We start from the raw sequence: 288358 nt of genomic DNA on the forward strand, positions 1-288358 counted from the left end.
GCTAAATACAAGTGTACTTCAACTCTGTACATATCTTTTTTTTTAACTTAGTGTCTAAAAACATCAAAAATACAAGACATATTCACTTGACATCTAAACATAAATATTTTGAAATTGAATTGTCACTTCCTGCATGTACTGTAGGAAGTTCCAGCAAACAGAAAAAAAATGCAGAAAATATTGGAAATTTAGATATTTTCCCTTCTAAGATATCATATATAATACAAATAAATAGAATAATGGCAAATGATGTGCAAATTCAGCAAACAGAGCAAGAATGCTAAATGAAGCACTTTTTTATACAGGTACTTTCCAAAAAAATGACTACCTGTCTATAGAAGAAGATGAAATTACACATTTAAAAAAAAATACTGCAAAGACAAAACAGCTGAAGATTTCTAAAGCATTTTCCAGCATAAGCCTACTACTTAAATCATTTGGAAATGGTCACAATATTAATATAAATTGACATTTGTTACACCAACACAGCCTTCATTAATAAATTTTCGATACAATGGATCATACAAAACAAAACTCAAATAAAACAAAAATATCCTTGACCTCCCTTTGTTTGCTGAAAAACTGACCCAAATGTAATCCACCAAATTACAATAGGATTTTTTATTTTGCAAAGTGGAAAAAATTGAAAAAGCTTTTTACCAACATGATCTGTATTGACAGAATATCCATTCTGTCAACAAAGATTATCTCCAATCCTGTTGTGAATTTATCACATTAGCATTTATTAATACATGTATGTTGGGTTAATCCATGCACTGACCATCACAGGTCATCCTTCCTATTGTAATACTCAATTTTATATTGTTACCACCTGTTAAAAACACAGCTCTCGCAAACCAGGGAATGGGCAAACAGAATAGTCACTTTAATCAAGGAGTTGGTTTAATACATGGAACACAAGGGCCCGTATTCTGAAGGCGGGTTTAAGTTAAACTCAGGTTTAAAGTTGTGGCGTAAGTATGGGAAGCCAAAAGTATCAAAATTTGTATTAAGTTGTATGTTTCTTATGTTTACTGTGCTCTTTCCTGATACATCGATGGTAGACACAATCATCTATTTATACTTCCTAGACAATTATGAATGATTTGAGAGCCAAATGAGCTGAAGTATGATATCTCTACTGTTAGTGATTTATGTAACAATTGGCTCGCCATACTTAAACCACAACTTTAAACCTGAGTTTAAGTTAAACCCGACTTCAGAATACGGGCCTAGATATCTACATGTAGGCCTATACCCCTTGTCATGAATTCGCCCTGAAATAAATAATCCAGAATCTTTCCAGATGAGAATAGTGTGGACCAGGCAACTATATTGCATTCATGAATTCAGAAATGAACTATTAAAGATGAGATCAAGTGTGGATCAAGTCCTCTTCATAGCGACACTCAAATAATCATGATTATTCTGGCCCTCCACCTTTACTGAATATATATAGGCCGCATCTGATCAGTAATTCAGCATCCACAAATTCATGAAGGGGGTATCAATTATCTCCTTGATTATACCAGATGTCTATGTAGTATGTACATGTACATTGTATGTAAGTCCCTTCGAGTTCCATTCTCAACACTGTACTCTGTAATTTATTTCTATCAATTCTTCAGAAATTCATTGGAGAGTGGAACTATTTTATGACATGCTGAGTACTCAAGGAAATTGCTGAACTATATAGAATACGTACATACATGTAGACTTAATATTATATTACTATAAATAGGCCCTTTAATCTCTATGAACATGGTAGTATTTCCAACCAGCATTTGTACAATACACATCAATGTAGGTTGATGTGCATAGATCTGCATAGATATTATTAATTCCAAGTTGAGTAGAATACACAATACATGTAATTAAAGCTTGTTTATTACACCTACATGTATTTGCTAATTAAAGCTGAAATAGCATACGGTACTAGTATTATTGGAAGGATTGACCATACACTGTACATGTAGCATGTATACAGTGTAGGCCTATAAGATGTATCAGTTCATCAACTCGTGACTGGAAGTACCGGTATAGGGCTACATTGTACAATGTATCGAACATATAATCAGGATGTACATGTAGGCCTATATGTACATGTATCGCAGTTGAATGCGGTATCAAACCACCATTCAAAACCTTTTCATCATCATATACATAGCCTATAGAACATAAATGTAGGCCTACATGTGGTTAGAATTAAACACTGTCTGCATGCATTACATATGTACATGTGGCTCTCTTTGCTCTCATACAGCTGTACATGAAGGGAAATGGCATGAGACAAACAACTCCCCAAAAGGATGATAAAGCAAACAGCTTTTGTAAAAGTTTTTTTTCAGATACGCTCTTTTTGACATAATTATATTGTATTGTTTTGCATCTGAAGCACACAAACTGGCATAATGAGGCAGAATACTTCATGCAGCTCACATGAAACTGAAAGGGAAAGGCAAGGGGAAATAGAGAGAAGTACGTGTGAAAGGCAGGGATGAGGAGAAGGACGGTCTACTCGTATTCCTGGCTCGTATTCAACCCCATGAGATTCCAAAACTGTAGACAGGATATTATGAATCTACATGTATACTGTAGGCCTATAAGAAGTGAGTCTCCACCAACATATTTGGCTGAGCTCAAGATTCTAGCCAAATCAGCACACAAAAAAAGAGTGGTTAAAATGAAAATCCCATCAAAAATTATTTTCTCTGTGTCAACAGTGGCACACGAACATGTATAATTGTATGCAGTCTTGTACATTGAATTTTAAAATGTCTTAAAGCAGAGACTAGCAAACATTCACCTCAGATGACATTTGAGTAGTCTACATTTTCAGACTATCACAACAGATTTTCAAGAAATGGAAAATCCCTCCTCAAAACATCTATCCTATTAAAATCCTTCAGCAAAATATGTACGGTACCAGGGTGCTACACAAGCGCTTGCCCGATTGCCCGGGGCAAGTAAAAGTTAGAGTCAGGCAAGTGTTTTGAAATAAAGATCAAAAGTACTTGCCCATATTGGGAAAGCAAAATTCTCAGTGGAATGACCAAAATTAGGGTTGATATTTTTTACATATCGACCCTAATTTTGGTCATAGCAGGTACATCAGTTCATGTCAAAAGAGAGAAAAGAAGTTCAATGGTTTATAAAACCGCAATACTTTCTTTTAAAGAGGTAAAAAAAAAAATTCAAGGATTTTTTTCGGGCAAGTGAAATAGATTTTTGGGCAAGTATATTCCAACTATTCAAAAATTTACTTGCCCAACCGGGAAAGTGCTTTTAAGAAGTTATGCAGCACCCTGGGTACTATCGGCTTCTGTCTGTAGGGTATTTCATTGTCAATTTGTCATGATTGAAATAATTCATATTTAAAGCTTGTATTCAGACATTATAGGATTTAAAAAAAATTAGACAAGACTGAATCATGAGCAAAAACTTTGATAGTGTAAATCCCCATTGGCCTACACTGTTATGTGCATGTAAATATGTGTGTGTATATTATAGATTGTAATTTGATTAACCAAATTGACCACACCTTCTACATGTGTGACAGGCGCAAGGTCACACCTTACTGTGCATCGTTGACACAACTCCTGAACTTGGAACAGGAAATCTCACGTTTGAGATCAATATTGGAATAATATGTACCAATTAAGATATATATAGGACTGCAGCTTATTTCACAACCCTATCACGTTAATATGTACTGTACATGAAGGCCTACATACATGCACAAGTACATCATCTCTTCTTCTTTTATTCTTTCACTGATTTAAATACTGTAGTCTGTTACATGTACATGTATATGGCTGATAAGATATATACTTAACAAAATGAATGTGAAAAAAAAATGAAATATACATTTGTATAATAGGTTATTGACTTTTCTAAGAGGGCAAAAATGTGAGAGAAATGATCACTAATTTGCTCAAAAACATGTTACATGTACATATATTTAAGCCACTTTCAATATACTGTAGTTTCATGATTAATATTATTCTTCCAAGCATTCATTCAAATGATTTTACATATTAATAGTTGGTTGACTTTTCAGTACTGCAGTAAACCTATTAACCACCATGAATATTATTAACGCTTGCTTCCTGCAGGCACAGGGATAAAGTCAAGGTATTCAGATTAAAACTCCATTTAGAAAGCGAACGTCAATGCTAAATCTAAAAGCAGCAATGCAACGGCCTTTCATTCTTTTTTACAATTATACTGTAACCAACTCCCACTTCCTTGATTAAAGTTTAAACCTGTGAATATAAATACTGTGCATGCCGGCTACAGTATATGTATGTAGGCCTACAATACATGGTATGCATTAGCATGGTTACGGGAGTAAAGGATGATCGTGATTTAGCGATAGCACCATTATCACTTTACAAGTCTTTCCACAGGTAAAGGCTCTCTCAACGAATCAACAGCAGCTCACTCTAAATGTCAACACAATTGGGGCACAACAGACATCAGCGTTCAGTGTTAGCCTTGAAACCCACATACCTAAACAGGAATGACAGACAGACCAAAGCCAAATGCAACTTAGACAAGATGGAACGATATTGAATCTTTCGAACTGTCCTGCCCCCCCCCCCCCATTCCCCCAAGCGCTGAACTATGTAGCACCCACTTCATCATTTATGTACATATGTACAAGGCATTCTATACACTGTACATGTAGGCATGTACATGTACATCAAAGTATTGGGATTTGGTTTATGATGATGTACTCAAATGGATTACAATTTACCAAAATGTACTGCATATTAAAGGGTACAATAGAAGAATTCCCTGCTTTCATTAATTTTCTTTTTATCAGATTCCTATCAACCTGGTGATATTTCCCTTGCTGAAAGTTTCCTGAATATCTTATAGGCTACCCATCTAAAGCCGTCACCTGACATACATGTACCTGTAGTTTGTATAGGCTATGCATGTAATTTTCCTCCCACAATACAAAACCTACATTATATCATCCAGGGTCCACTTCTAGAGAAGTATTGATTTCTTTTCTTTTGTAATTGAATAAGTTTCACATACATGTAAGAAATATGCCTACCAAGTTAAATATAACTCTTTTAAGGACGTTCCACAGTTAAAGTGAAATCCATGTCATTTTCACCAAACTTTGCACATAGATACTTTAGAACCTTAATATTCGAAATATGCAAAAATTAACATAGGTCCATGTGCTTGATTTTTTGCTATAGAGCTTCAAAGTTCACCCAAATTGATGTTCTTAAAAATTGCGCATTCAAAAGAATTTGGCATTTTTAGACCACCCAAGATTACTACAATGAGTTTAAACCTCTATTACTCAGTCAAAATACATGAAAAAGTCATCAAATTTCGCAAGAGAGTTAATAATTGTATCGTTAGAATGGAGAATCTATTTATAGTGCTATTTGTTTGCAATTTTAAGTTTAACAGCACTGCCATTTCTTAAAAATTGCATAAAAGATAACAAAATCCCAATCTAAAAAATGTGAAATTTCAGTTACAAACTACAAACGTACAATAAATGCTGCACTTTATTCAAAATCCATGTCATTTTCACCAAAATTTGCAGAGTTGTAGAAGAAGGTATACCTAAGCGTAACAAACATTAAAAAATAGGGGTTCATGTGCTTGTTTTTAAACTATCAGCATTTTTATTAGAGCAAATGTGCTTTTTAAAACACCAAAAATGCGCCGAATGCTTTGTATCTATGTGAAGAAAAAATCAAAACCACTCTACCATTTATTCAAACTCGGGGTAATATTCGTGATTCTTGGCAGCACTGCAGAGTAAAGTATTTTGAAATTGTAGAGAATGTTTTTTTGAATGGTCCATGGAATAATTCCACTTTATAGCTTCATGAAATAACACATCGGATCTGCAGTTAAAGTGCAGAAGATGAGAAAAATCAGCTCATACCCGCAGCTAATTAATCACCTGTTCATCCATTGTGACGTCAGCGCGCAGAGTGTAAACTATGCGCAGATCATAATGCGCACAAACATAACTGTGGAACGTCCTTAAGTTTCTTCAGTCTTTATCTTCTACTCTGGACATTCAGATTCTTTCAAAATAAATGGAGCAATTCTACACAGTTAGGCTTTCAAAAGTATTCCAGCTAGATGAATAACATGCGCTTTGCATGGTTTTCCATAAATCATCTGACGCACACAGGGATCTGGCTAACATGCCAGTTCCCATGGCAACAAATAAGAAGGTGACTTTAACAGAAGTGCTGGTCATCAGGGAATCTCATAGACTGGAGGGCTCTGCTAAAGCTCACAGATAGCTCAGAGGTTTTAATGGGACGGGTGATAAACCACAGTCAGAATGAATGAGTAGGACTGGGAATCCTCATCCTCCCCCGCTTCCCTGCCAGCTCCCAATGGCTTTTTCCCTACAGGGGGCAGCGTACACGTTCATGTTCAAGATGTCAGGTTACTCTCAGAACCGATATTGAAATGTCTTCCAAGCCCTGAGGTGACAGAGGATAAGAACCTCCCTGCGAGGATGTTATTACAATCTCTATCACAACAACAGTAGCACCAGTCATTACCTACAACTTGGCATTTCAGATTTTTCACCAAGCCAGCTAGCGCTGGTCTGGAAAATTGGCATCTGTTTTCGTAGGCAAATTAGAGTAACCAAGGATCTTCATTTTCACCTGACAACTTTAATATTCAACTTATTATTAAGTGTATACTGTACCCGAAAGATAATGGAGACATGTGCAGTACATATTATAATGTCAATGATAATTTCTAAATGTTTCCACTGTGGGTTTCATTCATACATGTACAGTAGTTTGATTTAAACTCAATTTATATCACATTTTGATGCCAAAATTCAGAAATACAGTTTACATGCATTAATTCATAACACAAATACATGTATATGTCAGAGTTGATTTTTTTTCCCCAAAGCGAACAAGATATAATAATGCCTGTTTATAAGTTTTCTTTCAATAATCTTGAAAGTTTTGCTGTGGTACATCAAGGCTCCACACTAACATTTTTTCTTGGTGGCCCGATCTGTCCACCAAAATCACCAAGTTTCATAATTTTGGTGGCCCGCTAAGCAAATTTAGTGGCCTGAAACAATAGAAAACATTACAATTTATCAAAACTTTGGTAGCCCAACCGGGCCACCAAGTGTTGACTTTTAAAGAATTTTGGTGGCCCAATTCTCATTTTTAGTTGCCCCGGGCCACTGCTAATGTCGAGCCTTGGGTACATGTACTGTACATGTATATTAACATGTAAGTGCATTCCATGCAGAAAAACATGAGTGCACATTGCATTACAATTGCTTGATAATTGTATTGCATACTACATACACTTGCTTGATAGCACAAAATAATTTCCCAATTTCTTTGCTTTTGTTTGATGTGGGGGGGGGGGGGGGGGAGGGGGCTTCAGTCATGCTACCATATTCACAACAGTATTTCTTATACTCCACGATGTAGTTGTACATGTAGACTATACATGTTCAAAAAATCTTGACTTCTTTCTGTAGGTGTAGTGAGAACAAAAGAAGGACACCAACACACCTAGTTTAAAGTTCAACTAGCTGTCAGTGCATATTACTGACATTACCAAGGGTTTTGGTTATGGAAAGTCAAGATCACTTGAAAAATGGCTCTGCGCCCAGTCCATCTATACTCCAATCTCAAATGCATTATTCACAAAGTAACCTCTATCATCTGTGGTTGCCGGCAATGCTCAAAAGGAGGCGGAGAGATAGGCAGAGAAACAGGAGCGACAATGTGGAGATCAGGGTTTGGAAGCGTACAGAGGTTGCCGCTAGGAGGGCAAATCAAGCAGGGGCTATTTAAGGGTTGAAACCCTCATAAAGCAATTAGCATGGCAAGCAATAACCTACTGGCAAGCAAGATGAAAAAAGGGGAAGAGAAGAATGAGAGAGAAAGAAAGAAAGAGAAAGAGAGATGGCAATAGATCAGGTGGAAGGACCTGTACATCCATGTATGTTCATGGTATAGGCCTACATGTACATGTTTCTAGACAAACATGCCATGGCAAATAATAGTCCAGTCATGGAGAACTGTTTGTATCTCTATGGTAGTTTAACAACCCAATGTGAACAGACTATAAAAAGTACATATATCATTATGCATGTCACCCTGAATGAAGACCGAGAAGTACCCGTGTTTTGCAGGTCTGCATTATAAAGTTATTGTTATTCTAAAATATGAATGCCTTTTATAGTACATTTCCTGTTAAAATAGAATATTGATCTAATAACATATGGAAGTGCATCAAGTTTATGAGAACAGTTTAAATGACAATGTAATGAAATATGTAACACAGGATTAAGTGGTATTCCGATACAGTAATGCTGTACAAACATGTAGACACGAATACCAGATTGTTTTTGTGCCTCCAATATACCCTGACCCGAATACACACTGATTTTGGATTTATTCAAGTGAGATATGAAATTGATATTGATAGTAGAGAAACCGGCACACACAGCGGCCATCAATCCTATCCTACAGCAATCTCATGGGTTGTGTTTCTATAAGAAGCTAGCAGCCTGTGTCATATCTGCTTCTTATTCCATCTCAAGGCGGAAACGTGAATTTCGTGCTTCGTCAACCATTTTCTCCCACCGGTTGCTAGTCTCGATTCACAAGCAGGAAGGAGACTGGTGCACTGGCGTGGGCATGATCAGTGTGATACTACAGGAGAGGGTGGGGGTTGGCACGTCTTGATGTTCTTTGACAAGCAGCTCACCCCTCCCCTTCTTCTGATCAAATACAAATATTCACATTTTCACAATATGGTGTTTCCCATCAGACTGAATAAAACTGCAAAGTGGATAAAATTCTGTTTTATAGCCATTTCATGTAAGCCTGTGGGGGAAACGAAACAGGCATATTTCACGTTTTCTAGAGGTTTTCCAAAAAAGGGCTACACAACGGCTATAAAAAGGGAGAGAAAAGGCTACAAAATGGCAAGCTGCTCACTGTACATACACTTAAACTCCAAGCAAGCAACGTTTTTTGTAGCAAATTTGGCAAAATCTGAGGAACTACTGTACCCTCCTCTCCCCTCCCTCCTTTACCATACTGCAGATGTGAACATGCATGCGCCAAACCGACAGTTCTTCTAGTGGTTGCACTGCTGAGCTAGCCTGCAAGGGTGTACATGTACAGGTACATGTATGGGTTAAAATTCCATCAATCATTTCATAAAGTACTTTGAAGTCAAATTTACCATTCTGTGATTGTGTTTGCCAATCATGTTCTCATAGCTGCCCTTGAAGTTGGCATGTTATTTTATAATTATAATGATGTCATATGAATGAATGTCAAATAGATCACTAATGAATCAAAGTTTACTTTGCGATAGTGAGTCAACATAACCAAAATGCATTCATGAGGAAAATTAAGGTATGCTTTAAATTGTAGATACACTGTATGATTCATTAATATATGAGTGGTAAGGTAGGTACAGGGACCTTGGAAAATGTAGGCTACAAATGAATGAACTCTGCTCCATTAATCAACTGCATATAGATATAGCCCTTCTCAACAAATGAGTTGTGATAAAAGTTGAAAAGAGAGAAAAACAGTTAAATTAATCACTTATTAATACACATTAATGTACCCTCTCTGTTTTGCAGGGACATTGAATTTTACACTGAACTTGTTAGGAAGATATTAATAATAATAATATATGTAGGCATTTACATAGCACCATCTATCTGGAATAATCTATTCCAAGGCACATTGTTATTATTATTAATACCCCGGCTTTAGCTCGAGCTGCCTTTCAGCGCTCACTGCACCCAAGGAATTAATCCTGCCAGCAGAGCTGCCAACCTCTGTTAACAAAAAAACATACTGATCCATAACTAAAATAATATTTTAAAGGAAAAAAACATATTTTGGTACAAAAATTGATAAATTACACATATGAAGCATGCCAATGCAATTTAACAAAAAACATATTTTGCAATAAAAAATCATATTTTGTCACTTTTGAGTACGAAATAATATACAAATATCGGTAAAGCATATTAGTTGGTAGCTTTGTGCCAGGTACCCAATCACCTCACCTGGGTTGAGTGCAGCACAATGTGGGTAAATTTCTCGCTGAAGGAAACACGCCATGGCTGGGATTCGAACCCACGTACCTCTGATTGACAGACAATAGTCCTAACCACTAGACCACGGCACCCCCACAAATTAGATGGTATTACTCCTCATAAACAATACCATTTGTACTTGTAAAGGGTGTGATTCGACTAGACATACACTATCAGCATGAATCTCACATTCATATTCATGTAAAGTACAAATGCCAATGCATGTATTTTTAAAGTTTAAAAGGGCTATATATACTCGTACATCAATTTTCAAATGTACAGTATTATGTACCATACATGTACTAATAAAGGGCATACATGTACATGTGTATTGGTACATCAAAATGTTAGACCGCATTAGGCCCCTATAAGCCTTTACAAATAAAATGTAGGCTTACATACTATGTAATGTACACTGCATTTTGAGTATTGGTTCTCCACAAACAGATTTCCTCGTAGAAAATCAATTACAAACTGTATGCAAGATAGTGAAGATACTGTTTTCCACATTATTAAAGACCCTGAAGTTTGCAACAGTAGGGGAAGGCGGGGTAAGTTGAGCATAGGGGCAAGTTGAGCCACCAGCCCAAGGCCAAAAATGAATGAGTCAGATATTATGGTGGTGTCATGTATTGATGACCCATTACATAACCTTTAACCCCACCACATTGTTTTCACCTTTGAAACAAAAAGTACTTTTGTAGAGGGAAAAATACAAATTTCAGCCAAAAAAGTAAAAACGGGTGTGAAATAGATAAGTGTTTTTTACACACACACGTCTTTACATATAATAAAGACATAAGAACAATATTGTTAGTCCAGGTATGGACCGTCATTCTTGTCATAGTCTTTTACATGATGAATGCATAAGAAATGTGTGGATGTGAAATTATCGCATTAAGTTCGGACTGGGGTAAGTTGAGCCAGCCAACATGGGGCAAGTTGAGCCATGGTAATTCTTATGGTAATGTAAATAAAAAAAACAATCAAACCTTAAAAATCCATCGATATGCAGGCAGAAAAGAGCAAATTCACATGACAGTTCTTTTCACTTTTAGAGAATGTTAGTATTTATAGAGAATTAGCAAGTGAAAAGACTTTAAATTAAATATTGACATGCTGGTTCTTCCCTCATTCATTTTGTACATGTAGTTTTTGTGGCTCAACTTACCCTAGAAGGTGGCACAACTTACCCCACAGATGGGACAAGTTGTGCCACTTGACATCGTTTTTTTCAAAGGTCACAACGACTTTCTGTGTGGGGGTAGAAAGTTGTATATAGGTGAAAAAGATTTCCCAAGAATCATATTTAAAGGCGAGGTACTTATTTCTACAATATCATTAGTCATATCAATTCTATCATGCAAAATGCAAAAAGTGTCACAACTTACCCCGCCTTCCCCTACATGTATAGGGCCTATATGGTAGATAGAACCTACATGAAGACTAGAGATCTATCTTCATTTACATTTGCCATAATTACATGTACTACCCTTGTGCTTTAGTGTCATTGTTTCAGGTTCTATTTTATTTAACACTGTATTGTAAAATTTCAATTGTTATCCACATCTGGTATACTCGTGCAAAACAGACAGCTGCAGGCCCATCTACTTGTACATGTAGGCTACAAGGATGGATTAATTGAACATGAAAGGCGGTGCTGCACCATCCCGAGTTTGCTCAATCTCGAGATTTTAGCCCGATCGGCCCTCTTCGCGATTAATCTCGAGATTCAAGAAACCCCGTCTCCACCATCGCAAGAAGAGCGATTCCTGCTCGAGCGAGGCATCGATGCATTATGGTCTGACGCCGTGAGTAAATAATCCCGAGTGCATCTGCACCTACGAATTAGCGCGATAATTCGTAAAATAGCGCGCTATTTTGCAAATAATCCCAAGTTGACTTGGAGTTGCAATCTCTAGATTAATCCTACGAACTAGCGCGATAATTGCGTCTCCATTGCAAATAATCTCGAGATTGTTCAGATCGGGATAATTTGCCGGATCAGAAATAGCGCGCTAATTTGAAAACTCGGGATGGTGCAGACGGCCCTGAAGTGGAAGTGCTCAAAAAAGTATGAGGCAAGGTGAGAGAGGGAGAGAGAAAGAGAGGGAAGTAGTTTTTTTACCTTGAACCACAATGCCCATGATTGACCTTCAATAGACAGCTTTCCGTTGCTATAAACTAAGTACCATCAAGTTCAACAATGCACTCGCCATACAGGCCAACAATGCAAGTTATAAATGTCAAGCATTTCTGGCTACATACAGTACTGGTATTTCCTAATTGGGCAGGGAGAGGGGGTGGGGGGGGGGGAGGCAGAACCTCTCGGTGCAATCCAGCTTTATGTGGGTGTAAATTATAGTTGCTTCATTTCAGACGACAACGAAAGTGACTGGGCTCTCTACACATTAGGGGCACCAATTTTCTATTCATTAGGCGTATTAGCAAGTGCAACTGCCGGGCAGAATCTCCATCTCTTGCATTTTTTCTACACGGCTGCAGTTGTGATACTGATATAATACATGTACATTGTATAGTGTTTCTGCCTTGCCTGATAACTGTTCCTTTTGTTTGTACATGTACAATTCAATCATGGCACACTATTAACAAAAGTTTGATGGAATGCTTTCCAAGAATCATAGTAATTTAATTTTAAAGGATTTTTTGAAAATTATTATTTTGTGATATCATAATGTGCATAAGTGCATGTACATGTCCAGCAGTTGCCTGAAACAGAGCATGTACATGTACATGTACTTGTTATACTAGTAGTATGAATTCCATAAATCCTATTTTTCTAAGTGGGTCATGTTGACAAATTTTTTACTCAAAAGCTTGTGCATGCACAATTGCAATCATTTTGATATTTTCAGTGAAATAAGCATTTTGTGGAATTTATATCACGTGGCATATATAGGACTTGTGACATCACAAATTCAAATCTGTAAAAAATCCATGATCTTTTTTTTTCTTCTAAATTTCATCAACATTCATAAATACTTTTCTTGCACTTATCAAATATCATCCAATCTGACATGAGGGTGAAGAACTTCCCCTTTAAGATCCTGCATTTTGGAGAGATGTCACTGACATTGCCACAATCCTAAAAAGCTGTATTCTAAAATTGTTCTAGCTTGCAAAATGCAATCTTCCGCTTATTGTCAATTTACTGCTGTGGCCAACAGTAGAAGCTACTTGGTCAAATCCTTGAATAAAAGATCTCAAGAATCAAAAATTCTAATTTCCTTCTTATCGATCATTCTCAAATTAAAGTCTTGTAAAGTTTAGAAAAAGGCCCAATGGAGCATTAATTGTCCATTTTCATTTTATTCCTGGATTCTCTTGATGTATTTTTTCACAGTTCACACTGAAATTCAAAATTACCAGTTCCTACAGTGTATCAAGTGTTCCAAACACAAAATTGCAAAATTTGCCAATTTAGTGTACTGTACTGTTGCATGTACATATCCTTTTCTACTACCACTCAGAATCACCTGATTATAAAAGTCTAGCCAGACTGTTTCTGTCTGATAAGCTGTATCAAATGCTATCCTGGATGATCTTTCTCAACCTTGTTGCAGGAAACATACATGTACATGTAGTACCACTGATTACAACTTTAAGTGATTGTACATGTAGTTTTGTACCCAGATACACCCACTGTACGTGCAAAAACCTTGCATTTGATTGACTGTGGAACAATGGTAGTGATTGATTAAAAGCATCGTCATCACTTGTTTCAAAGTTTCATGAAACCAGCCCAAAGATAGTACATGTAGTAAAGGTTCAAATCTACATGTAGGATAGGACTCTGAGTTTGTAGATGCAATCCCAACATAAAAAATAAACTTACATTCATGTACAAACACAAAAATCAAAGAAAATTGTGACCATTTCCAAAAGACAATCAAGAAATTTATAAAAGACAAAAGTGTAATTTAGAATATTAAAGTTGAGCGCATACACACACTTCTCTCTTGGGAAGGCATTGAAAGCATTCTTATACCAATTAGCATACTACATGTACATGTAGTATACAAGAAGTTTAATTTAATTATCAAAAACTACCACAACCTACATGTATACTGAGACAGTATTGTTTTATAGTTATTCAGATTCTCTGAAAATTAGAGAATATCAAATTGGCTAATACTGTTATAAATTGAAAAGCTTTACCCCTGGTCCGCAAATTATTATTATTCCTTTGATATTCCCTTGACACTACAGTATTCAGTTAAACTAATTTTAATTACTTTGGATCCATCATTTGTTGCTATGAAAAGCAAGGGTAGGGTAAGGCTGTCAAAACAACATTTTTTTTAAAGTATGCTTTAAACTGATACTTGTACTGTAGTACATGTATGTATTTGATTACTTCTCCACAGCTAATGGTTGCATCAATTGAATTCACCCTGTAAGGTTTTTATCTCTAACTTCTGAAAGAAAGTCTTTATCGAAGAAAGGTTCTCTATCCGCCCTTTTTAAAATACTCAACGAATCATATTGAATATTTATTGTGTATTTCGTATATATGATGAAAAGTTATATGGCAGTATTACCGGTATGTTCAAATTTGGTCCTCATTTCTAAAATGTGTATCAGTGAGTGCCATAAATAATAATGAAATAAAATATTACATTTTATAAATATTTCAATTGAGATAATTAATAAACGTTGTGTTATTCCTCCTTCAAGGCTTCATACATCCTTTCAACCGGATTACTAATATCGTACCTGTATGTGTCATATCGTTCAGTATTTAAATATTGATGCAAATAAGAAGCAAAATTTACAGATAAATATGCAAGAGTTCCAGTTAAGACTCTCCTACACTGAGGGAAGTACCCTGGGGTGGATATAAAAAGAAATAAAGCAATACTGCCTAGTAATGTATAAAATCAATGCTACACAACTTTTAGATATACATATGTATGCATAAAGGCCAGTTCACACAAAGAAGAATTTTATCAACATGAATGGCAAATATCAGCCAAAGTGTAACTCATGAAAATTTGTGTCGGAAAAAACTTTGTGCCAAAGATTAATATTCATGTTTGTGTGAACGGGCCTAATATGGGCAGCCCACGAAGATATCGTACGAACAAGGAAAAATCCCGTTTATTTACAGATCTTACAAAGAGTCGGATGAGGAGTACACACACAAAGCGTAGTGGCTCCCAACTACCTGCTTGCCTGCCTAAGTCTGTGATGATGATCATGATGCTGTATTAAGGCTTGGTAGCTCCTGAGTGATGAAATTCCTGAGGCGCTCCAGATACTGACCAAAGAGCTCCACATCATTATGACCAGCTCCTTCCACCCATAGTGGTTCAACGGTGTGTTGGCAGCGCTCGTAGATCGCCAGTCCATGGGAGAAGTCGATCACTTCATCCTCGGTCCCGTGAATGACCAAGACGGGTGATGCCACCTTGGAAACTTTATCAATGCTGTAGGTGGGAGATCGAAAGAGAAAAGAGGGAGGGGGAGAGAGAGAGATAGAGAGAGAGAGGTGTGGGTAAGGGAGGGGGAGAAGGTGAAGAAGAAAACAGGAAAAGAAAGGTGTTGAGATGGAAAGTGGAAGAAAGATAAAAAGGGGGAAGGGGAGGGAAACGATGAACAGAACTTGGTTATTACTTGCTCTATGCAAATTAAAAATCTTACATGTACTTTGCTGCATAGAGGTTATACCCCTCAAAATGGCATAAATAAAATAATTATACTGTATTACAAATTTCTTACCATGATCCTTGTTTTGTAACGAGTCAATCTACATGTAATTAAATCCTTAATCTCTTTCTCATGTTTTCACTACCCAACATGTGCAACTTGTACATGTAGGTTAATTGGTCATGATAGGCCTAGCGCTGCAAGGCAATCAAATTTGCAATTTAATCAGTTATTAGAAATTTGATAACACAAGTACATGTATGCAGATGTAACCAATGAGCACTAGATCAGACTTTACATTAAACACAGAAAAACTGATATTTTTCTGAAATTTTGACAATAAGGACCAACTTGACTGAACCATATAGTATTAAACAATGCTAATTCTACATGTTCAGGGAGGAATTAATTGTTGTATCACTTGACAATGAGGAGAGAATTAGAATATCATATTTCATATAATAAAATACAAAAGAAATAGTGAGTGGATGACGTCATAGTCTCCTCATTTGCATACCAGCCAGGATGTGCATATAACTGTTTTGTGAAATTAAGTGAATCTTTAAAATGTCATAACTTTCTTATTTTACATCCGATTTTGATGAAATTTTTAAGTGTTATGCTTGTTGGATTTTTCTCTTTTTATTCAAATCAACTTTTTGTTGGGGTGGACTTGTCCTTTAAACTTTCTACATGTACAATGTAGTATGTAGCCTTGTATAAAAAAATGTTCCATGAAAGCACAACAATTTTTAAAATCTTAAAATGTTGTCCAACCAATTACATGTAAAGCTTGTTTTATTTGTCTCTATTTATTTTTGTATTGTTGTTGCTTGCAGGCCTGGTTGCTTAAGTAGATTCTTGAGACAAGTACATGTAATGTAGAATGAATAAAATTGCGCACAATACTATAAATGAAACTGACCATCCAAGTAGGCCAGGGTGACCAGATGTCCCGGATTTCAAGGGACAGTCCCGTATAATTTTGTCCCGCGCCCCTTAAGACTCTGCCCAGGATGCCGTTTTGCCCCTTATTTCACGATTTTGAACACTTTTACATGTATGTGAAAATATCAGGCGATACAATTTTTTTTATAATTAGAAACACACAAAAAACATGGAAAATGAAAATTAATTTTTCTAATTAATTTCTTTTATCAAATCTTTATGTATTGTTTTTATGAAATGTTTCGTGAAACCTATAGGTTCGTAATCAACAGTAGTTATGAACAAAGTGTGTGTGTGTAATATTTTGTTTTATCAAATGGTAATCTTTATATCAACATCAACTAACCAATATCATGCATAATAGAATCATTTTTATTAATCTACATGTATTAATGGAATTCAAATGCCTAAATTTGCCAAATTTTGCATTAAAAAAAAAATGTTAAGCCCTTGCTTGGTCACAATGCTCCCTTGCTTTTATTTATCCACAAAGACCTGAACAAATCTTGGCCCTTATGCATTTACTGCACCATTAGATTATGACAATTGATACAATGAGAATTTTATGCCTCATTTTAACTCATTGGCCTTCTTTGTCATCACATGAAAGTATATACTTATCCTGGTTCCTTTTATGAGAAAAACACTTGATTTTTTTTTGGCCTCCTACGATTTTGAAATGTCAGTCTAACCCCATCGGAGGACTATACGTCCACCCCTGTAAATATACATGTAGTACATGTAAACAGAGAAGATTATAACAAGTAAAATGATTATGAATAAAGTGATTAAACAATCATCACAACTGTTCAGAACTTCATATCTTTATTGACTAATAGACCATTTATTTCAATCTTATTAATCGTTTGTATCACTTGAGAATATGGACAGCAGCCCCAAAAGGTTAAATTCTACATGTATATCTGATCTTGAAGCGTCCCAATTTCATCTGTCCACATCTGGTCACCCTGAAGTGGGCTTCCCATCAGGCATGTTTTACCAGGGAAAGTACAGATATTCATGTACATGTAGGACTTGAATTGGGAATGAGGGAACTAGACTAGAGAGCACAAATATAATCCAATTAGTATCCCCTAATTAAACAGGCATAGACTAAGATAAGGTGAGCCTGGAATGAGGAGGGAGGGGGTAGAATCAATTCTTGTAAACCCCGTCCTTTGAGAATTGATCCAAAAGCAGGGAAGAGACAACTTGACCTAGGATTAACCCTACATGTACATGTACAGTAGATCTTTAAATTTGAATCACAGTTCAATGTCTGGTGTTTTACTTGTCGACCATGGACCTACATGTAGCAGGTCTATGCTTGTACCAACAGATTCCAGGATGTGACGAGTCAGTTCTTCACAAACGTTCAGTGTTGAGCGTTAAAATGTACTGTACCATTATGCAAACATATTTTAGTGAATGATGTACAAATTCTGGAGATCTTTTTTTTCTGATTTTTTTAAAAGTTACATACATGTTGTATGTACATGTGCCATAAGCATAAAGGCCAAGTGCAAAGGATAATACATGTATCTTCATGTACATGTATTTAAAGGGGGGAAATGCATGACACTACAATGTACATGTACACTGTACATGTAGATCCGATTTCAAAGCAATTATGGTACTGAAATTAAAAGAATGTTTTGAACATGGAGGTTTAATAACAAGGGTGATTTTTCAGATGACAAAGCTGATGTCACACTTGAATTTCATTACTTAATGTAAAATGAAACATCAATTGTTTACACTTTTTTGGACTTGAAAGTACATGTAGCTCTTAATTACACAACCAGTCAGCTACATGTATGTATCTTTGAATCACTATTACCTGTAAAAAAACACAGAACAATAGATTCAAGTGAACCAATTCTATTGTTCAATGGTTTTTACAGGCATATAGTGATTAAGAAATAGCTGACTTGAATCAAAAGAAATTTTACATAATTTTGTTTTCACAAGTTCATTCAAAGAGGAGAAAATAATTATTTTTATTAGAGAAAAATGTCTGTCTTGTGCATTCAGCAATGCATCACTGTTTTGTGAAACTAAGCAAGATTTTAAACTGAAAAAGCTGTCTGAATATTAATTTTACAACCAAGTTCCAACCAATTTTGATATGTCACGCCATGATTTTCCTCTTTTTGATAACATCATCTTGTGTTGGGCCATTCTTGTCCTTTAAGTTCATCAATGTGGTGTATGATTCATATCATCACTGCCACTGAATCACTTCCATACATCTTTTAACTGCTGGGAAGAATGTGTGTGCACAGCAAACTGGCCTTGTCTATAAAGTTGCTTCATATGCGGGGAAAAAAACCTACTGGGTGCAACAGGGCAGGCTGACATCATGCAAAATATTGTGTTTGTCATGGAAAATAATTTCTGTATTTGACATGTACATGTATAACAGACTTTCCATTTTTAAGACAATATCACTTATCAATCATGGAGCATACTAGTACTGTACATGTAATACAGCACAATAAAATACAGCCCCAAAAATATCCAAGGCTAATGAAAAGGACAAATGAGGCCAATCAATGAAGTGCTGGTTGGTTAGGCCTAGTGCTGGTACATGTAGTGTAGCTGACCAGTGAACACTGACAAGGATTATTAGAAAGTGTGAGGGCATGACTTTTTACATTGCTGTCTGACAGATTAAAAAAAAGTTTTATTTGATTTGATTTATAATTCATAAGTCTTTTGAATATGACGTGGATAATTGGAAATGTAATTGTAGCAAGTAGAGGGATTATTTCATAACCTAAACTTGAAAATACTTGAAAATATAAAAACCTATGTATCCCCCCCCCCCCCCTCCACACCAAAGGAGCTCTTGGGGTCTTGAAGAAAAACAATAAAAATATGACACTTGATGTAGCCTACATGTTTATACTGTAAATGATCAAGCGCTCTAAAACACAAACTTAAAAAAAAATAAAACCTTGCACATCAAATAAGAATACAAAATGAAAAAAACAAATGCCTGCCTCATGATAAACTTGGTTGCTTTTATTTTTATAGTTCCCTCCCTTTTTCTTAAGGTTCTTCAGAGTAAATAAATATATATCTCCTCCTGGTAAGTTCCAGCAAACTGATTCATGATTGCCACTGAATATTTGTGGCAGAGCCCCCTTGCAGCCTCTCCCCAAAAGTGGGATGTTCCCCCCCCCCCCTGCATCTACATGTTGAATTGCATCCGGCACACCTACATGTAACTCTAATGACTACAGGACTTTACAGTAAGACTAACACTTCTACATACATGTACATGTATTGTACACCATTCTATGTAAGAGTAGTGTACATGTAACTGTACTGGGTCAATTAAAGTGTATTAAAAAAGTTTCCAGAACAAATTTCAATAACCTTGTTCTCAGAACACAGATCTCACATCATCTTGGATGACTACAGATAGGCCTATGCACTTTCAGAAGAGGAAATTTTGGCATTCAACTGATTTTCCATTTAACAACAGAACCAACATTCACAGTAACATTTATAAAATGGTTCTCCTTGAATCTTGGAATACACTGCCTTGCAAATGAAATGCCTTGAGTGAGTTGAGTCAGAAAGGTTAACCCCTAAAAATAGTACAGAAATTTTAATCACTAGAATCATTAAATCAGCACTTTCCAGTTTGTTGAAATGTCCTTCCAACATATATACAAGAATACACTCTGACAATCTGAGTTAAAATGTGTACCTTTTTCTGAGCAAGTACAATGAATGCCAATGCCATGTACTGTACAACTTTCACATTATCAACAACAAGTACAAGTGTCTCAGAGATTTTCAATCATTTTTTAAAGGCATAATCCAATCTTAAAATTTTAAAAATTATTCAACGCCACGGTACAAATGCAAACGTGTACATTAGTGCATTACATGTAATGTACGTCTAACTGTAGTTTAACTGTATCATTCATCCATGAATCCAGACCCTACTCTCCAGAATGACTGGAACTGGATACAAGATGTTCATGTTACTACAGGTGTATTTATTTTTTGTGTGTGTCAGATGAATAAAAGTGGGTGCAGTTCTGTACATGTTGTTTTTGATGAGATTGTACCACTTCTTTATAATTTTTTTTTGGGGGGGTGCTACAGCCTTTCAAACAGGAAATATTAACAAACTATGCAATCCTGTACGTCACTGTCGTCAGGCACAGGGGTAATGTTACACAGGGGTTGCATTCATGAACAGGGCATTATTTTTCTTATGAACTCCTAATTATCAAGTTGTAGCTTGTTCCAAACTTGCAGTTGCATGCTGTATACAGATATTGAGACAAGCTGCAAGGATTGGTCTAGGAAAATTGTGCTACAAGAACTTTAGTTCTTTAATTTTTGTCAATTCAAGGATTGCCAGATAAATCAAGACTTTACAAATTTCCATTTCTTTATATCAATTTGGTAGTATGTAATGTACCATCATCCATTTGCAGATTAAAAGAAGATAGGCCTGCAGGCAGATTGCACGACCTCATGAAATCAGGAAAACACCACTTGCCAGACATAACAGATTTCATTGTCTGGTGGAGATTTTCACCAGTCTTATGTATATCCACATTTGATGCCAGTAACATTCTTCTTTAATTTTTGCAGTGTGACTTTTAGTTAAATAAATCAGCATGCAGCAGTAGTGTAAGTTTACATAAATTTTACAGAGTGATAATGATGAAAATAAAACATAGAAAATTAGCCAATAATTTAGAATTAATTTTCATTAAAATCAAAGCGAAAACAATATTGCAAGTGACAAGAAATATGAAATAATAATGGTCAAATGGTAAAAAAAAGAAATAATATAAACAAAAAATAAATACAACAAATTAAGCACAGACACAATTAACTTTAAAACAAGAAATAAACACAAAGTCATACATGTACATTGTAGATATAGTTAGGCTATATTTAAGTCACAAATTTAAATTTACCTTGGGAATGGATCGAACCACCATGTTCTCCTCGTATCGGGGAATGCTACACGCATCCCTGACATGAGTGGGGAATGTAGAATCACTGCAGCACTTTCATAGCGTGAAGCTAAATCCACTGTGGGAACGGTTCCAATACTTTGTCCATACAGAATGATGTTCTCTGGACTTATCCCGTATCGCGATCGTAATGCCTGCCATGCTGCTTCGATATCTGCATACAAGTTACGTTCCAAAGGCTTTCCACTACTACTACCATAACCTGAATAGTCATAGCTGAAGATGTTACAGTTTAATCTTGAGCCAAGGCCGATGTAAAAGCTGCTCATCTGTCCAATATCAACAGCATTGCCATGACTAAATAGGATGGTGTATTTTGGATTTGGTGCACATCGAACAAACATGCACGCTATCCTGTTTCCTCGCTTGTTTCGGGTGTAGAACACCTCAATTGATTCTAGTTCTCGATCTGAAAATTGCCATTCTGCTCTATCCGTTAAATGTAATGTCCCACGAGTACCGGTATCATCTGTTACAATAGAGTAGGTTGGTTCTGGTGGCAGAAACGCCAGCTTAGCGGCTATGCGAGATGGGCATGGGGGACAGCAAAATAAGCAGCACAACTCACTGAACGAAAGCCCGTTCATGATGGAAGCGGGTTTTCACAATGTTTACGAAAATATCCGATTCTTAGACTACTCCAATGTATACATTACCACTAAGAAACCTGTGGATTCCTTGAGTTATCAGATTCCTGTGCACCAAAACGCAGCAAAATTGAAGAAATATGTGTGTCTTTGTGCTAACATACGACAGTTTATCACGGCAAATAATAACGGAGACAAATACCGGCCACCATGTAATTCAGAGAAGAGTGACGTCCTCTTTTATGATGACGTCACTCTGCCCCCCAAGTTGAAATTGGACTACGCCTGCGCATATATATACACGTTGACTCGCCGAAGTTTTTTTTTTATCACCTTTCCAAATAGTTTAGTTTAGTTTACTCCAACGATGTTGTAGGACTAAGCCTGCTCCCCGGGGGGGGGGGGGGCACTTCCATTGACGAGTGGATACCATGCGCGACCACGGGGTCTCGAAAAGCACCCTAAACACGTATTTTCCATGTTCTGAAAATGCACCCCTTAACAAGTATTGGCGTCTGAAACCCTACCCTTAACAAGTATTGGAAACAAAACTATACTCTTGGCAAGTATTCCCTGAAACGAACCCCTAAACAAGTAAATTTTATTGTTGTGTCACGGGTCCGTCGGTCGTCGGTTTTACCTAATTTACACATTTTGGTTTAGTAAGGTCCCACCTTCCTCACCTCGCGCAAATCGGGACTCTAAACACGTAGTGTTGGGGCAAAAAGCCAGAAAAAGGACATCCTTTATACAACATTTTAATTTTGTTTTATCATCCCCGCAAATGTGACCCTAAACACGTAGCTTTCCTAGCGAAAAAGATACCCTTTTTTCATTATTTTTGTGTTTTTGACACCCTTATCACGTTACGTACGTAACGTGCCCTATCTTGAAAAAGACATCCTTTTTACGTGTTTTCTTGGTCGCGCATGGTATCCACTCGTCAATGTAAGTGGCCCCCCCGGGGCCTGCTCATCGATCAAAGTAGAATGTCTATTGCTGCTCTCCTTCAGACAAAATTTGGTGTGCTACGTATGTTGGCAGGGAGGGGTGGCAGGCCGGGTATCGTAGACAGCAAAAAAATTCCATGAGAACACACGAGAATCGAAAATCACTCAAAATCATAGGCAATCTTCTCCCAATGCTTATCCAGTCATGATGATAAACAAGAATGATGTAAATAAGTGAGATTGTGGACGGGAATGGCATTTTATTTGTACATGGAATCGAACTTGAAATCTACAAACAAGATAATCGCAAATGAAATCACATTTCCGTTTATAGCTATGTTGAAGTTTCAAATCAAAATGTTGAGTCTCAACAATTAATATTGTAAAAATTAATTGTTAAAAATCAAACAATAAATAATTTAATTTGTAAAATATAAGCCCAAGCCTATTGCTTGGGTCCCTGTAATCATTCTAAGTTTATCGTGAGGTGATTATCAATTCGGCTTGTCCTTATCCATTACCACTTTAAAATTGAATGGTGACAAACAGAATAAAATTGATTTCATGCGACTAGTTCGCCATTTTCTATTTAATAGATTACATTAATGTTCTCCGATGTGACTAGACTACCATGCAAGGATCCTTCATCCTCTGTGGATTCTCTTTCAATTTATCACGATTCTTCACTTTAAAAACGTACGCTGTTCAGAGTTCTAAGCCACGTTGTTGTTTAAGCAAGCCCGTCACTCATGTGTTTAATCTTCATGAAAGTTTCGAGCAAATAAGTCATACAAAGAAATTGTATATGCTCATCATTCAAACATATACTGGGATGTTTACTCATCTCTATGTTCAAATATTTACAGTGGAGTGGGGATCCAGCATTGTCCAAGAGGGGGCGGGCAGAATTTTTTTTTCACGATTCCCCCCAAAAAACTAAAGGGTTGGGGTTACATGTATTCTAATGACTGAACTCACTGAAGTAAATTCCGGAGTAAAGTATTTTCATCATAAGCCAACCCTAAATTTTCCCCTTTTTAGATCAGCATGTCATTTGTAATCATCACAGTATTCTATTTTCAGGTTCAAATACACTGAATATGTATCAAATTTGATTTTTTTTTTGGTCTCAATGTATATTATAGTAGTATAGTAGCCAGGCTATAAGATGATACCAAAGAAAAGTTGAATTTCCCACTAAAAAGTGAACAAAAGTGACAACGAATTGTTTTTCAAAAGGGGTTAGATGTCATGATTCTTATATCCATTTCAGTTTGTTTGCAAAAGGGGTTACATCCACAAAGGAATTTTTTTGAAAATATGAAGACAGGTAGATTTTTATTATACCCAATTTTATGTTCAAGTACGTGGTAGGGTATCATGACAATTTAGTTTCGCATTTAATATTGCGATATTGGAGAATGAAAAAAATGATTTTCTTGGAGTGGATCTTACCCCTTTTGCAAACAAACTCTTCTGAAGAGCTCATTTGTCAAAAGGGGTTAGATCCATTTTCATACAATTTTGTTGTTTTTTGTGTCTGAAAACCTATAGATTTTTAGTCGCTCTGATGATACCAAAGAAAATTTGAAATTCCCATTAAAACGTGAATAAAAGTGGCAAAGAAAATCACTTTTTATTCAAAAGGGATTGGATCCATTTCAGTTTGCTTGCAAAAGAGATTAGATCCACAATAGTATTTTTGGGGAAAAAATGTTTAACAAAAATTGAAGACAGGTAGATTTCTTTAATTTGTGTTCACACGGCAGGGTAGTACATCATGACAATAATTTAGTTTCTCATAAGAATATTGCAATATGGGAGAATAAAAAACATGATTTTCTCGGAATGGTCCAAATTGGATCTAAACTCTTTTGCAACCAAATATATTCAATGTATTTGAACCTGAAAATAGAATAATGTGATGATTAAAAATGATATGCTGATCTGAAAAGGGAAAATAAATCATCTCTCGCTTCGCGCTCTGAATACTGAATGAGGAATATGGATGACGCCCCCCCCCCCCGAACAATTTTTTTTTGCTTGACAGTTTTTTATCGTCTTACCTCATGAACCATAACAATTTTTTTAAAGATAATTAAGTAAGACATGAGATAGTACGAAACAAAATTATCTGACATAAGCAAATCAACACGTGCATGGTTTTTATACTCCATTTTAACAATGAACAGTGTGTATATGGGTTTGATTGAAATATTTTGATTTATATACAGAATGTATTTTTTTAAGTAGAAAGTCTACAGCAGGGCGGTGAACCTCGAGGGTGGGGGCACAGTGCCCCCACTTTTTGAAGAACTGAAAAAATGCCCTTTTACGCAAGAAAAATGCCCCTCTTACGAAGGTGTACCGTGCCCCTTTCACCTGAGGAGGACCCATTTTAGCTGTTACCAAGTACCCTTTCTCGTATCAGTGCCAATTGTTACCCAAAAATGTCCTCTCTCGAACGTGTTCTTTTCATATTTCATCAGAAGAAGACCCGTTTTAGGTGCCCTTTTTCGTATATAAGTGCAAATTTTTACCAAAATATACTCCTTCACGAACGTGTTCTGTGCCCTTTCACCTGAGAAGGACCCGGGAGTGTGTGAGCAAGTGTCCCTTGCCTTCTTGCAAGTGCATGCCTTTTCTCGAATCAGTGCCCCATTTTACCCAAGAAAAGTGCCCTCGACCACGAATGTCTTCTGTGCCCATTTCACCCAAGAAGGACCCGTTTTGTGCCGTTTTATCCATTTTCCTTCTTACAGGTGTTCTTTCTCGTATCAATGCCCCTTTTTACCCAAGAAAAATGCCCCTCATGAACGTGTTCTGTGCCCCTTTCACCTGAGAAGAACCCGTTTTATGTGTGAACGAGTGCCCCTTTGCCTTCTCATATAGGTGCCTGTTCTTCATAAGTTATCATTAAAAACCACTTCTTTCGTGCCCGATGAGCGCCCGGTTTCTTTATTTAGCGTTCTGCTTCCTTCTGGAAGTGCATCCTTCGATCGCATACTCCCTTTCAAAATATGATTTGCCCCTTTCGCTACTTCTTTTTCTTTTTAAAATGAAATTCATCCAGTTTCACCTCTAATTAGATGCCCTATATGCCTTTATTTACTTTTGATAAATGACCCTTTTCTTTTCTAGTTTATTCAAAAGTTCAGTCTATTAATGTTCTGATGATGTCCCTTTACAATGTATATGATTCCGAAAAAAACACATTTTAAATAATGAATTTCACATTATAATTATTAAAAACTTGTAAGAACGATCCTACGTGCCGTTTCATGAGTCATGTGACTGGGGTAGAAAAGAAAAGGTGCCCTTTTTTCCCGATGTCCCCCCCCCCCCCCATTCGCTCCGCCACCTCTGGTCTACGGCAGAAAAAGTAAAGTTTGTAGAAGAAAAAAAAGGCCTCAACTTGGGATAAACATAAGTGATTACAGTAATCAATATCATGTGAAACGGAATTAATGGTTCATGTATCATTGTACCTTACTAGTATTACCAGATCAGAATAAAAGTAAAAGACAGAAGGAAAAAACGAGAGTAGGAAAAACCAAAAATGTGGAAGGGGAAATAAAATGTTTGTGGTATAGCGCCACCTTGTGGTTGATTACTCTTAGTTTACGAGTGTTTCACGGAATTCTAAGCGATAGTCACACAGTCACTTGTATACGTTGTGTGTTACGTCCACCGCGGATAGATACGGATTAGTGGACGCCACATTGACGCCGCCATCCGTAGGGTCGTAAGTAGACGTAACTCTTCGTATTTAATCCGTAGTGAGACGCAGACTTGTGGCGCCAAGCCTGCGAAATTTTGAAATGTTCACAATTTCTTAGGGTGACACGGATGCTGATTTCCACAATAAGTCACCGTAACTGAACGTAAATATCCGAAGAATGGACGCATTTTATCCGTGAATTTTTTTCCTCTCGCTTCCACATGCGTTCATTTGCGTCCATCGTGATTATTCGTAATTACCAAAGGTAATTACCCCCAAGTACTCGTATCAGTGGCGTACCTAGGATTTTCCACAGGGGGGGCAAAACCGTCCACCAAAAAATTTGACAAGCAAAAAAAAAAAAAAAAAAAAAAAAAAGGTCTTCGATCACAAATAAAGGATTTCGTACCAGAAATAAATTGACAAGCAAAAAAAAAAAAAAAAAAAAAAAAAAAAAAAAAAAAAAAAGGTCTTCAAGCTCGTCAGGGGGGCATTAAAGGTCTTAAAGCTTGTCAGGGGGGGGCAAAAAAGGTTTCTCAAGCCCGTCAGGGGGGGCAAAGATACGTTTTTGCATAGGTTGTGACTCGTCAGGGGGGGGCAGAGTGCCCCCCCTGCCCCCCCCGTAGGTACGCTAGTGACTCGTATCCATATACACTCAGGTCCGTTGACGGACAGGTACGGATGATGCGGACAATCGCGTCCTTTTACGGAAGGGGTCCCCCATGCAGCCACCCGTTTTGCCTTCCCCAGTCCTACCACCTTGCTTCTTGGGGAAATTTTGAAATTCAAGTTTCATTTTATTTACATCCATTGAAAAATGAACAAGAATTCATACAATAATTATAATGAACAATAAAAAGAAAACAATCAATACAAGAAAAATCAACATAATGACTTCAGGGAAAAGTTAAAACCAATGTGCTTTAGATGTAGGCCATTGGCAAAGGCCCGTGTCCTATCGAGGTTAACCCTTTAAGTTCTATGCATTCCAGTTGATGGAAAGTTGACATGATATGATCTATATTCATGTTTAAAATACTATAATAAATTGGTGCTTGTAGTCTCTAACTATCATCACGATATAGATTTATACGTTTTAATTTCTGTTGTCCAAATCGTTCCATGCAGATGACACGTCTTTCGTATCTAATAACAGTTATAAAAGCAGATAATAATGTTTCTTGGTGAATACATATTTGTAATACCATGGACCTATGAAGAGATGGACGATTAACGCGAGCATTTCTTTGATCCAATTAGTCACCGTCACCTGGTTATGTGCATCTTAATAAGAACGTACAGGTGCTGTGACAATTGCCATGACTACCATGTCGTATCTGATCACTTGAAGGAGAGTGAAACCATTAAAACAAGAAAGCTTGTGTGAAAACAGAAAAATGAAAGAAACAGATCAACGAAAGTTTGAGAAAAATCGGACAAATAATGAGAAGTTTATGAGCATTTGAATATTGCGATCACTATATATTTGGAGATCCTCACGTTGGCAATGCGACAAGATGTGTGATGTCACTTGTGAACAACATTACTTTCCCCATTACTTTAGGATATATATTTCACTTAAATTGCCCCTTTTATCAAATATATCAGTAGCTAGCTCACGTGCTCTTTTATAGGAGGGCATGTAATACAGATTTTTAAAGAATACATCATGGATAAAGAGTTTGTATCACCATAAGAAAAAGCAAAAAGAGACATTTTGGGGGTATTTTATAGTCCATCAAAGGGAACATTGTTCACATGTGACATCACACATCCTTGTCGCATTGCCAATAGGAGGATCTCCATAGCATTAGTGATTGCAATATTCAAATGCTCATAACGTTCTCATTGTTTGTCCAATTTTTTCAAACTTTCGTTGATCTGTTTTTTGGTTTTTCTGTTTCGACACAAGCATACTTATTCCAAAGGTTTCATTCCCCTTTAAAGACGGATCAGTTTCACCGGTTGCATGGCTGATACCCTGTTTCAGCATGTGGTTTGCTTCTTTTGGAGCAGCAAACTTGAGAAGCAGACGATTTCTGTGATATAAAATATGATATTATTTGACCCGATATTATTCGACCCGGACACTTCCGGGCGCACGCAAGGACCTCAATAACATTGAGAGATACACGATCTATACCCCGGATCTATACACGTTATATGCCACGTATATCTGGAATATTATGGAGAAACTTGGGAAAATTGAATTTTAAATGGTTAACAATCATGACAAATTTGCCTCTATAATAAAATATACAGACACATTCCCAAATAAAACACATGGAACTAAGATTACCAAAGGTAAACAAAAACATCACATCGATCTTCCATGATTATTTTGTGTGAAATAATAAGTTCCAATCACGAACTGCTTCAGGCCCTTCTCACGGTACGATCATTAGGACCAAAGTAGACAAGTATGAAGAGATAACAATGACAGTCACCTGTTAGTGAATTCATGATAATAATAATAATAATATTAATAATAATAATAATAATGATAAAAATAATAATGATGATGATGATAATAATAATAGTAATAATAATAATAATAATGTAGTTCTTATATAGCGCATTTAAGACGTGTTGGGACTCTCAATGCCCTTTATAGAAATACAATTATACAATACAAGAGGTCCACTCTTCATGGACCATGGATGGTCGTGTGTTCATAATGAAGCATCCATCTCCAAGTAATAGGAATCCAATGAAGCAATTGATTAAATGCAAAGATGAACTTGGCAAACTGTAAACTGATTAACTGAATATATATAAATTGGACTTGAAAGCTCCTTGAGTCTGTGGTGTGTTTCATGTTACTTATTTGTAGTAAGTCTTCATTTAATCTGCCTTTTTTTTTTAAATAAAGAGTGAGTGTTGTGTGTATGGCTGTGTGTGTGTACTGTTCTTCCTCTTCCATTACTTCATTGTGTTCTAACTGTTTATCTGGGATTTTTCCATTCAATCATTATGATGATGACTGTGAATTTCTTTGGTCAATGTATACTTTTTTCAATCTTAACAAAGGTATAGACATTGATAAGCTGTTGAAATTAAAAATTAATCCATTTGATATGAACTTACCATTTCAAAACTTTGATGTTGAAAATATCTTATCTGATGAAGATTGCAATGCTTTATATGAAAACAATTGTAAATATACCTTCTGTGATGTTTTCAACAGTCAATATAAGTATACAAAAACAGATATTTCTATGTTACATTTGAATGCCAGAAGCTTGCCTAAGAATTTTAATGAGATTCAAATACTTTTGTCATCTATTGACCATGAATTTAGTTTTATAGCAATATCTGAGACATGGTTCAAACCTTCTACTCATTTTGATATGTTCAATATAGATGGTTATTCATTAGTGCAAGTGTGCAGACCAACACAGACAGGTGGAGGTGTAGCCTTATATGTTAAATGTAATATAGAATATACAGTTCTTGCTGATCTTTCTTCATCCACTGAGTATGCTGATACCTTGTTTATTGAAACTGTTCAAAATAATAAATCAGTTGTAATTGGATGTATTTATCGTCGTCCTGACACTAATATCACACCCTTTACTGAGAAAATAAAAACAATGTTTGATACATTAGAATGTGAGAAGAAGGATATATATGTATTGGGTGATTATAACATAAATCTGATCAATTATGGTATTCACAACAAAACAAACTTTTTCCTAGATACTATGTTTTCATATAATATGTATCCATTAATAACAAAACCAACAAGGGTCACACATAGCACAATTTCCTTAATTGACAATATCTATACTAATACTGTGAATGAGGAAAGGAAGCAGCAAATTGGTATTCTTTATAGTGACTGCTCTGACCATTTCCCTATATTTTGTATTTCTCATCATAAATCAGTATATAATCATCATGTTAATAACTTTAAAAAGAATAGATTGATTAATGATGCAAATATAAATATGTTTAAAGAAAAACTAGATTCTGTGAATTGGTTAGATGGATATAATTGTGAAGATGCAAATGAATGTTATAATATATTTTTTGAAAAGTTTTATAAAGTCTATGATAAATGTTTTCCCATGAGGGTAAACAATGTAGTTAAGAAACAGAGATATAAAAAGCCTTGGATCACAAAAGGAATATTGCAATCAGTCAAACGTAAACATAGATTATTTCAAACATACTTAAAGAGACCAAGTGATCAACATAAGAAAAAATATTTATTGTATAAAAACAATCTAACCAACATTATCAGATTTTCTAAAAGAAAACACTACAGAGATTTGTTTGACAATGTCAAGGGTGATTTGAAAAAAACTTGGAGACAAATAAATTCAATATTAGGTAACAAAAAACAAAAAAATATACCAAAAACAATGTATCATGGAAACATGAAATTGGATTCTCAGATTGATATTGCTCAATATTTTAATTCATTTTTCGTCAATGTAGGAAAAAAGATATCAAATTCAATTGTAGCAACCCAATCATTTAATGATTTTTTTACCAAATAAACAATTCAACTCCTTCTTTGTCAAGCCGGTCTCTGTAAACGAAATTATAGAAATATCATCATCTCTTAAAATTAATAAAGCATGTGGACCGGATGGTATATCTCCAAAAATTGTGAAACAATGTATTCATCATTTTGTCCATCCTTTGTGTGATGTGTTTAATAAATCATTTATTGGAGGAACCGTGCCAGACAGTATAAAACTTGCAAAGATTATACCAATATATAAAAAAAATAATGTGGATAATATTGAAAATTATAGGCCTGTGGCTTTATTACCAGTATTCAGTAAAATTTTAGAAAAGCTGATGCACAAAAGATTGTATGACTTTTTAAATAGATTCAAGATTCTTATTAATGACCAATTTGGTTTCCGTAAAGATTTTAGCACATCGCTCAGTATATTAAATTTTACAGATTCTATCTTAGAGGAATTGAATAGGGGTCATATTTGTTGTGGAGTATTTATGGATTTATCCAAGGCTTTTGACACCATCGATCACCACATTCTTTTGAAAAAAATGAATTATTATGGGGTTCGTGGTATTCCACTGCAGTGGTTTGCCAGTTATTTATCCGATCGGAAACAGTATGTGGTGATCGATGGTGTCGAATCCAATCACATGAATATTGATGTCGGTATTCCACAAGGTTCAGTCTTAGGGCCGCTTTTGTTTATTTTATATGTAAATGATATTCTTTTCTCATCGAAAATATTTAAGTTCTCCTTGTTTGCAGACGACACTGCTGTTTTATGTTCTCACTCTAATTTACCTAAATTGATTTCTACAGTTAATTCTGAGTTATGTAACTTAAATGCCTGGTTCAAATGTAATAAACTACAACTTAATCTTGAAAAAACAAAGTATGTTATCTTCCATTCTAAAAGGAAAAAAATTGTAAGTAATATTGAATATGTTAAAATTGATGGCATTGCTATTGAAAGGAAAGATTGTATTGATTTTTTAGGTGTCACTATCCAAGAAAACTTGGAATGGAAAAAACACATTGATCATGTTTGTAACAAAGTTCTAAAATGTATTGGAGTTTTGTACAGACTTAAGGATTTTTTGCCCCTCAGCATATTACTTAATATTTATTATTCTATATTATTTCCCCATCTTAACTATTGTAATAATATTTGGGGTAACACATTTAAATCAAATTTATCTAAATTATTTATTTTACAAAAGAAAGCTGTTCGTTTGTTAACAAATTCTCATTATATGAGTCCAAGTGCGCCTCTTTTCGTTAAACACAAAGTGTTACCTTTATTTGAGTTAATTCGTTTAAATACATGGATTTTTATGTTTAAATTTCACAAAGGCACCCTTCCAGATAATTTCTCACAAATGTTTCAAACAAATTCTCAAATTCATAATTACTCTACTAGACATCAAAACAACTTACGTATTCCTTTTTCTAAAATTAATTTTATTCGTAATTCCATCAGATATATCGGGGTGAAAGAATGGAATTCTCTCACTTCTGATATCAAAAACAGCACAACTCTCTCACGATTTAAGTTACTATCAAAGTCATTTTTGTTCAATTATTTAAAAAACTCAAACCCCACCCTGTAATAGTATTTTATCTTCTTCTTTTATCTTGTCTTATCTTCTATTCTATCTCCTGTGTTTTTGCATTGTGTGATGATGTGTGGAAGTGTGTGTGTGTGTTTATTTATAACCTTTTTACCATTTATGTTATTTGTATATTTGTAGGGCCCCGGCTATAAGCAGTCTTGCTTCTTAGGGGTCCTGACCATTAAGTAATTTGTAACCTGTTATATTTTGAATTAGTTTGTTTGTATCATGTTATTTTTGTAATATTTTGATGTCTTTTTAATGGTCAATAAAATTGAATTGAATTGAATTAAGAATACACTTTATAAACAACATAAACATAAATCAATTACATATGGCATAAGTATATAGGGAATGATCTAATTCAACGATTAAAGGGATATAGAGCCTCGCCGATCTGGCGCTGCACACGTCTGCCGGGCCCACGATCAATTTGGCAAAGCAAATTTTCGGAGCATTTAATTTCATGTCTATTTCGAACAATAAAATATGGATTTTCATTTGTTTCAAATTGACTTTTTTGGGACGCAACGATGGACACAGAGCACTGTGTGACTTTCGGCGCCGCGTTGAAGTCACGGAGCAACCTAATAAACCATATAAGGTTTTGAATTATGATTGTAATCTATTACAACTATTGTCATTTCCTTATTGCAGTGGCGTAACAGGCGGGGGCGCAGGGGGGGCAAGCTGCCCCCCTGGCGGATTTCGCCGGGAAAAAAAAAAAACGGGAAAAAGATAAAAGGGAGGGAGAAAGAAAGGGAAAGGGGAAGGAAAGAGGAAAGGGAAAGGGGAAAAAGGAAAGGCAAAGGGACAAGGGAAAAGAAAACGAAGATAATTGGTTTTTTTAAAACAGAATAGGAAGGAAGGACAGCGGGAAAAGGAACGAAAGAAGAGCATTTGAGGAAGGATAAATCATTCCGAAATAGGCCTATGTAATGCAATAGCGTGATGGGAAATAAATTAAAAGATGACAAAATGGCAAACAATAGCGGGAAATGAAGTTAGAATGGAATTAGTCAAAAGCTAGATTGGAAAACGAAGAAAAGAGACAAGAAAAACGAAACACTTAATAACACGACCGGATTGAAAATAAAGAGCGGGGAGAAAGATGGACTGCATACAACATTGTGCTATAAGCTTGCTAAATTTTATTCAAATAAGATGCCGGGGCTTTGCCCCGACCCCACGCAGTAGGGGCTCTTCATTTATAACCTTGATGGCTCTGTATCTTCCCCCTGTAGGGACCCTTCTTACATTAAGCTTTACGTTCAATCACTGGCGTACAGGCGTGGGGGTCTTGGTTCCAAAACCCAAAGGAAATAAAAAAGAAATTAAAGGAGACAACGTACGTAATGAAATAAATGGAAACAATGAAATGTGTTATTTGCTGAATGAAAAAAAATCTATATATCACATAATTAGAATTTAATTTCATTCGGCAAACTTTTAACAAAATAATATTCCCACATTGCTATGTTCCCCCTCAAAATATTTGGTTCATTACACAACTGGGTTGAATAAATGTTTTGTGTAAAAGCTATATTCTGTATATACCCGCGATATTTGATTAAAAATAGCGGCAATCTGCGAAGTTTAAATGGCTTTGATATCAAGAAGTTCCGGGGGCTCCGCCCCGACCCCAATCGCATAGCACTGTCGTATATGAGTATGGTAGGGTTGGGCCATGGCCCCCACAAGTTCTACAACCAAGAACAAAAACAAGGAGGAAAGGAAAGCAAAGGAAAAGTGTAGGATATGATTTTTTACTGAATATAATGTCAAAGTTAGATTCTCATGAAAAGGTGATTTTTTTCTCGCTAGCTTCACTTGCTCGGGACTTATATTAAGCAGCTTTTTTAGCACATGCGCCATACTGCGCCCCTCTGTTTTTTTTTTTATACTCTTCACGCTACTGCCGCAAAGAAAAAGCTGTTCATAGTGGCGTACAGACCACGAAAAAAAGGAATGGAAAGAGAGAAGGGTAAAATATATTATTCTCTGGATATCACAAAATTGAATTTTTGTATTAAAAATGTCAAAATTTTTGCTCGCTCGCAAATAAAAAAAAAGAGATTAATTCTGCCCGATACGCAATAGGCCTATCTGGCCCTCTAAAAAAATGTTGCCTCATTACACCATTACGCCTGTTCATTCCATGATATGACCGGGAAATTGTTGGCTCTTGCCCCCCCCCCCCCCCCTACCACCGACCCCTGTTACGCCGCTGGACGGCTCTGCATGGCTGGGACATTCTATTCATTTGCATCGACCCACCGTTCAATTGACGCCAATCTCTATCATGTCTGTTATCTGTATGAATATTGGTCTCCGGTTGATTACAGAAAACTCAATAGAATTAAAAATCGACATCGAGGAAATCTTCTCTTCGGGTCTGCCAACAACGCTGCGATCGAGTGACATCATCTATATAGTAAAAATGCTGCCCAAAAGGAGAATATTATTTTACATCGTGTTTATTTCTTCGGTGGCTACTTTTTTCTATTCATTCTGGAAAACATTTTTGCATCTGGATAGTACACTCCAAACTCTTTCTATAAAGAGAAATGAGACGGCCAATGCATTACTATTACAGCGTCATGTTACTACTGCACAGAGCATACAAGATCATAAAGTGAAAGTTAACTCTACCACGATCCAAAAGCCTCTGCCTAAAGAGCCATCTAGTTGGAGAAATAAATTTCATTGGGAGTCCAAATTAGACCAGCATGACTATCGCATCCTCATTAGCCCTCGGAATAAATGCAACCATTCGGAAAAGATAACTTTGCTTATCCTCGTCAAGACAAGAGTGAGTAGCATAAAAGAGAGGAATATAATCAGAGAAACGTACGGCCAGGGAATGGTGAAGTATAATGTGTCTGCAACGATTCTATTTCTACTTGGAAGGGAAAGTAAATATAATTTAACTGCACAGGTTGATCTCCAGAATGAGGCTGATATACACGGAGATATTCTTCAAGAGGACTTCATAGATACCTACTACAATCTAACCATCAAACTTATTATGGGTTTCAAATGGGCATCGATGTCCTGCAGTAATACTTACTATGTAATGTCAACAGATGATGATTGTATCGTCGACGTCGTTAACCTTGCCAATGATCTCGAAGCAAACACATCTTCGACGTTTCTTTCGAAGTTTGCCCTGGCCGAGCGAGCAATCAACTGGGTTCCGCACCGCAATCCTGGTGATAAGTGGTACACTCCGCGGGAATTTTTTTCGGGTGATACCTGGTTACCTTTTCCTCGTGGATACGGTTATGTTGTTTCCAGAAAGGTGGCTCATCTTCTTTACCAAGCCTCTCAGAAGATTGCCCCACCTGCACCCTGGGATGATGTCTACTGTGGTATACTCTTACATTCATTGGGGATAGAGATGCGAGATATCATAGTTTGGTTTAAGAACAAGCATGCATCATTGAAGGCTCATGGCCACTATGTGACTGGTTTAGATGGAAAAGCAACGGACACATGGAGAGCAGTTGAAGATAGGTACCAAAAGTAAACTTGCAGCGAAATTTGTATATAAAACGAAAATAAAAAGAAATATAAAGACGATAGTAGGATTCCCTGAGAGTGTTTTGCTGGAAAAGCCTAAAATTTAGATTTATATTGAGTTTCCACAGCCATTTCAGTACAAATTTTGTAAAAACATGACAAAAATCGGTAAATATGGCCTACATAATTATCATACAGTGGGGGTAACACAAGTAAAATTGCTTATGCGGCTTATCCCCTTACAAACACATAATAGTTAAACATTTTCAATGGGATAAAAATTAATACTGTTATAGTGTTAAATATGGTCACCATCGTCATCTTCGTTTTCAGTATGATCGGTATTGATATTGTTATTACAATCATTGTTGATGGTATGGTCAGTTACGATTTTCCATTAATTAACCAAACACACATTACCCCCCAAAATGAAACGCTGTTCCGACTTTAAACGGATTATTGGAGCTATTATTTGAGAGGGTGCCTTTTCCGTTTGTAGGTTAAATACTTTATCAAAATTATTTCATTGTTAACAGACTGTGTTGAATCTATAATTATGTACCAACGCCTCAGCAGGGGATGCTGATATAAATTTGACAAGCAAAACACACAAAAAAAACTAAACAAAAAAGAAATCGACATACATTGTAATAGTCAGAAGATGACATTTCACCCTTTTCCTTTCCCTTTTTTCGTTCTCCTTTTTATTGGTCATGAATATCAGCTATGAAATGTTACAATCAAAGGAGAATATAAATTAAAGAGTGTTATACAAGCAGGATAGAAACAACAAATGATTGTCACTTTTCAAGGTTGATCATGCATGAGCATACATATTATTGGCAGGAAATTGCATCTACATTGAACCCACATAATAGTATCCTCTTCTATCATGCAGTAATAACACTGTTTATTATTTTTTTTATGCAATGTTGTTTCCTACAGGTATAACGTACTGTATTATGAACCTTACAGTAGTCGTTCAAGCGCTGAAAAAAGCATGCTTAATTCAATAAAATTCAATACTAAAAATTAGACTTTGTTATTCAAGATTTTAAACTAACTGATATGTTCATATAGTAAACAGTGTTGTATATAATGGAACACGTGCCCGTTTTTACTACTGCGTAGCTTTCTTTTATAGTTAACGTAGTGCAACGTTCGGCTTTATCATTTTGGATATAGAACGTATAGGTAATGTCTACATAATTTCTTGTTCATTTATTGGGTAACACTTTCTTTCCTCAGTCAAAATGTTTTCATTAGATTCCTTTAACTGTCAGTCATATGAAATATATTCTTTAAAAAAGAAGTATTTATGTTTCTTTGTCGTGTTTCATAAGTTCAAGTGTTGTGTGACATCACTAGCGTACCTACGGGGGGGGGGGGGTAGACTGCCCCCCTGACGAGTCACAACCCATGCAAGGGACATGTCCCTGCCCCCCCTGACGAGTCTTGAAGTGTGACATGATTAATCCTGATTAAAATAAGGTTCAAGTGTTGTGTGACATGATTAATCCTGATTAGAATAAGGTTCGTTTAAGTGCCATTTGGAGATGCTCGAATTCCAGTTTTGATTTTCAAGACCATATTTGCAAGAATGAAATCAAACTTGTCCATAGGCACTACCCAAGAGAAATACAAAATATTGTCTTTGTACACAGGTGACTGACATGTATTATATAAGTATAATTAACTAATGAATAGGGCAGCATTGACGTTGCCCTTATATACCCCCAAGACCTTCCACCGCTTTACCTCTCACCTCCCTCGCTCCTCCCCCGCTCCTGCCCTATCCCCTATATCAAATTCCTGGATCTGACACTGCCAGCCATGCAGGTATTCAAAAAATGATTGAACTTTTATATGTCAAACCTTATTTTACATGTTTAAATGAGATCAAATAAATTTTTGCATTACACCCCCCCCCCCCCTTGATTAAAATATTCGTCCCGCAAACAGTAATTGACAGAGAAAACGGATTAAATTTAACCAGTAGAGTAAAACATTCTTGTGATAATATTGATAAATTATACAGTAAATGTACTTTCCTGATGTACGAGAGTGGTTGAAGTACCTTTGATGAAGAACATAGTCCTGTTGGTATATACTCGCGTTATTTTCATGTATCTCTATGATAGTCACTCTCTCTCTCTCTCTCTCTCTCTCTCTTTGGAATTTTGTTCCTTGATTTTTTAAAATGTATTTTTTCATTTTGCTTAAGGCAACCAATAAATCATTTTACCCCCTTCATCTCCTCCTCCTCCTTCTTCTTTTTTCTTCTTCTTCTTCTTCATCTTCTTCTCCTTCTTCTTCCGAGTCTTCTCCTCCTTCTCCTTCTTCCCCTCCTCTTGAATTCTTCTTCTTCCGAGCCTTCTCCTCCTACTCCTCTTCCTGCGTCTTGTTCTTGTTCTTCTCCTTCTTCCATTCTTCTTCCCCTTTTTCCTCCGTTTCTTTCCGTCTATATATTAATTATCGTTTTCTTTCTTGTCTTTTCTTCTTCATCTTTTTTATTATTTGTTCCCATCCTTTTATTTCTTTTTCCTTTTCTTTTTCTTTTTTCTTCTTATTCCTCTTTTCTCCTTCTTCCGTTTCCTTTTCTCCGCTTCTTTTCTTTTCTGTTTTTTTTAATACTTTCTTCCACTTCTCTTTTGATTTCTTTTACTTCTCCCACTTCCCCTTCTTCTTTTCTCGTTGTTCTCCTTTCTTTCCAACACAGCTACTTCAGGCAGAAACGCAATCTGATGTTGAAAATACATGTTTGCACCTGACAAAAATGCACATTTTGACATAAAGGTGCCCTATTTTGGCTTTGTTTCCCCCAAAAGAATACGCATAAATCCGCTTGGCCCATATGGGCCCTACACGGGGCATACGGTGCAAAAAAAAAGGGACACATATGGGCCAAGTAGGGCCTAGATGACTCCCATATGGGGGCCCAGATGAACCCACATGTAGCCCATAAGGGCCCCAGATATTTTGCTATCTGGTATGTATTCACTGACTTCTGGTACACCGGCGCGCCGGTGCGCTTTGAAACACCGGTATAAAGCGCCATATATAATAATGTTATTATTATTGTTATTATTATTATTAGCATTATTATTATTATCATTATTCTTATTCTGGGATTGCCCTTGATAGGCGTCTTTGTCTTTTGGCAATTCCTCCATATTCGAGTTACATAATATTATGTTTTGCTTCTTTGGTTGTGCTTTGTATTTTTGTAGCTTTGGATACTGTTCTTTTGTTGTTGTTGTATTTTGTCATTTTTAATTAACTCTTGTTTCTATTTTTATCACGTTTTGATATTGTACAATTTGAATATGGAAATAAATGAATTGAATTGAATCGCTATTATTATTGTTATTATTATTATTATCATTATTATTATTATTATTATTATTAGTAGTAGTAGTAGTAGTAGTAGCAGTAGCAGTAGTAGTAGTAGTAGTAGTAGTAGTAGTAGTAGTAGTAGTAGTAGTAGTAGAAGTAGTAGTAGTATATAGTAGTAGTAGTAATAGTAGTAGTAGTATATTAGCAGTAGCAGTAGTAGTAGTATTACTATTGTTATTATAATTGTTATTATTATTATTATCATTATAATATCTCATTAAAAATTCTATAACAATTAAGTGCTCAGCATCGGATACCGCTTTATAATCATTTATTCATAGAATAATCCTGAAACACAATAATGAAAGTGGTTTCGACTAAATTTGAGCCCAAAACAAAAACCTATTAAACGACACGATGTGGAAATAATTAAGCGATTTTCCATTATGGCGATTGAATGCCTTCATTTCAAATGATTACTACTACTACAGTGCGTATCAAGAAAAAGTTTACACGTAGAACAAATCCTGTAAAATTATACATCGCCAGTGTGTTGTTATCGTATTATACCGATGATTCGATGTTGCAATCGCAAAGTGTAAGCGCGCCACCTTGTGTTGGTCTCTTGGCCATGGTTATTAAAGACAGTTACACGTAACCCAGGCTCAAAGTTGCTTAGTTTATTTACTTCTTTTATATTAAGTTGTGCCCTATTAACCCATGGCGTGGTGGCAGCTGGATTGTATCCACCCATCGAGTATAAATAAGCCTTCCCAAGTTAATTTAACCCTATAAATTGGGGCTAGGCACGCCGTGTTCTATCGGTGGTAGACGAGAGGTTGGGTTTCTTCCCGAATATAAATTTGTGTAGTCCCACATATACCATGGCCAGGGCCGCGTTGACCGCCGCGGCAGCCGTTCACGATGCGTCGAGCTGGCGTTCGGCTAGCAGGTCGTCGCAACCAAGGTTGCGCCAGTTTTCTGCTTGCAGGCAGATATTGAATAAACCTTGTTTTTGTGCCCGCACAATAGATAATTCGCGGATTAATGTTGAATTGAAGAGCGAATCACAGCTCAATTTAATCACTGAATCTGTAGCAGATGATATTGGTGTCGAGATTCTTGTTGCTGATTTTGGTTTTGATGATTATTTTGTTGATGATGTGTCCATTGTTAGTCTCGTCGATCAGACCCACATTGTGGGTGTGGCTCAGTTCACATTATTTTACGATGGTTGTGAACTTTGGTTTGATGGTGTGGTAGTCCGAGATGATTACTTGAGAGGTTCTTGTAGCATTGTTGCTGGGGCTCCATTCATGGAGCAGAACGATATTTCGGTTCGCCCCTCCAAGCAGTTGATCATGTTTGGAGACGGTGCTACTTTCTGCTATATGGTGTGTCATCTAGAGCAGCTCCGCCGTGTTTGTATGATGTTGATCTCGCCGGCATACATACGGTTACGAATCTCATTCTAAATGATCAGGAACGTGAGAAAAATGAAAGTCCAATTGATGATAGTCATGGAATTCATAATCATGTTACATTAGGGACCACAGTCACACCAGTAAACACTAACATACACAAAGAAGATGATGGATATGAGACGAGTGATAGTGAGATAGATGAATCTGAAAGTAATGATTGTAAATCTCGGAATGAAGACCGAAGAGATGAGACTAGTGATGGTGAGGTGCATGAAACTAACAAAGGTGAAATGACACCATGCAATGTAGATGATGGTTATGAGAGTAGTGATGGTGGAGGTAATGACTCTAACATAGTTCATGTGAAACAATGTAATGCAGTTGATGGATACATGAATTGTGATGGTGAGGTGAAAATAACAAACAGTGCTGACATGAAAGGATGGAATGAAGAGGTTGACTATGCAACTAGTGATAGTCTGGTTCATGAAAGTGACCAATGTGATGTGAAACAATGGAATGAAGAAATTGGATATGAAGCTAATGTTGGTGTGGTTAATAAAGCTAATGGAAATGATGTGCCTATTGATCACATAACAGGTGCAAATGAAACAAAGAAAAATGACATAGTGTTGAATATCAGTGAAGTAATTACTGGTCATGATATCAAGGTCAGTGAGCCTTCATTGTTCCAAGAGTGTAGAGTTTCAGACACTCATGAAAGCAGTTCATGTTCCCATCCAGTTTTACGTTTGAGTGATTTAAGAACTTCTTCTTTTCATTGCATTGATTGTTGGCATGGCAATGTTGCCTCTCCTACTCCGAGTGGATTGAGTTGCTCTCCACTTTCTGCTGATGATTTTCAGTCTTTGTTACTTTGGGATTGTTGCCAATCCAACATGATCTACAGTGTCACAGAGTCCCTTGATTTGGATCTTAGTCGGAACTATTGTTCTCACTCTTTGTCTGATGTGACATTTTTGTCTAACTTGACTTTGCCGGATGTGACAGTTTCGCCTACCTTGACTTTGTCTGATGTGACAGTTACGCCTACCTTGACTTTGCCCGATGTGACAACTTTGCCTGACGTGACGGTATTGCCTGACCTGACTTTGCCTAACATGTCGCCTGATATGCTACTAGATCGCTGCATTGGTAGCAACCTTGTCGTTGACCGTGGAGGTACCGTACTGCCTCTTGATCACATGTTTGACACTTCTAGTAGTGTTGATACTGTGTCCGTTACACCATCGGCCGATTCGGTGTTACCCTTCAACGCGAGTAACCGCCACAGAGCAAACACCGGGGTAACCGCTATGCCTCCGTGCCAGGCTAACGTCAGCAGCAGTAGCTAGCTCTACTACGCAAGTTATCCGTCCGGCGCGGGTACAATGTTTCGTGAACGGGTTGATCGATCCCGCAGAGCTGTAAGTCGTTCATCCCGCCAGCATCGTATCCTACCGAATGTAAGCACTCACCTAGCATCCCAGTCTCTAATAGCCATGTTCATTCAATCCGGACTGGTGTCGCCCCTCGTACTCGCCCTCCAAATCAGCCCCTTGCTACCCTAGAGCTTGGTCCTGCTGATCTGTCTGTCCTTGAAGGTGTTCATCATTGTCGTCCTCCAGATCAGCCCCATGCTATACCAGGGCATTGTCCTGCTGATCTGTCCAACCCTGAAGGATGTCTTCACACTCGTCCGCCAGACCGGCCCCATGCTACTCCAGGGTATGGTCCTGCTGGTCTGTCTATCCCAGTGGTAAAGTTTCATAGACCGTATGATGTTGGTCCCTACCTAGGACTTTTCTTCATGATTCTCGCCTATCAACGCTCCAGAGACATTTATTGTTTGATACAGTGTTCGCTCGCCTTGCTTTCAAGACCTATGATTACGTATATAGACATACCTTCTTTCCATGGACAGTGATTACTCTACATCTTTCGTGAGCTTGGACACTGTGCTTTTATAATTGGACTGGCCATATTATGTGATTATGAAGAACATTCTATCAGGACTTTTATACATTTCATCACTTGATGTTGTTAGCCGATATGGACAGCATGCTTACTTGGTTTTATTTATGTACTTTTGTGTTATGTTTATTTGCAGGTATATTTCTGTTCAATCAGGAAGGTTAGGAGTGCCATGTAAATTTTATGACTTGTAATTTTCTGTCAGGATATTTTATTATAATTATTTGCAGGTATTTTGGGGTTCAATGATTTTTTGTATACAGTATACTAATAGTATGTTATTTTGATTGATCACAATAAACAGTTTCATGATGTAATTTGTGATGTGCTTTGGGTGAGTGATTCTGCCAGTTATGAGTGTTGTTGATTTTGTGGATGTGTATTTTTATGACGTTATACTGGACAGGTGATGATTATCTGACATTTGCTGATTCTTTAATGTGTGCCTACAGTGATATTTGAGAAGATGATTTGTGTTGTTTTGATATTAGTTAGTATACTTTTGTTCTGAATAATGATTTATATGCCTTGTTTTCAGACATTGTATAATTTGTGTGTATCATGCATTATACCTAGTAATGTTACTCAGTTCCTTGTGTCAATTTTATGTAGTTAAACAGTCATACGTTGTGGGTAAGTGGCTGTTTCCTCTATTTGATCCATTTCCGTTTTTGCAAGTATTTTCTTATCTCATTGAGATGATATGAGACTGCTCATAATTCAGTAATTTTTGTCCTGTTTTTTTTGTGCCATCCTTTTTTATCGTACACAGATGTTTTTGCTATTTAGGGTGACACCGTTCAACTGTGCATTTAATCTATTTGCTATGTGGAAACTTTGCACTGAGGTCATTGTATTGCTTTTTGTTTTATTTGCCAATATGCATGTTTTCTTTTTTAATGCAGGTTTATGCTTGTTTAATTTGTGTCGAGAATTGGCTATTAGTGCACAGCCTTAATTGAGCCTTGTGTTTTGGAGTAGTTTTGGGTCCAATTTTTGCAATCCGCTGTCTAGACGGGGATAATGATTTGCTGTCAATCCGTTTGTGAGCCCACCTATGTTTTTCGTCAATTTATATGATGGAGAGAGATGAGAAGTGGTGCTGCCATTTGATGTTTTTTTTTATTGTGACCTTTGTTGTGGTATGCCTGTTTAGTATTCAACTTGTTATGATACATTGGTGACTAGATTTATCAGAGTCTAACCCTTTTTATGTAATAGTGATTTAATTACGAATCATCATGATTTTGTCATACAGTTTTTATTGTAAAAAGATGGGAAAAGTAAAAGGCAGTCACGCCAGTGTGTTGTTATCGTATTATACCGATGATTCGATGTTGCAATCGCAAAGTGTAAGCGCGCCACCTTGTGTTGGTCTCTTGGCCATGGTTATTAAAGACAGTTACACGTAACCTCAAAGTTGCTTAGTTTATTTACTTCTTTTATATTAAGTTGTGCCCTATTAACCCATGGCGCATTTGTAATATTATATCCTGAAGATTTTTCCACATTTTAATAGTACAGATCCATCTAAGCAAATGACGATATAACTGTCGAAAAATATTTCCGCTTGAGTGAGCACCACTTACAAAAATTAGTGAAAAATGATTTGCGCAGAACCTTGAAATAGTTTATGCGAATAAAAGTAGACCCTAATCATGAAGAACACGTTATTAAAATTGTCTTGAAGATATCTTTTACCTTTTTTAACTTGTTTCCTTGCCCCAAAACACTTCGAAGAATGCATTGCACCCCGCCCCACTCCCCCCACACACCGAGGCCATCGTGACGATATTTGCTTTACACTGAGCTGTGATTTACATGAAATGGCTTAGGCTTGATTTTTATTTCGTTAATCATTGTCAAGCTCGGAAAAGTGTGGAGAATCAAGTATTACATGAAAAAATGAAATGTAAACCCACTTTAAATGATAAAAACTTAGTGAAAAAATGCTGGATATTTCTAATATAAACTTTTGTTCAGATTCAGTTATGTCCTCAGATCCAGCTGGCACAAAAAGCGTAAAGGTTTTGCTTACTAAGTGTTGAAATTTCAATTTAGGTGGCAAATTTGTATCCGTTTTATTTCAATTGACTAAAAGTGCAAGGGAAATATGTAAGAAATGTTTTGCAGGGTAAGTTTGATTTCGCCCTTTCCCCTTGACACAGCGTGAAAACGAGCATTTCTGCGCAAAATAATTATTTCTGCGAGCTTCACAAAAATGGAAAGTGCTCACTCAAGTGTAACATTCTGTCATAACTTTTACTTTCATTGGGTAGATGAGACCCAAACCCAAGTATATGTTTTTTTTTTAAATTCCCAGGGCTTTTTCAAAGTGTAAACTTTTTTTTGATACGCACTGTATAGTGCCCTGTGGCGCATCCATATTTTGTCGGTCTGTATCTAAGCACAACATGGCCTCTTTCCAATTCATCCATCCATTGATGTTTCTCTCCTCTACTAACAGTTTTCCGCCGTGTTCGTGGTGTTGTTTTCGGTCTACCCCTTGTTCGTTTTCCTCCAGGTTTCCATGTTAGACTAATTAGAGCAGTGTAACAATGATGGTTAAATCCCCGGGGGGGGGGGGGCACTTCCATCCACGAGTGGATACCATGCGCGACCATGAGATCTCAAAAAGCACCCTAAACACGTATTTTCAATATTCTGAAAATGCACCCATTAACAAGTATTGACATGTGAAACCCTACCCTTAACAAGTATTGGAAACAAAACGATACTACTGGCAAGTATTCCCTGAATTGAACCCCAAAACAAGTACAGCGACATTTCAATGTTTTGTCATGGACGTCGGTCGTCGGTTTTACCTTTACCTACCGTACATCCTTGGGTTTTTAGTACAGCCCAACTCGCGCAAATCGTACTCTTGACTCCTGGGGCAAAAAGTACATCCTTTATAAAACATTTTAGTCTTGATTTTTTATACCTGCGCAAATTTGACCCTAAACACGTAGCGTTCCTAGCGAAATAGATACCCTTTTTTCATTATTTGAGTGTTTTTGACACCCTTATTACGTTACGTACGTACGTAACGTGCCCTATCTTGAAAAAGACATCCTTTTTACGTGTTTTTTTGGTCGCGCATGGTATCCACTCGTCAATGTAAGTGGCCCCCCGGGGTTAAATCGCATTCTCAGGACCTATCTAATTCCAACGTCTTATTTTGACTTTTGTTAAGTTGAGTTTGATTATTGAGCTCATCCATGCCAACAATGTTATAAAGTGCTCTTTTTAAGCATTGATATTGAACCGGATCTAGCTTTTGTTGATCTTCCACGTTTCACAACCATACACATAGCAGTACAGGTCTGACTAATGTTTTCAACAAGTTATCCAAAGATATATTATCTAAAATTATTGGAAAAAAAACACAAAAAGAACAAAGGCAGCTTGGAACGGTGGGTCATGTGCAGAATAGGCGTATACCCCCACACCATTTTTCGCGGGAAGGGGGTTGATCTTAAAAAAAAAAATTATCCCGGCCAAAACTATAGCACCAGGCATGCCTGGTGTCAAGATTTTCCCATCACTGTAATGTATACAAATTAATAATAATGCTACCTTAACGAAAGGAAATGTAACCGTTGAAGTGATGTATACAAATCAAACTGATGCGCGAATACAAATCATGAGCGTCGGTCATCGAATAAAGCAAGATCTACTCCAGAACTTTATTTTGAAATTCCAGACCTTTTTTTTTCTTCTTTCAATTTAGTCGCTTCCATTCATCTATCATTTTAGTACTGCAAAGGACATGCACACACCGGCATATTTTGTTTCCCTGATAATGGTCATCAGTGGCGTAACTACGGGGGGGCATGGGGGGGCACGTGCCCCCCCCCCCCCCCCAATCGGCTGGCCAAAAAAAAAAAAAAAAAAAAAAAAACGGGGAAAAGGAGAAAAAGAGGGAGAAAGGGAAAGAAACGTAGTGGGAAATAAGAAATTATTGTTCTTTAATGTTATATTATGATTATGTTATGTTATATTAATTTAAAAAATTCATAACTTTATGAAACATAATTTGCTCAGGGCCTATGTCTTCATTGTTTCTGGCGCTCGCATCGTCTGTTTAACGAGATATATAATCCCGTTGTACTAAAACCTCCCGTTTTCAAGTCAATATACACCAAATATATTTCCTCGCACTTCGAATTATTATTGTTTTATGTAGTTACATATGCTTCTTTTTCATGACTACTTAAAGTGGTTGCCCCATTTTAAGGGCTTAATATAAAACACTTCCTGTCCGTGCTTACGATCGCATTACTGGATAGCTGAGATATGTCTGCTCTTCATGAATTCCTAAAATCAGTCCTTACAATGTAACTTTTTTTTATCTGAAAATCAAACATTTTCAGCTTGCGCTTCGCGCTCGCATCATTTGGTTAGCGAAATACGCATGGTCTTCGTGAATTCCTACAAACAAGCCTTAGAATTCCCCTCTTCAGTTCTGAATTAAGTAAATTTCCAACTCGCGCTTCGCGCTCGCAATATTTGATTAGTGAGATGCGTATAATAATCATGATTACAATGACTACAAAAAGTGCTTCATGTGTTTAGATGTAATTCTAGTAACAGCATGCACTTGGCACTCGCATTAGATGACTATGGTGAGATATGTGTACTCTTAATGGATTCCTTAAAAAAATAGCCCTTAAAATAGCCCTGTTCAGGGTCAAAATATACAAAAATTTCAGCTCGCGCTTCGCGCTCGCATCGTTTGGTTAGTGAAATATGTATGGTCTTCGTGAATTCCAACAAACAAATCTTAGAATGCTTCTCTTAAGGTCTGAATTTCCTAAATTTTCAGCTCGCGCTCGCAATATTTGATTAGTGAGATGCGTATGATAATCATGATTACAACGACTACAAAAAGTGCCTCATGTGTTTAGATGTAATTTTAACAAAATCAGCATACGCAAGCTTGGCACTCGCATTAGATGATTATGGTGAGACATGTATATACTGTTTGTTTAGCAAGACAGGTATGTATCATGATTACAAAAATTTGCTTATAATGTCCCTTTTTAGTTCTGAATATCAAAAAATTTCAGCTCGCGCTTCGCGCTCGCATTATATGATGAGTGAGATACATATCCGCTTTAATGGCACTGTCCTTAAAATGTCACTATTACTTATAGGTCAGTATACCTGGCAACTAAGCGCGCTTCGCGTGCTCATTAAGTGACTCAAATTTTTTGTTGGTGCCCCCCCCCCAATGCCGTGACCCACGGTACGCCACTGATGGTCATATTGACCAATGTCCTGTTATCAAATCAATTAGGAGGTGCCGTGGCCGAGTGCTGTTTAATTAGGCTCAAGGCTGACCCTATATACAGTTAAGTCCGTGGTTCGATATTCCCAAGTGCTTAACAAAACTTTATCACTTAATTTGCGCATGTATTTCAAGTTTAAAACACACTGATTGAAATCAATACATATTGCCTTTACATGAAAACACAAATACAAATTGTATTTCATATAGTTTTAATATAAAACATAATTTCGCATTCCCTGTTTTCAGTAGGCCTATGCAAAAGAGATAACAGCGACCGAGCAAAAATGATTTTAAAAAACATGAAAAATTCAAACTGCATCTTAGAGGTCTTGACGACATGATGAAATGGTTTTCGAAATATCATACCGTCCATTTTTATCGTAATATTAGAGGGATACTTATCAAATATTTCAACAGCAACAACTGATTTTTTTTTCTTTTTCCAAATATCTAGTTTTCTATTTTCATTTATTTAATATGTATTTGTTTTGATGATTTGTGCTATCACTGTTTGGTTTGACTTGGCTAACCCATCTGGGGCCTGGTGGCCTCAAGTGCTAGCTTCTGTGAATGATGTGCTGACCGGGCTTGTCCCTTAAATTGTTGGTGAACGAAGCAGCAAGCAAGAGGCCACCAGGCCTCATCTGGCGCAGTTGAGAACACCAATAGTGGATGCAATTTAATGTATACAATTCTATACTTTTTTGTTACTTAAGATTTATATTCTATTTCTGAAGCGCTGTGATACTTTTTGTGTATAGCGCATATAAATAACCGTTATTTATTATTTTATTATTTATTTAACTCCCCCCAGAAAAAATTGCAATGTTAAATCGGTAAAGGTGATCATACTATGAAAAAGGATGCAGACGTCTGCCGCCAAATTCGGTAGAGTTGGCAACAATTTTTTTTTAATTTAAAAATATGAGTTGTTTTATTGTTGAAGTATAATAAATTATGTTTGCATGATTTGCATATTATAAACAGTGAACAAGTTTTACGAATGCAATCACGATCGTTACTTTTAAACACCCAAACCCATGTAGGACCAAGCGACATTATTCAAGTTGAATTCCTTGATTTTATTTATTGGATTTAAACTTGAAAATTTTATTGACTATTTATTGAGTAGTGATGACAGTGTTTTCTTTTATATATGTATTTGTTTGTATATTATATGTTTGTACTTTTTAAACATGTCCACTGGAGCCCTCAGAAGAACAGCTTGTGGCTGAAGAGGGTCATCCAGCCCACGAGTATAAATAAATGAAATAAATAAACATAATAATTATATAAATAAACATAGGTTGGATGTATAGATCAGTTTACCATGTGAGAGAGTTATATGGCTTATTGAAAGAAATTTCAACATTTTTATTACACAAATCCAATTTTGTGACGGATCCCCCCCTCCCCCCGCTTCACACTAAAAAGAATGGGTTCAACTTTGCACCTTTAAAGTGCAGAGATGAGATGTCACACTGGGAAGCACCTTTACGGTGCAACTTTTTACCTTTTGGAAAAGGGCAACTTTGTACCTGTTTGGAAAGGTGCAAAGTTTTTTAAGGTGCAGAATTGCACCCAAATGATCTTATTTGCACCATTAAGAGAAGTACAAAGTTGTACCTTTCCAAAAAGATACAAAGTTGCATCGTAAAGGCACGTGCCCCCCCCCCCCCCCCCTTGAGAAGCAAAATAAAATTTCGGGTACGAAATATCCTTAATTTGTGGTTGAAAACCTTTTTTTTTGGCTTGTCAAAATTTTCCTCCGAAAAATTTGCCCCCCCCCCCTTTTGGAAAATCCTGGATCCGCCCCTGCGGAAAGGTGCTCTGCGATGCACATAATCAGAGTCAATGATTTCTAACTCTACCTTTAATTCCGCAATAATAAATTGGCACAAACAGGAAAGAAATGGTGGATCGTGTGTATGGGGTACGTAACACACCTATAATTGCAACGTTTGGTTCCCCGCATATAAGGATTTACAAAAAGCTTATTGAAACAGTTACTAAATTTAATATCTTTGCCAAATGACCCGATTCCTCAAATAAAACTAAAAAAAACCATGCTTAGACCACGCGTTTTTTGGTCACGCATGTGAACAGCGATGTATTTGACTGCCCCCCCCCCTCAGGGATTTTGGTGTCTAAACCACATGTTTCAAGGGTCAAATAATGCATCAGGACAAGTTACAAGGACAGTCAGACTCAGTGGCTTGGTACGTCAAAAAAATCCAATATGGCTTCCAAAAATAGATTCTAAAATGGCTGCTGATACTTCAATGTGGCATTGTGCATTTTTGTATCCGCCTGTGTCACTATGTGAGATACGATTTTGGTGTCTGAACTATGGTTTCGAAAATTTTTGATATTCTGATCTGAAACTGGATAATGATTTAAATAGAGAACAAGCTGCTTATCTGAATAGACATGCGCGTGTGTGTTTTAATTCGACCTAAAATCTGGACATTCTGAATGCATTTTTTTATCATGAAAATCTATTTTAAAAAAGCGCGAAGCGCGAGCTTAAAATAATTGATATTCCTTCCTCTTCCTTAGTCCGAGATGAAACTTGTCGATATTCCATTCTGAAAAAACGACAATTTAATCATTGAATTAATATATCATTAATTAATTTAATACGCCTATGTAGAGCGCGAAATCTGTTAATATCGGGCCTGAAAAAACACTTTTGTAATTATTAATAGGATGCATGATTTGATATATCTTTAACAATAATGCGAGCGCAAATCTTGTGCCGAAATTATTGATAAACTTTCATGAAATGAGGATTTTAAGTTTGTTAAAGAATGGATATTGAGATATACATAACCCACCAATCAAAATGCGAGCGTGCAGTGCTAGCTGACACTTTTTGAAAATGATCAGACCTGAATAGGGATATTTTGAGAACTTTATGGAATACACGAAAATAATAGATACCTGACAAATCAAATTTTCCGAGCGAGCAGCTCGAGCAGAAAATATTAATATTCAGACCATAAAACTGACATTTTTATAAAGCAATTTAAAAAGATTGATTATAAATCAAACAAAATAATGAAAGTTCGATTCCCGAGCTGAAATAAGTTTTTGTATAGTGACTTAAAAACTTGATATTTTAAGCTCCATATTGAGGAAGATAATTATGTAAATCACCTATAAAAGGCAATGTGAGCGTGAAGGGCGGGCGAAAATTTTACATAGTGACGTGTTTTTCCCCACTGAGTCTTCTCCTCATCTTATTTTTTTTCACTTGTCTTACTCCTCTTATTTCTCCTCTCTTTTCCCTTCTTTTTCTTTTTTTTCTTTCTCCCCCTTTTTTTTCCTCCGGCTATAGGGGGGCCGGGCCCCTCGCCCCCTGAGGAAGAATATAGATACATTAAAGGGATTGTCCGGGCTGAAAATATTTCTATCCAATTAAATAGAGTAAAATTCACAGAGAAAAATGCTGAAAATTTCATCAAAATCGGATAACAAATAACGAAGTTTTTGAATTTGAAAATTTATCAATATTTTGTGAAAACAGTAATATGCACATCGTCATGGGCGGAAATCTCTCATTGAAGGTAGGGGGGGGGGACACAATTGAGTTTTCCGTTTTTATGTTCTACATAATTACTAACTCAAACATATATATATATATATATTTCGAAGAGGAGAGGTATTACTGACTAAAGATGAAAGGCCTCAATAAATAATGCGAGCGCGAAGCGCGAGCTGAAAGTTTTTGCATTCCAACCTAAAAACTAGACATTTGTAACACTTTTTCAAATCATGAACAGGAGAGGAATTACCTAAAAACTTGACATTCGTAACACTTTTTCAAATCATGAACAGAATATGAATAATAGATGCGAGCGCGAGCTGAAAGTTTTTTATTTTCCAACCTAAAAACTGGACATTCATAGCACCTTAAAAAGAATAAGAACAGGATAGGAATCTTATCAATTAGCGCGAAGCGCGAGCTGAAAGTTTTTGATTTTCCAACCTAAATACTAGACATTCTTATTACTTTAAAGAAATTACGGACAGGATAGGAATCTAAACAATTAATGCGAACACGAAGCAAGGGATGAAAGTTTTTGATTTTCCAACCTAAATACTGGACAATCGTAACACTTTATCAAATCATGAACAGGATAGGAATTTTACTAAACAACATTAGATTCGAGCGCGAAGTGTGTGCTGAAGATATGTCATTCCCGGCCTAAAAATTGGTACTATTAGCATATTTTAAAATCAAGGACAGGGTAGCTATTTTACTAAATTTTAATTAATGTGAGCGCGAAGCGTAGCCTGATTTTTTTTTCGACCAAGAAAGTCATCTTCTTTTCACCTTATAGCAATAAACAGGATATTATCTGACTCAACCATATTACTGATGCGAGCGCGAAGCACGAAATTATTTTTTTTAATATTCAGATCTGAAAACTGGATCTTTCAAGCACTTTTGAAATAAAGAACAAGCAGTTTATCTCAATAAGCAATGCAAGCGCAAAGCGCGAGCTAATTTTTTTAAAAGATTTAAACCTACAAATTATGAAAAAGATGGATATCTTCCTATAAATAAATGATTTGATTATATATTTCGATCTAAACCGGGCATGGTGGCTCAGTGGTAGAGCGTCCGCCTCATGAATGGGAGGTCGTGGGTTCGATCCCCGGCCGAGTCATACCAAAGACTTATAAAAATGGAACCTTCTGTCTTCTTGCTAGGCGCTCAGCATTTAGATTGGAAAAGGGTAATAATAACATATATGTTATGCAGGGCCCGCTGGAAGAGCAATCTTATGATTGAAGTGGCTACCCTGGGTAAATAAAACGCTATTATTATTATTTATCTAAAAAGTGAAAAAAAATTAAGCTCGTTTTGAAATAACTGTGTATTAATGCAAAGCGCAAGCTAATTTTTTATTTATATACTATGACCTGAAAGTTTTCTTTTTTCCAATTATTCCCCTCTCTTTCCATCATTTATTTTTTTTCCTCGTCCTATCTTTCTTCTTCATCAGTGGGTGAAAGAGTTTGAAGAAAGAAGAAAAAATAAACACTTGAGTGTACATTGTGACTCAAACCGACGATTGAAAAATTTTCCCATTTTGTATGGTGTAGAGTCAATTTATCCTTTCTTTTTGCCTTTTCATATTCGATCTGTTTTGACCTTTTAATGGCACTGCATATTTCTTTACATGTAGGGACCCTTCCCAGTTTACGGTTATTGTAAATCATATATTTGACCAAAATTATTACATGATTTAATAAAGCATTGTGTTTTATATTGTCTCTAACACCAAGTAATACTTCAAGCCATTGTATATCAAGGAATTTTAAGAGGTAATTTGTTTCCTATTTCAGTCCAAATCTTAGACACTTCAGCACATATAAAATACATGATAATATGTTTCTATCTCTTATCTACAGAAAGAGCAATTGAGTATTGGAATGTATTATACCAAACTGGAAAAGTTTGTCATTACAGTATATGATGCTATGTAAAAGTTTGTATTGAAATTCTCTTAACTTCCAGTCTAATGTTGAGACTCGAGGGATAGAAAAACAGGTAATTGCAACTGCCGACTTATGGTACAAATAGGGCCTTGCTCCCTCTGAATAGATAGTGCGCCCCCTTTTGACAACAATTCCTAAGTTACAAAATTTAGGCTGCTAACGTTAGCTTATTCTGCCTGTGGAATTTGTACTTTAAATTTCGACAGTCCTAATTAGTAACGGAGAAATTAGGTGAGTCAGGATTGTACACTTATTGATTGAACAAATACCGGTAATCATTTTCGTCGCTACTTCTAATCTTAAAAACGATGTAACATTAGAAATATAAATTAGAATCATGACATGAGTCATGACATGAGTCGATTTCTTCGCCTCCGCCGGCTTCGGATCAGCGCCTTCGGAGTCGGACTCATAAGCCTGCGCCTGCCCCTCCCAGACCAGGTTGCAAATGGGGGCGCGGGCCCTCTCGCTACTCTAATTACCCGAGATTCGGCATTCTGGAAGAGTGCTGTGGATCCCAGCAGTCAGGCTTCTAGTTCTGTGCCATTTTCATCCGTCTCAAAGTCAAATGTCATTGGTCATGTTGGTGTGGTGTTAAACTAAGTTTAAACCAAACATGCCAAAGTTTTAATAAACCAGGCCCAGGGAAGTGGGAGTTGCGCGACAGCCGAAGTTTTATTTTAAGTAAATTTTTTCCTGCTTTTGGAAGTTTTGCCGAAGGAGGCTCGAGTAAAAATCATGTATGCTTATAAGGTATAGAAAGCTGGCAGCCGTCTGTTTTGAGGAGTTTTTTAACATTTTTATTTTTTTTAAATTTCTCCTCGTACACAGACGGCTCGCTATCGTGCAGCCACCATGATTAGGGGACTTACAATGCAAAATCCCCCCGTCGGGGTTCTTCAATTTTTGTCTTTAATGAATCAAACTTTTGAAAATTAACGCGACCGAAATGCAAATTAATATTCCCTCTAGTCTTAGCATTAATTGCCAAAAAACGGGGAAAATCAAGTTAAAAGGAACAAAAACAGTGACTTACCTCGGCTGTCGCGCAACTTCACTGCCCTGTTTTATCCTAACTTAATACACATAAACATATGGCCATTGAGTCCCCTGTACAGATCGCGCTAGAACTTCGGTCTCTGTATTTGGTGAGTGAAGCCAACGGAGTTCAGCTGAACAACCAACATAACAGAGACCGAAGATTTTGGTCTAGTATGCTTATTACTCTCCATGGAGCCAGGGATTCCTTCCCATTCATCTGCGTGTATATAGACTAGTGAGACCACCACATATCGACCACTTCTTTTGAAACCGACCACCTTGCGCACATCAAAATTATTGCGTATATTACAAACAATACGCGCGGAAGAGTAGGCGCAAAAAGGTAAAGGGGAAAAGGTAAAAATTTAGTAGAATTCGTCAAATTTGTTTTGACTAGACCCGAACCCCGCCGAAAAAAAAACAGTGACTTCGGCTGTCGCGCAATTTCCACTTCCCTGGACCTGGTTTATCCGAACTTAATATAAACATATGGCCATTGAGTCCCTGTACAGATCAAGTTAGAACTTCGGTCTCTGTAATTGGTGAGTGGAGCCAACAGAGACCAAAGCTTTTGGTCTATGCAACCACCCTGCCTGTGCTGGGAAATCTACATGGAGATCTAACTTTAGATCTATGCAGTATACTCAAATATAATATTAAAAAAATCATGAAATTAACATACCACTTTTGTAACTAAAATACTCATTTCCATACAGTTGCAATTTATTTTTCATTAGTATAGTAACTTGGGGATCATTTACCAGAGTGCTCAAAAACTTGAATTTTGCGCATATTTTTGTGTTGGCACTCTATTGCTGGAAAGTAAAATTCAGGAAAATTGTCATTTTTCAATCTCTATTTCTTCTACTGCTGCATCAACCTTTGATTCAACTTAAGGTCCCCACACTAAATTTACAGCTCATTCCACAATGCCTAGATAAATCAACATGCATTTTCCATTGGGAAAGACTTCCATATATTCTTCCGCTGCTGGTTTGATTGGCAATTAGTCATATTTGGCTATTGTCGCCATTGACTTAATCTAAAATATCTCAATGTCTCATTGTCAGTAGTAGGCATACAACTTTCCAGATATATTTTTGTCCTAATAATAATTCCCATTATCTTTCGATCAAAGCCCAGCTTGTCTCAATCTTATCTCAAAATATATCATGGAAATTTCTATTTGACACAACATATGTTGAGTTCACAAAAGAAAAAGTAGCATTTGTAGAGAACTAGAAAAAAATGAAGAAATAGGCCTACATGTAAGATATTTTGTGTACAAAACATTTAGAGTCGTATAACTTAATCTGCTGTTCGAACTTTCAAAGTAACATTGCTATTTATGAATAACCCTAAACCTAAATTGAGTAATTCTAGATTTTTAAAACCATAAGTTCCTTACTTAAAAGTTTTGATTGAATTTATAAAAAGATTGCTTTCTCTACTATCCCCTTTTTATTTTTTTTTATTTCCCCAGTTTCATTCTCTTGTAAAATGAGGAGAGCAACTTAGAGATAGAATGAAGAACCAGTATTCCTTGCACTTTAAAATAGTCCTTTTAACAGCTATTCTTATCACATGAAGTTTAATGTAGTCATGATTTCATTTTTGCTTTGCATTTTTCTCTCTCACTTAATTCAGGTGAAGGTATCACCAGGATGATTGGATCAAGGTCACTTCTCATCAGAGTACCACTACCAACCTTCTCTAGTATCATCCACCGTGTGAGGGAAGGGCTGCAAGAAGTAGGAGAACTTGTCTACCCTTCCAGAACAAGCAAAATTTGCAAAAGAACGACATCCAACTCACATCCTAGGCTCATTCAATACAAGTCTGGCAAATCCTCCTCAACAATAGGGTTACGGTCAACACCGTTAAATTGTCAGTTTTCATACCCATCTTTGCAGGCATCAGCATCTCCTTTGCAATCATCAGAATCATTGTCATTACGGCTGTGTAGTTCTTCAGTAAACTCACTGAATCATTCCCAGGGGCATTCAAGATTGCTTGAGTGCAGTGATGAGAGAACTCAGGGAATCGCGGAGAAAGATTTTATCATTATTGAAAACTTTGTCACAGAAGAAGAGGAGAATTCTTTACTGAGGGAAGTTGAAAAGTTTCTGAAAAAAGTGCACTATGAATACGACCATTGGGATAATGTGAGTTGTTCATGCAGAAATGTTTTTGTTTGAAATAAAGATTTATAAAGTTTCACGTTCTCTGAAATTAGAAAGAGGTTTGTCTATCTTTAACTAGATTTACATTTCCCCCTTGATTAACTTTAGTGTTTGCTTATGAGACCACTTATGGAAATATGAACGTTTTAGTTAATGAAATTCCATAATTAACCAAAAAATTGTATGCCTGAACTTAAGTTCAAGTACCGTAAATTTTTAATCCATTATTACAATATGCTGTGAGGTTATAACCAATAAAACTCTGTGAGTACAGTCCTGATCAATATGAGTTTTAATCTTTCATCTTCAGGGACTGAGTTTATAGTTCCTAAGGAGGATCTGAAAGTTTGAATCCTACATCATGACAGAGTTTCACATTAATCAAACATTAATCAAAATAGTTTTGAAAGTAGGTCACCGTCAAGCCAATTTCTAGACCAAAAGCTTCAGGTTCTGAACATTGGTTGTTCCATTAAACTACGTTGGCTCCACATGGGGATGATAGTAAAATGCCAGAAATCGTTAAATAAATCCTCTGAAACGATGGTTAGGACTGTCTAGCCAATTTCAAGCTTTATTTAATTTTGTTTACCATTTTTAGCTTTCTTAAAAAAACTATGACAGCATTTTATTGAAAATGGCGCATGCAATGTGTATATACATGTGCCTGCTGTCAACTGTAAAGGATAATGTGTTGAATGTGAATCATAGGAGCCCAGTTCCTTTTTGTTAAAACTGGTTGGGGTGTGTAAGTCAACCACTGTTGTTTGTGTAGACCAGACACAGAGTCTGGTGAGGTTCACATTATGTTTATCTTCCCCTTCACCTACAGGCAATACATGGATTCAGAGAAACAGAGAAATCTCGCTGGTCTGAGGTTAATAGTCCTATCATTCAAAGGATCCGGGACCAAGCCTTCCCGGCTGGTTCCCCACAGCTCACCCTAGTACATGTCTTGGACCTGGCCCAGAATGGTTACATTAAGCCTCATGTAGACAGTGTCAAGGTAATACATCAAATAAAATCAGAAAACTTTACATGTCTGTAAAAAATTCCCACAAGTATGTTTTCTTTTATCTTTCCCACCATATATTTTTTAATCAATTTGTAATTATTTATGTTCTCAACTTTTGATATGCCACATATTGGTATTAGGGAGTTTGTCAAGAAGGGCTTTAACGATTGATTCTGTGTGTTCCAGAAAGTGTCTGTGTAGTGTTGCGAAAACTTTCTTTAAAGTGCTGTCACACATCTCTTCAGTATTTAGTGTTCACTTTAAATTTAAGTTTTCTGGTTAGTCCCTTTAATAATTTGGGGTTGTTTAGATTATTATACTATTTTTGCATTGTGGTTTAAAAAGTCAGCTGATGAACTTTGAGTCAAACAATACCGGCTGAATAAAACATCTACTCATTTAGCTGTTCATTTTTGACAGATACGCAGATAAAAATGAATGAAATCACAATTTATCAAGATCTTGAATGACTGAAAATCTTAAACTGCATGCGCAGTGTATGAACTCATATGGAGGTTATGAAAGTTATTAAAGATATAAACATTTAAATGCAATACAGTATATTCAGATCTGGAAATGGTGGAGACAGATATTTTGACTGTATACTCATGAGAACCCAATTAGTTTTTCTGTGACACGACATTTTCTCCTGCAACACTTGCTCCGGTCTTAATATCTCAGAGGGCATAGGGTTAGAGTTAGGATTGTAATAGTTTTTGGTTCAGAATAATGTAAGAATAATGATTAGGGTTTATTTAGTTTTGGAGGTTAGATTTTTTGTTTGGCTCAACGTGCATATTTTCCACCGGAACTTTTGATGCCGGAGCAAATGTTGTGGAACTAGTCTTTCATACGAAAGTGCCCACTGTTTTTCATTTTTATTTTCAGTTTTGTGGTTCAACCATTGCTGGGTTGTGTCTGTTATCTCCTGTAGTCATGAAACTAGTCCATGAAGAAAACAACAATCAATGGGTCAATGCACTTCTTAACCCAAGGAGCCTATATATAATGAGGTAAGTCTACAATGTTGGTTCCATAGAGGTAGAGTTTGAAAATGCTGTGGCTTATTCTGCAGTCAGAGGTCTTTGCTTCCAATGTACATGCGCTGCACCGACTTCCCATGAAGATAAGCTGCACTTTTTCATTGCTGCAGGGGTTAAAAATAAATGGTGATACTTTCTTAATTCATAACCGTAATTTTTAATGTCTAGTCACATTATCCTGAGCGCCATCCCATCTAGTCCAGACTGGACCTTGGTGTTTGGGAGTTCTCTTTCCCAAAGCTAACATAGAGGGCACATGACTCCCAATCTCTAATTCAGCGCCAATCCCCTCACCTCTTGGTGAGGATGGTAGATGAGGGGATTGGCGCTGAATTAGAGAGAGGGAGTCGTGTGCTTTGGAAAAGAGAACTTCCAAACACATATGTCCAATCTGGACTACACCCCATCTATAACAGTGAATTCATGACAGGAGTAGCATTGTCCCAGCTTGTTTGTCTCTATCTATAATTTTTTTTTTCTTTTTTTTTCTGACAGAGACAGAATGCGGTATGACTACACCCATGAGGTCTTAAAAGAAGAGGAATCGGTCTTCAGAGGGAACCATGTACCAAGACAAAGACGTATCTCCATCATGTGTCGTACTGAAGTACCTCAATCTTCATAGCAAGAATATATTGGAAATCATCCGTGTTAATTTCTGAAGCAATTTTGAACCCCCTAAATAGCATTTTCTACAATATGATGATGATCATCATCCCCACTGTCATCATTGTCATTCTGATTACCATCACCTCTATCATCATAATCATCATCATCATCATTACAACTATCTTCATTACCATCATCAAAATCATCACTTTTTTTCATTTTAACATAAGTACATTTAGGCCAAGCTTCTATTTTGCAGCTGAAATTTGATGTCCTTTTCTTTAAAACCAAACTTTGACTTGTGGAATTTTTATAGATTAAGAATTTATTCTGTAAGTTTAAGATGGCAATTCAAGACTGATATAAGTAAACTGCAGTTGAAGATAACACAAAGTATATTACTAAGACTTTCAAAAAACCAGCATGAAGTAAATAAGCTGTTTGCATGAATCTCTTATAATGATGCACCAAAATAATTCAAGGACATACAAATATGAAAAACATACAAAAACAGTCTCATTTATGTATATATTTATTTTAATTCATATTTCACATCATTGCTTTGAAATAATTAGAAATTAATAATAATTAAGATCTGCTTCATTGTTATGTTATTTCAAACAAAAAGCCTTTTTTTGGGGGGGGGGGGTCTCTCCCATACATGAATTTTCAACTGACCTGAGCAAAATTCTCGAGTGGGCTATTGCACAATTTTGCTCAAAATTTCCTAATAACATGATTTAACCAATCTTGGTAGATTCCTATAAGGGAATCTTCTTCATTAATGGGTATATCAGGGAAACAATTACAAGGGCGCTTGAGGTGATTTCACCCCTGAAAATCCCCATTCACTAAAGTGTTGCAATAGATACAATGTTGCAGATTTAGGCAGTAGATAATGAAAAGCAGCCTCCCCCCAAAAAAGCTTTTTTTGTCGAGGTATATCCTTCATTGAGAGGGAGGGAGTAAGTGTTACAGATGGTTCTTGGGCAAATGCAAAGCGTGTCCTGAAGTCTCGAATATCCATCCTCCGCCACCCCTGTGCCCATATAAAGCAATACGCCTATGCCGCAGGAGCAGCACCCAGACTACCTCTGGCAATAGAAATACCAAAATGAAATATTAAAAGTTATGGAGGAAATTCTTATCAAGTTTGCTTTTAGAGGAGAGGGTGTAGAGAGGAGTCATATTGTTACAAATAAACAATGAGGTAAATAATTTATTGGTTGGATTGCTTAACTAAGCTAGTCGTACAGACTGTTTCACCCTAAGGCTCATCAGCGACTGATTAGTATGAAGAACACAATTTTGGGACAGAATAAAGTATACAGAGCATGTGCATTAGGGTATAACATTGGGTTGACAGAGATGAAAGGGGTTACTGAAGGGGTACATGTGTATTGTTTATTACATCAGGGGTACTTAGGGGTCATTACTACATGGTTACATGTGAGGGGGGGGGGGGGTAATGAGGTAAATAGAAATTCAGGTCATCAGCTATTGCCACTAGGGATACTAATGCAGAAGACAATAAGATCGTACTGTTTTTATAATTGTTGTGAAGCATGACATTACTTTGTTTATTTTGCATGGCCTGAATCATATGATCCAAGGAAGGGTTGGTACATTAAAAAGAAATATTTTAATATTTTAAATAAAATAATAAAATGAAGTATCATTCTAGTTCATTTCGTCCTTTATGTTTCTTCTTCTTCTTTGATGTCTTTGCTGAGGAGACATTGTGATGTTGAGCTGCATCCTCTGTCAATCGTAAGGCATGTCCTGTTGTCTTGACATGTTTGAAGAGTTTATTGCGGGTAGGAAACCGTGAAGAACAAGTGTGACATATCTGAGGCTCGGATGATGATGTTGACTGAAATATGAAAAGGAGAGGAATGAATGTTGCAGGTTTAGCCAAACTGATACCCAACAATGAATTTGTTGTTTCAGGACAGTGGATATTTGTAATTTAAAAAAATAAATAAAAAAGAGCTCCTCTGTAACAAAAATGATGAGGTTTTTGTAGTCTATTGATATTACTTGATTTGATCTGTATGCAATCTTATCTGACCAGCAAATGAATAAATGTATTTCATACAATTGTACTTTACAACTATACATGAGAAACTGGAAATTATTGAGAACTAGTTGTTTAACTGTTAATGTGATAAAGCAAGCTTTCTGATTTTATATAAAAGTATGATTTTCCTTGTGTTTAAATAGGAAATGGATCCTATAACTTCAAACATATATAGCATAACTTTCTAGTGATCAATCCAGGTAACTGTATTGTTTTGCCTTTGTTTATGAAGTACCTAGATGCGAATGATTACATTCACAAGTGATGAAAAATAATATTTCAAGACTTGATACTATAAGAATTGATAATTGAAACCACTTATGGTTTATTTCCAATTCGTCTAATGCCAATTCATCCAATTGCCAACTTGTCTACTGTCATTTGGTCTACCATCAGTAGTTCACTCACCACATGGTCTACTTTCATTTAGTCTAATGCCATTCTGTCTAATAACCAGTTGGTCCAATAGCCATTTAGTCCATATACCATTTAGTCTAATTGGACTAAGTGTTAACTTGTGCAAAATGAATGAAAATGAAATGGATATTAGACCAACTGGTTATGAGGCGAAATGGTCATAGACGAAATGGTGATTGGACGGAATAGCATTAGACTAAATGAAAGTAGACCATGTGGGGAGTGGATGAGTTGGCAGTAGACGAATTGGCAATTTACCCGACTTATATGGGTTACATAATCACGTCTAATACACACCAACAAAATCTGTATATGAGGCACTGACCTTTTTTACATGATATTCAATATAAAAACACATGCAAGCTTCATTTTTTTTATGCTTCTGATATTTTGGATCAATGAAGTCAATGATCAAGATAAATGTATTTGGCTTGTGTATGCAAATGAGAGTGACAAATCTGAGCCGATATAGGGGTGACAGGGTCAAAGGTCATCACGATAATATGTTGGTACAATATATAATTAAGAATTAATCTTGATTTGAAAAATTTGATAAAGACATCAGTCCATTTTACAAATATCTTACCTGGGTTCTTGAAGAAACATCCCCATTCTTTGTTTTACCTCTGACATTGTCACTGAAATGAATGAGATTATGAGAAAAAAAAAAGAAAATATACATGACAAAAGTACATAATACAAAATAAATGAAATGTCCCTGGCTGTCTTATCTGCATGACACTATTCAATATAGCAGAGGTGTTGACTTTGTGACTTTTCAGTATCAAACATTTTCTCTCTTTCAGTTAACCCATTGAATATATAATTCAATAGGACCTTGATTATATTACCTAAACCTATGGAAAATGGCCAGTGACACTTGATTGTGGTTTCACATTTATGAAATTTCAAAAACTTAATATTGGCTAAAATTTTATGTTGATGCTGTAAGAAAAGCGGTGCCTATGTCTCACTTCTGCTGTGCATGCGAGATAAAAATTGAGAGTATGGAGGAATGACATAATACAGAAACAAGAGTGATATAAGAAACTGCATGACAAAATAGAATCTCTTTGTATTATGAAATCAACTTTTGCCAAATGACTTTTGAAATTTCACTTTGATTATCATGGAAACAGCCTATATGTTTCAATGAGGTAAATGATTTATAATTATTTATACAATTTTGTTAGGAAGATTATTGAAGATTATTCATGCAAAATGTATTAGAAATTACCCCCAAATGCTGTTGCTTCCGATTCTTTTGTAAGACAGGTGTAAAAAACAGGTGAGGAAAAGGGCACTAAAGTTCAAATAATTCTCTAGATATAGTAGTTTTCATACCTAGATTTATGATGTGAACTGGACTGCTTATCTTGGTCATCTTCTAATGTCAATCTCTCCTGCAGATCAGCTGATAAACTACTTGGCTCATCATCTTTGCATTCAGGCCTAGAATAATCTGGGACTGGTTTTGAGTTCCTATAAATACAAAGTCAGAAGAGAACTATATGATGATGTATGAAGACTATGAAGATAGGATGAGGATAATAATGAGTGGTACTGGTTGTCATGATGAAGGTGATAATAATGGTTGTGATGATGATGATGGTAGTGGTGGTGATAGTGATGATGATAGTGATGATGGTGGTGATGATGATGATAGTAATGACGATAGTGATGGTGGTGATGGTGGCGATGGTAGTGATGATGGTGGTGTTAATGATGGTGATGACATTGGTGCTGATGGTGGAGCGAAGGTGATGGTGATATTTTAATGGCAATCTTGGTGTTGGTGAGGATGAAGATGGTAGTGATGACGGTGAAGAAGATGGTGAAAGTCATAATGTGCTACTCAGCCCACTAGCATGCCACTTATCACGCATATTTCAAATTTTCACTTGACAATGATGCACAATGAAAAAGCCTTGGTGTATTGTTTGTAAAAACATGAAGAGAACAGTGTTGACACTTTTGAAGAACATTTGGAAATCTTTATTTTTATTGTTCCCTATATCATAGTTACATTAAAGCCTGTTCCTAAATTAAGGAAAATCTCTAAAACATGATTGCTGCTGCAATGGGCTGTAAACTGGGTAAAGATGCAAAGGTTACCCCATCTCTAATTTTGATACGAGGTCAATCACATCTTCCTCCTCTTCTTCCTTCTCTGTCATCTGTTTTTGTTGTCTTCTCCTCTTCTTCTGCTTCTTGGATGACCTTATTAAAAGAAAAAATTATCAATCTAGTGATATAATACATTATATAAACAATTTACTCATAATTATAATTTGAAGTTCACTTTGGAGCAGTATACCGATACTGGCCTATCAAACTCAGCAGTGTGATGCTAGGATATCAACAGAATAGATTCATATACTCCACAAGTGTTTTTGTATACCCAATCCCCATTTTTCTCTATTTTTACTTCACTTTATGAAGTAATCAAGCCATGATAATTTGAGAATATTACATCTTTTCATATGGAGCACACAACAGAGACATGTCATTTCAACAAGGTCCTGAATATAGGGGTTGGATGAACATACTTGCCCTTCTACTACACCATCTAAATCTTTCTCAGCAGTTAACATGATCAAATGTGAAGAAGCTTACTTTACTAAGGCAATACACACAATGCAAACAACAATGGTCAACTTTCTGCACGGTTTTGTATACATATTTCAACATCACTCATGATAATTTTCACCATCCTTACTTTGTTTTGGTGGATTCCTCTTCCTCTGATTCCCTACCACCGAGTTGGATATTGAGATCCTTAAAAGGTTCTTGTTCTTGACCTTCATCAGCCTTCATCTGCTGTCTTCTCTTCTTTTTCTGCTTCTTGGACAACCTGTATCAAAGACAATGGTGAAAAGAAAAAACCTTTCTTATTATCCCATCTTAACATTCATACTGAATCATTAACTATGCAATCTACATTGAATAAGGTCTAATTGAGCTTGCAGCACTGCAGACCTTCATCAACTTTTGTCTGTTGTCTCTTCTTTTTCTGTTCCTTAGACAATCTATATCAAACACAATCATGAAAACACAACTTTTTCTGATCCTATCCTAACATTCATTCTAAATCATTAACTATGCAATCAACAAATATGAATAATGCCTAATTCACCTTGCAGCACTGCAGATGAGAGTTTCCCCAGGAGGTAATTTTTACTGGTTTGTTATAGGAACATTCCTCTCATAGTCAACTTTGCATAATGTTACACTACTAGGCCAACATACATGCTCTGCCCACTGACAAATCTCAATTATGTGTCCTATTTAAAATATAGTTATGATTTCCAATTCATCTTAAACCTTTGTGTATTGTTAATTATTGCAAGTAAAATATACTTTATATTTCTCATTCCGTCCAAAGCAAATGTATTCTACCTTCTATAATGTTAATCCATTTTTAAATCTATATACTTCACAATCTTGAATACACGTGAATTCATGTGATGAATGGATACAGACGCCAGTGTACATTTTGGTAATAAATGATTCATGACTTGGTAACAGGTAATTCTTTGGCCATCTTACTTTGTTTTATCAGGAAAGTCCTCATCTTCGTTGTCACTGGGTTGTGCAATATCAATTACCTCTTCCTCCTCCACATGATTTTCTGAATCGTCTAGTTTTGCTTGCTGTCTCCTTTTCTTCTTTTGCTTCTTAGAAAGTCTGATCGGGGAAGAAACACTCAAAGTTTGGTATACTCTTTATGTATATAATATTTTAATGCTAATATTTTTACTACTAATGCACTAATTCTGAAAGCCAACATTTTTAAAACAAAGAAATATGCACACTGAAATAGGATATTTCCTCAATTTCCAAATATATAACTAGTACTGTAGATATGTTTTGATTAAACTAGAAAAAAAAAGGTGAAACCCTACCCCCCATAAGAATGTTCACTGTTTAAGAAAGTTGGGGAGTTATACATTGATGGTATCTAAAAAGAAGTGTTCTAAAAAGAAGTGTTCAGTACAAGAAACAATTAAAATTCTTATGTACATTAAATCAAACCAAAATGTAATCATATACATCAATATAATTTTCATTTTATGAATTTTATCATGGAATAGTTTACATTAACAACTAAATTGATATTTGTCATGTTTGTTTACAAAAAATGTTGAATTGCACTAGAACCGAAGTCCACACTTTGGATATGATATTGTATCAATTCATGGCTCATTTTGAAAATAAACATAAGAAGTAACAATGGTGAACATGCGGCAGCCAAGGGGTGATCAAAATGGTATGAAGGATACACATTACATATATACAAATGTTACACAACAATTGGTCACAAAACTTGTTGGCATTATTAAAATCAAACCATGGAAATAAAAAAAAAATCAAGGGCAGGGACTAGATGAATCCAAAGCTGGCATTGGATGCCTTATCGATAGGTCCCAATGCCTCTTTCATTGACCTTTGATCAGAAAGGTGCCTTTCTCTAAAAATATCAATATCTAAGGCCGGCAAGGGACAATTCTGAAATACAAAATCTATGCAAAGTTTAGACTCACTTTTTTCTTTGTGGTTCTGATCCATCCATCTTGGCTTGCCCATCTATTCCATCCATTTCTTCATCATCATCTTCCTCTTCATCTTTCACCTCTCCGTCCTCCTCATCTTCAATCTCTTCCTCCTTCTCCTCCTCATCTCCTTCTTCCAGCTCATGATCTTCTTCTACGCTCTCCTCCCCAGCAAACTCTTCTTCCTCTGCCTCCATCTGGGCTTTCAGATACACCATATTTTCCTTATGTTTCTTAGAGTTTTCATGATTTGCAAACCTGAAAAATAAGATGGAATTTTGAAAGAATATTTCATGATAATGAAAGGAATGATGAAATAAGAATGTTACATTGCCAGCTCTTCCTCATTTAAAAAAAAAAAACACATTCGGATTTAATCTCTGACTACCGTAAGATAAGGATTAATAAAAATTCTAACATTGTACAACTGCACACAAAAAAAGTAATTTAATTATTTTTCACATTTGACTCAATGACTAACATTTGGCATCTTTATCATTGTCCTACCAACCTCAAAAAGAGAGACAAATCAGTCACTACATCTCATAAGATTTCTCAGTTAGGGTATTAGGAGGGGAGAAGACAAAAAAGACATACATACAAACATAGAGAGAAATGAATAAATACTCACGCCTTGGGACTTTTGAAACCCTTATTACAGGCAATACAGAACAGGTCATCCAGTTCATCCTCAAGACTGTCTGCCTGGGAGTCTACAAGAGATACACAAATATGGTATTGTAAGGAACTATTCTTATTTTGTGTGTAATATTCAAAGCAGGAAATTGAAAGTATAGATGAGACTGCTACTCCTTTACTAAATGAACTCCAATCATATGGCTGCATGTTTCTGAGTGAATATACATTACCGGATATTTGTTCAGACCAACAAATCTCTGTCAATCACCCTTCCTCATTTTGAATACCATTTTAGTACAAATGACAAAATATTCTCTTCATAATAAATCTGCTACGTCATTCCAAAATCTAGAAAAAATACTGGCTTAAACGAGATTTAATCTGTTACCCCACAAACAGCGCCTTGTATTCTCCAGGAAAGCCAGTATACATATCTGGCTGTTATTATCATGCATAACCCTAAAAGGACTGGGCTATTTGAGATCAATTGAGGATGGGGGGGGGGGGGGGGTATCATGCCCCCCCTTCTTATCTCGGCCGCCGTTCGCGCGATCGCGCCAAAATTTGGCACGCACATTGCTTACCACGTAAACTACAAGAAAGTATTTTTTAAAATTCTGAAAATAATTATTTTTTATTTTTTATGAATAAAATATGCAAATTTATTCATGAAAAACATTATTGGGCATATTTAACACCCAATTTCACTTCAAATTTTCTTCTTTTTTTGCAGATCTCACCTTTGTAATCTAATTTAAAGGCTTCCACAAAGAAAAATTGCGAAAGTTAATTTTTTCCTTATCATTACGTCTTACCCCCGTTTGAAAACGGACCGCAGATCAGATGGCAAACTGCGGTATTTCACCCCATTTTGCATTTGAAAATCTAAAACATCATTTCCAAGCCCTGGGGGTCGTTTCATAAAGCTGTTCGTAAGTTAAGAGCGACTTTAACAACGACTGGTGATCATCGCCAATGGTTTGTACCATTTACCGCAAGACATGATCACCATGCAGTCGCTCTTAACTCACGAACAGCTTTATGAAACACCCGCCTGATCAACCCCGCTTGGCCAGGTAATCCCCACAGGCCAGATTATGAGCGTTGAGCCAAGGACGAAATGATAAACAACAGCTGTGTATTACGTAAGTCTTCTCTGCCTGTAGAAGGACCTTCGGAATTAAATTATTGTATTCGATATTTAATCATGTTTTCAAAGGCATATTGTATTCAGAAATTCAATGCTAGACCACTTTCAATTTCGAACGAAGAAAATCAACCTCGAAATAAGGAAAGTAAGTGAATAAAAAATGGCGACATGTTTTCTCGGACCGCACTCGGGCTGTTGTGTTATCTTCGGACCGAGGTCAAGAAACAGGTGTTTTGATAATTACATTGCATGCCTGTGGCAGTATGGTTTTCGTATTCGGAGAAGAGAATTCATTGAGAAAAAATGGGGTATAGTGTCATCAAATGGAGGTATTTCGTCATGTATATTTCTTTGTTTTGAGAATTTCTTATGCATTTCTCTGTTTTTTCATCTTTTGTTTTTCATTGTTTTTTTCAATGGAAATTATTACAGACCATTTAACAACTAAATTAATTAAGCAACCGATTAGAACAAAAATTAATCACCCTTTTATGAATTTCATCTCCCATAGACTTTGTACACAAATTATAAAAATGAGCCATTTTCGGCATGACATTATCTCGTAAAAAGTCACGTGATTTGATCTCAAAAGTTGCGCGAGACCTTAAAGAAAAAAGTCATAAAATTTTGCGGCGCTCACCTTTTGCGTTTCGGAAATATCGTGCAAAGCGTCGAGGGGGGCCGTCATGCCCCCCCCATCCTTTTAGGGTTAAGTATTGGTAACCCTCCCCTTTCCTACTACTACTAGCAGCAGCTACTACTCATTCAACAACTACAAGTAAAGTCTACCTGAATCAATATCATCACTGTCTATTCCATATTCATTGTTGAAAGTAGCTTCCATTGCCTTGAGCTGTTCTTCCATCTCGTCTTTGAACTTTTGACCCTGCTCGGCCAACTCTGCATGAAGCCTGAGATAAAGTAAAAATATATATATATTGTTAAAAACAAAAATTCTCAATAATTCAATATGTACCATATATCTTACAGAGCATTGAACATACAGGATGCTTGATCAAACTATTCATGATAAATCACAATGTTGTTGTTGTTTCCTATGCTTTGTGAATACAATAAAGACCCATTTCATATATATCATAGAATATTGAATATGTATAATAATCACCTGTTTTAGTGACTGACAGAGCATCATTAAAACAATAAATATGTCTTAATTAATTTCAAATTAATAACTTTTGGGTGGGCTGGTTATGTATACACAAAATAAACTCCGGTTAAACTAACCAAGACATCTTTAAAGGGATAAAAATTTATTGAAAATTGGACAATCATTATATGTGTACAATAGAATATCAGGAAATTACTAAGAACAGTGTGTCAACTAACCTTGCTCTTTCTTTTCTTTCCTTTTCTCTCCTTTCTGCTTCCAAGCGTTTCCTTTCAGCAGCCTTTTCCTCCATTAATTTCTGATCCAAAAATAAACACATTGCATTGAAATCAGAATCAATACAAACAAACTACAACAGCTTAAATGTTATCATTTCATTTTGCTAGTTTCTTATATCTATCATAGCCAGATTGTTTTTATTATAAATACAATATAAATTGCTGCACATTAAAACAACAAAAGAAACTTGCAAATAATTAACCGTAAATGTGCTAGATGAGTTTAAAAATCATAATATCTGGAACGTCAGGATTAGGCTTAAACAGAAAGTTTATCACAACTTATCAAAAATTTCATACAAGAAATCAGATATCCAAATATATTTTCATTCATATGAAAAATTAAAATATTTGTCACATCATATACTGTACTTCATTCTATCTAAGATCACTGCAAAAAATTTGGCAGTCATATCTTCTATTCGACCAGACAATATCTGAAGTAATCTTGAATTTTTATTACTTCAACGTAATTTATTCATTTCAATTATCTATTCACACAAATTCAAACAGGTTCACAAGATCAGAGATATAACTACTGTTTTGAATCTTCAATTCCATGCAGGAGTCTAATGACCTGCTAGGTTTCCCTAGGTCATAAAACCCATAAATAAAGGGTTTTTTAAGATTTATTTTCTTGCCTGTGGAAAAAAAAAAAAAATTATGGCGACAACTTTATAAACAAAATTTTTTGAAATTCATAAGTTTTCCAATGCTTAAAGAATTACTCACCCGGTGAGCTTGAACTCTCTTGTCCTTTTTCTTGACATATGATACCAGAAGCTAGATAAATGAAAGGAATAAAAGGATTATTAAAAGGTTAATTTGTCAGTTAATCAAGGTTGGAAATGGTCAATTGAGACAGGAATGGAGTGCTTTATTTTGTTCATTTTTCACATATATCTAAGTATGTAAGTTTTCATCAAAAGCCCCTCTCTGTAATAATTCTATTCAAATAAATAAATCAGAAGCAAAAAGAGATTGACTTATGCTAACATTCACATTTCTAAGACATATCACAAGCATGTCTACTCTCCCAGAGCACAAAGTCAATTATTAGAAAATTAAATTACAATGTAATTTCTTAACACAATTGCTTATCCAGTCAATTAAAAAAAAGAAATCTGGCACTCACATCTCTAATGTATGTGCATTTAAAGAAGCTTTTCTTGGTTTTTAGTGTATGTCTTATTTCCATTCTTTATTCTCAACCCTATTATTGTAATAACTATGTGCCAACTCTACTGTTATTCATTTATCACTACTTCTTACTTTTTGTATAAGTTCAATTGAAATGTTTTAATTTTGTCTCTAAATTATTTTGTTCAAATCAATTTTTTTTTTATGAACTGGAAATGAATACAACACTAAAAAAAATTATTTGACCATTTTTGCAACTAATTTTATCAAACATAACTCCATGAAGGTTACCTGGACTTGTTGGTTCCATTCCTTCTTGGCAGCTTCTCTTTTCTTCTTGTTCTCTTTCTCAATGAGTCTAGCTACACGTCTGTTTGGTGCTTCACGAGTATCAAACTCCTCTACCCATACAAATGACCTGGAGGTACGGTAGCTCTGCCAGTATGCATAAAATGCATGCACAACCTTTCAACAACAACAAAAATAAATATAGAACATCCAAGTCTCAAACGACTTATGAATACAAAGATTTTACTTCACTAAAATGTTGGGGAACTTCTACCAAAGGGATGATACTGTTAACAATTATCTGAACCCCAGGAAAGGCCTTGCATGAATTTATTGGTGATTCCCTCATTTCAAAGACAAAGACTTATTGTACACAAAGAGACTTGTTCTAGTTCAACAAATTCTTGCATATTCTCAACCACAATGGCATGTAACATTTGAAATACATAATTTTGCAGACAACTTTCATCTTAAACCCTGTTCCCACTATTGTGTGATCCGTTAGAAATGCCACAATTGGCCTCTCATCACTGATTGCAAAATTTTTTGAAAAATTCAAAATATTTCTACAATCAGGACAAATTGCCTCAACGAATCTGATAACATCTTATACGTTCAGGGGGCCGTTTCATAAAGCTGTTCGTAAGTTAAGAGCGACTTTAAGAACGACTGGTGATCCTTTCTTACGCGCAAAACCATCGCTAATGAAAATACCATTTATCAAAAGAAAGGATCACCAGTCGTTCTTAAAGTCGCTCTTAACTTACGAACAGCTTTATGAAACACCCACCTGGTATGATCATTATGATTCGATTAAGACCACCATTTCAATAGTGTGAATGATGACAGTGGGTACTGGGTATAAAGTGGGTGTCAACAAAGGCAGTCAAAAATGAAAAATTGTCTCTCATTATAACACAGGATAAACTTCACTAATCATTGAATGAACTAGACAATATTTGACTTGAAATTCATCCTACATTTGTCACCTGTTGCTATATTTTGAAAGTGACTGGCAAGTTAAAAGTTGTCAGGAACAATTCACATTTTATAAGTATGCAATTAAGTTCAACAGCCAGTCCATTAGAAAAAGACAATTCAAAATAGCTGTTTTAAAAGAACATCTCCATTTCTCTCATGAACATGGTATAAATAACAAGGCATAAGCGATTTTGTGTCTCGCCCACTTATGAAAATAACCAGAAATATCATGATTTGCAAGGGCAGCAACAGAATTGTATCAAAACTTCATTGCGAAATGACTGGGATGGAATAAAACTTGTCATAAGAGTCTTGCACGTAAACTTTAATGTTGACCTCAAAACGAACTTTGACCATACTTGACCTCTCAACGCAATTGCATGCAGGTCCCCTATTAGTACATCTACCATCCAAGTTTGGTTGAAAAGTGACATACGGTTGCAGAGTTAGGTGTCATTAGAGAGTCTTGCATGTAAACTTTAACGTTGACCTGAAAATGACCTTTGACCTTACCATGTGACCTCCAACTGCAGCCTAACATGCAGGTCCCACAAGTCCATCTACCATCCAAGTTTGGTTGAAAAGTGACTTATGGTTGCAGAGTTAGGTGTCATAAGAGAGTCTTGCATGTAAACTTTGACGTTGACCTGAAAATGATCTTTGACTTTACCATGTGACCTCCGACTGCAGCCTAACATGCAGGTCCCCCAAGTCTATCTACCATCCAAGTTTGGTTGAAAAGTGACTTACGGTTGCGGAGTTAGGTGTCATAAGAGTCTTGCATGTAAACTTTGACGTTGACCTGAAAATGACCTCTGACCTTACCACGTGACCTCAGACTACAGTATTACATGCAGGTTCCCCAAGTACATCTACCATCCAAGTTTGGTTGAAAAGTGACTTACGGTTGCAGAGTTATGTGTCGTAAGGTTTGTGACGGATGGACGACGGACGACATTTGGATCCCTAAGTCTCGCCTTCACCTCTGGTGGGCGAGACAAAAAAACAATACCTCTTCATATGAGCTCTGTGACTCTCCAAAGCATGGGATGTCAGTATCCATATCCTTGTCTTCCATGTAGCGGATATCTTCATCAGCAATCTTGGCAAATACATCTCTGTATACACTGTAATAACTCTGTCATTAGAGAAGAGTGAAAAATAATTATTAGCAGTTATTCATGATTGTATATTCATGTCAACAATACATAATGGATTCTATAAATGTTGAATAATCACTGTATATAGGAAAGCTTAAAAAAATCCATCTAATACTATGTTGAATATTGTAAGTTGAATGTTTTAATTTGGGGGTGATGGGAGGGGGGGTTCTTTAGAAAATAACAATGAATGTATTTGAATAAAAGAATTTTAAAACAACTGTTATTCGAGGAGTGTATCATATCTCTCATACTAGTAATTGATATTTCATCAAAAATATATTTTCCAACTAACTAAGTTTTTAACATCTTATTTACAATAAAATTAACTGGTATCCTTTGAAAATGCTGATTTTTTTAACATTCAACTTTAACATGGTTCTAGAATATCACATCGAATTCTTGACATACAGAACTACATGGATGCAAACTGGACATGATACAAAATTAAAATATCGGGAACAATTAGTGTTAAATCAATAACTAAAACATATAAATGTTATTCAAATACGGTATTGATCAAACATTATACATGTATTTTATTTACCTTGTCATCATCTCCAAATCCAGTATATGCTGTTGGTGTCATATACTGCATAACATCCATAAAATCATCTTCATAGTCTTTTCCGAATCCTGGCAAGACAAAAAATAAAACAAAAATTAAAAAAAGAATATTTTACAAATAAATTAGAATTTCATGTACAGATTTTAATGAGCTACCACTTAAATCTAATCATTCAGGAAATTCAAGTTGGGTGTATGTGAATTATCTAGACATCGGCCAATAAAACTTGTGTTTATGCCTCATCTTAATAAGAATGATGTTCCTCTTGTTTTTCTTAGGATAACAACAGTAACACTGTACTAGTGTTTATTTTGATGTATTTCATCAGGCATGATAATGATAAATGATTAGTGTAAAGAGATGAAGATGAAAATAAAGAGGGCAATAACAATGAATAATTGGCAGACAATTATGGAAGCATATTTAGGCAGAAATGGCTTCCTGAACAATGCCAAATTGTATTATGAAATCAAAACTTACCTCCCCTAAGTATGGCTTCTCTATGCTTGTCATACCAAGCTCTCTCCTGTTTATCTGATAAGACACTATAAGCCGTCTGGATCTGAGCAAAGAATTTGGTACATTCTTCTACTTTATCTGGGTTTTTATCTGCAATAGAATGAAAATGCAGTTGTCAATGCAAACCATTAATTTAAAAACAGCTTAAAAGAACAGTTGTGTCGCCAATCTAAGGATATTTTATTAGACTGTCTTGTTTAAAATGGAATATTTAAGGTTTTTTTTCAACCTTTACAGTAATAGCTTGATGTAAAACCTTGTACTTTTAAAGGTCAAGTCCACAGTCCACCCCCAAAAATGTTGATCTGAAAAAAATATAAAAATATAAAAATCAGATGTAATATAAGAAAGTTACGACATTTCAAAGTTTCGCTTATCTTTCACAAAATAGTTATATGCACAATTTAGTCACTTGCAAAAGAGAGAATCAAAGACGTCCCTCACTCACTATTTCTTTTGTTTTTTATTTGTTTGAATCATACAATATTTCAATTCTTTGCAGATTTGACAATTTAAGAACCATATTATGTTAAACAATGTTAATTCCACATGTTCAGGGAAAAAGAAAACTTTGTTTCACAGGACAATATACAAAAGAAATAGGGAGTGTGTGATGCCATCAGTCCCCTCATTTGCATACCAACCAGGATATGCATATAACTGCTTTGTATATAAGAACAAGTGGAATGCCTCTGGCCGTCTCACCTGCATCACGCGATTCAATATAGCAGCAGTGCTGATTTTGAAAACTACTATAACTCGCACAAGATGTTCAGTGATACTTGGTTACTCTTATTTCCACGTTTTATGAACTAGACCAATACACTTATAGAGATATGATGGCAATTCAACAAATACCCCCAACGTGGCCAAAGTTCTTTGACCTTACATGACCTTTGACCTTGATCATGTGACCTGAAACTCGCACAGGATGTTCAGTGATACTTGATTACTATTATGTCCAAGTTTTATGAACTAGACCAACACACTTTCAAATTTATGGCTGTAATTCAACAAATACCCCAATTTGGGCAAAGTTCATTGACCCTAAATGACCTTTGACCTTGATCATGTGACCTGAAACTTGCACAGGATGTTCAGTAATACTTGATTACTATTATGTACAAGTTTCATGAATCAGATCCATAAACTTTCAAAGTTATGATGGTAATTCAACAGATACCCCCAATTCGGCCAAAGTTCATTGACCCTAAATGACCTTTGACCTTGGTCATGTGACGTGAAACTCATGCAGTATGTTCAGTGATACTTGATTAACCTTATGTATAAGTTTCATGAACTAGGTCCATATATTTTCTAAGTTATGATGACATTTCAAAAACTTAACCTTAGGTTAAGATTTTGATGTTGATTCCCCAACATGGTCTAAGTTCATTGACCCTAAATGACCTTTGACCTTGGTCATGTGACATGAAACTCAGGCAGGATGTTCAGTAATACTTGATTACCCTTATGGCCAAGTTTCATGAACTAGGTCCATATACTTTCTAAGTTATGCTGTCATTTCAAAAACTTAACCTAAGGTTAAGATTTGGTGTTGACGCCGCCGCCGCCGTCGCCGCCGCCGTCGGAAAAGCGGCGCCTATAGTCTCACTCTGCTATGCAGGTGAGACAAAAATGTAATAACTTTCTTATTTTACATCTAATTTTCATGAAATTTTAAGTGTTATATTTGTTGGATTTTTCTCTTTTTTATTCAATCAACTTTTTATGGGGTGGACTTATCCTTTGATTTAATTATGGTTTATTACGTGGCAGTCATGGGCCACTTTTCATCATTTTATTATGGCAACATCAGGCCCAAAGAATAAAAAAAAATATATATATATATATACATGGATGTTTTCAAATCAAATAAAGATACAAATTAGGATAGTCTATGACCAAAAATTTAAAGGACAAGTCCATCCCAACAAAAAGTTGATTTGAAAAAAAGGAGAAAAATCCAACAAGCAAAACACTGAAAATTTCATCAAAATCGGATGCAAAATAAGAAAGTTATGGCATTTTAAAGTTTCGCTTAATTTCACAAAACAGTTATATGCACATCCTGGTCGGTATGCAATTTGCCAGACTTATGACGTCACCCACTCACTATTTCTTTTGTATTTTATTATATTAAATATGAAATATTCTAATTTTCTCCTCCTTGTCAAGTGAAACAAAGTTTTATTTCTCCCTGAACATGTGGAATTGTCATTATTTTAACAGTTTATGATTAAGTTAAGTTGGTCCTTTTTGTCAAATTTGTAAATATTAAAATATTGTATTATTCAAACAATAAAAAACAAAAGAAATAGTGAGTGATGGACATCGTCGACTCTCATTTGCATATCGCTGAGTTGTGCATTTAACTGTTTTGTGAAAAATAAGCGAAACTTAAAAATGTCATAACTTACTTATTTTACATCCGATTTCTATGAAATTTGCAGCGTTGTTTGTTTGATTTTTCTCTATCGATTCAAATCAACAATTTTCTGAGACCAACCAACAGTTGAGCACAAAAATAACCTGTGCACTGAAAACTACAAGCTTGGACTAGTGGTTATGAATCTCGTCTTTCAATGAGAGGGACATGGGTTCGAATCTCGGCCACGGCGTGTTTTCCTTCAGTGAGAAATTTATCCACATTGTGCTGCACTCAACCAAGTTGAGGCGAATGGGTACCCCACAGGATTAATTCCTTGAATGCACCAAGCGCCTTTAGCAGCTGGAGCTACATGTACAGCCGGGTTAATAAATAGTGTGCCATTGAATAGGAAACTAGATAAATCGCAATCAAGGGTTCATTACCATCCTGCCTGTGGGGAATCTACAGGTAGGACTATGGTACATGTATGCCAATGCTGTACACAGCACACAATTTAAAAAATCATTAAAATATCACTTTTGTGACCCAAAATACTAATTTCCATACAGTTGCAATTTATTTTTCATTAGTAACTTGGGAGTAATTTTTGTATCACCAGTGCGCTCGAAAACTTGAATTTTGGGCATATTTTTGTGTACGCCCTCTATTGGTGGAAAGTAATATGGCAAGACAATTGTCATTTTTCAATCTCTATTTTTAATTAAGAAAAAATAATTTATAGAATCAAATTTACTTAAGAGCCAAGTTATATGATAAATAGCTGTAATGGAAACTGACAGTGTCAAAAAATCAAGCATTTGTCCCAAAGAAAAAGAGAACATAAGCCAAACATTGCCAACCTTATTTCACCACACAGGGAGTAGTAACAGAGAACAAGAATATATCATAACCTTGTTCATAGAATGAGTGGATAAATCGGTGCCTCATTTAAATGCTATACATTCTTATTATTAACATTCTAATACAAATGTGTAATGGTTTTGTAACTCCTTACAGACATCTACCCCCTCTCTCAGTAGTTTTTCTTTGAAAATTACCCATCAAAGTTCTATTGTATCTTACAATTTTTTTTCCATCAGAGTATGAAGGCTTCCATCACTGAATGCATCTTACAAAATCAGTGATTGAATATCAGAAAGCTACCTACAAAGATTATTTCACAAAATTTTCAACCCATTCCTAGCTTGGTTTTATTTTTGAAGAACAAAATATCTGGGAACTGGCATTATCGTGATCCAAGTCCCTGGTGACTCGGATCTACGGACAATTTTTCACAGCGTAAAACATGTCCTACCTGTCTCTACCAACCTCGCAGTTGTATGTCACATGTCTCTTTTCAGTACCCACTTTATTGGCGTAGGGTCTACTAAATAAATCAGAATTGCATCTACTTCTTTTCAATCTCTATTGCTTTATTTCGTAAACTAGTACTTTTCATAAATAAATCAGGATTATATTCATCTTTTCGTGTTTCTCACAATATAAAATTTGCTATATTTTGTCTACGTTTTTACTAAATAAATCAATAGGCCCTATCATATCCCTCTTCAGTCTCCATTGCTTTATTTCGTCGATTCCTAATTTACTAAATAAATCAGAATTGCATCTACTTCTTTTTCAGTCTCTATTGCTTCATTTCGTCAACTAGTACTTTTAAGAGTAACTAAATCAGGATTGTCTCTTTCATGTTTATCTGACAATTAAAATTTTGCTTTATTTCGTCTATTACGTTTTTACTAAAATCAAAAGGCCCTATCCCTCTTCAGTCTCCATTGCTTTATTTCGTCAATTCCTAATTTACTAAATAAATCAGAATTGCATCTACTACTTTTTCAGTCTCTATTGCTTTATTTTGTCAACTAGTAGGCCTACTTTTAATAGTAAATAAATCAGGATTGTCTATAGTTTCATATTTATCTGACAATTAAAATTTTGCTTTATTTCGTCTAGCCTATTAAGTTTTTACTAAATTCATAAGATTCATAATTTACTAAAGTAAAGGAATCAAAATTGCATCTACTTCTTTTTCAATCCTTATTGCTTTATTTCTTCGTCTACTTTTTATGCTAAATAAATTTGTTTTCATATAAACCCCTCAAAAAAAGTTTGGAAATCTGAGTTTGGCCATTAATTTCTCCCAACTCCCAATTTTACACAATGCATAATTGACATCATTGAAAAGATCATTTAATTCTCTTTAAAATGATACCATGCTTGTTATGATCATGCCATCACAAAAAGAGCAGGATTAAAAAATGTTGGATGAGGTCTGAATTGAAAAGCTGCAAAACGAGCAGAAATAGTCATGAAGGGTCAATACAGAACATGATTCTTTTGTCTGTGTCAATAGAGATGAAAATCCATTCAAATCAAGCCCCTGCTTCTTCATTTTTATGTTTTTTGTGGTTATGTATGGTTTGAGTCTTGGTTTGAAATACCCATGCATATTTGTTTGCTTGTTATGTGTTTGCTTGTGCAGAGGTGTGTTTGATTCCATGCTAATGTTGATGTTAAAGTGCATGAAAACAAAAGAAACGGCTGAGAAACTCACTCATCAACACGGAAAAAAGAACAGTGACTTTCAATTTGGCGAGCGTCGCGTAACGTTGGGGAAGTACAATAAGAAACAAGATGGCGGCGTAAACATCGGGCAAGTCTCTTCCGTCTTTTCACAATATTTTTTCATTTTTTGGATGAATTCTTGTTTAAAAATAACAACGAGAGCGTAGAAATGTCGGAAATGAAGTTTTATCCCATGTACATGATTTATGGCTAGATGTTTTAGAAGGAAAGTAGAAATCTCGGGGGCGAAAGTTTCAGGGTTTTCGCGGCACACGCAGATGAATAGGAAGGACTCCCTGGCTTCATTGAGAGTAAGCCTACGTTAGTAAATGATTTTTACTCTCAAGAAGCCACCTGGCTAGTTGTAACTTGTATCCCTTGGTGATCATGGTGATTATGTGTTGAGTGTGGTTATACGGGATGGTTGATTTGGTGTAGACAGCTGGCAGCCGTCTGTTTCGAGGAGTTTTTTAACTTTTTTTTAATTTTAATTTCTCCTCGTACACAGACGGCTCGCTAGCGTGCAGCCACCATTAGGGGACTTGCAATGCAAAATCCCCCCGTCGGGGCTCTTCAATTTTTGTCTTTAATGAATAAAAATTTTGAAAATTAACGCGACCAAAATGCAAATTAATATTCCCTCTTGGCATTAATTGCCAAAAAATGGTGAAAAATCAAGTTAAAAGGAACAAAAACAGTGACTTACCTCGGCTGTCGCGCAAATTCACTTCCCCGTTTTATCCGATCTTAAGTACATAAACATATTGCCATTGAGTCCCCTGTACAGATCGTGCTAGAACTTCGGTCTCTGTATTTGGTGAGTGAAGCCAACGGAGTTCAGCTGAACAACCAACATAACAGAGACCGAAGCTTTTGGTCTAGATTTGGTGATGCCAAGGTGGGGATGATGAGAGACCTCTCTGATTCTGTCACCGTCAATGAAGAATTGGCAGGATGGGTGGATGCTGCGCTTTGACTTGAAGATGAGGATGGCACTTTTTGAGGGATTGATACAGTGAGAAGCTTCGCACCGTTTGGCGTTTCGCATCGCGAACAGATTTCTTTTGAAAATCTTCCAACCACGCCACGGATTCCATTGAAAGATTAATGAGTGATATTTGAGGCGTTTCTCAAGTTTGTCCCCAGTGACTTGGATGACGATAAGGCCCTGGGAACTTCCTGGGAAGAATACATCCACTAAAACATGTGTTTATTTTCTGATTCTATCATCCCTGCACACAATACTTTGCACATTACGAGAAAATCAAGGGGTGGGACTGATATCACAAAACGGGGAAAACTGCTTTCAAAGTTTCAGTTTACTTACCAGGATGCCACTTAAGAGCCATTTTACGGTAGGCTTTTTTTAGGTCATCATCTTCAACGTCTCTAGGAACACCCAACACTTCATAATGGCACTTAACTTCGGGCATTTTTAATTTCTTTTACGAAAACTCGAGGTGGAGAAGCAACATGCGTGCCTCCTTGGTGGTTGACCTCCTTGTTGCGGAAAACTGAAGTTAGCCGACGAAAGCTGTACATATTTCAGGCAGGTGGTGTAATTTCGTTGATCTGCGAGATTCATTGATTTGTACACAGCTCAGCTCAGTGATCAGGAGAACATTTCACGAAAGGACTTATCGATACTAACGTTTTATCCGACATTAACCATAGTAATGATGCTTCTCAGCCAATCAAAATCAATGAAAATTATCAGATCTGACATCTTATCGGCCAATAAAATTGTTGATGAATTGAAGTATTGAAACACTCCTCAGATGAGACACTGTGAGACTAATTGGTTGGACTTTCATGTTAATCAAGTCAATAAAGACAAGTTTGATTTCATTTTAAAACACATTCAAGATTTTGATGCTCTGAATTTCTACATAAAATAAAATCTTGTGAATATTTCCACACCATACCATCAATTCCAACATGCATGATGGTCAAGATGATTGTCTTGATCAAGTTATCCACAGTAATTTCTCTTTCCAACCTCCTCCCTCTAATCTCTTTTTTAAATTATTTGATGGATTTTCCCCCAAACCCAAACCCCCAATATTTTTTATTATATTTTCTGCTTTTTTAACAATAAACTTTTTTTCAGGGTAAACTTTAACTTTAATAGAGCTATTTGTCACATCACAAAAATTTGTGAATCACTAACGGATCACTAATCCATGTTTCTGCCTCATATTGTGGTTGTTAATGATGTAATAATGTTAATCCAGATTTTTCATGGTAAGTATGCAGTAAGCAAGGTAAATTGCCAATTGGTCCACTCACCACATGGTCTTTTTTCATTTTTTATAGTCTAATGCCATTCTGTCCAACATTTCCTCTAACAACCATTTGGTCCAATCATGATCATCACTTTGTCTATTATCACCATTTCGTCTCATAACCAGTCTAATATTCTTTTTCATTCTTTTGCACAATTAACACTTAGTCCAATTCGACCAAATGCTATATGGACTAAATAGCTATTGGACCAACTGGTTATTAGACGAAATGGTGAGTGGATGAATTGGAAATTAGACCACATGAATAGTGGATTAACTAATGGTAGACCAAATGATAGTATATGAGTTGGCAATTGGACGAATTGGCATTAGACGAATTGGAAATAACCTGCCAGCAAGTGTGGAGCTACTGGTGGAGTTTGTGAGCGACCGTCTCTATATTTCTTCAAGTTTGGAAAATAAAAAGGGGAAAAGAAAGAAAAAGAGGAAAAGTATTTGGAAAGAAATGTCATGTAACTATATAATACCCCCATTGTTGATCTAAAATCTAATTCACTCTTTGGTATTCTAGGTGCTTTACACTAGAATATTTTATTTGAATTAGCCAAGGGAGAATTAACCATGAAATAATATTATCTATATTTTAAATTGATAGCAAATTTTATTAAGAGATATGACCCAGATAGGAAATAAGTAAAATAATGGATAGTACAAAGATCTGGGACCCGTTTCATAAAACTTATTATAGCAGTTTACAGCTATCAACATTTTTCAATTTAATTGGCTGATAGTAAAGTTGTTATAAAATTGTGCATCTGTTATAACAAATCTTTATAAAATGGGATCCTGACCCTACAGGGATACTGCACATACTGTTTATAGTCAAGGCCTATAATGAGCAAAATTTATTTACCTGGGGCCTGTTTCACAAAGGTTTAAGTATGACTTAAAACGCACTGAAATGCAACGCGCAATCTAATTGATCAATACGCAGTAGCGCGCGTCCTCTTTGCATGATCTGACAACTGCGGTTATGCCTTTTATACCTCATGTAACTCGTACTTAGATCTTTGTGAAACACCCCAAATCCTATTTTATAGGCACTTGTTGAAATAACAAATGCACAATTTCTCTCACAAATTTAATATCAGCAAATCAGATTGAATGATTTCCATAGATTTAACTGTTATTGCAAAATTTGTTTTATAATACGGACCCCAGCCCCCCCCCCCCTATAGTATCCCTTCATGTACACATCAAAGGAGTTATGACAGGTCAAATTCATGATCTTTTAGCAGTCTTTTGCAAGACAATACCTGTTAATTCATGGAAAGAGCATATAGATAGTTGAGCCTTATGAGGACTCCTAACCCTCCCTTTCACACACACACACACACTCCCTCACTCACACATCACAATGAAAACTTGGTATAGCAAAAAGTTCCTGATATTCAGACAATTAAGATGTATCTTTTTACATGAGATACAATTACATCATGTTTTTCAGCAAAAGATATTGCAGATCTTTCTCAATAGTTGCTCAAATGAGATTAACTTTTAGAAATGAAATTATGAAAAGGAGCCAGCCGAGTGCCTGTGTAGTTATACCAACTTTTCACTGTATTCACATACATTTCCCAAGATTTTGTTGTAGTTATTGCAAGTCACAAAGTATGAATCACATGTAAATTCTAATCATTCCACAATTCCATATACTGTACTGTCAACTTTGTTTTAGTCGCATCTACTGCAAATTATGAAACTTCCTCAACCCAGATCACAGTTTAGATGGAAAAGTGACCATCGTACCTGGTCTAATCACTCCAGATATCGACTCAATTGCGGAGTCCATTCTTACAAAATGTTGATTTGGACAATGGATATAGAGAAGAAAATCAGACAACACTAAAACAAAAAGCCCATCAAAATTGGATGTAGAATATAAAAGTTACGGCATTTTGAAGATTCACCTCTTTTCACAGAATGAGATGATCAGTTTGCAAATTTTTGTATCATATCATTTTTTACACAAAATATGGGGGCGAATCAATTTTCATAGTTTTGACGATAAAGAGGATATCTAATCAAATTACAGTAAATTATGATAATGAAGATTTACATGAGGAAGTATAGTTTTACATCATTGGAGCATATTGGTTTAATCATATTTCATATCATGAAATCCACATGAAATTATTGTTAAACCGTAATTAGTTCCCATATTTGAATTTCCCCTAATATGTGCCTACCACTGAATATTTTGTATAGTAAAACCTAGCTTTCTGTTTCACATCTTAGTTAAATGTTTGGTAAAATTTCAGCTTTAATGCCGGTATGATTTTCCTCTATTTATTCAAATCAACTTTTATCAGAGTGAACTCGACCTCAGAAGTCTAACCAAAACACAAATAAATAATAATTTCAACCCACAGTACTGCTGTTGAATAGTGTCACTTTATTACATGTGAGAATTCCATATTGATGCCATGGTAGATTCTTATCACAAAGTTCTTCATTTGTTCATGAACACCTTTAAGATGACAATGACATGGTGGAAACTACCGATGACAAAATGAGTTAGACGCTTTATCGCTTGGTATCTATCGGGTGTGCTGGGATGTGGAGTTTCATGGAGACGGCTTGCAGCAGTCCATGTTTGAGATTAGAAATGTTACTGTAGTTTGAGTAGCTAGCGATCGAGTGCAAGATGTATTTTACAGGCGAGGACCACGGAAGGGCATACCAGGGGCTGCTGGCTCGGTGACTTGAAGGTTAGTGATGTTGAAATCCTACATGAGAGGAAAACAAGAAAAAACCACCATAAAATATCACAGGCTGCATACATGTCCAGAGATGTTGATATAATTAAAAGTCTATAATATTTTAGTAATGGTTTGACCCTATCTAGGCCGGGGTATTTTGGGAGTTCATATGGCCGAGGGGGGAGGGGGGGGGGGCTCCCAGGCCCCCTTGAGATCTCGGCCGTTGCCCGCGCAATCGTGCCAAAAATTAGCACACAGGTTGTCTTGGACATAATCTACAAAACTCTATAGTAATTTATTTCATGCAAATTGCTATTAGGCGATTATGCTCATTTATGCATAATTAGTATGCGAAATCATACTTTTCCCTATAACTCCCTAAATAAAGCTCCAAATGTTCCAATTTTTGGTGTAAAAGCTCTTTTTGGTGTTCCTAGCAAGTGTACATGAAAAAATTGCGATATCAGATCAATTTCTTATGTATTTATTGTTTTTTGCAATTTCTTATGTATTTCTTTGTTTTTTTTACCCTTGGTTTTCCATTGTTTTTCAATGACAATTGTTGGGGACTCTTCTGAGACCATAAACAGCATAAAATAAATACATTTAGACCAGCAAAACTAAAAATAATCATACATTTATGATTTTGGGTTGAAAACACAATTTGCATTGACTGTTTACACAAAATCACGTTTTTGAGCAATTTTGGTCTGACATGCACTTACATTACATAATGTTGCATAATATCGCAACCGCATACCCGGGTGACGCAAAACTGGTCTCAAAAGTTGCGCAAGATTTGAAAGTAAAAAGTCAGCAAGCAGCGTGGTAAAAAACATTCGTGCGGCGAAAATATTGCACGAATCGTTGAGGGGGGAGGCCCCCCCCCCCGGCCTGGATAGGGTTAAAGAACTAAGGTGAGACATCTTTTTTTTAAATAAGAATTTTGATAGGGCATGAATAATTGACTCCCACATATCAAATTTGACATGCAACTGTGAATGGTTACCATAAGTATGGCCACATTAGTCCCGTTAAAATCAATGTAAATTTGGTTAATAATTATTTAGAACCAGGCAAATTTACAATTATTCCATGGGGCTAAATCTCTGGCCCCAAGGAACATACCAGAAAATAGTCTTTATTTAAAAGACAAGTCCACCCCAACAAAAAATTGATTTTGAATAAAAAGAGAAAAATCCAACAAGCATAACACTGAAAATTTCATCAAAATCGGATGTAAAATAAGAAAGTTATGACATTTTAAAGTTTCGCTTAATTTCACAAAACGGTAATATGCACATCCTGGTTGGTATGCAAATGAGGAGACTGATGACGTCACCCACTCATTATTTCTTTTGTATTTTATTATATGAAATATGAAATATTCTAATTTTCTCCTCATTGTCAAGTGAAACGGTGATCAATTCCTCCCTGAACATGTGGAATTAGCATTGTTTAATACTATATGACTCAGTCAAGTCGGTCCCTATGGTCAAATCTCTAAAAAATGAAATATTGTAAAATTCAAACAATAAAAAACAAAAGAAATAGTGAGTGATGGACATCATCGACTGACTCATTTGCATGTCACAGAATTGTGCATATCACTGTTTAGTGAAAAATAAGCGAAACTTTAAAATGCTATAACACTGGTGTACTGTGTGCCAAAAAAACTTCACAAGAAAATCATCTTTGATTTTAGTCTTGGAGAATCATGACCTCCAGTAAAATCTGGACAACATTACTAAAATACTTTTTCCCAAAAGACACATTTGGGCATTATCACGGTAACTGACGTTACATGGCACAATTTTACACACCTTTCATTGTGTGTATCTCTAAAACAACAAATGATGGGAGTTTGCTTTTGATAGAGTTGATAAAGTGAACCTTGCTGTATACTCTGATACTAAGTTTTTCAATGTAACCACATTTGTTACGGATCAGCAAGCAAAAATGTGTCGGTAACTGACGTTACGCAAAAAGGACATGCAATTTCAGGGTATTCAGTAAAATTGAAATATCTCATGTCCCTGAGTAGATAGAGTAATAATTTAAATATGTAAATATCCCTTCATTACTAGGTTAAGATGTGTCAAAATATTAAATAATTTGTTTTTGTCTTTTGGGGGCTATGATAATTTTTCCACGACAATGCTGGTAACTGACATTACGGTAACTGACGTTACACTTAATTTGCCATAGAGATAACACGTGGAAGTCAAATATGTGGAATCATTGCATTGTATCTTCTGTGCAGGGCTTCACATGAAAGTGAGCTTGATGTGGAAGTAGTTTCTGGGAACATTTCAATGAAAAAACTTTTTCTTTTTCTTAATTCATTTTCTTTGATTTGAACATTTTATTATTACTTATCAGTAACTGACATTACACATTAACATTTACCAGTGCCATATGATTTCCAAAGGCATAATTTTCTTGGTACTTATATGTAAGGCTTCTTAAAATCATAAAAGTTTCATAATATTTCACATTTTAAATCATCAAAGATAAAAAATGTATGTTTTACTTACTCGGGGGGGGGGGGGGGGGGTCATAGCAGCTACATGTATTCTTATAGTAATTTGATATTGCATTGATGTACACAATGATTTTTCTGACTATACACCCATTTACATATATTTATTAGTTTCATATTGACTTTTTACCTTTTCCTTCTCCAACCACCCCCTCCCCTCAAAAAAAGGCAAAATGAATAAGGGTCTCCTCCCCTAGGCTACCCCTCACCCGAATCTCATGTAGCCATGCAGTTTTATTGCTTTATATTCTGGTCAGTGCAAGCAATGCTTGTTCATATCTGTCGGCTTTAAATTTTCTTCATAATTTGTTTAAACATTCTCTTTGCTAATTTCTTTTTTAAGCTGTCAACTAAAAATAAACTTCCAGCTTCTAAACTGAAACTTAACTATTTGTAAATTAGAAAAAAAAAAGTTTTAGTAGGTCCATGCAACATTGATCAGAACTGTCAAATTTCACCCTTCATCTATACTTGTAAACCCAAAACAAAAATTGTATCACACATCTACACAACTAACAGGTATAAAAACCAGGAATTTACTTTTAGCCTGGTCGTGAAAAGAATCCTAGAAACTAAAAAAAGGGGCCCTGGAAACCCCCCTTCATCACAATGTAAAGCGTATTAAATGTTGCAGATTTAGGCAGTAGTAGGGACAGTGATTTTCCGCGATCGCGGAAAACGGACGGAATTCACGGAAAGGGCCTTTTGAAACGGAAAGTGGCATTTCAAACGGAAAATCACGGAAAACGTATTTTCCCTCAAAATACACAGAATAGCAACAGAAATTACTCCAAAATCACAACAAAATGAGAATATTAAATGGCCACAAAACCCCATAAAACACGATCTCACTTCGCTATTATCATGACAATTCACACATTGTGACTGCACTCGACATCAGCACACTCGATTGTACCCCGCACCCGTCCCGTATACCCGGTCCAGCGCGGCCGGCCGGGTTGGGCTTCACATGCACACATATCGTTCAACTACACGGTCGTGTGTTGCTGCCCTCTACGTTTGAAGATGTAACAGCACGATATCGTGGTCTTAAAATCCAAGATGGCGGATTGGCAAAAGCCGTTGACTGATGATAACGATGTCCAAAAAACCCCAAAATTATCGATGAAATATCATTTCACCGTGAAATAATGCTAATAATGTGAAAGGTGAGGATGTATGCATGCTAAATGGGTTTGTAAAAATATTTTATGCACCCGCATAGATCCGATTAGAACGGATTCTATTGTGTTGTTGGTACAGTAGCAGATACAAATTTTGACCAGTGCGATTCAATGTGCAAACAGAATTGTCACTTTTCCGTGTGTACAAAGTCTATGGGGAAACGGAATTTCCGTTTTCTGACATGCTGAAACGGAATTTGAGATTTTCTGAAACGGAAAAGGCAATTTTTTGAAACGGAAAATCACTGTCCCTACAGTAGGTTGGAAAGAGTACCCCTCCCCCGAAAAAAAAAATATTTGTCTGTTACAAACAACCAGGTATTTGGTAAGTACATGTACATATACAATTTCACAGTAATTTTTTTGCATGATGGGAATGCAACTTCCTTCATAATTTTATATAGTATACCTTGTGAACTATACCTTTTAAAAGTCAATAGCAGGCTCCTTCTGGTGTTAAATAACTAAGTGAGACTTAAATAACAAGTATACAATATTTCTTCACCATAAAATTTACAACATTTGCATTTCACTACTGGTAACCAACGTTTTATCATAGTAACTAACATTACATCTTGGTAACTGACATTACATTTTCCACTTGCTAACTGACGTTACACATATTCAATGGTACCCTATGACTTGATTGTTCATTGATTATTTTTAATTTTGGTGTAGAAGGGAGGGGTGTTACCTAAGGAGGAAATCTACCAAGTTTCATATAATATATCCTCTTTTCTGGGAAATGAGAAAAAAAGTCATATTTTTGGTATTACATACTTCATCAATATTTTTTTAACAGATAAATGAATTACTGGCGTTTCTTTCTATGGGATTTTATAAAGTGTTATTGTAGCAAACTAAATCACAGAGGAAAGCATCATGGTCAAACCTGTTCTTCAAAAATCTGTCAAAACAAAATATGTATCAATATACAATTTTCAACACTAATTTGTATCCATACTTTGGCGGCCATTTTGAAATAGAAAATGGCTGCCAGAGTCAGAAAAAAAATTGTCCCAGAAACTTCAGGTCTTGTATTATTAAAAAACATAAAGCATTTGACATGAATATCAATTTGATTTTTTTGCCTCTGTGTCCATCTGTGGTGAAAATGCCCATTTGCTGAACTATTGATTTGTTGAGAGCTTTTAGGACAGAAAAGGTATACCACATACAAAGCAATTTACCAGAAGTTTAAGCATGTCCTTGGTGTCGGGGTCAACCTCAATGATGTCCTGTTCCAAGGCGGAGACCTCAGGAACGTAGTTATCTCTCCTCTCACGCTCCTCTTCTTGCAGCTTGATGGAGATACCACGGACAGCACCTCTCTGGATACGCTTCATCAGATGTGTTACAAATCTGCAAGATGATATTGAATATAGACTTCTGAGTGAACGTCACACACATTGGAACTACACCCAAATCAGCTATTATTTGTTATAATTTGAATGTGAAGATATGAAAGAGTACCGTAAGGGTACTAGTATTCAACCCGTTTGGAGAGTTTCTTCAAATATACAGAAATATGGAATTTACCTGAATTTCAGACCTGTCTTATTTCCAAGAGCAAATGCTGGTTATTCTTTTCCCGTTATTTTTTTCTTCAACCCGTCAACTGCGTGCGCGGGCGATCGAATTTTACGGCGACGGTTTTTGGTACTGGTATTCAATCCGTCGGTACTAGTATTCAACCTAGTGATGAAAGATGGCCCTGTCTCTCAATCTGCCCTTGTCCCATCCGACTATGGACTAGACCATTTGAGATGAGACCAAACAGGGAATTAATCAAAGCCAGAGACTTCCATAGATCTAGATCTAATTTAGCAATCTAAACCCTTTTGAAATTTGCTATCAATCCTCACTAGGTTGAATACTAGTGCCATTCAGTGCAAAAGGCCATCGCCGCATAATTCGATCCTCCGCACATACAGTCGACAGATTGATAAAGAAAATACCGACAACAGATTACCCTGGAAATAACAAAGGTATGAAATTAAGATAAATTCCCTATTTTTAAATATTTTGGGGAATATGTCAAAATCTTTGAATTATGCCGGGTTGAATACTAGTGCCCATACGGTAATTCCTCTTTGCAATGGATCCTTTTCCCAATGACATTTTCCTAAATATCTGAACAGAATTGGGTTCATGATGATTATTTCCATCTCTCCATCTACAACTTTCATTCATCTCTAAGTAGATTTACCTACCCAGCAATCTGGTTTCGTAGACGCTTACTGGGGATGATAGCAATCTCCTCACATACTCTCTTGTTTGTGTGGAAATCAAGAGTAAGCCGGGTGTAGTACTTCTCAATGATCACCCGGGAGGCTTTCTTCACCGTCTTTGTCCTGACACGACCCTGCAAATTGTCAAGTAGGAAAGATAGCAAATAACAATTTTTTAAAATGCATTGAGTATTCAGGGGTTTGTCCAGATAGTGGTTGAGATTAGGGCAGAGTCATTATGCTTATTTGAAGAAAAAAAAAGTTTAAATGTTTAAAATAAATTGGGAGCTTATGTTTAACCTTTGTGCATAAGGGGAAAAAGGAAATCACTGCAAAACACCCTTACAAATACAATTGCCAAAATATTCCCAAATTCATATCATACCATCTTGAAATGAATCTAAAATGTAAATTTCAGTAATAAATAATTCTCATCTAAATGGAAAATTAAGTGAACTATGTAAAATTTCCGTCAAAAAGACGTAAGATTTTCATTTTCAAGTCTAGATCTATCATCTACAATACCAAAATTTATTTTGAGCACGAGGGGACATATAAAAATAAATCACACAGATTGGTATAATTTATTAAATTCAAATGCGCTTGCACTATACACTAGCGCATCTTTACTGAGATTTCTTAAAGAAAATTACAATACTCAGTCGCCATGCTCATGATTTACAGAATTGACATAAAATGGCGAGTAGAAACATTTTTTTTTCTTTATTAATTTATGTTTAGCTTCATTGGGGTATCTAAATAATAATATTGGATGACCAATTATCAGTAGAGGTGCACGGCCAATATGGGAGACTCTCCAATAGGGGAGACAATCTCCCACATTCGAGACTTGCTTTGCAAAAGGACAAAAGAAACACCAACAAAAGCATGATTTTTTCCACCCAATATTTTGTCTCGCTGAGTTCAGAAGCCCATTTGTTTTGTGTGTGATTGACAACAAAATTCCTTATCAAAACAAAAGTAGAAGGTGAATTTTTAAAGTAGACGGTGAAAAGGGGTAATTTTTCATGAGGAATCTGCTTATCACATTTTTATTTGCCGCCAAGGTAATCCTTTTGCAGCAAATGTAAACAAAGGAAATTGGTCTCCAAAACTGGAGACTGTCTCTGAAATTGGATACCCAAATTCTTTACAAAAGTCTCTGATATTGCCTTATTGGAGATAATCTCCAACAATGGAGACAGTCTCCAATATTGGCCGTGCGCCTCTAGGGCCTACTGATTGTGAAATGCGTAGAAATAGTAATTAGTTACTCGCTGAAGAACAATGTCAATAATACTGGATTCGTCTCTTGACTCATCCAAAGGCAATATTGCTCTTCAGCTCGTACAATATTTCTACGCATCCCACTCAACGACAAGGCCACCCAAAAATTCCCCAAATACCTATGTTATATTTATAACTTGTAATATTTTTATTGCCAACAGCAACAATTTTTTTAAATTTTGGATAAAATTAAAACACAAAAAAATGGGATGTAATTTTATTTTTTTCTGAAAATGAAGAGGCCTATGCCATGGAGTATGGCTATGCTATGGCACTTTTATTACTTAGTAATAGTAAATTATATTTACAGATGTGAATGTCACGACATTTCATTTTAGACCTTTTTTTGTCATTTTGTCATAGCCTGGGCTGTTCTGTTCAGACTTCAGCCTCAGGAAAGTACAGTACTGTGTCAGTAGCGTAGGCGTAGCTTTCCTCAGCTCAGTTTGGTTAGATGTCACTGTCTCACTGACGGAAACCATCACGATAATCTTGGGCCTTAACAATAATTCCCGACCGAACGATTTTCTTCAAATGGATATTAGAATATCTGTCCAAACAGTAATAACCCTGAAACTGGGGCACGTCTCGCGCGATCTCGTCTCCGAGGCCGAGCGATGACCAGGAGGCATAACACCATTTTCTATGTATGGGGCTGAATAATAACATTTCTGCACTTGGTAGCGACACACCTACACAATAATGAATATTTTCATTAACATTAAATAAAACGATGACAAAGGCAGGATAAAAGGGTATTTGAAATATCGATTGATATTTCAGTACTAAATGAAAAAATGTGGACTGTCAGCATAATTCTGATTACAAGGATATATTTTCGGAACTCATTTCCACTGACCATTTTGATAACAGCGTTGAAGCAAGAGACTTTTCAACGTAGATGGCGATATGAAAAAAACTTCTAGTGCTGGCTATCGGCGCGCGAGAGATCGCGAGGCTCGACAGTCGAGGGAGCGAGATACAGTGGAACAGGAAAAAAAAATCGAAGATATTCAAATTCAACAAAACGTACTAGTATTTGACCAAAAAAAACCCGAAGTAAATTCGGGGAGGGAATGGTAGTATGAAAGGTGTCTGATTACTCTACTTTTCTACACATATTTTTTTATTTTTCTACACATATTTTTTTTCTTCATTTCTCTCACAGCATGATGAATTTGACATGACAATAATCAGTTCACTTCAATTTTAGTGTTTTCTCTCAGCCTGAGCATAAAAATGATATAGTAGGCCAATAAAATACAGGAATGACAAATAATATTTACTCAAGAAAAATGGAAACTACAGAAAAGTTTACTTAAAAAAATTGTGAATTTTAGTTTCTATATAATAAATTAAAAGTAATTGTATAATAACAGCATTGCAGGGAGTGCGCGGAACGGTTTTCAAAGTGGGGGGGGGGGGGGCTGATCGAGCCAAAAGTGGGGGGCTGACCAGGCAAAAAATCATAATTATAATTATGGTAATTTTTACATTTTCGTAGACGGTTTTGGAAAAAAAGTGGGGGGCTGAAGCCCCCAGCCCCCCCCCCCCCCCGCTTCCGAGGCCCCTGTTCTGAGCGGCTATAGCAATATTATCGTTGTCCTGTACAAAATCAATTAATTAAGCAATATAAAAGACCAACAAGTACATTTTTTAATTAGTTTTTTATTTAGGGGAGTAGATCTGAGAGATTTTTTATTATTTTGAATCAGCGAAATATGCATCCTGTTAAATATAAAATGTTTCAAGCTCGCGCGCCTTACGTGCTTGTATAGTTGATTTATTACCATAAGCACTTTTCATTTTCATTCACATTAATTTTGTTAGTTTATAATTACGCATCCTCAGTGTTCATGGTTGATAAAATTAAGGTGCTTAATTATTCCCGGTTTTCTCTAAAAAAAAGTTTTAGCTCGAGCTTCGCGTTCGATAATTTTTGGTTGAGTCAATATACCTTTATACCTTTATTACAAACGTGCAAAACTTTCCAGTTTCTCGTAAGTTTTTTAGATATGTACTTCGCATTCACATTATTTGTTAGTCGATCCCTCCATTCTCTCAGAATTTTATTTTATCATGTTTATGATATTTTGCTTATAATACTCTGTTTTATTTTACTTATAAATAAATATCATATACTGTACATGCCTCAATTTATATTGTCTGTATAAGTTCGTTGTAATTATTACGACCACTTTACTTTATTCTGTTGAAAATGAAATAATTGAAATTGAATTTAATTTAATTTATTTCGAAAGATACCCATCCCAGTTTTCATGATTACAAAGAGTCAACAGAATGTTCCGTTTTAGGTCTTAATCTCACGCTTCGCGCTAGCTCTCAATAATTGTTCATAAGATACATTTCCTGTTCTTTATCAAAAACATATGCTTAAACTGTCATGTTCATGCCTACAAACAAAAATGGTTATAGAATGTCGAGTTTCCAGTTCGGAATATCATTTTTTTTAAATAAATACCCAGCATACTGTTTATGGTTACAAATGATGTCGGAAATCAACAATAGGCCTATCAGCTCGCGCATCGATCGCACTCATCATTTGTTTGGTAACTTATTTATCCTCCTCCTGAGTCCCTGCACACTTTCCTAGTAGGCCTCATAGAGGTGGATAAAATAACACTTCTATGGTAGACTTTCATTAAAAAAAAATGAACATTAATGCATGTTGAATTTCCTATTACATAATCACATGTAAAAAGGCAATTGAAGACCACTTTTTTAATGTGTTCATGAAGAAAAAAAATCCATGAATATATAAATGTAACTTAAAAAAAAAAAGATAAATGCTCGCGCGAAGCGCAAGTGATTTTCTGTTTTCTGTATTAAGCATTTGGGGTTTCAATTTAGTTTAATTTCGATCATCAGAGTAGGCCCTACTAGAACGTGAGCGGGAGCTGTAGTTGATTTGCAATAGCCTTCAATTATATTATTGATAACCTCTTGGGAATAATGCAATCTCGAAGGCAATCGACTCAATCAGCTCATCAGCATGATCAGTGGCGTAGCTGGGATTTAATTCAATTCATTTAAATTTGTTTTATTTCATTTTAACAGAACAAAGTAGAGTAATCGAAAATAATAACAATGACAGTTGCAAATGAAACTTGTACAAACAATATATATTGAGGTATGCACAATACATGATATTTTCTATAAGGTAAACAAAACAAGTATAAGCAAATTACCATAAAAATTATAAAGATCTGAGAAAATTAATGGAGGGTTCCACTTAAAAGCGAATATTTTCATGCTTTTGTGTAAGTTAAAAATATCCATATCCAGCTCTCGCCAATGGGGACTGGGTTCAGTGGCGTAACTACGGGGGCATGGGGGGCACGTGCCCCCCCCCCCAATCGGCTAGCCAAAAAAAGGGGGAAAATTAGAAAAAGAGGGAGAAAATAAGAAACGAAACGTAGTGGGAAAGAAGAAATTATTGTTCTTTATAGTTATAATTATAATTATGTTATGTTTTATTACACAAGAAACGTTTTTTCATAACTTTATGAAACATAATGTCTTCATTGTTCCTGGTGCTCGCATTGAGATATATAATCCTGTTGTACTAAAACCTCCGGTTTTCAAGTCAATATACACCAAATATATTTCCTCGCACTTCGAGTTATTATTGTTTTATGTAGTATCATATGCTTCTTCTTCATGACTACTTAAAGTGATTTCCCAAATTTAAGGTCTTAATATAAAACATTTCCTATTCTGTGCTTACGTTAGCATTAGTGGATTGGGGATATACGTCTGTTCTTCATGAATTCCTAAAATCAGTCCTTTATGTCCCTTTTTCTAATCTGAATATCAAAAATTTTCAGCTCGAGCGTAGCGCTCGCATCATTTGGTTAGTGAAATACGTATGGTCTGAGTGAATTCCTACAAACAAGCCTTAAAATTCCCCTCTTCAGGTCTGAATTTCCTAAATTTTCAGCTCGCGCTTCGCGCTCGCAATATTTGATATGTGAGATGCGTATCTTAATCATGATTACTATTCCTGCAAGTGTTTCATGTGTTTAGATGTAATTCTAACAAATCAGCAAGCGCTTGGCACTCGCATTAGATGACCTTGGTGAGATATGTATGCTCTTAATAGATTCCTAAAATATAGTCCTTAAAATGTCCCTCTTTGGGGTTAATATATAAAAAAAAATCAGCTCGCGCTTCGCGCTTGCATTGTTTGTTAAGCGAGACAGTTACGTATCATGATTAGAAAAATTTGCTTATAATGTCCCTTTTTAGGTCTGAATATCCAAAATTTTCAGCTCGCGCTTCGCGCTCGCATTATTTGATCAGTAACATTCATATCCGTTTAATGGCACTGTCTTTAAGATGTCTCTATAGGGTTAGTATACTTAGCAACTGAGCGCGCTCACTAAGTGACTCAAAAATTTTGCTGGTGCCCCCCAATGCCGTAACCTACGGTACGCCACTGGCTGGGGTGGAAGTTAGCAGAAAAATATTTTCATTCACATTTTTCCCGATTGGCCGCAAAAGCTGATTTTTTGGGGGGATATTCTTCTCAAAAGTCTTATGTTTTAACTATTTGTTTTTATACGCAAGATATCAAGATATAAGGCATAAAGAAATAACGCGAGCGCGAATCACGACCTAATGGTTTCATGTATAATGATAACAAAAATAATATTCTAAGAAATTGTTTATAATCATGAATAAGATGGGCATGTAACTAAATGATTAATGCGAGCGCGAAGAGCGAGCCAAAATTTCAATACACTGTACTGAAAAGGTGCAGTTTGCAGTGACTCATGAAGAATATATTGCGAGCACCGCGAGCTGAAAATGTTACTGACCTAATAGAGGCATTTTAAGGACAGTGCCATTAAACGGATATGTATCTGACTGATAAAATTATGCGAGCGCGAAGCGCGAGCTGAAATTTTTTATATTCAGACCTAAAAAGGGACATTATAAGCAATTTTTTGTAATAATGATACGTACAACATGTCTCGCTAAATAAACAATGCGAGCGCGAAGCGCGAGCTGAAATTTGTGTATTATATTGACACCAATTAAGCATGGACATTAAGGACTATATTTTAGGAATCCATTAGTAGTATACATATCTGACCATACTCATCTGATACGAGTGCCAAGCGCTTGCTGATTTGTTAGAATCTACATACATGAAGCAATTGTAGTCATTGTAATCATGATTAACATACGCATCTCACTAATCAAATATTGCGAGCGCGAAGTGCGAGCTGAAAATTTAAGAAATTCAGACCTGAAGAGGGCATTCTAAGGCTTTTTTTGTAGGAATTCACTAAGACTGTACGTATTTCACTAATCAAATAATGCGAGCGCGAAGCGCAAGCTTAAATTTTTGATATTCGGATAAAAAAAGGGACATTTTAAGGACTGATATTGGAATTCATGAAGAGAAGACATATCTCACTAATCCACTAATGCAAACGTAAGCACGGACAGGAAATGTTATATTGAGACCTTAAAATGGGGCAATCACTTTAAATAGTCATGAAAAAGAAGCACATGTCACTACATAAGACAGTACGAAGTGCGGGGAAATATATATGTGAATATTGACTTGAAAACGGGCCGGGAGGTTTTAGTACAACAGTATTATATATCTCGTTATATTGACTTTATTCAAAAGTTCAGCTCCCTGTTCAATGATTCCTTTCCCCTTGTAAAACCTAAAAATTGCTGAGGTATTCAATAGATATTTTATCAATATTGGAAAGGGAACACAAGAAAAATTCAAATTTCTTCATCGCATTTTTGTGATTATTACTTATGTAACCATGTACCACTATTACTATGTACCACTATATCACTATTTCTTAATCCAACGTCGAATACCGAAATACTTAATGTTCTTTCGTCCATAACATCATCAGTTGCTCCGGGATCTGATTCAATAGGAGCTCGTGTTGTCAAGGAATGCATTCACACTATTATCAATCCTCTCCTTTACATCCACTTTCTCAGGGTATTGTTCCCGGCAAACTTAAAACAGCTGAGGTAATTCCAATTTACAAAAAGGGCGACAAACATGACATTACTAACTACAGACCAATTGCATTATTGCCCATTTTCTCCAAATTGTTAGAAAAAATAGTTCACAGTAGACTTTACTAATTTCTTTCAATGAATAACATTTTAATACCCCCCAACAGCTAGTTTGGATTCCGGAAGAATTTCTCAACCGATCTCGATGTACTGAATCTATTTAATGTGATATCTGATAAAATAGACAATGGAAATTACTGCCGAAGTGTTTTTATGGACCTATCTTTGACACCTTTGACACCATTGATCACCACATTTTGTAAAAAAAAAAAAAAAAAGAATTTTATGGGATCAGAGGGGTCCCACTCCAATGGTTTTATATTACTTATCACACAAAAACCAATATGTGGTGATCGATGGTGTCAGATCCCATTTTAGTAATGTATCATGTGGAATTCCACAAGGATCTGTATAAGGCCCACTGCTTTTTCTTGTTTACATAAATGAAATTATTAATTGTTCTCCGAGTTTTTACTTTTCTCTGTTTGCTGATGATACCACTGTTTCAATATCACCTAAAAACATACATCATAGCAAATATTGAATTGGATAAATTAGACAAATGGTTTGCTTGCAACAAGACCAAATACATGATTTTTCGAACAAAAGGAAGGAATGTCCCATTTAATCTTCCTGATGTTCACATTGGTGGTAATCCTATCACACGGGTTGACAATATACAATTCCTTGGTGTAACTTTAAACGAACATCTCTCTTGGAAATATCATATTATTTCTATTAGTACAAAGATATCAAGATGCATCGGTGTTCTGTCCAAGTTACGACAATATGTTCCTAAATCAATTTTGATTACTTTAGCATCATACTACTCCATTTGAATTATTGCAATGTCATGAATGTTGTCTGGACCTACCTCATACAAAGCCTCTATTTTCTCAACTGAACATAATGTCATTATAGGACTTGATATCATTTAATTCCTTCGTATTATGCATATGCTAAAATCTTGCCTCCCCAATTTCAATTACATTTTTGTCCAAAACTCTGCCATACACTCTCATTATACTCGTCAAAGCAATCAAATTTATCTACCCTTAGTTCGATCAACTATATCTTTAAATTCCTTTAAAACTTGTTTTCCTAAGTTTAGGAATAACCTCCCCTCTGATATCAACTCTCTGTAGATTCAAGAGACTTATAAAAAAATTATTAACCTGTGTTAAAAAAAAACTTCAGTCAATTATTTGTTTTTATCTCATTGAAAGTCCCCCTCCTTTTTTGGGGCTGTTGCATCGGTGTACTTATAGTGTAATTATCATTATTATTGTATATTTTTAGTGTACATTTTTATCTCGGTGGCCCCTTTTTATAAGCTCTGCTTTCTCCGGGCCGGGGTCACCAAACAATCATTCTGTTGTTTTTTTTGTTTTTTTTTGCTATATATTCTGCTTGTACTTGTATATACATGTAGTTATCTATATTGGTATGTATCTGTGCAATCATTTGTACCTGATGATGATTGATTGAATAAATAAATTGAATTGAATACAGACAATGCGAGCACCAGAAACAATAAAGACATAGGCCCTGAGCAAAATTATGTTTCATAAAGTTATGGAAAAAAGTTTCTTATGTAATATAACATTATATAATTATAATTAACAATAATTTCTTTCTCACTATGTTTCTCTTCCTTTCTCCCTCTTTTTCTCCTTTCCCCCGTTTTTTGCAAGCCGATTGGGGGGCACGTGCCTCCCCATGCCCCCCGTAGTTACGCCACTAAATGAAACTCACTTTTAATATGGCATTTGAGAGAAAAGACAATTAGAGCATCTATTAACATCATAATATAGACATCATAATTTGAAACAAAATTTTGATAGACTTTTCAAAACTGTCCCTTTTTTATACGCACTGTATAGGTTTTATGAAATGCCTTATCTTGACTTTTTGTAAGAATAAATTATTTAAAACTACCCTCTTAACTCCCCACCCCCCCCCCCCAAAAAAAAGTGGAAATAGTGGCGGGTGTCAAAAGCATCATGTGGGTATTCGCACTTCAAAACTTTGATTTTTTTAAATCGTTCAGCTGTGATGGAAGTTTCGGATGATTTTTATTTCGAACAATAGTAGATTATCATTATCATTTATTATTATTATTAAGTTGGATTGCTCGCATGCTGTGATTCTGTGATTCTGTGATGTCCTTTCGTTGATATCTATCATAGTATCTCCCCGGAGTTTCCATGGAATAAGACATTTCCATGGGTGGTATCTTAATAAATCTATATTACGTATTGAAAATTTAGTATACAAACATGAAGTGGGATGTGGAGATCTTGCCCGCCTCCCCCCAATTGAATAATTATGCCCATTTAAAATAGTTTCCTTGTAATCATCGAGAATGAAAGCCTTTTATTTTTAAATCTTACTCAGTCTCTGCCGCGTATAAAGCCTAAAATAGGCCCATTATGTAAAATACTCCTTCTTTCAAACCTTATAAAAAAATATTCCAAAATCAAGGAGATGACAGAATTTAATTAGCTTTCTATAGGTTTTAACCTCTTCCCAAATGAGACTTCCAAGTAACTCCAATGGTCACGCACTGTGTACAACCATATCGCCCAAACAAAAATAATTGAAAAAGCTCGGGATCTCTGCTCACTCGCAACTATCCGGTACAGTACCCGCTCGACTATCATCGTTAAAACGCTAAATTTCCCCTTTTTAGTTGCAATATCCTCGCTCGTAAAATTCGCTTACCTATACGCATTCATAAGAGTCTCTCATTTTCATAAGGGGGAGGGGTGAACTATTTCACTGCCTATTATAGCTGCAGAAAAGTTGCAAAGTAAATCATTTTCTTAGGAAGAAAAACAAAAATCATCACAGTTACCACTTACCCCGGGATAGATAAATATAATTATACAGTAAAAAAAAAAAAAAAAAAAAACATGTTGTTTACGCGCGCGCCTGTCACTCTATAACAAGTTGTTTAAACTTTTTTTGTAATTATTTAAACTTTTTAATCTATTTGCTTAAAAAGTTTAAACAGTAGTTGTTAGAGTAATCGACAGGCTTAACCCTAAATGGACTGGGCTATTTGAGATGTATTGAGGACGGGGGGGGGGGGCGCTGGCCCCCCCCCCCTTCTGATCTCGGCCGCCGTTCGCGCAAAGGCGCCGAAATTTTGGCTCAGTGGTAGAGCGTCCGCCTCATGAACGGGAGGTCGTGGGTTCGATCCCCGGCCGAGTCATACCAAAGACTTATAAAAATGGGACCTTCTGCCTTCTTGCTTTGCGCTCAGCAGTTAGACCGGAGAAGGGTAATAAAAAATTATGTTATGCAGGGCCCGCTGGAAGAGCAGTCTTATGATTGAAGTGGCTACCCTGGGTAAATAAAACGTTATTATTATTATTATTAAATTTGGCACGCACATTCTTTACCACATAAACCACAAGCCAGTATTAAAACATCTGAAAATAACATTTGTTATTTATTATGAATAAAATATGCAAATTAATTTATTCATGAAAAATATTATTTGCATATTTAAAACCCAATTTTACTTCAAATTTTCTTCTTTTTTTACATGTCATCTTTGTAATCTAATTTAAAGGTTTCCACGAGGAAAAATTGCGATTTTTGTTATTGCGAAATGACAGCATAACTTAGAAAAATCTTTGTAATCTAATTTAAAGGTTTCCACACTGAGAAAAATTGCGAAAGTTCTATCAAAATGTCACCTATTTTGCAAAGTTTGAAAATCTATGTTTTCTGCAGATGAGGTGTAAATTAATTCCAAGGATTATGCATATTCAAATTTTAACGGAAACTACTCAGTTATATATCTTTTTTTTATAGACATGGTCCATTTCAATATATCAATTCGGGTCTTGTGAGAAATCAAAGTGTAGTGAAAAAATGTAAATATGTGGAAATCTTTGGCATCCCGTGTTGACTGGTAATCATTCTCTCACTTTTTGTCTCACCTGCATAGCAGAGTGAGACTATAGGCGCCGCTTTTCCGACGGCGGCGGCGGCGTCAAATCTTAACCGAAGGTTAAGTTTTTGAAATGACAGCATAACTTAGAAAGTATATGGACCTAGTTCATGAAACTTGGCCATATAAGATTAATCAAGTATTACTGAACATCCTGCCTGAGTTTCAGGTCACATGACTAAGGTCAAAGGTCATTTAGGTTTAATGAACTTAGACCATGTTGTGGGAATCAACATCAAAATCTTAACCTAAAGTTAAGTTTTTGAAATATCATCATAACTTAGAAAATATATGGAGCTGACCAAGGTCAAAGGTCATTTAGGGTCAATGAACTTTTGCCAAATTGGGGGTATTTGTTGAATTACCATCATAACTTTGACAATTTATTGGTATAGTTCATAAAACTTGGACATAAGAGTAATCAAGTATCAATGAACATAGCATGCGCATTTCAGGTCACATGACCAAGGTCAAAGGTCAATGGATTTTGGCCATGTTGGGGGTATTTGTTGAATTACCATCATAACTCTGTGAGTATATTATTGCAGTGGCGTAACAGGCGGGTGGAGGGTGGCAATTAGCTGCCCCCCCCCCCCCCCGGCGGATTTCACCGGGAAAATAAAAAAAAAAGGAAAAAGAAAAAAGGGAGGGAGAAAGAAAGAAAGAAAGAAAGGGAAAAGGGGAAGGAAAGGGGGAAAAGAAAGTAGGAAAACGAAAGGGAAAAGTGAAAAGAAAACTAAGAAAAATATTTTTTCAATGGAAAAGGAAGGAAAGCGGGACAATGTACTGTAGAACATTTGAAAAAGAACAAATCATTCCGAAATAGGACTATGTAATGCAATAGCATGATGGGAAATAAATTTGATTCATTACGCAACTGTGGGTTAAATAAGTGTGTTGTGTAAAAGCTATATATTCTGTATATACCCGTGATTTGATTAAAATAGCGGCAGTCTGCGAGGTTTAAATGGCCTCTGTGCTGATACCAAGTAGTTCCGGGGGCTCCGCCCCGGACCCAACCGCACAGCACTGCCGTATATGAGTATGGAAGGGTTGGGCTAGCTAGTCTGCTATGCATACTCTGAATGGCTCGTGAGGTGGAGTGCTGGTTTGCGAATGTGGGTCTACATTTGTAGACTAGGGTTGGGCCATGGCCCCCAAAAGTTCTACAAACAATAACAACAAAAAGGAGGAAAGAAAAGCAAAGGAAAAGTGTAGGATATGATTTTATTTACTGAAAAGTGTCAATTAAAAAATATCTCAAATTTAGATTCTTATTTTGATTAAAATAGCGGCAATCTGCGAGGTTTAGATGGCTTTGATATCAAGAAGTTCCGGGGGCTCCGCCTCGATCGGACCCAACTGCACAGCACTGCCGTATATGGAAGGGTTGGGCCATGGCCCCCAAAAGTTCTACAAACAAGAACAACAAAAGGAGGAAAGAAAAGCAAAGGAAACTGAAGTGTACTTAGGATATGATTTTATTTACTGAATATAATGTTTAAAAATATCTCATAGTTAGCTTCTCATGAAAAGTTGATTTTTTTCTCGCTCGCTTCGCTTACTCGGGGCTTATATTAAGCAGCTTTTTAGCACATGTGGCATACTGCACCCCTCGTTCTTTTGTTTACTCTTCACGCTACTGCCGCAAAGAATCCTGTTCACAATGGCATACAGACCACAAAAAAAGGAATGGAAACTGTCGAGAGAAGAGTGAAATATATCATTTTCTTTATATCATGTCAAAATCTAGCACAAAATTTGATTGTTGTAATAAAAAGGTCAACATTTTTGCTCCCTCGCTTCGCTCGCTCGCAATAAAAAAAAAGATAAATTCTGCCCGATACGCAATATCTGGCCCTCTCAAAATAGTCGCCAAATTACACCATTACGCCAGTTCATACCATGATATGACCGGGAAATTTCTGGCTCTGGCCACCGACCCAGGCCGGTACGCCGCTGTATTAATTAGTTCATAAACTTGGACCCCTGGACATAAGAGTCCCCAAATATCACTGAACATCTCATGTTAGTTACAGGTCACATGACCAAAGTCAAAGGTCATTGAACTTTTGCCATTTTAGAGGTAATTATTAGATTGCTGTCATAACTTTCAAAGTTTATAGATATATAAAATGTGGACATAGGGGTAATCATAATGGCAAGTTTTAGGTCACATATGATCAAGGTCAAATGTCAATGAACGGAGTACTGTATCATGATATGAATGGGTTTTTTTTGTGAATAATTGTTTTATAGTAGTTTTCAAAGTCAGCACTGCTGCGTGCTATATTGAATCTCGTGATGCAGGTGAGACCGCCAGAGGCATTCCACTTGTTATATTTCTTATTTGTTATATATTTTTTTCTTTGCTCTTATTTATTGTTGTTATTTATGTTCTAACTTCAAAATCTAAATTCACAAATTTGATTCAAATTGTCATATTTGACTATCAAACGAACATAGTTATATGATTCCAAAGGATACCAATATAATTTTTCTTATAGGCCTAACATGTTTGCATACAATGTGTGTCTGTACATCGTTTACATGCAGCTAGGGGCTTAGGAACGGTTTTCAAAGGGGGGGGCTGAGCCAAAAGTAGGGGGGCTGACCAAAAAAAGATCACAATCATATGGTCATTTTTACGTTTTTGTACACAGTTTTGGACAAAAGTGGGGGGGGGGGCTGTAAGAGACAATTCCAGGCCCACTCGACCAAAAAAGTGGTAGGGGTGTGCCGCGGGCGAGGCAAAAAACGGGGGCCTTGGAGCGGGCTTATTGTAAAAAAGGAGGGTCCTCGGAACGGGCTTCGGAACTACAAATTTTTGTGAAAACGGGGGTCCTCGGAACGGATCTCCGTATCTCTGTGAGTGCGTATGCATCCCATGCATCCCTATGGAACGGGCAATCGTGCAGGACGCAGCTAGCGCGGCCTCCGCCGGGTGCGCTCGCGCTTAGGCGATGGTCGAAAAGCGCTCTACGGCCGCTTTTCACCAAAATTGTAGCAGATCAATGCGACCGGAACGGCGTAACGAAAAAATATGCGAAGCTTTGGAGCGGATTTCTTTCTTCTTTTTTTTCTCGATAAGAAGGAAATGCTATGCCTTGGAGCGGCTTTCTTTGTTCTTTTTCTCAATAAGACAAAAATGCTATGCCTTGGAACGGAAATTTGAGTGTAAAAATGGGGGTCCCCTCCGCGGCACATACCCACTATGCATTATATACTGAGTGCCCCCCCCCCGGGATTCCAGGAGAGGGGCATCAAAAAGGGATAGTAAAGGGGGGGCGGGGGTCTCACTCGGTGCTCTCGACCAATCACAGGCCGCCAACACAAGTACACGTGGATCGCCATCTTGACGCGTTCATGCGATCGCGACATCGAAAGACCTTGGACAGATCCTTTTGGTTCGGAACGAAACCCGAAAGTCAAATAAAAACTTTCAAAATGAACGCTATTTTGCTTGTGTCGCTCCTATTTGGAGTTGCTTATGGTAGTGATGTTATAGAGCTATCAGATTCCAATTTCGATGACCATGTTCAAGATGCTGAATTGATATTGGTGGAATTTTTTGCTCCATGGTAAGGAAGTTTAGCCTTAAGAAATTGTAACTTGTATGTAGTCCCATTCATTGGACTCGATGTTGTCTAGCTGCAGCTCAGCTAAAGCCTAATTACCGGCCACTAGTAATTCCGGACGCGCATTTATTTTAGTAGGATATGGGGGGTCGGGTGTCCGGACACTTTATATTTTTGAAGCCTTCTTTTTTGTCTTTGGATTACACTAAAAATATGAATTCAATAGTTATAATCATCTTCGATTTTGTTTTCTCCAATATTTCCTAACATTTTTTACTAAAGTCAAGATTTATGAAACTTCGCTTGTAAATTTTTCCAAATGACTTTCTAAAATTGATCGTCCGGACACACAACCTGTCCGGACACACAACAACTGGGTATACTGCATATAAAGTAGTGCATACGAAAACGATGTCGTATCGTAAGACTTCCGCAGTTTAATTTCACTAGTCTTGAGGACGCAATGATGATGATTTTTAAAATAATGAAATATACTTCTTCATCATTGACGTCTTGACACTCTTCCCCCAGTCGCATAAGAGAAGGACCATAATAAAGATGGATTTCCCTCGGAAATCCATCTTTAGAAACAAAAATCACTTTAATTGTATCGATTTCATTAATTTTCACACCTTCCTACGCCTAATGCGTAGGAAGGTTTTAAAAATTATAACATGAAAATGTGAAAAATTTAAGGTTTCTTACCTAACTGATGCCGGATAAACACCTCGATCCACATGTAAACAACGTAAGTACAATAGCGTCGACCCTTGAACCGCTTATGTATGACGTACTTCCGGCTAGCGATGCCGTTCTGATGAATAATTTATAGAAAAAAAAATTATTTCGCAAATGTTAAAATGTATCGCGTAAATTAAAAATAATTGTTAGTTTCATACCAATTATTTTTAATTACGTGATAAATTTTAACATTTGCGAAATAATTTTTTTTTCTATAAATTATTCATCAGAACGGCATCGCTAGCCAGAAGTACGTCATACATAAGCGGTTCAAGGGTCGACGCTATTGTACTTACGTTGTTTACATGTGGATCGAGGTGTTTATCCGGCATCAGTTAGGTAAGAAACCTTAAATTTTTCACATTTTCATGTTATAATTTTTAAAACCTTCCTACGCATTAGGCGTAGGAAGGTGTGAAAATTAATGAAATCGATACAATTAAAGTGATTTTTGTTTCTAAAGATGGATTTCCGAGGGAAATCCATCTTTATTATGGTCCTTCTCTTATGCGACTGGGGGAAGAGTGTCAAGACGTCAATGATGAAGAAGTATATTTCATTATTTTAAAAATCATCATCATTGCGTCCTCAAGACTAAATTTCACAGTCGGAGCAATACATAGAACTAGATAGATAAATTGTAAAATTAAGAACAAGGCGAAATAATCTATTTTTTACCTCTTTAGTTTTACCTGGCGCTGGCCTGGCTTACAATAGTTACATCATACATGATTAGATTATACGGTAATCGGTATAAAAAAAATGACAGAAATTGCTAAAAATAACAACTTAACGTACTGATTTTCTGACGGAAATATGTTTGTGGACCTCATTTGCTGAATTGCATCTCGTCTGCTCCTTCAGTGGAATGTTGAGGTGTGTATTGTGGGTGATCGGCGCTAGTTCAAACTCGAGTTCAACTTCAGGTATCGTGTGCGAGATTTATTTCAATTTGGTCTAGAGGGAGTAGAGCTGTCGACGGCGCATCGATAGGATTTGATATGAACGAGCATTGGAAAGAGCCATCAGGCATCATGGCCATGGTGGAACATGCAGCTAAACAGTAGAGGCGCACGGCCAATATGGGAGACTCTCTCCAATACTATAGGGGAGACAATCTCCCACATTGGAGACTTGCTTTGCAAAAGGACAAAAGAAACAACACCAACAAAAGCATGATTTTTTCCACCCAAAATTTTGTTTCACTGAGGTCAGAAGCCCATTTGTTTTGTGTGTGATTGACAACAAATATCCTTATCAAAACAAAAATAGACGGTGAAAAGGGGTAATTTTTCATGAGGAATCTGCTTATCACATTTTTATTTGCCGCCAAGGTAATCCTTTTGCAGCAAATGTAAACAAAGGAAATTGGTCTCCAAAACTGGAGACTGTCTCTGAAATTGGATACCCAAATTCTTTACAAAAGTCTCTGATATTGGAGATAATCTCCCGCATTGGAGACAGTCTCCAATATTGGCCGTGCGCCTCTACTGCTAAAAAGAAAAAATAAGATTAGTTAGCGAACACAAATTTATTACCAACATCTGCTCAGATACGATATGAAAAATGCAAACAAAAATTAAAATTTAGATCTACCCATGATATATGATTATGAAGAAAAAAATCACCCAATTCTTAATTCATTATTTATGAAATATATCTTCACCCGTCCAGCGCGCGTTCGGAATCATGATGTACATTATAATTTGTCCCTCACAAAAATTGTTTTTCGCGGAGGGGTATGCAGCAAGTGCGATAAAAAGAAAACGGTAAATATAAATCAATTTTACCATATTTATAATTTTCATGACATTTGTAATAGCTAGTGCAAATTTTTCTTGATTGTATTTCTTCAAATTGTCATTTAAGCACGAAACTGGAAATCCATCCTCAAATCACATAAATTTGTTGCATTTTATTTATCTATACACCTAATGCGTATGAAGGTGTGAAAAAAATGTTCGTATAAATTCACGTAAAATGAGGTTTCTTACTTCTGTGCAAATTAAATGCAGTAGAGTTTTTCATTTACGATTGGCTAATTTTGAAGATATGATCCTAAATTTGTGAGGACGTAAGCGAACTCTGAACAAAACCACAGATTTCTCCATTTTTGTCTCACCTGCATAGCAGAGTGAGACTATAGGCGCCGCTTTTCCGACGGCGACGGCGGCGGCGGCGGCGGCGGCGGCGGCGGCGGCGGCGGCGGCGGCGGCGACGGCGGCGTCAACACCAAATCTTAACCTGAGGTTAAGTTTTTGAAATGACAGCATAACTTAGAAAGTATATGGACCTAGTTCATGAAACTTTGCCATAAGGTTAATCAAGTATTACTGAACATCCTGCCTGAGTTTCATGTCACATGACCAAGGTCAAAGGTCATTTAGGGTCAATGAACTTAGACCATGTTGGGGGAATCAACATCAAAATCTTAACCTAAGGTTAAGTTTTTGAAATGTCATCATAACTTAGAAAATATATGGACCTAGTTCATGAAACTTATACATAAGGTTAATCAAGTATCACTGAACATCCTGCATGAGTTTCACGTCACATGACCAAGGTCAAAGGTCATTTAGGGTCAATGAACTTTGGCCGAATTGGGGGTATCTGTTGAATTACCATCATAACTTTGAAAGTTTATGGATCTGATTCATGAAACTTGGACATAATAGTAATCAAGTATTACTGAACATCCTGTGCAAGTTTCAGGTCACATGATCAAGGTCAAAGGTCATTTAGGGTCAATGAACTTTGGCCAAATTGGGGTATTTGTTGAATTACAGCCATAAATTTGAAAGTGTGTTGGTCTAGTTCATAAAACTTGGACATAATAGTAATCAAGTATCACTGAACATCCTGTGCGAGTTTCAGGTCACATGATCAAGGTCAAAGGTCATGTAAGGTCAAAGAACTTTGGCCACGTTGGGGGTATTTGTTGAATTGCCATCATATCTCTATAAGTGTATTGGTCTAGTTCATAAAACGTGGAAATAAGAGTAACCAAGTATCACTGAACATCTTGTGCGAGTTATAGTAGTTTTCAAAATCAGCACTGCTGCTATATTGAATCGCGTGATGCAGGTGAGACGGCCAGAGGCATTCCACTTGTTTAGCAACCTCGCTTCTTAAATCTGAGCTTAGCCACTGTGTGCTCTGGAAATTTGGTGCAGATTCTGCATTTTTGATTGAAAATTTTGACATTTTAGAGGGAATTTTGGAGTTCAAATCGGCACTTGCATGTTGTAAGCGATAGTGCCTGTGTATGAAACAATGTGTTTGGTGTATGTTGTGGTGTTTGACTGTGCTGTCTTGTGAATAAGTTTACCATGCCGAAAAGAGGTACCATGTTGAATTCTAGGCGCGTTACTTGACTTCAAATGGACATTCAACAAGAGAATTTTATGATCACCACCCATTTTCAGCTGTCAAATTGCTATCGCTCGGATACAGGGGAAGTTCACCCCGACAAAAAGTTTATTGTAAAAATAACAGAAAAATAATCAAAAGTATTGGTGAAGGTAGGTAGGTAGGAGTAGGACCGCAATACTTTAGAAAGTTCTTAATTTTCATAAATAATGCATCAAATTGTTCCTCTGACTTCCTCAACACCTAAAACACGAAAAGAGCAAAATAGAGCATCTTCCTGTTTGGAATCAAAATGTGGTACTTTACATCACATATTTCGATAAACTGGTGAGATAATTATATTCGTAAAAAGAGTACTTTTCACTCATGCACTTTGTAGTTTTCCCCATTGAAATTGGGATTTAAGCAGTGAGTAATCGAAGAGGGTGGGGAAAGCGCACCCTTTATCCTTTAGACATTGTAGAAAGCTAAAGTGAAGGTTCAAACTAGAGGAAGTCTTCAGTTATGTCTGGAATTGCAGAGGAAGGATTATGATTACCCAGATTTGTAACTGAGCTTTAATCAATGACTTGATCCAGTCTGAATTTAAGCATTCTCCAATAATCATTCATTTCAATAATGTTGCCAACAGATTGTACCGAAAATTCATTTGCAAATGTTTTTTTTTTTTTAATTCAGGTGTGGTCATTGTAAGAGACTGGCACCCGAGTACGAAACTGCTGCCACAACACTTCAGAAGGAGAGTCCACCAATCCCTTTGGCAAAGGTAAGAAACTGGATGGTTTTTACCAGTCATGGCTGTATTTTTCTGTATATAAATGAGAGTTTCAAGTTACTATTCTTCAATCTGAGCAGTATTCGTATTGTGGTCTAGCAGGTAGGTCTCAGACAGTGGGATTATATTTTAGACTATCAAGTATTTCTGGAACACTGATGTCTTAATTGTCACTCTCCACCCAGGGAAGAAATGAATGCTTTGGGTATTATGTTATAACAGTTTTAGCAATAACGGTACACATACTTCATATTAAATTGGACTATTGGAGTATACACTGTAGTACTGATAGAACCCGTTCAGGTTTGATAAACTTTTGGTGTCACATCAGTCTATCTCCTGTCTTGCAGGAAATTTCATTTTTGTTGCTTGCTTACTTTCATCATTGTGTTTGGTGATTTTCATATCTTTTGTTTGTGATTTATTAAAAAATAATTGCCAAAGCTTGTTTACTAGATATTGCTGTACGATTCCCATGATGGAGTAGGCCTATTAAATGAAAAGAAGATCTGTCACAAATGACATGATTTCATTATTGAACATGCGCTATATCAAAATTTCTTATCCTCCCCCCCTCCATTCCTTTTTCTTCAGGTTGACTGTACAGAAAGTGGGAAGCAATCATGTGGTAAACATGGTGTATCTGGATACCCAACTCTTAAAGTCTTCCGTAAAGGATCACCATCTGACTACCAAGGTCCCAGGGAAGCCGGTGTGTATTCGCTTACTTTACAAACACTTCTCATTTGATGTTAATAAAATGGCTGACTTCATCGCTTAAATACTTACTTTCATCTTATTTAATCATAGAAAACTTGATTTTGATTTGTTGTTTTACTTGTTTACCCTATTGTGATGGTACCATTGATGGCAATACAGGTTCTGATATGATAATAGCTGAAGTAGTTTGAGACTTTGAGTAATGTTTGCCATGGGAATAAATGGAATTAAAACCTTTAACAATCTAAATTTAGTCTAATCGCAGACTTCGGTTTTATTTTCGCACATATGTTTGTGGTGATAAAGCAAAGTGTTTGAAAAATTTTCCTCTCCATGAAATTTGAACAGTGGAGAATATGTTAATTAATGTTATTGGCTTTTGCTTTCATAAAACTGCCATTAAAAATTTACTTTGTCTTTCATTTAGAATGTTTTTTTAATTGTCTAATAATTGTGGCTTTCGTCCAATCCTGAGTTGTGATATTTTATCTAATGGAACTATTTGTTCAAGATTCAGGATACAGTATAATGAACACTAAGAGATGCTCTAAAGAAATTTTCTCAAACAAACATTTGAAAATAGAGGCTATTGCAGGAACTGTATACAAGGAAAGCAAAAAAGTTTTATGTAGGCAGGCAAGCTAGAAATGTATAATATGTATTTGCTTAGATATATTGTGCTAATGTGAAAATACCAAATGATAAAAGCAAAATGATACTTTCCTTTAAAGAAATTAATCTAGAGGCCAGTAATAGCTGAACATATCAACCCATTGCAGAATGAGCTGATGGTCTTAAATTATGAATACCAAACTTTGTGTGTTTATTACAGCTGGCATTGCCTCATACATGAAGAAGCAGGCTGGACCAAAGTCTACCGTCATTACATCAGAAGAACAATTAAAGAATCTTCTCTCTGATACTGAAGTCGCAGTGACTGTTGGTAAGAAAGTCTTTAATTATCTGGAAAACGATTTATTCTCTATTGTTTTATGTGAGGGGGTTGAATGTGCAGCCCTGGGATAGCCTATTAAAAAAAACATCCCAAATTATGAAGTTACAGAGTATTAATAATAATTTGTTCTATCAAAGATTGGTGGGTCTTAAAGCATTTGTTTTCATGGTATTTCTTAATTCAGTCAAGTATGGAAGGAATTTGTTTATTAAATGATAAACGGGATACTGATTATTGCAAGTTTCCATACAGATAAAGAGAGATTTTTGTTTGGTTAATATTTCAAAATTTAAGAACATGTGAATGTCTTTGAGGTGATGAAGCAACACCAGATGCATATCAGACTAGATGCATGGATAAGGGAGGGATTCTAATCCAAAGGAATAAATTACACATGGACAGAGAAGAAAAGATAAAGTCAAATAGCTTGCTTAGATTGTGGATGATATTTTCATTTCAATATTTAATTCTTGCTTTCCCCTTTCAATTTTTACAGGGTTTTTTACCGATGAATCTAGCAGTGAATATAAAGAATTCAAGAGACTGTCTAATGCACTCTTTGAAGAATTCAGATTTGCTTACACCCTGGACTCTGGTCTAGCTGATAAATACTCTGGAGTTGGGTAAGTTTATAATACGATGGTGCTAACCAACTTCAATTTCATAAAACTACTTATCAATAACAAATGAAAATTTTCATTGCCATTCGAACTAAATTTCCCACTAAGTATTCTTAATGGAAAAACACGTATTAATGTCTAAAATTTAATTAATATGTGCCCTTGATTTTAGTCATATGAAAAACAAATTATAATAATTCAGATCTGATAGAAGAAGTTGTATGTATTTTGTGACGTTTATCTAGTAGCATTTGATGCTCTCGGTGAAGAGAAAAATAGAAGAATTTCAAATTCCACTATCAACTTGTATTCTAATCAATGATAGAGCCGTTGCTTCAGTATTTTTAGGATAGGGCCACTTTAGCTAGGGCACATTTCTATATTACAGTGCAATTAAGGAACGTTGTTGCCCAGTGAATTAGTCTCTACACTTTGAAACAAAGGGTTTGGTTTGAATTCCGGTCATGATGTAATTTCCTTCAGCAAGATAATGATCCTCGATGTGCTGCACCTAACCTAGGTGAGGTAAATGGGTACTGGCAGGAAGTAATTCCTCAAAAAGCTGTGGGCACCAAAACTGGTAGACTAGCTTAGCCAGGGTAATAGAGGAGCACCTTGAGCACAGGTGAATATGTAGGTTATACAATTACCCTCAACTATTATTATTATTATTATCGTTACTATTTAATGGCAAACATAAAAAGGGCTTATCGAACTGAAGCCAATGAGAGTGGTATTGAGGCTAGTCAATATGAAATAAAAATACATGGTATTGATGGCTTTAAATTAGTTGAAGTCATGCAGTTACGCTCAAATATGGGACATTCATGGAATACACATAGTAACAAGTGCATTCCTCATATATAGAATCTGAAATTGTGTATCAAGTAAGAAATCGTTGTATATGTATAATATCTTTGTTACTCTGTCACCCTCTTTGTCTTGCAGTAAAGTGATCCTATTCAGACCTTCAAATCTAAACAATAAATTTGAAGATAGTCAGGTGGTGTATGATGGACCCATCAACAAGAATGAGATAGAGAAATTTGTCAAAAGTAGTATGTAAGTAAATCAAAGTTTACAACAGTTAACATTAATCTTCGTATTTGGAAAAAAAAGCCTAATGGACGTTGCTATAAGATAATTAACTGCTTTGAAAGTTCAACCCCCTATTTTCCCATGATTTTTTTATTCACTACATGGCATTCTTGAGCCCTGCCAATTTGAGGGCATTGTACATTTTCATACGAATCTGAAAGCGGAGATGAATCATTAGGAGGGTTGGGCATACATATTCTATGAAATTGCCTAATTAAATTACCCCTTTTTTTACCTTCTATAAAATTTCATTTTCCCTTGAAAGGTGTATTAAGCAAGCAAGTTTTCCAAGTACCTTCTGCCATTTGCATTTGGAGGGCCCATGCTTTGAGCTGATAAAACATTAGAAGTGTTGACCTTTCAAGAGCAAACATTTCTGCCTAATTATATATTGATTGATGGTGCATTTATGCTGGTGAACAGAAAGTCAAGCTCTGTTTTATGTTAATCTTTGTTGCCCTGCCCAGAATGTATGTTTGTGCTAAGTCCTATATACTCATTTCAATCTACAGTGCATTTATCACTCTCCAAGACCGAATTTATCAAACCTAATGAACCTGTAATATTAAGTAAAATAAATTAGAAATGACTAAAATCATGGTTCTAAAAATGCATGTATAAGAATTAATTGTTCTTGCCAATCGGAAAATTCTAAAAATGCTTATATAAAGTTCAGTTATTGTTATAATATCTTGTCTGTCTTTGTTTGAATACCTTGCAGCCATGGATTGTGTGGTGTGATGACACCAGATAAGGAAGCCCAGTTTGCCAATTTGAGGCCACTCTTGACTGCTTATTACGATGTGGACTATAAACGTAATGTAAAAGGTTAGTAGTTTGTGTAACTCGAGTTTCATGGTGGACTTTCAGGGTGATTTTTTTTTTTGGTCTCGACTATATGCCTGTGATTCAGGTCACATGACCAACGTCAACAGTTTTTTAGGGTCAATGAACTTTGATAATGTTGGGGTATTTGTGAGTAAGGATCATGGTAGGTTTGGGTCGCAAGTTCAAACTTGACAGTTAATTATTAAAAACAGTTTATCCTTTACACTAACGGGTACATAATTCATTTCTGGTCTGGCATTTGCTGAGGCATAAAGTTCAACTGCGGTTGTTTGGAATCCATCTTGTTGTACAGATTAAATGCATAAACCAGTGTATATGTACAGGTGTACATGTATGAGAAATTCAGAGGTTGCAGTTATGCATTTTTGTTTTTTTGCTTATTGTGTTGTTAAATCATGCTAATTAAAAAAAATTGATTGTTTTTATTTTTTTTTCCTTTTCTTTCATGTACAGGAACCAATTATTGGAGAAACAGGTTGGTGTTTTTTTTTCTTCATAATTTGCCATAACATTTTTTTGTATGTCATTAGAAAAAATGTCTTTCAAAAGAATTGTTTTCACAAAGAATTCTTTCCCATCTCCGACTAATCACATGAATCTATTTTGTCAGAATATATGGATGTACATGAATTGAATTGAATTGAATTTATTAGAACTTCACTGGCAATTGCCAGCATTTTGTTCATAACAAGAAGTACAAAATGATACAAGACAAATATACAATGCAAGGAATATAAGCAAATAAACAAAAACAAAATAGTATTTCGTCAAAAAGAAAAAAAAGAAAAAAGAAACAACTTGTAAATTATGTACAAATATACACAATAAACATAGAAATCAGTCGGATAGATATTTTGACAATGGATATAGAGACTGATATCCAAGAAAAGATAAAGAAAGTGAGAGAGGAAAGGGAAATAAAGAGGGAAGAAGTTCGAAAATGGAGAGAGCGGGAAAGAGAGGAAGAATGAGAAGAATGGCATTACATGTAAATTAATTGTGTAAAAATATTGCGAATATATTACTTCAAAGTGTTTACCGGTTGATATTTTTAGTACTTAGAAATCACCCCTAATAGCAATTATGTTTTGGATAAAAGAACAAAACAGTTTAATCAAGGCTTCAGTTTCCAATTTCATGATGTAGATAAATTTTTCCTGGCACTCCATTTCAGTAAACCTAATATTGAAGGTAATTATCTTTTCAAAAAAATCTTTACGCAAATCTTTATATTTGTTACATTTCATTATAATGTGGAACTCATCCCCGACAAAATTCAAATTACAATCTTCACAAAATCTCAGGTTAGGTGGTATCTTCTCCGGTCTTTTGTACCTTCCTGTTTCTATTGGTAGATTATGAGCGCTCAGTCGGAGCTTGGTTATATTTTTTCTCAAATTGACATTGTGTATTGAATATAAATAATTTTCTTGTCTTATATTGAATTTGAATTGCCTAAAAGTTCTTAGTTTATTTCCTTCCCTAGTGTCCCTGTCGTTAAATAAATCCAATTCAAATTGTTCGTCAAATCTTCTTTCCAATGATGTTTTGCATATTGTAATAAATTCTTTTTGGGAAATTGGTATATTTTCTGGATCAAGTATGGGGGTGTCATTTTTCCGACAAATATCTAGTATGTTAAAAATATCCTGAATTGTCTTAAGCCAGCAATTGTTTCCGTTATTCAATAGACTTACATTTTCTACAAAAGCTTTGTAAACCAAACTATCTTCGTCCATATTACGTATTCGAATCCAATATTTCAGTATATTTATGGCAATTTGGATGACTTTTGGATACCTACCGATTTCAGCTGTCGCTGCTAAATTACTGCATTTGCGGTTTACCCCAAGAATATATTTACAAAATTGAATGTGCACCTTTTCAGATTCGTGTTTAAAATATAGCCCTGTTTTCCCATCCATTAATCGTAGGTTTTTTTCCATGTCTATAACATTAGTACCCCAAATTTCAGATCCATAAAGTAATATCGGTTGTATCGTTGCATCGAAAAGATGCAACAAGGTTTTAGTGCTAGGAGTATAGGAACCAAAAGATTTGTACAATTTGAACAATGCTCTTCTCGCTTTATCAGCTAAATCCCTTGCGGCCACTTTAAGTGATCCATTATTTGCGAAAACAATACCAAGATATTTCATTTCCCTAACAGTGCATAGTGTTTCTCCATTAATTTCAAATGAAACCCCTTCGTTCGATCTCCCTGATTTTGAGCACACCATAATCTTAGTCTTAGATACATTTATGTTTAACATCCAGGATTTACAGTATGCGGTGAATTTATCTAAACAGTGTTGCATACCTTTAGGGGATTTCGACACAATAACAAGATCATCAGCATACATTATACAATTTAGTTCTTTATCAAAAAGTGTTACTGGATCGCTTACTGATGTATCAAATATATTAGTTATGTCATTTACAAATAAATTAAATAAAGTTGGACTAATTACGCAACCCTGTTTTACTCCAATATTAGTATGAAAATATGGGGTAACACCTTCGTCTAATTTGATCGATACATTACATTTTGAATACATGTCACGGATTACTCTTAAGAAATTTCCACCAATTCCATGTTCTAGTAGTTTGTACCAGAGACCATCCCTCCAAACGTTGTCAAAAGCCTTTCTTAAGTCTACAAAGCATACATATAATTTATTATAGTTATCATTTATTTTACATCTTATATATTTATCAAGAATAGTTTTTAGAACGAACATGTGGTCTGACGTTCTATAACCTGCTCTAAAAGCAATCTGATTGACTGTATTGAGACTATATTCTTCTAGAAATGATACCAAGCGACGGTTTAGAACTGAGCAAAAAACCTTTCCAAGACAACTTGAGAGGGATATCCCTCGATAATTTGAGGGATCGCAAACTGACCCGCTTTTGTAAAGAGGCTTTATGAGGCTTACTGACCAATTATCAGGAAAATGACCACTGATAAGGATTAAATTAAATACCTTTGACAAAACTGGTGACAACATAAATTTTCCAGCTTTCAACATTTCGTTCAAAATAGCATCATTACCTGGGGCTTTCTTTCTCTTCAAAGTTTGAATACAGTCTAACACTTCATTGGGAGTGATCTTAAAATCAAGAGATGAAAACGTGTCCTGTAGTTTTGGGTTATTTACATGATTCTTAATTTCATTTTGATCTTTTGAAAGTAGGGGTTTGTGATTCATGAGTTCTTTAAAATACTCAAACCACCGTTTTGGTTGTATGTTATTTACTGGACTTTACATGTATAATTGTTATGTTCATTTTGGATGAAATTATTTTTTTCAACCTCATATATTATATTGAATGTAATGCACTAGACAATGTCAAAGAATAATTATGCTTAGTTTTACAATTTTAAGAATAATTTTCATATTGATATGAGTTAATGTTTGTCATAGAAACTCACAAACATGAAATCAAGCTTTATATTTTTTCTTCAATTTTATGTCTGATATTCCACTCCAGAATAATGAAAGTTGGTAAAGAATTTGGCGGTCAGATCTACCTTTCCATCGCATCAGCTGGAAGTTTTGCTCGCCAGCTGGGTGACTATAACATTAACTACACCCCAGATGACACCGTTCCAAAAGTTGTTATTCAGGGATCAAAGGGCGAAAAGTTTGTCATGTCGGAGGAATTCTCGTGAGTAATCGTGTTATCGTCATTGTCTCCAAGTATTTTTATTCCTCAGATTTATGGAGTTAGTCACTATAGGATTGTATTTGTGTTTGTTTCTGTAATAACTCTGTAAGCTTGGATAAAAATTTAACCAAACTTTACTGGAGTGTATAACAGTGTTCATATCTCGGGAAGTGCATGGCAAGTGGGGAGATGATGGTTTTCTTTGTTTTCTTGAAGGAAAATGTAAGGGGTGGGGAGTTGTTGAGCTTATTGCTGATATCTTCTGGAAGGTCATCAAAATCATTTAATCAAGATACTAGTATTTGTCAGATGATTTCTGATTGTATTATATAATTTATCATGCAACAATTAGAAAATTCTGATTAACTAAATAATGTACCTAAAATGCTAATTTTGCGTTCAGACTCTTTATAGGAATCTGATCAAATGCACTTTAAGAAAATTTCAACATCACATTTATTTTCTTATGTATTTTAATTGTTTTCTAAATTTCTTATTTATTTATCTGTTTTTTACTTTTGTTTTTTCATTGCTTTTTTTCAATGGAAGTTGTTGGGGACTTTATTTTGACCATAAACGATCTAATCAGTAAAAGGAAAAAATCATGATACATTTATTAATTTTGGCTAAAAACACTATTTGCATTGGATTTGTACATTAATTCACGGTTTTGAGCAATTTTGGGGTCTGCATGCACTTACATGTTGCGGAATTTCGGAACTTCGTACCCGGGGGTCGCAAATTTGGTCTCAAAAGTTGTGCAAGACTTGAAAGGAAAATCAGCGAGCGACGTGGTAAAAAAAATTGCACATCGCGAAAAATGTTGAGGGGGGGCTGATTCAGCCCCCCCCCCCCCCCTCTTTTTGGGGGAAAGTGACAGTAAATTGGATTTCCCCTAAAAATATGATTTTTTTTTTAACTTGTAACAATAATGATTTTTTGGTATGTTTTTCCAAGTTTAAAGAAAATGAGATTTTAGGCTTGAAAATAGGATAAAAGAAATAAAGAATAGGGTTTTTTCACAATTAAGGTTGCCGGCTCTATATTGAATTGTAAAAAAAAATAGAAATAAATATTTGTGTGGTGAAAAATGTAAAAAAGAAGAAAATTACCATCGCCATAATCTTCTGTAAATAAGTAAGATTACAGAAGACATTGGCTGACATATTTACCATTATATTATCATCTGTATGTTTTTACATAATTTTTTTTTACAGAGTAACAACGTTACGAACATTCATCCAGGCTTTTGTGGATGGGGAGTTGGAGCCTTATATTAAGAGTGAAGCTATACCAGCCTCCAATGATGGCCCAGTTAAGGTCAGTACATCCATCCCCCTTCCCACTTACACCAATCACAATACAATTTTTTGAGTTCAGTAAGTTTCATAATTTGTGATAATAAAATCTCCGCAAAAAATATTAAGTGTAAAGTTGTAGGTGATGTAGTTAACTGTAAATTATAATGTTTCTCTTTTGTGTACCACTTCATACACTGGAAAAAAATATTTCTGAGCACTTTACAGATACTGTGTATTACAATCCTGGTCATCAGATTCTTCTTTTGCCCACACACAATTGGTCAGTCTGCAAGCCCCTATGTTAATGAGCAAATGAGCAAGATTTATCCAAGTCCTGTCGTGGCTGAATTCATGTCCCTGCAAAATCTTATGAATTGTGTGACTTTCTCAAAAAATCTTAACCGAAGGTTAAGTTTTTGAAATGACTGCATAACTTAGAAAGTATATGGACCTAGTTCATGAAACTTGGCCATAAGGTTAATCAAGTATTACTGAACATCCTTTGCAAATTTCAGGTCACATGACCAAGGTCAAAGGTCATATAAGGTCAATGAACTTTGGCCAAATTGGGGGTATCTGTTGAATTACCATCATAACTTTAAAAGTTTATGGATCTGATTCATGAACCTTGGACATAAGAGTAATCAAGTATCTCTGAACATCCTGTGCAAGTTTCAGGTCACATGATTAAGGTCAAAGGTCATTTAGGGTCAATGAACTTTGGCCAAGTTGGGGGTATTTGTTGAATTACCATCATAACTTTGAATGTTTATTGGTCTAGTTCATAAAAATTGGACATAAGAGTAATCAAGTATCACTGAACATCCTTTGCAAATTTCAGGTCACATGTTTAAGGTCAAAGGTCAATGAACTTTGGCCATATTGGGGGTATCTGTTGAATTACCATCATAACTTTGATAGTTTATGGATCTGATTCATGAAACTTATACATAAGAGTAATCAAGTATCACTGAACATCCTGTGCGAGTTTCAGGTCACATGATCAAGGTCAAAGGTCATATAAGGTCAATGAACTTTGGCCAAGTTGAGGGTATTTGTTGAATTACCATCATAACTTTGAAAGTTTATTGGTCTAGTTCATAAAACTTAGACATAAGAGTAATCAAGTATCACTGAACATCCTTTGCAAATTTCAGGTCACATGACCAAGGTCAAAGGTCAATGAACTTTGGCCATAAAGGGGGTATCTGTTGAATTACCATAACTTTGAAAGTTCATGGATCTGATTCATGAAACTTGGACATAAGAGTAATCACTGAACATCCTGTGTGAGTTTCAGGTCACATGACCAATGTCAAAGGTCATTTAAGTTCATTGAACTTTGGCCATTTAGAGGTAATCATTAGATTGCTGTCATAACTTTCAAAGTTTATAGATATAGTGTATAAAATGTGGATATAGGGGTAATCAAGTATCACTGACAAGTTTTAGGTCACCTGATCAAGGTCAAATGTCAATGAACGTAGTATTGTATCATTATATGAATGGTGTTTTTGTGAATAATTATTTTATAGTAGTTTTCAAAGTCAGCACTGCTACTATATTGAATCGCGTGATGCAGGTGAGACCGCCAGAGGCATTCCACTTGTTGTAGCATATGAAAGAGTAAACGTTACTCTTTTATACTGATTATTTCTTTTGAATAAAATAGTTCGATAAGTGATTTTCAGGCATGATGCCTCTTGCAAATTGTGCAAATTTTGTGTTTTGGGCACAAATATTATTTATATCATCAGAAAGCTCAAACTCTACTTTCTTACAATGTCACTCTTGATATGTGGCACCTTTTAGATGGGTCAGCAGCCAGCTTTTTCTACCAAAATGCAAGACGAGATTTCTTAAATTTCTGAGTAGCATAAAATCCAGAGTTCTGATTGGTTAAAAGTGTATTCAAAACAAGCGCGGGTAATTTGAAGAGATTACCACATGGTGAGTGACCTTGCAGAGGCCCAGTGTGGGACATTGGAATTTACGTGGATGTATGATCTCTATGACCAATCAGAGTGCAGTATTCTTGTTTTTAAACTGCTAAATGTACTTGGCCTATGAAAATCTGGCTGCTGACCCATCTAAGATACCTCTTATAAAAATTATATCATATTAAAGGTTAGATCTCTAGCTTTATCATAATCTAAAAATCATTTGGACCCAACCAGAAATTAAGTGTAAAAACAACTTCTGTTGCATGAAAATAATTATTTTGATTCATGTTTTATATCAAAAGCTTTCACCTATATTACAAAATCTTTTGAAAAAACCAGACACATGACTTGAAAGAATGATCTTTTTTTTACAAAAACATGAAATTTGGTCAATATTTAGAGCAGCAATGGCCGAATAAAAAGAGGTGTTTTCGTCCGGACCAAGCTCATTAACAATGCAAAAACCCTCTAGTCATGAATATCAATTGGATAAAAGAAGCTACTTTTCGAGAGCTTGCCGATTTGACTGCAATGTACGCACTTTCTCCAGCTTATTATGAATATAATTAATTCTTTGCATTTCCTGATTGTTCCAATTGTTCCTTAACTTTATCAGAAAATGACCTGAAATTTGCTCATAAACCAATCGCTCCTGTTTTAATTTATCCAAATATATAAGGTTATTGTAATAGGGTTTTTTGTCTTCAATAATGTAATATGGATTAGGGTTGGTGTAAAGTTTGGTACAAGTTTTATCTTTGTTTTAGTTTCAGCATGTGTATATCTAGATTTCTACATGAAGAACTATGGATTGAAACATAATGGGCTGTTTTCTTTTGGTTGGTTTTGGCTAGCAAATTGTGATACAAATCTCTAACAGTGCAGTTCGATTTGTCATCATATTTGGTACTCACTTCATTCATAAGAGTCTTCGATTGGTACCGTAACTAAAATGATTTTTTTTAAAGCAAGGGGAAACCAAGAGAGTAAACACGAGCACTTAATATTTTCCCCCAAAATGAGATTTTTTGCTTTCCCATCATTTGAGAACAGACCTAGACCAAGTTAAACTAGATTTCAGAATAAGGGTCATTGTATTTCATTGCTCATTTTCATGTTTTCATCGTTTTCTTTTCTTTTGTCAGGTGGTTGTCGGTAAAAACTTTGATGAAATAGTAAATGATGAAACAAAAGACGTCCTTATTGAGTTCTATGCTCCTTGGTGTGGACATTGTAAGAGCTTGGAACCAAAATACAATGAACTGGGAGAACAGGTGAGAAAATTATGAAAGATTGTGATTGGAGGTGGATGCAGCTATGAGGTGATGGCCGTGCATTCCCATGTTCCACCAACTGTATGAATATGTTTATTATGTGTATAATAGATGTAGTATGAATCACTTGTCTCATCTCTCACATCTCTGTGCTGTATTGTCACTCTGTGTGGCATAGAATTGTGTTTAAACATTTATTGTGTGTTTTTTTTATAGCAAATATGATGATGCTGCAATTTTCATTGAAAGTATTGCTTTGTTATCAGTTGTTAATCACTCCACCTAACTATTGAAGAAAGAGTTAAAATATTGGTTATGCAGATAAAAATGTGTATACTGCATTTTTCTAGAGTAATATGCTTTTATTTTAACACATCTATTGCATCAAATGGACAGGTAGATTGTTATCCCATCTTCAATCACCACTTTAAGCCTTCGCGATACTGACTGTTTAACTGACCACCAGCAAAGATGTATTGTCTTAGATGTTGATTGATTTCTCTAATTTCCATTCTCTGTTTTGTGTTCAGACCTTCTTGAAATGTATTGTTATATATTGTTTTATAGGTAAAGAGTTTGAAGGAAAAAAAAGCATCCAGTGCCATAACTATTCAATGTTATATGTACATATTGCGCCTCACACATTTTTTTGTAAACAATTTGATGAACATTTAGTTAATTTTCACTGTGTTCATTGTTTTGTTATAACAGCTTAGTGGAGATGAAAATATTGTTATAGCCAAGATGGATGCCACTGCCAATGATGTACCACAACAATATGAGGTCAGAGGGTAAGTATCTCACAGCTTTACAAATGAAGAATTCAAATGGCAAATGTTATAAGCTACTAAAACACTCTCATCTGATTGGATATTCAAAATAGGTTGGTGGAAATCATTGAAAAGATACTTCATGAAATGTTTCCAGTGCCATATTTCATGAATGATGCCATCAGTAAGAAACACTGAAGTGTGTGTAATTCCTTAATATCAATACATTATTGAATGACTAAATTCCAGGAACTGAGGACACTAAAGATAAATCATATGAAATGTGATTAATGAGGGCTCAAGCTTATTTACAAAGTGTCTCCTGTAAATCTTTCTTTGATTATCATAGCGCGATGGTTCCGGCACCGTCGGCATGCACCTTACGCTATAAAAGGCGCGCGCAGCTGCGATTGTCCACATTGCCTGACGAAGACTAGCAAGTGCAGCCGAAATGTCGCAATATCAGTTTGCTTTATCGTGAGACAATAGATCAACTCCTACAGCGATCTTTTACAGTTGAAACTTAGTCCAATGCCCTTGGGACTATCAAAATTACAATAATTGGACGAAACTTCAACTTTTAAAAATATTTAGGGCTGGGACCTGAAAAATAGTTGTATCTGATTTATATAAGAACCTTTTTTTCCTATCATATTATGATGGTACATTGTAGGTAAATTATAGTACAGTCTAGTAATATAGTTTTATAAATAAAAGTAGTTTCAAATAGCTCAATTGTCATGTAGGCTTCTACCTGTATTCTGTGCTCTCCAGCATTACTGCATGCTGTTTTAAGTTCCCTTTGGCATCCTAACCTACAGCTATTCTTGGGGAAAGGCCTCATTTCTCTTCTAGTAAATATGATGATGATGTGATAATGTTGATGATGGAGGTGATGGTGATGGTAACAATGATAATGGTGATGGTGATGATAATGATGGTGAAAATGATGATGGTGATGATGATGATGATGATTATCATGATGATGATGATGATTATGATAATGATGATATGTATGATGATGATACGTATCATGATGAGGATGGGGATGGCTCACCTGCATTTTATGACTAATTGTATTTATATCTACTCATTTCAGATTCCCAACTCTATATTGGGCACCAATGAACGGCAAGTCTAGTCCAAAGAAATATGAGGGTGGTCGTGAGGTTGATGATTTTGTCAAGTTCATTAATAAAGAAGCGACAAGAAAGCCTGTCAACACCGGAGGAAAGACTGAGCTGTAAATCCACCTGTAAACAGAATTCATCGCCTATAGACATTCATTTAATTCATGGGAAAACTAAAAGGACAAATTTAAGTATATTACATATATTAATGGAAGAGTTTTTAGTAAAATTTAGATATATTCATGAAGGTCACTCTTGCGCATATGTTCTAATCGAGGAAATCAAGTAATTAAAAGTCCTCCTGGTTTTTCATTGTGAAAGAAGTAGAAAAATTGAATAAATGAGTTGATGAATAATAATTTAATTATGTATTCCAGATGAGGATGTTTAAATAAAATTAATCACACACAAAAAACAACTCTGTGATGTGTTTTAAAGCTCTCACTCATTGCAGTGTACAAGAAAATACAAATAATTTCACCATTAAAATAGGCTATTCTAAGATTCATGCACTCCGAACATAATCATTCCAATTATGTTTTGGGGGAATAATTTTTTATTGGCCTTCTCTTCTCACTAGGCAAACCCAACTGGGTTCTACAATCACAGTTTTGAAAGTTCAAACATGTTATTTTTATAGGAATTAGCATTAACAATCTTTTAAAAATTATGATGAGATAGCAATGTATCTTTCTGCAATGAAATCAATGTCTAATTTGATTACCTATTCATTTCTTCTAATGTATGTTGTCTATCTTAGTCAAAATGTCAAAACTTGATTATGAAGATTAGAATATCACTTAGGTAGTACTGGAAATCTGAATTTATGTTCACAAGTAGGACTTGTCTAATATCTTGACCAATATATTTTTTATTCTGTATGTATACTTTTCATGTCTTTATCAAAAGAAAAACTCATCTTGTCTTGATCTGTCTTGATTTCACTCTCTGTTCACTTAAAAGTTTGAGCAAAAAATATATCATTTTCATGGCATGAGTATTTTTTTCATATCAGAATCATTTTATCAGACCTCTACATGATGTCTATCCACTGTCATGAAACTTCTCATATTGAGAGCAGAACATGTTTTGAAGATATGTATGCTTTAATTTTATAGAATGCATTGGTTTAAACCTGTAAACGTTTGTTGCCTCAGTCATTGTGCATGATTATGCAGTGGGATTCAATTCACTTGCATATGTATAGACCCTGTTTTTCACACTCCAAGCAAAGATGATCTTGGTTGTATGATTTTTATGCTCGAAGCAGATGGTAATGCAGTCGTTCTAATTTAACAAAATTAACACTCTAAGTGGATATACAGGTTCATGAACTAGAATTATAAAAATATTATGTGGACAAGATATGTGAATTATGTTGGGTAATTGTTCTTTTCCTTTATGTTCTTATTTTGTAATCTAGTACTTCTCTCAAACCTTCTGATATTCCTGTAGAGGGTGTAGTGGTAGTACATGCGTTTGTATGTTTCCAGACTTATAAGTTTCCACGAAAAAATCTCTTTTATTTATTTCATGTACCATTTCAGTTTATAAAGTTATGTGTGTAGATTTTTTTCCTCGTGAGGCCTGAATGGGGGATGTTTTTAATGTGTCGTGCTTGAAGCAATACTGGTGTTTGAAAACGGTTATTGTTTTATCAAAGATTTGTGTACACCCTTTTTTGGAGGATTAGTACGGTCTTTTATGTTTTAACTTTCAAAGAGAGCATATTTGATACTAAATTTGTATGTTGTGTGATTACATTTGTTGGAAACAAAATAATTGAAGAAAAATAAATGATTAATTATACATGATAGTGACCTTGATGCTTGTTTAGTTGTTTTATTCCATATTTGAACTATTATATACAGCTGTGTCTGCCTAAGTAAATTATTTTTGGACCACACAAAATACTTTTGGACCTGTTTCATTAAACTTGTAATGAATTTGCATTAACAGTAAAAGCTACTGAAATCATCTGTCTGATGGTAAATTTGTTATAAAAATTGTGCAAGTCTATAAAACGGGACCGTTTTTTACTTGGTGGAGGTAAATAGAAAAAAAGAATAGAATATGAATTGCATAATCTATTCTGAAATTTTCATCTACTTTGGTGATAATTCCATTTAGGAAAGGTCAATTCATGCAGCCTTAACTGTGTTGGATACTGTACATTATTAATATTCTTTCTGGGAGAAATTTGTAAATGAATGATTTTAAGTATAAACATGTGTTATAGATCCAAATCGTGTAAGTTTTTAGGTCAACAGCCAACCATATTGCTTCCCCAGATTTTTATCTATATATATTTTTCAATTTATTTTATTTTTTAGAAATATACAACTATATTTTGTATTTATTGTTTTAGGCCCTTGTTTAAGAAATTTATTTCAATATGTTGCAACAACGAATTGTTCATTACAATTACTGATCCATAAAGCCTTTATAAATGTAGGTTTCAGCCATACCAGCAGAGGGTAAAAAGTCCAGACTGGGTGGGGGGGGGGGGCTGCTTGTAATGACTTATATTGCGTGATTCCAGTCTATGACTGCTCAAAGTGCCTCATGATTATTTTCTGATCTGGATGTGTACACTTTACCTGGTCACTTGATTCTTAGCTTTTTATTGCAGCTTGTTCGACGCATTCTTGCTAAACCAACCACGATGAGGGTTGTTTCCTACCGTTATCCAATTAGCACCTGGATGCACTTGTTCACTGCAACAATCCTGCCTGTGGGGAATCTACAGGTAGGATTATGGCATGCCAATGCTGTACAAAGCACACACTTTTAAAAAAATCATTAAAATATCACTTTTTTGACCAAAATTACTAATTTCCATACAGTTGCAATTTATTTTTCATTCGTATCTTGGGAATAATTTTTTTATTCACTAGAGCGCTCAAAAACTTGAATTGTGGGCACATTTTTGTGTACGCCCTCTATTGGAAAGTAATATGGCAAGAAAATTTTCATTTTTTTATCTCTTATTTTTTATTAAGAAAAAAATAGTTTAAAGAATCAAATTTACTTAAGGGCCAAGTTGTCTGACGAATAGGTGTAATGGAAACTGTCAGTGTAAACAATCAAGCATTTGTCCCAAAGAAAATAAGCCAAACATTGCCACCCTTATTTTGCCACACATAGAGATATAACTGAGAACAAGGTTATATCATAACCTTGTTCATTGAATGAGTGCCTGGGTGAGAGTGGCATTGTTTGGATTGATATGCCTTGCCAAATGATGCTAGGTCATGGTGGGATTCAAACACACGACTCTGTAAGCTTGTACAATGAAAGGTTTCCTACCCTATTAAAGGTTTTACCATTTAGCCAATCAATTAATAATTCAAAATTTGCAATTGGTAGATCGATCAGTTAACCATTACCTGGGACCATGACCCGGAATCATTTATTGCAAAAATCTATAACTGATTGTTGGGACCTATATATGACTTGCAAGTTGTAACACCCAAAGTTGGTAGGTCATGGAGTAGAAAGTTTAGTCATTAGCTATTTTATTTCAAACTCGAACACTCCCTTTTTTTTCTTTTGCTTTATTATAACGTTTATTACTACAGTACTTGATCATCAGCAATATAAATAGCCACTTAATTCAGTTCAGTAGCTTATTGGTCACCAAAACGGATATTTCTACTGACTACGGTAATGATACGTACGGAGTCGGTATACAGATAGCGACGAATAACTTACAGATCGTGCTTTGTTGGTGTCCCGAGCTAAGAGCAAGGCCAAGGTTTCTCACTTTCTGTGTGGTAAGTGGATTGCACTTGTCTAATATGATTTCAGTCTCTAGATCTATCAATAATGAATTATAAAGCAGATGTAACTGCGTTTCATTGAAATTCAAGGAAATGAAGACATGGAAGAGCGAAATTTTGGTTTAGCTAGTATCCCGCCCCAAAAGTAAGCGCCTGTAACGTTAAATGTATTCGTGCGGTCCCATTCAGTAATATTTGCGTTTGCAAAGCTAGCACTTGCTTGTTTGATCTTCAATGTTTATTTATTGCCAGTGGTCGCTGCGCGCTGCACATTGCCACGAATGAATCAGCCAGGCCAGGGTGACCAGATTACACAAAATGAAATACGGGACGATGAGATGCACGAGCGGATCGACCGAGCCAGGTTTTAATAAAAAAGATCAACAAAGTCAAAGATTAATGGCTAATGCTACACAATGTAAGACATTTTTAAAATATAAAGAAAAGGAAGGGAGATTGAACAAAAGAATGAAGGAGAGAACGAAAAGAGATGAATTGAGAGGAAAAAAATTTGGGGAAAATGAAGGGGAAAAAAAGAAAGAATAAAAGAAGGATGAAAGAAAGAATGAAGGAAGGAAAGAAAAATGTTTCCTTCACTTTTTGAAAGAAAGAAAGAAAAACAGAAAAGGAGGAAGGAAGGAAGGGAAAGGAAGAATAAGGGAAAAGAATTAGAAGGAAAAATAAAGAAAGGGTGAAAGAGAGGGAAGAAAGAATGGAGGAGAGAATGAAAAAAAGAAAAAGAAAATAATGGAAGGAGAAAAAGAAATAAAAATAAAAAGAGGAATGGTGAAGGAAGGAATGAAATTTTTAAGGAAAGAAAGAAGGAAATAAAAAAAGGAAAGTAAGAGAAAGAAGGAAAGATAAATGAACAGAGAGAGGGAAAGGATCAGGAAAGAAAGCTTGTAAAGATTGGAAATAAAGATAAATGGAATAAAAAATGGAAAGCAGGAAGGATTGAACAAAGCATCTATCCATCAAGGCATTATCCCAGATGACTGGAGAATGGCAAACGTTACTCCCGTGTTCAAGAAAGGAGATAGGAGTAATCCAGAGAACTACAGACCCATATCTCTGACATCTATCTCGTGCAAAGTCCTAGAACATGTTCTCTGCAGCTCTATTATGGATCACCTGGATAGTAATAACATAACAGATGCTCAATATGGATTCCGTAAGCGACGTTCTTGTATCACCCAACTCATTTTCACCTGTGATGACCTTGCCAAAGGACTTGACAAAGGCGAACAGCACGACATGATCCTTTTAGATTTTTCGAAGGCTTTTGATAAAGTCCCTCACCATCGACTTCTATACAAACTGAAGTTCTACGGCATTCGTCTTACTACCCTGCGCTGGATTCAAGACTTCCTCCACAACAGAACTCAAAGAGTAGTCATCAATGGATGTACCTCAAATACTATCCCAGTCTCGTCAGGCGTGCCGCAAGGCAGTGTCCTCGGCCCTCTCCTGTTTCTACTCTACATCAATGATCTGCCTGATTGCATTTCATCTCAGACAACAACTAAACTGTTTGCAGATGACTGCCTACTCTACCGCAAGATCCAATCTCAGGATGATGCCAACAAACTTCAAGAGGATCTTGACTCCTTGCAGAAGTGGGGGTCAGACTGGCTTATGAATTCAATCCTCAGAAGTGTCAAACTATCTCAGTAACCAACAAGCGGAATCCACTAAACATGACATACTCCATTCATGATCAACCTTTACAAAAGCTCAGCTCTGCAAAATACCTTGGTGTTCATATTCATCAGAACATGAAGTGGAACCACCATATTAGCATGGTCACCAAGAAGGCCAACTCTACACGTGCCTTCTTGCAACGTAACCTGCACTCATGCCCAAGAAGCGTCAAGGTTCTATGTTACAAATCTCTCCTCAGACCTGTCCTGGAATATGGATGTGAAGTGTGGGACCCCTTCACCAAGGACAACACCCGGAAGCTGGAGATGGTGCAGCGACGATATGCTAGATTCACCATGGGAGACCATCGTCGCACTAGTAGTGTCACCGATATGCTACGACAGCTACAGTGGCCCACCCTTGAAGAGAGAAGAGCCCAGTTCAAGGTGGTGATGGTTTATCGCTTGGTAAACACAATTGTTGATGTACCAAAGGTACAGTACTTCAACCAGGCTGCTACTTCCACTTCGCTTCGTGGTCATCAGATGAGGTTACACGTCCCACATGCTCGCAATGTTACTTATCAGAAAACTTTTATTCCTGATGCCATTAGACTGTGGAATATTCTCCCTGCCATTACAGTTAACTGCACTTCAGTAGCCAGCTACAAGGCTGAGGTGCAGAAAATCCAATTGCGCTAAGACTGCGCACATTACAGTTAACTGCACTTCAGTAGCCAGCTACAAGGCTGAGGTGCAGAAAATCCAATTGCGCTAAGACTGCGCATATATATATTTTTTTTTTTTTTTTTTTTTTTTTTTTTACAAGTACGATAATACACCAACCTGGTGGACTGTACTTAAACGGATGATGATGATGAACATCATTCAAAGCCTTCAGTTGGTTCTGGTTTTGAGTGTGGCCCAGCCTAAATCCTTTAGGGCTCCTGTAACAACACCATCTTCTCTTGTATAGTTGTTAGTGCAGAATCTCGCTGCTTGTCTTCGAATTCATTTGTGTTTTGCTTGAGTGCCGGATCCCATCCTGCAGAGGTGTATTCTAGGATGGGTCATACCAAGGATTTGTATGCAGTGGATATAACCTCCTTGGTACATCCCCAAAGGTTTCGTCTGATCACATTCTGAACCCTCTGTGCCTTGTTGCAGACATGTTTGGTATGTAGGTTCCATTTCAGGGTATTGGAAAGATGGAGCCCCAAGTAAGGATGTGTGTCGACACTTGAGAGCTCCTGACAACAAAATTTGTGTTTGTGGTGAGGTGGGTTTCTTTTCCCAATGGTCATCGTTCAGCATTTACTTGGGTTAAATTTCATCTGCCACAAGTCCTGCCATTTCTCCAGCAGCTTTAAATCGCTCTGGATTACACTTGACTGCTGGTCTGCTGTTACAGGCGTATACAATATACTGTACAGTCATCTGCAAACAGCCTTGTGTGGCAGGATAGGTTCTTCGGTAGATCGTTGATGTAGAGGAGGAACCAAAGTGGACCGGTGACGGTCCCTTGTGGTGCGCCAGATGATACAGGCATTGATGATGAGGCCTTGCCGTTAATGATCACCTGCTGAGATCATCCACTAAGGAAGTTCTTGACCTAGGCTGAGATTTGACCATCCAAACCATAATACTTCAGTTTAGCCATGAGTCTTGATGAGGGACTTCATCGAAAGCCTTTGTAAAGTCCAGGTGTGCTACATCAACCAATTTATTATTATTTAACTCTTTACTGATTTCATAAATGGTATGAATTGTAGATTTCTTAGCTCTAAAGCCACGTTGTTTGTTAGACAAAATATTTTGGTTCTTTAAAGGAGAATGAAACCCTTGAAACCAGCTGAATCCATATCAAAGAGAAAAATCAAAGAAACATATTGTTGAAAGTTTGAGGAAGATTGAATGAATAATAAGAAAGTTATGAGCATTTGAATATTGAGATCACATGCCATGTAGATCCTCCCATTGGCAATGCGACCAAGATCTGTGATGTCACACACGTACAACTCCCTCATTGCTTAAGTACTTATTTCACTTATATTCTCACTTTTATAGAATCTATCACAAGGTGAGGTGTTCTCTTTATGAGAGGACAAGTACAGAGGTTTCACAACATTATATCATTGATGAATCGTTTGTCATATGATTACAATGAGCAAAAAGAGATGTTTTGGGGTATATTTTCAGTGTCCAAAAGGGGAAAGTTGTTCATCTGTGATATCATAGATCTTGGTTGCGTTGCCAATGGGAGGATCTCCATAGCATTAGTGATCTCGACATTCAAATGCTCATAACTCTTCTATTGCTAGTCCTATTTTAGTCAAACTTTTGTTGATCTTATTCTTTGATTTTTCTGCTTTCACAAAAGCTAACTTGCTCCAAGAGTTTCATTCTCCTTTAAGTGCTTCATAACATGATTATGTTCCATAATTTTACAGATAACAGACATCAGGGAAACTGGTCTGTAATTAGCTGCATCTTTCCTACTTCCTGTCTTGAAGATAGCGGCTATATTGGCATTCTTCCAATCCATAGGAACATTACCAGAGTCAATGGAAGACTGAAACAGGTATTGCAAGGGTGATGCTAGCTCCTTTGCGCCTATCTTAATGAACCAGGGAGGAACACCGTTAGGTCCCCATGACTTGTCTTGCTTTAGGTTTCTTAGTAGTTTCTCAATGCCTTCTTTGGTAATTTAGAGTTTACTAATCTGCTGGTGTGGACTCTGTCCCTTGGTTTCGGATTTCACTGTCTGGCCCTACTGTGAACACACTTTGGAATTGTTTATTTCATATATCCGCTTTAATTTTGTCATCACTGATTATTTGGTCTTGGTACTTCAAATCGTCTACACCATGATTTTCCTTGTTTAACTGCTTTATAAATGTCCAAAATCTCTTAGGTGACTCCACCATGGCTGTCCCAAGATAAGTGTTAATATAAGTTGAGCGAGTCTTCTTGAGAAGTTTGTGTGTAAGTTTCCGAAAACTTCTAAACAATTCCCAATCTGCATGTTTCTTGGTGAAGACAGCCTTGTTATACAGTCTTTGTTTCCTCTTCACTACCCTGTGAAGGGAACGATTAAACCACAAGAGGTTGAAACGGCTTGAAATAAGCTTGTGTGGTACAAATTTATCCATGACCTCTAAGATTTTAGTTTTAATGAACTTTATTATAACTAACTGCAAAATCTTGGAGGGCTTGTTAATTCCTTCATTATCAGCGTTAGCTCTTAAGTAGATTTTTCTCTACTCTGTCTTCTACGAGTTGGTGTAGTTTTTAAGTCTATAATGATGGTATTGTGATCAGCTATCCCATCAGTAACAGTCACTTTATCCACTATTTCAGTATTTTCTGTGAAAACTAAATCGAGAATATTCTGGGTATTCCCTTCACATCTGGTTGGATCTTTAACATGTTGGTAAAGTCCAATTTCCCCTACCATCTCAAGGAATTTTACAGCCACAGATCTGCTTCTTCCACACTTTGTTGACAAACTATGATCAGACCAGTCAATATTAGGGACATTCAAGTCCCCTGTCAGCAGAACATTATGTGAATTCAACCTATTTCCTAGTGATTGAATATCTCTACATAGTTGGGTAATTGCTTTACCGTGTCTATCATTGGCTGGTCCGTAGAAGACTCCCACTAAAAGAAGTCTGCACCCCTGTAAATGGGTTCTTGTACAGTTTGTCTTTATCCAGTAGATGCTGATTCAGCAATGTTCACAGCTGTGGAAAGAGCAGAACAGTAGAAGTAGGTTTTAGAATCCTCTACCCTGTACTTTTGTTTCAGTCCATTCACAGTTACTATCAATTGATGTGGTGATGAGGTTGTCGGTTGTTGCTAACAGGACCCCTCCACCTAGTGTGTCAGCACCTCTGTCGCATCTGGAGACTGTGTATCCCTTGGGTAAAATCTCCCTAGTTTTAATACTCGAGTATATAACCATGTTCTGTAGTGCAAAGGAAATCAGGTTTGTTCTGTTTAATGAGAATTTCAATGCCCCCCTTCTTGGAACGAATCCCTTTACAGTTGGAGAGCACTACTTTGATATGCCCTTTCGAGTTAACAGATAGTGTCTTTCGCAGATTTTAAACCAAAACTGTTCCGACTATTAGTCCTCCTAGTTCTAGAACAATAAGAACATGTCAAGAAATTTGGTAGACCACAAGCACAACAAATCCAAGCATATGATGGATGTGATTGTAACACTTCAAAAATCTCATCAGACATGTGTAAGCAATGTTTGTGAAACCGTATGTTGCAGTTTTCACATTCGATAGCATGTTGACCCCACTTCACAGCTCTCCCACACTCGCCACGGGTATTTTGCCAACAACAGTAACAAAAGGCCTATATGTGAAGGAGTGTTTATAACATTAGATGGTAACTGTAAACATTCTAGAGTTATTTGCTTCACGAAAAAAAATGGAACAGGCTTACCGGCATACTGCTGATAAAGTCAGGTAGAGGGTCACAAAATATCATGCAGCTAGCCCAATCATTTTTTATAATGATAATGTTGGACTTAATCTCTGGTAGTGGTGTTATTGAAAAAGTTCTCAGTAAGATGCAAAAGAGTGTGCAATGGCTAATGGTGATTTTCATATTCATGGTGGCTTCCAAGATGGCGGTAGACCAGGTCAAAGGTTGCTCAAAGCCCCCGAAAATCTAACTGTTAGTAAGGCCCGTCACTTTGTGTGACAAGCTTAAAAAGTATCCAAAATATTCAGAATACAAGAAAAGAAATTAAATTGCACAAATCCACAAAAACAGTTAAAAAACAAGATGGAGAAAACTGAAGGCGAGGATAGTTCATGAAGAAACAATCGTGGCTGAAGACATGTAGACCTGGGCAGAGTAGCACTGGTGGGCTAGTTACGGCGTAGATTTTGAGCCTGAGGCGATGTGCATTGCTCATGAACGTCGGCGTTTGTTGAAGCTAAAAGCACATTAAAATTTCTCCAAAGATGACAATTAAAAATCCAAAATAAACAAACGAAATGGAGAATGGGTGATTAAATTCGATAAAAAGATGACTAAAAACATTGGATGGCTTCTAAAAAGTTGAGATTTAAAACAATTTTATTGCGAATATTGCAAAAGTTTAAAAATGCGTCCACTCCACACGAAGCACGGATAGCTATTGCTTGTGCTCTAAGCAATTGGTTGCCAGCAATTGCTACTTTAATGCATCTGACCCATTGGAGTTAAGGCATGGGTGGAGCTCCACCACTGCGAGCCCAAATGGCCGTCACCGGTCTATTGACGGAGGGGATGCCGCAGAGCCAGACAAAGTCTCAGCAGAGCATATCCCTGACAGAAATAGACCTATTTATCGGTCTAAAGATGCGGGTGCCGTGGATGGTGGCCGAGTGGTCTAAGGCACCTGACTATACATGGAAAGTCCGGGGTTCGATCTCAGGCTGCGGCACCTTTGCCCGTGAGCAAGGCATTTAATCGTCAATGCTCTTTTATCATGTTTATCCTGCATTCAAAAATGAAAATGCTAGGGGTCTATTTGCTTTGCCCAATTGATCGTGGGCCCGACAGCTGCTGTGCAGCGCCAGATCGACGAGGCTCTATCCCTTAATCGTTGAACGCCAAACGGTAGCAGCAACTCCCATCTTTTTACGTCTTTTGGTCTGACGCGACCGGGGTTTGAACTCCCGACCTGCCGGTTGTGAGACGGACGCTCTACCAACTGAGCACACACACCGGTTACAACCTCATACATGTATGTAGTATGATTGGACTGAACAATGTCCCGCCAGCAGATGCTGATGGTAAAATTAAAGTAAGAATAAATTAATAAATAGTATAATCATTGTAAATAATCATTGGAATCTGACTTTTCTTTACGAGATTCTAGACTTAAAGTTTTTTAAGAACCATATAAAGAAAAATCATCAATGGTTATAACAAACAAAATAAAAGGAGTCAACATCCTTTAAACATTAATTTACAAAATTCAATTTCCTTCTATCTCTAGAATATCTATGTAATATGCAAAAAATAAAATTTTCTTACCAGGAGGAACAAGTGTTGCTTTGAACAAGTTGGGGTTTCTGTTCTCTATTCTAATTGTAATGAGATTAGAGCACATGTATGTTTGTCTAGCATTCAATCAGGGTGTACCTCAAGGTACTTGGTCTGTTGGTGATATGTCAGTAACATTAGAGAGCAAAAAATGTTGTGCCTTGATTGAATGGCTTTGATATGGTTTATGTCTGCATGACTACTACCTCGTTTGTAATTCCTTGTTTGTAATTTCATGTATATGCACTGTTTCATAAATTGACTGTAAGGCGAATTTGTAATGAGCACAATGATCTTGCTAATCTTTACACATGTATATACTTGCTTGTTCTAAGCTAGTAGATGAAGTTGAATATTAAAAAAAAAAAGATTAAAAAAAGTATGAAATGATTTATTTGCTCTATTTACAGGCACGAGATGAATCAGCCAACTAGAAATGGATACCAACCAAACCTCCATCGGTGGTAACATGTTTGTTCACATTTCAGCAAACCCTAGTCCAATATTTCAGGTAACGCTCTCTCCAGTTCCAACCCGGCAGGGAACTGTGTTGATGCAAAGCCCTGGTCCAGTAGCTCAGGTTAACCCTTCACCCGTTCCAACACAGAAACAGACTGTTGTCAATGTCATTCAAAGCCCGGGCCCAATGGTTCAGCTAAACCCTTCTCCAATTCCAACTCAGAAACAGACTGTTGTGATGCAAAGGCATGATCATATCTCTCAGGTAAACCCTTCCCCTGTTCCGACCCAGAGACAGGCAATTGTGATGCAAAGTCCTGGTCCAGTAGCTCAGATTCATCATTCACCCGTTCCATCCCAGAAACAGACTATCATGATGCAAAGTCCTAGTCCAATTGTTCAGGTGAACATCTCTCCTGTTCCAACACAGAAAGGGACTGTAATGATGCCTATTGCCAATGCCACCCAGAACTTCAGCCCTACCCTGCCTGTGCAGAAACAGTCAAGTATCCCTCTCCAACTGTCAACCTCCTCTGGGATCATCCTGGCAACAAGACGGGATGGCATCCCTGCTAGCAGCCTTCAAGGAGCAGAGAAGGGCAGAATCTCAGCCAATGTAGCAAGAAGAGATCTGGATGCAACCACCCCAGTCAATTTGTCAAGTGAGAAAGGGAGGATGAGTGCCTTGGGTGTTGCTATGGTATCAAGAAAAGATGTTGAGCCAGGTGAAGGACATCATGAAGAGTCAAGACCTAACATGTCTAGGTTGTCCAGTGTGCTGAACTCCCTCTCTGATCAGGACCAAGCCAGCATGGATCTTGAAGTACAGTCTGTCATGTTTCCAGGTAACCTCAGTTCAATTTCATACAGCTCTTTTATCAGTCTTTTCACTGACAATTGGTCTGACTTTGATTAATTAGCTCAGATCTAATAGCAACATATGAAAAATGTGCTACTATGGTTAGTATTGTTGAGAGAGGAATCTGAAAATATACTGTTGTGAGTGTACATTATTATAAAGTGAGGCGAAAGTCAACCATTTCTATTTCTAGACTAATTTATGTATCAATACACCAGTCTTTGGTCATATTTTTGTATTATTGACTATCAACTTTGGCAGAATACTCACTACATGTAAGTAACAGAGCTCCTTGGAGGATATTTCATCTTCAAAGGGCAAGTCCACCCCCAAAAAAAGTTTATTAGAATAAAAAGAGAAAAATCCAACCAGCATAACACTGAAAATTTCATCAAAAGCAGATGTAAAATAAAGAAAGTTATGATATTTTTAACTTTTGCTTAACTTAAAAAATAGTTATATGCACATCCTGGTTGGTATGCAAATGAGGTGACTGATGATGTCACCCACTCACTGTTTCTTTTGTATTTTATCATATGAAATATAATATATTTCAATTTTCTCCTCACTGTCCTGTGAAACAAAGTTTTGTTCCTCCCTATTTATAGAATTACCATTAGTATGTAACATTTTATGGTTCAGTCAAGTTGGTCATCATTGTCACATCGATAAAAAAAATGAAATATTGTAATTTGAATAATAAAACACAAATGAAATAGTGAGTGAGGGACATCGCTGCCTCTTTCATTTGCATATCACTTACCGGTAGTTGTGCATATACATGTAACTGTTTTGTGAAAAATAAGCAAAATTTTAGAATGTCATAACTTTCTTATTTTACATCCGATTTTGATGAAATTTTCATATTTGATTTTTCTCTATTTATTCAAATCAACATTTTTCTGGGATGGACTTGACCTTTGAATGATATTGATGAGCTTAGAATTGTTCTTGTGTACGGTACTATAGGGTACACTTACAACTACATGTAAATCTAATATATTCTTTTACAGAGAGCAGAGGCCTTCTACCAACAGTAAAGAGGATCTGTCCAAGTAGATCATCATCTTCAAGTAAAGCATCAAGCAAATCTAGCTATTCACCAATGAGGGTAAGTGTCATATTACCATCAGTTTTCCTTTCAATTAATAAAAAAATAGTTTATTGAAAGAGAGAGAGAGAGAAGATCCTTCATGCAGGCCCAATTTCATCCACCCCACCACCAGCCATTGCAATTAGCCTTAATATAGGCCTACACATTATGAATTCCACATTATCCATGGAAAATAATAACAAAGAAAATTGTGGTTTGCCTATCAATCACGTAAAGGGATGTTTTGCAGAGCTGCACGATTTTTCCGTATTTAGTATTTTTTTTTTTTACAAAATCGAAATTTATTGAGAAAAATCATATCTATATGTCTCTTTTTCATAAAATGTACACAAATATGGTTATTAGATCAATGTAATTTCAGGTAACTTGTTTTTTTTTCAACCATTTTGTAAAAACCAGGGTGAGATATACACAAGTTTCAATGTTTTTTTTTTTCTTCATCTGCAAGAGCAGTGCACATTTTAGCTTGCATGCAGCTTGAGCGCCGTGATGGGCAAGTGCGCCAAGCATTTTATTATGAAATACACTTTTTTGGGGGAAAATACAAAATATTTATCTCACACGGTAAAATACTGATTTTTTTGTCAAAATACTGATTTTGGGGGATAAGAATACTGAAAATGCAAAATACAACTTGGCAGCTCTGGTTTTGTGTTTGATTATCTCTCAAGTTCACAGCTGTAATGCATAAAGTCACATCAATTGAACATTATTCTGGAGTTTAGATGATACATCAACAGTGTGTTGCACCTTGTACTGTTTCCCCCAAGAAGTGCTCAAAAATGAATTTATATGATATCAAAGCAAACAAATATATACATGTGAGAGAAATTAGTGAATTTGTGACTTGACTGTCATAGTCACCTGATATGGAGTCTTGTCAACCGGGAAGGGGGGGGGGGGGGGCTCCTTAGATTTTGGTTGACCCTTGGATCTCAATCCTGTAGATCTCAGTCATGGATCACATGATCACGACAATTTGCATGATTGTAGAAAGTCTTGTACATGTACAGGATTGTAGAGCTATATTTTACTAAATTTATTATTTTGCATTTTATATAAATGGATTAATTGTGCAGTAAATTTGGGCATGAAATAGGAATTTGGCTGTATAATGCCCATGTCAATCCAATTCAGAAGCAGCCAACACAAGACTACTACTGAAGTGGATTGAGGGGGGGTGTATCCTTTGTGAGTCTCCCTCTATATTGGGTTTTTGGAGAAAGTAGCTTCCCTTTTACAAGAAGCCAAACTGGGCTAATATGTGTGTCATCTGTACACCCCTTTGGTTTCGAGTGACGAGATATGCGGTCAATTCTCAGAAAGATGTTATTTACACTATTTTTCCCCAGCTTTGCTTCTAGAAGATTAGCTGCACCCATATCGCCTCCAAAGTCAGAAGTGATATGTAATGTAGTTTACCCTCATCTTTATAAATACAAGTGCTCACTTTTGTTATTATGCTCTCAATGAAATTTGTTTGTTTGAGAGAGGTTTTCCTGCGGTGTGTTGACTTTGTCCTCCATCAATCTTAGTCTGATGTCCAACATAGTCTAAAGTTTAGTTATTGTAATGTTCTCATTAAAGGTTGGTCGTCAGATGTGAAAACACATGGTTTAGATTAATTCAGTCAAGAAGCTATTCATAATGATATTTTCCCAAAGAAAACTGAATTGTGATATTTAATTTGATTTTTTTTTCAGTTATGTACTACAGTGTATTTGAATTCATTTTCATGTAAAGAAGAAGGGAAAAAAATACTCTATTAAAGACTTTAATGCTATAAAAAGCTGTCAGATTTGGACTTTTCCGATTATTGTTTTATATAAAAAAAAATTGAAATGTAATGATATATTACCAAGCCACTGGGAAAAAAGACATGGAGATTACTTTTTAAAGAAACTAAAATTTGTCATGTTGTACATATTGACCTTAAGTACATGTAGATTAGAAAGTGTTGATCTTTCCCTTCGATTCCTTTGATATACTAAGGAAATGATAGAATACTACAATTACCTTTTTTTTTCATTTTAACATCCATCATTTTATGGTCTGTTAACATCTGAATATTTCCTTTAAGGTAAAAGAAAACATGATGATACTACCAGTATCTTTGCCATTATTTAACATCAATCTTTGTAACCTTTAAAAGATGGTGGTGGTGGTGGACAGGGTTCAACATGAAAGAAAGTAAACATTAAAGAGAGAGTTTAATCAAATATTTTTCCTCCTTATAACAATCCTTGCTTTCTTTCTTTGGAGGCATTATCACAGATTATGGTTTATAGTCATTTGTGGGACTGTTAGATATTTGTAATTCCACAAATATTTTTTAAAGAGCAATATTTCTCACCATGCAGCAATCAACATCTTTCACCAACACAAAAAGAGGCAATATCCAAACTACCACACCTACATTTCCTGTAGGTAAGTCGATTGATCGCATGATATGCTAATTTGTCTGTCTCTTTGTCATCAACTTGGCATGTCATGTGGGTTGGGTTGGCGGTATGCTACCATATAACAAAAGTTACTGTATGACTCGTCTATAAGTAGCTCTCCGACTAACAAATTAGAAATTGAAAATTTGGAATGAATACAGGACAGTCAATGGACAAGATATCGATTTGTGATTTGGGGTTAGTAAAAAATAAGAAATTATGTAAATTCCATGAATTTGATTGGTTCAGGTTTTTTTTTTTCAACTCGTAATATTCCTGGTAAATTGCAGCTGAATATAACCTATTGGTAATATTTAGTGTCGGTTGGCTGTTATGATTCACTGACAAGGAAAGTAATATTCAATTCTAATTTCATAAGATTCCCAGATACAGCAGAATTCACTGAATTCTTGTTAAAATGTTATTACAGTACCTGTTTCAATGAATAGCCTATATGTATATTCAATTCATTGTTCAATTTTTGAATATCCTGTATGCCTCATTTGCCCTTATTCTTGAAATACTTGTATTTTAGGTGATTATTTGAACTGTTTTTATTATAGATTATAAAATTTTATGGAGCATAATAAAAAAAAGTATTGAACTCAATATTTACCTTGACAATACATTTATGATTTTATTATGGCAGCCCCAAAGGAAAGATTTAATATTTTTCTGTTTAGCTCATCCGGCCCTTCGGGCTGGATGAGCTTATGCCGTGGCATGTCATCCGTCGTATGTCGTCCGTCCACAATTTCAAAATGCTTCTACTTCGTCATTTCAAGTCCGATTTCAATTCTGTTTGCTTTATATGATAGCACTAGGTAGGGATTCAAAACTTCTACTCAAAATTTCGAAAATCAATAAATATGCTAATTTATGCATATTTTTCAAAACTCACAAAATATGCTTCTTATTTATTTTTGTTGACTGATTTTGATTTTTTTTGTTCCATCTCAGAGCTACATGAGGTTCAACAAGGCTCTACACAGAATTTAGAAATTTTTACGAGAAAATTATGCTAATTTATACAAAATTTATTCATAAATCACAAAAAATGCTTATTCTCTGTCATTTCTTCAGCAATTTCAATTCTGTTTCCTCAATTTATGTCAATATAATTGCCTACAGTGTCAACTGGGCTGAAATTAAAAATTGTGTTAGATTTTGTTGCAAGATGCCGGATGAGCTCCCCATCATTGATGTGCTAGTTTTGTTATTTCCTTCATTGTTTTAATTACAAATGTATCTTCTTGAAATGAGAATATTAAATACCTGGTATGGCATAATTTTGTGCTCCACTTTATTTGAATTATCTCCTTTAATATTTTTTTCTTCTCCATTCAATCATAGTTGATCAGAGTATCCACCAACTTGCAGCACAGGGGGAGTTGGCATTGATCGCAGAAAAGCTTGAAACCGGGACAGATATTGACGAAACCGACCCGTTGGGTCATACCGCCCTCTCTTGGGCTTGCCAGCACAATCAGGCGGACATGGTACGGTTTTTACTGGAGAATAATGCAGACCCAAGGAAGGCCAGTTTAGATGGGGAGACAAGTCTTGCCTTTTCATGTAGCATTGGAAATGCAGATATAGTCCGTATGCTACTGCAAAGGAAAGCTCCTGTTAATGTCTTTGACTATGTAAGTATATATTCAATCGGAAATTATAGTCAAACCTGTCTCCGTCTATTAAAAGCCACCCAAGGGAAATACATAAAATGGCCGCTGAAAAGAGGATGGCCTTTATAAACAGGGTTGTTTTGACACATATCCCTTTCAAATGAGATTTAATTTTGGTGGCAAATGGTTTTCTTCATCTTTGCACAGTGTCACACAAATTTTTGGTTTAAGACCTAGTTTCAAATTATCAACTTGAAATTTTAGAGATTTTCCAAGATATTGTTGTTATCTTCCCACTAGGTACATGGTTCAGTACCTTATTTCATTAAATAAAAGCTACACCCCTTTAAGATCCTTTCATTACCCCACTTCCAGTTCTCTTGTTGCACCCAAAGTTTCAAAAACCTGGGGGGGGGAGATGATTTGTCTATTCATCTGCTTAGTTATGGAACAGCCTTCCTAAAGATGTTAAAACATGTTTAGCTTCTGAAACTTTCAACTTCATAAAACACCAGAAAACATTTCTGTTCAATTTTTCTTGATTTAAACTAACATTTCTTGAAAAGTGCCCTGAGCACTCTACAGAGTGGATTTGATGCGGTACAAATGCAATTTATTATTATTTTAAAATAAGGACTGATTTTTATACGCCCGTCTCGACGGGACGTATTATGGTATCACGCTCGGTGTATGTCCGTCCGTCCGTTAACTTTTCCTTGTAAACGCGATAACTTCAGTTTAATTTAACCTAGGCTCATATAATTTGGTATGTATAATACTAGCATGGATCCCAGGAAGCCTATTGAATTTGAGGTAAAAAGGTCAAGGTCACAGTGACCTATTTTCATCGTACCCTTCTGCAGTCCTTGTAAACGCGATAACTTCAGTTGAACTTAAACTAGGCTCATATAATTTGGTCTGTATGATACTAGCATAGATCCCAGGAAGCCTAACGATTTTGAGGTCAAAAGTCAAAGGTCAAGGTCACAGTGACCTATTTTCATCGTACCCTTCTGCAGTCCTTGTAAACGCGATAACTTCAGTTGAACTTACACTAGGCTCATATAATTTGGTCTGTATGATACTAGCATAAATCCCAGGAAGCCTAACGATTTTGAGGTCAAAAGTCAAAGGTCAAGGTCAAAGTGACATATTTTCATCGTACCCTTCTGCAGTCCTTGTAAACGCGATAACTTCAGTTGAACTTAACCTAGGCTCATATAATTTGGTGTGTTTGATACTAGCGTGGATCCCAGGAAGCCTATTGATTTTGAGGTCCAAAGGTCAAGGTCACAGTGACGTATTTTCATCGTACCCTTCTGCAGTCCTTGTAAACGTGATAACTTCAGTTGAACTTAACCTAGGCTCATATTATTTGGTGTGTATGATACTTGCATGGATCCCAGGAAGCCTATACAGTTGGAACAATTGGCCAATCGCGTCTCAATGCAATCACATTGCAGGCCAGTGCACACATTGCAACAGCTCTGCAACGCGCTGTATCTCATGGCGCCTCTTCTTTTGCGCGTATTTTGTCTGCGCTGCAGTAGCACAGCAAATTGGCCAAGGCGCCATCGTCCAGGACAAATCTGATTGGATGAAATTAGCATTATCACAGAAAGATTTAACATGTCAATTGTCTGAGATTTTTTCTGTGATCCTACTGCAACAAAGCATGTCGCAATTGCAGCGCGCTGTAGGTTGGCGCACTGTGATTTTGCATTAAGATCTTCGTGCAATCGTGACGCATAGTGTGCGCTTGGCTTTAGTCAAATCGTTTGGGACTTCATGATTCTGTTTGAATCAAGAAAAATGTAGCAAACATTTTGCACAATCAGGTCTACGAAATTTGACTTATGCAAGTTTACTTGTTTTTTTTTTGTTTTTTTATAGAATGGAGGCACCCCATTGGTGTATGCTGTTTATCACAACCATCCTATCATTGTTAAGATGTTATTAGATTCTGGAGCAGACATGACGCAAGAGATGGAATCTGGCCACACCCCTCTCAGTCTGTCTATGGTAATGGGTCATAAACAAGGTGAGTCATATTCACTTCTATTCTGTGCTTAGCTTTATTCTAATAGAGTACCGAAAAGTGACATCACCAATTTTGTTCTTGTGTATTTCCACATTTTCTCAGTCATATTTTAGTACAGTATGATGAAAACCTCCATTGAAGTTTGGTATAAATTTTCCTGGTTCCAAACAGTCATGAAGTTACGAAGTGGGTCTAAGTAAGGATGTATACTGTACGCCAGTACATGTGGACACAGTGGATGGAGGTTGTTTTTCATCATGTTCTCGAGATGTGATAACAAAATGCATAAGAAAATTGTGACACCGTCACTTTGGTATTCTACTGACATTACTAGTGTTTGCCTTCAACATTTTCATTGATTCTTGACAATCAAGATTATAGTAGTAGTAGTTTTAATAATTGTAGTGATATCATAGTAGTATTTGATACTAACAGTAATAGTAGTGGAGGAGGAAGTGGGAAATGAAGTGGTGCTAGTGGTAGTAGTAGTAGTAGAAGTAGTAGTAGTAGTAGTAGTAGTAGTAGTAGTAGTAGTAGTAGTAGTAGTAGTAGTAGTAGTAGTAGTAGTAGTAGTAGTAGTAGTAGTAGTAGTAGTAGTGGTAGTGGTAGTGGTAGTGGTAGTGGTAGTGGTAGTGGTAGTGGTAGTGGTAGTGGTAGTGGTAGTGGTAGTGGTAGTGGTAGTGGTAGTGGTAGTGGTAGAAGCAGTAGCAGTAGTAGTAGTAGTAGTAGTAGTAGTAGTAAGAGTTGTGGTAGTAGTAGTTGATTGTTCATAAACTCTTTTAGAGTTTCAAAGACAATGTTAATACTCTCCTGGCTTACAAGCACTGTGGTATTGATATTTTGGTTGCAAACATGCTTAAAAGAGCAACTCGCGTTTATATCAATCATTCCTCTTGTGTATGTTGAAAAATGAGGAGACTGTTATCCTTGCTGTTTGCTTCTCATTTTATGCCTTCAGTTCAGAGAGTGATAGAGCAACACATGCTATCATTGCTTCAGATCACGTAGAAACAGACAGACAATGGGACATCGCTCAAAGACATTTGCCAGTGGTTAACCTGCTCCTGGAAACCCTTCAGGATTGAGGATACTGTGCTTTGATGAACAGGGAAGCAGTTCATGAAACAAGCACTCTGTGACTTCCTCTGATCCTTACATCTGATTGGCTTAGAGCAAATTAGTCAGTACAAATCACTGTGAAACTTTTCATGTAACGCTTTGCCAGTGGCTAACCTGCTTCTGGAAACCCTTCAGGATTACAGGATACTGTGCTTTGATGTTCTTAGGAAACATTTCATAAAACAAATAGTCAGTGATTTCTCACACTATTGTTAAAAGCTACTGTGAATCCTTATATCTGATTGGCTTAGAGCAAATTTGTCAGTGAAAATCACTCTTAAAACTTTTCATGAAATGCCTCATGGATTTTTGACTCGAGGAGGGTCTCTTAAGAATAGGCTACATTACTTCAGGATATGGCATGGAGAGTCCATTGTGGAGAATTTCTTTATTTTCAGTGTATTCACTCTGATATTGACTTTGGTTCTGATGACCAGGGGAGCATTTCATCATCATTTTTTCTGACAAGTTTTCAGATCTGACAACTTTTTCATATTCTGATTGGCTGAGAAGCACAGTTCCTATGGTAACTGTCAGATAAAACATCTTGACAAATCCTTTCATGGAGCACTTCGCAGAGGATCTGTTGCAGAAACAGTTGCGATCAAATGCAACCTCAAGGATCAAATGCAACTTCACAATTAGCTGATAAGAACTGTATATTTAGGACTTGCACTTCATTTTTTTTTAGAACACAACTTACTTTGCAACAGGGTGTTGTCCTTCAAGGCCTAAACAAGGTAATGGAGACCTACTTATAAGTGCAATAATAACAATACCATGCCATTTGCTATTCATAACTAGTAAAAATTTAAACAAGAAGTGATGTTTTTATTTCTCACCGCAGTTTGATGTGTGGAGTGACTCTTTGTAGTCAAACCACCCCCCCATCCTCTTTTTTACATCGCCCATTCGCCCCTCTCTCATTACAACCAGCAAGGTTATATTATGACTTTCTATATCTGTTTTCCTTGATTTTGTTTTGATGTTTATTTCCTGCTGGTCAATAACAAGAACTTGTTTTGCAAGTTCATAACCAGGAAAAACTTTCGCTTCCTGTAAATTGATTTTGTTGAGAGCGAAATTGAACCTTTTAATACAGCTTGTTGATATGCTGAATTTCTTAGTAAATATCACGAAATAGTCTTTACCTGGAAATATTACTTACTACAATACAGTGTTGAGTACAGTGTTACTAATAACTCAAAGTCCTATCCAGTTTTATACTTTTGAAGGATGATTGCCTTGTGAGAGGGTTCGTTGGTAGAGTATGCAAAGAATATGAACAGAGTTTTAAGCCAAGAACCTTCTAATTTAGAAACCTTATTAATTCAAGAAGGCCATATGATCTGAAGGTACGGTACTGTCACATCGTTCAGTATAAGCCTTGCGGGTGATTGCCCGCAACTTGCCCGCAACAAAGGCTTGAGCATGTTCAAAACTTGTCTGCATGCAAATCAGACTTGCGTGCGCTTCTGCAGGGAGCTGCGTGTGAGATACTGTCAGTGCGGGCGACTTGCGGGTAGCAAAAATAGTCACCCGCAACTCACCCTCAAGGCTTGCAAGGAACAAATGTGACAGGGTCTTTAGTTTTTACTACTCCTTGAGATTGAAATATCATTGCTGTTTGTCATGAGGATTAAAGGCACTTTACTTAATGCTTTCACTGGGACCAGAGTGCATATTATAAATCACAAGTTAGTAATAATAATAATCCGATTTTATGTAGTGCTTAGTACATGGGAACGACGTCTGTAAGCACTTTACAGATATTTTTTAGTTAGTTAGTACTCAATTATATGGAGTACGTACCTCTTGCTAAGTCATATATTGGGCAGATTTTGACAATTATATGAAATGGAAAAGTGCCCCCAAGAGTCAATTTTTATTTTGCAATTGGACCAACCCCCTCCCCTACATAATTACATTGAATAGAATTTCAATCTCTGTGGGAGAAATTCATGTGCAGACTGAATATCTGTTTGGTCAGGAGACCTCTGCTAGCCTTCAATTACTCTTTTGTAATGTATCAGTGTGCAATTGAAAGGGCCAAATTTATTTTATAATATGGACCCAAGTTTCATCAGCTTCTTAGAAGAAAGACGTTACTCCAATTGATAACACTTTGATAATGCTTTGGACCTTTTTGACATTCAGGAAGCTACTGTCTATAACCTATAACTGGAATTATATATAAAAACAAAGGGAAAGAAATTTGTGCAATCTGAGGGAGAAAGGGATAGTGAGAGACAGAGGGGGGGGGGGGTGGGCAGTCTGGGATAAGAGAGTCTGTCAATCATATACATATATGACTATTGAAACCTGATCAGTATTTCTATTAATGTGTCAACTAGTCAGTAAACTTTTCAAGGTATGAAACATGTCTTCTTTAGAAATGTGCTGGTAAGCTCAAATAAACCCTTCCTTGAAATTTGTTCCATTGGCTGTCTTGATAAGGAAGGGGAAATATTGTTCTGAATGTTGAAATTAGAATAAGCAATGGACTGCAAAAAGTGCAAAATACTGCAAATATATGTAAGTTAAGTTGATTTCAAGAAACTTGTTATTGATTTTCATGATATACATGTAATTTTGGTTAGGGTGTGGTTTTTCAGTCAGCAATAAGGAAAAAGTGGGGGGTACTACTATCTATTAATACTACCACTACTATTACTGCTACTATTAGTACTACTACTTCTATTTCCATTGTTGCTTCTACTACCACTAATGCTACTAATTAAATATGCAGTAAAAATGCTGTTTAAAATCATTACTAATAATAATAATTATATGATCCTTACAATAGTTGAACAGTTTAAACAACCATGATTAATTTATTGAGAATTAAATATTAAAAAGCACTTTTACTGCATACTACTACTTTTTCTTTTTCTCATAAATGTGTACTGGTTCCATTTTATTTGTACTACTGCTGGTCATTGCTACTTGCTCTGTTACTGATTTTACTTCTACCTACCATCACCACCACCTTTTTACTATTTATTTGAACAAAAATGTGTTAATTTTTGTTCCTTCATGTGATCACAGGAACATTAATGTACATCCTTTCAGTTTTTTAAAACCTCAAATTCTTCCGGAAGAGCATTAACATGTGATATCAGTTCACAATGATTTTGAACAGTTTCAAATTCCTACTAGAATATTTCATGATAGCTTACTTTAGTACAGTATCAATAATTCACTCACAAAAAAAAAGAATTCATCCAAAACTAGCGCACGAAAGTGACAATAAAGAACAATGAAAGAGAAAGGATATGAAAGGGTTATTTGTTATAAATGATCAGTTTCTAAAATGTATTTTCATGTTTTCACATGCTTTATTTGTATGTGTTAATCATCAATTAAACCAGGATACATTGTCAGGAATAATAATATTACTGGTACTGTCCTCAAATGTTTGTTTTTTATTTCTTCCTGTTAATACTCGTTTCTTCTGATAATATATATTTAATAGCTTTTCGTGTCATATATGTTATCTTTTTTTTAATCCAGCAGGCTGGATTTTGATTTCTCTCTTAATTTTATCACTAAGAATGTATAAGTATTGATTTATTTATTGTCTATCATGAGTACATAACCCTGCACATATCTTTTTAGGAGTAGGATCCATTCAATATGTGCATTTGATTCATTTTGCAGGTTCTTGACTTTAACAGTGTTTTACCTGATTTTCTTGTATTCGTTTTACACATACATAGGTTCATATGCAGGTTCATCATTTTAGTTCTGTTGTCAGTTTCTTGCACATAACCATTCATCTTGATTTTATAATTCTTTTCAACTTGCCTTTTGAAAATCTGTAAATTTTTCCCACTTTTTATCCCACCATCAGGTGCATGCATTAATCAGGCATTATGTGGCATTTTATTTCTATGAAATACATGTAGTTGGATTGATAAATTTTATGAATACATAATGGCATATGTACATGTAGTATATTTGGTCATACTTGTATAATGAAGGAAGTGTTTGGTTGTATACATTGCCTGACTTTCATTTTCAAGATTAAAGATGTTAATTTGTATGTAAAATTATACAGACAGGCCTTGATTAACTTGAGTACATTGTGAATGTTAATACACATCTTTCAAAGTTGATAACCCCCCCCCCCTCCCCTGAAGAAAAAAGTGTCTGTCTCTGTTCCAGATCATTACTGCATTAAATGATCATGTATTACCGGGGCCCGGTTCATAAATCTTGTTATGATAACATATTTGCAATAACAGATAAAAGCTACTGAAATCCTTCAATCTGATTGGCTGATAGAAAATTTGTTAAGGCGACCGTACAATTGGTCGGCGACTCGATTTCAGAATAAAATGTGATATAATTTGATGCTAATATTGAGACTTGGAACATCCTGCTGTGTAATGTTCTAAATCATCGTACGAATACCTATGTTCAAATCTGTGACTATGCTATCATCCTTAGAATAAAAGCGAATTTAATATCTAGTCGTAATGACGTCATAGCAGTCGTACGATTGGCTACGATTTTTAATCAATTTGGCCTTTACTCCAAAATAAAGGCTTGCAATCTTTCAAAATGGGTATATTAGTATTCTTTTAATTAATTTTAACCTCAACTAAAATGATATGTTCCATTCACTTTTTCAGAAAATGAGCAAAATGCGATTCGTTCCAAAATCGGGTCGCAGACCAATCGTAAGGTGTGCGGTCAGCTTAATAGTAATTGACAATTGTTATGACAAGTATTAATGAAAGAGGACCCTGTTATGGTGTGGATAGTAAGCAAATAATCACCGTTGGTGAATGTGATGGGCAAACTATCACTTACGAGGCAAGATGGATGTTTAGCTATCTTTCTTCCGAAGCGAAGCTGAAGAAAGATAGCAAATTCATCCAGCTTGTCGAAGAGATAGTTTGCCTCGTCACCTTGAAATCAAGATGTGATTATATGCTTCATGTTCCACATCGGGAACCACCAAAAACGATTTTTTTTTTTTCAATTGAAGTTTATGTGAACGTATATTTTTGTTCTGTATCCTACCCGAAATATTCGTAGTATTGTTTATCTGTAATTCACTATTTATAACGTTAGTCCGGTATTTTCTCCCCGTCTTAAAGAAAACTTGGATTTGGTTTCATTGTGCATACTTCTCTTTGCTTTCTATTCAAATTTGATATAGGTGATATACAAAAACCTCTTTTTTATATTAAAAAAATCTTCTCAAACATGATATTTACTGAAAATTTCAACAAAACAGGAACTGATAGGAAAGTCCAGACAAACGTAAGTGAAACATTCTTATCTGTGCGTTTCTGCGTACAGGAAAATTGAATGTTTTGTTTACCACCCAAATCGTGTAATATTCAATATTTATCACCATAAAAATGTGTGTAAAGTAGTTATGGAGAGGTAAAGAAGGATAAAAAGGGATAAGCACGAGATGGAGAGCGAGAGAAGGTCAGAGAGAGGGGGGCAGGGAGAAGTAGAAATGGGGCGTGTAAGAGATATTGAGAAAATAAGAGAAGAGGGTTAACTTAAAAGGTGAACAATTAAGAGTTCGTTATAATTGTGTGGAATTGTATAAACTTTTAAAAATGGAGTCGCAATGATGAAATTAATTCAAGTGTCTTCTCAATTACAAAGAAGCAAGAAAGAAAACTGGTGCACTGCAGCCTTTGATGGCAATGTGTTTTGAAAACACGACTTATATTTGAGTCGAAAACCGGGATATACCAATGGCGGACGCAGGGTGGTGGTTACAGGTGTTCAACCCCCCCCCTTAATTTTTTATGCAACCCCTCCCCTTAAGAATTAAATAAAAAACTTAAAATGAATGTTGAAGACCTTTTTTTTAATTTTGGTTTATTTTATTTTTGGTTGTCGACATTTCTCTCAGCTTGAACCCCCCCCCCCTTCAAAAATCCTGCGTACGCCAGAGTCATGGCGAAATATATCTCGAAGCCGTATATATATATATATATATATATATATATATATATATATATATATATATATATATATATCCTAAACTTGTGCTAAATATTGCATAACAGTTTCCATATTTGAAAAATGTTACAATTTGACAAACTTCCTTAAACTTATACTCGAATTGAAGATGAGATTGTTGGAATATATTCAATTGTGACGTTGTGTGTCATAGTTGCGGCCCATGCGCCCAAATCGAATAATTTTCTATAATCGTATATACACTCAGAAATGTTGCTGGCCAGTATAGTATGTGGTCATATACAAGGATGCAGAGATTTTTTCAGGGTGGGGGCGCCAAGACGCATTTTTTCCCAAAGAACCTAGAAAGCGAGGAAGAGAACTGGCCGAGCTTGAGTTTAAAGGAGAATGAAACCCTTGAAACCAGCTGAATCCATATCAAAGAGAAAAATCAAAGAAACATATTGTTGAAAGTTTTAGGAAGATTGAATGAATAATAAGAAAGTTATGAGCATTTTAATATTGAGATCACTAATGCTATGTAGTTCCTCCCATTGGCAATGCGACCAAGATCTGTGATGTCACACACGTACAACTCCCTCATTACTTAAGCACTTTTTTCACTTATATTCTCACTTTTATAGAGTCTATCACAAGGTGAGGTGTTCTCTTTATGAGAGGACAAGTACAGAGGTTTCACAACATTATATCATTGATGAATCGTTTGTCATATGATTAGAATGAGCAAAAAGAGATGTTTTGGGGTATATTTTCAGTGTCCAAAAGGGGAGAGTTGTTCATCTGTGACATCATAGATCTTGGTCGCATTGCCAATGGGAGGATCTCCATAGCATTAGTGATCTCGACATTCAAATGCTCATAACTCTTCTATTGCTAGTCCTATTTTACTCAAACCTTTGTTGATCTTATTCTTTGATTTTTCTGCTTTCACAAAAGCTAACTTGCTCCAAGAGTTTCATTCTCCTCAGAAACTGTAGGGCATAAATTAAGGGGTTATTGGTAGATGAATTCAATTGAGAGGGATCGAAATAAAGATAGGGAGGGGGCGGCAAAAACAGCAATTGACGGAGAACATATGCTAAAGAAAAGATGAAGAAACCTAGTATAGGTGAACATTTCAAATAAATTTCTTAACTATATGTAAGTTTATCCCCTTTATATGATAAAAATACAATTTCACGAATATATCGTGAGTCAAATTGCTAATGCAGTCTTTAAAGCCCGGCTTTAAAGTATATTTCTCACCCACAAATTATTATCTTCATGAGCGTTGCTAAGATATTTTGCTATGGGTGGTGGTGATGTAAGACCTAAATTTGATGAACGGTCGTACCTTCCCACATGACCTTCTGTTTAGCCATGTAGATGCTACAATTCATAAAATGTTTAGTGAATGGATTACAAATAATGGAAATTGAAAAAAATAATAAAAAAGAATCGGGTGATATATATTTTTATGGTCCTTTGTATTATTTATTTTCACAATATTATTTACAGTGTTTATTGTGAATATCATATACTGTACACATTTACATTTTCAAATATAAAAACGGATATTAAGTTTTATTTTAGCAAATTAGATGTATTGTCGATCTCCACAGAACAACAGACATAATTTTTAAACGCGCCATAAAGATCACCACATCTAAGTGTTTAGTATCCTTAATTACGAAACATATGGGTTGTATAATTCTTTCTTTTTTTGGTTAGATGATCATCTTTTTATGGAATACCAGTTGCTATATAACAAACAGTATATTGTAATCGTACGATGAAAAGCTTTCCAAAATTATGAAATTTGAACAAACATAGGGAATAAGACTATTAATTGGTGCATTATCTCTGTGAGGAGAATTGGAGAAGAAGCAAGATCAAACATTGTGGACTTAAAAACCTTGTTTGGTATAACCAGGAGGTCGTCCCTGGTCTAACATTCGTTTCTTCGCTTTTTTTCAAGTTGTGTGTAAGTACAAATTAATTCGAGGCTTTCATGCAAGATGCACAAATTATTGTAATGTTATTATTACGCTATATCGCTTTCAGAATTAATGAAGATTCGGAAAATATATTTTGTTAATGCCACGTTAACTCTATTTAACATTAAAGACTTATCTTTTGAAATGAAATTGTATCTTTAAACAATGCTTTGTAAACTGAAATAGGCTATTTCGATATAATATTGTAACTGAACTAAAGCAAATTTTAGGCCTTTTGAAAAATAATGTTAAAAATGAAAAGCAATCACTTTTAATTTTACAACAATATAAAAATTATAATAATGTAATACATTTATAGAACTCGGAAATCAAATAAAGATACAGCTCTCTCTAATCGTCAAATTAGGTCAACTACAAACTATTGCTAAAATAATATTTCTCTCACCCTGGTCATACTCCATATTGAATCATAGCGCTTAAGATTTTATAAAGCTTTAACATCAACACACGTCAATAGCACTTGAAAACAACAAATGCATCATCAGCAACACCAATAAAACCAAGATGCTGAACATTATCAATGACATAAAAACCTCAATAAATGAAAAGCCAACAATAGCAACATCACAAGCATCATCAACAACAACAACAGCTGCAGCAGCAAGATCATGATCATTTTCAATATAACATCAACAGCCAAACAAACTTCAATAAATATACGGTTTACAAAAACAGCACCAGTAACATATTCAAACAACAATGTCGAAAAGCAACAACAATAAAATCGATTTTGTTTAACCCTTTGCAATGCTAATGTTGCTATATCATTACTGAAACATAATTCATCGCATACTGCATGGGAATGCACGACATTATAATTATATTGTACTTTACATATATTATATATCTTTGCGAGAATCAATTTTTTATTATGTAACACACTCTATAATATCAACAACCAGTGACGTACCGTGTGTCAAGGGGAGGGGGGCACCAGCAAAAATTTTGAGTCACTAAGGATTTTTGCGGAAGAGCCGTGGTGTAGTGGTTCTGACTCTCGCCTTGTAAACAGAGGGTCGTGTGTTCGAATCCCACCGCGGTCTAGCGTCCTTTGGCAAGGCGTTAATCCACACTTTGCCACTCTCGACCCAGGTGCTAAATGGGTACCCGGTAGGATGCGAAAGATATTGTATGTTATTTGATTTTGCCAGCGCCATAATGAGGCTGCGATGAATGCAAGGAATGCTCCCCATGCAGGGAGTGGAAATTGTGCACTTTTCGTGCGTGATTGAAATGAATCAAATGACCGGGGTAATAATATGCTGTAACGCGCTTTGAGCCATTCTTGGAAAAGCGCTTTATAAAAATTCGCTATAATTATTTTAGGAAATTCAGGCCTGAAGAGGGACATTTTACTGCTTGTTGGTAGGAATTCACTAAGACCATACGTATTTCACTAACCGAATTAATGATGCGAGCGCGAAGTGCGAGCTGAAATTTTTTTTAATTCAGATCAGAAAAGGGGACATTTTAAGGACTGATTTCAGGAATTCATGAAGAGCAGACATATCTCACCAATCCACTAATGCGAACTTAAGCACGGACTGGAAAAGGGGGCATTCACTTTAAGTAGTCACGAAAAAGAAGCATATGTCACTACATAAAACGATAATAATTCGAAGTGCGAGAAAATGGGGTAAATTGACTTGAAAACGGAATGTTTTAGTACAACAGGGTTTTATATCTCGTTAAACAGACAATGCGAGCACCAGGAACAATGAACACATATAGGCCCTGAGCAAATATGTTTCATAAAAATATTTTTTATGCAATAACATAATATATATAAAATATAACATATTATAATTTACAATAATTTATTCTTTCCCACTGTACGTTTATCTTCCTTTCTCCCTCTTTTCCACCTTTTTTTTTCAACCGGCCGATGGGGGAGGGGGGGGGGCAAGTGCCCCCTTCCGTAGTTACACCACTATCAACAACTGCTGAGTGAGATTGGAATATCATTCTGTCGTGGTATCAAATCGATATTGGAGTCATTACTGTGACGTTCGAGTCTCTTGATTGTTCTCTTTTATATTTTGGAATGATGAGAGTCAACCCTCCTTCGGGATCGGGTGTTTCTGTCTCCTTCTGTTCCTTCGATGACCTTCTCAACCTGGGTAGGACATACTTGGCACCGATCCAGTAAACCGGAATCATGATGAGCCCGTCGAAGATCAGGAAGATGCTATAGAGCGACGGGTACACGACCAGCGCGTCGAGCTGCTGATCGGCGAAGGTGACGCCGATGATGGCGAGGGTGAGGGCGACGTTCTGCGAGCTGGTCTCGACGGCGATCGTCCTGCAGTTCTTATGGTCTTGTCGGAGGATCCAAGCCAGGAGGTACGCCAAACCGAAGCTGAAGAAAGGGAGAGCGATGGCCGAGAACCATACCGACCATGACGTCTGGAAGATAGCGGTGTTGATGATGGTGTTGATGATGAGGTTGAGGATGATGGCAACGAGACCCAAGATGCTGCCGGTCTGTATCAATAGAGAAGGAATGAGTAAGAGAAAAAGTCAGAAAGGGAAAGTAAAGTGAAATGTGGTATTTTTTTTTTATTGAAAGAATCAAACATATTATCCCGTGTATATTATGTCAAACTTTTTGTCGCAAAATAATATTTTCATTTGGGAAAAATCAAATTTCTCCCTCGCTCGCATTATAAAAAAAGACACTCTCTTCGTCACGTTGTGCCCCTCGAATTCTCCTCTTTTTGTTCACTACCCCCAATGCGCACAAGTGAAGCAAACCAACCCACCTCCTTCTACGCAATGAAACTACAGTAATATTTCGTTGCACATTATAAGTGCCTCTTGTAATCATGTAGGTCTAATATGTACATCAGTCAGAACTCACTGCTGCGATGTCATTTTCAGTGTACATTAAGTTTTGCGCAAGTGTGTATAACTGTCATGCACATTTCTTTTTTATTGTCATTTAAAAAAAAAATCCTTTAGCGAAAATCTATATAGGGATTGATACAAAATTGATATGGTATAACATGATAAGAACCCCCGGATGGGCATTCAAATGTATTGCTGTACACATGAGTGACCAAATTACTTCCATAACACCCCCTAAACGAGTTTTTCTCTTTGTGCAAAATAACCCCCAAACAAGTTTATCGCGGGCTTGGCCTGTACACATTTTGGCCCCTAAACAAGTTTTGTCTCGGGCCCGAACACTTCAGAAACGAGGAGGAAAAAGCCCTAGGGAAAAAACATACCCTAAACACATTTGGCTAGTCTTAAAAAAAAACCTTTGAAAAAAAACCCCCTAAATATGCTTGACCCCGCCATTGACCAATCTTTCAAAACCACCCTTTTTTGAAAATCGGTGTTTTTGATACCCTTAACGAGTGCACGCGCGGCCTGCGTTCAAAACTGAAGAAAAAAAAACATCCCTTTAAACGCGTTTTTTTTTTTTTTTTTTTTTTTGGGGGGGGGGGGTCGATCACGCATGTGTACAGCAAAATATTTGACTGCCCCCCCCCCCCCGTGGGGAAGAACAACCTATCCTTCAAAGTTATCTACCCTTTACAATTGTACGTTTCATTACTCATTTGCGTATTTTCTTTGAAAATGACAAAAAAATACAAGCAAGCAAACAAACAAACCTTGATAATATAAGGTGTCCATGCCTCTTTCTTATACCGTATGAAGAGACCGATGAAAACGGGAATGAGGATGAGTGCGAGAGCTAAGGCGATCTGAACATATGGAATCGTGATCTGCGCTGCCTCCCAATATCTGGTATAGATGAATAGATTGAAGGGCATCATTCCTACCGAAGCGAGCGTAGCAACAGTGCTCATGCAAAGGCTAGAGTTGAAATGTTTGTACGGAAGAAATTAAAAACGAGAGAGTTGATTTAAGTCTGGAACCAATTCAATGGCGGATGAAAGATATGACAAAAAAATCTGACACCCCCCACACCACACACACAAAACAACCATCAAACAAAAATAATAACGATAGCAGTTATATCAAAATAAAAACTACATTGACATTTATTTACCAATAAAACACAAATTAAAAGAACCCAAGAATAGCAATAATTGATCCTAAAATAAGACTAGGAAATACATAAAGATACCCGAAAATGGATTACCACTTTAAAATCAAAAGGGAATATTCAATATGGAAGTGGAAGCCCTAATGCGAGAGTGGGGCATCAAAAAACCCTTGCGCCATAAAATGCACCGCTCACTCTATGCTAATAATCACCAACATGACCAATGACAGATCCAGGAGCGGGGCCAACCCTTTCCTTGAATAAAAATGTTCTCATTATAAAAAAAAGACAATAGAAAATTATTTTAACCCCCCCCCCCCTGCGTTTGGTCAAGGTTGGGTTGAGATAAGGTGCGAAAGGAATGATTTTTTTTGGGGGGGTGCCTTGGCTCGTCAGAATTTTGGAGGGTTTGGGGGGGGGAGGGATCAAGGGTCCATTTTGGTCTTCCTTGATCCACTGCTGATTGTAAAACGATAGTTGCATTAATTCACCATTGCCATGATCAATTCAAAATATTAGAATGTTAGTCAACATACCTCAGACAAATGTTTCCGTTCATCCAATAAACGAACAGGCTGGAAGACACACCCCCTGGTGACGTAGCAACCATCAACATGCCAAGAGCGTTCGCTGCTTCCATTTTGAGTACCACGGCCAAGCAAAAGGCCAATAGAGGTAAAACAAGGAACTGGCCAGCAAAACCAATTGCAACGCCGACTGGACGACGAATCTAAACATTTTAAAGTGGAAAATGCGACAACATAATTTAGATAAAAGTCATTTTTGTGTAATCAGTTAGAACAGGCGAGCATGATTATGTTAATAATACAATGCAACATAAGCGGTGCATACTACTAGTATTTCATCAGATTAGCACAACTACTTTGATCAGGTGCATATCGGGTACTCATTCACTACACCTGGGTGGTGAGTGTCAAACACCTTGCCTAAGGACGTGGTTGCCGCGGTAGAATTTGAACCCCGACCTTATGGTTGGAAGCATGATTTACAGTCCGAAAACTTATCTACTGATCCACACCTCTACATACGTATATTGTAAAAAACTGACAGCCAATCCGTAGAGAAGGGATGGCAGAGGGAATATGAATGATTCTATTATCAAAACAAATGTATTAATTTATTCTCCTCCTCCCGACGTTATCCTCTATCGCCAAAACAAATGTCATCAAATTTGAATGGTTACGGTATCGGGGAGATAAAGTTTTGTTAGGTCCTGAGATTCGTGCCGCGCCACAGGGGGGAGGGGCAGGAACGCGACTGCCCCTATGCCCTTATGAAAAGAAAGAAAGAAAGAGGAAGAAAGAAAATGGAAATGGAAGGAAGAAAGAGTATAAAAATGAGAGACATGGATCGTGTACAATTACCCAATAGTGGAGGTGCCGTGGCTATACATAAAATGTCCAGGGTTCGATCCCCGGCCGCGGCACCTATGCCCATGAGCAAGGCATTTAATGTACAATGCTCTTATTTCCTTCTTTCAAATAAATGGAAATGCTATATTCATTATTGGTAACTTGGTGTGCACTTGTCTGTTTGTTAAAAAAAAATTAAAAAATAATAATAATAATATAAAGTATTTAAAATATATAAGGCATCTTATTTAGGTCAACCCCCCCCCCCCTCCCACCAAAATACCCTTGAACCGCCCCTGTGAAGAATGAATAGATCAAGTTCACCAGAGTTCGAGTCTAGTTGAAATTTGGTATTTAAAACTTAATCTCAATATTTTCCATTAAAAGTTCACATGCGGTACGGCATTTATTGAAAAAACATTCTGATATTTTACTATCGTTGCCATATAGAAATTATTTCATTTGACCTTCCCAATCTATTAAAAAATACTGTTTAAACTTTGAAGCTTGTTGTATAAGCCAGTCACCCTAAAAAATATTGTTTAAAGTTTTAAACAAATAGTTTAAACTGTTAAACAAGTTGATTAATTTTTTAAGTTCACACAACTTGTTAGAGTAACGGGCTTAACCAACATGCTTGAAATTTCGAACAGTGATTTCAACAGTCGCTTATCTCTATTCATCTTCATGGTTAGGATGACCATTAAATCAACGATTTGATGTCGTATAAAGCAGTATTTTATTAATGTTTCGGTTTGTTTTTCCCCTCGGTTTCTATTTTGATTTGATTTATTGTTTCATTATTCTAGATAATTACAGATAAGTTCAGCAGGCTAAGACCATGGACCTATTAGGTCCATGCTAAGACATAATGACAAACACAGCGATATAATGAATATAATCTATATAATGTGAAATGATCAAGGAACTATATAAAAAGCAATGCTTGTTTACGCGTGTTTTTTTTTATATTTTGAACTATTTTCATCTATTTATATTACGAGAGTTACTGAATGACATAAAAACACATCTACCATCATCTCGATCTCGATCCTTAGATCTTGACAATTGAGACGTTTATTTCTTTCCTTTACACCCCCAGTCCACGAAGAGCAAGACCTCTGAAAGACTGCTGTAAGACCATGAAACTTACTTGATCTTTGAAAGGTCTTTCAAAGATCTCCGAGGTCTTTCACAATTCCTGATGGATCTTAATTTCAGTGGTCTTCATGGTCTCCAAAACTTTTTGAAACGGTTCAAAACAGTCTTTCAGCAGTCTTACAGGAAATTGGTCTTTTGATGGTCTTTCGGCAGTCTTTCATTTGGTCTTTCGATGAACTTTCAAAGTTCTTATTAGTCTTTCCATTATCTTTCGGTAGTCTCTCAAGATTTTTGCCGCGATCACTGTAAGTCTCATGATAGATCATTGAAAGTCCAGGCAATGTCCATGGAAAGAATTCTGAAAGATCACTTGATGCATAAAAGATCTCTGAAAGACCATTAAAAGAGCTCTATAAGATTCGTCTAAGCCCAGTAAGACAAGAAGTAACAATCACTTTTTGTGAGTTTTTTTAGGGGTCTTTCTGAGCCATTCCACAGAGATGACAAATTTCAGTGATCTTGGAGACTGCTGTAAGAAATTGCCAATTTTTGGTCTTTGAAAGGTCCTTTAAAGGTCTCCCCTCGGCCTCACAGAGATGCTAATGTCATGGGGAACAGAGAGACCTCAATGAAATTTATTTGGAAGTGTCGTGGTGTAGCTGTTCTGCCTCTCGCTTTTTAATCAGAATATTCATGACTGTATTCGAATCCCTTTGGCAAGGCGTCAATCTCCACCTAGGTGTTAAATGGGTACCCGATAGAATAGGCAAGCCGAAGTATACAGCACCCCTATAGGAATCGAGTCGTGTAACTCTTATTGGAATGCTCCCCATATACTGCAGGAAATGGAGAAACTTCATGCAATGTGTGCGGGCTTAAATGCCAGGGTCCGATGCCGGGTAATGTTAATTAAGATGCAAAATTCTTTATACTGTACGTTTTGTCAATATTATTATGTATTTTTTACTATTATTATTATTGTTATTAGTGGTAGTAGTATAGTAGTAGTAGTAGTAGTAGGAGTAGTAGTAGTAGTAGTGTAGTAGTAGTAGTAGTAGTAGTAGTAGTAGTAGTAGTAGTAGTAGTGTAGTAGTAGTAGTAGTAGTAGTAGTAGTAGTAGTAGTAGTAGTAGTAGTAGTAGTAGTAGTAGTAGTAGTATAGTAGAGTAGTAGTATAGCGGTAATATATAAAACTCAAAACTGTGTAATATCCAAATAGCTTCTTACCGCCTGTTTTAGACCGTCGATTGTGACGAGACACCCAATAGATGTCATGATGATCACCATTAATACTGGCAACAATATACTGTTGAACTTCCTTAATCCCTCGTGGACCGGATTAATGTCGATGCCGGTGTGATTTAATGTCGTCATCATATCCGATGTCGACATTGTGACGTTATTATTATCCGTCGTCGACCCGAAGATTGTAGTGAAGGGAGTGGTAACCGATTCATCGACAGAAGGTGACGACGCATATTGTGTCGAAATTACCAAATTCACAGGACTTGAACTCGACATGCTGCTACCTACAATTGGAATTGTTGTTCTTGTTGATGTTGCCATGATCACGAATCTGGGAATGAAGGAGTTTTATTATTATTATTTCTTAATTCATTTTCCTTCCTTGTTTCGTATATTCATGGCTACAAGTTGGAATGGCTTTTTCCAATGGTACCAGGTATTTTCTCAAGCAAATTTCTAGACATGCACTCTTGTCAAAATCATAAAGTTTTATAAGGAATCTAGTTACAGACTGTAAAAACGCTGTATACAACCTGGTATGTGAACTGGGGTGTAACGGCAAATGATTTATACGCTTAATACAGTTGATTGCATTTATTTTTTTTGTTCGAACAATTTATTTCATATTTAGGTTTTTAATTATTAATTAAAAGTTGAACAATATTTTGATTTTTAACACAGAAAATTGTTTAAACTTTCTTTGAGCTCTTAAAACAGCCACAAAGAAACCAGGTTAAAAAAAATCATGACGGTTTAATGTCATTTTCATGAGTTGAAGTAAACATTTGTTTCTTTAAATGAAATTATAGCAGTACAAAAATTTGGCAAAAAGAAGCTGCTGAAAACTGCTTATCTAATAAAAGAGAGCCAATGGAGTAAATTAGAAAATCAAAAGGGGCCTAAGCTTTCGATCCTAGCAGAATCTTCGTCGGAGGCAAAATGACAAACATATAAAGTGGAACAACCAAAATATAGACCACATACAAGCTACAGCAACACTAGAAACAAGGAGACAAAAGGGACATTACTGAGTAGAGAAGACCAATCAGGTTAGTGAAGGGGATAAAAGAAAAGGAGTAGGCAGACACAAAGGGAAGTTAGTGTAAGTAAGGCCAGTAAAAGACCTCAAGCCAATAGTCTTCAAATTTTGTGAATAACATATACATGTGTCCTTATTTATTATAAGTATTTATTAATTTCAACATATATTTCAACTCAACATGGTGTATGACATATAGATACATACCAAGACTATTCTGTTAACCTTTGCTATAAAAGTAAACTCTATAGGTAAATATGAATAAACGGTATATAAGGAAGTGTGATCCATTACAAAGTCATTGCTAATGGAATAAGCTTCCCTCTAAGCTTAGAAATTCGACATCCCTTCAAGCATTCAAAACTAAATGTAAATTCTTTCAGCTGAAGCCTCAGTTTTAGACCCCACTTGGATTTTTTTATTTATTTATATGTATACGCTTCCTAATGTTATTTGTTTTTTAATTTACATGTATACGTTTCCTAATGTTATGTTTATTGTATGATTTAATCTTATTCATATGTCCATTGTAAAATATGTATATGTTCTTTTTATCGTTGCAGGGCCTCTTTGTAAATCAGTTCTATAACTGAAAGGGCTACCCTGCGTATAATAAAACTGAAATAAATGAAAATAAATAAATAAATTGCTGATAATATTATATTTTTAAATGTATTCAATTTCTCTTTTATATATGACTCCATATCCAAAACACGTATCTCTGGACTGTCATCGAGAGTGAGACCATCAGAGGTTTTTTTTAATTGTTTCGTACAATAAAAATATGAAAGCCATCCGATATCACAATTATTGGTGATAAATGAAACTGCTAATTCACATACACACCCAAGAATAACATCGTCTTTTGAATATTGAGTTTGGTCCAATCGAATTGTTTATCAACTTTCTGTACCGTCCTCTTTATCATGTTTATCTTATTCTTCCGCTGTATCAATTCATTTATTTCATTTCCAGGCAAGATGAACCAAATTTATCACAAAACACTTCGGGGTTGACCAAAACATGGACAACCGTGACCAGCTAAGTTTATTGTTATAGACAATTTATTAAAGCCAATAAACATATGTAAATAGAAGAAAAGTGACGATGTTGCAAGCATTGATCCGACAACCATTTATGAAAATCGTGACCCAAGGAATTATAGCTTATTCTAAAAATCCATTTCCTGGTGCGATTTCAGGAATCAGGCTGCAGGCTTCATACGACATTTGCTACGGTAAAGGTATAGTTCAATGTAATGTCTTTGAACATTCAATTTGTTTATGTATTATACTGTATCTTTTGATGCTAATATACTACCAGCATTAATAATTCCAGTGAGCCTGACCCAAAGCCCAATATTAACCATTAATAACTATATACATGACATTGTAAAATGTGAATAAATTGACATCCACCATGTTATAGTTTGAAGCAAGACAATTATAAAGAACGAAAAAACCGATTGTGGGTCGAAAAGTTCAATCAATGTTCGTAGTGCCAATGCATTTTCTATTCCAATTAACTAAAAGCAGTATAGAAGACCGAATGTGTTAATCCGCAATTCATACCGTATTAATAATAACATTTTCAATACTTCTGTATGTCCAATGCATTGATTTTTTTTCGACCGTTTACGATTAAGTTCTCACCTTTTAAGTGTGTTTTATAAAGGTTATTGTGGAGTGTGATCATATTATATTGCGATATAGAAGGTTATTATGAAAACTCATGTTGATGCAAATGCATGCAGTCTATATCATCTTTATGAAATAAGGGACATTCATAAAAGAACATAATACTTGGTTTAAAATGATATATGAATAAATAGGACAATAGATCATGAAATACTAATTATTTTCGCGTTTAACGGATCATTTCTTAAACTTTCTGGGTAAAAAAAATCATTAAGGATTGTATCATTAGTGAAAGTATATATATCTAAAGCTACTATAGCAAAATTACAATACAATAGTACGTACCAACGTCCTTTTTTTCTTTTAGTTATATCCCCTTTCTCTTACCTTCCGCTCAGTCTCGTCTGAAATAATCCAAGCAAAAATGTCGTTTAAATACGTTGCATCCTGATTCCTGAAGACCCGAAGTTTTAGATTACTATGAACTGGTAACCAAGGAGGCAAATATAGGTAGTAATGACAAATCGGACGAAAGATTGGCAGCAATCATTGGAATTAACATGACTTTTACGTCATATTTCCGACAGTCAGTATAGGATAGGCAGTTTGCCATCGTCACATAGTAGAGCTACCCGGATGCCGCGGGATAATTTACGTGCGTAAGTAGAAAATGATAAAGTGGCAGACAGGAAGCTTGGTCAGTTTTACTTTTCCTTGTTGGTATCTTTCCCCTCTGGGTTATGCTTCCATACTGAGCATATATAACGCAAAACTTTGCAATAATGTAATTATATCCAGGGGCGGCGTGAGGGAATTTTCGATAGGGGGGTGCGGGGCGGGGCAATGGCGTCATTTTGTAATCAATTAAATACCGAGGGAAACGACCCATACTCCTCCTTTTCTTCATCTAATCTTTTTCTCCTCTTTTTTTTTTCATGTCCCAACTACTTTTTATAAAAAATCATGAAGCGTGTTCGCCCTTCTCTGTTGTAACGCGGCACTTGAATATATTTTTGGAATGGTGATGGGGGGGGGGGTATCAGGGGCGTGTCTTGCCACTCCATTGGCTAGGTGACCATCAGTCGTCGCGTCTGCTGCGCACAGGAGAAAATAATGATCAGTCGAGAATTAAGCTTATTATAGGGGGAAGTATACCTATTGGGTAGACCATATGTCAGTTGTTACGAGGCATAAAAACGGATATCTCTATCTTGCAAGACAATCTCTCCCCTCTACATTTTAGTCATCCTCTCTCTTATCTCTATATCCAGGAAACAGGTGAAATATGACATTATTTTTCTGAATATTCTGTCAAAATATATCCCAAATTTTGATCTTTTTAATTGAATAGGTAAAAAGTTTTGCTTGCTCGCTCATGCTCGCTCACAACATTTTTTTTAAATTTTGCCACATAACCACGTCTGCTCCCTCAAACTTTTTCGCCCATTACACCTCTATCTATATCTTTAATGTTCCCCCTTTCTCGACCCCCAATCCCTTTATTTTTATCCCCTTTCCTTCGATCTCTCTCTCTCCCACACACACACTTTCTTCTCGCTCTATAACGCTCTATCTCTCGAACTGATAGTGCAAGAAGCTTGGCAAGTACATCGGTTGTCGATTTCAGCTTCGTCATACTAAAGAATCCTGCCAATTATGGTTAACTTTTCAAAGAATCTTAAAAATCAAATAATTCACCTAACTTGGTAAAGCAGTAAAAGCACAGTAAAGCTGCAGTTATAAGTTGTGTTTGAATGCTATATATTTCTCAAGGGTCTATCGACGTTATCCTTGTCTATCTGGGGAATATTTATTTCTTCCATGATTTAGGACCTAATCTTTACAACTTTCTCGGAATAGATATCGAGGCAATATGCTTTTCAGAAGGGAAATGTGGACTAATTTAAGCAGTCAATTCATAATCCTAAAAGCTAATAATCTTTCAAAATACCTTGTAATGCCTGTTTACAATGTATGGGATTAGTAAGATCCATACTTTCTCCCTGTACCCCCCACCCCTTGCATCACCCAGCCCCATCCCCGCCATTGCACCAAGGCCAATCACCCAAACAAGCCACCTCCATGCATTTTTTAAGCAGGTATTTCTGCATTTATTAATAAATCAAAATTACAAATTTATAACAATGATATAAAATCAAACATACATAATGATCAATCCTTCTCCTGCAAATTGTGAATATCATATAGTTAATCATTTTTGTCTGAAATTATCTTTTTAATACTCTTTATTTATGATTCATGCCAAAAATGCTAGCATATTATGTTTATTATGTTATGAAAAATGTATTGTGCGAATGTTATGGATGCAGAAGAAAACAATAAATCAAATCAAATCAAAAGTTACAAAGGTGACAATTGTATAGTAGTTAAGTAGATATAGACATAATTCATGTAAACAATAACAAATAAATTTAAATGCAGAGGCCAGCTATCGTAAGCTGAAAGCTTGAAATAATAGCAGCCATTTCTTTCTCCTTTTTTTCAATCATTTCCCTATTCCCTCCATTTTCCTTTTTGTGGGGGGGGGGGTCAATTGACCACTCCCCCCTCAACAAATTTCGTCACAAACAATTAATATTTTGAAAAATTTACTGTACAGTCTTGTAGTTTACATCCGGCTCTACGCGCGTGCAAATTATTGCAGCGATTGCAGCATTCACGGGGGGGGGGGGTCAATTTGACCCCCCCCCCCCAGTATATACTAGTCTGAAATGGGACAAGTCCACCCCAACAAAAAGTTTATTTGAAGAAAAAGAGAAAAATCCAACAAGCTTAACACTGAAAATTTCATCAAAATCGGATGTAAAATAAGAAAGTTATGACATTTTAAAGTTTCGCTTAATTTCACAGAACAGTTATATTCACATCCTGGCTGGTATGCAAATGGGGAGACTATGACGTCATCCACTCACTATTTCTTTTGTATTTTATTATATGAAATATTCTGATTTTCTCCTCATTGTCAAGTGATACAACAATTAATTCCTCCCTGAACATGTGGAATTAGCATTGTTTAATGCCATATGGTTCAGTAAAGTTGGTCCTTATTGTCAAATCTATAAAAAATGAAATATTGTATTATTCAAACAATAAAAAACAAAAGAAATAGTGAGTAATGGACATCATCGACTAACTCATCTAGTTGTGCATATCACTGTATTGTGAAAATAAGCGAAACTTTAAAATGTAAAAGAAGAAGAAGAAGCCAATTCTTCGGACGTCCTGTATAGTGCGTCCCAGAAAAAAAAATGAAACCGTAATTCACTGTATTTTGGGGGTATGATCTTTCATGAAAATGTACATGAATGGAAAGATATTTTTCTCTTCTTTCGTTGGAAGCCCGTTTACTTCCAAAATGCAACGCATGGCTGAGTTAGGACAATGGAGAGTGGTGATACAAAATTTGTATTTGCACGAGCAAATAACGATTTCCAGTGAGCTTTTCTTGATTTTGCTTCCATCCAGCCCGAAAACAAGGTGCATATCTTAAATATTCATGTTATTTTTTTTCATATGAGACCTTATGCGTAAAATATGAATTACGCATGGCCGAAAAAAAGTTGCATAAAACATGCTCAATATTCTAACTATTCGACTGATCGCTGCAAAACAAGTATTTCGCTTCCCAACAAATCAGCAGAAAATGGGCCAACGGAGAATGGCTGAATGCTGGTCGTGCCGGGGAAGGAAAGCCCTAGTTGTTGTCATTTATGGGGTCCGCTAAAATGATAATAATTTTGATAATTATGTTTCTCAAACTTCTCTCAATCGTTATCCGTCGCTGCATTTCACATTCCTGGGTGGCGGATTAATGTTTGAAGGGGCGAAGCAGAAAAGAGGCACATGACTTTTTACAAGTGGGGCCGGGAGCCTCAGTTTTGGCTCGAAAAGCCTTATATATCTACTGCTTTGGTGGAAAAACGAAATTGTTGTTTACTAATCGATCCCTCGAATAGGTGGAAATTGAGCATGTTTTTATGAAATTTTTCTAGGCCATGCATTCGTCATTCATATTGTACAAATAAGGTCTTATATGAAAGAAGATAAGATGATTATTTAATTTATGAACTTTGTTTAAAGAATATTTTGCAGTAAGCGAGGAAAGCTCACTAAAAATCGTTATTTACTCGTTCAAATGAAAATTTGGTAGTACCACTTTTCATTGTTCTAACTCAGTCATGTGTGCATTACAGTATTAACGCTGAAATTGGACTCAAATGAAAGAGAAGCATATCTTTCCATTTATGTTCATCTTATGAAACAGATTTATGGGAGTAGCAAAAAACTACAGAGTGATTACGGTTTCGCTTTTTCTGGGTCGCACTGCCTGGGGCCTGTTACAACCGATAATGTCGCACCAACGCATAATGTCGCAGCAACGCATAATGTCGCATATTGCGACATTATGCCAAGAGCGTCCGACGCATAATGTCGCAGTCAACGCATAATGTCGTAGTTTTTCTAACGCATAACGTCACATGTCGCAACGCATAATGTCGCAGCAAAGTGTCAACGCATAATGTCACATGTCGCAACGCATAATGTCGCAGCGGTATTTTCTTCAGGACTCGAGCTACAGATAAGATACAAAATATGCTTTTACTAAATATTTTGAGACACGAGAAAGAGAATTAAGTGATTTGGAAATCAGGATTACTCATTGTATGGATATTTATCGGTTTATTGCCATTTCGTCTACTGCCTTTTTCCCCACTATCGCATGGTCTGATATCATTTCGTCTACCATTAGTTAGTCAACAACTATCAACATAGTCCAATAACAATTTCGTCTAATTACCATCTCGTCTAATAGCCAGTTGGTCTAATAGCCGTTTTGTTTATTATCATTTAGTCTAATTGTATTTTTTTTTTCAATTGGTCCAATGTCCACTTTGTCCAATATCACCACGTCTATTACCTTTTGGTCTAATAGCCAATTGGTCTAATAACCACTTGGTCTACTCTCATTTCGTCCATGTTCCATTTGGTCTGACTTCAGTTGGTTCGCTATCACTTTGTCTAAACCCATTTCGGCTAACAATCATTTGGTATCGTTGCCATGGGTCCAATCACCATCTCGTCCAATCATCATTTCGTCCAATAGGCATATTCATTTCATCTTATAACCATAATGGTCTACTGGCACTAGACCTCTACGGTGACTCTATGTATCATTGCCGACTTGTTGCAGTACTACTCCTGCTTTGTGGATCAGATCAGCTCGCGAGCGCAAAAAAACGCCTTTACCATCCGCCGACAGGGCATAGGCGGATCCAGGATAAGGCCCGGCTCCCCCCCCCCCCACATAAAAAAGGAAGGGGAACGAAAGAAAAGAGAAAAAACGGGGAAAGATAGGAGGGGAAATGAGGAAAAATAAGAGGAGACAGAAGAGAATAAAATAGGGTGAGGTGAAGACTTGGGAAAAAAAAAAAAAAACTTTCATGTCTCAAAAGAGGCGCGATAGCTCAGTCGGTAAAACGGGGATTTCTGATTCCGGTGACATGCATTTGATTCCTAATTGGTACGTTAGTGTCCCTTGGTAAGGCATAATAGTCATTATGCCTACCAGGTCCCTTGGAGAGGACCTTAAGCAGTCGGTTCTCTGGTTGCTTGCTTACAAGCATTCATGCTTTCTTAGCAACCAGGTAAAAAAAATCACCATGTACTATATAGGCTAAAATTTTCGCTCGCGCTTCGCGCTCGCATCCACATCCACTTCAGAATTTTCATGCATAGTGCTTGAAAAAGTGCTTAAATTTACCACTTTTCGGACTGGAATATGAAGTTTTTTTAGCTCGCGCTTCGCTCTCGCTTTATATTTTTATGCTTTTTCAGTTCTGATTTGCTTTTCAAAGTGTACATCGATAATTATTACTATTATTGTTTTTAATATTACGAAGTTATATTTATGCATTTGTGTAAAATTAAGTAATGAAAGTATGTTTTGGGGCTGGCCTCACATACAAGCATTGCTTATTTTCGGCAGCCCCTCCGTTTTACTCTAAAATACAAAAAAAAATCATTTAAGGCAGCTTAATGCTATTAATTGTGTTTATCAAATGTATAGGCCTTATTATGTTTTATAAAATGTTATGTTTTGTTATATTCTTTATTTTTATGATATGTTCATTATATACAACAATGTGAAACGGAAATAAAATGAAATGATTAAAACATGTAAATGCCTAAATTCTAGGTCTAAATCTAAAAAAACGCACACTCAGCACCCAAGTTAATTGAGATACGCAGCTTGTTCTATATATTTATAACGTGCTTGAATTATCCAGTTTCAGATTAGAATATCAAAAAACTTCTGCTCGCATTATTAACATTAATGTAGGAAGATACCTAGTTACCCATCCATTTTACGATTAACAAAACATTAAAAGAGTGTCCTGTTCTTAGATCCGAAATCAAATTTTTTCGGCTCGCGCTGCCGTCAATTGTGTAGTTATGTAACTCGAATCCTGAAGAAAATCCCGGTGATTGGACCCATGGCAACGATACCAAATGATTGTTAGCCGAAATGGGTTTAGGCAAAGTGACAGCGAACCAACTGAAGTTAGACCAAATTAGACCAAATGGAACGTGGGAGAAATGAGAGTAGACAAAGTAGATATTGGACCAATTGAAAAAAAAATACAATTAGACTAAATGATAATAAACAAAACGGCTATTAGACGAAATGGTAATTTAAAATAATAACAAATGGTAATTGGACTATGTTGATAGTTGTTGACTAACTAATGGTAGACGAAATGATATCAGACCATGCGATAGTGGGGAAAAAGGCAGTAGACGAAATGGCAATAAACCGATAAATATCCATACAAAGAGTAATCCTGATTTTCAAATTCTCTTTCTCGTGACTCAAAATACTTAGTGAAAACATATTTTATATCTTATCTGTAGCTCGAGTCCTGAAGAAAATACCGCTGCGACATTATGCGTTGCGACATGTGACATTATGCGTTAGAAAAACTACGACATTATGCGTTGACTGCGACATTATGCGTCGGACGCTCTTGGCATAATGTCGCAATATGCGACATTATGCGTTGGTGCGACATTATCGGTTGTAACAGGGCCTGTTGCATCTACTTGCATGACGAGATGAGCGATACGTAGGAACGTCCTAGGACCATTCTTCCGAGATAGGAAGATTGGCGACAAATCAGCGCTTTCCGTTTCACGAAGGCAATTTTGTCTTCCAAGTCCGCGACATCGTTTGATATCGATAGTATCGGAAAAATATTTAGTCTTCATCGTCACCTGAACCTTTTATTTCGGAATGACGACTTTTCATAAAATCATATATTTCAATAAAAGGAGATCAAATAATGTTTTATTTATTACTGATTGTAGAATCGATGTATGGAGCTTACTTTATGAGGTAAAAAGAGAAAAAACTTTCAAGATTCACAAACATAACTGGATAAAATCGAAATTTTCATTATTTCCCTTATTTAGAACACGGTGTCCATTTAGAGACACCTTTCATTGATATTTCAACGAAAGAGACCCTTGTCCGACCTAAAAATTGATTTAACTAAGTAATTTCGACATTTTATTAGTTCAATATTCTGTATTTTTATAGAATACTTATATATAATGATAAATTTGCAAATTATGCGTTAATATGTTATTTGTTGACGTAAAAATAGGGTTTGAATGGAGTAAACAAAATCAACAGTGTCTGATTGTATGAGACTAAAAAGGAAAATATGAGAGGCTGCGTGTGAAAAATCTAATTTATTTATTTTATTTGTCAGATATAACGCAAGAAATACAAATGTGAGTGTTTAGAGTATAAACATACCTCAGTTGCATGATGAGTAACAGAAGACAAGCAAAACATGAAAATTGCTGCAAACATGTGGATAAAGTAGTGCTTTGCAATAATAATTAAAACATAGAAAAGGGTGTGCAATCCGCAATGGAAAAAATCCTATTTACAAAAATAATGAAAAAAATTACAACAATCATAAACGTTGGTCATATTTAAAGTTGATCACTTAATTTATGGAAGTTCATATAAGAATATAAGGTTTAAGAATATAAAAAATATATATGTTCAACATTTCAAAGTTAAGGAGTATAGATACTACATTATTGCTTTAACATGACATAGGGGCCGAAAGGGTCCTACCCTACGATTAAAAACGCGCCTCTTCGTATGGACTTTCCATAATCTTTTCTTTAATGAACTTATCTTCATATGGATTCATAAGCTATAGGACCTAGGCCTAATCTGTATTTTAAATTCAATTAGCTATTTTGTTACTGCAGATTTTTTGTTTTGTTTCACTGTTAATTCACATATCTCAAATTAGCCCAAATCCAACAATTAATTTTCATTGATTAAAACTAGCACAAAAAAATAATCATAATGAAAATGAAATCAAAATAAATAAATGATTTAGCATGTTTAACATCTTAGTTTTGTATCGTGTTTTTTTTTTTTTTTTTTTTTGCTGAACGTTATAAACGTTTTTTACCTTACATAATTTCTTTTAAAGAAATTTGTTTTCATGTTGTTTAATTATCTATAAATGATGAGAAAGCATGAGGAGTTAGAGAGATAGTGCCGCCCATTTCAATATTTCAAGTTTGATTTTTTTTTTAATAAAAAAGGGGTGCATGGGGATAGGACGGAGGGAGAATAAAAGAAACATATTTAAAAAAATATTTGGGCCTACATTACCCCCGGACATAATACCCCGTGCAAAAAGACGACCTGAAATTGATGACATATAGCCCCCATATAAAAATAACTTGGCGCCATCCCAGATAAAATGTATCAGAGTGCAACCCCAAAATTTTTTTAAGGTGATATTTCAGTGTGGCTTGCCGTAAACGCATTTTCTCTCAATGCCGACGGTGGCGGGCGGTGTGCAAATAAGATCATGCCTACGTAGGACATGTCTGGAGGTGTCTTTCCAAGGACCATTCTTCGTATCGCCCAAATCGGCTTTGTGAAACAGTTGAGCGATATCTCGTTCTTACGTAGAATGGTTCTACGAAAGACCCTTTCATGCAACAGGCCCCAGCGTCCGTCCAGGAATGAACCCTATTTAAGAAACCGGGTAAGAAACACTGATATAGTATACAGATCAGTGGTAAGAAACCAACCACGGGTTTTTCATAAAGGTGCATTAACGGCATAACGCTAAGGCTAGTGGACTTTTCTTTCCTCCACTTGCATACTCAAAGACACCCTAACTCGTAAGCTTTATGAGATTTTCTTGAAATCTCTAAAAAGCTGATATTTGAAGGCTGTTACTTGTGATAGGGAAGGGAGAATATACACTTTTGCCAAGTACTGTCATATTACATTAATAATGCAGGTAAGAAAACAATATGAACGATAATTACGTGTTGTATTAAATGAAACGGTGTTCATGATCTTGTCAAAATTATGTGTGTGGTCCCACCTTATCTAATTTGAGTGAGTGTTGTGGCTATGTCTCAGTAGAGTAGCCAGGGGCCTGTTGTAGTCTTGAGTAGCCTGGAGGCGTCTGGGGAGTAAAAGTCATCTACTCTACGTAGGCTTTACTCCCCACTGACGCCAGGGACGCCAAAGTCTCAAAATTGATGATTTAGAGCCAACATGAAGTTCCTCACACGTAATAATTCGCTGCCGATTTCAGAACATCGCATATGCGCGAGGGTCCGAGCTCGGACCAGACCCGGTATCTCCCGCATGCGATGTTTTGAAGTCGGCAGCGCATTAATATTTATACGTGTGAGGAACTTCATGTTGGCTCTAAATCATCAATTTTGAGACTGATATAAGCATGGAAAAGAAGTGAAACTTTGTGTAAAGTAAGAATATTAGTTGCACTTGTTTTTAAAGATCGTGATGTTGCATGAATTTTGTATTTTCTCCCCATAAAATCCCACCTTTTGTCACTCGGAATATCCGATCGAGTTCATGGTCTCGAAGTTCGGGTAGGTGAAGCGTAGTGTAGCGGTAGTGAAGTGGAGTGGAGCCTGCACGAACTTCGCTCGAGGTAGTGTTGGCCCTAAAACATGTACATGGGGTACATACTAATAGTAATACTAACCTGGCAATACGTGTGAGTGCATAGGGTTCAACTTCATTTCAAACTTTTCTGTGATATCGATTTCGTTTTTAAAGAAGAATTCATTAAAAATACGAGAAAAATATTATGAAAAGATGGGAAGAGCTTACGGCCGTGTTTACGTCGCTATCTTGATTTCTTGACTTTGTCGTCCGCTTGGCGACAGCACGCAAATCGCACGATTTTCATTCTAATTTCACTCCATATCCATCCTAGGGTTAGTCTCAAAATTGGTGATTTAAAGCCAGTAACAGTTTCCTCCCATGTATAATTCACTGCCAATTCCAAAACATCGTAAACGCAAATTGCGCATGCGTGGAAATTGCAGCTCAATTCATGAATATTCATGAGTAGGACTATAGATCGGGATCCGTGCAAATGCGAAACGATCCTGATATATATAGTCCTACATGTATCATGAATATTCATGAACGCATCCATTGTGCAAGGTTAGTATAATATATGTAGCAAGGCTCCACATTAACTTTTTTTGGTGGTGGCCCGTTCGGGCCACCAAAACCTTCAAATATTTTTTTTTGGTGGCCCGATATTAAAGTTTGGTGGCCCGAAAAAAATAAAGAAAAACATTAAAAATGAATAAATGGGTATAAATGGTTTAACCACAGTAAAAAAAAATGAAAGAAAGTAATAAAACGGCAAAAAAAGTGTGAGAAAATTCCTTCCCTCTATTTGCCAAAATGTTGGAAAAATTCACATTTCATATTAATGAAATGCCTTCCCAAAGTATTTACTTTCTCAAGAGTTGTTTAAGAAGTCATTTATGAACAAGAAAGAAAGTAACTGTCTGTTTATTTTTGGCTAGAAAAGACCGGAAAAGACACAGCTTCGAAAGAAACCAAGTAACAACATTCATACAAATGCACACGTGGGACTGTGATGTACTCACCTATGTGTTTTTATGTGCATTATTTTCTTTTTTAGTCAAAAGAGAGGTCATGATTCCTCTTTTTAATGCTTGCAAATAATCAGGATACACCAGATTTTAGCAAAAAGGTCTGTAGAAGGGCATTTCATTGGTGTAAAATGTGACTTTGACTTGGATTTTCACAGTTCTGTGGAAGATTTCTTGGCAGCAACATTTCGTATTGCAGCTCTCTGAGTCTGAATAGGCTGCTAACGCACAGCTGCTTCAAGCATGCAAAGCTCACGCCAGCCGGCCAGCGCGGCCGGCTGGATAAAAGCTACTTAATGCTATAGCGGTAGGCCAACTTTGTGTGTGTGTTTGTGTGTAGATCACCAAAAAGGGCGCATGACGAACTGGCTTGCAATTTGAACTGTAGAAAGTTGATAAATGCGTGCAAAATGGGGAGAAAAATTGTGCTATTCTGAAAATTATTGGTTGCCCGATTCGGGCCACCAAAACTTAATATTTTTTCAATAATGGTTGCCCGAGGTGAATTTCTGGTGGCCCCGGGCCACCGGGCCACCGCTAATGTCGAGCCTTGTATGTAGCATACTAACCTTGCATGTGTGTGAGTGCTTACAACTATTATTACCAACCTATTGTAATACAATCTGCTTTTCCTTCCTGTTTTTCCTTTTGTATTTCTTTCATTGTTTGTAATTTGTTACTTGTATGCAGGGCCCCCAAGAAAAACAGTGCTTAGTCCACTGATGGGGTTACCCTGGGTAAACAAAACAAAATAAATAAATAAGAGGGAGAGAATGAAAAGAGAAGGACTGACGTGATATGACTGATCAGATTCAGACAGAAGTGGAAGAACATGAAGATGAAGGCGAAGGCTTGCCTTACCTTGGACTGATAAATCCGATGTTTAGGAGTTTTTCAACATTTTCTTATTAATGAATGGATTGGTTCCCCTTCCTCTAGCTTCTCCTGCATGCTTTTCTCCTTTTCTTTTTTTTTCATCTTACTTACTTTATCCTTAGTGAATCTCCTGATCCTTCTTCCTGAACAGACTTGACTGTCTTTGTTACATTATTATTATCTTCTCTCTTCTCAATCTCGTTGTGTGTTTTCTACTTTTTTCTTTTCAGCTCCCTTCCTGCATTGCGCGCTTAGACTAGTTCTATTTCTCTCCCATATGTCCTATCCCTATCCTTTTCCATGCATTTTCTCCCCTTCATTTAAATAAATGTTGTAGTTTCCCCCCTTTTTTTAATATTTCTCAGCATCAAGTGGAAATTCTCCAGGATGATCAGCCTTTGAATCCATACACTGAAATCCAAATTCTGCATGACCATACAGACCTCATCAAATTCCTTTTGCCCATCAGTGAAAATAAGTAAGTAAATAATTCATCAAGCAATCTTTTACTATGATCAAGATTCTGAGAAATTTGATCAACACCAGAGAATCAGATGTCGTAATGCGAATACTTTTGTTTCATATATTGAGATGGTATCACTTTTTTGTGATATACTCATGCAATATGTATTTTCAGATGTGCCGGTAATGATAATATCATCTAGACTACAGCAAGGAGAATGTACATCATTGTCTTGTGGGTAGCGGGGAATTTTGATCTCTTCATCCCCCCCCCCAAAAAAAAAAAGGGAATACTGATTATATGATTGGTACAAATCAAACCTTCCCCTAAACTCAGTTGATTTTAAAATTTTAATCTTTTAATCTTTAAACTTTTAATCAACTTTGAGAAGTTCGATCTTTGTTAATTAGAATTGTACAACGCCTACTTAGCTTGTTGTACGCGAGCAAATGGGAGGCTGAATGTCAAACATTCGTACCGTTGCACAAAAGACGTACCATCCAAAATGTACCGTTGCACGGCTTTAGGAGGTGACGTCACAATACGATTCAATTAATTGCGCTCAGTAAAAATGCAGGTGCAATACGCGTATAGCCTGCTGGCTAAATGCGCAATGCTGCCATATATGCTTTCCATATTTTTGCTCCCTTTTCATAGATTACTGCAGGAAAAACTCTTTGTTTTTTCATAAATTCGCTAAACTCCGAGGCGTTGTACAACACAAATAGCGAATATTCTTATTCGTGCAATGGTGCGAGATTTCGCATTCGGTGAAAGAAAGAAACACTCTATTCAACTCGGCTAACGCCTCGTTGAATAGAGCATCTTTCTTTCACCTCATGCGAAATCTCACACCATCGCACTCATGCCTATTCGCTATTTGTATATTGTCACTGTTGCCATGTTCATTTTTGTAATTACAGTCAATATTATTATTTGTACTTTGTGTGATGATTGATTGTCTATCTCAGTACAATATGTATTAATATTTATCTTGTATCACGTTTTGTAAAGATATTTTTTTGGGGGCGACCATTCTTTCTAGATTATTATCAGTTAGAAAATCAATATTCTAATTATGGCAGGATAGTGATATTTGCATTTACCGCATTTTGCTTGTTGCCAAAGTAGCCCTTATGATGAAAGAAATAGCCCAAAAATTCTGAAATCGCCCAATGTGGAAAAACAAGCCCCTAAAAATGGAAATTATTTCATACCCTATTTAAGTGAATTTCTAAAAGATTGATTATTCAATTGACTAATTTATTCTTTCATGTATTCATTGATTCAAACACACTTTAAAAACCCATATAGTCAATTGACTAGGTTTCATTGAGGCTTTGTAAAACAATTGTTTTTAAGAAATGAAATGATTCGCAACTCAAAGAATATTGAATCTACAATGAGTGCATACTTATCATTTTATATCAGAAATCATGCTCAAATTCCAGTATCACTTTAAACTAAATCACAAAAGTTGGTTTTTGCTTTAAGCTTGATTTCCTTTCAATTACAGATTCCTGTCTGCCTCAGATGATAATACTGGTATCATTTGGGATGTAACCACAAGCTTGAAGCTATGCACTTTAGTGGGCCACACCCGACCCATCTCCTGCGCCTCTCTCCTAAGACCACCGGTAGATGATGGGTCTAGAGAGGTAGAGATGTCCCACTATCTCCTCGTAACGGGTTCCTCCGATCGATCAATGCGGGTATGGAGCACCGAGAATGGGGCGTGTCTTCAGATTATCACAGAACACAATGCTACCACAAAGGTACTGTAAAGTTCATGTGAAAATTCTTTAGAAAATGTTCAAATTTTCATTTTAGAATCCAGTCTTTATCACGAGATTTGACAAACAGGGAATTGATATTTAGATATCTATTTGTTAAAATGGATATTGAATAATGCCTCTTTAAATTTTATCACCAGACAACTTGAAAATTCTATTCAGTCATATTTTAGTAAAGAAGACACTCGCCTTCATAATTACATTTGTCGTTTCCTTTTTTTCCTCCATAAATTTAAAATATAGATATTTGTGTTATTTTTTTAATAAGAATAATGTTCAAACCTTTCTCTGTACAATTAAACCATGGGAGTACTGTCACACCATAGTGGAATATATAAGGTATATAAATTGACTGGATTATAAAGAGCAAAGGAAATTTGACTTGAATTGTATTTTTAGACTGCATCTTCTTTACAAGTAGATCACAAATATGCTTAAGAAGGAAGCAAATGCAAAAGGGCAATGTCACTAAATAAGTCTGTTCCCCTGAAATAATTTGTTATGATAGATTTCTGCTTTCTAGTTCATATGGGTCAAACACTTTCAAATTCCATGGCTTAACTTTGGTCACAAAGTAAACAAAAATAGATAAATGGGGGCTTGACAGACATAATAGTAATTCATATTGCCTATCACATTCTCCCTGCTGAACTCAACTCAGGTGAGATAAACGGTTTGACTCCAAATAGGCAAGTAGATATGTAGTGCTATTGATGCCATAATGTGATATTTCTATTTTTCTTGACTGCAGGCTATTCTGAGCTTTTCTAACAATGGTTTGTTCTGTACTGGTGGCCAAGATCTCTTTCTCTGGAATTCTGATGGTCGTTTGTTACATAGCATCAACCAAGAAGCTGAAGGTACTCTTATTCTTTATGATATGATAACAAATGTCTAATTATGATGACACATTGGCTTTTGTCTTTATCATTTACACTTTACATTGTAAAAAATGACAACTAATTCTATGACGACCTATGTTTTGGGGGTTTCAATCCTGAATAATATATTTTGTAATCTTTGACCTAACTTGGATTCTTGCATTAGATACCGGTACTTCTCTACTGAAATTTTGCGCAGATGAAGATGATTCAGTCCTTTAATTTTTGATGATTGTTAGAGACCTTGAAAAGTAATTGAATTTAGATGTAAACAAAATTGAAGAGTTTTTTTAGAGTTTTGTTAACATGGTCTATCGAAGATTAATGTACTTTTAGTTGTAAGAGAACAACTTTTATAGGTGATGAATACTCAGTTTTATTATTTGAAAGAAACTTACATAGTCCTTAAGTATTCAAAGAATATCCTCTCACTAGAGATGCTTTATGCCTGCCTGACATTTTATCAGATCTAGTGATAAGTTTATATATATCACACGTAAAAAAGATCCAATTATTCACAAGTCAGACGAGCTCAAAAGATACAGAGATTTTTTCTCAAAAATATTATATGCAATATGCTTGATTAAAGTTTGTTTTATGAAATACTTGAATTCTATCATTATAATCACTGATTGATACAGTACTTGGCTTGGATTGAAAGCAAAAGATTTCCAGCGATTATAACATCTAAAAATTGTAAACTTTGTGTTAATTCCTTTGTTCAGATAAGAGTGCTTGCCCTCTTGCCGACATCAAACACATGCTTGCTGTATGTGATGATAGGTTTGTTGTTGCTGCTGGTTCTGCTCTGGAGGTGTATGGGATAGAGGAACAGATAGGTCAGCTAGGAGATACGTCATTCCAGATGAAACGAGTCAAAAAGCTTGTACCTCAGCATAGGGAGGCTGTTATGTGTCTTACTAGAATATCAGGTAGAGGATCTTTATGATATTGCTTTATATTGAGAGATCGGGAGACAAAGTGGTTAAGTTGTCCACTGTATTTCACATTACTTCTCTTCCCTTTTTTCTCTTTTTTAATTATTGATTTTCTTGTTGGTAAGATAAATTGTTTGACATTCATTTCATAGTCTGGAGTTTGAAATCATTATTTTGAACAATAAGAAGACAATATTTTAAAAGAGAGAGAACAAAATGACACTGTGTTGTAATGCTAAAAATTGTTCCTTTTTAACCCCTCCCCCCCAAAAAAAAAATAATGATAATGAAATAAAAAATGAAAATATTTTCATTTATTTGATGTGACAGAGGAAAAAATGATGAGGATGATGATGATAATGATGTGAATGGTAGTGATTTATAGGGAAAATCTTAATACAAATAATGGTGATGAAGATGATGATGATGTTGGTTAATAAACTTGTTACAAATCCTACTTGCAAATGAGGTCTTACTTTGTTATTTTGTCATAGATTCATACTTTGCATCGGCATCCCTAGATGGTACAGTTAAGCTTTGGAATTCACATACCCTAACCACATCAAGACAACTCAATCATATCAGTGAATATGAGAAGAATGGATTCCCATGGTGTGTTCAACATATGATACCACTTGATATGGTAAGAAAACCCTATTTTGTATTGTTTTTTTAATTATTTATTTAAAAGGATATTAGTAAATGATGGGAATATTCACATGGAATTGAATACTTGGGCACTTGTATACATAAAGTTAAATGACATATTTTGATGATTTCATGTACCTGATCAGTAAAGATAAAAATGACAACTTTAAATTCTAGTTTGATGGACTTTTTGAGTACCAGTACTTTAAAATCTTGTGTATATGTAGTTTGTATTTAATTTGTTGATAAGTCTAGTTGTTTTTAAGTACTTTTTTTTTATTTGCATCATTTTGACCTTGCATATTTCTTTTGTATGTATAATATTTGCAAAATACTGGGTAAATTGTACTGTATTTGTTTCAAACATGTTTGAGGTATGCCTGTTCTTTAGATAGAATAAGTTGTAACTCTTTATTCATAATCAAGTTTGTGATAGACTTATGATTGCTAATTTGATCAATCCACAGATCGATTTCATCTTTTTTTTTTTTTCATGTAACAGTAATGTCAAGGAATGCTCTTGATGCTATTGTAGAAAGTGTTTTGATACGAACTGAAAATTGAATTTAATTTGGCATCACCTGCAGTTGCTAGAAGAAAAAGCAAGAAATTGTCTTACAGGTTCCTTGAACACCATCTTCAATGGGAGTACATACCGGTACCTCTTTTATTATAGATGTTATGTAATTGACTTGTTTCTACTGCAGAAACACCTGTGTATTACAATTGGATCTGGTCTGGCGATATTTGATGTAGTAACTGGGGATTGTTTATGGAAGAAGGCTCATGCTCATTTCTCAAAGATCACATTCATCAGTGTCATCAACAATGGGTAAGTCAGGATTAATGAATGTAAGGTGTCCAATGCTGGTGTTAGTGTTATTAAGGGCAATATAAGCACCAATATCAATAAGCACCTCCATATAAGCACTCGGCACCTATATCGGGCAATGTAAGCATATTATAAAGGCAGTATAAGCACCAGCTACAACACCCAACTAGAACCAAGTCAGGTGTCAGGGTTTAGCTGCCAATAATGCAATTTTGTATAAAAGTATCACAAAGCCAAGTCATTGTTGAGTCAGTTCATTAGCCCAATCTATTCTTAATAATTTCATTACATGCTCTATTTTTAATGGTCCATGAAATTCTTATTCAAAGTTTCTAAATAGCCAATCATTTTATATCAGGTATTGCATGTTTATGGATAGTATTAATGCATCATTGATCTTGATCTTCAGGTAAATTTATCTGAAAATAAATCAAAGAACTTCCGCTCATGAAACTTGTATTGAATGCGTTATTACTATCTGTTTCTGTTTGTGGTAACTCCCGTAGGAACTTGGCAGGACAGCATTTTGCTGGTAAACGCCAAGCTGGTATATAACCAATTACCTATGAAACCTTTTATGTCTAGGTTAATCAGTCATAGTGACTGATGTTATACATGTAGACGACAGACATCACTCTCATGCCTTTTTATTAAAGTGGAGACAATGGGAGAGTTGGGATTCGAACTCACAACCTTGCGATTATGAGTCCAATGCTCTAACCACTGGACCACACGACCCGAACTGTCTAACTTGATATCAAGGTAGATTACCCTTTATGATGTGATGAATAGATTCATTGGTGAATGTATTCCATGAGATAATCCCTATAAGTATATCATGTGAAAATCAATTGTTATCACTGTATAGGAGATTTCTTGCCACTTGTTCAGAGGATGGTACCATTCGACTATGGGGGGTAGATCCAAGGATACGTGGAGGGAGTGAGGATGGAAATATTGCAGCCAAGGATTTCACAATGCATAAATTCACAGACATAGTACAAGCAAGGTGACGAATCTTTTTATTGCATATACATAAATTAGTCCTTCATCTTCAATAGATTTTGAATCCACCATTCAGATTTTTTCTTTGGGGAACCTTCATGTTTCCAGGAGATTGCCCAAATTGTATTTAGAAATGAAACTCGGTGTAAGGATGTCTTTCAACACATCAATTTCACTGGCCAATGTTTCCATGTCTTTGAATGAGTAAAACTAAATGGTTTGCTTGGCTAACAGATGTAGATAGAACCTCTTTCATTCATTTCTATTAACTCTGCTAAGCCAAATTCAAGTCAGAATTCTTTTGTGCAGCTCAGTATGAATCGTACGTCAATAAAAATCTGGGGTCAGTCTCATGACAATTGTCAGCACTGAAAAGTTGTCGTTATCCAACAGTTAACATAGTCAAGCTTAGGCACCTGTACTTCTATTAAGGCAATTTAAACTAAGGAAAGTTGTTATTTGTATGAAAATGTTGATGAAACAGATGCCTTGAATTTAATGTTAAAGAAGTTCAACCTATATATGAATTGACTGCCACATTTGTTGAATGTTGTTATCAAAGTAAGAATCCAGTATCTATCATCTACTCATAATTCTGACTTGGATATTAAATGAATATCGGCACAGATCCCATCAATTATAATACACTTTGTCTATCTCTTTCTGTCAAATTGTAGTCATCAGAGAAATCCTAAAGAGGTTAGAAGGTTGTTTAGAAGAGAGGAATCAAGGCCTCCTATCCTCTGCTTACAAGGGGAATGTGTTGCTCACTCCGGTGCTGTTCAAATGATAATAGACTTTAGACTTGATGGTATGGCATCGTGTGGTGTAGATGGACTGGTCATTTTATGGAAGGTAAGACCTAGTTCTGGCGTAAGTAATAGTTCTGCATATTTGATCAAGTATTAGGCTGGTAGTGAATATTGATGGTAAAAGGATGGTCTCTAGGGCTGTTGATTTGAAGTATTTGTTCACCCAGGTTCTCTTTCTAATTTCTGGGAGGGCACCGGGACCCAAAATGAATCAATTTAGTATGGATCTAACGAGACCTACTGTTACAAATTAAAATCAATGCAAGTGGGAACCAGTCTAAAGGCTAGGGGCTTTTGTGTCGTTGTCTCTGCCTGCTCTCTCCTTTAAAGTTGCTAGTATTACAGCGAAATCACTGTTCACTTGCCCGTCTAAAATCGGCAATATCTATGGTGTCTTCTACAAACGGGACTGCCATACTATGCACTATGTCTGTTACTGCAGAGGGCACAATTTTAAACATGCAGGTCACATTGCTTGCTCCTGCTGGGGCAAAAAGTATGTATTATTGCAACCGCTTTTCATAAAAGACATCAAAGACACTGTCAAACCCAAGAAAACAACAAAATTCAATATGTCAATCATTCTTCCATGATTTTATTTCATTGATGTAAGGGTTATCATTTTGAATGACACTGTTGTGAAAAAGCTAAATGAAAGATTACTGAATGTCACAAACAAGCTCTTGATAAAACTTACATTTAGTTGTGAGCATAGCAGGGGAACATAATTCACAAGTTTTCTTTTCAAGGTTTCCTCCTGAATATATCTGATAAGTTACATTATACAAATATACCGGGTTTGAGAAAGTATAGTGGAAATATTTTTATCAGAGTTTGGTTCAGCAATTAGGAAAAATAGAAACATTGCCGGGCCAACCGAGGATAAAATATTTCCACTACACTTTCGAAAGAAACGCCCGGTTTTTGTATCCCTTCCATATGAAAGTTTGAACGAAAAATGTTGGTAATCTAGTCCTAATTGGCCCATCTCCATGATCTGGACAAAATCTAGATCGGCTTAACTTTAGCTCTAATTTAAGCAAAATTGGTTTATCATTCTAAGCTAGCCGGTTCCTGAATAGACTGCGTGCGGGTACCGTCGGCTCCCAAGCTTCACTCAGGGTGGTTTGGTGTTGTGAGGCGCGGCGGCTGTATTAGTCTAGTGAGATCGATCTTCTAATAATTCCACTTACCGGTTATGAAGGTTGTGAACTAACCCTGTTGTACTAAAATCAAGCAGCCCGAATCATTCGATGATCGAATGATGGCCATCATTAATTTTATTTTCAGCATACAGATTCATTATAAACAAGCAAGACGCAATTTGGTGGTGGTGGTGATTTTTTTTTACCTGATTGCTAAGAAAGCATGAATGCTTGTAAGCAAGCAACCAGAGGACCGACGGCTTAAGGTCCCCTCCGAAGGACCTGGTACTGAGGATTAATGCCTTACCAAAGGGCACTAGCGCACCAAGTGGGAATCGAACCCGGGTCACCGGAATACGAGTCCCCCGCTCTACCGACTGAGCTATCGCGCCTCCTCACATTATCGCGCCTCTTTCACATTGACATTTAGTTATCAGAGAGTTTGTGATTCAGCTAGCATTACATTTTTACCTGTGTTGATTGTGCTGCGCTCAGCAGACCCCTGATAAAGCGTCTGCGCCGTCGCATCACTATACTTGCCTGGTAGAGGCAGTCCATCATGTGCTGTGCCCAAGTACTTGCATGGTTTACAGTCGGACGCAAAATAGTAAAAAAACTATTCTACTCTGACATCACAAACTATCTTGATCTCCGATGAGTTTTATTTTTCTGGTGAAATTATGATGAGTCATGTGAAGGACTCTCGACCAATCAAATAGCAACAAATTTTCAGTAAGGGATATAAAGGTATTTATAATACTGGTAACTAAACTACTTTAGGACAATTTTAAAAATGATCAGTCTTGTTGTATATCCAACCACCTTACTTCCATATGAATTTTGCATTCGATCGGTATGTTTCAATATGTAATTTGAATTTTATTTCTCATTGTGGTTTTAAAATGTGAAGCTTTCTTTTGCTGTTACTGAAGAGATAAATGAAATGAAAACAATTTGTTCTCTTCAGGATGGTGAATTAGAGAATGCAAAAAGGAGTGATCTTATCAGGGAGATGCTGCAAGCAAAAAATGGACTCTTCTGAAGAAGTCATCATGGAAGCAGCAAAAGTACTGCCCAAAGATGAATGGTGGTCTATATGCCAACAAACCAGACAAGATAATAATGATAGTTACGTTTATATAGTGCTTAATACTTTGTGCTCCTAAGCGCTTTACATTGTAATTATTACACGGACATTGGATCCTTGCTTGCCTGCACACAATGTATGTACTTACTCCACTCCCTGGGGAGTAACAAGAGTTCCAAGACTCGATTGCTGGACATATTGCATAGGCTTTCACTTTCTATCTGGTACTTCTGTAACACCTGGGTGGAGAGCGGCAAAGTGGATTGACACCTTGCCAATGGACGCTAGGCTGCGTTGGAACTCGAATACGCAACCTTTTAATTAAAAGGTGAGAATCCAAACCACTACATCAAGACTCTTCCATGATGCAGCCAAGCTCCAATATCGGTCGGAATGCTGGAAATTGTGCTGAGAGGTTAAATTGATGAAATAGTTATTTTAAACAAAAGGTAGGCCAAATATTGTCTTCATGGGATATTGTATAAGGTGTCACTTGATTGAGCGTTCCTTTGGTCTTTATGTTGTTTGTTCATTTGATCAATTGAACGACTGTTAATTGGATCCACTAATTTACTGCTACAGTATTGCCATTTTATATGAAATAGTATTATTCATTCTTAATACAGGAATTTGTTCTGGACTGGTGCCAGTGTATGAACCATTTGTCTAAAATCTATGTTCTCTCTTTCAGTCAATGCAAGTTTCTTTCTAATACTCTCCATTACCTTTCTCCTTTTCTCCTCTTTCTTCTTCATTATCTCCAATTTTCTTTTGTAATAATTGCTTCTTTATCATTATTTTCTTCTCTTTTTTTCCTGAGGTTCAAGTTTGTATATGATTAATTTCACTTCTATAATTCCTGTCTGATGTAGCAGTGTAAATACTTTGTGAGAGAAAGGAAAAGGGGAGAGAGAGAGAGAGGGAGACAGACAGCCACACAAGAAAGAGAGAGAGAGAGGGAGAGAAAGATAGATAAATATTATATTTTGAAGATCTCCAAAGATGATAAAATTTTACATTCCCTTTTCCAGGAAGTAACACTCCATTTCAAAGATAATTGACACTTCAGATTTCATGAAAAAAATTCATGTGTTGTTGTTAATTCCCTTGAATATCATTTACATTCACATCAGGTAGATTCTACATTTACATTCCACATTCTTCCTTCTTTCGTCAATCCATATTTCTTCATTACCATCTTTATTTTATTTTTTTTTCATTGTAGAAAATCACATGCAGCACTGCTTTCCTGAATGATGTATATATTTTAGTGAAAAGGAAATCATTGCATCATTCAAAATTTCATAATTCAAATGTCATTTACCTAAAAGTAACTTTCCAAAAATATTTGTGCTCAGACTTTTGTCTGTAAAGGCTTTAAGTCAAGGATGTGATAAACACTGAATGTTTGCATAGTGTTTCATGCAATTATTTATCTTGCTGGCCAGGATTTTTGAGTATGTATCATAGTTATTAATAGATTGAAAACAATATGAAATATTCTTATTATTGATTTGTTACTTGTTTTTTGTAAAACATGTGCATCCTAGAACAATTTGTTTCCATTGTCACTTAATGTCCCTTGAAATTAAAAGCTCAGTTTAAAAAAAGTAATCTATCCACTGATCATGATATTGAAACTATTGATATTAGATTGTTTGGACGTTGCTTGGAGCTTGAACACAAGTTTTAATCTCAAATTTGAGAGTGAATGACAGAAAAATGCACTTAGTTCCACATTTCCTATAGATGCCTGTAGAAAGTACGGTGAATTATTTTTTTTTCTCCATAGCAACAAAGAAGGATTGGAAACAAAGTCTTGTTTTATCAACTCATATCTGCCATACTCTTGTCCTTCTTTGGCTTGATACATTATGGTCATATCTGACAAGTTGTCTTTCTCCGACAGCTACCTTAGTAACAGTCAGAGGCCAGTGCCTTTCAGCCAATCAAAACCAAGGATTTCACTGAAATTGTCAGCACTGACAATTTAGTCAGTGCTGACAACTTTCATGAAACACCCACCAGATGTCTGTATTAAGGATATTGTAAGTCATTCAAGTGACATGTTATTTCTCGTTGTGATTTAAAGTGCAATGATATTCTTTACATTATATTAGATATATATAGTACATATATGAAAAGTCTTGGCTAAGAAGCGAGGTTGGATAATGTAATTAACATAGTGTAAAAATTTCCATTGATGTTTCTGTGTAGTAACTGTAAGAATGAAATTATAGCAGCCTTTGTAGAATGTCTTGGCTGCATTACATGTAGTGACAGTTTTCTATAGATCGATTTATGAATTAATCATGAATATCATTTAAATCCTTTGATTCTTTAAAGGGAATATACATTAATAGTTTAGTTTCATCAAGAGCTACTTTAGGTCCACCCTGGATAATATGAATTGAATTGAACCAAAAATGTAAAACTAAACAAGCTAAGAGTTATTAAAATATTGTGGTATTTTGAAGAAAACTTAACAGAATCTTTTTCAGTGAAATACACTATTTTCCACATGAATAAACTGATCATGTCATGGGTCCATTTTTGGTGAAACAACATTTGCTGCCGAGACATTTGCTACAGTCATAATATCTCAGTGGGCATAGGGTTAGAGTTAGGATTGTAATAGAGTTTTTGGTTCAAAATAATGTGAAGGTAATGATTAGGGCTTATTTAGTTTTGGAGGTTAGATTTTATGTTGGGCTCAACATGCATATTTTCCAGCGGAGCAATTGTTTCCATAGCAAATATCATGGAACCCCATATTTCTGGTTTTTTTTTAAAACAGTATAGATTTCATGTGATTCTATCAATATGTATCCTAAGGAATGTCAATTATTTAATGTTTTGGCAAAGATGTGTTTGATGAGTCTTGCTTGTATCAACATAGATATCAGAAATTATTCTCTTAGACTCTTACATGTACATATTCCATTATAGCATGAAAATTCTCATACCAGGAGATTTGAGTTTATTTTAATATCATTCAATATAAAAATATGAAAAAAAGAGGGTTCATGATATCACCAACTCACTCATTTGCATAAAGCCCAAGCTGTGGATATCATTGAGTTTTTTTTTCTTTCGAAAACAAAACCTCAAAATTATTATGTCATGATAATATGAAATTTTGTACTGTTTCACATATTTTTTTAACTCTAAATTTAGTCTAATCAACTTTTCAGGACAAATTTGTCATGCGAATAAATGCTGGTATATATGCTGCGGCTAACCTTATTTCCTTCAACTCCAAAATAGTACCCTTGACAATATTTTTATAAGTTTATATTTTTATAAGAAATGTATGTGTTCTGTAGGTGATAATTACTGTCAACTTGTTAATGTAGCTTAATGTAATCTATGAAATACCCATTAATGGCACATAACATCCCAGGGGCCCGTCGTACAAGGAGTTGCGATTGATCCGATCAATCACAACTATGGACGGCCAGCAACATCTATTATGCACGTCTGTTCAAAATATTTTCTAGCTATGGTGTATATTCATGCATTCAGTGTTTTCTTAAAAATTCACTGCGCTTCTCTTTGTTTAGGAAGGACATTGTGCAAATTTCCTGTAGAAAAGATTATGACACTGATGGATTTCCATAGAGTTACGATTGATTGGATCAATCGTAACTCTTTGTAAGACGGGGCCCAGTAGTATATCCATTGCAGGCCTCTTCTTAACTGAAGAATAGGGAAGGTTTTGCTTAAAAATCGGGAGGAAAATTTCATTTCCTTTTGTAGACTATTCAAATTTAAAAGAAAAATTAGAAAGTCCTGACAAGAACTTTGAATGGTAGAAAAAAATCCTGTGAATTATGGGCCGAGCAACACAAAGCTTAAAGCTTGATTTGGCTAATTTTTACACTAGACTACGTTGGTCATTATTTTATATCCTAATATACTGAAAAAGGGGGAAATATTTGGCATCTTGGTTTAATACCCAGTATTAAGCCTAAGCTAATGTTTTCAGCGCTTGGTGCATTCAAGGAATTAATCCTACCAGGTAGTCCTTCATCTCACCTGGGTTGAGTGTAGCCCGATGTCAATGAATTTCTTGCTGAAGGAAATTAATCAAATGCCATGACAGGGATGGAACCCACGATAGAGGAGAAAAAAGTATTTGGATTTGTTACCTTTTTAGCAAAGTAAACATGGTTTTACATTCAGACTCAGTATTAATTTTCTGTTCTCACAGTTGCAACTATAAACTCAGATGAGTATTATTTTACACAGTACTATTATTAATGATCATTCCAGTTTGTATGTGAGAAAGATATTGAAATTAAAAGGAATGCATTTCGTTCAATGCAGGAAATGAAGTGCTATGTATTTTTGTTTATTGTTTCAGAGGGAGGGGAGTAGGGAGTGGAGTAGAGAGAGAGAGAGGGGGGGGGGGTGGGAGAGGAGAGAGAGGGGGAAGGAGATAGGGGGCGAAAGGAGGAATGAACACCATGGGTGTGGTGATGACTACAATGGGCAGGGGGAGATAGAGAAAGAGATGGGGGGTAGAAGAGAAATCATGTAAGAAAAACATACTTTCCAATGCACAGATCACAAAAATAGGTGGCAGAAAAAACAGTTATATGGGGGTTGGAGACAAATGAAATATCAGGGAGAATACTACAAATAAGATGGAGTCAATTAATCAGATAAACGTGTCATTTTTTTAATTATGTACAATAGACATTCATTTCAAGCTAGATTCTATTCTTTGTACATTTACAATAAAGTGGTTTTTATACAGGAGTGCAACAAAAGAGTCTGATAATGACCCCCGATTTATAAATATATTTCACACAGAAATACTTATATACCCCTCTATCATCAACCTTTGTACCATTGAACTTTGAACTTACTTGTTTATAACAACATAAACAATGGCAATTTATCAATACAATTATCACATATTGGATTACTGAATGGAAAAAAAAACACAAGCAAAGTAGACAAGTAATCCTCATAAAGTAATGATCCTGATACAGAATAATTACGTACAATTTGATTTGTTAGAGATGTTGACTTACAACAGCTACTAAAATCTTTGCATATAATTGGCTGAGAACGTGACATGATATCAGTGGTTTCGTACTTTTCATTCAACATTCCAAAGGATTCAAAATTGTAAGTTTACAGACATTAGGGTAGTTTGTTCAAGTATTGATTTATTTACATTCCTTTTTTATATCACCCTTGAAAATCATATTCATTCCTCTTTAAAGTATGAATTATATACTGTTCAAATAAACAATATATAAAAATTTAAATAGATGACAAATCAAAATCTGAAATATTTCTGTCATTAAAAACATGTCATGATTTAATTACATAATTTGTGATTTTCAATCAATGGGCATTTTTTAAACTTTATAACAAAATACATTTTGAAATATTCCAATTAAAAATATAGCATACCGGTATTCATAGTAAAAGCATCCAATTAAAAAGCCGACAAGTACCAAAATCCTCCTGAATGTCTGAGTTGGGTACAAAAACCTGAAATGTTGAGTACTTTTGAATAGTCTTCAGTTATGTATTGTTCAAGAAAATCAAATGAAGTAACATTTACATACTAAGAACCTGTATTTTCATGCCAATATAATATCCATGGCAGTTGGTTTTTATCATTCCTTACTGAACACTACCCCCCCCCCCACCTCTTCCCGCACCCCTGCAAAATTTAGGTCATACGATAGTATATTATAACTTGTGTATTACTTTTCAGAAAAAAACATCTATGGCATCATAAGAGGACATACACTCAAGAAATCAAGACACTGAACTGTATCTAGACAGTACATCACCATACTCGTTTATGTACATGGGTACATTGAATATACATATGATACAGTACATGTATGTATGTATAAAGCAGTACACTAAATGGAATGTCAGATACAAGGCTTATTTGAGTACTTTTCACCAATTGTTCATTATCACATGCCTCTGTGCGTGTTGTGCTTTGTTCATAACTGCTTTGTGCTAATACTGCACTTTTTATTTTGAAAAAATTCTGAAACAAATAAAGGGCAATACTTATTAAATATTTGTTGCAAATATCGGCTCTTTCTGTACAAAAATATTGACTTATAGTGGTCTCTATATATCATATAGAACTTTCAATAAAATCTATTATTGTTATAAATCAGTACAAAGCATCCAAGGTCTACCTTTGTAATTCAGACAAGTAAAGTGTATAGTCTACTGTATGCCAATATCTCACGAAATTGAACTTGTAAAACTATCACACACCGAATTATAGAAAAATAAATCTTCTAGAACATGTTCATTCTAACAATAAAGATCCTAGCATACAAGTTGTCACAACCAAACTAACATATAGATGTAAATTGTACAACAATTGAATGTGTAGCTGCACTATACAAAAAATATTGAATTTTCGAGTCTTAAATTAAGGGGAATTAATTGTTAATAGCTTCCTCTAATTAAAAAGTGATATATTATAGAATAAATCGTATCATTCAAAATTGATATCATTTTCATGCAAGATCAGTTTCTAAAGCATGATGAATGTTGCGTTTACATTCAACTTGCATGAGTTTATAATGTCTATTTCTCAGTTTCCATGCAGCATAAAATCATACCATGAATGAAGGAGTCTTTTCAATTAACATCCCATGCATTTTCAATCAATGGGAGCTTTAAACTTATAAAATTTTCATTCAGATCGGTGTCAGTGATTAGACACTGGCTACACACATAAGCCCAACAAACATCACCTTTTAAGCTGAAGTGAAATTGTATTGTATATCAATGAAAATAAGTTTTGGCATGGAATCATTCCCCTACAACAGTGAGGTAGTGGTCAAACATTTCTATCATTCATTTTAAGAAAGATAAAACTAAAAATACTTTCACAGATACTGAAAGGATAGCACCAGAATCTAAAAAAAAATGATGGAAAATAATCAAGCTAATAAAACCTATTTAATTATACAGCTTAGCACTTTTACTGTTAGCAAGATGTAGAGAAAATACAGATTTTCTGTTTAAATCAAAAACAGCAAATAAATTAACAGCCAGTTTCTTGTTTTAATATAAAATTATAATCATTCCAGAAATAGTCATCCATTGATTAAGATTTACTTCAACACACATATCTTTTTATATTATGATATGCCAAAAACAGCACTCTAAAAATTTGACTTGGCATAAATAGAACTTATTAAGTTATATATGTAGCAGGACCACGCTGAATAACAGTTACCATAATAACTTCACCGTTCAATGGCATCCAACTGGCTCCGCAGCCAATCAAAATCAAGGATTCCACTGAAGTGACCATTGAACAGCAAAGTATCCGTAATAGTAACTTTTATGCGACAGCGCCAGGACTCTTAGTATCATAATCACATTTGTAAGATGCTGAATTTAATGAAATATAAGTTTTAAAAAATGAATAAATTAAATATCAAACTTCTCAGTCACTACTAATTAGACTTGAGGGTTCCAAAAGTTCATTAATATTTGAAACAAGGTAAATACTACCAAAATGGATGAGTGTATGAATCGATACCTGCAATCTGAACACTGCTATTTTAATGTCATATTTTACTTGTTTTTGTGGAGTATTTGCAATTACTACCGGTATTATCCGAATGAGCAAGCCTGATGACATTGCAACTGCACTCTGAAAAGGACAGTGGTGACCATATCATTAGCTGTCAAATACAAATACCACCTATATTTCTTCAAATTATCAAGATTGCAAAGATCAATATCTCTATTTTTCTCTTCAAAATATATAGTTTTCTTTTTCAATTTAATTTTTTTTTCTTCAAAATTCTACTGACAGCACATTGATACATAGAAAACCTGTAGAACAAGAATAATCATGATTTTGATATGAATAGTTATATTCAAACCTTCATATAGTTGAATGTTACACTCACCCTTCCCCCTGTAAAAAAATAAGCAAATCACTAGTTTCCTTCTCCTTGCACTTGATCAAATTTGGCAATGAAAGGCTTATAAAAAACTGTTTATCAAACATGATAGCACAAAATATTTTGATTCAAAACAAAACTAATTGGCATATGAAATATAATGTCCATAATTTCTTAATTCACTACAAATATATAAATAATATAAATATCTGTCTTCTCTTTTTCCCTTAGGAGTGCATATCGTACAATATTTACAAACTTTGTCCAATGTTGAGCTTAATCAACTTGCAAATCAATTTCAATCAATAAACACATGTACACGATCCGTTATCTGGAAAATAATTAATTACTTCGAAGCAAGACCCATTATTCCTTAATTCTTAGCAAAAAAAAGAGATCCTAATCCTAATTAAATGTTAAGAGTAGATTAGCTGATTTATTGAAAATAAAATATATCTTTTAATGTTTTGCTAGACTTGTGGATGAGATACAAAGAAAATTAAACTTGTTTAACTTTTTGAACCATTAATTGAATTTGTTGAATATCTATGTATAGGGTTCTTTAGACAACAATCTCATAATGGATCCATAATATATATAATATGCAGAAACCCAATATTAAATATTCCTTTTTTTTGTCTGATGAAAAGATTTCATGATCAGGGCAGATTGAACAGTTTTCATTAGGCCTGCAGATATACATGATTTATAATTGGAAGGAGAAGGGATTTTATTCCCTATAAGAAAATATATATTCCAAAGCCTAAATGGTGAATAAAAAGAATAAGAATGCTTTGAAGTAAATAAAAATAGCATTTATATTTGACAAAGCAAATTTCATGTCCTGTGAATATCTGTTTCACAGTCTTAAAAAATTTTGATTTTATACAAGAATATATACAACTAACATATGTGTAACTTCGCAAAGGACAAAATAATGGCACTAAGTAAATCAACTAGAATAACATATGGATCCTGTTTTAAAATACCGAACGAAAATTGAGAAATGACATTGAAAAAAATTACTTACTCTACTTGGCAAGAGAATTAATGAAACCAAAATAATAATGCTACCAATAACATAACATTGAAACTTCCAGGTGGACATTTCATAAAGCTGTTCGTTACAAGCGACTTTATGAACAACTGGTAATCCTTTCTTGTGGTAAATGATGTTCACCAAATTTTTATTCATGTTTATTAATATAATAAATTTAATATAAATTTTGAATGTTTCAATCAGAATATATTTTAATGTTTTAGCATTATTGGTATTCACTTTGGGTGCACAGTGAATTTTATATATTTTTGCAAATATAGCATGTAGATTTATACAAACATACAACAATGAAATTTTATGTCCATTTAAAAACTAAGTTCATTCGTAGGAATCTTCAAAGTCCTCATGAATATATCCATTTAGTTCAAATTTGTAGTTTTTTAAATATATATATGTATGTGGAATACACAGCATTTATATCGCCTGTGAATGATGCCCACAATAATTTTGTGAATCCTGTATAAACAAATGGGTTGGGTTTACAATCACTGTTGGAATGAAACATATGCCAGGGAAGCAAGTTTATCATCTTATACAGCATCGCTTTAAGAGCATTGTCCACATAAATGGCCTAACAAAACTAATACTGCTAAAAAATTAAATTCATGTTTTTAAGTAAACTTCTTTGGTCAATAAAAATAAGTTTTTGTTTACTAATCCACATAAGGACAAAATTAATGAAAGTATTGGTTTTCTTATATGTATTTTACATTAAAATATTTTACACATAGCATGTGTAAAACATTGATCATTTATAAAATAAAAATAAATCATAAAAAAGTATATAATCATCATTAGTAAAACAAAACAAAACAATAGGTCACTTCAATTGCTCTTACTGACAAGAAAAATCGAAGTGTTTTTGTTCACAATGGACTAATCAATTTTGGAAGGCAATATGAATATTGATCACTGTCTCGTTAAAAAAAATCCTTAGAATTAGAAAATAACCTATTAACCTCTATCTAGTACATTATTCATAGGCAATTCATAGTAATGCGGTAAATGAAGACGGGTTCAATGGATCACATTATAATATTTACAGTATTCAAACAGCAGAGTTTCTCATGCACATTTAACATTGAATTAATGTACGTCTGTTATGCAAAACAATAAATGAATTTTCGCTACAATTGTCCAAAGAAATTTTATAAAATTCATTGTTTATATAATTGTATACAAAATGCATCTGATGAACTACACATGAAATGTTTTTAATACTGTGAATTTTAGAATGCGATACTCTGAAACTCTCTCTGGAATTGCCCATTTAAAATATTCTCAAATTAGTGTGTAAACTATTGAATATTCTTTAATTACAATAATTTCTGTTCTATATATCTCTTCATAAATTTAGTACCAATTATTTACAATTATATAAATATCTCAACATCAAGGTGATTTCATTCATTTGGAAAGTAGTCAATATATCTCTGTTTAAAAAAAAACCTTCATTTTTTTAATATAATAAATTCGATCTTCCTAATTAGAAAAAAGTATCTCTTTGTATATTAAACATAAGGAGGGAATATGTTGTCATTTAACTTTAGCAATAGAAAACCTATTCGCTAAAAACATAATTAACAACAAAGATACTACAAGGAGAAGATCGGACTCTTCTGCGATTTTTTGAAACGCTCGATAAATGCTCATGGGGAAGGACGCCCACTAGCGTTGAGTAAGTAAACCTTCGCACATTGGCACGCAGCTGTGTATAAAACATATAGGGAAATTGAGAGAAGGGATTTGGGCGAGGGCACAAAATAAGCGTTTGGGAATAATTCCACCTTTTATTACCCACAAAACTCTGAAATACATTCATCTTTAATTTAAGAAAAAAATATTTTAAGAAAGGAAATCTTAAAATGTAAAAATCATCTATTCCTTCACCATTTCCCTCATATGTTTTGTACACAACCAGATCGCAATATGCAAAGGTCAAAACAGGTTGTTACTTACTCAACGCTGTGGGGCGCTCTATGAACTGTCTGATCTTCCCCTCGTAGTATCTTTGCTAACAATGAATTGTAATACAATTAAACATACCTTTGTTAGCTCTAATAAACTCAGTGTTAATCCCACTTTGTGAACATGTTGAGATGTACAATGAAATAGAAGATAGTTTGAGTTGTTTGAAAAATCTACCTGAAAAATTACATATGGCACTTTTACTCAGTCTATTACACTTCCTTTATAACCTTACAATCAATCATAAATTCATAATCATAAATATCTTCTCATGTATACGTAGGTCATCTTTTAACTACGTATAAAAGGGGTACCATATGAGTATCTCACTTTGCAGGGCATACATGTGAATAGGTTTATCATAAATACTAATGTAGCAACCATTTCACAAAACAATAAGTATCAATAGAGATATTGCAAGAAAATCATCTGAAATCAAGTGTAAATTTGGTAAATTTGTCAACTGAAATGGCAATTACTGGATCAAGTCGAACAATAGCAAATCAATTTAGTCATTTCATTAGTAGTTTTAGTATTATAAGTAGACCAAAAATCAATTTAAAAAAAGTGCAAATTGACTTTTTGGCCTAAAATTGACTTACGACTGACAGCATTGATATTTGTGCAACATCTCCATAGTTTATGTTATTGAAGCTTTATGAATACTCTTATCAGGTTTATCAATTCAGCAAGCACCTTCGGGCAATAAACCTACTGCACCAAGTTAACCCTACTAAAATACAAATTGAAAAATAAAAAATAAATAGTTAGAGGAATGCCACTTACAATTGATATGAAGCTTGAAAATGATCTAGAGTAGGCTATTTTGCACACAAAAGGTTGCTTTCTCTGGCTTAGAAATAAGATTCCTGGGCCTGAATTCAGGATTTATCTTGAAAATAGACATCCCTGCTGATATATTTTAGTAAATAAATCAATATTTTTCTCCCATTCTTTGAAAGTAAAAGTAGCACATGGAATATTTCACACTCTTCAACGCAATCTTGATCATAACTGATCATCGTAAGCATGGTTACTCAAAATGTGTTGAGTACTAGTAGAACCTTTGAGAAGTTAAACAAAAAATGCTGAAAGTCAATCACTATAGGTGTACCCTTGAAAGTAAATTATTCTTTTTCATTGTCTCCCTTTTCGTTTTCTTTCTCTTTCATCTTCTTTTCTCTGTCCTTCTCTTCCTCCCCTTTCCAGTAGACGTAGTTGATCTGTAAATGCTCCATAAGCTCAGGGCAGTCGGCAAAAGCTGTAAAAGTGGGAAAATGCAAAATTATTGGATTTCCTTTGATCAATTTGTACAAACATAAGATGGTGTAATACTAGATTATATTATCTTCAAGCATTATCTTTCCTTAAATTGCTTTAAGCTACACAAAATATTCACCCACGTTTTTACTTTTTCTCCAATCCTCTTCTTCCTTCTATAAATACTTCCATCACTATTGCACAAATAAAGAAATGAGAGCAAGTTGAAAAAAAAACTTTAACATTTTTGTTACAGACTAACAGACCAACAGACTAATAGGAAAAGTGATTGCTAGGTCTCTGCCAAACTTCGTTCAGGTGAGAAAAAATTGAGGAAAATATATAAATTTAAGGCAAGTAATGTAAAGGCCTAAAATGCAGTCCCCCTATCCAATCCCCCAAATGATGTGTAAAATAAATTAGCAACAGACACAGGGCGCAACTGTTTTTTTTTTTTACAATCTTCAAATGATAGGTCACATTTTCCCGTAAGTAATTCAATATTTTTCTATGAATTTAATCTGATTTTATGCACCCTTACTTTTGAATATAAAAGGAACAATATCAACTAAAACTATTGTGGAATACTCCCAAGAATTTCATTTCTTATTAGGTCCAGTAAAGGTGCAAAGGGCAGACCTGCCAACCTCTGGGAATGAAAAACTGTATTCTGTGATAAAAAAAACTGTATTTTTCCCCAAAAAAGTGTATTTCATAACAAAATGCTTGGCGCACTTGCTCATCGCGGCGCTCAAGCTGCATGCAAGCTAAAATGCGCACTGCTCTTGCAGATGAAAAAAAAACACATTAAAACATGTGTATATCTTCACCCTGGTTTGAACAAAATGATTGAAAAAAAAACAAGTTACCTGAAATTACATTGATCTAATAACCATATTTGTGCACGTTGTATGAAATAGAGACATATAGAGATTATTTTTCTCAATAAATTACGATTTAGTTTTTAAAAAAAACGTACTAAATACGGCTAAAACGTACTGGTTGGCAGGTCTGAACAACCGTAAAGGGCCACCTTGATACTTACAATCCCAAGCCTCAAACATGTCCATGATGAAGTAGTCTATGAAGGAGATTTGTGATTTGGGAATACTGCACACAGTTCTGTCAAACACAGGCATAACAACAGGTAAACCTCGTCTCTTCTCCTCATCGGTCTAAATGGTACAAAATCATAAGTGAAGATGATTTATCAATGAGCAATAAACATCACAGATATTCAATAATATATAAAGATTTTTTGTTAGTAAACACTGAACATCTGAAAATACATATAAAAGACAAAAAATCAAGAATCAAGAAAAATAATCATAAATGATCAATGAGAGATAAATGTCACATATGTAAACTAAAATTAAGAAACTTGGAAAAAGAAAGATTCATCACTCAGCAATAAAAAAATTGAGGTATTTTTGTAAAAGAGTGAAAAGGATAAAGAAAATGCATACCCATTCATCAATTAGCAATAAAAAATCAGATTAACATAATTATACAAAAAGGTAAACCTCATCTCTTCTCCTCGTCGGTCTAAATAGTAAAATAATCATGAGAGGATGATTTATCAATGAACAATAAACATCACAGATATTCCATGATTTATAAAGAATTTTTTAAAATAAAAGCCAAACATCAAAAACACATAAAAAATAAATAAATAATCAAGAATCAAGAAAAATAATCGAGAATGATTTATCAATGAGAGGTAAACGTCACATACGTAAAATAAAATCAAGAAACTTAGGAAAAAGAAAGATTTATCACTCAGCAATAAAAATCAAAATGGAGGCATTTTTATGAAAGAGTGAAAAGGATAAAGAAAATGCATACCGGTACCCATTTATCAACTAGCAATAAACAAGGCATAAGCGATTTTGTGTCTCGCCCACTTATGAGAATAACCAGAAATATCGTGATTTGCGAGGGCACGCAACAGAATTGTATCAAAACTTCATTTTGAAATAACTGGGATGGAATAACATTTGTCGTAAGTCTTGCATGTAAACTTTAATGTTGACCTCAAAATGAATTTTGACCTTACCATGTGACCTCCGAACACAATAACATGCAGGGTCTCCAAAGTACACCAACAATCCAAGTTTGGTTTAAAAGTGACTTACGGTTGCAGAGTTATGTGTCATAACTTTGACCTCAAAATGACCTTTGACCTTACCACGTGACCTCTGATTGCACCATGACATGCAGGTCTCCTTAGTACATCTACAACCCAAGTTTGGGTGAAAAGTGACTAACGGTTGCAGAGTTATGTGTCATTGGAGAGTCTTGTATGTGAACTTTAACATTGACCTGAAAATGACCCTTGACCTTAGCATGTGACCTCCGACTGCAGCAAAACATGCAGGTCCCCTAAGTTCATTAAAAACCCAAGTTTCAGTGAAAAGTGACTTTCGGTTGCCGAGTTGTGTGTCATAAGAGTCTTGCATGTAAACTTTAACATTGACCTGAAAATGACCTTTGACCTTACCATGTGACCTGCACTAAAACATAACATGCAGGTCTCCTAAGTACATCTACAACCCAAGTTTATGTGAAAAGTGACTGACGGATGCAGAGTTATGTGTCATAAGAGAGTCTTGCACGTAAGCTTTAACGTTGACTTGAAAATGACCTTTGACCTAATCTTACCATATGACCTTTAACTGCAGCATAACAAGCAGGTCCCCTAAGTACATCTACTATCGAAGTTTGGTTGAAAAGTGACTTACAGTTGCGGAGTTATGTGTCGTAATGTTTGTAACGGACGGACGGACAACATTTGGATCCCCAAGTCTTGCCTTCACCTCTGGTGGCCAAGACAAAAATCAGATTAACATATACAAAATATGTAAGAACTACATATCTTTGGGCAATGCATGTCAGGTAATTAGGGAAAGGGAGAGAAAAAGAAGGAATAAAAGACAACAATTTATTTAAAAGAAATGAATGTCACAGAAATGAAGAGAGAAACTAAAGGGAAAAATTAATAGTTTTATAAGGGTAGATTCACATCTTCTGTAGATATCATACAGGCATGAGGTATATATACTAAACCCCTCAGGTGTGGAGCCAGGATATGTTTTCTTAAAACAAAAAGTACCCCCCCCCCCTCAATCTATGGTAAATCAGATGTCTGACCTGATTGAAGTATTCTTGTGATATTCTCCTGGCCCATTCTTTACACAGCTCTAGAGGCCTAGTAGGATTAGCTACATCAGCACACTTGATGAGCATACGCCTGACTAGAGCCCTGTTCTCTGGGGTAGATAGGGTCATGGTGTCTGGGGTGCTTCTACCACCACTCTGCTGAGAGAATAAGAGTACAATATAACGTGCCAAGTCGAGAATCAAAAAGAACATGATGATGATGATAAATAATAATAATACTAACAAGAACAATAATACAATACACAAACTAGAGCCCTGTTCTCTGCGGTAGATAGGGTCATGGTGTCTGGGGTAGTTCTTCAACCACTCTGCTGAGAGAACAATCAAGAGTATAGTCCCAAGTTGAAATAATAATGACGATGATGATGATGATGATAATGATATGATTTTGATGATGATGACGATGATGATTACATTGATGTTGATGATGATGAAGAAGATGGTTGTGGTGGTGGTGACAGCAGCAGTGGTGGCGATGAAGACAATGGTGATGATGATGATGACATTACAATGACAATGATGATGATGAGGATGATGATGATGATAATGATATAATTTTGATGATGAAAATGATGATGATGGTGATTACATTGATGTTGATAATGATGATGATGATAGGGATGATGGTGGTGGTGTTGGCAGCGGTAGTGGCAATGATGACAATTGCGATGATGATGATGACACTGATGATAACGATGATGATGATGATGAGGATGATGAAAATCTCATAGTAATTGATTATAAATACTCATATTATTTCAGAAAATAAGGAAGCTGATGTTGCTGACCAAATATGGCTTTCAATATTTTTGTTAAAGATCAGCTAATTGTATTGATTTTCCTACCATGGATGATGAATCATCTCCTTCCCTTGCTCCAGGCTTATTGATGCAGTTCACAAACTTAGAGAGATGCTCAAAGTGTTTAGTCATCTCTGTAGCCAAGATCATATCAATGATGGAATGACGTAGGGCTCGGAAATCATCTCTGCAATACAGAAAAGATGAGGAGGAAAACACATAAGTTTACTGGTTGTACAATATGTTTGAAATTAATGTGTTTGTATGATATTCATTCATTTCATTTAAGTTTTGACAGAAAAGGAACTTCTTGGAAATGAAACCCTCCTTATGAGAACATTTTCATGCATTGAAGGATGTAAGCCTGGGATAGTGAATAATGAATGTTAAAAGATGTCAAAGTGGATCCTAATATGACTGAATGGCACATGCGCATGTAACTGATCATTTAGTTGGCCTCATGTATAGATTTACTAATGACCAGCCACGAGCAGTCATAAGCAATATATAATGACCAGTCATGGTTTTGAGATGAGGATGGTTAATCAATCAACAAGGACCAACATCACTATCTTATAAAACATATTATAGACATCATTTTGAATGTTCTAAAGGTACCACATGCATGCAATTCCTAATAATGTGCATTTCACGTATATATCATTATTGTTCTTGTAACTGAATTATTTCTCGGCAAAATTGCCTATATAATTGTCTTGTTTATATAATATTCACTATAGTAAAAATATGAAATTGATAGAACATTTTTCTTCATAAAACTCTTCATCTACTCACCTGTCCAGTTCTTTGAATATATTACATCTGTCTTCTTTTGTTGTAAGCTGAAATGCGAGAGCTGAATGATGGCTCTCAAGAACCGCCCTGTCAAAAAAAAATGACAAATATAAGCTTCATATACAACCACTGACTGCAAAGAAAATGACTGTGTGGCCTTCATGGATATTTGATCATTCAGGATTGACTATACGTACTCTAGTAATACCTTAAAGGTAGAGGCTCGTATTCTGGTAGCAGGTTTAACTTAAACTCAGGTTTAAAGTTGTGGTTTAAGTATGGATAGCCAATTGTTACATAAATCACTAACAGTAGAGATATCATACTTCAGCTCATTTGGCTCTCAAATCATTCATAATTGAATAGGAAGTATAAATAGATGATTGTCTTCACCATCGATGAATCAGGAAAGAGCACAGTGAACATAAGAAACATACAACTTAATAAAAATTTTGATGCTTTTGGCTTCCCATACTTAAACCACAAGTTTAAAACTGAGTTTAAGTTAAACCAGCTATCAGATTACGGGCCAATGAGTTTTCACATGTTTATGAAGCTGAAGTTAAATATCACTAACATTTTGAAACTATAGTACAAGTAAAAATCAAATCCCTTGAGTATAGACATACAATCCGTATCTACAATCTATAGTATCGCTCTGCTATGCAGGTGAGACAAAAATTTGGTCAACCCACAAGGCACAACCCACATGAAAATGAACGTTGGCGCGTTATGAAAAGCACAAATTGTATCTTTTACGTTACAGGGCAAAGAAGCCGTACTCACGTGTCATTGTATAGAATAGCAAGTTCACTTCCAGCATTACAGAGAAAGGAGTTTGTCTTGCCGGGGTGATCAACATCATGAACAGCTGCTGCTATCAATGCTGCTACGTGATCTGCCGTCTCAAAACATGACTGAAATAAACATTTTTAAGAAAGAAGAAAAGAAAAAGAAATACATAGAAATCTAGTTAGAGATTCATCAAATCAATGAGTGTATTAATATTACAATGCTGCTTCCTGATGCAAAATGCTTTTGCCAGTTTTTTGTCTCAAACGATCAGACATTAAAGCTTTTTAATATTCCAGAAAATCATGACGACTCATGATTCAAGAGGCTATCTCTGAGTTTATGATTACAGTTCAAAAATAAACAATTAAAAACATATCAGCTAAAAAATAATACAATTTCTTCTATTAAGATATAAGCAAAGGTAACTGCCTATCACATTTGTAATGAAAATAACTAGCTGTAAATTGATGCTTTGTTGAAGTCTCATATTGAAGAAATGCAATTTTAAGGTGGCTTTAGAATCCCTAGAAAATGAAAGATCAAGAGGTTCCCCAGAATCATTCATTTATTTTTAGCTTCTTACAGTGATTCTTTCCTTGATATAAACCCACCAACTACACAGCTCAGAAACATGTGAGACTCAAAATAGCTTTAAAAAATTAATTATTTCCTCATCTAAAAATAAGATAGGCAGTCAATTTCAAATAGCAACAAATAGCATGACATGAACAGAGTCATCATATTCACAAAGAATACAGCATGACTTGTTTTACTTACTTGCATTTTGTCTTTTCCGAGGAAATAAGCTGTTGCTTGCAACACATCTGCAGCATGTGACGAGTTGTGGTAGGGGTTACTGCTGTGGTAGTTGCTCTCTATGACCTGCAACCAATTCCTGAGTACAGTCTCTGAAATGCCAAGGAAGTTACACACGCCAAACCTTGAAAAGACCTTAAGACCGGTGAATAATAAAGGCCTGAATGGGAAGGGAGAAAGGAAATCATTCCAACGTGATGCTCATGGTGAAAATAAGAAAGAGAGGTATAAAGGGGATGATGACGATGATAATGATGATGATGATGGTGGTGGTGGTGGTGGTGATGGTGATGATGATGATGATGATGATGATGATGATGATGATGATGATGATGATGATGATGCTGATGATGATCATCATCATCATCATGATGGTGACGATAATGATGATGTGATCTTTGAAGGTTTGCATGCTGGTAAGACTGGATGGTGAGATTGCAGTTACACCAAGTTAATCCTGAAAAGGAATGTTTGTTAATCTTTCTGATAATAGCTCTTAAAAGAACTGTTATTCTCGACGTTTTGAGCAGATACGCTTTGCTCTTTGTCATAATGATGATCATGATCATGTTAATAGTCTTGATCAGGAGGAGCATAGAAAGGATAAATGATCAATGATCATTATCATCGTAAGAAAAGATGACACAAGAAAAACTCAAACAAACATATACAAAAACAATAATAATAAATGATGATGATGATGACATCGATGATGATAATGACGATGACGACAATGATGATGATGACAATAATAATTACAAAAACAAAAATAATAATAACACATATTCTCATGACAATGAAATAACACTCCTGGATAGATAAAATGCACATCATTTGCGTGATCTTACCGATGTTGGGTTATTCTCTCCACCTCAAGGATCTGGTAGCTCCAGGATGCATCTCCTTCTAGAAGCTTGAGAACTTCAGTCGGAGCTTGACTTAGGTGGGTGAAAGGTGACGATGAACTGTTATTAGATGCTGCACCTGACCAATCATACATCCAAAAAAATAAAAAATGAAAACATCAATGAAGTGGGTAATGTAGAAACATATTCATAATATTTCAAATAAATTCTTAATCACCTATGCATTGGTAAATTTATCTAGAGTTACAGCCATAAAAAAAATCCATATTTTATTGATCAAAATAGACATGAAATGAAATACTCTGAAAATTTGCTTTGCCCAATTGATTGTGGGCCCGGCAGCCGCTGTGCAGCACCAGATCGACGAGGCTCTATCCCTTTAATCGTTGAACGCCAAACAGGGTAGCAGCAACTCCCATCTTTTAACGTCTTTTGGTCTGACGTGGCCGGGGTTTGAACCCCCGACCTCCCGGTTGTGAGACGGACGCTCTACCAACTGAGCCAACAAACCGGTGTAAATGTAAATGTTTGTATATATTCCTATATATTTTTTACACTTCACAGGTTCCCATGAAAAACAGTATTTTAACTGCTGATGTGTCTACTCTGTTGAAATGAGACACAAAGATTTTTGTTAATGACATTAACATGGTTCGTAATCATTAATCAAAATACTTGAATCCTACTAAGCATAGAATAATCTAAATCACTTAAATAGAAGTGTAAGACAATAATGTTATATGAGACATACTTACTTTTGCATAGAGCTACTTCAGGACCTGACAGCTTTCTCTTGCCTGCATATGTTCCATGCTGAAAATAATAAGAAAATGCAAAACACATTTGAATTTATAAAGAAAAAAAAACAAGGCCCTTACGTCTTAAGAGATTCATACATGTAGTTTAAATAGGCCAGGTCATATAATGATAAGATTTTTAAAAAGAGTGAAATTTGATGTTCAGCAAAAAAGTAAATAATAATTTTAATAATATTGGGTATATATTTCATTTCAAATTTTAAATCTAGGGTGTAATACATAATTCAGCTATTAGGACATTCCATAGTTATGCAGTGCACACATTTTACATACATTGCTTTGAATTCCAATGACTTCATTGCTGTATGTTTTCTGTGATTTTCACAATTATTTTTTTTCCACTATGAGGGCACTGTCAGTTTAAAAGAGTGTATGGGCCAAAATACAAACTGTCTTACATAATAGTATGTACATTTTTGTATTATCAAGCCCATTGTTACATTTATTATGTAAATCATGGTTAACAAATTAGGTTACAATCTGGATGTAAATCTGATATTGTTATAGAAGAGAGTCAAGTAAACATAAATAAAGTTCTGACATTTTTGGCCACCAAAACTTCAACACAGATCTACATGTAGATCATGGCTTCATAATCTAGAGTTTATAATATGGACCATAGACTAAAGAGAGTGAGAGAGAGGGAGAGAGAAAGGGAGAGATAGACAGATGTGTGTCTGTGGATGTAAAAACAGAGAATGGAAGAGATCAATGGATAAATACAGATACAGGTTAAGGAAGAGATCAGAGTAATATTTAGGCATACAGATAGATAAATTGAATACAGAAAAATAAATGACGGATAAAGAATTGTATGAAGAATATCAAAAGAAATCTGTGAATTTATATGTAGACAGATAACAAGCTAAACAGACACATGAGGTAGAAGAGTCCTAAAAATTATTTCACTTTCCTGATGTATGCAAATAAGAAAATGCAAGAAATTTACATATTATTGTATTGGTTAGTTGGTATTTTGTTTTGGTTAAAATATGAAAGCGCTCCTAAATCTATTTTTATAAGGAGATTTGGGCTTGTTCACACATAAATATCCTCTAAAAATGTAGACAATGTTCTGACCATTTGTCAGTTATAGCCAATTCTATTTAAAAAAAAAGAAGCCCTGTTTTTTTTTAATACTAGAGCTAGTCTGGGATTACGGAAATATTGTTTATATTTTTTGACTTATAATTGACAAGCTCAATAGGAAGCCATTATGTTATAAGATTTCAAAAGCTGCTTTTATTTTCTGCTTTCATGGAAGTGGCTGTCCTTGGTCATAAAAAAATTCACAACATAATCATGTTTCAGATGTACTATTTGCAGAATATTGCTGGTAATATGAGAAAGCAATGCTAATGAATCATATTCACATTCATTCAATGAGAGAAAAAAACTTTGAATCTTATTTTGTCAGATATTGAAACATAAGTCCTATGAGCACTGAATAAAGATACCCTTTGTTATGGCTTATGCACTGTATAAAAAATCTACAATAAAAAACTTTCACTTGCATTAGCATTTTATATTACTTAAATGTACCTGTAGGGGGTAAAGGCATGCCTACATATTAGTTCAATTAATATGAATTCATGACTACTGTTTGTACTAACAAAGTGAAGAGACCCTAACAAATTAGCTGTGGTAAACGAAAAGCAACAGATATGCACGTTAGGAAAAGAGGCGTTTTACACCGAATTTATTAATTCACCATAGAATATTCCGAACTGGAATGATGCGGACCTGGGGAAAAATTGTGCTCAATATAGCCGAATTAGTCTGTACTATTTTATTAAGTGTATATAAAGCAATAAAATATTGCCAACTATAATGTCATGGTAACCACTAGTGATAAAGCAAGCACAATTTTAAGTTTGATCAGATTGTATGCACAGTTCAGTGCTGCAGCATGCAGGAAACATGCAACCCTTGAATGCAGTATTCACACAATTTAAGAATCCCATTCATTATTTAAAAAATGCACATGTAGTATGGACCGAAACCTCCTGAAATAGGTACTCAAAGACCCCATTCTCATTACAATCCTACAACTATTTTAGTGGAAACCGGTTCAGGAAACCAGTTTGGGTGACAGCTTTGCTAGCGTTCCCATCTGATCGCCCCAAGGTGGATTTCAAAACCACTTCATGTAAAGCATTCTTGTTACTACGGAACACTCTCAGTGGGATCACATGTTTCGCAAGAAATTCGAAACCACATGCAGTGAAGTCATTCCACAAACGTTGTGTCCTCACCTACACTTAGAGCAAATCAGTCTTGAAAACCACATAACTAGATGGTTTTCCAAACTGGTTATGAAGATCAATTCGGAGACCACTTCGAGCAATCCCATTACACTTTAAACTAGTTTCCGCTAAACTGGTTTCCACTAAACTAGTTTCAGGACTGTAATGAGAACGAGGTCCAGTCCCGGGTCCAATAGTTGGGACTCTTCTGGTCCTTGACCTTTCCCCAATTCATTTTTTGAGAAATAGTCCTTCTATAGTCTGCACCCATGAATTTATGAAACGGATATTAAACTTACATTTCTATTCTGCGCCATAATATCAATATGAGAGTCATGGTTATGCAAAAGGAGTGATCAAGGTAAAAAAGGTTGTACGGACTAAAGCAATCATAGCAATACAGTTGATGTTGTAAGTAGAAAAATTGGCACTCAAAGGATTAGTCTGTTAGCAAAATTTGTGGGCAAGAAAATATGTACCTGATTCTTATTCAATAAAAAATGCAGTCCTATTAGTTTTTCCAATCAAGGATAAAAGGCAGAACAATTAGTGGTAGGCCTACTATTTACTTCTCCCTTCTCTAATTCCTACACAAAATTATGAGGGTTCTATTCTGGCCAACCAATTTAAGCTGGTAAAATTATTCTTCCTTGATCTAGATCTAGATCTAGAATGACACTTAATATTAATGGGTTGATCTAGATCTATATTCAACTCATTAATGTTAAGTGTCATTCTTCTCAGCCATTAAATTTCAACAAAATCAAATACATGTACATCACTCAGTTTAATAAACCTGTTGAAAACGCTTTCATGTCTTTAGTGTCCTATGATTTACAACACTTTATGGGATGTTCTTATCAAGTCCCAAGTTTTCTGATATATACAGTTTTTTTTTTTTGGCAATACGAAAAACAATTTCTACAAAATCTCACAGAAAATATAGATATTTTTTCTGGGGGGGACTGATTACCAAAATGCTGCAAAATATTGATTAAAAAGCAAAATCAAATGAGAAAAAAATCTTTGACACAGTATCACACATGTTTAAGAAGTTGCAACTGATCTTTTGTTCATTTTGCTACTTGATAATTATGTCTACAAATAAAATAAAATATGAATTACAGAATACTAAACACCATCATCAAGTGTTTTGATCTATCACTAAATTGCTATATCACTGCAAATATCATAGATAAGCATGGTAATAGAGTACTGAAGTGTGACGTCATCAAATTTTCACTTTTTGCATTTCAGCATTTTTTATACCATATTTTGGTAGAGCATGATGAAAACCCCCACAACCTAAATATGGTAGGAATCGGTCCGTGGGGCCCCAAGATATGACCTCATGAATACATAATTAACCCATTGAAGTCAATGTATTATTGGCCTGGTTCTAAAAGTTAGTAAATGTATTATTGGACCAATTCGCACCAAATTTTGGAAGTGGGGTTTTTTCATCATGCTCCACCAGAATATTGTATCAAAAATGCTGAAATGCAAAAAAAAAGGTTTTTTGTGACGTCATTGCTTCGGTACACTATAAAGATAGCATCAGAGTATTAAAAGACGCATGCCAAACACACAAGAAAAAAGCCAGTTGTTACATTTAAAATCAAGTAATATCTTAAAAGTAGTTTAACTTTTAGAAATTAGAAAGAGGATCGTTAAGATGGCAGAAGAATACAAATAATTAAAAGCTAACAGACACTTTGGGTAGAATTATGGGCATCAATGCATGAAATCACATGGCAACTCCACCATCAAGAGTGGCTTCAAAAGAAACATAGATCATCAGTCAATCAAAATCAAGATACCATGATAGATATAATGATGAAGTTGGTTTCATGAAATGCACCCCTATTTTATGCAGTTGAAATTTACATGGTCAAAACACATTTGAGAAACATCACTTGATGTCATCAATGAAAAGTCTGTTTCATTTATAATCTTATCAGCAATTATGTCTACTGCATAATGACAAGATAATTGACACTGTCTCCCATATGACCATAAATGAAGTTGAAATCTATCAAATGTTGTGCAATCACTTGTTGCACTATTGCTTCTGAGTATTGACAAGAGAAAACTCATCTCTTCATTAAGGAATATTGTCATCTGAATAAATAACGAGTGGAGCAACTCTGGCAGTCTTGCCTGCATTACATGATTCAAAATAGCAGCAGTGCTGACTTTGAAAACAACTATAGAATAATAATCACAAAAATATCATTCATATGTTAATAAAATACTATGTTCATTGACCCTAAATGAAGTTTGACCTTGATCATGTGACCGAAGAATTGTGCAAAATGATCAGCGATACTTTATTACCCTTATGTCCATATATCATGAACTGGATCTATAAACTTTTAAAGTTATGATGACAATTCAACAAATACCCCCAACACTGCCAAAGTTCATTGACCTTTGTCATGTGACCTGAAACTCACACAGGATGTTCACTGATGCTTGATTACTCTTATGTCCAAGTTTTCTTAACTATGCCCATATACTTTCAAAATTATGACTTTAAAAAACTTATTATTGGTTACAAATTTGTTTTTATTCCCCCAACATAATCTAAGTTCATTCACCCTAAATGACATTTGACCTTGATCATGTGACCGAAGAATTGTGCAAAACGATCAGCGATACTTGATTACACTTATGTCCACATTTCATGAACTAGATCCATAAACTTTAAAAGTTATGATGGCCATTCAACAAATACCCCAACACTGCCAAAGTTCATTAACCTTGGCCATGTGACCTGAAACTCACAAAAGATGTTCAGTGGTACTTGATTACTCTTAGGTCCAAGTTTCTGGAACCAGATACATAAAGTTTCAAAGTTATGATGACAAATCAACAAATACCCCCAACATGGCAACAGTTCATTGACCCTAAATGACCTTTGACCTTGGTCATGTGACCTCAAACTCAGGTAGGATGTTCTCTCTAATACTTGAGATAACAATTACGTCCAAGTCTCATGAACTAGGTCCATATACTTTTGAAGTTATAATGACATTTCAAAAACTTAACCTTAGGTTAAGATTTGATGTTGATGCTGCCGCTGTTGATAAAGCGGGGTCTATAGTTTCGCTCTGCTATGCAGGGGAAACAAACATTAATTTAAATATTTTTTATTTACTTTTTATTTCAAATTATTTATTACATTTTATTTCAAATTATTTATTTATTACATTTTATTCATCCAGGTTTATATTTCATTATTGCTTTGTTAAGTTTTTAATAAAAGAGACAAATTAGTGTTAGACAGGTTGGTCCCATGCTTTTTTAAAATGAAAGAAGGAACGCAATATTCATACTAAAAGCGAGGTTACTTGTATCTCTACACAATCACAAAACCCAAGCAAAACAACTGATCTATCAAACTCTGTCTACTGCAGAAAAAGTTAGCATGCAAAATGGGTAAAGCTTTGAGCACACTTTGTTAATCTACCTCTTTGAGTGAGGTCATGCTGGCATTGCGACCCTGTGTTGCCATGGTGGTGGATGATGACGAAAGGATCCAAGTGAGGCAGTGCATGATGGGGTTCAAGTGATTGTTTGGGGTTGGGGTGGGGTGGGGTTGGATGAATTAAAAATTGAGGTGAGGTAGAAGCATAAGCAGTGGAACTAATGAACTTCAAAATAACAAAATTAACACAAATCACATTATTTTCCCCCAGAATATCAATAAAAACACATAGATCGGGCACTTATTTCACATAAATCTGTTTTTTTACAAAAGAGGGATGTTTTAAATATATGATCTCTCATGATGAAAAATTTGAACCAGGTGTAATGCTGAAATTACACAATATGTTATAATATAATTTTCTTCATGTGAAATGAACATTTGAAAAAGAATAAGAATACTTATTGTGATAATCATTATATACCGGTATCTACAACATGTACAGATCACATGGAAATAATCTGCATATCGTAGAGCCAGAATCAAAGCAAACATATTTCTGGTAAAGGTAAACATTTAAGAGAGATGGGGAAATCATTATATCTGAAGCACTGTGCAATTTACACTTGAAATATCAATTTTGTATTAAATGTAAGGTAAACAAACTCAATGAATTTCACTGAATGAGCCTAAGGATGCTTTGCGGTGATACACAGAAAATGAAAATGCAGTGTTCAGTCAATTCTGGAATCCACTAAGAATTTTCATTGTGAAATTAAATGATTTCCCCCAAAATCAACTATTTCACTGCACTTGGCCCAGGTCATTTGGGTAATTCCATTTAAAAGTATTGTGGTATTCTAGTGCCATACCTGGATACATATAATACTATTATTAAGGTTACCCAAATATCGTTGAGTTGAATCATAGATTTTCAAATTCATTTATTCCACATCTCTTAAAAAACAGGGTACAATACATAATGAATTAATCTAATAGAGTAAAAACAACAATGACAGTTGTACAATTTAAACAACAAATAACTAGAAAAAACCATAAAGTAATGAATGGGATGTGAGGGAGTAACAAAGAGCAATTGGCCTATCTTGGCAACTCCCTTTTTAAGGTCCATGGTTTAATGTGTTGTTATCCTTGGCTTGTAAGTGAAACAGAATTTAGGATTTCCTGAAACAGAAAAGGTATTTTTACCCCTTTTTTATATTGACATATAAAGGTAAGAAGCTCCCTTACAATTATTATGCAAAGACTTCACTGCATACTATTTAAAGACTGATTGCACTGAAGTGAAGTCATATAAAAAGGGATTTCATAAAAGGTCATTCTATATTCAACAGAGTCAATTTTTAGCTAAAAATGCAATACATGTAGGAAGCTATAAGGTTAATAATAATTGTTATCTATTTCAACTGACTAAAGTTTCCAATTGATCGGGATTTACATGTATCTATGTGAGAATCCATTCCATGTATTATTGTATCAACTTTTTGAAACAATGCTGATATATACAAATTACATTCAATTCAAAATCTTTTAATGCACTGCAGATATATTTAGTGCAGTTGTATAAATAAACTGTGTTAGGTATGGATCCACGTGTTCACCTGACTTGAGATTTCAAACAACAAATTTGCAATACACAAAAAGAATATAAAATGTGATGTACGTGTTGCCATGAATTCATAAAATAGTGTCAATTTTCCTTCATACTTTTCAAATATATATAAATGGCACAAAAAATTTTATGATCAGCATTCTATACTCTAAAGAAAACTAGAAATTAAAAATCTCAAGTTCTGGTAGAGTTATTATACAAATTGATACTTATAGCTCATACACTTTGTATGCCTCATGGACACATTTTCTTTTTAATATAGAGCATGACATTACACAACATCTTAACTACCTATAAAAAAAAATTGTAAAATTAATTTTGTAAAACAAGCCAAAAGAGGATCCTTGATCTTAAAGCACAGCAACAGCATGGATGCCAATGAAATTGTCAAAGCATTGATTTTTGTCTCCATCCGTCTTTATTTGCTGTAGCATACACTCCAAATGGACCGATGGTATGTCCTTAGAAATAGATTCGGTCTGTCTGGAGTCAGTTTCTTTGGTATGGCTGTGGCATTACGTGTGATCATGAATTCTTGTTGTCAAGACATTTTTGGGCTTACACCAAGTTTCTTCTTCATCTTAGAATGTGGGAGGATTACCATATCATCAATTGTTTGAGTTTCATTTAGACCATTGCATGAACCAGTTATTATCAAGTTAGAGGGTTGTCGCCGTTATTGAATTGAAAAAAAATAGTACATTGCAGTTTAAATTCATGCTGCATGGTTCCAAACATATCTTTACTAGTTTCATGATTACAAGAATCGTAAGCTCCAGGACATAAATGCAATGCTTCCAATAAAAAATTCTCCAGGATCCTGATCATTGAAAATAAAGATTTCTTATTACTTACAGCCATGAGTCCTCCGACGAGGTCTGTTGTAATCTGATCATCTTCCCTGACCTGAGCTGGGTTGTAGAGTTCTGAGGACCTTAAGATGTCCAGGACCCGGTCTAAGGCCTGAACAACAGTGCTAGGACTGTTCTCTTGGGCTGTGTTGATGATGTTGATAACCTGAATAAGTAGTTCAAGCATGAAGATTGTACTTGGTGAAGAGTGGAAAAATACAGGCTTCGTGAAAATACCAGGTGAAGTGTGTATCAAGATTCTTTAAGAAATAAACATCAGAGACCCGTTTTATAAGGACTTGCCATAAAAACAAATGCACAATTTTTTAAAATCAAATTTAATGATAATAATAAAAATATTTGTGCCTGAGGATACAAGCATTGCTATTATTACCCCTGGCTTTTTCTGTGCTGCCATATAGGCACCGAAGCATTCAAGGAATCATTTCTTCCTACTGGGTACCCATTCACCTCACAAGGGTTGAGTGCGGCACAATGTGGATAAATTTCTTGCTGAAGGAATACACACCATGGCTGGGAATCAAACCCACGTCCCTCAGATTGAAAGACGAGAGTCATGACTACTAGACCACAACACCTCAAAATGTACTATATTTACTTGACCTTCAAGTGTACTCCTCTTTGTCTCCAAAAGGGACATTGCGCGCATGAATGTCCATACTCATAGGAAGACAAGGGCCACTTCTTTCACCAAATCATATTCATCATCAGATCATCACTGATCATGCCCTCATCATCATCTTTGTTCCTCTCTATCATCAACCTCTCCTTTTCACCTTGCTCTTCATCATTTTTCTATTCCTATGCTACTCATCATGTCCACCACCATCATCATTCTCATCATTAGCGTTATCATCATCAACATATCACTCCCACCATCATCATCATCATCACAATCACCATCATCATCCCAACCACTACCTCTACCATCATCATCATCATCATCAACATCATCACCATCACACCACCATAGCGAATGCATTCTTCCAAGCCCTCAAAATCCAATGTAATTTACACTCTTTACTCTCCATCCATTACTACCCATAACCACTTCAACCCATCAATGCACTTTCCATTTTGATGTCTCATAATCATCGCTAATTGCTTTCCTAATTATCATCACTGGAGCAAGTAATCATGCCCAATCGGCTGGACATCCACCCTACCTTTGTGATAGGAGCTTCTATTGTCATGGAATGTATCCTAGCAACAGATTGTCTTCTATTAAGTCCTTGGTGACCTACAGTCAAAATATGCAAGAAAGTTGAGGAGATAGTTTTAATGAGGAATGAAGAAGAGAGAGAGAGAGATAGAGAGAGAGGGACGGGCAAACTATACAATTCTGAGCCTAAGAAACCCAAAATTGATATTTACAGGAATCACTTTTCATTCTACAGAGTACTGTATTCTTTTTATTTAATAAGAACTGGAATTTTTGAGATTCACCATACACCATCTTTCTAAAAGTCAATGATATATCATGATTAAAATTATCACACATCTCACCAAGATTTAGAGAATAATTTTCGTATCTGAAAATTAGATAAAGGAACTACATTTTTTTCAAAGTCAGGATTCACGTTATAATTTATTGCCATACTCTTCAGGTGAAAAATTGTATGCGATTAAGTTACTGTAGCTTTATTCATACGCAAAATCAATTAAATAATTTGAACATGGTTTTCAACCATGCCACTTGAAAATGGCCAAAATATCCACCACTTACATTATTCTTTGTTAACAGTAATTCATTTTTTGATTCAGATAATTCATTTAAGCTTTTTAATATAATAACAAAGTTTCACAGCTATAAAAATTTGTGATTACTTCTGCCATACCATTGGCGAAATCTTGACCCATTTTATCAACGTTGTGTTGCAACTCTTGACTGAAGACTGCGGGACCATTCGTGGGTTGTGCCGGAAAGCGCTTATTAAAAACATGGTGCCGTACTTTCCTGCAAGTTTGAAAAGATAAAGAGAGAGAAAAAAGAAATGGAGCTGATTAAGTTTCAATAACCTTCAACCAAATCAGTGGAAAAACATGTAATCACTGGCGTACTTTGTTCAAATTTTTGTCAGCGAACACAACTTCAACAAAATTACATCCAGAGTGGTCCAGTAATTACAAAATGTTTACAAGACCACAATCAATACAGACACTCACACCACATTATTACTTTCTCAAATTAATGAACATCTCACATTCTATGATCACTCTACATGCATATTCTCAATTTACCTGTGGTTCTGAGGAATCATATTATTTCATTAAACCACCGTGTAATATTGTGCACGGAAATTGCTCTTTCAAGCCTTTTCCTATCATGCCAATTATTAACACCCATTGGTTCTTTAAGTAACTCACTGCCTATTCATGTGAGTGTGAATTAAACACACTCAACTAACGTTTCTGCTTAAAGATAAAGTTGAGATTTGGTGATGATGTTGTAGTAATATTGGAGATATTGAGATTGCATGGTTGAACTGAGTCGTACTGAAATCTTAGAGAAAGCAGGAAAAATATTATTTTCTACATAAGGAGAGGGGTATCACTTTCTTGAGAACAGATTGATAAAAATAAAAGGGTTGATTTTTATTGTTAAAAACATTCATTTGTTTTTGTTTTGTTTTATTTTATTGCAGTTGGAATACGTCCATATTAAAGGAAAATATGGATGACCTTTTAAAAAAATTAATACTGTATTATGAAGTACTGTATCATGAAATAATAATACAGAGCTCCCACTAACTTTTTTTCTTGGTGGCCCGATCGGTCCACCAAAATCATCAATTTCATATTCTTGGTGGCCCTAAAACAATAGAAAACATTACAATTTATCAAAACTTTGATTGCCCAACTGGGCCACCAATTGCAGGCTTTGACAGAATTTTGTGGCCCGACTCTCATTTTTGGTTGCCCTGGGCCACCGGGCCACTGCTAATGTCAAGCCCTGAATAATAGCTCACCTACAACCTCAATATTGACAAAAAATTATCCTCTGAAGTAATGTTAAACACTAAAACAGAGTGCCAAGCTCTCACATAGATGTCAAAGATGTAGAATTTCCCCCCTTTAAATAAACCATCCATTTCATATCTTGCATGCCATGTATTTCTTTATTCTCTTATTCTTTATGTCATGCAAACCACAACAAACCAGTAGTTCTTTCATTTTATTGTAATTATGTGGCTTAATATGAACACACTTGTTTCTCCACAAATACATGCACACATTGGAAACCACTACAAAGAATAACATTGAGACATGTACAGGTGTACTCTAGTATGTCTGTGCCGTACTTCAGAAAGCATTATGGAGTAATTAGTTTGAAGCATTCAATAACAAATTCAATGAACAAAAGGGTATCCTTGCAAGATATAATTCAATTGTGTCACTCTCCATCCAGGTTTATAAATGGTTCATGGTATAATGTGAATACTGTCATCTTGTAATTGTAAAACTACTTTTGCCTGTTATTGGATACGTATACATATTAATCATGGGAAGATTAGAAATGTTTTGATCAAAATCAGTAAATAATCAAGGATTACCATGTCCCAAGATGTTTTTATTCACTGTTCCATCGTTAGCAATGATTTGAAAGAAAGAAATACAAATTGGATGAAGGCAATTTTTTCATTATAAACTATTTGCCATTTAATATCTTCTTTTCCAAATGGCATTTTCCAAATTATTTCTTTTATGTCCTCCATAATAAGTAGCTATATTTTCTACATAAGGGAGGATTGTAGCACGTTGCAGATTCTTCTGAATTATTACATAAAATTAAGTGTTCGTAAGAGCTACATGTACATATCAAGCTCAACTTAAAAAAATATTTAAGAAATACTCACCCTCCATAGCCAATTACTGGTGCAATGTACACAATTTGTGGAATACTTTCTCCATTTCTCTTTTTAGAATACAACATTCCTTCCCATGACTGCATAAAAAAAAGAGAAAAGATAAATGTTTACCAAAATCACCAAATGTTTTCATGACATTACTCAAATTTCAAATCTTCATTTTCCATAAAATAGTTTGTAAATGAAATCTCTGTAAGAAATGCAGTTTCATTTTCCACTTCTTCTTCTTTTCTATTTTGTCTAATTTTGCATAAAGCTTGATCTTGAAATATAATCAGATTTCGACGAAATATTAAAATACCGATGTACTTTAGTTAAATTTGACCCTTTAAAAAATCACTGCTTGTGAAGAAGGTATTACTAAGTAATAAACCATGCATATAGGGGAAAAGGAACAATCCATATTTAATAGAGATATTCCTACTTCCTTATTACTACAAATATCATAATCTAATGATTATTGGATTATTAATCAAAACTATCAAATCCATGTCCACAAAAAACATAAAGTAAAATTCAATAAAGGTTAAGATATAATCACTAAAAACTGATAAAGTCTTCTTTGTGATGTGGGTAATAGTTTAATATCTACTGCTGATGTCAAACTGACAGAAACTATCACACCTTGTATCAAAATAATCAAATTATATCACTAAAACTGATAAAGTCTTCTTTGTGATGTGGGTAATAGTTTAATATAGACTGATGTCAAACCGACAGAAACTATCACATCTTGTATCAAAATAATCAAATGAAAAAATAAAAAGAACCCTTCTACTGTCACTATAATCCATCCCTTATTATGTTCATTAAACTGAATTTAATTCTCAAGGATAAATAATGTAAATATTGGATACATAATCATGCCAACAACATAGAAAATGACATTTCCATTATCAAAAGCAGTCAGCTTTCAGAGATGATATTGAATTGGTTTCATGGCACGATTTGATCTACGTGTACACTGTCTGGTAGTGAGGTCATTCTGTAACCACAGCAACCAGATACAACAAGGGTACTACTATTAACAGTTACAGGTGGTAATGCACATCTCAAAAGCCGATTGTTTGACAAGTGATCAGGCCATGAGGTGATTACTGATCATGCATGTCACGAACCCACTTTTTGGAACTACAATCAATATCCCTAATGGGTTTATAATGAATAATGAACTATAACTGCCGGGTGCTTTTCATCGTGTGATTATCTGCGGAGCACTTTGAAACGATGGATAAAACTCCACATAACTTATAGTAGCCTAAAGTTGTGTACATTTCAATAATCTCATTGCAATGCTATGATTATAAAATTGATCAAATAAAACACCCTTATCAGAAGTTTAAATATTAAATGAATGAATTAAAAGAATTATTTCAAAACTTTAAGTAATCAAAATACGCTTTTAGCCTTTATCGCACATTCAAGCAACATCTCTCTGAAAATGAGACTTGAAATCAGAAAAAGGATCATTCTAAATCTTGCTTGAACACCAACAATTGAATTGTTTACTGAAGACAGTAAACAATTCCATTGTTTGTGAAGCACCATGCCCACTTAACAACCCATCTTCACCACAATCTAGTTATCACAATGAATTTTCATGAATTCAGCCTCAGCTAGCAAGGTGAACTAAATAGATTATCTGGTACAATTTCCCAGTCAACAATTAAACAAAATACCTGTGCCCTAGTGAACAAGCTTGAGGGAGATCCCCAAATAATGTTCAAAGTATTACCCGTATCTGTTGCAAAAGAGCCTGATAAGTTTTAAAAGTATTGTATACTGTGCTCAGTTCGATACAATGGAGAGTAGTAGGGAAAAAGCACTGTCAGATGTCTCTGATGAAATATCTTAGCAATAAACAGAGGCTTTCATTATCAAGTGATAGGCACATCAATCATGGCCTAGTGGTTCTGACTCTCATCCTTCAAACAGAAAGTCGTGGGTTTGAATTCTAGCCATGGCATATTTTCTTCCAACAATGAAATTATGAACATTATGCTGTACTCAACCCAGGTGAGGCGAATGGATACCGGAAATTAATAATTGCTTGAATGATCTGAGCGTTGCTGATAAAGGGGTAGCTAGATTTAAAGCCAAGGGAATAGTAGTTGCACTCTGTATCCTCTGGAAGAGCCCTATATCATTTCAACTATTTCAAGTATTTTACTAATAAACATTTGTTGGTCTCACCTTCCCCTTCTTGAGTTGTGAATAGATGCCATCAATGAGTTCTACTTTATTCTTGTCGCATCTCGGCATGTCTTCCATTTCGTGACCTATGACCTCATCGTTGGTATAGCCCGAGATCCTCTCATAAGCGGGGTTGACATACTGCACTGTTCTGTTCTCACTCGTGATCTGGATGGCATCTGAGCTGTTCTCCAGTGCAGCAAACAACGAGTTTGTGGCCCTAGCATAAAGAGATAAAATGAAAGATAATAATTAAGGAATCAATCAAATGTGGAACATTTACCTATCTCAGTATTGATTGATATGATTTAATAGGACTAACAGTTATTGATCAATGGATCTCCATCATGACTTTTGTGTTCAGTATAACCTGAGTTGAAGATTGGGTTTCCATGTATTTGGTACAAGCAAACCTGCTTCAGCAGTTACCTATCCACAAATTCTACATGTACATGTATGCCCTGTTTCCTTTTAGTCAGAATTCAGAAATGACTTGTCAAAAGAGAGTCAAATCAATGAACAATTGCAACAAGTTGACCCTCCCAATCTAGTCACTAAATTGACTAATTTGTTTCAAGAGAAAACAAAATAATAAGCTCAAAACAAATCTCCACTTATACGTCTCATAATCTGTATAACCTGTATTCAAGTATACACAATTAAGTTTGAAGAACCACTGGAGCACACTTGATGAATGTGCCAATTCTAAGAATTCAATCAGTGGAATAATGTAAGCTGATTATGCATGGCTCAAATAGTCTAGGGTAAAAAATAAAGATGTAAACATAATACGTGACCTGCTTTCTTCTACCCCAATAATTCAGTTCACAATATCACACAAATAATCAAATTCATTGGAAATTTCTTCTTTTTTTTCTTACTCTACTTTTCTTTTTCTAGTAGAAGTGAGTGTGAAAGTACTTTAGGTATTCAATCTGATTGAAGAATATTTGTGGTACAATGGTTCATTTCACAACCCATCTACCGGGTATTCAAAACCATTTTTAATCATTAGTTTTTGTATTTATTCTATATCTTCTTGTTTTTATTTGTTCATTGATGATTGCTATTTATTTTTCTTGTTTATTTCAATGTTCTAATTGTCTTTTTTTATTTATTTTGATTTTGTATATTCTGGGTGGAGTGTGGGTTGAATGCACTAAAACATTGGTAAAAAACCCTACAAGATATTTTTGGTGCTTGATTCTTTATCTTTTGGGGCAAGCAGAAAGATACCAAGCTTGTTTACAAATGGGTTTCTTGCCACAAACATATATGCATGTACAACTCTATTCCCAATTACTGTCTCTGTCCCTAGCATAATTCAATTTCCACTGTATGCAGTATATTATTTTGCCTTTTTCAAATGAAAATTTGGTTCATAAGTAATTTTTAATACATAGCTGCTCGATGTAAGACCGAGAGGATATTCCACGAAATGGGCATAGCATCCAGGAAATTAAACAAAATGGTACATGGGTAAAATGGCAATTAGACCAAATATTAAGTAAACAAACTGATTGTAGATGAAGTAGGTTTAGAACATGCATGATGAGACCAAATGGAAAATAGACAAAAGAGGTGTAGACCATGTGGAAATTTACCCTTAGTTACTCAAGGTGACCAATTCTCTAACAGAAAAACAGAAGTGTGTCCATTTCAGATGCAGAATCCAACCATTTCCTTTACATTACGTACCAGCAACAGGAAACCATGGCAGCAATGACATCAACACTGGCATAGATAAATGTTTCATATACTTCTGAAAATCTAGCGCGTGTTTTTTGTACAATGATCAATTAGTATGGGACTATATTATGTATGTCGACCATGTACTTTCCAATAATGACTTAAGTCATTGGTATATGCCGGCTTAATGAATTCATTGAAATTGAATTTGAGGCAAATAGAGTGACAAACTTAAATCTTTTTATCCACCAAAATAAAACCTGTTAATATGATGCAAAGCTGATCTAAGTAGAATTCATTGGATAAATGATAATGTTCAATATACTGCATTGTTAAATATTGTAAGTTTTCCAGTTATTTATTATGTTACTTTTATGTATTGATCTAATTTGTTCTAATTAGAATGAAATATTTTAGGTTTAAGTTTAGGTTTATTGGATAATTTAGATAAGGTATAATGGATGATTTAGTGGTTTAATATATTTTGTAAAGCGCATATAGAGTCTTTTGACTATTATACACTATATACATTTCAAATATTATTATTAATGAATCTTCCATGAAAGGGATTAACCCCAATGTACATGTATACTGATATCGAAAAGGTACTATTAAATTCATAATAAACAATAATACAAAACCCATAACACTTTTATAAATGATAATTTTCTCATGAAGACGTAAAATGGGCATATTTTGCAGGAAAGGTTATTTCATACATAGATAAACAGGCTTTACAATGAGACAAACACTAAATAAATGATAATAAAGAAACAGGACTGCAAGTGATTCAAAAGAAAAATATATCATGACTCTAAGACTTACTTGAGTTTGAATTGTGACCTGAATTCGCCAAACTCAATCTGTAAGAGTTCATTGAGACACGCTCCGGTGTTTGCATTCTCGTCATATCTCCTGTTGAATCCAGCGCTAATGAGTGGCATAATGGAAGGCTCGTCCTTGTCTAATGGACTGACAAAAAAAGACAAAGGATAAAAATAATTAAAATAAACAAGGCAAACGCCAAGCGTTGTCTCGCCTGCATATTGCAGTCATGAAGAGATGGACCTCTGTTACGAGTTTGGCGATCCCACCTCGAAGCTATAGAAAGTTATTGTGTGTACAACACAGCACAGTGCCAGTCATGGAAAGTTCATTGACCTTTGACCTTAATCAAATTCAACTCACATTCGAACTTGACCTGCACTTTCAAGAGATGGACCTCTTGTATGAATTTGGCAATCCTACCTCGAAGATATAAAAAGTTATTATGTGTACAACACATTCAAATTCGACTCATATTTGAACTTGACCTGAACCTTCAAGAGATGGACCTCTGTTATGAATTTGGTGATCCCACCTCGAAGATATAGAAAGTTATCATGTGTACAACACAGCACAGTGCCAGTCATGGAAAGTTCATTGACCTTTGACCTTTGACCTTATTCAAATTCAACTCACATTTGAACTTGACCTGCACCTTCAAAAGATGGACCTCTTGTATGAATTTGGCAATCCTAACTCAAAGATATAGAAAGTTATTGTATGTACAGCACAGCACAGTGCCAGTCATGGAAAGTTCATTGACCTTTGACCTTATTCAAATTCGACTCATATTTGAACTTGACCTGAAACTTCAAGAGATGGACCTCTGTTATGAATTTGGCGATCTCACCTCGAAGCTATAGAAAGTTATTGTGTGTACAACACAGCACAGTGCCAGTCATGGAAAGTTCATTGACCTTTGACCTTATTAAAATTCGACTCATATTCAAACTTGACCTGTGCCTTCAGTAGATGGACCTCTGGTATGAATTTGGTGATCCCACCTCGAAGATAAAGAAAGTTATTATGTGTACAACACAGCACAGTGCCAGTCATGGAAAGTTCATTGACCTTTGACCTTTGACCTTATTCAAATTTGACTCATATTAGAACTTGACTTGTGCCTTCAGGAGATGGACCTCTGGTATGAATTTGGTGATCCCACCTCGAAGATATAGAAAGTTATTATGTGTACAACACAGCACAGTGCCAGTCATGGAAAGTTCATTGACCTTTGACCTTTGACCTTATTCAAATTCGAATCATATTCAAATTTGACCTGTGCCTTCAGGAGATGGACCTCTGGTATGAATTTGGTGATCCCACCTCGAAGCTATAGAAAGTTATTGGGTTTACAACACAATTATTGACGACGACGACGCCGACACCGGAAATTGTGATACCTACAGTATGTCTCGCTCCGCTACGCAGGCGAGACAAAAACAGATCAGATGAAATGGAAAGAGACAAAATAGGATTGGCAAGCAGGAAATCTGTTACTATGGTAACTGCTGGATAAAACATGTGACAAGTCCTTCATAAAACGCTCCCCAAATTAGACAGAAGGGGGGGGGTAGAGGGATGCAGGGTGATATTTTAATGGAGGGGAAGAAACAGGTTAAGATACAGGTGTGATGGGTAAAAGACCGGAGATTAAAAGCATGAACTGTCACATCAATGATGTAGCGCTCATCCGGCATCCGGCACAAAAATTCATGCTTGGTTTACTTTCAACCAAACGGACATTGTGATGAATAAATAATGTGTATCTTTGTTTGTTTAATACAGTACTATGAGGAAGTGCCAATTATAAATCAGATTCAATAAGAATATGAGGCATTGGCCTGTAGATGTAATTTAAAACTAAATTGTACCTCAGGCAGCTTTGGCATATGAAATAATAAAAGAAATGGGTTGACAAAAATGAAGCAGCATATTGGAGTGATTATATTGTATAAATCAGCATTAAAAAAAAAGTTTACCTCATGGAACTCCATCATACAAAAAAATATAAAAAGTGGCTGATAAAACCATAAGAAAATATGTACAAGTATTTTGTTTGTTCAATTGTCAATAAATTATCCATAAACCAGCATTAATAGCTTTTTTGTGCACATCATAGAGCTCTACCATATATCTATATGAACTAAAAATTTGTTAAAATTGGTTAATAAACAAAGGAGAAGTACATGTACATGTATTTGGATTTTTTTCAAGCTTGAGAATAAAAATATTTTCTTTTTACAATTATGTGAAGAATTGTAAAACTTGATCTATCCTATAAGTCTGTCATTTTTTTTTCCAATTTCAATTTCCTTTGTGTTATAATGACACAAGCAAAATTGAAATTGGACAAGAAATTACAGAAGATAGTTCTTCATAGAAGCACTTTGAAATTGCAGATGGACAATGATCAATTGTTTTGTTTTTAAAGTATTTGAAAGGGGGATAAATCAAAGTACCGGTAACTTTGTTGTTTGACATGGATAAGATGGAGTATATTTAAAGATGGAATGGGAGATAATGAATGCAGACACGGAAACAAATAAAGTTGGAGAATACTATAGTATAAACATGGAGAAAAGATCAGAGATAAAGAAAATAACTTCATAACAGAAACTGGCTACATGAACAATCTTCATAAAGATTTAAATCTATCAGTACTACAGCAAGTCTGTGCTTTGACAGAGAGCGGGAGAAGCTGCATTGGCTCCAAGGCCAATATTTATTAATAAAATGATCATTATCAATTTCGCTCGCTGATAATACAGCCTCTCTCTCTGCAGATGACAGAAGCTTAGATGTGAATACTGTTCATTTCTAAAGGCAAGTACAGAACAGCCTATATGAATTGAGTAATAATGACCAGACTCCTTGCAAGTAGCAGATCTTGGGTAATATATTTGTTTATGTTTGGAAAAGGTTGAATACATTATTAAAGACCTATTTCAAGAGTGATATAATGGGTTACCCCATTACCTCCAAAGACTGGATGTCTCCTGCGCTGAAGCCTATACGGACTTGATAAATCAAGGGTTAATAAAACTATATGGGGATGTCAATTAATATATTTTCTCATCTTGAATGCCTTGCAAAATAATTACTTCAACAGAGGCCAAAAAGGCAACTGACAAAAATCTTCTTGATAATAACATTTTTATGTTTAGATTGCAAGATATGTCAAAGTTGTAATTATTTGCTGGATTTATAAAATAATTCTATAATTAAAAATAACATTCTATCTTTTCAGAAATTGTTCAAACTCATTATGACCAGTTTTACTCATTATCTCATATAAATTCAAAATTTTATTTCAGCATATGGTGTAAGCTTATGCTTATCTCTAACAAAAATCCTTTTGTACAGTTAAGAATGTGATCATTAAAATAGTATACCCACATCAGTCCTGACCCACATTGTGAAGAATTTGCAGACACTCAAATGGAATGCATAAATCTAATGACTAATTCCTTATATTTATAAAATGCTTGCCAAAACTGTCGATCGGAGCATTAAAGCAGATTACATTTTGATTCATAGGTTAAATTACATAAAAATGTAACGTAATTACATCAGAAAATGTAGAGAAAAAAAACAAGAAAGGAGAAGAAATTGCTGACTGTTCATGGCAAACACATCCTATCAGTAAGAAACAATGAAATGGTCTGGACAGATAATTTTGCCTGAATTATTTCTCAGATCACAATTTGATATCCGTCCTAAAATATATATTTGAAGGCACATCACTCAAATGAGTACAAGCCTGAACAATATGCCACCATCATGACTCTAAACATTATGTTTTTGTACCCATAAATAAGTCATGTAAATATCAACCCTTCAATTTTCATCCAATAATTTTGACATAGAGCAGGATTGAGACACCAGGCGTGATATTGCAAGTCGTCGTGTCATCTCCGTCTATGATGCAAACGAACATCGATATTGGAAACGAGCCGTGAAAATTGACATGTGAAAGGGAGCCTTGCGTGTGAAGATCCATAGTCTCCTGCACCTGCCCTGTCATTATTTATTGATCCTCACTCCAAATCACTCAGCAAAGATTGACAATTTAATTAGATGCTCACTCAATGTTTTTTCACTGACATTTTAATTGAAACAGACTACACTATCAAGACCCATCATCTCAAAACCGTCATATTTCCTCCTACCCCTCATAAGAACCTATATACAAAACACTTTATGATTTTTGTGTTTGCGAGAAAGCGATGACATACTTTTCCATCATGCTCGGTTGAAGTAATTACAATTCTAAAATGATGAGCATAAACGCTGAATGTGACTGATAATGCACTGATCAATAATGCATTGACAATTCCAAAGAAATACATAACACTCAGTCACTTACTTTCCCTACCTGTCACTATCATTTCACTCTGTAAAAATCATACTTTGATAGTCAGCAATCGACACACCAATGTTATACCGTAATAAGAACTTTACAGCTCGACTGGTAGTGTAAGAATCAGGTTTGCCAGCACACAATATATTGATAGTAAATTTTAGTAATATTTTCCAACCCAGGGGATAATTCCAGGCATCCAGCACTTTCAAGTTCATAATTCTGAGCAAATTAATTTGACTATATCATATACTTTGACTGTCAGATACCCACTGAATGCCCCCAAACATACTGCCAACATCAATGACTGATTCAGAATAGTAGATTATTATTGGTGAAAACACGATGTACACATAAGGATACCTGAATATATCAAATTTTATATTCAGACATTAAAGTCTGGTACATGTATGTAACCTTATGAAAAAACAATCCTAACACCCAACTCATTTGTCAGCTATATAAGTCATATAATGCAATATGAAAACGTATTCAAATCACTTTTATGGTGCTACAAATATATTTTGGGCCAAATAATACACAAATGTAGGTTTGCACTCAATCTCAAAATGGTAATCTTTAGCCAATCAAGATAACTGTTCTTGGTACATTTTGTTCAACATACAAACCTACAACCAATCGTTCCTGTTCTTTCATTATTTTATAAATTGATTGCAATCATTAGTGCTATAGGGGCCTGATGATAATTACTGCTGTTCGGCAATCCGAGTAGCACAGTGGTTGTTAAAGACCAACTATATGAATTCATCACGTTAATGGTAGGCTGATCACGATTTAGACTGCATCTCAGAATGCACGTTATATGCTAATTCAATGGCAGCACCTCGTTAAACCATCAACAAAATGTGGACATTTTCTAGAATCTTGCCTGGGTGATCATTGAAATGTAACATAGTTGACATGGAAAAGACCATAAAGACATTTAAACTCCTCATGTCAGTGCAACAACGCCCTGTCGACACAACACTTCCACGCATCACATGTGCACAAAAACGCCCTATAGCAGCATGCATAAGTGCATTGCTAAGGGCGTTTCTGCACCGATGGGGTGTCAACAAAAATGTTTTGCTAAGGGCATTCTTGCACCAATACAACAAAATTGTCTTTAACATTCATCATAGGCAATGGTAGCAATGATAGAATATCACTCAATTCAGTTTTGTAATACTTACTTCTGTTTGGTAACAGCAACAATGATTGTGTGTTCGCTGGGCTTTGTAGCCCGTATTGACCTGGAATAGGAGACAAAGAGAGATGAAAAACAAATCATCAAATATTGAAAGGAGTGCGATGCTCTTGGTTTTACATGACTCTAGTCATAATGTATGTGTTTATTTGATTCTAGCCCACATACTGTCAGAAGTATTATCAGTGTACATCATACTTGTATACTGATCAAGTTTTATTTATTTATTAACTCATTTATTAACTCATTTATTTATTTGTTTGTTTGTTTACTTACTTATTTACTTACTCATCCATCCATCCACACACCCATCCATCCATCCAACCATATATCATTTATTTATTTATTTTTTATTTTTTTATTCATTTATTCATTTATTTATCATTTTATTTATTCATTTACTTATTTATCTATTCATTTTTTATTCATTTATTCATTCATTTAAAGTGTATTTATTTAATTATTAATTTATTTACTTAAACACCTGGGTATCTCCAATAGTTTCATATCTCACTTAGATAGTTCATAACAAAGGGTAGATAAGTTATCTGTTATACACTGGCACTATAAACATTCCATTACCTTATTCTTCTTCCATATAAATTTGCTAGGTAGGTAAACTTTGAATAAGATTCACTGTGACTATTCAACTTTTATTACATCTGTCAATAAAAAACAAGCAAAAGATTTAAAATGTGATCAGGACAGCAATTTGTAATGATGCTACCATATCACATGAATTAACAAATCTGCCAGGTTCTTGGTGATTGTACATGCATATTTGTATGAGGTTCTTGGATGGTGAATGATAGGCTGCTAAACAAGGGTCATTGAAAGAAAGTTGATCATGAATGACTAAACAAATTTTACAAAAATTCTGACGAAAACATAATCATAATTTGAAAGCAAGAAAAATATACTCACAACTGATAACACAAGGTAAAGGAAATTGTTATAATGAATAAGAAAATTGAAGTGTTTTTATACACTGATGACATGGCTCTCATACACATCTTCTTACAAGGTGAATTACAGATGCTAAAGTACTTTTAGGATAACGATCACTCTCACGCAAATATATAATCCATCTTGAATTACAGGGATTTTAAATAATTCAAGTTCGGCTGTGGGGAGTGGCTATTGTGGCATATCAAACTCTATATTTGGATTTGAATCCTATAGATTTACTTGAAAATCACAGAGGATTTGAATTCTAATTTTCTAAACCAGTTTTCTAGATCCAGAATTTAACTGGTCACTATAAGGGATTGATCTAAATTTGATTTAAATCCATGAAATTCAGAATGTAGGTCAGGTTTATCGACAAGCACCCATCTGCAAGACAGAAAAGGGAGCTGGGTGTTCTAATTTGACACACTGTTCTCTCCGCACGCATGCAGAATGTACTCCTCTCTTCTACCACACAGGAGCAAGTGGATTTTGATAAATAGTGCAATCATTGCTAATGAAGAAGAATCGATGACTGCCCTTTCCGTTCATTTTCCGTTCAATTTTGACCTCCAGCTACCCCCAAGTTTTATACACTCGTGCTCTTATTTCCCCTTTTCCATCGCTCTCTCTCCACCTCTCAGTACCAGTATTTCCATGTCTCTATTAATTTTCATTTCTACCTTGTGTCTCATCAATATTTAAAGCCAATTCTCTTTTAATGTTGATGCAAATTTACCTATCAAGTTTTATTGTATGATTGCTTTTCGTTTGCAATCAATATTTAATGTCTTGTAATTTCACTTTTTATGTACATTTCAACCTGCCTTGAACCAGTATAGGTTCATGGACCTGGTTTTGCTTGTTACTTTTTCATTGTTTCACTTTGTTCATTTGTGTACTGCTTTTCTATGAAATAAAGAAATGATTACAATCAACATAAAATTCTTTCTCATTTTCTAAATATTCGGTCTTATCGGACAGTTACCATAGTAACAGTGGTTCTCAGCCAACCAAATTCAGGGAAAGGTGTCACATCTGACAATTTGTCAGACAAAAATACTGATGAAATAATAATAATATTGTATAAATTTATAGAGCGCAGAAACTATTCCATAACGTCTACTGCGCTTTGTAGGACTCCTAAAATGATTGTAAAATAGATGTGTTTTGAGCTTTGATTTAAAGTTGTTTACAGATGGTGCTTCCTTACTTCCAGGGATAAGCTATTCCAAGATTAATACTACCCCCCTACGGTGACACAACAATTGCTCTGGACAGCGACAATTGCTCGGGCTTTATTTCATCTAAGATATCTAGGGTTAGGGTTAGAGTTGCAATAGGGTTTTATGTTAGGTTTAGGATAGGGTATAGTGTTAAATCAAGGGTTGAATTTGGTAATTCCATAAAAAAAGTGTGTGGAATTTACAGCAGAGCAATTGTCGCCACACTGCAAAAACTCCGGTGATGATTTAACACCAGCCGGGAATCTATATATGTCCACACCAGAGAAGTATTGAAACAACACCAGTTTGGAATCAAACCGATGCTGTTTTAATACTAATTGGTGTTGTATAAACACCTTTCTGGTGTTAGACCAAATCGAAACTGGTGTTGTTTAACACTTCTCTGGTGTGGACATATATAGATTCCGGGCTGGTGTTAAATCAACACCGGAGTTTTTGCAGTGCAGAGCAACTATCATGGAACCAACCCTACATCTCTGAAAACTTCTTAACCTGTCTACCCCCACCCCCCCCCCCCCCCATCGTGCTGTTACATGCCCCCTTCTTTCTCCTAATATTCTTTAAATCTTTCTTGTTCCTGTTATCAATCTTTGATCATGAATTTGTTTTAATGTATTTTGTTCACATGAGCTGACCACAATCCCTATATCACATCACATCCCCCTTTTCCTCTCTCCTCTAATTCTCGTTATTACAAATAGGAGCAAAGAAACATTCCTCCAACCACATATCATATTTGCCAATAGTAAAAATTCAAATTTATCAATCAATCAATGACATAAAACAATTAACAAACTTTATGATCATGAAATGCTAACATTTTTGTACTGAAACTGTTGTTTCAAAATGAAATTCCCAGACAGAAAAGAAATATAACTCTGTGGTTTGTGTTTGGACTGCAGACAGGGCCATGCATGACCTTTCCATGTCATCTGCAGGCTTTCAAATGAGATTTGTAGGATGTATAAAAATCAATACTTCTAGATTTACTGCCAGAAGTTACATCAGCCTGTAAAATGTTAAGGCAAGAACCAGCTGTCTGTTCAAATAGAAATAGGATACTCCTATGGAGTATGGATAGCTAATCTAAATATAAAGTCACAAGAAAAAAATAAAAAATCATGGTTGTAATCCTATTTTGCTCTATTTTACTCAATTCCTGAGAACATTTGCATTATATTTTTGTGCTTTATTGGTTATAAATGAATATTACTGAATTGAATTGAAAATTGAATATTTTGAATAAAAACTTAATTCACATGAACAAGAAAAAAAAATTGAATCAATTTTACTATATAGACTTCACCATCAAGGCCTGTAACATATCTTACACATGAAGTGAACACTGTATATGTTCCTATTTACTCTACGACAACTTCATCCAAGAATTAATATTTCTGTGCAGCACTTAGACAAATATTATATGTTATCCAGGACTCGAAAACTACCGTGCTATCATTATCATTATGCATGAGCACTGTTTTGAACATACAGTAGCTGCTAGTCTTTTGTTTATTCTTCAATACAATGAACTGAGCCTTTGTGTAACTCATGCATCCATTTATAACAGCATCAAATCTAGATCCACCGTGGAATCTGTAGCAACTTGATGCGCACAGAGTTCACTGCAGTGTATGATAATCACACAATCACTACCACTGCCACTATGCACTGCAGCACACAGAATATAATACATCCTAGGTATGCGTGGAGTGAAGACATGGTGATTTATACCCCTTTCATAAACCCAATTATGCGGCTAATAGCAGCATAATTTGGTCGTAAAATCGGAGGAGGACCAGAGTTATCCGCATTATTTTGATGCTGCAATTATCCGCATAATAGCGGCATCGGGACCAGATTTTGACATTATGAACGCATTTTCGAATAATGCGGATAATTGCCATGGTGCAGTCACAAGGTCACCCTTTTCCAACACAACCGCATCGCAGTTGTCATGACGATTATCCGCCTTTTTCAGGACGGGCGCTCGTAAAAATAGTGCGGATTATTTTCGGAGTTTGTGAACGCAATTTTTATTGAATTATCCGCATTACTCTTAGGCGGCTAATTGGAGGATGGGTTTATGAAAGGGGTATCATTCTATGATATATAGGCCTAGCAAGGCTGTTAAGAAACAATAGAAAGGTAGATGATCATGGTAATCAATTTTCATCCATGTCATTCTGCTAAATCTGTTAGGCAATCTTCATGCATCTGCACACAAAATAACAATTCTGTATGTGAGAAGGTTTAAAAGGGGTGAGAGGGTGTGATGGAGGAAGCAATGGGGTGTAAGATGAAGGTGTTTGATACTGATGTGGGAGGGGAAAGCAGGCAAATGGTGTGAATATTTTTTCTTCAAGGAATTCCAAGTTGATTTATTTTTTTTGCAATGTGGTCTTGCAAAATGAATTAACTGTGCTTATCCGAGCAGGTTAAACCGGCAAACAAGGGAAGCTTGTTTGGTCCAGGAGAGAGATAATAGCTATCACAAGCAATCTAACATTTTATAACCATGTGTTCTCTTTAATGATGACGCCTAATAATATGAAGTAAGGCCGTTATTCATTCAAAATGAAAATTTATAAAAACCTTCTTAAATTATAATGGTAACATGTTCACATATTAATACATTGTACATCAACAGAGCTTAAGCTTCCCTAGTTCAGCTTCTAGTTCAACTTATGATTTCATTTTTTTCTGATTTCTGAGGACTTTGTGACATCCTCTATTAACGAGATATGTCCATCTGAATACTACATAAAATCACAAAAAATCTCATCAACTATAGAAAAAATACCAATCACTTTGAACAGTAATGTCATAAATTTTGTGCCCACTAGTGTTCATCATGACTCCTGTCTACATAACTACCGACTTCTCTCTTTCCTAGAAAGAGCTAATTTACCTGCAGAGTGCCACTGCATTGAATCCTTTGGTGGTTCTGTTGTCAATGATGACGACGTCATGCTGCTTCTCAAGAAAGCACTCTAAAGCATCCGTTGGGTTCCTCACAATGTTGCACTTGTAGCCTCCTTTGTCCGCAGCCCACCAGAAACCATCGCTTTGAGCATCCTCTTTCGCAAACACCAACATGATCTGAAATAAATGAAACAAAAAATATTCAAATATATTTTTTAAGAGCAGACCTACATGAGGAAGTTGTGACATTTAGCAGAACCAGAATTCCTAAAAGTCGCCATGTGAAACAGAAATGTATTATTTTTTTTAATGCTAAAACAAAGGCATTTCAGAAAACATTTCATAAGTTAAAGGAGAATGAAACTCTTGGAGCAAGTTAGCTTTTGTGAAAGCAGAAAAATCAAAGAATAAGATCAACAAAAGTTTGAGTAAAATAGGACTAGCAATAGAAGAGTTATGAGCATTTGAATGTCGAGATCACTAATGCTATGGAGATCCTCCCATTGGCAACGCAACCAAGATCTATGATATCACAGATGAACAACTCTCCCCTTTTGGACACTGAAAATATACCCTAAAACATCTCTTTTTGCTCTTTCTAATCATATGACAAACGATTCATCAATGATATAATGTTGTGAAACCTCTGTACTTGTCCTCTCATAAAGAGAACACCTCACCTTGTGATAGATTCTATAAAAGTGAGAATATAAGTGAAATAAGTACTAAAGCAATGAGGGAGTTGTACGTGTGTGACATCACAGATCTTGGTCACATTGCCAATGGGAGGATCTACATGGCATTAGTGATCTCAATATTCAAATGCTCATAACTTTCTTATTATTCATTCAATCTTCCTCAAACTTTCAACAATATGTTTCTTTGATTTTTCTCTTTGATATGGATTCAGTTGGTTTCAAGGGTTTCATTCTCCTTTAATTTACACTACATGATTTTACGCACGATGGGTGACCTTTTCTTGGCTGCCAAATTGGATCCTCAGTCATTCTGATTCCTTTCAACTATAAAGTTGAAATATTCTTTGGTATATGATTTTCCCCAAAAATTTAATCCAGTTTTTTTGGAAACTTACAAATAGCTTTATTTTTAGAAGAAAACAGAAGATTTAAACTGTTCTTCAAACTGTACAGTGTTTAAAAAACTACTCCTAGTCTAAAATCTGTTTTACAAGTGTGGAAAGATCAAATTCTTGGTACAAATGGTTTATCTATTAACATCCTCATTACTATATGAATTACAGGAATATTTAAAACAAGTAAGTATATCAATTAAACTTCCAGTGAAAATATGGAAAAAATGTTCTTCAAGTGCTTATGAAGTCATTTATTCATGTAATCTTATCCTGCTCACACACTGAGACAGAAAGAGTATCCAATGCAATTATAGGTCAAAATTGATGTTTCATCATGAGGCCTTTAAAAATGACCTCATCCCACAGACTGTGACTGCAAAAAACATGGTTACTTTTTTGTAGCAGGCCCTGAATATAGAAATGCTATTTTTTTGTTTGAACATGCCAGAATGGGGCAAAGAATTCACTCATATTTATATTTCAATGGCTTGAAACAGCACAAGTTTACAAATATGAGTTTTGAATGCATAAACAAATCAGCCCACATGAAGGAAGATTTTTCTTTGTGCAGCACAGCAGCTAAGTCTAAGATATATATACTGTATATATATATATTAAATTAACCAACTGAGTAAACTTTCAAATTTTGGGCTTATGAGGGCAACATAAAAAATCTTTTGAGGCCTAAGCTGCATGCATAAATTGAAAAATTGGTCAGCTTTTGTATTTCAAATACTTGCCAATAAAAAAAGTTTTGAATTTAATCTACATGTCAGATTTCAACTCTAGCTGCTGGGAATCAAAATGATTAAAAACATGAATTAGCACCTGAGAACAAGTTATACAGCCTCATTATTTGCTTTTGTGGAATGGCATCATTATATGAAAGAAACTAATGGTCAAGCATTTTATATCAGAACATTACTGACATTCAAATAAAGAATACCCATATGTGTCAAGGGATATAATGAACAATGATTATTCGTATTAAGCAAGAGCAAATATTGGCTAATGAGCTTCCTGACCAGACTGCATCCAACCTTCCAGCGGAAATGAGAAGAGCAAAGTGACAGTGAAGGAGGTGGAAAGAGACTTTTGGTTTCAGACCTCCTTGAAGTTCGTCAGTTCCAGGTATTTTGGCAGTGTGAAAGCAAACTACACGTAATCTCCCCAAAAGAAAAAAAACTGCTACATAATATTTGTCAAAATTATGAGAACTTTTGCAGGGATTTTTCATTTTTCCAAGGTCACAGGTATTTTGGCAGTGTGAAATCAAATTACAAGAACTTTTAGCCAAGCGTGTACATGAAGTTGAGCGCAGCTGCCGCGGGTGGCTGCCAAGCTGGTGATTTCGAATCTCGCGCTTTGCTTGCTTAGCAGACCATACTGCGCATGCTCGTGACTTCAGGAACTTAACCCAAAGGGTATGTTTCGGGGCGGTGTGAATGCAAGAATAATTAACGATATTTTTTAGCCTGAAAAAGTTCATGCAGTTTGACGGGGATTCTTGTGATCGAGGTGGTTTGAAACCACCTATAGAGACAGAGACAAAGAATGAATGAAATATAAAGTAGGAAACAAAGCAAGAGAGAGAGAAGGGGAGGGTCATGAGAACTGCAAACTGCCAATAGGCAAACTATTCAATCATACCGAGGTTGTTTTACCTGACTGCTAAGAAAGCACGAATGCCTGTGAGCAAGCAACCAGGGGACCAACGGCTTAAGGTCCTCTCCGAGGGACCTGGTAATGAGGATAAATGCCTTACCAAAGGGCACTAGCGCACCACTTGGGAATCGAACCCGGGTCACCGGGATCCGAAACCCCCGCTCTACCGGGTTATCCAAGAATCAAAGATCTGATCACTGTAGGAGGAACCACATGTCCATCTATGGGAAGGTGATGGGTTCCAAAATACACCCAAACCCCCTAGTTTTGTGGAAATTTGGAACACGTCGCCTTTCACACCCTTCCATATGCAAGTAACTGTTATTTTCAGCTGTACTGGGTGACAAGATACATGTATTTACATTCATCCATTTTATGAATCAATTCTCATCCACTGGACTGGGAGAGAATCACTACAAAACTGTGCAGTAATGAGCACTGCACAATTCTATCTCCAAGAGTCTTAACTGCTGGTGCTGATTAGCACATCTCTGATTATAAAGGCTAAGGTCACAACCCCCAAAATTAGCCTGCTTGGCGACCGGGCGGCGAGTTTTTAGCCAATTTCACCCCGGCACCGAGCAGCGGCAGTCCGGGCACCACTGGATTTTGGCATCGTTCGGTCGCCACTTTAGATTTAGCATGGAGTTTAAATTCTGACGGCACCTGCTTAATTTTCACTCGCCGCCCTAAATACGCTCGGTGCCCGGGTGGTCGCTGTCTGGGCGCCGATGTGATTATGTCAAAAATTGAACTCATTGGCTTTTGGTCGCCGTGCGCTCAAAGATCGGTCGATGATCTTGCGGTGAATTCAAGATCGGCCGGGCGATTACTTAAAAATATGCCATTGGCTGGTGGGAGACCGCCCGGAAATCAGTACATGGGTCGTCAGCCAATCACTGCTTGGACGCCAAACAGAAAGTTCCCCGATTCGACCCAGATTTGGCCTTGAGTAATGGGTAATCGACAGGGTACAGCTCGGCCACCGATAAGTCACAGCCCGCTCGACTACTACAAAAATAGTTGAGCGATGCCTAAATTCCAGCAGCACCAAAGCAGGCTACTAATCGGTCGGTCTCTGCTCTGAGTTGTGACTGAAGCCTTATAATGTACATTGTGTGTCACTGACATATAACAGGAAATATACTGCATTTTTTTCCATATTACTCAGCTCAGCGTACTACCAAACCAAAGTAGTACCGCTACGCACTCATACCATATGATTTTTTACTTTATGGTGGTGCATGAATGCGTGATTATCATAAATTTTCTTTCCTTGTGTATCTAGATTAAACTAATCGATCTTATCATTAATTTACTTTTTCATTTTGTGGGTAATTGTTGGTCCTGAAAAGGACCACCCCAAACTCTACTTGTTGACAAGTGTGTTCTTGTTGTCTTCAAGAGAAAACAATAGCCCAAGAAAGAAAACATGGTGTACAGTGAAACCACTGCACTCTTCTTCTTCACCATGGAAACCTTCTGAAGTAATATTACTTTTTCATGTTTTTTCAATACTTTAAAATCTCACATATGTGCTAATATTCAATGGAACGGTTTCTTTGGGTAGCCTACAAGTAATTTACACACTAACAGATTTATCAACTGTAAAATATGAAAACTAATTGATCAACATGTATGCAATGCTGAAACATGACGTTGTGGCGTGCGCCTGTAATCCAAGCTATGTGGGGAAGTTATGCAGAGGTTCGAGCCCTGGTCACGTCTTTCGGATGGTGACGTTAAAGGTCGGTCCCAGATGTAAATAATCATATCTGATTGATACACGTCTGACAAAACTCAAATACCGGTACACACACACAAACATGGTATTAAGCAAGTGTTGCATATATTACGATAATTATCATACTTCTTCTTCTTCTTCTACTTCTACTTCTACTACTATTACTACTACTACAAGTGTACTAATGTAGTTCTTGTTGTCATTGTTGTTGTTGTTATCATTATTATCATTACGTGTATATTTCATATTTCATCCAGGTTTATAACACTATATCATACACATCATTGCTATATGCTAAATCATTAGAACTACATTCATGATTCATCATTTAACTTGTATACATGTACATTGTAGTTGTAATTCTGTAATCAAGTTATTTTTACTAACAAAAAAATGCAATGCTAAAAATATTATTTCATACAGACATTCAATATTAAGAGAGTGAAGCATGTTATGTTATTGCAAGCTTTTTTTTAAAACTTCACTGAAAACTGCATTCTGTACAGTACTTATGCAAATAGTTATTCAAAATTATTGAAGACAGAATGTAATTCAATCTTTAAAAGTCAGGTATATGGGGCCATAACATCAAAACGGACCTAATTTTTGCAATGGGTTTCTATACTACTGTATCTTATGTCAATCAAAGTCTCCAGGAAATATTCAACCTTACATGAAAGCAAAATGTAAATATATGTACGTAATGGGCAGTAATTGAATTGGGATTGTATTGGTCACACACTGGTGAAAAGAATAATAAAATAAAAGGCACACACCAATTTGTTCAGTGTTCACTATTAGATTTCACATTCCCTTGTGTATTTGGGCACCACAGAAGCATCGAAATCATTTAATGATTAGGCTGTTTCTATGGCGACCATGTAATGAGAGAGGTTATTGGCAGAAGAAAATCACATCTCTTATTGCAATCTGAGATGAAGACGCGAGGTTGTACAGTCGTCTCAAACATAAACATACATAACACAACACATCGAATAGAAGTTTGATTATGTATAGAATATATACAAAATTTAATATCATTTGCAAATCACTGCCTCAAATGCCTCAAATTTAATCAGAATTAAAAGAAGGCCCCAAGCACAAAAATATAGTTTGTAACACGACACCAATTGTATATTGCTAATCATGAAAGCCCTTGCAAAGTCACAGGTGCTTACATGTACACGTAGATACATGGTGTCACACTATTCAAGTGAGGTTGGCATATTACCAATTCCCCCTTCAAAAAAATATTCAACACTGCTCAAATCTAAGCCAATGTTACTTCAAGTGAAGAAGAATGGTAAATTGTGATGTGCCACACAATAAGGTGGCCCTGCCCCCCCCAAAAAAAAATGATAATACAATGAATAAATTAATAAATGAATAAGTATATAGATAAAAATGAATAAAAATATAAATAAATAGATAAATAAATAAAGACATAAATAACTAAATCCATAAATCAATCAATCAACCAATAAATAAATAAATGAATACATAAATCAAACAAATAGATGAATAAATGTATAAATAATAAACAAATAAAATAAATAAATGAATGAATGAACGAATGAACGAATTTACAAATGAACGAATGAATGAATGAATGAATAACTAAATAAATAATAATAGAAAAGATAGGAAATGCAGCTCCTTTCAAAGGAGATGTAGATAGGATAAGGACATATTTCTTTGATACAATCATCAACCAAGTGCAAATAAAGAATGATTATAGTTGATTTTTGAAAAACAAATAAATTAGAGGAAAAGCTTTAATAGGTAAAATTTGGATCAAACCAAAGAAAGCAACAAAAAGATTTACATGTAGAAAATTGAGTTGTGAGTCTTGAAAATATAAATGACTGCCTGAAATATTCCTTGAAACTATAAGTGAAAAATGAAAAATTTCTGGTTACTTACTTGCATAGTGGGGTGAGAAAGCCTCATTGGCCCTAGTGTTACTTGGTTGGCTGAGCCCTGTATTATAAATAAAAATAAATGAGTGTTCAATAGTTTCATTGATTATAAAGAATAGTAACTGTAAAATGACAAACCTTCCGGGGGGGGGGGGGCACTGACTTTCATTGACGAGTGGACACCATGCACGACTATGGGGTCTCGAAAAGCACCCTAAACAAGTATTTTCCATATTCTGAAAATGCACCCCTTAAGTTAACAAGTATTGGAAACAAAACGATACTATTGGCAAGTATTCCCTGAATTGAACAAGTACAGTGATATTTTGTTGTCACAGACGTCGGTGGTCGGTTTTACCTTTACCTACATCATTGGGTTTAGTACGCGAGGTTTAGTACGGCCCCACCTCCCACACCTCGCACAAATCGTACTCTAAACATTTATTGTTGACTGTTTAGGCAAAAAGTACATCCTTCATAAAACATTTTAGTCTTAATTTTTATACCCTCACAAATTTGACCCTAAACACGTAGCTTTCCTAGCGAAATAGATACCCTTTTTTCATTATTTTAGTGTTTTTGACACCCTTATTACGTTACGTATGTAACGTGCCCTATCTTGAAAAAGACATCCTTTTTACGTGTTTTTTAGGGGATATGCCGGTATCCACCCGTCAATGTAAGTGCCCCCCCCCCCCCGGGCAAACCTCGTATTCTCACAAATAATCAACCTCAAATAAACATGCTGCCAGAATTATATGCACATGCAACTTAGATTGTTTTATTTATGTACAGTGTATTATTGTTCATATTGGGATCTTAAAAACAAAGGAATACACCAAGGCCTGGAGAGATTTAAATCAGGGGGATATACTGTATCTACTGTAAAAATCCTTTCCTAGTTTTCAAGTGCACACAAATAAGCACATATCCATGAAAATAAGTAATAGTATTGTCTTGTTAAACACGTAGGACTACATGTTGTAAAAATGATGACTGACATGAAAAAAAACATTAATTTGTTTTGAAAACAGCATGCATACTACATATTCATATTTTGAAAATAACATACAAACTATTTGAAAATACATGTATAGCATTGATTATGAAGAAATAGATATCTGAGAGCTATGAATCAAAATATTATTGTACACCTGTATATATAAAAGTGCAATGTTCCATAGTTCATTTTGAAACTATGAAAATGTATATCATTCCCATGTCCTTGCTGGCCTTCATGGAGGACAAAGTCCATGATTGAAATGTTATATTCTTATTGTTGTGAACAATTCCTAACATGACGTACATTTACATGTCAATGATGAAAACAGGCTGATCTGTGTTTTTACAATTTTGTTAAACCATGGGTAGTTTATAAAACACTGACTCACTTATTTTGGTTGACATAGATCTGTCACACTATCTAAATTTTTATATTTTTAGTAATTGAACATGAAAGTTATAGGTTCTGTATGCTTGTGTAGTACAAAACAAGTCATATTTTAACAGTCATAAGAAAAATACCAAATGAGCCTGAGGGAAAAGGGGATAAGAAGACTTTACATGCCGATAAAATAATAAAGATACGGTTTTTTTTAATACTGAGCTGCATTTTTTAAGCTAGAAATCAATTACTGCAAAATATGTAGTTTCATCATCAGTTAATTATAATAGTAATAATAATACTCTGCATTTATATAGCGCTTAACACGTCAGAAAGACGTCTCTAAGCGCTTAACAGATATATTATTATCCCAGCCATCGGATCCTTGCATGCCAGCATACAATGTATGCACCTTCTCCACTCCCTGGGGAGCATTCCACCATGAGTTCCAAGACTCAATTAATGTGTGATATTCATATTTTCTTCTGCATTCTGCATCACTGAATTCATCTAAAACCACATCACTTGCTTAAAAATTGAAAACAAAATGTGAGAGACTAGATACTTGGGCCTACACGTATGTAAATCCAACATAATACTATAACAGGATGGAAAATCCCAAAGAAACCAATGTCCTTGTAAAAAAATCAATTAAAAACGAAGCTATAAAAGAAGTTTCAGGTATGAATAAAGTTGGGAGCATAAAATGAAATTTAATGAAGCCATAAATTAACAATAAAAAGAAAACATATGACCGGACATTTAATCATATCATTAGGGAATGTCCCATCACTTGCTTGCACAGATCCACTGCAATAGACAAGGACAGCCTGCTGGTAAAAAATCCAAGTATAAACTTACTTCTATCCTGTTTCAGCAATACTGAGCACAAATACATTGCGAATATGAAATATTAGAGATCAATTCCGTCATCACATCCTGTTCAGTAGAAAATACAATCCTCCCACACACACATATATGTAAGAGGGGAAATAAATGTAAACACCACACCAAAATGCAAAATATATGCCTCAGAAAACTACTTTAAAAAGAAGAATCCCTAAATTACTCAAGTGACACACTTGTAAGATTGCAACAGTTGTACTGAATAAAACCCCTCCTCTTTTTTATCATATATATACTACAGAATATATCATGCACATTGTCTACACGTACTACACCAAAGTCAATTTCTATCAACCAAATGATATTTCTCTTGCATATATAATTCATTCTATGCACATATATGTAATATGTAATCTACTCTAATTGTGAGAAAAAATACATGTTACAAATGAATCATGTTTTAAAAGAAAATCAACTAAGTGTATTCCAATAGAAATTAAAATTGGTTGAAGTCATTCTAAAAAATCTTATGCAGGGACAGATCCACCAATGGGGGGGGGGGGGCTGTAGAAAACTTTCACCCATACGTTCCCCGATTGGCCGCTCAAAAGGTGGTTTCAAACGCCTCGATCATAAGAATCCCCGTTAAATTACATGAACTTTTTAGGCTAAAAAATACCCATTAATTATTCCTGCATTCACACCGCCCCAAAACATACCCTTCGGGTTAAGTTCCTGAAGTTACAAGCATGCGCAGTACAGTCTGATAAGCAGGCAAGGCGTGAGATTCAAAATCACAAGCTCAGCAGCCACCCACAGCGCCCGCGCCCAACTACACGCTGGGCTTAAAGTTCCAGTAAATTGCTTTCACATTGCCAAAATACCTGCGACCTTGGAAAATCCCCGCGAAAGTTCTCGTAATTTTGTGGGTATTTTCTTTCGGGGAGATTACGCGTAATTTGCTTTTACATTGCCAATATTACCTGGTATTTTCTGATCGGGGTAAATTTCCCGATCAGAAAATACCTGGAACTGACGAACTTCGAGGCGGTCTGAAACCACCTAAAGTTGATTTTTGTTTGTTTGTTTTTTTGAAGGGGTAGTCCTAACAGTCACTTCTTAGCTTTATTCTTACAAAACAAATAAATAATAATCTCATATAAACCCTAATTGAATAGTACAAGCGTGTATTTTGTCCTGAAAATTGAACACTCTGAGCAATGTTTGTGATCGTGAATAAGATGTGTATGTATTAAACTAAATAATTACTGCGAGCGCGAATCACAAGCAGAAAATTTTAATATATATTCTGGCCTGATCGGCAAGGGACCTGTTAAGGACTGTTTGCAGTTACCAATGAAAGATACAAATTTCAGCAGTCAAATAATGCGAGCACGAAGCGCGAGCTGAAATTTTTGATATTCTGACCTAAAAATTGGACATAGATGCACTTTTTAAAATCATGAACAAGATAGGTATCTAACTAAACAATTAATGTGAACGTGAAGCGCAAGCGGGAAAAAAAAGATATTTAGACCTAAAATCAGGACTATTCATGTTTTGTAAATCATGAAAACAATGAGGAATTGGGTGTCTTCCTACATGTACATTAATAATGCACTCATCGCAGTTTGTATTTGCGATGTAGTGCTTTGATTGACAAGTCACCAAGGACACGTACTGCCTTCGCTTGGGAATTCAAATTCAAATCAGTTTTCGAGTGAGCGTGTGAAAGGTTCGATGATTCTAAAGACGAATTGCAATATTCATTACAATGATGATTCAAGATTCACGTGTGAAAAGGCCCTGAGTCTATTAGATGCAAGGCTGATATTCTAAACATTCAAACATGAACCATGCTTGGCCTTCCAATCTCTACAAAAGTTTGTATGAACATGATGGCATCAATCAGCGAAACAGGGGGTCATCAGAGGCCAATTTTTGAAACTTTATACTTCCAATCCAATCACAGTTTTTGCCCTTCCCTCTTCACTACAAACATTCAGGGTATGGATGGGTTTGATTGAGGCCATGCCGGTGGGTAAGGCATTCAACCACTTTCTGGCAAAAACAACATGAACATGATCTCTGGTCTACTGTACGTTTGTTACAACATAAATGTACAAGTACATTACATTGACCCGAGTTGACCCCATCATATTCCAAGTGTCATGCAAAAGAGAAAAACATTCATGATATGGGGGTGAAATAACATTCTGTAGATTCATGTGAATCAAGTTTTGGTAAAATCTTAAGATGCATTATTTTTATTATTTATTAAAGAAATTATACATATTTTGACAAGACAAATAATCTCCACTCTAAAAACACAAAAAGGCGATAAGGGTAGAAAAGGGCCAAGGAATGATAATGTTTTCCATCCTTATAAAAAACACTGTCCCTCTACCCTTTTAAAGGCTGATCTACCACTTTCCATCCTTTCATTTTCTTGGAGTGTAGGTCTAGGGTGTACACTGTACTGTAGCTTCTTAAGTCCTACGCAATGATCGCTACCACACCTCAAGTCTATGTTCAATATATTCATTCTGCATGGAGTACCTCCTTAAAAGCTTGCATATCACAGATTTGCTATTATCTTAACATTACAATCAATTTATTTTTCAATTCTTCTATCAACCAGGCTCAAAAGCTATAAGAAACCAGTCTCCTGGCCTACACATACTGTATATCTGACATCATACTGTAATCCTGCATTTCCAGTGTATGGACTGAAGTGTGCAGCATATGAACACTTGACAGCTGAACCAAATGACATTGGTTCAATCCCCAGGATGACATGTATAAATACCAAGATATTCAGGTTGTGTCTGGCATTCGGTTCATTCAAAATCAGGGAAATAAAATATAGTATGGAATCATATTTCTTTAAAGGTGGAATGCTGTGTCTTGAAATATACTGTATTTTACCCTGAAACTGGCCGCTATGTAAAATAATTTCTGAAGTCTTGTCTGGAAATCCGATCACAAAGTACAAGACATCTGATATTTTGCCCTTCATGAATAACTAATTTCTACCATGGATCTATTAATAATGTGATTTTAAAGAACAAACTCCACTCTCAGGATCGATCCACATTTCTACCAAATACACTCTACATTTCAAGGATATGAAATAAATCCAGATCAGCTGTGAATAGTGACCAGCTGAATGTTGGATTTATTTTCAATCCTAAGGATAAACATTCAAATCTCTAAAGGTTTAAATTCAAATCTTTTAGCTTTAATCAAATCCAAATCTAATATTTGGCTGGTCACTATTTACAGCCAGTCTGGATTTATTTGAAAAAATCCCCGGAATTTAGTGTATCGGTTATGTAAAGGCGACCGCACACCTTACGATTGGTCTGCGACTCAATTTTGGAATAAAACGTAGTAGAATTTGATGCTAATATTGAGACTTGGATTATCTTACTGTGTTATGTTCCAAATCATCGTACAAATACCTATGTTCAAATCTGTGACTATGCTATCATTCTTCTTAGAATAAAATCAAATTTAATATCTAGTCGTAATGACGTCATAGCAGTCGTAAGATTGGCTACGATTTGAAACTAATTTGGCCTTTACTCGAAAATAAAGGCTTGCAATCTTTCAAAATGGTTATATTAGTATTCTTTCAATTAATTTTAACCTCAAATAAATGATATGTTCCATTCACATTTTCAGAAAATGAGCAAAATGCGATTTGTTCCAAAATCGGATCGCGAACAGTCGTAAGGTGTGCGGTGGCCTTAAGTTATAAAATAAAGGAGATTCTGTATTTATTATAACAAAATATTCATTACAACTACATGTACAGCAAAATGTTTCACCAAACCATGCCCAAGTACACATTAGCTCATTTAGCTGCCTCAAACAATTATTTAATGAAAAACAAAGGAAATACTGTTTGGACCAGAGTGGGATTATTGATTAACTACCTTTTTGGACAAGGAGCAACTGATGACAGTATTATAACGAATGTGTGTACAAGTTATAATCGGTTCCATTCTACTCTATTCTATTGGTACATGTACAGAATACAGACGAAAATAATATCAAATATCCTCAATAGGTGGTTTCAAACAGCCTCGATCACAAGAATGAGAACTTTTCCATGCTAAAAAAATACCCATAAACATTTTTACGCATTCACATCGCCCCAAAAGATACCCTTCGGGATGAGTACTTGAAGTTACCAGAATGCGCAGTATATGGTCTGATAAGCAAGCAAGGTGAGCAAGCAAGGTGCGAGATTCAAAATCGCTAGCTCAGCTGCCACCCAAGGCGCCCGCGCCCAACTACACGCTGGGCTACAAGTTCCTGTAATTTTCTTGCCACCTGCCACCCTGGATAAATCTCAGCGAAAGTTCTCGTAATTTTGGCAGGTACCTACAACTTAGCGGGTATTTGCTTTCGGGGAGATTACGCGTAATTTGCTTTCACATTGCCAATATTACCTGTTATTTTCTGATCGGGGTAAATTTCCCGATCAGAAAATACCTGGAACTGTTGAACTTCCAGGCGGTCTGAAACCACCTAATGTATGAAATGTATCTAACCAGTAACCCCATAGGTACCTGACCCTGTTGCTAACCCCCTATTTGTTGGCCCCCCCATCATCCATCACCATGGCAACAACTGATGCCAGCAAAAGAGCAACAGGGGAAAGGGAGATGTAGGTAGTAAAGAGAGATCGGGGTTAGTTGGAACGCGGAGTAAGTTGAAACATTGTAATTTTCTTTAACGCCTGTAAAATAAATTTATGCAATACTGCACTCAATTTATTGCTATTAATAATACAACGGTAGCAATAAATTGAGGGCAGTATTGCATAAATTTATTTCCAACTACAATGTAACCCCGATCTCCCCTACCTACATAGTATGTGTCAGCAAAATAACATTTTTCTTTCTACATGGATGCAGGCCCAGATATCTAAAAATATTTAAAAGCAGAATGAAGTTCAATAAACCTAAATTAGTTTTCCTTTCCCCAACCTTTAGTTACATGTATATAGACAATAGTAGCAAATAAGTTGTAAATGTAGTTAAGTGGTAGAAATACAATAATGGCACCAAAAAAAAAACAGAGGTAGTTACTATAGTCCTGTCACATGTAATAGCAGAAGTTTTAGATAAGAATGGTGGTGGTAGCAGCAATACTTATAGCAAAAGTATAGAAAATTGCTAATTTAGGCTTTTTATTTCTGCTCATAAAATACATTCATCCAAATGCTTGAAATTTGTGTGAACCATGAATACAAAACAAAATTACATGAGTAAGTCTGATGAAACATGTCCTTATCCTTCATCTCTTCTAATGTTCTCACATCACATCCATGTCTCGACATATCGAGTCGTGAATATGAAGTAAGATAATCTCTTGGCAATTCATCTTGTATTTCCCTATGGTATCTATGATGCACGTCGCTCTATTGAATTCTAGAAAGGCAAGTGCGTCACATGCAGTAAGCCTTAGGCATTTCCTGACATTAAAAAAAAAAAACACTTCAGTGCAAATTGCTCGTTTATATTTCTATGAATTTGCGACTCTCCAACCCCCTTACTAATCATATACCAGCTGAAATGAAGCAAATTTATTTTACTCACTGAATTATCAGGATGAAATTGAATACTAACATATGATTTGAATTTCTGAAGAGCATTAAAGAAAAATGTTTTTCCAATGAACAAATGTTGTGAAGAAGAGCCAGTTATTTTTCAATCAGATCTAGTTATTTTTCAATCAGATCTTCAGTTATACAGACAAGGCAAATATTTTGTCTTGTATCTTATAGGGTCCATCCTGTAATCTATTTAAGTGATTATGTTCCTACATCATTCATGCACAAGTATACAAATGGATCAACGTTTCTGAAAACAACACATTATAACACAGCTCAGCTGCCTTCTCTCTAATTGGAAAGAAAAACAATGCGTAAGGTCAAAGGCTTTCAGTCGTAACCATGGGAACCAATGTGATTGCGCTATTAGCTTACAAAGCTTGGGCAACAAAATACCCTATGTACCTCTTTAATAAAAGAAACACAATACAAAGTAGAGTAAATAAATCAGCATGACTTGTCACCATAAAAGCAAAGGTCTCACCTAAAAGATACCAAGTTTGCTTAAGCGAAGTGCGATAAGGAAATTTGTGTTCATCAAGATCAGGAAAACAGTGCATGAAACAGGTGCACAGTCCTGTGACATATCGCTTGCATGGGTTTTTTTTCACTCAGACTCATACATGTATGAAGTAATGTTTCCAACCAAACCCACATGTTATTATAATCAGGCAAGAAAATTCACAAAATATCTTACATGTGGATAACCAAGTATGTAAAGGCAGGAAGATCAAGTCAAAATACGCAGTTGATTTGAGTAAACAAAGGATTATGAAACAAGTGTTTTTGTTTAATTAATAAAATGGCTAATTGTATCTGCACATCATGGACAGCATGAAAGAGCTGATGATGTCACATTATTCATTATATCCTACATAGATTAAATCATGTATGCTGATTGGTTTAAATAGCATCATGTGACTAAACATATTCTCATTATTTTGTGACGATGCTGAAAATGAAATGCCCACTGAAGAAAAATTGCTTTTCTGTAACAGATCATGACAGCGCAAGCATCGTGGCTTCAGGAAAAGTAGGTCAGTCAGCATGGCAGGGTTATCTTGATTCAGATTAAAAAAGGATGAACTATGAGTAAAAGAACTAGATTATCAAGATCTATTGGTCTAACTTAATAAAGTAGGATATAAAATAAATATACATGTACCAGGCCTTTATTTCGAAAGTATAAAGGGAATTATTCATCCTTGGTTGTACTGGAAAAATAACTATTTTGCCAGTACTGTAATGCCAGTTCCACCTCAGAAGAATAATTCCCGCTATAGGCCCTACTTACTCTAAGCATGGTATATTTGTGTACTATTTCTTATAAAATATATAATATCAGGGACTAATTTTCCTGATATCACAATGCAATTTGCTCCACATTTTTTAAAGACTGCTATTCAAAAAGTCTTTTGTATAGCATATTTCTAAACATAGGACTGTACATTACTTCAGTTGAGAACTTTTCTCTTATGACCAAAATGCTATTCAAATTTGTTAAGCAAAATTATTCCCTGAATATTTCCAACTGGTAGACATGATAACAATCAGCTTTTCATTGGATCAGGACAGCTGACAGGAATCAGTCCTTAATTCGCTCATATAGTTTTATTCCTTTTGGTTACTCTTGTCGCAAGTTACATCCCTTTTACAATATTAGTACTTTTATATACATTGTAAATCAACCATTTGAATTGGGACAGGAGATTTTATGCCACAGTAATTTAGTACACTTATTCCGTCACTGGCGTTCCAATGGTTGACATTTATCTTGTACTGTTTATACTGAAATGTATTGTTTCTTGTGATTTTCTTTGCCGAATAAATAATAAAAATAATAAAGGTCCTATAGTCAAACTATTAAAGGGAAATTAAAGTAATGCATTGATCAGCAATACAGAATAAAATGTTGGTTCTTTCTTAAGCTTATACCACCCATGTTTAAGCTAATACTGTTTTGTGTTTATTTCCATCAAATGTTGATGTAATAATATAGTGTTGTGCACTTGCACTTGTTTAAATTCCCTCTCTGATTGGACTTTTTGTTGTTTTCTCTTTTTTTTTTGGTGGATCTGGAAAAAATATATACATGTAGACCCTATACTCTAAAATACAAAAGACCTTTTCATCAGAAAGACAGAACAAGAATTTTCCCCTTTTTATCAAAACCATCAACTTTTTAATATCATGTATTAGGCTAAAGATATACCTCCATGAAAAGGCCTATCTAGAGTAATTCAGGACACTCCAATACATGTATATCCTCGACAAACGAATTGCACTTCTCCAATGCCCATTCTTTGATTCCTAAATGCGGAGTAAATGGTAAAAACAAATACCAGAAAATAGACCCAGTCTTTTTCAAGCCCAGCAATTAAACACGAATAGAAACCAAATAGGCCCTCGCAAGAGGACAATGCATACAGACCATTACCTCTCACAGACCATTACATCAAGGGGGGGTATATTTGAAAAGATAAACAAGTCTATTCTAAAGTCTATTTTAAGGTCTTGTTTATTCTTTGGATTTTCTTGCAAAGGACTCCCATTACACCTCTTCTGTTCAAGGAAGGAGTAAACAGATGTCCTTTGTGGATCAGAAATTGATCAATGGTTTCTATTATTTGATGATCAGTTTATGCTCATTGGTAAGTCATGTTTAGGCTACCAAACATGTCTTCCTAGGAAACGGTACCAGGACCTACACACAAACATTACAAAACCCTAATTATCATTATTCATAAGAATCAAGCATTTTAATTCTTAGCCAATAATGCAGATTAGATTACTGCACATCCAGAATTTTTTTTAATGAGGAGGTGCTTGAACTGTCGTATACTGCAGTGCAGCAGAGGTAAAAAAAAATAAATTGAGTTAAAACCATATAACATGAAAAGGGCATAGGGCCTTATGCCTCTGCTATTTGTCAGAAACAATACAGATCTTCCTTCATGTTTTATGCATGCTTGGCTAATTTGCTCTCTCATGCTATTGAGATAACCAGGCAGTATACTCTGCTCATACTATATGAGTAGATACCGACACATTGTTGAATACAGACATATTGATGCTGTGTTGAGTTGAAGTTCATGAGGCTGGTTAAATCGGTTTCTTTATTATTTCACTTCCATTATGACATTCACTGAGTATTGTAGCCTATACATTTATGGTGTGCTTTACATATATGCAATCATAATCGTATTTCAATGTGTCTAATAAAACACAAGCACCTGAGACATGGTGTCTGAATACAAACTCTATCACTTGTTCCACTTGAGATATTCTTGTGATTTGACAACAATGGCCAAAATGGATTGAATCCTTATTGTATACAGTAACTAACTAACCATGTAACCTATCTATTCATGCAATAAAGTAAATTACCAATACTAATAGTAGTCTTATAGTCTCCAGACTTTCATCAAAATATACAATGTAATGTATCTATAAAAAGAAAGCAGCCTTTCTGCCAAAGCAAAAAAAATCTGAACTGTCTTCATACAGTGAAGTTTTTTAAAAGATTAAGTGGGAGATGCATGCAAACCTGAAGATAAACCTGTCAAAAACTGAACAATGATGATGATGATGATGGTGATGATGATGACGCTGCTGCTGAGGAGGAGGAGGATGATGATGATGGAGATGATGATTTTTCAACAAGCCTGTGTACAGTCAAAACAATGCACTTGAGCATGACTATGCAGGATTCCAAATTATCAGAGTTGATAGAAATAGTGAACAACAACTTGCTGCACATGTAACAAATATTTCAAAAAGGGAAAATTGTGCCAATACTGCCAACCGACCCCAATGTCATATTTTTTTTAAATTCTTAATTCAAATTGGCAAATGGCGGTAGAATATGACTCATATCAGAAGACAAATGCTGACACAACCCTCAATAAAAATAAAACTGAGCTCTTTCAAATAACACATTTACTTAAACTTATTTTTACTGACTGACTGACCCTAATGTTTTTCCTTCATTTAGACAATGTTCAGGCCATATATTATAATGGCCAGTCCTAATAGTGTTAATAGCTCCATGGCGACATGTACATAAGAATAGTAATACCTTAAATGTTTACACATGTGCATACATGTAAATATCACAAGGTAAATTTCAAAATACCTGCAGAACATAATCAGGGATGACCCTGCATGTATATTATGCAAAAATTTGAAACTTGTAGGTCACTAAACAATGGGTGGTTACAAACCGCCTTGATCACAAGAACACCTTTAAATTAAAAGAACTTTTTCAGGCTTGAAAATGCCCATTAATTATTTTCAAATTCACACCACCCTGAAACATACCCTTCATGGGTTATGAACCCTGGAGTTATGAACATGTTGCATATTGTATTTGCATATAATGTATAATTGTATACAGTGTGTAATTCATCAATGTTTTACTCTACTTATTATACCAACTTTGTCTTTAGTACTCTTTTCTCTCTCTACTTATGCCAACTTTGTCTTCAGTACTTTTTTCTCTCTCTACTTATACCAACTTTGTCTTTAGTACTCTTTTCTCTCTCTACTTATGCCAACTTTGTCTTAGCTACATGTACTCTTTTCCCTCTCTGCCATTGGCCAATTATTTAGAAGCTCTGCTTCCTCCTTTTTGTTCATTGGTCAATTATTTAGTCTTTTTAGGGATATCCCTAATGCTAATTCAGGTACCCCCTTTAGGGATTCCTTTTTACTTGGATGTGCACCATTGCACTTATTTTGTTATTAGCTAGGGAGAGTGTCCTGACTTATGACACTGGCACTAGACCATTGTTGTTAGATGAGGAAGCCTGCAGAAAAGTTTGATTCCGAAGTGTAGAAGACTTCTGCAAGCACTCCGGTCAGAACCATATCCATGTGAATTTACATTTTGTATGCTGAAGGAAATGATAAGTTAGTGTTCTGACCGAGGCTGTTTTGTATTTGAAAATACTTGATTAAAGAAACAAGAAACCTCAGCTCCCGTGTCCGTGTTGTTGTGTGGTCATCGGTGCGAACTCTTTCACATGCAATTTACATGTTAGTTAACATGTGTGTAGTTACAGTATATGGTGAAAAATTCTTGAATTTTCCCTATATATTCTAGTTCACCTAAACATCTCCTGCTACATTTTAAATATATATATATATATCTGTTGTTCTCCTTAATGTTTAAATGGTAGCTTTTAAGCAAATAATGATTATTATAACATTAATCAGAATAAAGCAATTACGATTATTGTAATAATGATTATAATATCATTCAAAATTTGTATCCAGTCTGCAGAGTGCCCCAAGGTGCTTACATCTGGGTCATACATTTTGCTCAGGCTTTAACACATTTTTTAAAATGATGTGCAAGAGTGCACCCTTCTATTTTTGTGTAAACTATACAATATATGTTCCAGGAATAATTCATAGAAAAAAAACATGAAAAAAAAAATCAAATTCACAATTTTCTTCTCTGATATACCACCACTAATTCACATTACCAAGACAACCAAGTTTCAGGCAAGAGGTTATTATTATCAATTGAAGTCTGACAGTGAAAAGAGGTGTGACTAGATGCTTGACCAGGGGATTAAAAGTAATCTTTTTAATCAGCCCCCTTCAAAGGCAATTGTATCCTTGTAGTGACCCCTGGATTAGTGGGTCTATTGATCCCTGTAGCAGATAGGAGAGGGTGGTTTGGGTCATTATCACCTTGAAGAAGCGAGACAAGTTATTGATTAACAATCTATATCCACTTGTACATGTAACTTGTCCCTCTCTCTCTCTCCCCTGTGTGCATTCATGACATCACACTCTGTATTGTTGAGCAGTGTATTGAATCCTCTCCCTTTTTTAAGAGTGAGAAACTGCATGAAATAAGTCTTAATCAAATCAATGAAATCATGGCCCCTACCCATGATCAAATCAATGCAAGAAAGTTGTGAACGATTTCATCTTGAGATTAAGATACCACTTACTTTGGGCATACAAACTCTTCCATTTGTGGGGACCTACCCCTGATGGGTTGTGGTGTTTTTTTTTTTTTTTCTTCAGATGGGAATATAACATACAACAGTAGTATTTTACTGGTACTTATTATGGAAAAGGGGCATTCTTTTTAATGTACCGGTAACCCAAATCAAGTGTCCAAAAACACATTTAAAAATTACATTGAAGAAAATGTTTTTAAGGCCTTTATTCATGATTTAAAAATGTGCTTAACTTAAAGGTCAAGTCCACCTCAGAAAAATGTTGATTTGAATCAATAGAGAAAAATCAGACAAGCACAATGCTGAAAATTTCATCAAAATCGGATGTAAAATAAGAAACTTATGACATTTCAAAGTTTCGCTTATTTTTCAAAAAATAGTTATATGAACGAGTCAGTTACATCCAAATGAGAGAGTCGACGATGTCACTCACTCACGATTTCTTTTGTTTTTTATTGTTTGAATTATACAATACTTCAATTTTTACGAATTTGACAATTAGGACCTCCTTGCCTGAACCAAAAAATGTTAAAATAATGGAATTCCACGTGTTCAGGGAGGAATATAACTTCAATTCACATGACAATGACGAGAAAATCAAAATATTTCATATTTCATATAATAAAATACAAAAGAAATAGTGAATGAGTGATGTCATCAGTTCCCTCATTTGCATACCGACCAAGATGTGCATATAACTGTTTTGTGAAATGAAGCGAAACTTTGAAGTGTCATAACTTTCTTGTTTTACATCCGATTTTGATGAAATTTTCAGCGTTATGCTTGTTGGATTTTTCTCTTTTTATTCAAATCATGTTTTTGTTGGGGTGGAGTTTACCCCAGTAAAATTCTCTGATTCTATTGTGTACATATTTTACATACATTCTTCTGCCTCTCAATGTCTCATATATACAGAAAGTCAATCATTTCCATGCATGCAATAACATTGACTGCCAATCAATACAGACTAGGCCCACACCTTGCATTCGTGTGAGCAGGAATCTATAAACAAGATCACATTTCAAGGACTAAGGCACAATAATAATCATATCTCTATTCCATGGTAGAATGATAAGGAGTTTATGTACTTGCACTAACCAATATCAAATTAAAAAATTAGTTCACATATTCCAATTTGGTATTAAAAAAAAAGAGGAATTCCATGCTGTTTTATGTTACTACTGTATTATTATTATTGTTATTATTATAATTATTATTATTTATCATCATCATCATTTGTTTGGTGTCACCTGTGCCGGGGAGGTGAAAAGCGAACTGAATCACCGTGACCCCCAGGTCTCTCCTCCCGATATAACCGATTGGGGTAGCGCAGGTTGACCACTACACCGGGACTTCCCCCTACTTTTATACGAATAGTGCAGTGGGTTTTTAACGTGCAAAGATGATGACTCTCCTCTGCACGGGGCCTCCATTTAACATCCCATCCGAGGGACAGAGTGTTTTCAACTGTAACACATAAATGCCTTGCCAAAGGCAGGCTTCAGTCATCCGCCCGGGGTATACTCCATGCATCACAATATCATAATCAGTAACTTAATATTTTATGTACTAGATCTATCCCCTACAATATATGGTTAAAATTGAGAATAGTTCCATGGGGACTTGCTCTTTTTTTAGTAGGTATATTTTTTATTGATGCTTTCATTTTCATGATTACATAATTTACAAACAAAACAGATATTACAAAAAATAAAAAACAATAAAGAAAATTCCTATCCACATAGTAAAACAGGTTTATTATTTCTTCAGCCACTGGCATGTAGATTGGGAGCCCTAGGGGTGCATGCCCCCATCCCCTCCCAAATAAAAATCCATGACCAAGCACATGCACCAATTTTGTGTTTCCCTCCTCTAAATATTACAGGGAACCATTTCATGAAACATCCCCCCCCCCCCCCCGATAATACCTTTTCACCAAATTTTCTACATTAATAGACATTTATTTAGGACTTTGTCATGAATGTGATGTTGATATCAAACGTTAGAAGTAGAATACGCTTGTTTAGATCTCTAGCTATTCTATTTCATGTATTTCTAGTTTATTTGTTGTCATTTGCATGATCATACTAGAATTATAGGCCTACGGTTTTTCAACCAAAAAATATTTTCCATCTCCCTTCATTTCCTACCTTCATTGTGACTGTTGATCTACTGGTCTGTGTCTCAGCCTCAATGCTAATAGTTCCTCGCCGATCCATACGGCCATGTATCATACTAATTGTCCCTCCTCCACCCGATGAACTTGTTACCTCCAGCCCCGCGTCCGCTCCGCCGGACCCGCCGGCGGTCCGGACTTGAAGATGCTGCTGCACCCCAAAAGACGACGGTCTCGGAGAATTGGATTCGTCTGAATCTCGGCAATAAACAACTCCACTTTGTGAGACAGTAATACTGGGCGCACAGCCCATGGCAAGCCACAAAAATAATCACCGGGTCCAATCTGAGGTTGTTGATTTTTAAAAGAAAATCTGTGAATTTGATTACGCAGCTGTCTCGCGAGATGCTCGAACCACCACCAAAGCGAATGGATGCCTCAATTTGTCTCCCGCTACATATTTACCTCACGCGCGATTAATTTGAAAAGAGCCTGCTCCCAATGCACCCTCTCGATCGCAGCACGCATACATTGCTATTGTTGTCTAACCTTTCAGTAGCAGAATGAATCCACAGAAGTACTTGTATCATATCACGACCACTGTGGTAGAGATCAGTGATCAGGACCGCTTTGCTTCTTTAAATATTAAATGTTTGTCATAAATAATTCGATTCATATTTTAAAAAAGGCGGTTGAACCGAGAATGGAGGGGCAGCTGGGTTAGGGGCCTATGAAGTAGGAAACGATTTAGACAAGAAAAGTGGGTTAATCATTTATATTTTTATTTAAATCTAGTGGTTCTGACTGTCGCCTAGCTGTCAAACAGAGGGTCGTGGGTTCGAATCTTAGTCATGGCGTGTTTCCTTCAGCTAAAAATTTATCCACGCTGTGCTGCACTCGTCCCATGTGAGGTGAATTTATGGGTACCCGGCAGGCAGGATTAATTTTTCGAATGCACGAGCTGAAATGCAGCTCGAGCGAAAGCCGGGGATATAATAACAAGTCATAGGCGGATCAAGGGGGGCCGAGGGCCCCCCCCCCTATTGCCGGAGCAAACAAAGACGGGGAAAAAAAGAAAAAGAAGGGAAAAGAGAGGAGAAAAAAGAAAAGGAAAAATAAGAGGAGGAAGACGAGTGAAAAAAATCATGTCACTTTATAAAATTTTAGTTCGCGCTTCGCGCTTGCATTCCCCAGCGGCGTAACAGGGGTCGGTGGCCAGGGGGGGCAAGAGCACAAAATTTCCCGGTCATATCATGGTATGAACAGGCGTAATGGTGTAATGAGGCGACTATTTTGAAAAGGCCAGATATTGCGTACCGGGCAAAATTTATCTTCCAAAAAAAAATGCGAGCGAGCGAAGCGAGCGAGCAAAAATTTTGACCTTTTTTATACAAAAATCCAATTTTGTGATAGATTTTGGCATGATATCCAGAGAATATCATATTTCACTCTTCTCTCTTTAGATTCCTTTTTTGTGGTCTGTACGCCACTGTGAACAGGATTCTTTGCGGCAGTAGCGTGATCGAGAGTACAAAAAAAACGAGGGACGCAGTATAGCACGGTATCAGGACAACTACCCCCTGGACAATCACCCCCCGGACAACTACCCCCCGGACAATTACCCCCCTAGGACAATTACCCCCCGGACAATTACCCCCCGGACAATTACCCCCTGAGGACAACTACCCCCCGAGGACAATTACCCCCCGGACAACTACCCCCCGGACAACTACCCCCCGGACAACTACCCCCCGGACAACTACCCCCTGGACAACTACCCCCCGGACAACTACCCCCCGGACAACTACCCCCCGGACAATTACCCCCCGGACAACTACCCCCCGGACAACTACCCCCCGGACAATTAACCCCCGGACAACTACCCCCCGGACAATTACCCCCCGGACCAACTACCCCCCGGACAACTACCCCCCGGACAATTACCCCCCCGGACAACTACCCCCCGGACAATTACCCCCCGGACAAGTACCCCCCGTACAACTACCCCCCGGACAATTACCCCCCGGACAACTACCCCCCGGACAACTACCCCCCGGACAATTACCCCCTATATAGACAAAGGGAGTGCACAGAGTCATACGTCGGCCGTACGTTTGACGTAAGAAGTACTCAAGGCATTCTCGAGTATCTTGGAATCAAACGTACGCCGTAGGAAAGCTGTAAAATTGAGCTCCATCCATAGGCGGATCCAGGGGGGGCGAGGGGCCCGCCCCCCCCTATCGGCAGAGCAAAACAAATGAAGAAAAAAGGGGGAAAGAAAGAAAAAAGAAAAAGAAGGGGAAAGAAAGGAGGAAAAATAAGAGTTAAAATAAGAGGGAGACGAGTGAAAAAAAAAAAGGTCAGGGGATGACTTGGAAAATGATAAAAAAATATATTTCATGTCACTATATTAATTTTTTCGCTCGCGCTTCGGGCTCGCATAGCCTGTTTGATGAGATACACATCTTGCTAAATAGGCTGATATGTAGCTTAAAATGTCAAGTTTTGAAGTCGATTTTACAAAGCATATTTCAGCTCGGACATTATTCATAATTTTGTTTGATTTACAAACTGATTTTTAAGTGCTCTGTTAAATGTCCGTTTTATGGTGTGAATATAACTTGCAGCTTGCGCTATGCGCTCGCATTATTTGATTTGCCAAATTATATAACAAACTACTTAAAACCCCCCTTTTATGACAGTTTACCAAAAATTTCGTCTTACGATTTGCGCTCGCATTTTTGTTAAAAATATATCAACTCACATATCCTATTCATGATTACAAAAGTGCTTAAAATATCCATTTTTCAGGCCTCAGTGTCAACACATTTTACTCACTCATTTAGGCTTATTACATTAATAAATATGATAATAAAATTTTAATGAATTCTTAATGACTAAATTGTCCCTTTTCAGAAAAGAATATCGACAATATCACAGTTTCATATGTTTCATATCGCGCTCAGGAAGAGGAATAAGAAAGTTGTCATCATTTTCATATGATGACAAAATGTCCTTAGACCTAGAATGTCCAGGTCCTAGGTCAAAATAATAATGAAGATATCAGCTCGCGCTTCACACTCGCATCATTTATTAAGTGCTTTCCACATCCACTTCACAATTTCCATACACAATGCTTTAGATAGTGCTCAAATTCACCATTTTCATACCGGAATATCAAGTATTTTCCGCTCGCGCTTCGCGCTCGCATTGCTTTTTCGATGAGATTAATATCATGCTCAATATAGGCTGATATGGAGCTTAAAATATCAAGTTTCGAAGTCAATATACAAAACATATTTCATCTCGGATATCGAGCTTTCATTATTTTTTAATTTACAAATTGATTTTTCAAGTGCTCTGTAAAATGTCCGTTTTATGGTCTAAATATTAATATTTTCAGCTCACGGTGCTCGGTCGCATTATTTGATTTGCATAGGCCTACTTCTTTATAAATTCTTACAAACCGTCCTTAAAATGCACCTTAAACGAATTGTATACTATCATGATTGCCAATTTGTATAGAAAAAACACTGTATTTGATTTACAATTTAGTAAATTTGGTACTTAATTTCCTTCTTTAATGTTTAATTGCTTTCACCCAAGAATAATACACACAAACACACCTTGTAATTTACAAGGTGTTCTTGTGTGTATTATCTTTGCATAAAGTTTTTTAGCTAACTGTATTAAGTTATAAAGCCACATCTTAATCTGGAATGTGCACCAATTGTTTCATAATTCTTAGCTTCTTGTTAGTTGAACTGTTAAAAAAACAGATTTATAGGTCTACTTGACAGTGTTAGTGTTCATAGTTGCGTTATCGACTTTCAATTTTTCTACCTATTAAGGTGTTTTTTTTACGTTTTATCTATTTGCCTGATTTCTTACCTGAAATTAAACCCAAAATAAATATTTTAAAAAATCAGATCAGTTGGAATCAGGGATATTCAGCATATGTGATTATTATGACTAATCGTGTTCAATTGTTCTATGAAAACTTAGAATGAGGGCCAGTTTACAAATTTTCTGATGTATATATGCATAGCCAAACGGGAGGTTTCGGGTGCAAGCCCCCCCCCCCCCCATTTTTCATGATGCAGAAGGCGCCGCTAAACAAAAACAAAAAAGGAAAAAAGAAGAAAGTGAGAAAACAGGAGAACTGGAGAAAGAGCAATATAAAAGAGAAAGAAAAAAATATTAAAGTAAGATAAAGTAGAAAATATTTCGGAAACCTGTGCCACCAACCAAAACTTACAATGGGTCCCGCCTTATTCTAACATTGATGCTGGAGAGAAGGGGGGATTTTCTGAAGGTAATTGTCTGGGGGGCAATTGTCCGGGGGGGGGGGTAGTTGTCCAGGGGGTAATTTTCCGGGGGGTAAATGTCCGGGGGGTAATTTTCCGGGGGGTAATTGTCCGGGGGGTAGTTGTCCGGGGGGTAGTTGTCCGGGGGGTAGTTGTCCGGGGGGTAATTGTCCGGGGGATAGTTGTCCGGGGGGTAATTGTCCGGGGGGTAGTTGTCCGGGGGGTAATTGTCCGGGGGGTAGTTGTCCGGGGGGTAATTGTCCGGGGGGTAATTGTCCGGGGGGTAGTTGTCCGGGGGGGTAATTGTCCGGGGGGTAATTGTCCGGGGGGTAGTTATCCGGGGGGTAGTTGTCCGGGGGGTAATTGTCCGGGGGGTAATTGTCCGGGGGGTAATTGTCCTCGGGGGGTAGTTGTCCTCGGGGGGTAATTGTCCGGGGGGTAATTGTCCGGGGGGTAATTGTCCTCGGGGGGTAATTGTCCGGGGGGTAGTTGTCCGGGGGGTGATTGTCCAGGGGGTAGTTGTCCTAGAACCGTATAGCACATGTGCTAAAAAGCTGCTTTGTATAAGTCCCGAGAGAGCGAAGCGAGCGACAAAAAATCACCTTTACATGAGAATCTAACTTTGAGCTATTATTGACATTATATTCAGTAAATAAAATTATATCCAACACTTTTCCTTTGCTTTTCTTGCCTCTTTTTTTGTTTGTTCTTGTTTGTAGAACTTTTTGGAGCCATGGCCCAACCCTTCCATACGCAGTGCTGTGCGGATGGGGTCCGGGGCGGAGCCCCCGGAACCTCTTGATATCAAAGCCATTTAAACCTCGCAGATTGCCGCTATTATTTTTAATCAAATCGCGGGCATATACAGAATATAGCTTTTACACAACACATTCATTCAACCCAGTTGCGTAATAAACCAAATGCTTTGAGGGGGCAAAACATAGCAATGTGGGAAAAATTTGTAAAAAGTCACCAGCGTGCAAAGCGAGCTGGAAAAAAAAAAAAAAAGAAATTGCCTATTGAAATTGAATTCTAATAATGTGATAGATTTTTCCATTATATTCAGCAAATAACACATTTCAATGTTTCTATTCATTTCATTATACGTTGTCTCCTATAGTTTCTTTTATTTCCTCTTGGGTGTGGAACCAAGACCGACCCCCCCCCCTCCCCCCCCCCCCGCGCCTATATGCAAGTGATTGAACGGGGGGCGTTATAGAGCCATTTGAAGGTTATAAATGAAGCTTATTTAGCTTATTTGCATGAAATTGATCTTTTCTTCCCGCTCTTTAATTTCAATCATCGGCAGCCCAGTCGTGCTATTTTTTTTCTTGTCCCTTTTCTTTGTTTTCCAATTTAGCTTTTCATTAATTACATTCTACCTTCGTTTCCCGCTATTGTTTGCCGTTTTGTCATCTTTTAATTTATTTCCCACCGTGCTATCGCATGACATAGGCCTATTTCGGAATGATTTGTTCTTTTGTCAAATGTTCTTCTTTCGTACATTTTCCCGCTTTCCCATTAAAAAAAAATTGTTTTTTCTTCGTTTTTTCCCCCTTTTCCCTTTCCTTTTCCCTTTTCCTTCCCCTTTCCTTTTCTTTCTCCCTCCTTTTTTTTTCTTTTTCCCGTTTTTCTTTTATTTTCCCGGTGAAATCCGCCAGGGGGGGCAGCTTGCCCCCCCCTGCCCCCCCGCCTGTTACGCCACTGGCATTCCCTATTAGGCGATTTACATATCTTGCTCAATATGGAGCTTAAAATATGAAGATTTGAAGTCAATATACAGAACATATTTCAGCTCGGAAATCGAACTTTTATTATTTTGTTTGATTTACAAATATATTTTTTTTAAGTGCTTTGTAAAAATGTCAGTTTTATGGTCTGATTATTAATATTTTCTGCTCCCGCTGCGCGCTGGCAAAATTTGATTTGCCTGGTACCTATTATTTTCGTGTATTCCATAAGTTCTCAAAATATCCCTGTTCAGGTCTGATTGTCAAGAAGTGTCAGCTAGCGCTGCACGCTCGCATTTTGATTGGTGAGCTATATGTTTATCTCAATATTAATTCTTTCACAAACTTAAAATCCCCATTTCATCGACAGTTTATCAAAAATTTCGGCTTGAGATTTGCGCTCGCATTAATGTTAAAAGATATATCAACTCATGCATCATATTTAAGTACAAAGTGCTTGACGAAATGTTCCGTTTTCAGGCCATAATATTAACAGATTTTCGCTCTCATAGGCTTTTTAAATAAATCAATAAGATATTAATTCAATAATTAATTTGTCCTTTTTCATAATGGAATATCGACAAGTTTCATCTCACGCTTAGGAGAAGGAAGGTAGATAATCATCAATTTCATATGATGAAAATGTCAGTAGAATGTCCCGGTCCTATGTCAAAACTCAAAGCAATAATAATGGAAAAATATCTCAGTTCTTTATTATTAAAAAAAAATAAAGTGCGATCCTTTTCCACCTAAAAATTTTCCTACAAAGTGCTTGAAATAATTTGAAATATAGAACTTAAATGGACCCTTTTTCAGATCGGAATATCAAATATTTTAAGCTCGTGCTTTGCGCTCGCTTTATTGATTTTCATGATATAAAATGCATTCAGAATGACCAGATTCTAGGTTAAAGCAGCTTGTTCTCTATTTAATTCACTATGTCCAGTTTAAGATCAGAATATCAAAAATTTTCAGCTCGCGCTTTGCACTCGAATTATTCGTGTAGGAAGATACCCAAATCCTTGTCCCGTTTGTAGGTCTAAATCTCGATTTTTTTTTTCCGATCGCGCTTCGCGCTCGCATCAATTGTTTAGTTATGTACCTAATCTCAGGGGCCGCGGAACGGTTTTCAAAGTGGGGGGGGGGGGGGGGGGGCTGAGCCAAAGGTGGGGGGCTGACCATGCAAAAAATCACACAGTCATATAGTCCTTTTTTCGTTTTAAAAGTGGGGGCTGAAGCCCCCCCCCCCTTGCTTCCGCGGCCCCTGCCTATCCTGTTCATTATTACAAAAAGTGCTTGGAGTTTCCATTCCTTTGGTAGAAATGTCAAAAATTTTCAGCTCCCGCTTTGCGCTTGCATTATTTTTATTGTTGAAATATGTAACGTCCGTAACAGGTCACTTTTCGATCAGATCAAAGCGTAAATTAAAGTTTCTGCTCGCGCTTCGCACTCGCAGCAATTATAAAGTTGCATACACATAATGTTCAGGATCACAAACATTGCCCAGAATTTTTGGACAAAATACATGAAATTAAAAAATAATTAGCTCGCGCTTCGCGCTTGCACCGTTTACACAAGGCTTATGAGATTATAATATATTTGTGTTGATTTATAAGAATAAATAATAATAATAATAATAATAATTATTATTATTATTATTATTATTATTATTATTATTTATAAGAATAAAGCGAAAAATTAGTGACTATTAGGACTACCCCTTCAAAGAAACAAACAAAAATCAACTTCGAGCGGCCGATCGGGGAAAATATGGCTGAAAAAATTCATTCTAAAGTAATCGCTGCTTATTTTTTAACCTTACTGGACAATATGCTTCCCGCATTGGGTAAAATAGTGCCCAAAATTGGTTGGACACATAATTTCAGTTTAATTGCGTGCCCACAACTATATTCCCGTGCCCCTACCGTGCGCCCGTGGCATACTTCTTTATAGGAGAGAAGTCTGAGTTATGTGACTACAAAAATAATAAAAGAAACATCAACAACACGCAAACAAACAAACTAAAAGAAAAAAGCATTGAAAGAAAAGAAAACAAACCTCCCACATGCACATAACCCTGATGTTTCAACGTTTAACATGTTTAAGGAAACCTTATTTCATAAACTTGATTATGAATTTAAGATTGCAGGAAAAAGGAGCAAGGTGAGCTATTCATGTCTTGGCGTGCAACACAGTGGTTTTGGCGATTTATAACGTAGGAGGAAATACTATATATAGTAGTCGACATGATTAAACGTTCAGCGTACTTTGCCATCCGCGATTATGAAATGAGTGAGTTATGAACCTCTAAAAAACAATAAAATCTCCTTTTTAAAGTCTAGAGCGAGCGAGCAATATCTAATCGCATTTATTTTCGCTTTATTTTTTAAATTTATTTATTCACTTTTATTGGTCGTGAAACTTTTTGGGGACATTGGCCCAAGGCCCTCCATCTTATGCCAGTGATAGACATCATTTCTGTAAATATAGGCTTAAAGGGTTACGCCAAGCTGAAAATAATATGATTTGAATAGATAAACAAAAATCAGTCAAACAAGACCCTAAAAATTTGAATTAAAAATCGCCGACAAAGAATAACGAAGTTATGAAATTAAGGATGAGCATTATTTTGGAGAAACAGTTTTATGCATGACTTTATGAATATTCAATGAGCAAAACTTTATATAATTATCATATCCACACTTGTTCATTGTTATTTTATTATATGAAATTATGTTTATTCAAGTTTTGCCCTCCAAGAACTAAAAAAAATGGATTGACGACTGATTTAGTTGTTGGTTAGATATTCATTGCAAAATAGGTATTCATTGCTTCAGGGGCCAGCTATAGTATTAAAAGCACAAAAGTGCTTGAAGCAATAGCAGCCAGGAGAGGGGGGGTTACGTAAAAACCATCATGAATTATATTTTGACAAAATGATGTCACGAAATATAAAATATTGATAAATAGAAACTCGTTTAGGAAGAAAATTGAAATCATTTATGGTAAAAAGGGAAGTGCAAGTGCGTGCATGCGGGTGAGTGCAGGTGATAAAATTATGTATAGGCCTACTTAGAAATAATATCCCCAAAGAACAGGAAACTAACAAAACAAAATCATAAACAGGAGATAGAATTACATTAATTGTTGTACAAAATACAAATCGAAAGAAAAAGTAATATACCGAAAGACCTTTTAATTTAACAATCCTCTTTTGCCGTCACTATAGGCCTAAAGCCCGATACTCTATTTTTGGGTGGACCCGGGGTGGACCTCTTTTTAACCAGAAGGGAATCATTCGAAACCCTGTTAATGATCTGATAAATGGAAAGACATTCGTTTTATAACATTAATTTTCATTGGAATGATGACGCCCACTCCCCTTGCTTGTCATTTTTTTTGGGGGGGGGGGGGGCAGAAAAAGGTGCCCCCCGCCGTAACACTGGGTGATTTCAAGTTCAGTGCTGACCTTTTGGTGTTGGTGTTAGGTCAATTTTAACACGAGTTTAACCAAACCTAAAATTGAATAACGGTCCTGAGAAGTCACTCACTAGTTGTTGAGATGTCAATAGTGTGATCTGGATCAGGTTTACAAACTAAGAATAGTTTTGGAGCTAGGGGAAGCAATCCAGATTCCAACACCAACAACTCCGGACTTGAAATCACCCACTGTCGATTTTGGATTTTTTTTTAGGCCGTTCACACAGAAAAAAGTTGGATGGTTGACTTGATGTATTGTAACATTAATTTGTTGTCGTTTCTTATTAATGTTTCTTTCTTAAAAAAAAAAAATATGAATTAAAAAAAATCTCCCCGCGAAGGTATGATTCAGTGTCCGTTTAAAATTTCAACGTAGCCGGCGCTCTTGTAAAACAATAAGAGAAACCAATCAGCTGCTCACGATGATTCTGCAATGGTATGCCTGCAAGAAGTATCAAAAAGTTGAAGTTGAATTCCGACCTTCGCCTACAGACTAAGTTAAATGGCCAATTTGCGATTACCTGAGAGAATTCTTGTATATCTTCGTCATTTAACAAGAGGAGTTGTGGAAAGAGCTGTTTTTGAGGAAGTAAGTGGATTTTATCATAATGAACATTATATTTCCTTCCCTGGGCCTGGGCCTTGCAGAAAGATAGACTACTGTAGTCCCACTAACTGACTTTAAATTTAATGATGTTGGACATTAGAAATACTTCTAAAGGTCAAGTCCACCCCAGAAAAATTTTGATTTGAATAAATAGAGGAAAATCAAACTAGCATAACACGGCATGCCCATAACACTGAAAAATTTCATCAAGATCGGATATAAAATAAGAAATTATGACGTTTTAAAGTTGTGCTTATTTTTCACAAAAGTAAACGGTCAGTGCAGTGTCGATGATTGAATGAGTGAAAACTGATCACTCACACTACTAGTATGGTGAGACTACCACATATCGACCACCTCTTTTGAAACTGACCACCTTGCGCGCGTTAAAATTATTGCATATTACAAACGATACGCGCGGGCTAGTAGGCGCAGTGTCCATAGAAATGGCAAGAATCGATTTTACGAGAAAAAAAAAAGCAACAAAAAGTAAAAATTTAGTATAATTAATCAAAATTGTATTGACCAGACCCAAACCCCGCTGAAAAATCAAGAAATCCGATAGAAAACAGCTTTAGAACAAATATCCGACGTCAATCGTCAAATCATGTGCCGGACTCGCAGTGGAAGTAGTGAGACGATAATTTAGCATGTTGACATCATAAAACTGATTTTGAAGAGTAAAAATATTTCGCCACCGCTACAAGAATCGGCCGTAAACTTAGCGTAATGCGGGTGGTCGGTTTCAAAAGACGGGTGCAAATGAGCAAATGTAAAATCGTCGTATTCGTTGTTCGTCGATATAACGCGGATTGAATCGGAGTCGCCGAGCAAAACATGGGAATCTGATCTGCTCAATTTTCTGCACAAATGAGACGAAAACTGGGTAAAATTGATGAATATTTTCGCAGATACGATACTTAGAAGATTAGGTGGTCGATAAGGGGTAGTTCCAACCATACTAGTCGTGCTAGTGTGAGGTTAACCCAGGGAGCTACGGCCCGCTCCAGCCCAGGACTCATCTGTGTAATATTAGGCAGAGGATACTCTCCAAAATGGGCTAGAATGGGGTCGCAATAGCACTCAAAATAAAAGGGGAAAAAATTAATTATGCACTTATCTCGATTATATGGATGAAGGTCTATCGCGACACAGACTTGGTCTTGGAGGCACAAACTGGACCCTCAAAAAAAAAGGAAAAGTTCTGTCTCGTTCGTTCTCCTTCTTTCAAAATTGAAAAAAAAATGGCCGATCGATACCAAGAACGAATGCGACATGGAGGTCTAACTTTTCCTTTTTTTCAAGGGTTCCAGTTTGTGCCTCGATGTCAGGATTCTGTGTCATGATAGACCTTCATCCATATAATCGAGGTAAGTGCATAATTTATTTTTTTCCCTTTTATTTGGAGTGCTATTGCGACCCCATTCTACCCCATTTTGGAGAGTTCCCATGTCTGCCTAGTGTTACACGGACAAGTCCTGGGCTCCGAGCTGCTCCCTGGGTTAGTGCGAGGTTAGTATTAGTATGGCAAGTTCCCCCAAGTCTGCGCACACGCATATCTGCGCAATTCTAGTAAAAGAAGATGCAACAAACAAACTTTACACATGTAATACATAGACAGATATTCATTTAAAAATCCAACTTAAAATGGTGGAAAAATAATGAATATTGGAGATTTCATGTGAAGGCCTTAAAATGCAGCCTTTCTCTTCAAAATCCCTCAATGGTGTGCAAAGTAAATGGGTGCACAGACATAGGGTACCAATTTTTTGCAATCTGAAAATGACTGCCCGAGGTTTTTTCCAAGAAAATTGGTTTTCTTTCAAATTTTTATGAGATATTTGGTACACTTATAATAATATAAGGAATAATATTTACTGAAAGATTTTGTGAAATAAGAAAAAATTCATATTAAATCTTAACTCATATCTTTAGGTGCGCAGACTTGGGGACCACCATCATATACTAATGAGGAGATATAGGCCTATGCACAATTCAGTGACATGTAGATCTAAATGAGACAGTCAATGATGTACTTCACTGACTATTTCTTTTGTTTTTTATTGTTTGAATTATACAATATTTCATTTTTACATATTTGACAATAAGGACCAATTTGGCTGAATCATATAGTATTAAAAAAATGCTCATTGCACAGGTTCAAGGAGAGGGCTAAGAAAGCAAAGATGAAAATGGGATCAAAGCTTGTCTCGGGGAAAAGTTCCTTTTGCGACAGTTACCCAAAGTGAAAAAAGATATATATATTAGGGTTAGGGTGGTTGTCAGAAAAGGAACTTTTTCCCATATCTCTAATTCTAAGTAATTAGATTATTGAATTATTCAGCATTCTTAAAGGGAAGTAAATACCCTGTTTTATTTTGCTACTCAAATGGCCTGCAGCTATGAGAGTATGTTTTTATTACATAATAAAGAGACAAAACATAAAATGGAAATGGCATGTGCTTGTCATAAGATATCTGGTTTTTCTAATGGTCAATTGCAAAGAAGTCTTGTTTTAATGTGATTGATAGTTAAGTAGTTGTCAAATTGTTTTCAGTGTATCCTAGATTCTTTGGGTCATAGTGGATTGGAGGCCTCAGTCAGGTGTACTTTAGAAGACAACCGTCTTATAATCTCAAATCCAAGTGAAGGAGAGGAAACTGTTGTACTCAAAGTAAGCGTTTTTTCATTTCTTCACTTTCTTAAAGGTGTATGAAATAAGTTGTAGCGATCGATAATTTCATGAGAAAGTTTTCGAAATCTAGGTTAAATGTCACCATATCATGGTAGATCTAGATCTGGTTTATTTACAAAATCTGACTCTGTGAAATCTGAGCTGAAAATGACCACACTGAACTGAAGATCACCAACACAGCAAAAAACATGTGGGAAAGTGTATTATTATTATTGCTTGGAAAAAGATCTGACAACATCTAGCTAGAATGCCATGCTTGTTTTGTCAATTAAATTTCTCAGCATTCACACTTTTCCAACCACAATCATTTGGCACCAATTTTGATTTATACATGTAAACACTTTGGGGGTTATTTTATTGGATTCTATTCAAACTGATTTTCAGATCGTTATCAAAACTCCAAAAAAGAAAATTGTGGTGAGAGGGGAACGTTTGTGTCTCACAAGACATTCAGTAGAGGTTCATAGTATCAGCCCATTTGACTCTCAAGTCATTCTTAACTGTCCTGGAAGGATAAATAAGATAGATGTCTTCACCACTAAAGGATAAGGAATGATCCCAGTAAACATAAGAAGTATACCATGTAAATACAATTTTGACATTTTTAGCTTTCCGTAATTTTAGCACAGAGTTAGATCAAGGTTTAATTTAAACCCGAGGTAAGAATACGGGCCACTGTGTTAAAATATAAATTACTATGCTCCCCAGCACCCATCATTCTGCCCTTGCCATAACTTGGTGTCCAGCGATGCTACTCACATACCAAAGGAGGTGCTTGACCGTGGTGTAGACTGTGGAGTGGTCACTCTTCTCTGGTCATCTGACCGGTACCTCCTCTTGACCAGAAGAGCCTCTCACCTTCGTATCTTTCCAGGGATTTGGGTTCCTCCAGGTGGTCATGTAGAACAAGGAGAAACGGTGAGTCACTTCAGACATCAACTTTTTCAATAACCATGTATTCACCTCTTAATTCAAATGCATAGCCCCTTATTCTGAAGACAGGTTGAACTTAGGCCATGGTCTAACTCCATGCTAAAATTATGGGAACCCCAAAATAAGTTTAACTTAACATGTTATGTTTCTTATGCTCACTGTGCTCTTTCATTTTGCTACAGTGGCAAAGAAAAATCTGATTCACTTATTATTTCAAGTCAGTTATGGATGACCTGAGTAAGAAATGAGCTTAAAAAATAAACCTGTGCTGCTAAAGATTTGTCTCATAATTGGCTACCCATAGTCAAACCATAACCTCAGACCAGAGGTTAAATGAAACCCCAGTTCATGATACTGTCCAAATACCCAAATTATTTTTTTTTAATGATTATTATCAATAATTTCACTATTCATAATTTGTTGTGCCGAGGAGTCGTGGACACAGATGTATTGGAGATATTTTGAAAAAGGCGGTGGAATTCATTTTATATTCTAATTCAGGCTCAGGCTGGCTCGGTGTGCATGGTGCTTTAAAAGTAAAGAATTAATTGATCTGTAGGATTTCCAAACCAAACTATAATAATGAAAACTATCTTATATAGGGTATTCGTATAGCGCATGTCCCCTATGTTTGGTGTTCAAGACCCTCTTACGGCACCCCAGCTAGTAGGGCCCCGTCTTACAAAGAGTTGCGATTGGTCCAATCCATCGCAATTATGGAAAGCCAGCAAAGTCAACATATAAAATGCATGTTAGTTTAAAAAAAAATTTGAGATATGAATGTATATCCATCCATAAATTCATTGATTTCTTGACAATTCGGTGTGTTCTCCTTCGTTTACGAAGGACATTTTGCAAATCTCCTGTCGAAAAAAAAAATTAATTGTAACTCTTTGTAAGACGGGGCCCAGGTCTACTAATTCCAGTGCTCACAGCTTTTTTTTAAGGAATTATGGAAGTATGTTTGAACCAGTCTATTAATGTGTAGATATATGATTAATTATTATCTTCTCTACCTACTATCTCTAGCTAGTTGAAGCTGGCTTGAGAGAGTTATGTGAAGAAACAGGACTTGAAGTAGACCCAAAGGAATGTAATCCAAAGATGGTTGCCTTATGGGAGGTAAGCAAACATGAATATTCTTGTAATGGTTAATTTCTTTATCAATTATAAATAATCTTTTGGGAGGAGGTAGACTACAAGTATCTCAGATAGGGAGGGGGTGCATCATTCAGAATTTTGCTTCATCCATGCACATGCACGTATGAAGAGAATAGTTTATTTAATCTTCACACATGATATTGCATTGATCGAGTTAAAATTTTTATAAAAATTTGGAATAGAAAGTCAAATTGGGGAGTGATAATGATTTATTAGAATCCTTTAATTGGGTACAAAATAATATAAAAATACGAATATGTTGTAAATATATGTTAATTCACATTCCAGTGAAATACAAGTAAACATGAATGCAGTAACAATAGCTCTTTTTAACCCAATCGTACATGGTCTGCTTTACTGTAGAAATTTTTTTTATGTACAGTATTGATGATAAAAATATTGTTTGCTATAGTACATGTGTAAGAATTTCAGTTCATATTATGCTACTTCTGTGTATGATAAGTATTGTATTATGGCTCTTACATTTTCCCTTCCAACCCCATGCAGTCTGTCTATCCACCATTGCTATCTAGGGGTTTACCCAAGAAACACCACATTGTAGTCTATCAATCAGTCACTTCATCCAAAACACACCAGCAGCTAGACACAGAACTTAGGCTGAGTTCTGATGAAGTTGGTGCTGCAGCCTGGTTAGAGGAGTCTATAGTAAGAGCTTTGACACAGCTGTCTGAGGAAGAAGACAGAGTGAAAAGGAAGGCCATACTGAGTGAGATTCCTGAAAAATTAAGGTAATAATTTTAGAAGTGTAATAATTTTAGAAATGTGTAAGTCTCGTCAGTCTAAGAAATTCATATATTTGGACATTTGGATTAGATGAAAGAAAGTGCATTATGAAGATCTTTGTATTGATGAATATGTAGGTGATGATGATGATGATTATGATGATAATAATAATAAATGATGATGATGATGATGATAATCAGATTGTAAAGTATATATTTCATGATACGTCTTAATGTGCTTGGAGTACAGTGCACAAACATTTCAAGGAATTAAAATTTCTGCCGTGACCCAATGTTTCAAAGTCCCAAGACTAATCCACTGGGCCACAACGCTCTAATGATGATGATAATAGTAGTATTTATATCGCTACATTTATAATAAGGTTTCCGCTGTGGAATAATCTGAATATTATAGAAAAAAATTGTTATCAAATTTTATGGAATTTTTAAGTTTCAGAAGTTAATCATTTATCATCAATTCTAATAGAGCAACATCAGTCATGAGTCACTGAAACCAATGTTGCTGAATGTACAACCACTGGTAACTCATTCCCTGTGGAATTATGATGCTCTGGTGAAAACACACATTGTTGCGTTTATGCTGCCAAAATTAAATAAATGAATCTGTTTCAGAATAAATATTTTGTTACCCCCCTCTGCTTACTCCATCACAGAGGACATATTGTGGATCCCACCACTGGGAAGTCAACCTGTGACCAAATACCTACCAGAGTCTTTTACCAAAGAGCGCCACCTACTGGTGATGATATAGAGAGGCTCAGTACAGGAACCCTGTTTGCTATGCAGCACTGGCTGAAGAAATACTCGGTACCATCATGACAGGATTGAAGGTGCCCAACTTGAAGATCTTACCCACAATGCATTGCAGATAGCTCTCCTTGTACCAGATGGAACACTGATTTCCCATGATGCAGTGCAGTGAGAAAATAAATGAGAGAATATATTAGGGTGTGCCAGCGAGAGTTGCTGTAGGTGATCTTTACAGATCGCCCACACAGTATGGGGTGTGGAAAACCCATTCCATGCTTGCGTATATCTGGCTTTTAGCCAACTTTGTGCCAACCGATGGGATATATATCCTGTTCAGTGGTTTCTGGGAACATGAATATAAGACCATATTTGGTTTACTTATATGCAGTATTATCAGAGCAGATGAACGAATGGCAACTGTGTATGGAATTTGATATTCACATAGTAATGATTGATTAACCTTACGTTATGCTAGACCTCACTTCTACAGTGTCTGTTTCTATTTCATTCACTAAGTAAAACTTATTTACATATATTTGAAATTATTTATGTCTGCAGTGAAAATGCCTCTCTATAAAATTATTTGAAATAAAATCAGATCATATAATTATGAAATATATCACAAGGTAATTTGTTATTTCACCAGGGATACAGATAGTATCATAACCATCAGGTTTCTTTTGGGAAAGAGGGATAGGCATTGTAGGTGGAGATAGAGAGTAGGGAATTATTGTCATTTTAAAAATGCCACTTGGTTCATTAGAATACAGTGCCCATTGTCCTAGGATTTCTTCAACGAAGCAAATGATCATAGCAATTCCCTTGATTTTATTTTTCAGAACGTTCAGACATTAAAAACAAATTCATTGTAGCAGGGTACATTGTCTTAATGTGGAGGAAAACATTATTTACTTTTCATTCCAAAATATGCAAAAATTTAACAATGTTTTTTTTTTCATGAAAGTTTGCATTACCACAGCTTTGATTTATATTGAACATAATTTAGTCCTGTGATTATTGGACTAAGCTTGCTCTTTTTAAGGCCAGATTGACAGAGAGGATAAGCTTTAGTTTTATAAGTGGTAGATCTAGGAGGGTTCTGAATTGGCTGCCTCCCCTTCCTTTAGCAGCAGTTTTTGTAATTTTGTTGATAGTACTTAAATCATTCAGACTTTAACACTACTTTATTTCAGACTTCTTCCATTCATTGTATTAAAATCTTGCATAAACCTGTGTCTTGATAAATATGTTATTAATTAACTCCTACTACATTTGATTTGTATCACATGTATGGCAGGTTTTAGAATGAGCGAACTATAGTCGAGAACAGCATATCAGTCGATATCAACGTTGTCTGTCTATGTTCGCTACAGATACAAATATTTTAGATTTCACTCTACTTGTACTTGTACGTACGTCCACATGAAACAGTGTGATAACAAGCGGGTCATGACACGCTGCCCGACCCGTAAGATCTGGCATACCATCGGGTCACGACCTGGTCGGGTGATGCGAAGGTGCAACTTATGCACACTTGCTCTTTCACTTGCCTTAATTCCTTTTTAATCGAGTTAGGAGATATAGCGATAAATATTTTTGAGTTCAGAAAGCAATTTCAAATATGATAAACATATTGCATCGTACAACTTACATTAATTTCGCGAAAAGTCACCGATAACTGTGGTTTATAAGGGAAATATCCATTGCAATTGATCTTCATGCTGAGCTTGAGTGGTTAAAATGACGTCACTCACGTGCACGTCGAATGTGATTTAGGGGAATGGCAGAATGGAGGTGGCAAGGTTCTCAATTCTGATAGTCGGCGAGGGTGAAGACCTGATGCATATGGCAGGCCATAAAATGATGCCATCTCGTACCAGTCGTCTATGTGGACGTATGATTCTAAAAGTGCTTAATGATTCTATAAAGACACCTGGGTCCCATCTTACGAATGGTTATGATTGATTAGATCTATCTGAACATTATGAAAATCCATTAATGTCATAATTTTCCCTATAGGAAATTGGCACAATGTCCCTCTTTAAGTAAACAGGTACACTGGTTTGTCAAGACAGCGATGCATGTATGAATATACTTCATATTTATTTAGAAGATATTTTGAACACATAAAACATTTTATTTGATGACATTGCTGGCTTTCCATAGTTGTGGTTGATTGGATCAATCGCAACTCTTTGAAGCACAGGGCATTGAAGTCATATCACCATGCAACTACATGTATGGGGGGTATATAACGAAGATGTCTTGTAATAACGGAGTACTTGTATTTCCTTTGTACTTCTGGTTCCAAACCTTGCTTGAAGATCATGATAATTTTCTAGAATACTATCAATCGTGTGTGTGAGAGAAATGCTGCCCCTACTAAACCATTTATATTCTGGGTACATATACACTTATCTCTATCTATATGCTCTGGGTCCTGTCTTACAAAGAGTTACGATTGATCCGATCAATCTCAACTGTATGGAAATCCATCCATTCCATAATTTTTTCTACAGGAAATTTGCACAATCTCCTTAGTAAACAAAGAGAATCACACTGAATCTTCAAGAGAACAATGAATGTATGAATATACATCATATCTAGAAAATGTTTGAACAAATTTGCATTTTAGATGTTGATGTTGATGGCCATCCATAATTATGGTTGATCGGATCAGTCGCAAGTTCGCAACTCTCTATAAGACGGGGCCCAGATGTGATATATTTTTACTCTTTAATTTCAGGCGGTATTATTGGACTGAAAATCTATTATTGAAAGAAGTAGGGATATTGATATATGAAAATTGATTGAAATTATTTTGTCACTGATCATGTTGGTTTTAAATATTAATTTTTGAAACTGCAGTATATGAAATTGTAAAGATCAAAGTGCAATAAATGTGTTAATTGTGTATGTATTTTCCAACTGCAGATTCTTTATTTTATATTTTAGTGGGAGTCTGTGAAGTGTTCATTGAAATCTTGTGGCAGAAAAGTAGTCGGATTATTTCATATGGAATTTACCCCCATTTACAAAAGTTTTTTTTTCTTTTTTTCTGAATGTTGCTTTAATTACATGTGCTATTTGGTTTTGTATGAACTTAGATGAATTTCATTTTTGTTTTATTGAAATAGGAGAGGAAATTGAAAAGTGAGAGAGGAAGAAAAGTTGCAGAGAGTGAAGGAAAGATATGAACACAAAGAATGTTGAAGCTAGAAGTAAATGTGGGCATAATTGCAAGGGAATAGTTCAAGAAAGAGAAAGTTTGTTTGAGAATAACAGTGGTATACAGAGGATGCAGGAGATGGTTCCTAAAATGCAAACAAGAATCGATGAAAAGAGCAGGGAAAATGAGAATGAGACAGTAGTAAGCAAGAGGAGGGGGGGGGGGGGGTAAGAGGATGGAGTGGAAATAGGTTAAAAGGAAAGGATATAGAATAAAGTATAAAAAGGGCGACAAAATGGAGTAAAAGGGAAAATTTTTGATAAAACGAAGAGAGAGGGACAATAAAACTCATTGATGCAAATTTAATCTAGATCACATACCATTGAATATTATATGACTGAATGCACAATGACACTGATATATAGTTGATATTGGACTCCTGTGATGATAATCATTTGAATCATGTACCCAAGTTGCACAATGGTTACATGGTAAATACAAAGGAATAGGATTGAAAAATCCACTCCCACTTCAATAAACAAAAATCAATAGTGGCCACCTGACAACATAATTGTTTTTATTACGTTATTCATATGTGAGAATTTACTGATTAAAAAAAAAGTCTTTGCTTGTTAAATATTCTCTGGTGGGGTTGCCTTCCCCCGTACTAACAAGAACCCCATGCCAAGCACCTCGTGTCTATGACGTATGACATGTCATGACCCTGGAAAGCGGGGGTGCTTCGTGTATTATTCTCCAAAGGCAGCACCCCCAGGAATTCTGGTTGGTGTTAAAAAATTACAAATGAAAGCAAAATGACCTATATCTTGTAGTAAAACCCTGGGTTTGTTTTTCTTCTTTTTTGTTTTGCTTGCTTGCTTGTCAAATTTCTCGGTACTGGAATAATGTTCACTTTGTTGTGAAAATCCTTTTTTTTTTGCTTGTCAAATTTACATCACAGGCCCGTTTCATAAAGAACTTGCAACTGTTGTAACTTTGCCATTATGGCAACTACCATGGAAACAGGGCTCAGCAGCCAATCAAAATTAAGGTTACCGTGGTAGTTGCCGTAATGGCAAAGTTACAACAGTTGCTAGTCCTTTATGAAACGGGCCCCAGCACCCCCAGTGAAAAAAAAATCGTTCCCAGGGCCCTGTGAAATGTCAATGATTTTGTAGAAGGGGGGGGGGGGAGTGGGGAGAATGAAGGTTTTTTTTTGCTCTGGGTAAATGACTCGTCTGATATCTTATCCGACATGTCCTATTTTACCCGACATTTATCGTCGTAACAGTGCTTCTCAGCCAATGAAAATCAAGGAAAGTTGTCAGATCTAACAACTTGTCGGATGAATATATTGATGAAACACTCGCTCCCCTGACTTCACACATTAAAAGTCGATTGATTGAGCATTGTTCGATTAAGCAAATAATTTTGTCTGCATCACTCTTTAGATAAGAAAGGGGGGGGCGTGGCCTATAAAAATGTACTCAGTGCACCAAGAAAAAAATGAGAAAAAGAAAGAAAGGAAAGGAAAAGGGTGAAATTTGAAAAAAAATTCTATATCTATTGTGAAAATCTATCACACAATTAACTTTTCGTTTTAAGAGGGTCCGAATTTCTGCTCGCTTTAATATCACTTCGCTCCCTTGCGACTTAAAAGAAATTTTGCGTCATACACCATGTTTAGCACCTTCACAATGTTTGGCTCAATACACCAATTCTTTTGTTTTATCAGACATCAAATAGATTTAAATGGTTTTAGTTTTAGGCATTCTAGCGTGCACGTTCTTTACTTGGTGAAGAAAGAAAAATCACGAGGATTCCCCCCCCCCAATTATTTCACAGTTTCTATACGCAATAATTCATTGTGGGCACATTATTCATAGTCTGAATTTTCAGGGTCCGTATTCTTGGGTGTGTATAGGCCAGTATCCAATCCCATGACTTCGACTCCCTGTGGCTGCATAGTCCATCATCCAGACATTCAATAAATTAAACTGAAGTCCAAGGATACATAACGCACAGGTCCAATGCGTTATATGTATTGGTCTGCTGTGCACTCACAATACACATTTCTGCCGAGTAATGATATTTGTGGTGGGAAAATATTCCTTCTTTTGTTATGTATACTGGATAAATGCCAAATTTTCTTGTGTAATATTATCGACAGAGGATTAGTGAAGACGGATGTTGGGAGAGCGGGAGAGAAAGATGATAATTAAGAGAGAGAATGATCGGAATCGAAAGGTGTTAGGTGATGAAAATGATGGGAACATCATTAAACACATAAATATTGGATATACTTCCGTCCTTTTAACACATGATATAATTTGATAAGTAATGCATTTTCTAAGTCGAATCTATGGACAGTTAACGGTATTTGAATTATTCAGTTTAATTCAAATGTACATTTTTTTGTAATTCCGTTTTGTTGGATTATTCATTTATACGTATATTTTTTTCATCCATTCTTTCATCTATTTTAAGATGATTAAAAATTGAGTGAAGATAGAGAGGAAAGAAGAGAGAGGGAGAGAGTGTGTGTGTATATTCATAACAACTTTATACAAGGAAGAAAGTAGATCCTCTGAGACAAAACTGCTCGTAAACAAAATATTGATAATGAAAAAAACGTATTCTCATAATAATTATAGAAAATATCTATTTCTATCAATTTTCGTGTAACTTATAGCCTATCATACTTCCAATTTTCAACATGAAACAATCAAATCACATCGGTACGAAATAGAAACTATTTGGGTTTTTTTTCAACCTATTAATAAATCAAAATGTACCCCCCCCCCCAAAAAAAAAAATGAAGAACATTGGTAAAAGGCTAGACTTGTATTTTCCGTTCACACTTGATTATTCATCATCTTTTATCATTTTAGTTGTTTTGAATCTATGAGGGGTGTTGAACACGATAATATTATATTAAGAATTGACACCTAGAGGAAAGGGGGTACAAAGTATAAGGGTGTTACTATCCAACAGACTCCATCATATTAATTACTCATTGTTCTTTGGCTTACCGCAGACATAATGATATGATATTAATCATTTATCATAGGGCTACCTCCAAGATCGTGAACTTTTGGCGACCCTCTGAAAATAATGATCTGCAAAATTGTATTCGAACCCAGAAAAAAATCCCAATGAATGTAAAGGCAAACTAAAGTGAACAAAAATATAATGCATGTATAGTACTAATACGAGTACTGTTACTACAACTCTTGATAATAAAAAATAGAAAGGATAAAAATAATGATGAGGATGAAAATGATGATGATAATTAAAATACTACTACTACTACTACTTCTATTACCACCACCGCCACCACTACTACTACTATTACTACTACTACCTACTACTACTACTACTACTACTACTACTACTACTACTACTACTACTACTACTACTACTACTACTACTACTACTACTACTACTACTAATACTACTACTACTACTACTAATACTACTACTACTACTACTAATAATAATAATAATCATTATTATTATTACTATTATAAAAAAAATAATGATGATAATAGCAATGACAATGATTATTTTCAAAATCATGATCACCACAATATAATTGTTAATAATAATCATAATGATGCGATAAGAACAACAATAACAGCAATTAATTGCTCCCTGAACAATTTCATTTTCACTCTTGAATTAAGTTGGGAGACCCTTAAACATCCCCTCATTCCAACGAAACCTTTTTGGGGGCTTAATGTTGATTCAAGAACATCAATTCTATTAGACAAGTGTAAAATGATGTTACACTTTCTCCAGAGTGGACTATTCTGACTCAGTAATGACTAATGCAAGTAAAGGGGAGTATCTGCTCACGTGATGACAGTATAATGTACCCCATCTAAAAACGAGATAATGATGTCATCCTATCAACAGGTATACTGAGAGAGGACTGCAGGGGTAAGGGGCAAGGGAATTACAACATATTTAGTGTGAAATCGAAAGTAATAAAATACTACTACATCTACTGCTGCACAACAACACCTACTACTACCACTACTACCACCACTACTACCACTACTACCACTACTACTACTACTACTACTGCAGCTACATACTACTACTACTACTACTACTACTACTACTACTACTACTACTACTACTACTACTACTACTACTACTACTACTACTACTACTACTACTTCTACTGCTGCTACATCTACTACTATTATACTACTACTGCTACTACTACTACTACTACTACAACTACTACTACTACTACTACTACTACTACTACTACTACTACTACTACTACTACTACTACTATTACTACTGCTGCTGCTACTACTACTGCTACAACTGCTACTACTATACTATTACTACTACTATTACTACTCCTACTACTACTACTACTTCCACTACTACTACTTCTACTACTACGACTTCTACGACTACTACTACTACTAATACTACTAATACTACTTCTACTTTGATTTTTGTTAATGAATTCTGGCGGATTTGTGCCAGTTCAGTTGCAATTCAACTTCGAAAATTCGCAACATTGATTTTATGGATGAATTCTTGCAAAATCCTGTTCATTTGTTTTTATTGCTGATGGCATGAAATTTGTTGTTTTTTCTATTCGGGGAAGATACACAAACATAAACAGATTTCACCCATCATTATTCGTGAGGGTGAATGAAATTTTACAATTCTTTTCTTAGATGTTTTCAATATTAACAGCTTATCTATAATATTGAAGGAAAATACAAGAGATGAAGACCTAATGACATTTTTTTCATACGGGTCAATTCAAATGAATATATTGTATAATCAGTAAAGTGCCCCCCCCCTCCCCCGCTGGGCTTTTTTCTGAACGTTGCGTTTCACGTGACTGCAGGTGTATTGATCTATACACCTCAGCTACGTTTGTCCCTGTGGTTAATTTGGTAAAATTCCAAGCTTTGTGAATTATTTTGGCACACTTTCAAAATGTCTGAGACAGCAGACATAACATTCAACAAATCAATAATAACATGTGCAGATGGTTCGAGTCAGTAATTGAAACGTTGGTTGTGACCAGAGTATTACTTTGTCGAGTGTAGCCTGCGTAGGTAAAATTTGATTTCAAATTTGTATGAGATATAGGTTCGGTACTGGCGTGGGTCTTTCGTAGCTATAGCATGAAAATCAATCTTAATTTTTACTTAAAATTAAAGTTATGAAATTTTCAAGACTTCCATTAATTTCAGTTATATGAACATTGAACAACATGGGTGATTCGTATAAGAAAGAAAGAGAGAAATGATGCCATGCATTTCCTATTTTATATTCTTGAAATATGTCACTTTTTACATTTGATAATTAAGCGTTCGGTTGAACCATTAGTTACAATAACAGTGATTTCACATGTTCATGGAGCAGTAAAAGTACAATTTACTTGTGCATTATACTTTACATTATATGACATTTTACGAATAATTTTGTATTTTTCTATTTGAAAGGGTTGCAAACTACAAGCCTTACTTCTCAGAAACCTCCTCCATTTTTGTATGAAACTTATGTATATTCTTTTACTTCTGTAGGGGGCCTATATTCTGTTAACAATAGCATTGTTTATGATAATTTTGTAACTGTATGGAAATGGAAATGAATAAATGAAATGAAAAGTGAAATGAGACTGGCGGGGAAAATATTGATATTTTAAAACAAATGTAGTTACCTGCCGTTTTATAAGTATTTGATCACAAAAACTTTCTTGAAAACAAGACTTTGTTTATATCGAACTGTACCAAAAGGTCAGACAACTTAGCTCGTTTCACTCTGTTTATTTTGTCTAAGATCATTTTTTTTAGGGATGTGCAGACATTCTCGACCCCGTTTTTAACATTCCTCGTGCTTTTTTTATCTTCATCTCACCGCATGACAATCACACTGTGATTACCTTAGTTTGGTGAACATGCTTAAACCAATCAGTGTGTAGCGTTATTCCATGTCATTTATTCAGTGGCGGCACCTAGATGGGGGGGGGGGGGGGGGGGGGGCACGGGGGCATTTGTCAGGATCGTTGTCCCTCACTTGCCCCTCAAGACATTTTGAAAACTGAAATAAAAAATGTATAAAAAAAAATACTGTCATAAGCATTCAAGCTGTAAAGTGCTCCAAAACAGCATTTTCACTCTTCAAATTTTGAAAAATGTTATTATCCATGAACTGTTAGCTCCCAATAATCATTTTAGACACTAACGTAAATCTTTCAGGTCATTATACATGTATATAATTGAAAATGTCGCTCGCGCTTCGTGCTGGCAGTGGATTTTGATTCAGATAAATAAATGATCTGTTCAATAGAATAACATGCAGCTTAAAAACCCAGTGTTCAAGTCAATATGCATAAATAATTTTCTCGCGATTCGAGTTCTAATTATTTCTTTTAAGCGAGATACCCATCTTGCAATGTTCATGACTACAAAAAACTGAAAATCTACAATTTTCAGCTTGCGCTACGCGCTCACATCAATTATTAATTAGTTAGATACCCATCCTGTCCGTCGTTACAAAAAGTGCATAGAACATCCAGTTATCATCAAGTTATAAACAAAATCAGATCGCGCTACGCGCACGCATTATTTATTTGGTGAGATATCATCATCACGAGTCACTGCAAACAGTCCGACAAGGTTCTTTTTCAAGTCAGTTGGGCCGATATTAAAATTTTTTGCTCGTGCTTCGCTCTCGATTTTGCGAAACAGACAAACAAGTAATTAATGTCCGACTTTCCCCGTATTTTCCCTCTTGTTTAAAAATCCTGGTGCTACCACTGCATTTATTAGATCAACCAATGAACATTATTTCTGGACTTGGTCACCGATTTTCTGATGTCATTTTTTTCAACATTATCGATTAATCTGACACTTGCTCTTAAAACACAGTTGTGATAGATTTATGTGTTTATGTGATATATTTCTTCTTCATCATTCATCAACTAGAATGTTTTATCGTTCTTGGATTCGTAAGATAAGATTTATTAACTCTATTGACCTCCTCTCGAGGAATGAGAGCATAACAAAATGACATATTTACAATGGTTATATATACATGGATGTAATTATGACAGTACATAACATCGTAAATCTTCACATGCCTAGCCTTTCTGACTGTTTAACTACTCTACCACTACGAGTATAAACCGGGAGTATAAATAAGTTTATCTCTTCTACATTCTGTACAATGACATTCTTTCTTCACTCTTATTGTTTATTTATTTATTTTTTTTTTTTTTTTTTGGGGGGGGTCTAAACAATTTGCATCATTATAATTCTTCACCAATCAGTTCTCCATCCTCAAAATATTGGGTAATTCTTTAATTTACGATAAAGGTAAAAAGTTTCCCAAAACAACTTAATGATGTGATACCCCGATAATTTTCAGGGTTTGTATCTTGACCTTTGTTCTTATAGATTGGGATGATGATTCCAATGCACCATTCAGTTGGAAAAAAAAAACACTCTTGAGTATTAAAAGCATAAGATACTTGCTATTACATCGAGCATTCCACCTGGTACAGTGCTTAAAAACTCATTTCGCATTTTTATGTGATCTTTACGACAGGCTTTGGAATTTTCAGTTTACTTATCATGATTGGTACATTCAAATCATAATTTTCATCTGCAGTATCAATCATAACACTTGTCCTTGTTTTTCTTTCTGGAGTTTCGGAAATTTGGACAAATTATCTTCGGTGAGTAGAAAATAATAAACATAAGTTACAACCATATTTCTACATAAGTAAGATTTTTTTTATTTTTATTGTGTATGACATCATCGTCTCTCTTATTTGTACACCGCCCAAGGTTCACTTATAATGTTTTTTTAGTATTGTGTTTGATTTCCCTTATTATTCTAATAAACTTTTTGTTGGAGATAGACTCTCTTTAAGAAGTGATTTCTTCTTATAATACACTGTTAAAAATGATTTAAACAACTCTGTTTGCTAAGTGAATCGCACAGTAGTTGTTAAAACAGTTGAAACAAGTCTTTGAAATCGTAATCAACCATGCTTAAATTATTGATAATTTGAATTTAAATTTTGTTGTTGAATATTTTAAACACTTGTTTAAAATGAAACAACTACTGTGCGATTCACATAGTAAACAGCGTTGTTTAAATTATTTTTAACAGTGTTCGGCATGCAGTAATGACTTTATTTACCTTTAATAATACAGTCGCCACGATCAGAAAGACTTAATTAGAAACGAACGTTCGATGTGAAAAAGGCAGAAATGGGAAAATGTTATCAAAATGTCATTTTATTTTGTTCACTCCCCCTCTCCCTCTTTCACTCTCTTCGTTCCTTTTTTCTTCTCATTTATCTTTCTCACACACTCTATCTCTATTTCACTTCTGGACACTTGGGCTACTGCTCATGAAGAATCCTCTATTCACAATGACATTACGGATGATAACTCGCTTATCAACTAATATTCGCTAAACAGTGATATAGGAGGACATACATAGGAAGTATCAACCACTTTTACATCCTGGTTTATATCCTCTTTAATATCATTTTTCCCTTTCTTCCTTGGAAATTGTGTTTCTTTTGTGCTGAGAACCGTGGCCGTACGCAGAAAATTTTGTCGGAGGGGGGGGGGGACGCATATAACAAAAAACTCGGAAGCGAGTGAGTGAAGCAACCGAGTTTTGTCATGGGGATGCTTTCTGCATTTTTTAAGGTGAAACAGTAGGATTTCGTGGACACTTTTAGTGAAATTTCTAAACAATTTCAATAAAAACTGTAAGCCCCCCCCCCCCTCCGCTGCTTACGGCCATTAAATTTATTACGCAGTATAAAGAAAATACTAGTTTCGAATATTCAACCAGCATCAACAAAAATTACTTTAGCGATTATCATTTCTTGCTAATTGTTGATTCGATGTATTTGTAGACCATCATAAATTCCGAAACCGATAGCCGATAGTTAGTCTGGGTAGAATATCATCATACGAAAATAATATTGTCCTCTTTACATGTCTTCCCAGAAATATTTCAAGCAAAATACAAAAAAAGAATGTAATCTTGAATCCCGATGGCGGGGCTCATGCATTGCCTTCTATTCAGGAGGAAGTGCACTGGCGATTCACCCAGGTGCCCCCGCCTCGGATCAGCGCATGGTTTTAAGATAAGTTTTCTCCTCTATTATTGAGGTGAGAAACGACAAGGAAATAATTAGATACTAATCGACAAATATCGATTTCTTTTCCATAACGGTGTCACATATACGGATGATATTTATATACATCGACTACGCTCATGCGCTGAGCATGCTCTTATATTACTTGCCTATCATGATATCAATTATAAACAAGTTTGTGTTTTTATATGATATCAACATGATCCTTGAGAAAAAAAAAACATTAAACACTTCCTCAACAAGCTCCGCTTTTTAGCAGCCTCCTCCATTTCCAACCTGATATGTAATAATCTTGAATATAATTTTTGTACAGGAATACTTGAAATATGTTTTATGTTTTGTTATTTATATGTTAAAATGTACAAAATAAACTGTAATTGTTGAAAATGGAAATAAACGAAATGAAATGAAATGAAATGAAATTGTAAACACGGCAACCCAACATGAGCATGTATTAAAAATGTTAGTTGTAAATTGAAAATAATTATGAATCAGGCATAAAGCCAATTTGCATCATTCATTCAGGACGTGTTGACGTCATCGCGGCGTGATTACACACTGTGATTTATGTTGCGCATCGTACTTTTTTCAGAGGTGAGGACTGAAAAGGGAAACGAAAGACATGATGCTATTAAAAAGAAATTAAATGAGAGAGCGGGTAAATTAATTAATTCCCCAACTTTCCTAATCTATCCCACTTCTCTTTCTCTCTTCATGATGACAGTACTGAAAGGGAAATCATTAGGTTGTAATATCAGCAACTGGATACGATCAAGTATAGATGTATGGAATTTGTTTTCATCATTTTGATTAATCTATCAATAAGAAGGAGAAAGAGTGGAACAGGGAAATAAGGGGGACAAATTGCAAGAATTTATAAAGAGGAAGATGTGGGAAATAAATAGAGAGAGAGAGATTGAGCGAGAGAAAGGAAGGGGTGTTAACATGTTCGAAAATCGTTTTCAAACTCAAGATACAAATTATGATAAATACTCGTTTGTATAGGATGACAACAGTACAGTGACCCATTACCTAATTACAATTGAGGGAAGAGAAATATTTACAATTTTTTTTTCACTTTTTCGAAATCACTATCTGATGTCTTTGCCATCTGTGATCACAGTTACTTAACTGTCAAGTATAATTTATAAGAATTCAAACAAACGAATATCTAAATGACTCGTTTTCTTTCATGACCCTTTTTTATGACTATAAACTTTGACTACCTTTGTGACCTTGAAAACAACGAAGGGTATCCAATGATCAGAAAAAAATTTTCCTTTCGAATTCATTTTCAGTTAAAATCATATGATATATTTATTATATTTATCATATACATTTAATTACTATATAATAATATGTGCGTAATGCTATAACAGAAGAATGACATTGTAGTGTCATTGTAAAATGGTTGAGACAATCTTTGGCTGTTGAATTATGTCTCGACTACTTGCCCTTGTTAAGATTGTACCATATGGGTTTCACACCACTAACAACATAAGTAAGCTGTTGATGTTTTAATTTAATCATAAAGCATTACACCTACCAGTATCTATTTATATTTCGACATCATAATTTATACGCCTACCACGCCCACGCTCTAGATGGAAATATGTATTTTTTTTTCTCCATTTGTCCATTTCGTTAACAATGGCAGAGGTAAAAATGGCAAAGGTACTTTTTTTTACTTCTGCCATTATTACCTCTGCCATTTTTACCTCTGCCATTTTTACCTCTGCTATTTTTACCTCTGCCATTATTACCTCTGCCATTATTACCTCTGCCATTTTTACCTCTGCCATTTTTACCTCTGCCATTTTACCTCTGCCATTATTACCTCTGCCATTTGTACACCGAGCCGTTTTATTTGTTAATTTTATTGGTCTTCATAATTTTGATTATATTTGTATATAGGTATATAATTATTGACAACAGCATAAAGACCAAACGTTGTACAATGACTTCATCAGATTTTTTTCAAAAGATGATTTTTGTATAAACTCTAAACAATATCCTCTCTTTATTTAATTTCAATGTAATGTATGTGCGTTTTCGTTGTTCATTTGTATGCCAAGTATTCTTTGATTTTTTTCCTAATTAAGCAGGATACAGTTTCGGTTAAAGTCTTGCAGACCATAAAGCATGGATTTTTATGTCGATAGAGCTTATTGAATAGAAGTGAAAGTTGTTGATTTTCCAGGAATTAGAAAAGCATCGTATCACTATCCTTTGGTGTCTGGTACACTCCTAGTCTCGATTTTACTTAGAGATTCATAATTACGATAACAACTAATAAGAGAAACTCCAATATCAAATTATCTCTTAAACCATTTAGTATAATTGTGTTGTTTTGTGTTAATTTCAGGATCACTAATTTATAAGTTCTTTGTAACTTTTCAGTGATCCTTCCACTATTCTCAAATACTCACTTGTGTTATTATGTATTTTATTGAAATATTTATACTTCTTCATTTGTATGTTTTTTATGAAGATTGTGGTAAATAAAGTTTCAATTTCAATTTCAATGTACCTTTTGGGTTTTGGAACTCGATACATCGTCTAATCAATTGAAAAATATTACCGTTACCTTGAGGCCGCCCCCTGAATTTCACTGAAACACTTTTAAAGGTGTGTGTGTGTGTATTTGAGTTTTGTCAGACGTGTAATCAATCAGATATGATTATTTACGTCTGGGACCAACCTTTAACGTCACCATCCAAAAGACGTGACATTTGTAACTTCCCCGCATAGCTTGGATTACAGGCGCACGCCACAACGCCCAGAAGAACATAAAAGGTTACTTAGGTTAAGGTTAATAGCAAGGTTAACAGTTAAAAGGTCAACAGCAAAACGAAAAATCAATGAAACAAGAACGTGCATCAGCAGAAAATCGAACTTCTTTGCAATGTTTGAAATTTGATAGAGGATGTCGAATTCAAGATGAAATTAGGGTGAGTTCGTTCCAAAACAGACTTTGCTTTTGACTATTCTTTTGTCATGTTTTTATGCAATTTTATCCATGAAAATGGAATTTTGATTTTCGATACCGGAGAACGTGGATATTCATTTTAACAGAACACTGGAGAACTTACCACAACACCATGACAACCAGTCAATGGCGTTATAGCCAAAATTTTTGAGGGGGCCAGATATGGCGTATCGTGCAAAAATATGATATATTTTGACATAATATAAACAAAAATCTAATACTTCACCGGGCCCTTCTCTTTCCTTTTCTCTTTTTTATATTCTTGGTCGTGAAAAACCTTTTTTATACGCCACTGCAACCAGTCCTTATCTTACCATTAGTGGCGTACAGATAGAGGGGCTTGGGGGCTCTTGCTACTCCCTCAAAAATCACGACCAAGAAAAAAGACAAAAGGAAAGAAAAGGATGAGAGAAGGGTGAAATATGATATCATTTTCTGAATATGATGTTAAAATCTATCACAAAATTGTATTTTTGTAATAAAAATGTAGAAATTTTTGC

The 288358-nt window shown here is 35.7% G+C and overlaps 11 protein-coding genes across 19 annotated transcripts; 6 read left to right on the top strand and 5 right to left on the bottom strand.

Annotated features, from left to right (window-relative positions):
* Positions 1-11482: 11482 nt before the first annotated feature.
* On the bottom strand, positions 11483-22598 carry LOC129262220 (alpha/beta hydrolase domain-containing protein 17B-like). Its single transcript, XM_054900303.2, has 2 exons — positions 21691-22598; positions 11483-15567 (listed from the first exon to the last, which is right to left on the bottom strand). Exons 1-2 carry the CDS (start codon positions 22335-22337, stop codon positions 15336-15338), a joined length of 879 nt encoding a protein of 292 aa, XP_054756278.1. The 5' UTR covers positions 22338-22598; the 3' UTR covers positions 11483-15335.
* Positions 22599-35433: 12835 nt separating this feature from the next.
* Positions 35434-36843, top strand: LOC129261625 (beta-1,3-galactosyltransferase 5-like). Its single transcript, XM_054899679.2, has one exon. The coding sequence runs from the start codon at positions 35539-35541 to the stop codon at positions 36625-36627; it is 1089 nt and encodes a 362-aa protein (XP_054755654.2). The 5' UTR covers positions 35434-35538; the 3' UTR covers positions 36628-36843.
* A 17429-nt stretch (positions 36844-54272) lies between these two features.
* On the top strand, positions 54273-61724 carry LOC129262219 (alpha-ketoglutarate-dependent dioxygenase alkB homolog 7, mitochondrial-like). Of its 3 annotated transcripts, none has more exons than XR_010293708.1 (6): positions 54273-54392; positions 56850-57367; positions 58218-58391; positions 59289-59413; positions 59939-61262; positions 61526-61724. XR_010293708.1 is itself a non-coding variant. In XM_054900302.2 (5 exons), the coding sequence occupies exons 2-5, from the start codon at positions 56867-56869 to the stop codon at positions 60066-60068; spliced, it is 930 nt and encodes a 309-aa protein (XP_054756277.2). In that variant the 5' UTR covers positions 54273-54392; positions 56850-56866; the 3' UTR covers positions 60069-61724. The 3 variants fall into 3 exon arrangements, 1 of the variants encoding a protein (XP_054756277.2); XR_010293709.1 differs by having other exon boundaries at positions 54351-54432; XM_054900302.2 differs by having other exon boundaries at positions 59939-61724.
* LOC129262218 (dnaJ homolog subfamily C member 21-like) lies at positions 60567-81797 on the bottom strand. The gene is made up of 16 exons (XM_054900301.2): positions 81236-81797; positions 74916-75044; positions 74415-74503; positions 73720-73845; positions 71730-71903; positions 71031-71081; positions 70239-70318; positions 69681-69802; positions 67734-67815; positions 67094-67360; positions 66099-66236; positions 65269-65403; positions 64665-64769; positions 63894-64031; positions 63136-63187; positions 60567-61925 (listed from the first exon to the last, which is right to left on the bottom strand). Exons 1-16 carry the CDS (start codon positions 81339-81341, stop codon positions 61728-61730), a joined length of 1992 nt encoding a protein of 663 aa, XP_054756276.2. The 5' UTR covers positions 81342-81797; the 3' UTR covers positions 60567-61727.
* A 2792-nt stretch (positions 81798-84589) lies between these two features.
* Positions 84590-93094, bottom strand: LOC129261623 (small ribosomal subunit protein eS17-like). The gene is made up of 4 exons (XM_064100092.1): positions 93020-93094; positions 90856-91007; positions 89833-90004; positions 84590-84943 (listed from the first exon to the last, which is right to left on the bottom strand). The coding sequence occupies exons 1-4, from the start codon at positions 93020-93022 to the stop codon at positions 84869-84871; spliced, it is 402 nt and encodes a 133-aa protein (XP_063956162.1). The 5' UTR covers positions 93023-93094; the 3' UTR covers positions 84590-84868.
* A 12391-nt stretch (positions 93095-105485) lies between these two features.
* On the top strand, positions 105486-126820 carry LOC129262216 (protein disulfide-isomerase A3-like). Its single transcript, XM_064100093.1, has 13 exons — positions 105486-105786; positions 110572-110659; positions 111263-111380; positions 112221-112331; positions 112840-112966; positions 113912-114025; positions 114783-114889; positions 115364-115385; positions 118406-118582; positions 119800-119902; positions 122972-123100; positions 123812-123891; positions 124970-126820. The coding sequence occupies exons 1-13, from the start codon at positions 105572-105574 to the stop codon at positions 125115-125117; spliced, it is 1539 nt and encodes a 512-aa protein (XP_063956163.1). The 5' UTR covers positions 105486-105571; the 3' UTR covers positions 125118-126820.
* Positions 126821-128658: 1838 nt separating this feature from the next.
* Positions 128659-150408, top strand: LOC129261624 (ankyrin repeat family A protein 2-like). The gene is made up of 7 exons (XM_064100094.1): positions 128659-128776; positions 136890-137783; positions 138811-138908; positions 141272-141338; positions 142706-142998; positions 144871-145018; positions 145977-150408. The coding sequence occupies exons 2-7, from the start codon at positions 136916-136918 to the stop codon at positions 146024-146026; spliced, it is 1524 nt and encodes a 507-aa protein (XP_063956164.1). The 5' UTR covers positions 128659-128776; positions 136890-136915; the 3' UTR covers positions 146027-150408.
* Positions 150409-155986: 5578 nt separating this feature from the next.
* LOC135154269 (ileal sodium/bile acid cotransporter-like) lies at positions 155987-165098 on the bottom strand. Of its 2 annotated transcripts, none has more exons than XM_064100096.1 (5): positions 164850-165098; positions 161811-162159; positions 158647-158840; positions 157713-157917; positions 155987-156576 (listed from the first exon to the last, which is right to left on the bottom strand). In XM_064100096.1, the coding sequence occupies exons 2-5, from the start codon at positions 162147-162149 to the stop codon at positions 156070-156072; spliced, it is 1245 nt and encodes a 414-aa protein (XP_063956166.1). In that variant the 5' UTR covers positions 162150-162159; positions 164850-165098; the 3' UTR covers positions 155987-156069. The 2 variants fall into 2 exon arrangements, with proteins under 2 accessions (XP_063956166.1, XP_063956165.1); XM_064100095.1 differs by having other exon boundaries at positions 164892-165093.
* An 8288-nt stretch (positions 165099-173386) lies between these two features.
* Positions 173387-190340, top strand: LOC135154270 (WD repeat-containing protein 41-like). Of its 2 annotated transcripts, none has more exons than XM_064100097.1 (10): positions 173387-173611; positions 176765-176877; positions 178379-178637; positions 179407-179515; positions 180262-180468; positions 180969-181117; positions 181830-181954; positions 182823-182963; positions 183637-183814; positions 185884-190340. In XM_064100097.1, the coding sequence occupies exons 1-10, from the start codon at positions 173447-173449 to the stop codon at positions 185956-185958; spliced, it is 1521 nt and encodes a 506-aa protein (XP_063956167.1). In that variant the 5' UTR covers positions 173387-173446; the 3' UTR covers positions 185959-190340. The 2 variants fall into 2 exon arrangements, with proteins under 2 accessions (XP_063956167.1, XP_063956168.1); XM_064100098.1 differs by lacking the exon at positions 173387-173611 and adding an exon at positions 173715-173872.
* Positions 190341-197984: 7644 nt separating this feature from the next.
* Positions 197985-240218, bottom strand: LOC129261622 (high affinity cAMP-specific and IBMX-insensitive 3',5'-cyclic phosphodiesterase 8B-like). 5 transcript variants are annotated; one of them, XM_064100100.1, is made up of 19 exons: positions 240156-240218; positions 233717-233907; positions 228597-228656; positions 223041-223187; positions 220527-220746; positions 218322-218410; positions 216303-216421; positions 215631-215704; positions 214448-214609; positions 212002-212034; positions 206221-206278; positions 205448-205583; positions 204561-204759; positions 203775-203905; positions 202989-203075; positions 202239-202380; positions 201364-201528; positions 199259-199388; positions 197985-198214 (listed from the first exon to the last, which is right to left on the bottom strand). In XM_064100100.1, the coding sequence occupies exons 1-19, from the start codon at positions 240180-240182 to the stop codon at positions 198081-198083; spliced, it is 2304 nt and encodes a 767-aa protein (XP_063956170.1). In that variant the 5' UTR covers positions 240183-240218; the 3' UTR covers positions 197985-198080. The 5 variants fall into 5 exon arrangements, with proteins under 5 accessions (XP_063956170.1, XP_063956169.1, XP_063956172.1 ...); XM_064100099.1 differs by having other exon boundaries at positions 201364-201531; XM_064100102.1 differs by lacking the exon at positions 212002-212034.
* A 25799-nt stretch (positions 240219-266017) lies between these two features.
* On the top strand, positions 266018-275475 carry LOC135154271 (nucleoside diphosphate-linked moiety X motif 17-like). Its single transcript, XM_064100104.1, has 6 exons — positions 266018-266207; positions 268783-268899; positions 269629-269838; positions 270883-270975; positions 271522-271763; positions 272432-275475. The coding sequence occupies exons 1-6, from the start codon at positions 266121-266123 to the stop codon at positions 272595-272597; spliced, it is 915 nt and encodes a 304-aa protein (XP_063956174.1). The 5' UTR covers positions 266018-266120; the 3' UTR covers positions 272598-275475.
* Positions 275476-288358: the final 12883 nt, after the last annotated feature.

This window comes from Lytechinus pictus, chromosome 5 (assembly GCF_037042905.1).
Source record: "Lytechinus pictus isolate F3 Inbred chromosome 5, Lp3.0, whole genome shotgun sequence".
Classification (NCBI taxonomy): Eukaryota; Metazoa; Echinodermata; class Echinoidea; order Temnopleuroida; family Toxopneustidae; genus Lytechinus; species Lytechinus pictus.

Excerpts from the sequence above, each read along its gene's own strand:
- LOC129262220 (XM_054900303.2), bottom strand. The coding sequence starts at position 22,337 with ATGAACGGGCTTTCGTTCAGTGAGTTGTGCTGCTTATTTTGCTGTCCC. Across the intron at positions 15,568-21,690 it reads TGGTTCGATCCATTCCCAAG|CATTGATAAAGTTTCCAAGG; the intron begins GTAAATTTAAAT and ends TCCCACCTACAG.
- LOC129261625 (XM_054899679.2), top strand. The coding sequence starts at position 35,539 with ATGCTGCCCAAAAGGAGAATATTATTTTACATCGTGTTTATTTCTTCG.
- LOC129262219 (XM_054900302.2), top strand. The coding sequence starts at position 56,867 with ATGATTGGATCAAGGTCACTTCTCATCAGAGTACCACTACCAACCTTC. Across the intron at positions 57,368-58,217 it reads AATACGACCATTGGGATAAT|GCAATACATGGATTCAGAGA; the intron begins GTGAGTTGTTCA and ends CTTCACCTACAG. Across the intron at positions 58,392-59,288 it reads CTCATGTAGACAGTGTCAAG|TTTTGTGGTTCAACCATTGC; the intron begins GTAATACATCAA and ends TTTTATTTTCAG.
- LOC129262218 (XM_054900301.2), bottom strand. The coding sequence starts at position 81,341 with ATGCCCGAAGTTAAGTGCCATTATGAAGTGTTGGGTGTTCCTAGAGAC. Across the intron at positions 75,045-81,235 it reads GGCTCTTAAGTGGCATCCTG|ATAAAAACCCAGATAAAGTA; the intron begins GTAAGTAAACTG and ends ATTCTATTGCAG. Across the intron at positions 73,846-74,414 it reads GATTTGGAGATGATGACAAG|AGTTATTACAGTGTATACAG; the intron begins GTAAATAAAATA and ends CTCTAATGACAG.
- LOC129261623 (XM_064100092.1), bottom strand. Across the intron at positions 90,005-90,855 it reads CTACGAAACCAGATTGCTGG|ATTTGTAACACATCTGATGA; the intron begins GTAGGTAAATCT and ends ATCATCTTGCAG. Across the intron at positions 84,944-89,832 it reads AGGACATGCTTAAACTTCTG|GATTTCAACATCACTAACCT; the intron begins GTAAATTGCTTT and ends CCTCTCATGTAG.
- LOC129262216 (XM_064100093.1), top strand. The coding sequence starts at position 105,572 with ATGCGATCGCGACATCGAAAGACCTTGGACAGATCCTTTTGGTTCGGA. Across the intron at positions 110,660-111,262 it reads CACCAATCCCTTTGGCAAAG|GTTGACTGTACAGAAAGTGG; the intron begins GTAAGAAACTGG and ends CTTTTTCTTCAG. Across the intron at positions 115,386-118,405 it reads ACCAATTATTGGAGAAACAG|AATAATGAAAGTTGGTAAAG; the intron begins GTTGGTGTTTTT and ends ATTCCACTCCAG.
- LOC129261624 (XM_064100094.1), top strand. The coding sequence starts at position 136,916 with ATGGATACCAACCAAACCTCCATCGGTGGTAACATGTTTGTTCACATT. Across the intron at positions 138,909-141,271 it reads CTAGCTATTCACCAATGAGG|CAATCAACATCTTTCACCAA; the intron begins GTAAGTGTCATA and ends CTCACCATGCAG. Across the intron at positions 145,019-145,976 it reads GGTAATGGGTCATAAACAAG|TTCAGAGAGTGATAGAGCAA; the intron begins GTGAGTCATATT and ends TTATGCCTTCAG.
- LOC135154269 (XM_064100096.1), bottom strand. The coding sequence starts at position 162,149 with ATGGCAACATCAACAAGAACAACAATTCCAATTGTAGGTAGCAGCATG. Across the intron at positions 158,841-161,810 it reads TCGACGGTCTAAAACAGGCG|ATTCGTCGTCCAGTCGGCGT; the intron begins GTAAGAAGCTAT and ends TAAAATGTTTAG. Across the intron at positions 156,577-157,712 it reads GGACACCTTATATTATCAAG|ACCGGCAGCATCTTGGGTCT; the intron begins GTTTGTTTGTTT and ends CTATTGATACAG.
- LOC135154270 (XM_064100097.1), top strand. The coding sequence starts at position 173,447 with ATGTCTGGAGGTGTCTTTCCAAGGACCATTCTTCGTATCGCCCAAATC. Across the intron at positions 176,878-178,378 it reads TTGCCCATCAGTGAAAATAA|ATTCCTGTCTGCCTCAGATG; the intron begins GTAAGTAAATAA and ends TTTCAATTACAG. Across the intron at positions 182,964-183,636 it reads ACAGACATAGTACAAGCAAG|TCATCAGAGAAATCCTAAAG; the intron begins GTGACGAATCTT and ends GTCAAATTGTAG.
- LOC129261622 (XM_064100099.1), bottom strand. The coding sequence starts at position 240,182 with ATGAGGCTTTCTCACCCCACTATGCAA. Across the intron at positions 218,411-220,526 it reads CACAACTCAAGAAGGGGAAG|TCATGGGAAGGAATGTTGTA; the intron begins GTGAGACCAACA and ends TTTTTTATGCAG. Across the intron at positions 216,422-218,321 it reads CCAGTAATTGGCTATGGAGG|GAAAGTACGGCACCATGTTT; the intron begins GTGAGTATTTCT and ends TCAAACTTGCAG.
- LOC135154271 (XM_064100104.1), top strand. The coding sequence starts at position 266,121 with ATGGCCAATTTGCGATTACCTGAGAGAATTCTTGTATATCTTCGTCAT. Across the intron at positions 268,900-269,628 it reads AGGAAACTGTTGTACTCAAA|CACCCATCATTCTGCCCTTG; the intron begins GTAAGCGTTTTT and ends TATGCTCCCCAG. Across the intron at positions 270,976-271,521 it reads AGATGGTTGCCTTATGGGAG|TCTGTCTATCCACCATTGCT; the intron begins GTAAGCAAACAT and ends AACCCCATGCAG.